Consider the following 285397-nt stretch of genomic DNA (forward strand, 5'->3'; position numbering starts at 1 on the left):
CAGGGACTGGGCAGAGAGGCCTCTGGGCTCCCTTGGAGTGGCACCATGGCAGCAGCTGTCGGGAAATGCTGAATGCTGTGCAGGCTCCAAGCTTCCCAGCAGCCAAACACAGCAACAGTGCAACACCCTCAGCTTTTTCAGGCCCAGGTGCCACCAGCTCCTTCTCACCCCCAGCATCAGCCCCACCAGCCCCGTGCTGTGCAAATGCTTCTGCACTCACAGGTAAAAATCCCTGCTGAAGGCTCATATTCCCAGTCATCCCCCTGCACAAAACTACCCCCACCTCCTCTGATATCTTGGAGTAGTAAACCATTTGTTTAATCTCTTTGCTTTTCCCTGACTTCCAGTAATGAAATGCTGCTCTTTCTGAAATAATTTCCTGACTATTTGCTGAGATTCATCTCCGACATTTCATTAAATATGATCATTTAACTGTACAAGTACAAATGTATTTTTAATTTAGCTTACTGCAGATATTATAGATGTGGGGAAATGAATTTGCATTGCTCTAGGACAAATATATCATTCACATATGAATGCCACAAAAGAACAAATTATTAAAAATTACTGAAACTTCCACAAAGATTTATACTTAACATTTCCATTTTCAATCTCGGTGCCAGGGAAACATATAGCTTGTCACTATATCACACATGATATTATGAAGAATGTTTTGAAGATTTCCCTGGGAATCTTTATCAACATTTCCATGTTGGATTTCATGTCAAGGAATAAAATCTGCTTTCAGAAAGAAAGGTGAATTCAGCTGAGGTTTGTTTGGGAAAACTTGGTTTATCAAATAGGCTTTCATTAAAGAATTCCATGACCACACATAAAAAGACATATCACTTTAATGAAGATAAACTCAAAAGAATAGAGACAGATTAAATATTGATTAATTTATCCAATGCATCTTCCATCCATAATGTTATGTCAACTATATGTTTGCAAACCAGCAGTCAAAGTTAGAAAAGAGAAAAAAAGATAAAAAATTAACAACAAATTGGTCACAAAGAGAGATTATTGGGACTCCAAGATGCGTTTCAGATATTTTTGAATTTCAAGAGAATCAGGAAGTGAACTGTTTTAGGTTAGATAGCTCAGAATTTTTTCACATTTCAGGACTAAACACTGTTGTTTAGGAAGAAGGCAAAAGAGTTACCATCAATATACAGTGTGTTTTAATACTAAAAGTTATCTGTATTAGAACTGTTATATTAGCAAAACTTCCAAACATCCAGTTTTGGAGAATGAGTGCTATATTGTGCTAATCTCTACATAAAGAGGAGAAAAAGAAGGCAAGCTCTGCTCCTATATATCACAGTTTGTCTTTTAGAAGATACATTACTTAGAAATAGGTTGATAAATAGCATCAGTTTACTCAACGCTTCAAAGTGGTGCAGTGAAATTTTAACAATCTATTTCAATCTGTCTTGGCCTTGATGACAGAATTTCAAACATATTTGAATCTTGGGTCATCATTTCTGTACAGTATGGGGAGCTCTGGATTATGAATCTTTTGTTTATATATGAGAGGAATAGTAACAGTAATGCAATAGAAGAATCACATGCTGAAATTTATATTTTATCATGTTCTGTTTCCATGAAATGTAACATTTTCTTAACTGTATTGCATTTTTTCTCTCTTTTTCCCCTGTACCTATTTTAGAAATGTATTAGCATTTTGAACATAATTTCTCTACTTTCACAAGAAACAACATTACAACACAAACACTTCTGATGTCTTTTCAAAGCTTGAAACATTGACTTTCAAAGTGGCCCCTCTGTGACTCAGAGCTTCCAGATCACCTCTTCACAACCTGAAGCCCATCACTTCATTGAAAAGCTGCTCTTGTTGGCTTACAACTGTGTCTGACAGGTGTCTCTGAAATTATTTCTAAAAAATTAGTTCAAGATGAGCCTCTCAAATTGCTATTTTAAGGAGACCAGAGCCATATGCCTTTTTTTTCCAGTTAATTTTATAGTCAGATCACAGTGAAGAGAGTTTAGGATGCTACACATAATGTCTATTTAATTTTGTTATATGTCTGTGATTAGACTGGAGGTGAAAGTTGGTCTGAATAATGCCAGTCTGGCTGTGCACATTTGAAATGGATGTACTCAGTTCTTCAAAATTTCCCAGTGGACACTTAGGTATGTCCCACAGAAGGGTGCTTTCTGACTTCTAGGTGGGAGAGGACAAAACTTTTATTGCTGAGCGATGACATTGTTCCAGTACTAAGGAAAAGTGTCTGAGCTGGGAAACAGACCTTCCCTCAGAATGCTCAGAGGCCACATGAGGAGACACAGGGGCCATGGGTTTTGTGAGCTAGAAATTGCAAAAGTTCCCACTGACTGGTTTTGTGTCTCTCAGGCTCCTCATGAAACCTTCATCTCCTTCTTTCTAGTCTATGTGCTGGGTGACGGGATGGGATGACAAGCTTGCTTGTGGATAGGGCCAGAGACCAGGAGTGCAATTCCTACTTCCACTCCTTACCTGCCAGATGAGCTGAGAAAATCCCTTCACCTAGTTTCAACTCTTGTCACATCACCTGAATTTTTCTAGAATACACCTTACAATTTCAAATGCAGCAAAATAGCCTCTTGAAGCAGTCTCCCCATCATCTGATAAAGAACACATTGCAACAAAAGTAAAAGAAAACTTTGCCAAGTGTCTCAGTTGCTCAGCTGTGGTCACATTGGAAACATATGCCTAAGAACAAAACTATCAGCATGCACAAAACAACAAAAAAGGCATTGCCCATAGCAGCACAATTGCTGAGTAATTTCAGAAACTTTTCTGTCAGTTTTTCTAGATTATTTATGCTCTATGCATCTGTAGTCTGACTTCTGTTTTGGTTGTTCAAAATACATTTAAAAGTCTGGCCTTGGATGTTTACAAAGAAAACTCCTATGGAGTTCAGTCCTAACTTAACTAGAAAAACACAGAAGAGAAACATGGTAGGCAACTTAGGATTCAGCTCAACTTCATTTTAATACATTTCTTCCCTGACAAACAATCAAACTTAAAACTGGTGTCCTTCTGGAGTGTCCTCCCAACCTTTACCTGACAAGGAAAATAGATGTCTTACCCAGCCTTACAGAGAGATGTTTAAAGGGTCCTATCATGGATGTCATTACCTGCACATGAAGACCCACATTAGCTGGAGAAGGAGCACAGCTGCACAACTGCTCCCGCTCCTCTTGTCTGAGAGGTCAAATACCAATAATATTGACATTATAGGAATTAGAGGTAATGGTTAATGAAGACAGGATCCTTGTTTTCACAAATATCAGGGGATATTTGTCAGGGTCACTAGTTCTGTCTGTAGCTGAAAGGATAAGCAATGTAGCCAAGTAGCAAATATGTGAGCCAACATGAGTAAATATTTGTATCACACCAATGGATGATTCTGGCCAGCAATAGAACCATGTTTTGCAGTTCAAAAAAATAACTGAATAAGGGGAAGCCAGAATAATCATGCTGTGATAAATTAGGTTTGTGATTAGAAAGACTGTAATTCCTGGGTAGTAGAAATAGCAGATGCTTGAGGAAATGCCAAGCTAAAGGAGTTAAGTACCAAATCTCATTGAATTCCAACTGCCATGTTAGTTATCTAATTGTACTGCAATAAGAAAGTTGCTTTAAAGGCCCTACAGCATTTTTTACACCAGTAACTTTTGACAAAGTTTACTGGGGATTTTTTTCCCCTTTTTATCCCCAAGGACCTTCTTTACTGAGCAGTGAAGGAGAAGCCCTCTGCCTCAGTTTTTCCATGGTCTCTGCAACTCACTAGTGTTACACTTTGTTTATTTTCCAGTTCCAGCTTATTTCCAACAACAACACAGATTCCTCAGTATTCAAATCTGTTCCAGGATATATAGAATAGAAGAATGCAGAGGCAGGTTTTTAAGTTTTGATTTTTTTTTTTTTACTAAGGATGGAGCTAGTGGAAGAATTGTCTTGATATTTGACCAAGCAAATTATGCCAGCTAGTAGGTGCTTTAATTTGTATGCCTGAGGCTTAAACAATGCCACATCCACTTAGGGACCTGAGCATTACTGCTCTGCTCCTGTTACAGTTTGTGATATCAGATCATGTTACCATGGATGTGTGTCTGTAAGTCCTACTGGCTACGTGTGTGCTTATGGGTGTATTTCTAGCACGAGAATGGGAGATGAAAAATAAATCTTAAGATTATGGAGAAGCAGTGATTTTTGTAATTTAAATGAAATGATCCATTGGTCCTGCTTTTGGACCAAATGAACAAAGATGTCACAAGTAATCAAAAGTTTATGGTCTGGAATTCCTACTAATCTGAAGTGATCTTGAATGCAGGATGTCAAAAGCTTTAAAATTGATAAGAGAACAGTCCTAGATCAGCATGACATAGCAAACAACCAGTTAAAGTGCTGAGCTAAATAAGCCACACTAACATGTTGGACACCTTATTTATTTATTTTAAAATAAGTTAATATCTATAGCTTTTCCTGTCAGGATATGTCCCTTAAAATGTTCTCTATAATTTGTTTTATGGATTTGCACCATGTGAACATATTGTAATGAGATACAGGTCCTCTAATTACATGTTTGTTTCAAGCACATTATGTGTATTCCAAATGTTCTGATTATCAACTGCAGCATCACAGGAGCACATAAGTTACTCCCAGTGCTCAGTCATCTTCTACAAAAAGTTATCATCACAAACTCTCTCACCTACTGAGAGTAACACTAACTGTATTTTCTCATCTGCAACTAATGCCCTGCCCCAGTGCTGTCACTGTTATTACTGTGTGACTATAGATTTGTAGAACTGGGAAAAAAGCACCAAATTCATCCAGGCCAAGTATTTTCATTCTCCTCTCCCCATGTAAACATGTTTCTTACCTACTTGATGACAAGTACTGAATGAAATCTGTTATGGAGCTATTGCCAACAAGAGCAGAAGTGGTATTCTATGTTATCAAAGCAGGACAAATGGTAAATATTTCCATAATGACGCCTCTACAGAAATTAGGAAACCTTTAGAGAGATAAAATACAGAACTGAATGCAGGAGATCTGAATTCTGTTAGTACCTCTGCTGCAGATATCTTCTGTCACCATATTTGAGTGAGTCACTGTTTGAATGCATATTTGTCCTGTAAAACAGGAATATTGCCATTTGCAGATGTAGGTATTTTTGGTCACATATTTTGGAGGAGCTCTCTGACTGGCATGCTATGAAACTTCATACACTGAGATATTTTAAGCCTCTAGGCATTTAAAAACATGCAGGTGAAGCTCCTATGGAAATTTGATTTAAATTTCTGTCAAGCAAAGTTTTTTAGATGCAGTGCCGATTTTCTACTCAGAGGTCATGGGTTTGTCTGTACTTCACACTGATCCTTAATAATGGTTGAAGTTAAAACAGTGACAACAGCATAATAACATCTTGGCAATAGAAGCTTACTCTGTACTGACAGGTAAAATACAGTCAAGTTCAGATAATTAGACTCCATAGCCTTTTTCCGTCACTGAATCAACCATCACACAGACAAGGCTTCCATAATTTAGTCATAAATGATCCATTAATCCATATAAGCATCATTTCAAAAGCAGAAGCCTAATGATGATGGTAAGAATGGTAACAGCAACAAGACAGGTAAAAGAAGATGGACTTGCTTGCCAGGAAGAAATATGAGTGAATTGCTCATAGGCAACACTATATGCCCAAAAAAAAGCCAGCATTTTAATTAACTGTGCCTTAAGTGGAAATGGAGAATTCTCTTTCCCCAGCCATCCAAACTGCCATGGAGTTAAAGCCAAAAATATCTATAACGACAGTGTACTGTCAAGTGGTTGGCACTGTTTTTGTCATCAAGGCCTTCATGTCCTGACTGAGAACTGCACACACAATAGACCACACCCAAGCTTTGGGAAACCCAGGCAAGGAGAGAGAGCAGACTCTATCAGAATTTGAACACACTGCCTTGCCACAAGCCTTTGTCCTCTGGATGGTAAACAGACTGTAGATGTACCTATAAGATCATAAAATAAGGGAGTTCTAACACTGGTAAAATTGTATCAGTAATTTCATGAAGAAACTGGTGAGAAGAAATAATGGATACTAAGCACAGCTCTAGGTTAAACATTAGCAAGGAATCTTCTACCTGTCACCTCAGGTGCAAAAATAAATATATTAAAGAGAACTCCATTTTGTCTAGAAAGATGGCTCTTACACTTTGCCACAGAACCAACTGAGCTGAAAAGCAAGTAATCACCAGCTAAAGTGAAAGTTTTAAAGCATCATCAAAGGTCTGAATCTTCAGTGGTTTTGCATGCCCCTCTTTATTTTAGTAGGCTCTGAAATAAAATCCTGAGGAAAACCACCTAATTTTTGTGAACAGCCTCTGGTAAAACAACAAAGAAGTTACTTGAAAACCTATTTAACATTGTATAGCAAGTGCCCTTCAGGTCCTGCACAACAAGTCAACAGGTAAATTGTAATGACAGAGTCATTTTTAAGGGGCAGGTTTTCGGTGTATTCACTTTGGTACAATTTTCTTCTTGTCATTTTTTTGAAAAGCTTATTATCCACTATTTTCAGTCTTTTATTTATTTTTAGCTTTCAGTCTTTTATCTATACAGTGATGCAAGCAAATACTTTCTGCATATATCTTGCTCTTGCATAAGACATAAGCAGTTCTTTTTGTTATGCCTTCCTTGAAATAAAGGAGCAAATTGTAAAATATTATTTTAAAAATCACCCAGTCACATCCACTGGTGCAGTAACTTTATTGTGTTCAACTAGCTCCATGTTTCCAATAGAAATCTTGTTAAAATGCAAGCTGGAATGATATATTAATTCCACTAATGGGTGACTGTGTTTAACTGAACAACAGCCTGACCTAAATTTGCTAAACTGATCAAGGAGTAGCAGATAAGTAAGCCATGGTAGCTGAGTCAGAAGAATGGGGCTCAGAAGGCGATTCCACCCCAGCATTTTTGCACCCTATCTTGGTGACTTCAGGCAAGCCACATAAGGCATTTTCCCTCTTTCTTACCATCTTCACACTATTAATTCAAATTGATGTTTAGCTTCATCACCAAGATGATGTTAAATGTATTAGAACCCATGAGCATTGCCTCTCAAGCGAGCCTTCCCATTGTAAAACAAAATTGTGACACGATGGGAAATCTGTCTATCTGCATCTTATGAATCCTAATTTTACTGTGAAATTACTCTATCATCAAACATATCAGTGTAAGTAGGATCTACCATACACTATCTGTGCTGTATCATATATTGATCTGCCTTCAAAAATATGGCATTTTGAATATCAGTCATCTAGTCTGAAATGTACACTCAGTGTAACAACAACTGGTTGAAGAGAGGAGCATAATCCATCCTATTTTTCTGTGAGGGGAAGAATTATAGACTACAAAATTTCTTGTAGCAAACACAAGTACTGGGTGTGAAACTCATATAGCAAGACTGGAAGCCCATGCCAAGTAAGAGGATGAGAGGAATATATCCTTGTAACAAGGAAAGACTTATAAAATCAGGCAGCAGCTAGTGCAGAGCAAGTTTACTTAGAACAGAGAGATTAAGACAAAGACTTAATGGTCCCAAAAATGCTGGGTTGAAAATAGAATTCAGGACTGCCCTGACTCAAAAAACCTTTTGGAATTAATGAAAAAATTAAGACATGAAATCTGTATAGAGTTTATTGCCATAGCCAGATTTGAATTTTTCATTTATATAGGGACAGAATAACTGGCTTTAAGATTTTGTGCAAACTGTCTCTGTGTGTCATGTCATTTCCTATTTCTTGTCTTTGAAGAGTTAAATTATAAATGCAGAGTGCCTGCTATGTATTCACTCCATGGAAGAGTGTAATTAAGCTATTGGGCAAATAACACCATCTGAAAGACCTGAAGCACCCAAAGCCAACATCTCAATTTTTTGGTAAGGAATAGCAGAACTACATGCCAGAAATACAACACGAATGAGAAGGAAATATTTAAAACATATAGCCCAGACTAAAACACAAAGCCTTAACCAACAATATTCACTTATCTAGCTACAACTTTGATGGGTTTTGTACATATAAGTACAAATAGTCAACTGAGAAAATTCAAAGAGAGAAGTTTCAAAGGAAGTAAATATGTGCTGTAAAAATCTTGAGTTACATATTGAAATCCACCTTGATCTAGTTCCTTGCTGCACTTGGTTATATTGTTATTTGGTTTTTTCCCTGTCTTGTTCTATCCAAAGCACTTTAAGTAAAGCAAAAAGGGAAAATCTACTCCATTCAACATAAAGAAAAATTATTTTAAGAGAAACCAGAATTATTTTCTTGGTATAAATACCATACCAAAACTTTATCAGTTTCCTAGTTTTATTTTAGGCTATTTGATACACACATGGGTTTAAAAGCTTAATTTAACAGCAAGGACAATAACAGGAGCAGACTTCACAGGTCTGGATCGGCTACAGCTACACTACCACAGGTGAACTGGGGGAGTAAGAGCCCAGCAGAGGCAAAGGAACTCACTTCCCACAACCATGGGAACAGACTATTCCTATGCAATTAATATTATATGTAGCTTAGATCAAGGTGAGAATTCATGAAGCTGATTTCTGGCCAAGGGGAAACATTTCCTTGCATTTATTTCCCATGCTAAATGGAAGGTTCTGCACTCCTCACATCCGACATTCTGCCCTCTGGAGCACAGAGTGCTGCAGGTCCCATCTAGATATGCACACATACATGACTGCCTTTCTGTTGAATTAGTCTGGCTACATTATACAGAGTTTATGCAAGCTTTATTTCTTGTGAATGTTGTATTAGGCTGAGGGAGATCAGCTGCTGGTTTAGAGCAAAAGTTTGAATGAAGCAGGCAGACAGTCTGTAATTTGGCAGAAACCCCAGCAGTATGAAATTAATACATCCAAATACTTTTACCTCATTTAAATTGCTGGAGTGAGATTATCCCAGCTCAGTGCTTTAAATCCTATAGCCAAAAAGTTTTTGATGTGGAATTAGTGCCCTATTGTTAGATTTACTGTGGCCACAAATTTATTCAGCTAATATCTTTTCTTCTCTGGGCTGCTGGCTCAATGTAGAGCTGGAGGGCAACCACCAACTCAGCACATCTACCTACATTGAAGTGTCTACTCTAAGGCAACCTGTGATTCTCATGGGTTTCTGTTTTTGTTTTTTGAAAGAAGGCTTTAATTTGTCTCAGCTTATCATAGGGTTTTGCTGAATCTCAGGTGTGACTAATTCAGGTAGGGCCCCTGATTAAGCTAACAGCTAACCCCTTAGAACATTTGAAACTAACCTCAGCAAGCCCTTGCACTTGTCTCTAGCACTAAGTTCCCCAAGGCTTTCCAAAAGCATAGTTAGAAAACAAAGTTTTCCACAAGGCTTGGCAAAAGTTCATCATGCGGCTGCTAGTGATCTGTTTTTGAAAATCTTTCTTCCAGATGGCTAAAGTATAGCCACTCTCCCAAGAGTGATTATACTGTAGATGAAACCTCTCTATTATTGATCATAAATTCATGTAAAGGAGATTTAGTGTTGTACAACGCCAGGTGTATTGTCTGTGATTAAATAGCAGGTGATAAGAAAAATAATGATTCAATGTCATGGAGAGAAGTCTGTTCCTACCAGAGAAAAGTCAGAAAAGTAGGGAAAAGAAAGCTGATAATATTTGGATTTGTTAAATCCACTCAGATTTACTGGATGCAAAAAGATGCAGCCTTGTACTCTACTCAGCTAGCAAGTCAGATCGAGACAGACTGCCAGATGCAATCAGCTGCAGGGGAATCAGACCCAACAACCTGACTTTTCTTTTTCTTTGCCTTGTCCGCAACATTAGCCTAACTTTTCAGAGACTCGAATATCTGCCATCTTCCCCAGCCCAATGTGGGCAAAGTTTAAATTAGTCATAGCTTTACTAACAATTAATTTAAGAGCAGAACTATATCATTAGTTAGGTGAAATAATAAACACGTAGCACTAGGAAAATTGTTTCATTTAAGAGGTATTACCCTTATTTCCTTAAGGAATTTCATTTGTAAAAGTCATCTTTTATTGAACTTGATAGCCATCTCACAGCAGGAGAACTGCTAGTGTGAGGTGCAAATCATGTAGAATACAGAATAGTTAAGGAAAATATTTGAACATGTGAGGGATTACTGTTTAGATACTAGTTTATATGGATAAGTGAAGCTTGTAGAATTCACAATTTTGAAAAATCTACCAAGATAATGGCATGGCTGTGCCATTCCATGGACAGTTAACCCTTTCACAGACTTCATCAGTCTCTACTGTTCCCCTGAGTTTCACAGTGTCTACACTATGAAGTCTTTCACCAACAAGAGAAGCATGTCCACCTCTACAGTTTCCAACCTGAGGGTAGTCAAACAGTATGAAACAGAATTTTCCTGATCTTAAGCCCCATTAAGGCTCTGATTCTGCATTAACCCACATGGAGAATCACTGAATCCAGTGTGCTCTCTATGGATATCAGCACATGCTCTGAAACTATTTTGAATGAGAGGAAAAGTTGCAGCAGAACTGGCAATGCTCCTATCACAACCTGTCAGCTACTTAGCAGAGAAAAAATTTGTTGTTTAAAACCTATTCGGCAGCAATGTAAGTAAACTCATTTCTTAGAGTGAAGAAAACATATTTTCAAGCCTTGGAAGATTTGAGTTACTTATTTTGCATACCACATTGGGCTCACAACCATGCGTTTCCTAGTAATAAATTATAAGAATATTTAAGTAAAAGTGTACAAGCATTCTCTTTCTCCCTGACTCAGGCTAAAGAAATGTCAAAAGAGTTGGTACAAATGGTCAACATGAGATGGAGTCAATGACAGAGATTTGCAGTGGTTCTGGTTTCACCCAGATTATTCAGCTTTATCTTCTAAGCTAAGTATGAAAGGACCCTACCTTATTTAACAGTAAATATGTGGATGTTACCAAACCAATCCAAAGCAGGATTACATCCCTCATTTTTAATTATAATGCACAGGTTAGTGTTAAAAGTCTGATTAAATAAAAATGTAATGCTTTACATCTACTGAATTGCTGTAAGATTTATAAAGCTTTGATATTGTGTCCTACATTGAAATAATAGACAGATTAGAGCTGAAGACAGGAATTTTCCAATTAAGATAAACGATTGGTAACCTTAAAGGAAAGGTAAAATGATTGATCCCCTGCATCACCTCCTTACTGACAATAAAGACGAGTGAACGAGGAAGAGACAATTACTCTTTTCTGATCTACCAGAGAAACAGACTGTGCATAGCAGCTGCACTGGATGGCTCTGGCAACCACCTTTACCAGTGAGAAAAAAAAATACCTTTTGGATTTTGGCAGGGTATACCAGCCTTGGGGTACATTGTAAAGGCTAATCAGCCAGTCTGACAGGAAGCTGAGATGTTAAATCAGCTAAGAAGGATACTTATTAAGTATAATCTTTGTAATACATTTTCTTACTTCGTCTATTTGTAATTTTATTCTATTATTTCTAATATGCATTATTTCCTAGCTAACTGTGGGGTTTTTATCCTTAAACCTTTTCAAAGGATTTAAGGATCTAACAAACTACAAAGCATGCCAGTTCTTTATCCCTGAAGTCAGACAGCTGAAATACTCTTTGTTGTGCCCCATATCTCAATACCTTTATCCATATTTTCCAAAGAGAATTCAGTGCTGAACCTCTAATTTTGCCTAACTGAGAAACAATAGTTTTAAGGGTGAGTGAAAGAAACCTCACCAGTGGCCTGTGTATGGTAAATGTTTCCTCATTCTCTCAAAGAATTTTGGAAACTGTCTAAACTTCAGGGTCCTTTTACCATCACAGATCACAGTACATGTTATAATTTCAGTAGTATGTAGCTACTTCCTGGAAAAACAATTACAAGGCATTTTGTGTTTAATAATCTATTGTTTACTGACCTTTGAACAGTTTTAAAAGTAATACTGAAATTGCTGTACTACTGTACTAATGACAAAATTTCTACTGGGATTTTTTGTGATCAGAGGGCCCTTTATTCCTCCATTATTGGCAACAGCTGCAAGTAGCAACACAAGTATTTTTCCTATTAATGATAATCATACATCAAACAATAGCATACATTTAACATCTTCCCCCTATTGAAATTTGAAGTCTTCTTCACACACACATCTTGTCACAAGCTCTTCCTTTCCTCACTAACCACAGTTAGGATCAGTGTAAGAGCCTCTGCTGACATGGCCTGCATGAAATTATGTTCTTTAGTCTCCCTTACACACCTGCATGCAGGACATTTGTATCAGTGTGCTGCAGAAAGGTGCTAGGTAGCTCTTCATCCATTCATCTGTCTGAAGCTGCATCAATGTGACATCTCAGCCTCCTGAAACATATGTCTCTATGCCTTTTGCTTCTTTCTTTGATAATGCTGACAAAGTATCTTTCTTGTATGTGCGGTGGAATAAAAAATGAAAAAGAGGAGAGAATGTGGCAGTTTGAAGGTGCAGCCCAGTTGGATACTTTTGTCCTTGTAGGGAAGGCAGAGAGCAGAGATGTGCTTGTCCTTGCTTTCCTGCAGATCTCAAGCAAAGCTTAAGATGAAAGCAAGAGTGAGAATGAGTAGCAGTGTAGAGGGGCCAGGACACTTCATTGACCAGGTTCAAGTGTTATGCTTCTTCAATATCCTAATTTCAGCCATAAAAAAAAAAAAATCACAGAACTTGTTTATATTAATTTGAGCAACACATTTTTTAATCTGTGTTTTTAAATCTTGTTAAGCACTTTCCTGCAAAATACACTTACTAGGTTGCATTTGCCATAGAAAATATTGTAAAGGAGATGCACAGAGGACTGGACTTACTGAGTTCTCTCTCCTCTCTTCCATCTAGCAGCTTCCTCTGGTTCATGCTAAACGAAAACCAGAGAAGGGGTGACTTTAAAAGCCACCTCTCAAGTGGCTTTTGCTACTTAACTCGTTGGCAGAAAGTCACAGTCGATATCAGCAGGAACACAGGCAGTAAGACAAAAGGGAAGAAAGCGTGCATCAGATGATTGGAGAGGCCCATCAAGGAGAGAAACGAAAGAGAAATAATTGCTAGGAAGTTTTCTTAGTGCATTTCCAACTTAGACACATGCATGGAGCTACTAAAGACAGAGATGACAACCAATAATAATGCTTTGCTAGAGAGGCAGGTCTAGGTCACGGCTGCATTCATGCTGGTCAGATCTGATTGACTGTGACAAACAGTGCTGAGTAATTGCTCTAATCACTCCAGGAGGCATTGTACCTTGGCCCAACAAAAGCATGATGCAACAGCGGCTTCAGAAGGCCGCTGGCCCTTCAACCTGACATCTCTGACAGCAGCGCATTTGTTTTAATGGGAGGGTTATTTGGAGTTGCTGCTGTTCAACAGGGGGAAAGCCCAATGAGTATTCCTAAGTTGGCCAGAGATAAGGGTCTCATTAAAGTGCTCAGGAGTACTTATTTGCAGGTTGACTTGCTGTGATGATCAGTTGGTGGAAAGCTATAACAACGAGAAGCGCAAAAACATGTCATAGAGCATTGTCTGCAGGTTTGTGTTTCTCAAGAGCAGCAATTAGGATGGTGTGTCATCAAAACTTTCATATCAACAAAGCAACACATTTGCTTTAAATAAGACAAAGTCAAATCTACTTAAAGGAAACCAGGACTGGAACATTCTTCTGTAGTGCAAGCCACTTTAGGATGCCAGACAATCTGAGAAGAGTATTGGGTGAAAGACCCCATGAAGACTCTCTAGTTCCTTCCTGTAACTCCTGCTTTTTTCTTTCTTCATGTTAAATAAGTCTCTGCTTATAGCAGCAAAGTTTTGTGATATCTCATCTCCCTTCTAAAGCAGACGAAGCAGCCTGAGATATCTTCATCTTCCTTGTTACAGGATGTCTTAAGAACGACTGCTGTGTAGAAAGAAGCAGTCTCTGTTTGCCTGATTATAAAGGAATGATACACTTCTTAAGCTCTTCTGCCACTCCACTCTCCTAATCATTTCCTGCCTCTGGAAGCCGAGTGTGTTCAGGGCTCTCCTTGTTCAGAGCAAGTCTGATGCACACACTGAGCACCCCAGATGAACTTGAGTACCTGGTTTGCTGTCTGCCACAAGAGCATCAGCCTCACAAACAGTATGCACTATGTGATTTTAATGCCCACTCTCTCAGTATCAAAAGCAAACACTGCTTGCTGGGATGCACTCCCAAGTATCTCATCTGTAAGTACTAAGTGAATTGTCATTGAAATATACAGCATAGCCTTCCATTATGAGACTAAAATGTTTAACACATGGGTGAGTCCCCTCTGGGGGACTAACACTTGGCAGAGCTGGCCTCCCTTAATAACATGTTGTTCTCCAATGGAATGACTACAATAGATAATACTAAGTGGATGTAAGTGAAAGGCATGCTGGTAAATAGTTTGTTTATTTTTACTTACTTCTGTGTGTATGTGCACACATGCAGCAGTGTGTGTCTGTAGGGAGTTCAGGCTGCTTGACCTTCAGAAAATAGGTGGAGCTGCAAATTCAGCAGCACAGTTGTTTGCACTGCCTTGAGCATTATTTCCTCTGTAACAGAGGAATTCCAGTGCTGACCCTTAGGGTAAGTTTATAGCTTATATCACCTGGCTGCTGCCAGGCAGTGGGAGCTGTGATTCAGCTTTATATTTAAAATGAATTTTTGTCTTAATTATTTGCTGTTAACTTAGGTTGTCAGCATTTTGCAGGAATATGTGGACGTGCACGTGATAGTGTGTATGAGAGAGAGAGAAAAAAGAGGAAGACTGGGAGTGTGGCTGAGCATCAGCCCATTTAACAAGGGCTGTGGCTTCCTCCTTGGTGACCACTGCACAAGAAAGGCACGGTGTTCTTGGGAAGGTAGCCACATTTGCCTTCTCTTAGAAGTGAAAGGTGAATTTGAACAGATTGGCCCACCCTGACTAGAGCTATAAATGATAAGTGGAAGTCTGGAGAATGACCTGCAGGACCATTTTAGTAATAGCACAGCAAAGGCAGCACTTGAGTGTCACACATATAAAGGGATGCAGTTTTAGCCCATGCTTTCTTCAAAGCTGACTTAAATATCTTCATTGAATTAATCTTAAATTAAATTAAAGATTGATCACCCAAAATATAGTCTATTGAGGTAGTGAACTCTTAAGATGGCTTGTCATTGGAGTTCTTGGGCCACTGAAGCCTGTCCTGAGCCAACTTTTGAAACATTACTATCCTTGTATCCAGCTCCACTTAATTTTATTCAAAGGTTGCATGAGAGAAGGTTTGGAATATTGGAAAATTACAAAAAACTATGCAGCTTCTGTCATTCATTGATGTAAAAGGTAATTTATTTTGACTTATTGGTCCTATATTTTTCCTCTTGTCATATCAGTATTAATAAGTGATTCTGTTTACTTCATTGAAGGAAGTCAGTTATCGCCACAATTGGTGCCTACAGATACAGCTCCAGTGCCTTTGATTTGCAAAGCTGTGGATTTGGCCCATGTTCTCAGTGGACCAATTCCAGATACACATGAAGGTTAGAATCTAACCCAACAGGTATCCAGAACGGTTACAGTTTTAATTGTGGGAATTACTTGTGTAGGGACATTACAGTGAAATTTGATTATAGCTGCTTTGACAAGTGTAACACTCTGTAGGAAAATCAATCCTGTTTCTGTAATGAAGAAAAACAAGTCATTTTCAAAAGGAAATATGATTATACATTCACAGCTTAGGTTGAAGAAACAGAAGGCAGCTTAATACAGTGCAGGCTTGCTCAGAGGGAATATCCACTCGCTGAGGCCAGCATAACAAGATTGGATTCCAGTTTAATGTGGTTGTGACTCAAATCCCTTTGGAGAGTTTGTTTGACAATCTGACAAAGTTATCTCAAGAAAAATAGGTTAAAAAACATAAACTTGACTTCAGTAACTGCATTTCCTATTCAGCATGTAGAGTATTTTGCCTGGAGGCCCCTGCAGCCCGAAGCCCCATAGGTAATACCACTTTGTGCCTTTACATAAACCAAAATGTTTTAGCAGGCATTTTGCTCCAAGAAAATGCTTGCCATGTGATCTTAATATGGGGAAATAAGGTCTTTCTGATCTCTCTATATGAAAAAGAGAGTATGAAGGAGATGAAGTGTAGCTGTTGTTACTGCAAGGACATGGGCTCATTTCCAGTAATTTCTAACTACTGTTTTAGTTATATTTGAGTAGATGCCTAGTTCCCTCATGATGCATTTCAGAAATCCCAGTTTAAAGTTGAATCCTCACACTTAGTGTCAAAGCAGAATGTGCTAAGTGAAAGTGAATGCACAGCACTGCTCTGCTTCCACAGATGGGAAATGGAGGCCCAGAGAAATGTGCCATGTTGCCTTTGGGGCTAATTGCTTAGTCACTGGCAGAGTCGAGTCACTCCCACACTCTGTCTTCAGGCACAGTCACAGAGTAGCAATGGCAGTAATTGGAGCCTTCAAGATATTACAACCTCTAACTATTCATTACTGTCCCCAGTTGTCATTTACCATCTTTCAGCGGGTGGTTACCAGCTCACAGTTGAGCCACCAGAACAGATTATGTAAATCCTAAAGATTCAAAGCCTAATCAGACAGGTCTTCTCAAGTCACCTTCATCTCCTATGAGGAAAAGCTGAGGGAGTTGAGTTTGATCTGCCAGGAGGAAAGAAGGTTCCAGGGAGACCTTATTCTGGACTTTCAGTACATAAAGGCAGCCTATGAGAAACATGGAGACAGACTTTTCAGTAGGGCCTGTTCCAACAGGACAAGGACTAATGGTTTTAAATTAAAAGAGCGTCCATTTAGATTAGATATAAGGAAGAACTCTTTTATGATGTGGTTGGTGAAGCCCTGGAACAGTTTGCCCAGGGAGGTGGTGGATACCCCATCTCTGGAAATATTGAAGGCCAAGATGGATAGGACTCTGAGCAACCTGATCTAGTTATTGGAGGGGGGTTGGGCTATATCACTTTTAATGGACCCTTTTAACCCAAACTAGTCTATAATTCTACTGTCTTATCTCTGGTTAACTTAAGCTAGATGAAATGAAGTAAGTGTGGCATGGGATATTTTTGGAAGCACAAAATAACATGACTATGACAGCAGACTGTCCTGTCTCCAGGGCATCAGCTGAGAAATACAGAAAACACAAGCTTCATGAGGTCTAAAACCAGCTGAAGATGACCCCAACACAATATTGCAGTGACCCAAGATGTTGATAAACAATCAGGACAGGTCACAGATCAGAGAGTGAGGATACATACTCAGTTGAAAAACTTTCATTCCGAATTCCTGCAGGGCTTGTTCAGACCATGAGCTGGGACCCTTCCAAAGAGCATTCTCAACTTCAGCATTGTCTTGCTGAAGTTGCAATCAATCTTGCCCAAATTGATTCAGATCCAAATGCTAAGAGCCAAGAGCTGCCACGTCTCAGAAACTTTAGGTCCCTTTCTCCCCAGTGTTCAGTAAATATCACTGGTTGGGTGGGCACCTTCCTGAGAAACGTCTAATAGGAGATGTTTGAGGACACTTCCTTTCAGAAACTCTCCTCATACTCTGGATCTCCCCAAATTTTAAGTGTAACCTTCTGTTGTGGTTATAGCTCTTCTCACAACCCAGATGTCTCAGGAAAGAGGAATCTCTCATTTCTTGGCCTTACTATGCTCCATTGAATCAGCAATGAGAAAAGGTTTGGCAAAACAATTAGATCTATCCTCTGTTCTCTGTTCATGCAGCCCAGTGTGAAACACCATACTCTGGGCATCACATCTGCACTCCTTCCACCACCAGCTTGTGGCAGGAAATGGGCACTTCCAGGGACAGAGCCAACAACACATCCATGTTGCCACCTACGGCAGCCTGGGACTGTGATGCCCTTACATGTTGTGACGTTACAGCAGTGCCTTGCTTGTGACATGGTCACTTTCTAGGGTTTTTCCTGTAGTAATAACAGCCTCATAAGCAGAAGCTAACTTTCCTACCTCAGTGCAACAGGCTATCATCCGAAACTACACTTGAGAGATGAGAACAAATGGCATATGGGATACTCTGTACTCTGGGCTATCCAGCTGACATAAGCACTACATGATGGACTGTGAATAATCAACAGGAGTGCATGCCTGCCTGCACCAAATTTGTATGGCCAGGTGATCCAGTAATGCATAAATCCAATCTTAGTGGTCATCTGACCACAGCCTAAATGTTCAATGCTTGTCTGTATCATTAATCTCATTGTGTGATTTTAGACAAGTCATTTTCCCTTTCCTGAAAATCATTTTCCCACAGCTGGAAAATGGGACATAAGAGGTTCCTGTAAACCCATATCTCTTGGGGGCTTACTGTCCCACTGCAGGATGTAAGTAAATTCTGCTTCGTTAGAATGAGTGTTTGCAAAGAAATAGTAATCATAAAATTAAAAAAAAAAAAAAAAAAGTGAGAGAAGTCAGAATGGAGAACAGTTGTGTTTTAAAATGTTGGTTGAAGGCTGTCTTCAAAAATAATGGGCATTATTTTTACCCAGAAAACAACTCTCAGAGAAATAAATTGTCTATCTGCCCACCCACTTGATGCAGTTAGTCCAAAAGAGCCCTTTACTGAGGGCTGTAATCTGGAGCACAGAAATCAGCCTCAGCATTGGCAAATTCTAATACTGAATTAGAATCTTTCTACTTCTGTAATTATTAGATTAAACTGAAATAATATTTGCAGTTTTATCCATCTGTTCCATTTTTAATTTTCAAACGGGTTCTTCTCTTTATTACCAGATTGAAATATTTCTGTGAAGGGTATTAGGTGATTTCATATAATGTTGACCTGTGAATCATTATAAAGTTAAAAAAGTAGATGTGTGGGAATAGTATGACGAAATTCACCTTTGTTCAGCCAAATTCTTTGTTTTAAATTTTTTTTAAACTGAGAGAAAATGACATAATATGCATCAGAAGTCATTCTAAACCATACTTACCAGCTTTTTCAAAATTGCATCTTTTACCCTTTCAAAATAAGTTATGCTAAAGTAGTGTGCAGTGTTGAAGAAAGTATTGCATTTACTCAGACTATTTTTCTCTCACTACCAATGTCTGCCACATGCTGCCACTGTTACTATTGCCCTTAGTGATTAATGGGTTTGCCCATGTTTTGGAAGAAAAGCAGTTTTAACATTATGGGCTAGATTCAGTCATGTACTATAACCCCTCAAATCTGTCTAAAGCCCGTTTTAAGCTCATATATACTTTTTGGCTTGTTCCTTTTTCCCCTTTTAAAAATGTATATCCCTGTTGCACACAATGGGACTGACTGTAAGTGAATTAGTCCCCATTTTAACAAAGCTGTTAAAGTTAAGACTGTTTAAGTATGTGAGTAATCAATAAGCTCAACTCCAGGGACATGAAATAAGTATGTGAATATAAAGCTCCCTGAATACATGCCTTAGCATGGCTGAGGAACGGGATGTCTTCTTCCTAAAGCTGATCCCAGAGCTGCTGAACAGTGGGGGACTGCAAATTAAAGCAGCCACTCGTGTCCTGAACAATCTTCTCTCTAACACAACCTCATGAGTTTAGTTGTCATGCTTTGCCCATCACCATAGTACCTGAGCACATTTGGAAAGTTAAGGCAGCCATTTTACACTAGATTCTAAGATTAAAAATATTTGCACTCCAGTTTTCAACCATGGAAATTTACTTACTTACTTTTTGGGCACAGAGGGAGAATGTATTGCCTTACACACCCACCCAAAAGTTGATGATTTCAAAAAACTGCAGGCCTAGAGAATATGAAGGAAATGTATTGTTTGAATCAAGGTTAAATTTATAATGCGCTTTGATCTTCTACTAAAAAGTAAAAAAATTAAGAACATTATCTTATGCCTACCACAGATTTAAAAATATTAAAAATTGAGAAACTCCTTTTACTCATAAGGATCTAACGTCTTTTACTATTGTGCAGGATTATTTCTTAATTAATATCACATTTACTAGCATTTTATCCAGCAAAGGTTTAAATGTCTCAAAGAAGATATTTTACAGTTTATATCATTCTTTCAGTGCTGAGATAATGGTGTTACTGGTGTTGCATAAAAATCAATAAATAAGTGTTAAAAGTAAGTGGAAATGTTTCTTGCCATTTCAAATGAGAAACACTCTGCCATGTGTTCATCCATGTGTCTGAATCTGAGCTGGTATTTCAGAATATGAATTTTAGTAAGTCCTTCAGGTAAAATGGAGGCTAAGTCTCTGTCAAAGTACCAAGTAAAAAAAAATTACTACCACCACACAAAACCTCCTCTTATTTCTGAATTATATTTAGGACAGATATTTTCAGGCAAAAAACCTGACCCAGTGGTCAATCAAAACCATTCTCTGAAAGCTGTATGTGCAAAAGATTTTATTATTATTATTATTTCTTTATTACAATTAAATGGTGAATATTTTTTATTCTGTTTATTTTTTCCCCTATACTTGTTTGCTTTTAAAATAATGGGTAAGATCCTGCACAGCTTAAGCTCCTGGGAGATTTGCCAAGATATCAGTCATCTAGTGCAGCTTTCACTCCATAATATAAGTATTGTGGGTGTTGAATTTTAAATAAAAACATCCTCTTTCCAAATGCTTTTTAGACACTAAAATTAAACAAAATGAAAAAATCATAACAGTCATTCCTAAAAACCCTTCTTCCTCTAAAGACTTGACATTTTTGCTCCTGACTCTTCCGATGTTATAATTTAAACACTTTTTTGCTTCTTACTGGCAGGCAGGCAAGGCAGGACCTCAACACTGAACATAAAATCCTTGCTTTCTTCTTTCCTCCTTTTGAAAAATGCCTATTAGACAGTCTTCATATGCATAAAAATACATTTTAAAAAGCAAACAAATCTATTCTTTTTACGGGTCACGATTAAGACTTCAATTAGTTGGCTTACTCAGTTAATACAACTTTTAGCTAACGTTTCATTTTTGAGCAAGAGATATTGACTCACTCACTGAAGTTCCTAACAAGCAGTTCTACTCTATTATTTGAAATAGAGGTTTTTCACTTTTCTTAAATCATATTTCTTTCTATTTTCAGGGGATTTTACTGTTTGCCTATGCATATAGATCATAGACACTGTTGATTTAGATGGCACCTACATGCAAGAACCAAATGATACTCCCTTTTCCATCAGCTGGAGAGGCATTTCAAGAGCATTGAGGCAAGGGAAATTTAAGTTGTGACATTGTAATAGGAATTCTTGTGAAGCACGAAATGCTCAATAAATGACAAAGGTATCTCTTGAGGAACAGCTGAAAGCCATCTATACTCAGGTATTTCTATAGCATAAGGAAAGCAGAATGAGAAAAATTTATTGTTGTTATTTTTATTGATGAAACTTTCTGTTAAATTTCAAGTAAGTGTATTCAATGGCAGTGTAGTCTCTGGAACCTACTGTCTAATCCAACTAATTTGAGGATAAACTCACAGTTATAGAGATGATGTGTATTCAGATGCTGTTAGCTGTGACACAGAGAGTGATACAGCATAAGAACATTTGGGGGGGGAAGGGTTCTTAATGTTGGAAAGAGGCCTGAAATTTTGCATGACAGACATGCAAAATACTCTTCTATTAAATAAAATTAGTAATATGTGAGAGCTAGTGAAGGAATCACTGACAAATGGGCAAACGGGTTATAAATCTTATTCCATCTGCTACATGCAAGGCTTTAAGAATATAGATTCATGTCAGAAGACAGATAGATATTGTATTATTATGTTTGTGTAGAAAAAGTCTTGCAGATGAAAGGAAGACTGCAAAACACAGCATTACCTACACAAAGGTATATGAGATGGATTTCAGAAAAGTTGATCACCTCTTTATTAGGAGACTTACCTAACTCTGACAACTTTTTTTTTTAAATCACATGAATATATGGTCATTTGCCCCTCACTAAGGCAATTTGTGTTTCTTTCCATGAATTAAGCTAGATCAGGCCCATGCCACAGCCTCGTATCCTCTAATAAAACACAACTATGGACTACCTAGGCCTGACTTTGTCGCTGCCATTAGAGCACAAAAGCCTCACTTACAGACAAATAGACCTGGGGCAATCTGATTCCACCTGACCTTTCCCTTGGAGCACATGAAGGATATCTTTTATTTTGCTCCAAAGAGAGAGGCTCCGGCCTTGGGGAGTAATTCTGATCACTCCCTGTGGGTTCTTGCTCCTTACTTTCACTAGTAGAGTTCAAAAGTGGCTTCTCTGCAAATACAGCTGTTTTTTTCCACTGTAAAATGTATGTGTTATTATCCCTATGTCACACTGCTTTACAATGTTCATCACAGACATGGAGTGTCATCTCATTTTTGTTGTCCTCTTATGAGTGACCCCAGGGGAAAGGCAGGCAACTCTCTTGTTGTAGTTTGGCCCTCACCTCTCAGTGATGGCAGCTCCGAGGACTGGTTCAAGCTCTGAGGAAGCAGAGTATGCTTCCTCTATCAGAAGCCAAATGTACACTTCTTCCAATACATCTGAAAAAGGTCATTTATAGGAACTGCTTCTAGAAAGGCTGTGTGATCTGTACAGGACTCTTCTGATGGATTTGTCCGTGGGTTGAGCTGTGAATTAAGCTTTTCTGACTATTCAGTAGTTTAGTCTTCATCTTCTAATATATCACTCTTTTCTCTCTGAACTCATGGGGAGGATGGAAAGCCTTTCTTTATAGGCCTGTGGGATTCCCGGTATGGAAAGAAAATACCTGCAGATCCAGTAGTGGGCTTTGTGGTTCATTTTAGCCTAGTGGGCTGTTGGCTTGCCAAGCCTGAAATTCAGACTCACAGGAGGCATTTTTTATATTTTCTCACATCTCCTTATTTCTTCTCTGCTCCACAGAACATTTCGTTCTTACTTTTGAGCATCAGTCTCTGGTATCTATATGCAATGCTTCCTGTACACTATTTCATTCATCAGACCATAAGTAATTTAAGTTAAGGATGTCCTTTGCAGACTTAGTCTAATGAGTAAAGGACCTGAATTTCATGCAGACCAGCTGTATGAAAAATAAAATGTTAATATTACCTACTATTTCAGCTGCCTAGTCCAAATTTATTGTGTTTAATTGAACAGTGATAAATTCAGCTACCCAGTATAGCAGATCCCCTTTTCCTTCCCAAGTATCCATCAGTCCTCCCTCAAACATTATATTTATGGAGATTTTAGGTATTCACCTACAGCCACCATAGAGCAAGATATAAATGGGGACAACTCCAAGAGGAAAGACAAACTGATAGATTGTTAGACAGACTGAATCCTTTTGCAGAGTTGACAATTATATTCATTAACTCAATCAGCCTTCTGTTAATAGTGTGGGTTTGATTGCCGTCTTGCCTACAGGTAATTCCCCATCAAAATTACAACCATCAGTTAGTCCCCATTTTTAGAAACTATATGTGCTGGGAGAAAAAAAAAAAAAAAAAAAAAAAGAAGAAAAAAAGAAAAATCTGTTGCCGCATCCTTTCTTCCGGCAGCAAAAATCTCCTCCAAAAGCAGCGGGAGGTGCGGAGCCACAGTGACCTCAGCCGGCGTTGCAGGGACCGTGCGGCACCGGCGGGACCGCATCCCCCGCTCTGCCGTGCCGCGCTTCCAGCGGGAGCGTGCCCCGCATTCTCCGCCCCCTGCTACTGCTCTTGCTCCTGATAAACATCCAGGTGCGGGATCTGAGATCTCGGACTGAGCTGAAATCTTCTCCAACTCCCCATCCTCAGAGCCTCTGAGAAACAGGGTTCAGGATGGCCACACCTCCAATGTCGCTGACTAAGGATGTGTAGCAGTAACTAAGCAGATGTTGGCTGGTACCTGTGAGAAAAGTTTATTATGGGCTAAAATTAATATTACTATTTTTTGCAGTCACTTGTAGCAACTTTTTGAAACTGTCCCCCAACATATAGTAATAAACAGCACATATGCTGATACTAGCCTCAAATTCAAGGGCTGTGGTGACATGAAAAAAATAATTCTCAGTAAAATTCTCTATCAAGTAAATAAATTTCATAAAAATTTCTACACTTTACAAAATTATTATATCGGATATTCATATATTGTGAATTCTCAAGTCATAGTCCATAATTATTCAGTACATCTTCATGAAAAAAACAATGCCGTTAAGAGCACTAACATACACATTCCAAGGTGAATAGTGATTATTTCTGTCCAAGCACTCATTTTCATATTTCTGCACACATTTTGTACTAACTTTTTAACTGAGATCATTATGTTTGCAAATAACAGAATCATCGTTTACACTTAAAAGCATGTTGTAGTTTCACTCGTGAAGTTTCCATAATTTAAAAATACATCATATAACTGAAGCCATAAAAATGTGAGTCAGTCTTAGTTTTGTGGATAATAGAAATATTTTTTTTACTGATAAAGAATAAAACCAAGATATTTTATTTCTCAACACAACAAATAAACTGTGGGTAGACCCAGAATGAACAGACTGTACACTCAGCTAAAGACAAATGCATCTTGTTCTATTTACATTCGTGAGCTATTGTAGATTCTACCAATCCAAGAATCAAGCTTCCTGTGTGTTCAGGGGCAATGTCTCTGTAGTCCACAATCCTCATAAAATCTAAGCCATCTTTTCCTGGCCCAGGTTCACATGCTGTTCAACAGAAAGCCTGTTGTTGGGAGCTGGAGTAGGTCAGAGCACCATGCTGTGCTATAAGAAAAGGTCACTCAGAGGGCTGAAAACTGAGGGCAGTTGAGGCTGAAAAGTGGGAAGAGCAATCTGGGAATGGGGCACAGCCAGTGTTCACAGTGAACTAGCAACTCTGTGACAAAGTTTCCAGGGAGCCACAGTTTCACCCTGAAGCTGTTTCTCATTGCAGAAAATTTTGAGAAGTGACTGTGTGTCCCTTATTCAGAGGAAATTCTCTAAGAACTTACACTGCTCTATATTGATATGGCTTTTTTTTTTTTTTTTTGTCTGATATAGTGTATCTGGGCCCTTTAGACCTCATCACTTGCGTCCAGAAGCTTTAAACCTGAACTGCGTTTATTTTGCACAATCACAAGCAAGTACTGCATGCTTCCTTTCCCCTTTTTGAATTTAGGAATGCATACATGCCCTCAGCTTGTTGTTTTGGTTTTTCTACTTGCATCATCAGGAGAACTGGAAATGATCCAGAGGTTGCTCATCTGTCAGAAAAATGTAATTTTTTGGCAAATTCCACCCTACTATCAGGAGAATAGACATTTCCTTTCTAGCTGCAGCCTAAGTCAATTTTCTTTTGTGTGCTCTAATGTGCTTCTGACCAACCAAAGGTTTTTTTGTTGTTTTTTTTGGCAGGGTGGATGTTGGCTTATTGGTTATGAGAGCCTGTACAATCACTGTGGTGGAAATAAAAAGCCCTGACACTAGAGCAGTAGAAATAACAATGTTGGTGTCTTCCCACTAAGTGGAAATAACATGTTTTGTTCCACCAATTTGAGGTACAGAATACCTGAAATGAGATGGTGTATAACATTTTGCAATTTTTCTGGGAAAATATCTCAGCCACACTGCACTGTGCCAAAGCAAAACTACACCAAAAATGGCCAGGTACAAGGTCAGTGATAACAGGACAGATTCTCAGGGCTGAGGTAAATTGGAAGCATGAAGTTTACAAGGACTTGTATAAATTCATAATGTGTCCCAAAACACTTATTTCACTGACAAGCTAATAGTCAGCTCTTGAGCATTGGGCCCTAATACCTCTGTGTGAAATCTTTTAAAAGACTGTCTCTAAACTCTAAAAAAAAAAAAAAAATCATGAGTGATAGACACTTTCAATAACTGATCACATATAACTGACAGGAAGAAATGGTGAGCCCAGTTGAATAAATCATGCAGCTTGCTGAACTCAATAGCATCATATATTTTTAAGGTAAGCCCTCGTGGATTTTGAATAAAACAGGAATCACTCAGAGAAAGACATGCTTTTGCCTGTTCCCTATCTCACTATAAAGGTAATAAAAAGCCAGTAAGTTGCCAGATTCACTTATTTCTTTCACTGTCTCCTTTGCAATTCTGCATGGTCACAGATAATAAGGAACAAAATCTTTCTACTACCCACTTGTAACATCATTTTTAGTATATACTCTCATAAAGGACTTAAAAATATCTGTAGTTAAAAATTATTCTAAAGTTTTAGAGGGACCCTAGATGTATTAGGATTAATGCAAACATGAGGAAACACAAATATCTACTTCAGTGGACAGTGAATCAGGACTGGCTTACTGCGGGAAAGGCTGAATAGGAAGAGAGTATTTTTAAAATACATAAATCAGCAGCATTTCCATGAGGAAATTTTAAAACATAATTCTGGAAAAGGAAACATAAATTCTTCTTTTTAAGGTTTTTCCATTCCTTTTTCTTCACAAATTTTTATATATTTTTATAGTCTAATTTAGGACAAATCCTACAAAACTGTTGTCCAAGACTTCTTGAACTTTCCTTCCTATTTGCTGGCAATTTAAACTGAAAGTGAGCATCACTTGGCATAACTGAATATCCACTGGGGTCAGCAGTACCTTCGTTCAGAACCTGAGACTTCATGCCTGCTTCGTGAGCACAGATGGAGCTGTACAATGCAGGGGTACCAGCCAGGTTACTTGTCTGCCTCTCTCTCCCCTGACATCCATGAGTGCAAGCTGGGCACTGGGAAGTGCTGGTAGAGCCAAGGGGAGTGCCTTTGAATCATCCCAGTCTTTGGGCTGCTCTCCTGTTAGCAGTGTGGCAACAGCAAATTTAAAATCAATTGCCTTTATATAACATTCTCCATTTGTCAGCTCATAAGACAGACATTTCCGCTTTTCTGTGTTGCTTAAGTTGGAGCATAAATAACTGACTTTCCAAAGATTATCAATAGCCTCTGTATTAATTAAACAACACATGGAGACCTCGGCAGGCAGAGGTGGTCTGGGGACCGTGGCATTGGCCCAGCATGAGAGACTCAAGCTCTTCTGATAGGTCTTCCTGGGTAGCCTTGAGCAAACCACTTACTTACCCTGTTGTGTCCTGTTTGGCCAAACTGGAAAACTAACCCTTCCTCATTCCATGAGAGGGTTTGGTATAAGAATAACTATATCAAAGGTAAGAGCACACAGTCTGTGTAATGGGGTGATGTACATGTCTTATAGTGCAATTACAGTTATGAGATTTTTTTTTTTTTGAACTTTGGTCTGGTCACCTTACATCTTCCCTTGAAATAAACTGGGTTTTTTGCCCCAGTGTAAGTCTATACGGTCTTCATAAAAATCTGATCAGAGTATTTGTTTGAAATTTTTCCCAGACTGGCCTCAAGTAAAAGAGAGAGATCTATGAGGGGAAGATGAAACTACAAATGGATGCTTTTCTGTTACAGCTCCTGGATCAGATTCTCAGCTGATAGAGCTACAGGGTAATTGGATTACGATTAATGTAAATCTCTTGATTGATACCACTTAAGAATCCAGTCCCATCTTCTAAAATCAGACTTTTTTTGCAGAGGACTGTGATTCCTGTAATGTTTTTTCTGTCTGTTTGTTAAAAGATGTAATGAGAAAATAGAACGAGCTTTAAAAGTGAACTTCTCGGCCTTTCTGAATTTCAGTTTACTCTTACTGTAATATCTTTTTTTATGTCATAACTAGACTGCAGATAGAAAGGCTGACTGTGTCGAGGGAATTTGGTGTTTTACATTTAGAGGGAACATTTAATGAATTATGCTGCCCCCAGATAACCCCTATTTCATTTGTATATAATGCTCAGGGCTAAGGATTGTCTTCCTGATCCTTCTCAGATGTTAGACAATACTATTCAAGAGTGGTCAAATTACTGCTCACATCCTTACTTCAATTCTGCAAGTGCTGAGTGCCTTAACTCCCACTGAGGACATAAAATGGCTTAAATACAATAATAATCTTAAATTTATCAAAGTTCAGAATGAAATCAAATATTTGACTTTTCTTCTTTGTGTGGTTAGAGTACAAAGCATACATAAACCTGACCTTTTAGTAGTGTACTATTTGGTTCATTTTATATTAGTGCCTAATTGTTAGGCTTTTTCTATATGAAAAGTACTCTAAAATATTAAATTGCTCATAAATATTCTGCCTCCTTAATCTCTGGAGGTGTTACTGACTCAGATCCCACTAACTGGACTTATCAGTTATCAATTCCACATCTTCAGGAGAGGAGGAACAGTATTTAAGTTGATGTTAGAAAAAAAACTAAGAGGAATACATCAAATGGTATATTGGTAAATGGAATAGTATTGGTCTTAGGAAAAAAACTATTTTATTCCTTACAGACTTTCAGTATAAAAACTGAAAAACTAACCAGACATCAGGCTTCAGGGTAGAAGTTTGTTGTCTGTCAGGGTCAGTGGAAATATTTCTCCCCCTTCCCCTCTGTCAAGACACTGGTATAATTGGCTCCATGCATTATGGAAAGCAGCAGGTCTCCCTGTGGCACAAGGCAATTGTCAGCAGCCTCTGGAAACTGGGCCTTACCCCCAACGTGCTTATGTGCTTCACATCCTATGTCTCCATTTCATGTTTGCTTCTATTGTACTTGTTTTTAAAATATTCTAATTATTTGCAGCCATAAGCACATAAGCGTATTTGTACCTATGTGAGAGATCAGGCCATGTGAAAAGTTTCTGCCTGTCCTCTGTGAGGTTAAGCAGGTGAGTGAAAGCCAGCATGACTCAGGTGTGGCTGCAAAGACCAAGCAGCTGCACTTGCAACCCCTCCAAGTGACTGGACCCTCACAACAACCATAAAATTTAACTACTACAAGCAGTGTCCAGCTGCAGTTACATGTCTGTAAAACTAGCCTGTGAGAAATGAACTAAAGTCAGTCTGAAAATAACTTACATTTTTTTAATACAAAATGTAACACTTCTGAAGTGTTGCCTGACAACTGCATTTGCCCTCTGATTTCTACCCCACTCAGGTATACAGAGAGAACAGCAGCCTACGGAACAATGATATGTTCAAACACTGTCAGCCCAAGCCTTGGACAGGAATAATTGGGGTAACTTCAGTGAATACAGCATACATCACTGGCTACAATGGAACTGGGCTAATTTAATTACCAGAGGATCTGCCCTGTGCTTCCTCAGAGCTCTAAGTACTTCTTCCTTTCTGCTTTAGGGTGGTTTTCCTATCATATGAATCAACAAAGGAAGTGTGGCTGTAGTGGCTGCAGAAGGCTTACCCCAATCACTCTCATTTGAACTGGTGGCAGAACTCCCCTTGTAAAGAGTGGAAGTCCATTTGGGCCTGGAATGGCATGTTTTCATTGGATTTTCCTCTCCTTAGGATTATGAATGAATCACTAAGGACTGAATAACTTTTCAGCTGATATGGTAGTTTCAAGAAGGAAACTCAAGTCCAAGTATTGGAATAGGACAGGAACATTTTTGAGTAGCACTGATAATTTCCTTCCACCTGTTTTCCACTTGCATTCCCACTTTGGTACAATCACAAAATAAGAGCTTTTTGACCAGCAGCACTTGTTGTTCCAGGGCAAAGAGCATAGGACAGAACCAACACATGCTCCCTGCTCATACAAAATCCAGATGATATAAAGTGCAGCAGAAGCAAGACAAGCTGTGAAATAGAAATAGACAAAACATTCTGCAAATCCAGGGACTCCTTCACATACTTGCTTCTCAAACAAAGAGCAACCTGATATATTGGAACTGAGCTTTTGACATCAGTATCAGAGAAGGATGAAAAGTAGCTCTGCTGAGCAGAGCTGGGTGCCTCCATTACAGCAAAGTAACTGTACATGACAAATAGCAAACACCTGCTCTTTGGTGGGGGCAATGGTGCATGGAAGAGCTGCAGACCTCCAAGATGCTCCTCCTTGTCATCCATATTGACCCAGCTGCCTTTCATGGTGTCCATAAAACCATTTGTACGAGGACATGGTATTTTTTTGTCATAAGGAAGTCCGTTGCTAAATATCTACCTGAAGTTCCTGAACTCCTCTCCCTTGACTAGACCCAGCCAAGTGCAGATGAAATTTTGTCAGGAAAGTTTCAGTGCTGGTGGGCCTGCTACAGCAGACTACCTTAGTATTTGTCGCATGGTATACTGTTAGATTGTACTTTGTGAATTGCTCCTGCTACTGGGTATGTTTATTTACACATAGTCAAAGACTGGATACAGAAGAGAAAGATATGTTACAGACAGTATACCACAGAATATTCTGAGCTGGAAAAAACACAGAAGAATCATCAAGTCCAGCTCTTAACTGATTGGGCTATACAAAGATAGAACCCACAACCTTGGCATTATCAGCACCATGTTCCAACCAACTGAGCTAAATCATGTGTCATATATACCAATCTTTTCAGTGTATAGCCAATTTATCCCAAAATTAGTAATTTTGCCAATGAGGAGAAGATAGATAAGCTCAGTTTGCAAGCATGAAGTGGTATTCACAATATTTTTAATGATCATTCATCTGTAGATATTTCTGATGGGTAGTAACAATTGGTCATTTCTAGCTCATAGGCTAAGATGCTAAGGCTGTGAGCCCAAACTGCAGTAGCTTGACACTTAACAGTGTCTGCTGCATACCTGAATTCCTTCAAAAATGCAAAGCAATAAAAGATATTCTGTTAGCTCTTTGCTGAGTGTTCAAGGAACTATTACACACTGACAACTGATCTCCAAGTTGCATAGACTCTCTCTAAGATTGCATCTCAGCCTCTTTGCTCTCATTACTTAAACACTGCATCTCTGTAGAAAGCTGATACAGCCCAGTCCCAAGGCCTAGGATATTAATTAAGAGTCATACAACACATCAAAATCTCAAGAAAAAATGATTTGCAGTGCATGCAGTAGACATATAAGGAAATGTTCAGCAGGATCTGAACAGGTTTTGTCATTCCAGTTAGGGATAATGATAGCTGCTGCATTGTAGCTGCACTTCCTTACTCAGGCAAAGTTCTGCTCTGTTTAATGTCATCCAGCACAGAAGGAATGACAAATTCTGGTGAAATAACAAATAATATGGTATTGCTCTGCCCCAAAACAAATAGGTTTACTGTGTCTTTGAATAACTGAAATTTGCAGAGTTATGTTTTGATATGCCCAAGAAGTTAGTGCAAGACCATAATCTGAAAACTTAAAAGCCACCAGCTATTCTGCCTTTTAATCATTAAATACATGATATCTACATTCACAAAGGGTGGCTCTTAAAACTTTTATGTTACTATGGCACATGCCCCATGCTTCTAAGAGCAGTTCTCTTCCGTTACCTGGGGCAGCAATCCCAATCATGGTTCAGTTCTTCAGGCTCCCTCAGCAGCAGCTCGGCTCACAAACACCAATCAGTCTCCATGGCTAATTTCAATGAACACAGCAGGCTTTGAAAGAGGACAGTGGAAGGGTGGCCATGAGCTTCTTTCCATCTCCACTGGAATAAGGGCCATAACCCCCAGCAAAAGGACAAAGCAGACACCCAGGGACAGTGACCCCTTAAACTACCTCAGCAAGCACTGGCAGGCGCCATCTGAGCACACCCTGAGGGCTCACCACTCTCCCTGTGAAGAATGAGTGCAGACAGCTTCTGTACCCTCAGTTTTCATCTTACCTTACCCCATGTTGTTTTCTCCACACAAACAGGCCTTTGGCTGCCCTTTAGAGTCTGCTTGCTCCACGGATATTTGTTAGTCAACTTTAAAACTGTGAGGAGTAAGAATTGGCATCAAAGATGCCCCTGTCATTTAAAGGCTGCTTCTGGACCCTGACCATATTACAAAGCTAAACAGAAAATCTTGCTGACATCTGGGAACCAAAATTTTTTGGGTCAAGCTGATTTGTGTTCACTGCAACCTACTTATGATATATTTAATTAGTCCACACTTCAGGGCTGCTGTCAATCAATCTCCTCTGTCAATTGGCCACAGATGGAGCTGTGTTGCTGGGGGAGGTAGTGGATATTCCTGACACTACTGAGGAAGATCAGCATGTCTTTTTCACACACTCACACCATTAAACCCATCACCAGATTCAACAGTAACAAGCTAATGGTTTGGTAACAACACATTTCAGGACAGAATTTTATTCAGGAAATTACCTGGGAATATTCTTCCTCCTCTGGAGATTAAGGCATGGTACATGGTCCCGTATCTTCCTGGGAAGACCTGGAAATGCCACCTAAGAAATTGCTACTTCACCCAAAATATTGGCAATGCCTTTTATTTCATCTCTTCCTTACTTGTAGCAACATTTTTTAGGTTTAGAATCATTATAACAATTGCAAGGTCTCTCACTCAGAGGTGTAAAAGAGTGTTTCATAAATTTGGGTTACTCTGTTTTAAAGGACTGTCTACAGATGTCAGACACTGATTTCATGATGCAGTAGGTCGTTTTATATTCCTCCTTTCCTAAATGAACCAGAGCTCAAAGACAAACCTGGGAGGCAGGTTTTCCAAAATCTTTTCCAAAATCTTTTTTCTTCATCTTTTCCAAAATAAAAGGAGCTTAATTTCTAGATTTAGAGTGAGTCAGGCAAACAATGCATCTAATTTTATTTCCCATGGCAAATGGACAGTAGATTATTTTATTCACCCAATCTTTTCCATGGAAAGATCTCAAAGAAGCAGACTGCATTATAAATGGTAGAGAAAAATGATAATCCCAACGCTGTCTCCTGCTCCTAAATGATGATGTGCAAGGCACATACATAACTTCTTGGCAAGAATCCATTTGTCAAAATAAGAGAAGCCAACTGCATAAGGGAAAGAGACGATAGATCTTGACGAACTTGTAGATGCTAGCAAAAATGGAAACAAGAAGTTGCTGTGACTGATGTATTAATGTAACACTGCCAGAATACTAGCTTCAAAAATTAACAGCTGTTGATGATTTTGTGTCTAGTCAAAAGAGCAAGTGTCATGATTTCTGCTATGTTTGACATTTTCTATGGTGTCTACTCAATTTTAATCTCTGTGTAATACTCAATGCTCAGCTTCCTACAAGAAAGACAGAATAAGTAAGATTCCCACAAATGGGATAATATGTTTGAAGACAGCTGACCTTAGAAAAGAGATAGCAGAGATGAAAATTTCTTGACATTTTTATGAACTCATCATTTTTGCCATTTAATATATAAAAAGAAAAACCTATTTCCACTGATTGATTACTTTAATGAATAAGTGTACTCAATGATTTGGTGGCTTGAGTGGATTAAATTTCCCTTGCTGGCAGGAACTGGCCTTGGATGAAAGTATTTTGAGGGTTTATTCCTTTTTGCCACACCAAAAAAAAACCCAAGAGAAGATAGAAAATCAGTCTGAATTTCAAACCATTTAATCTCTGTGTATATTTTGTAAGCCACTGTCTGAACCGCTGTGAGCTCCCAAAAAGTAAAATTACAGGCACCCAGGCACCCAGACTATAGGCTCAAATAATTCTAAACCAGTTATTTTAAAATGTCACTGATGTGTTGAACAAAACCCAGCAGCTTATAACCATAACCTGCTTTCTTTGCATTAAAGTTCTTTGCTGTAATCAGTTCAAATACTCATCATCACAAAATCCTTGCTCCTCACCTTCACAAAATGCTTTCCAAAACAGCAGTAAATAAACACTTGATTTAAAAGAATGTCTGTCTCACCATATATGGTTTTGACAAGTTTTGGATGGAGAGTAGAAACAAGACTGAAGATCACTGCAGGGAGGAACAGGGAAAAGGAGGGGAGATCAGTACAAAAATTGAAATTTAGAAAAGAAGACCAAACCAAAACCAAAACCACCCTAACACCTAGCAAAAGAAAGAATTGTGTGATTTTGCAGAGGCACTGAAAAACAAGATAATCTTCTATTTGTGACCCTGTTTTCTTCTGGTAGGCCCATTATCAAACTCATGGGTTATGGTCAACGTCACCTGAAATTCTTAAACTCATAAGGTTGGTGTGTAATTCCTTCCTGCAATCCTGGGTAAAGTGACATGAATCATAGTAGCAGAGCTTCATCTGACATCTCCATACCCATACAGATTTCCCTTTAGGAGATGTATGTGCTAATGTCAAACAAACTTGCTAAAAACTAAATGTAAATTTCCTCTCACAAAGGCAACCACCCACAGACAGAGCTGGTGCTGACCTGGGTCTCTAAATTATATTCCAAACTCATTTTACCTTTAAAAAGTCGTTTTCCTGGAAAAATAAGCATTAAAAAGTTATATAATGTACCGCCTAATTCAAATTCTATATTTTTAATTTGTTATTTTACTTTGTAGATCTGTGTCTCCAGCAATTAAAAGTTAAAAGAGACCAAGCAAAGAGAAGCAAAGAACAAATGCAGGAACCTTCATTTTTACTTTACATTTACTTTCACTAGCAATATCAGCTTCAGGGGGCTTTGCTGCAAATAAACCCTGTGACTGCATGTATATGAAAGAGATCTCAAACTATGGTCAGTCATCAGCTCTATATTTTCATTTGTCTGGTTGTGACCCAATGTTTTCTCCAGCTGTCTTTGTGCAACTTGTCTCAAACCACACTTGCAGGAGGAAGGGTTTCTTAGCTTTCCTTTGGGGCTGGCTGCTGATGAGGGAAGGAGCCTCTCAGTGTTCATGTCTGGTTAAACACACCTGCTTATTCACTCTGTCAAGCCTCTATTGCTCTTTTCAGTGAGATTTTCCCATTGCTACTCTCAAGACCCCCAACTATTTCACTACTCAGTGAAACTACTGAATTTTTCAGAATTCTCAACTGATAAGAGCCACAAGTAGCAGTAGTTTAGAGGAGTGTAGAAAAAAACCCATGTTTTGCACCATTTGTTATCCAGACATGTCCTGATTAGGTTTAGACGAACTGGCCATAAAAACTGCCTTGCTTCTATGGAAGTACTTGAGCCCTGAAACAGATACAAGAAACTACTTAAGATTCTCCGTAGAGACTTGTTTTATCTCTACCAATAACTATATTACCATTAGTCTGTCCATAGAGTAGCTGTGTCCTTAAAATCAGAAGAATACTTTATCATTAAAATCAGAAGAGGTGCACCAATTCAGAAATTCTCACACCAGAGCGGGAATCCTAAATGCATCTGACTGCAACTCAGCATGGAGGAAACTTTTTGTCTGGGACCGGAAAAGCAATTGATGGCCACTCATGGCTCTTCCGCAACTACCACTAATAAAAAAACACAAAACTACAGGAAAGACTATTTTAAAATGTGGTTCATTCTTAGAGCCCTGTGAGACTCACCTACGGCATTAGCATAATCTCATAGTGATGTGACATCTCCTTTCAAATCCACCCTTTCCTCAAGGACATCAGGAGAGGTGAAAGCTGACAGCTTTCTGATACAGTGACAGAGCTGTGGGTCAAGCGAGCACCACAAGTTTACATGAGGGCTGAATTTGACCTTGTGTCACGACAGCTCCCAAAGGATCCTCCAGTAAGCAATAATGTATTCAAGGCTGTACATACTGGCATTGCAATGAGATCACCACTTTAAGGGCAACGTTGAGGGCATCTTTCATCCTGGGGCATCACAGAGCATTGGAAAGATGTTCTGCTACAAAAAATTTGCGACAAGCTGCCATCGTCTCCTGCAGGGCAAATACAGGAGTCTACTGTTGAAGACAAACCATCAGAGCCTGCCTCAGGTGCTGACAGCACTTCTTTAACACATCCATTTCTCTAACACAAGCCTTATTCTCAACAACAGCTGTTACTGATCGAGCTGCTACTGATCGGGCATCTTCTCCTTGTCGGCTAAAAGGCAAAAGCAAATCTGTCAGAAACAACATGGCCTAGCGTCCTGTGGGCAGAGGGCTACATCAGCTTCTAGTCTGCTGACTGCATACTCATATCTAGTACAGCCAGCCAAACGTGCTTTGCAGAGGCCTGGGAAAGACCAAGTGATCTTTTGGAGGCAGGAGAGAGGCTGTGTGATGAATGGGCAAGGCTCGCTTCCAGCCCCCTGACCCGCCTGCCATCTAGTGTATATTCAGGACATATTTCCAGCTCAGCACAGCCATAGCTGGGAGAACAAAGAACAGAATTAGTCTGGACAAACGTGGCACGTCACTGATAGGGTACGCTGAAATAGCTTAACCTTTTCATCTCAGGACTCTGCATTATGTAATTAGGGCAAACCACCCTAAAAACAGCTTCTTCTTACAATGATCATGTTCTCAAAAACACAACAGACTAAACCCAGCACTTACTTACCTGTAAAAGAAGGTGCTGATTATATTTCATCAACCAAATGTACCACATTTAGAGATGATAAAACAGGTGTAGCTTTCTAGGTAAAGCACTTTTAAAATCTGTCATCTGCTTAATCTATTTAGCTGTCAGGGACAGAACAGCTTCTGCCAGATACACACAACTGCTGAAAGAAACAGTGGTCCCCTGATGAACCAAACCTTAGCACTCAGGTTGGAATGTCAGACACCAGTTTGTTCTCCTCTGTGCCATTTTTTGTAAGCCTGAAAAATACACCCAGAAATAATGGTTGCTTTTCTTTAATGATATCTTCAAATTTGGAAGGCAACTGAGAAATAAAGGATAGTAAATTTGACTTAAGAGGACAAAGCTGAGAGCAGAATATGTCTCTACAGAACTCTCAATTAGAAAAACCTCTCTGTGTAGGTCCATATTTCCCTGTCTCAGGGAAATGAACCTCATAACAATCAGTGCTTAAGAGTTGACTCCTTCCTTATTGAAGAACAAAGTTTCCTGGGCTTTTTGTCAAAAAATACTCAAAAGGAACATCAATGAGACAATTTTTATAGATGAATATATGTGTTTATGAATACATACACACTCTGTTGATTGGTCTCCAAATCCATGGAAAACAGTCAAAGTTATTTCGGAATTATCAAACCCAAACTGTCACCTATGTTCAACAGTTGTTTAATTTCAAAATTGAGTCACAAGGTGTATGAGACCCAAATGCAGATATGCCTATAAGAGACAAAGTTCAGGGATCTCTGAGCTACATACAAGTGAGTCAGGTTTGAGAACATTTTAGACATGGCAGTGTGGAGCTGATTCCCTCTTACCTGGGTTGATTAGCTTTAATGCAGCATGCAGTAATGCAGCTATCCTGCCTGTGGATCTGGCCCTGTCTTGCAGCTAAGATGATGATCTTAACTCACTGCAGTGCCTGGGAAGTACCATGACTTGCAATTGTCTTCCATGGAACAGAAGTGAAAAAGAAATCAGTCAATTTTATAATGGTCACTGACTAATCCTGCTGTTGTTCTGACTGAAATTAATATAAACATATTAATCTTGCTGAATTAGGTATACATGTGCATGAGGTCAATATTCTCAGAAGTATGACGAGTGTCCTTTTCCCTGCTTTTGGTGCACTACCACAGCAGTAATCACACAGCGATGTTCCCTTCCCTGCTTCCTTCAATATGCACTAAGGCTAAAATCAGCTGCTGGGACAGTAACCTCTCTGAGTGCCTGCCTGAAGAAAGGCTTCTAAGTAGCAGTCCTTTTGTCAGTGTAACCTAGTAGAAATGAGACAAAAAGAAAAAAATTATTGTGCCTCTTTGGTTTAAAATATTGCTTTGGAGTTGTTTTCTGCCTGACGCATACAAGAATGCCTAAATTTCCACACAGACCTAGGGCTCATGTTTCTCTTATAGAGCACAGGGTTGAGCAAAAAATAAGAGAAGCTGAAGCAGAGGAGAATTGACTGTTACAAGCACCATTCTTTTCATATGTTCAATTTTCCAAGAGCACTTGGGAAAAAAAAAGTCAACTTCATCTTTGCTTTATTCAGCCACTGCAGGAACTGAGAACAAGTCTGGATCTTTCAGTTTGTCTGCACAAGTTCCCCTCATTTCAATGAGCAGCATGGTCTCAGTCTCTTTTTTCTTTTTTTCTCTTAAGCTAAATGAATATCCTGATCACACAAGCAGTGTAAAGGGTATCTCCCACAAACATTTAGCCAGTTTGTTACCCACATTTAAAAATTAATGGTGAAACCTTGCTGCAGCATCCTGCTCAGGAAATTTTTATGAGGTTTGGATTAGGAAGGTCCTACTGGTCCTGTTAGTGGGAAATAACATGATATACTGACATTTTTATCTCAACAACTGTGTAAAAGTGTCCATTGGGCAAACCTGCCTCCTCCACTTCCCTGGGGGTACCTGTGAATAAACAAGGCTTAAGGTGAGCGTAGTTCATTGTGCAAAGCAAGGACACAAAACACAAAATGTGAAAAAGATCTTTTTGCTTCTGGTTTGGGGCAAGGGTAGGAGGCCATGCAAATGGGATCTCCACGCCCCAGGGAAGTGGCTGAGGAAGGAGTGGTACTCAATTATAACCTTGGTCTCCCTGTGGAAGAGGATGGCAGGGCTACAACTGCTGTTGCTGAAGTTAAGAAGATGGAAGGAAAACTGGATTCAAATTGTGGGTTCAAGGCACAGGGCAGAAAACATTCTCCATTTGTATAAAATATAGATTTGTATGTAAATATTCAACAATAGCTTCTGTAGTAATGAATAAGAAATAAATTGCTTATTTGATGTATGATAAAACCACTATTCTGCACAGATGATGCAGATGACACTTGATTTATATTGTCTTGCAAAAGCTTCAGACAATTAAGGAGAAAACTGTTCTGAGACTTATTCCATCGACAAAATTCTGGTACAGCTAACAGCAATATAATTCACACAAGGATCGTCTGGCATGTGAAGCTTGTTTTAACAGATACCAATGTGACATACATAAAGCTGTCAGGCTTTCTCCAAAGGACAGTCATCCACTTCATGTTTCAAGTGGCAAATTAATTATATTTGACATTTAATTTATAACCTAAGGTATTTTAGACTCAGAACTTGACTATGACAACAGCAGATTAGAGCAGGGCCCTGTTTGACAGAATCGATTTTTCAATTTATTTTCCTTGTATGTGAGGGTCTTGATTCAGATTTTTGTGTCTCGAGCTCGCGTACAGGACAACGATACCTCTAAGCAAAGAAGGCTTCGTTCACCTCCTCCCCCAGCCATTTCGTGGTGAATTATTTTGCACTCAGATGCAAGTTTCTTCTGCAGCCCTAATCACAAAGCTCCACCTAATGGAATGAAGGGAGAACTGTGCCCAGGAAAAGAGACACTTTGCTAAACGCTGCTATCAAGGGAAAACTACTACACAACTGTGAGCAGTTAATCTCCTCCATCTAATTTATAAAGTCTCCTTTTCCAAAGTCTTTACAACTTTGAGGTTTGAGGGTAGAAAGTCATAACAAAAAAACCAAAAAAAAACCCCAAAAAACAACAACAACAACAAAGCAAGCAACCGCACAACGACCCCCAGGTTTCATCTGACTGAAATTGTGACCTTTTTATTTTAAATGATAGATACTTCAACACATCAATACTAAATTTTACACTGGTGGATCACATCTTCTAGGTTCCAAAACATCTAAAAATTATAAATATAGAAAATAAACTGTAAGTGTAGGCATATATTTACTGATAGATGGTTCATTAATAAAAGTAAAATTGCTTAATAATGAAACTATCAACAAGCTTTCAAAAAGGTGGGAAAGCATTTCTTTCAATTTTTTCACTGAAAAGGAAGCCTTCTGTACAATTTTAGATCATTCATTGATATCACAGAGCTGGAACACTACTGGAACAATATAATTTCAAAATATTGCTTAAAGAAAGGAGCTGACTAATTTTAAAAAGCTCTGCAAAGAGCAAGGCCATTTTCAAGGTTTTTTTTTTTTTTTAATTAAGTGCTGTGCAGATGTTAATATAAAAGATCCTATAAAGCTTAAAAATCCACTCATAATTTCAGAATTGCTCCCCAGCAAGAGGAAGGCTCAGTGTCAACTTTCAGACTTTTTCTATAACAGAAGGTACAAATCTAAATGTCACCTTGTATCAAGACAAAGTGTTTCACTGGAGAAACAGGACATTTGTCAGGATCATCTTATCTGAGATGACTAACGCAGTGAGAGCCCTGAGTCTATTGTGAAAATGTCAGTAGCAGGACAAGACTAGCTCATTCTTTCTAGTAAAAAGAAAATGTTAATTTGGTGTTTAATAGTCTTCTATCAAGAATTGCGCTTTGATACTCTGCACAAATAAACCTGGAAGTCTAAAACTCTTTTAACTTGTAACATTTATGATCAGATGTAAAAGTATGACATCTGCAGCAGAGTATCTTGCATTGGAAAGGTGATTAAATCATGTCTTCATCAAATCTCAAATACACTAAAATGCAGTTAAATAAGGCCATTGCATGGCCAGCTGAGATTTTGTGAGGTTTATCTCTTAACTCCACTACTTCTATTAACAGTGGTGATTAGGATGATTTTCTTAACCCTATTTTTATCTCTCCTCCTTTGATACCCTTGGGTAGCACCTTGGTTCTGGCTGATCTTTTCACAAGTCCCCTATTGATGTAGCCATCCACCAAACTTCACTCCCCCAATAAATTTGGCCGCACTTGGACAATGACTCCAAGATTTGCCAAATGGAGGAAGGCAGGACAGGCGAACAGATGGATAGAAGCAGTGCCTGAGAATGGTTCTTGAGAAGCCGAGGAGAAGGGAGGGACGGTCTGTGTGGAGAACCGGAGGGCATCCCCAGGGACACATCAGGGCAGCCCCTTGTGTAGCACTGAGCCACACATGGAACCGAGCAGCGAGGGGCTGGCAGGCCGGGGGTGTGGGGACACGGGGACAGAGCTGGAACTGTCCAGAGAAGGGCAGCGAAGCTGGGGAAGGGTCTGGAGCACAAGACCTGTGAGGAGCGGCTGAGCGAGCTGGGTGTTTAGCCTAGACAAGAGGAGGCTCACTGATCACTCTCTACAGCTGCCTGCAAGGAGGCGGTAGCCGTACTCTTCTCCCAGGCACCAGCAATAGAGCAAGAGGAAATGGCCTAAAGCTGCACCAGGATCCCCTGTTCAGGCTGGACATCAGGAGGGATTTTTCCACAGAAAAGGCGGAATTTGGAATTCCATTGGCATTTGGCATTGGAATGGGCTGCCCGGGGGGGTGGTGGAGTCACCATCTCTGGAGGTGTTGAAGGACAGACTGGACGTGGCAGTCAGTGCCACGGTCCAACTGACACAGTGGTGCTGGGTCATAGATGAGACTCCGTGATCGCTGAGGTCTTTTCCGACCAAACCGGTCCAGCGAAACCCGAGGCTGGGACACCACGCGGAACACCTCCCGCACACCCCCGCCCCGCCTGGGCTGGGCAAAGAGGCGGCTCCACCCGCTCCGCCCCTCACGGCTGCCCCGCCCCCGCAAGGCCCCGCTTCGGGGGCGCGGCTTGGCGCGCGCGTGCCCGGCCCACAGTGCGGCCGGGGACGTGCAGGCGCGACTGCGCATGCGCCATTCGTGACCCTGCTGCTCCTCCCTCCCCCTCCGAAAGGCGAAACGCGAAGCCTCTCCTGGCTTCTCATTGGCTGGCCGGCCCTTTCGGGCCAATGGCAGCGGCGCTTCCTCCGGCGGCGCCGTGGCGCTCTCCGCCAATGGGACGACTGGTTGTTGCCGCCCTCCTTCCCAGTCCCGCGTGTCCCGCCGCGCAAGATGGCGGTAGCGGTGCGGGGCGCGGAGGAGCTGGAGCTGCTGGAGCGGCTGCTGGGGCTGCCGAGCGGGAACAAGTACGGCGTCCAGGGGGAGCGGAAGGTGAAGGGAGCGAGGAGGGGCCTGGAGTGGGTGGCGGTGGCGACGCGCGTGGGAGGGCGGGCGTTCTCTGGTCTCCTTTCCCCAGTGACTGCTTCGCTCCGAGCTTCCCTTCCCTCCCCCCTGGCAATTCCCCACAGACACCGATGTGAACGTGGCTGCGGCCCCCCAGGTACCAGTCCAGCCGACGTCTCCTTGAGCGGGGTCTCACCTGGGCTCCCTCCAGCCGGTCCCTCACCATATGTTGTGGATGCCGTAGGGCCTCGCTGCCTGCGAGCCTGTCGGTTCTGGAAACTCCTTCCGTCTGCTTGTGGGAAGGATCATCATGTGTCATGGAAGGGATTTCGGCTTGATTTATGCTTGTTCTTTCTGCACTTTCCTTTCTCTGTACCTGTGCTATCTTGATTGAATTATGTGGGAAGAAAAAGGAGGCATTTTAATAATAGGAAGATGTCTGTACTGGAGACGTGTTGCTCTTAAATATTTAATCTTTATAGTACTCCTGCCTGACACGAGGTTGTAGTGAGGTGGGAGTTGGTCTGTCTACTGTGCCTGCAGTGGGGGCCAGAGGAAATGGCCTAAACTGAGACAGGGGAGATTCAGATTAGATATTAGAAAATGTTTTTCCCTTTTGTGGTGATCAGGCATTGAAATGCGTTGCCAAGGGAGGTGGTGGAGTATCCATTTCTGGAGATGTTTAAGAGCTGTCTGGATGTGGCACTGAGTGGTGATTCAGTGATTTAGGGTTGCAGGGACTGTGCTGGGTGGATGCTTTTCTGTATGATCTTAAAGGTCCTTTCCAACTTTGATGATTCTATGGTTACAGATGTCTTGATGCTTCAAAGTTTGTATGGAAACATTAGGTTCCATTGTTTAAGAGGCATCTGAGGCATGAAAAATGCAATTTAGAGCTGGGAGTGTCACAAATTTATGAGCCCTTTGTTTGCTCCTCCCTCCTGGAGAAGGTTGGTTGAGAAATGAAACTCTGCAGTTGTCTTGTGTGTGGGGTTTTTTTAATTGACTGCTCATGGTTGGAGTCCTGACTATCTATGTGTGTTTTTCACTTGCAAAAACTGCCTTAATTATTTTCCAGCCCAGCTGGTATTTTAGTGCTGTTACCATAAAGCATAATGCTGAAAAATTCAAGTAACTAGGTCTGTGTGTAGTTTTTCTGGCTGGATGCTCAGTGGAAAAAAAAAAAACTTAATAGTAGTGGAAGACTCTTGATACAAATACAAAAATATTATTATGCTTTCAACTTTCAGCTTAGATTAAATAAACTTGGACATAAACAGACTCCTCTGTGTGGTCAAATACTTTAAAAGAAAGAGTGTTGCAGTTTAATCAGTTTCTTTCATTTTATGTCATAAATGCCTGAATGGGCTTCAGCCCATTGCAGTGAGTTCCAGTTCCCTCACCTCATTTCTCGAGGTGGCAGTCCAGTTTCCCTTCCCCTGCTTGAACACATGCTGCTGTCACTCACAAAGACATCATGGCTGGAGCTGGAGGTGTGCTGTGCTGTCCTGCTGGTACCAGTGAGCTCCTGGCTGCTCTTCAGGGCCTTTTGCAATGGTGCAGTGTGTAGGGATAAGCTTGTCAGGAGGTGTGGTTACTGCAGCCTGCCTGCTCAGAGACAAGTTGGATGCTACTGACTTCACAGTCTAAAGTCAGAGTCCTGAATTGGGAAGTGAGTTAGAAGTCAGTTCATGAGATTTCTGACAGTGTTAGAACACACAATGCTATTTTTGCCTAATGTTGGCACAATTGGCTTAATTGGAGCTAAGGGTGTCCTGGTTTGTTCATGTTCTTCTGTAAGAATTGAAAATAAAACACCCCAAGGAGCAAAAAGTGGACAGCACAGACTTGGTTTTGATGGCATTGCCTTTACCAGGAATGCTTTTAAGTTCTGAGGGAGCATAAAAAGAAAACCCAAACCAATAGCCATTCATATAGAGATTGCTTTCTTCAATTATTTGTTTAGCCCTCCACTTGTGTTTCCACTTCAGGTTCCTGTTCTGCAAAGCAACAATGGCCCCGGGCTGAGGGGGCTGATGACCATCGCTGCCCACCTGGTGCGGCAGGCCAGGAAGGAGCAGCTGCTGGGGAGCACTGCTGAGGAGAAGGCTGTGGTGCAGCAGTGGCTGGAGTACAGGGTGACCCGGGTCAATGGAGGCTCCAGCAAGGAGGAGACCAGAACAATTCTGAAGGTGAGGAGTTCTTCATTACCTTGCCACTGAATTTTGGAATGACTAGACCTTGAAGGAAATTACAGTGTTAATGTGTGTATGAGCATCTAATTAATAAAATTTAACAAATCCTAAGGCTTGACAGTATCACTAAGTACTGGCTTTTATTCCTCTTGCTGCTTTTCACTTTTATTGACAAAAATACCCCAGCAACCTGAAACAGGAAAACAGCAAAAACTATGACATAGATGAAGCAGAGCTCTTGCAGTGCTCAATGGCTGTAAATTGTGAAGGGTGTTCCACACAGTTTAGAGACTGTTCAGCTGCCTGTGTGAGGCACCAGTTTCTTACTATCTTCATAAACCCTTGGTTATACGTAAGTTGGTGTTGTATTCCAGGATAACACTTCTCTGTTTGCTTTAAGAGCTGTTCTTAATGATGTGGCAGTTATGGGATACAAGCCATACTTGATGCTGTGGTCATTGATATTGATGCTAAAAGGAAATACTGGACAAAATTGTGTGTGAAAACTGAAATCATAAAGGAACAACTACATAACTGTCCTTAACATTGAGTGACTTTGTGTGGAGTCCTTGGTCTGCTGTTATTAAACTTTTATTGTAGGCTGAAGCTTACTTCCTCTTAAACAGGTAGAAGCAGAAAAGAAAATCTTGTGAGTCCCCCTTGTTGTTAGAGCAGCCAGATGACAAGGAGCAGATAGCAAAACTTACTCTGTTTTCCTTACTCCTTGCAACTGGTAATAAGTATTTTTGCAATTTTGTGGGAACAACTTGAAGAGAAAATTTGCCTTACAGTGTTAAGCACTGTTTTCAAAGTATGTATAAAAGGGCAGTGATTTTTAAAGGGTTTTTTTTTCTAGTTTTAAAAGTATGTTTTAGATAGAGAGTTACATTGATCAGTGCTGCCAGTGAGTTCTGAGTTTAGAAGTTTGTGAGCTGCAAGGTTGACTCTACTTGAAGGTGTCAGAGTCCTAATAACTTCTGGCTCTGGCAAGGTGTGCAGAAACCAAAGATAAACTGAAGCAGTATTAACACTGTTACTTAAAATAAAGGAAAATGCAACTTAAAGTGATACAAAACAGCTCTTTGTTACTCTTCGAGCTGATAGCCCTCTTGATCTTGAGGCTGACGGTGCCTGCATACCTACCAACTTGGTGAAAACCACGATAAACCATTTCTCTCACTTGCATCCCATATAATCTGAGTTATCTTGGTTTCTTTGTATCTGGGGAATATCTTCCATTGATGAATCATGAGTTTGTTTACATTGCTTCTCTTTTTGTAACATATCTGCTCTTACTTTCTATGTGCAAATGTTATCAAAACCTTCACAGTCGTGGTTACTCTACAGATACAGCATGAAAACTGTCTACCCTTTAGGATTTTGAGAACTTCATTGAAGGAGGGGCACTGACTAATCAGGGTTTAACTTCAGATTTAGCTGTGGTATGACGAGGTGGCTTGTGGAGGTCCCTGTTGTCTAAACTTTTATGACAAGTGTCCCAGAGTTTCAGCCATTCTTTGAATAAACTTGAAACTTGTGATGCTTTCTGTTCTCCCAAAGTGTGAGAAAACCATATGAGAATAAATAACTAACTTTCATTTACCTCTCTTGCCTTTTATAAAAACCAAAAGCAAATTTTCTGTCTTGTTATAACAAAATTTATGTGCTCAGGATGGTTTTAGGGATGATATTTGCAGTGTCAGCACATGCAAGAGTATTTGCAGAACTGCACCGGAGCATTAAAGCCAGATGCAGTGATATGGCAGTTTCCTGCTGGAGCTGGGACCTCTTTCCATCTTTGGCCTTAGTGACACTGGTTGTGTAGAAAAGACAATATGCTGAATACAAATATGTAGATTTATCAAGTGTTTCCAAGCAAAGCAAAATTTCCTTACTGAGAAACAGTCAGTGTTACTTTAGAGAGAATCTCTGCCTTGAAGTGCATTTAAAAGTTTTGCTGTGGATTTTTTTTAAGCAAGCGTTGAATAACCAGAATTTATTTTAACACAAGGCTGCTGTGGAATTGTTTCAGCACTAATAATTTCATAGTATAGCAATTAAGAGCTTTTTTTTTTTGTAATTTGTTCTCTTGCCACCATGATTAATCAGAAAAGGGGCAGCCTACCATTAAAGTATACTGTGCCAAAAGGGAGTAAGGGTGGAAAAAAAAGAAGAACTAAAATAGGGAGGGAAGTCTGAGGCTGTAGTTTTACAACGTGTCTGGAATACACAATGGCAGCCTTGGGACGGTTGCAGCCTAGAGCCACAATTTATAATAAGCTGCACCAAAAACAGTTCAGTAACTTCTGCTATAAACTTTAGGCTGCCTCTATTTAACCCTTAACTGATGTGCTTCTACAAAATGTCAGTAAATAACTGGTTTCGTGTTTGTTAATTTGAACAGGAAGGATTTTCTGTTTGCTTTGCGAAAATAGGTTGTTAAATTGTTCTTACTGATGTGTTGCCTAAAGCTGTTAGTTGGCAGGAAAATTATGGTGAAACAGACCATCTCAACCAGGGTTTTTAAATTCATCCAGAGCAAATGCCACAATGTTCAGAATGCACCAATAAAGGGCTTGTTGAGTTTTGTCTAATTTTGATTTGTGCTTCTGTACTTGACAAAATAACTGGGAGCAGTACTTTTGCTCCAAATCTGTTCCTCAGCAGATCCATAGGAATGATGAATGTCAATAGCAGTGATAGCATAATACACAGTGCATTATATTAACTTCCTTTTCCACAGGGTGAAGGAGTATAATCTTTTTTTTCTTTGATATTTAGTTAGTGGTAAATTAAGTGGCATAAGGAAAAAAAAATCTGAAAATTTCTGAGTTGTCATGCAGGATAAGCAGTGTTTTTTCTGTTTCTTTGTGCCATCAAATGTCTACTTAGGTGTTAGTGAATTCTATTCAGGAGATTTTAATGTCTCTGCTTTATCAATTTTATGTATTTTATACCTGAGGATTCTTCCCCCCTCATACTCCATCTTCAGAAACCTCTGACAAATAACTGGTAGCTTGTTAAATTCATATAAAAGCATCCACATAAATGTAGAAACTTCTGTTCTGTGAAGGATAATAACTAAGGGTCTCTGTGTACTACTTCCAGTGTCTCATACAGAACAATATTCCATAATTTCAATTAGCTTTATCCCAGTCTCCTGTGTTGCCTGCTGTAATAATGAAATCCAAATCTAAATCTGAATAAGAGAGCTGTAATTTCTGTTTAATGTGCTTGCTTGAAAAATTACTGTTTCCACAGGTGCAAAAGCAGGTTAATCCATGCTCTGTTCATAGCATTAATCCACAGCTCTGTACACTGGGGTTTTTTTTGCACACTTACAGGTTTAAAGAATGAATTTTTATTATTGCAGCAACATTTGTTGATTATTTTTTTTCTTTTACAGGAAACTCAGTAATATAATATTCTTCCAGACCAGGTTTAGCTCGGTTTGCCAGTTAGAGAGAAGAGTCATGCATGAGAATTAAAAATATGTCTGTGTATCAAAAGTGTAGTTCTGCTTTTCTTGGATGTGGCTGCAGAAACCCTTTCTTGTGTTCTGCATTGTCAGGGGCTTTCCTGAAACATTTGGGAGTGCTCAGCTTTTTGTCTTTGCATGGTGTGAGAGACATAAAAGCATTTAGGGCATAAATGACCTCGGGAATCTTGCTGACTGAAAGGACAGGATGTCTGTGTGTACGGGGAGCACGTACACCAGCAGGGTGTTGTGGGCAGAATATCCAGAACAAAATCAGAGTGTGATTAGGTCCATTGGAAGCTCCTGAGTTGTCCTAAGAGGCCACTGTTCCTTATCTGAGCTGCTGTCACAACTGGCAGTGACTGGCAGGGATTCAGGGGCCTGAGCAGATTAAATGGATTAGGGGCCATTGGATTGCATATTTAACAGGCAGTAAGCAAGGCTGGGGGTGCTCAGGAGTGTGCTCTGGATGGGATGCGTTGAGCTGTTGCTAGATACAGGCTGTAAATTGGATTTTTTTTTCCCATAGAACAAGCAAATGGAAATACATCAGTTAGTCCATAAATAATGCAACAACTCTTTCTGCTGCTTTTCTCCTCCTCAAAATGGTGTTTGAATTGCTGCAGTTGTTCAGTGTATGTTAATGCATTGTAATGCAGCTGTGCCTTAAGTATGTCTGAAATTTGAGAGTTTCCTGAGGGAATGCAACAGTAAGTTTATATAGTTACAAGCAACTTCCAGGACTATCTCAGTCTTTTAATCCTGGGTTTGTATATATGGAATTCATTTAAGTAGTGGCGTTCGGTACATTAAAGACAAATTATTCAGATGACAGCCAGCAGACTTGAATTTTCTGCATGTGATAGAAGCTCTATAGAGTTTTGTGTTCATATTTTCATTAATCTCTCCAGGACTGGAACAATATTTCACTTAATTACAGTGGTCACTTGAGCAAACTTGACTTTCAGGAATTTTAGCACATTTGGCTATTAGCCAGTAATATAATCATCCATGGGAAGCACAACCCATGCAGCAAGATTAACTAGATGTGCTTAATGCACATGAAAAAAATATGGTGTTTCAGAAAAAAATATGGTGTTGCAGAATGAAATCAAAATATCTGTATGTATTTTAGGGGAGAGAAATACATGTTCAAAAACAGAATTGTAAACTAATGCTAATTTATACAAGACTAAACCATTTTTGTCAAATTTAATTTGCTCAGTTAACTGACTTCATAAAATTTGATGAACCAGAATAAATAATTGTTCACGCTATAATGGCTTACCTTGCCTTTAAAGTTTTAGGTTTTTTTTATTGATGACTGTTTTGAGTGTACATATGCAATATAAAACTCAGAATTAGCATGCTGTAATTTCTTTGATGCAGAAATCCAAAATTTTCAGCAGGTATATAACTATGGTGATGATACCTTCAAAGATAATGAGCTTTTTCCTTTAAAAAATCCTGATTCCATAGCCTAAGCTAAGAAGAAGAGAGAAGGAGGGGAGGAAATATAATTTCAGCTGTGTTAGTTTTCATTATAATGCATGTGGAATTTCTGGTTAATTGAAATGAAAAATGCTGGTCAGAGAATTCGTTTCAAAACAGACAAGTTTGTGGTTTTTGTTTTTTTTTTTCTAGTAAAGCAGATCTTTAGTTTTGGGGGTATTTTTCTCCCTGGAAGTTTTTTCTTCTTAAGATGGATTTTCCTTTGTGTTGCATTGTAGGAAATGCCACAGAACTGTAGTTACATGTTTGAGGTAATTTGAGCCCCCGCTAACATGCACAAAGCAGTAAACCAGTCTAAAGAAAAGAAGCTACATAGCCAGGGGCAGTTGACCTTACAGAATTTTAACTATGCAGGGGTTAATATGCTTTCCTGATTTGCTCTAATAAAAGAAATCAAAGCAGACATGGGGATGTTCAGATATTACAGAAGTACAGGAGTCCTGTCATGAAGAGGTTATCAAAGAATAGTAAGGTAGCTTAATGGAGTCAAACTTGTCAAAAGCAAATGCAAGGTTAGATGTCTTAAAGTCTCAGCATTCTAGTTTTGTGTTTTGATCTTGGTTTATTTTCTATATATGCATTATAGGAAATCCCTCTATCAGTAAAATTATGTAACCAAAAAAAGTGCAACATGCTGAAGGCCAAATAAAATTTTTTAATTGTTCACTAAGTATTAACCCCTTTCTCCTTGCCCAAGACTTGTTTTTTCAATAAAATGTCTGAAAATGCAATTTGCTGTAATTGAGACTGAAAAATTAACATTTTTGAAAATGTTAGTTATGTTTAAGCTGCTTACCTGTTTCTAGGGCAGGGGAAGGGAGTGGCTTAAGCACATGTTGTGTCCTTTTTTTTTCCCTCTGATGAGGGGAGTTTTCAAATCCAAGGGAAAGCTGGGAAACTGTTTCTGTAGATGTCTGAAAATAATATTGTAAAACCAAATCTACTTTAACCTGGCTTATGCAGGTTAAAGTAGATAATTTTATTGTTACAGTTCTTTAGAGAAAAGGGTGGGGGGGCAAAAGGTGTATGAATTGGATGACAATTAGGTAAGAATTGGAGAAGAGGAAGGACAGGTAAGAGAGGTAGAGCTGCTGTGTGGTGCCTGTGTCCTCAGAATGATAAACTTGAGCAACAGTGAGCCTGTCAGTCTCTTGGTTTTTGGTAGAGAATGGCTGCATACAAAAAGCCATGAAAATGAGTCTTTCTGTTAATAGACATTTGAAATAATTATTTACTGAACCTGAACAGAAACCACCTACTACCCACCCTGATGGCTTCTGATCTGGAACAGTTGAGAGATGGTCTTAAAATGCTGAAATTTTCTCTTCTGAGAGACTTGGACAACAGCTGAATTGACAATATCAGTCACAAAGAATTGTTAGCAGTAATTTCAACATTAATAAAAGCAGGTGTCAAGTGATAGCAGCTGATTGGTATCAAGTTACCAGCATCAAGCTTGAAACACCTTGTTTCCCACCCCACTGTTCCTGTGTGCTTCCCTGGTTCTTAGACGTTTGGTGCTCCAGAGCCTTGCTGACCAGCTGCATGGAATCCTGGAGGGCAGGCATTGCTGCTGCTGGGAGAGCAGTGTGCTGTCCTTTTGTCATAGGACTGCATTTTCTATTAATCAAATGTTAAACATTTGAATTTGCACTCATGATAAATACGCAGCTCTCCTAATTTTTGAATTGCAGTCATTTGAAGCCAAGAAAAGACAGACTTAAAAGAATTTCAGTGGAGTCAGCTTAAAATCAATTGCATTTACAAAAATTTCACTATGTATAAACTACTTTGTTTAGAGACCAGCATTTAAATTTTACCTAATTCTCACTGTCAAAGATTGATATTTTATTTTATTATCACTTACTTTCTAGATTTTTTTTCTTTTATTGTTTGTTTTATTTGCTGAGTAAGGATAACTTAAAACTGATGTTTATTTTATATGCATGGTCTCCAGAGGAAATTTCTATTAATTTTAACAGCTGCCTTCATATATCATTTCACAAAGTCAATACTACAGCAGTGTAATGACTTTTTCCTTTTTAGGATCTTAACATGCACCTTGAAGATAAAGTCTACCTTGCAGGAAACATTTTTACCTTAGCAGACATTTTGATGTACTATGGATTGCATCATATCATGGTAAGCATTATTTGCATCATTTTTATATGTGCGACTATCATAATTGTTATTTATCTGAAGGGCATTTTATTGTTGTAGAAGTTAACTAACAGAACAGAGGAAGATAAAACTTGTTCCTAGGTTTTTCATTTTATTCTTTAATATTTAGCTGTGTATCTGTCAAAAGACATGTAGTGTCAGAATGCTTTAGTTTCCTCTGCAAAATATAGCAAGGATGATACCTGTCCCTGTGTTTCTATGATTAAGGACTCTTGCCTTTTCAAGTTTGAAACATCACTGAACTGCAGTCACAGAAGTACATGGGCAAATAGATAAATGAAGCTGAAAGGATGTGCCAGAACGGAAAGTATTAACTTCATTAGTATTAGAGAAATACAAATGCATGTAAATTAAGCTCTTTAATGCATATAAAAAAGTTTGAGACATAACAAATGGTCATTTGTGTTTCCAGACTTAAGTGATAAGACTTGATAAGGTACATAATATGAAAATAACACAGGGAGGTGGTGCTTAAGAGGAAAATGAAAAAAAAAAAACCCATGCCAACAATAAATTTTTTCTAAGGGAAAGATGCTCAGATTATTTGTAATCCACTCAGGCTACTATGAAGTGCTTAAAAATTCATACACCTTCGGTTCTGAACCCCAAGTGCAAATTTAAAGCAGTAGAAGCTATTTGCATTTTGGTAGCTGGAATGTGTTTGTAAATGAGCCATTGTCATTCTCTGGAGTGGAAAGAAACCAAAGGACTCGCATAAAAAGGTCTTCTTAATTCTTGGGAAAAGATGAAATAAGTCAGTTTTACATTAGAAAATTGAGGGGGGGAGTGAGGATAATTAGAACAAGATGCCTCTGACAAATGCATGTATGTCTGAGAATTGAATTCAATCAACTGGGTGAATGGTTACTTTTATACAATTAATAGCAGAGCTCTGGGAGAAGTGTCGAAGAATACATTTCAAAATGGAAGCAGAGGGGAGGGGCAATCAAGTAGTGAAATTCTACCAGAAATGAAAGGAAACTTATGTATCTGTATCTTGACTGTCCAGGAGTAAAAGTTCAAATAAGTGTCAAGCAGAGGAGAGGAAAGCTTCATTTCAAAAGGTTTTTGAAAACCTGCTAGAATAAGTCGCATAGAATTAATTCTTTTAAATCATATTTACCTTGTAAAATATCTTAAGCAGTAGGATAGATGTGTTGATTACAGAGTCAGAATGGGTTACCTTTCACATATGATGTGCAGACATAAAAAAGACTATAAGTATTTTCTAAAAATATGATTGTATATTCTGTAAGAGAGTACAAGTTCAAATGAGTCTTTAAAAAAAAAAACTTGGCAAGGGAAAATCCAAGCGTATTTTAAATTTAGAGTTTGCTCTAGAGTAGACCACCTAATCAAGATGAAAAGATACAAGTTATTGCTTTGGGAAATAGAACAGATGGTAAAAACAAATGACTTGATGCTCCTGTGTGCCTGCAACCATCCAGACACTACTTGGGACAAGTTTATAGTACAGCATCTGTTTCTGAAATGTTTGATTTCATCGAAGGTAATTTTCTGAATCAGAAAGGTATAAAGGGCTAGTAACAGGGTGACTGTTCTAAATAAATATGCAAATCTAGAAGCCACTAACTAGGAATTACATGTAATTTGAAGGTTTCAGAATTGATAAACATATAGAGATAGAAGCAGAATCTTGAACTCTAGAGTCTTGTGTTGTTTTTTTTTATGTCTTTTAATTATTTTTATTTTTCTTGTAACCAGAAGAGAGTATGTCCAGAGCTGCTGCTCTGCCCTAAGCTTAATGGGAGAATCAGGGAAAGCTGCTGTATCTCCTCATTTGAAGTGGTTCAGAGAAGGAGGCTGTCATATCCCCCACTGCTTCAGCTAAGCCTTGTGCAAAATATCAATACGTGTTTCCTATGATGCTTTAAGAAAGGAGGTAGAAATGGGAGACATGGGGCATAGGGCAAACCCACAGATCTTGCTGTCCATCAAGTTACCTAGAAATTTGATCTAAAAACATCACTGGTAGTACCTTAGAGGTTAATCTCTGCTTTTGATAGGCTAAAAACTACATGCTAACACAGACATTAGTGATAGGATACTATCACTAATGGTAAATACTTCTGGCATACCATGGCCATCCTGAATAAGCCAAGTAGAAAAACTTTAAAACCCTTTTGATGCACATTTCGTTGGAAAAGTTTTTAAGACCAACCACTCCTGTAGCTCAGTTCTTCACCTGTGGTGTCTTGGTTTCTCTGAGTATGGATTATGCATTGTTCTATTCATTCCCCCCTCCCATCTTCATTTTGCCCTTCCCTTTATCCAGGAGGGGTTCTGGAGTCTGGTTCTTCACTGTCCAGGCTCATCCATTTGACCTGACAGTTTGTTTACTGAACAGCAGCAACCCTTAATTCTGCTGCTGTGTGCCTGCCTTTCATTCTCCCTGTCCCTTCTAGTTATCCTAATAAACATAGTAGTGCAATGTGTTTAAAAATCCATATTGTGGGGAAAAAATTATTTTTTCAATCAGTGAGAATCAGATTCACAGGCAGTGTTTCAGGGTTCTTGCACACAGAATCTGTTTGGGTCTTTTAATTAGAAGTACACACTCATAGTAATAAGGTAGGAACTAAATAGTACACGCTGTTGTGCATCATAATATAGGTCAAAACATGAAAAAAATATAATGCTTGATACTTCCTTTTCAATCAATGTGATCTGCATTGTCATATGTAATTGATGTCTCTGTGTATGTAGCATTAATATTGTTGTCTTATGGACACTTCAATTCCAGAAATACATATGTGGATAAATGTGGACAATAAAATTCTACTAGGTTAAAGCATAGATTGCAGCAAAAACTTGAATTTAGAAGCATTGCTTGAGGTTAGCTTAGGCAATCAGTTAGCATTAAATTTCTCCTGTGGTAATGAACTTGTTTACTAATCTGGCAGATTTTTAAAATTATTTCTTTGAAAGTTTCCAGATGTCTTCATTCTTAAATGTTTTTGACCAGCACAAGTCCAGTTTATTTAAAGAAAAATAGTCAATATGATGATTGAACTGCTTTTATACTTCAAAAATTTTGTCAGAACCAAGGAAATGCTCTCAAATCTATATGTCTGACTTGAAATTTTTTTAAAAAGGTCTGGAAAATTACTTATGGGTGAAGTTTATATCTGCAAATGGAAGATGCCTCAGTCAAAATTTTGGTGTCAAACCAAATATGATCAAGCACAGAACAAACTAAGCAGTTGTCCTTGAGTCAGAACCACTAATATTGAACTGTAATGAGACTGAGGGAGAAGAATTTCAAGGAGTTATAAATAACTATAAGAAACTACAATAGTAGTTTATTTTGGAGCTATTTTTCCCATAAGGAACATTTCCTGTAATAAACAGACTGCCATGACTTTTTGTTGAGATTCACTGATATGCTGCTTATTATAGTACTGAGGTAACAGGCTTTTCTTCTAAGCAATGATGCTAAAAATGGTTCTTCAACTGAATTGCAAAAGAAGCAGTTTTAACTTAAAAAAAATATGTGATTTTGAGCTTATTCCTTTAACAGCAGAAAATTAGGCCGAACTATGAGAAAGTACATGTATGTCATGAAATATACCATCCAGATGTTGGATTATTTTGTCTTTCTCCCCTGTCTAAAGGTTAAATTTAAAAAGTCAGATAGTATCTATCCTTGTCTTGGTGCTGAAGAGGTTCACATGTAGGGAGGTATTTTTAAATTTTCCATGACCTGCAGGTTGTGGAATGGTGCTTTATGCCTGCATCCCCAATGCTATAGAAAGAAAATATAATTAAAGCTTGTGTATTTTTAGCTCTTTCAGAAACTCTTAAAGTTGCATTGTATGATAACCACCTTGGTGCCCCTCAGTGAGCTTTGTGGTGGAAGAAAAAGACTTTTTTTTTTCATCACATGAAAGAAAAAAAAGTCTGTCAAATTAAGTGTCTGCTTCTTTGCTATTAAAATAATTGCTTTAATAGCAAATAATTATTTTAACAGCAGAACAGCAGCCTTTCTTAACTTGGGGGAATTATCTAATTTAATGAGGAAGAACAGAAAATACCCATCTAACAAAATGTTGTAAAAAATGCCATGGAAGTGATCTCTAAACAATTAACCTAAGAGTTATGTTCAGAGTAAAAAGTAGAGCATGCCACAAAGTGCTTTTTAATATATTTCACTGATAAGAGTACATTATGTAAATAAGTAAAAATATCTCGCTTGTTGTGCCTAGAGTACAAAAAGGGGTCTTACTATTAGCATAGCTGTTTTGCCCTTCAGATGTTTTTTCACTATGCTAACAGAACGGAAGAGGACTAGTTTTCCAGACTTATATTTTTGATTTACATTGGAGAAATGTGAAGATCGAGAATTACCAATGAAAGATGATGGGAAGGAAATACTATATCTGCTGCAAAATATAAAATTTAGCTCAGCCTTTCCATAACCAGGTGCTCATCCAGTAAAGGCTTCAAAAAAGGTTACTGTAAACTCAGGGAATTTAAAGTTTCAGTATTTTAGTATTTGCTCATTATTAAATACCTTTCGTCACTACCAGTAGTTTTAGGTTGCCTTAAAGCACACACATTGTTCTTTTCACGCACTATGTTACTTTGTAAATGGTCCCCCAGCTTCATATCAAGCATCAGCATCCAGCTACCATTAATTATAATGCACTGCAGGTGATCAAAAGCATCTTTCCCTAAATGGTACTGCTTCTTTTTTGTCCTGAATATACTGCACTTGGAGAAACTCAGGCAGTTTGTGAAAGTATTATATTACCATAGCTTCCAATTGTAATTTGTAATGTCTTTAAAAATTCTAGACTTTTTCTCCCCTTTGTTAGGGCTGTTCTGGTTAGTGCTATTTACTTGGTTAATTACCAATAACTCTCTTATATTTCTAGATCTGCAAAAATATGTGGCTGATTTTTATGGTTTTTCTGAGCATTTCTATCAGACTATACAACTGTAGGAACAATGTTTGCATTTCCATGCCAGCAGCAAGAAGAGCAGATTTTCTCATACGCCTGAACTGAGGTTCATAACAGTACAAAATTGCAGAACGAAATACATCTGTAGTGCTGTGCTTGTATTCTGGCAGGTACGTTCCTTAGGAAGAGCAGCTACTTGGGTTTAGGGGCAGCTGCAAGATCCCTGCCTTTTGGTTACTGCCACAGTTACTATGCTCCTAACTCCCCATTGAGCTTTAATGCTGTGTTCCATTGGTTTAGAATTCCCTTCTGCAACTCCTTGAAATTCTTCTCCCTCAGTATTTTTCCACTGGTTCTAGTATATATCCTTACAGTCTTTTTGCTGATACATGTTCAAAGCTTCCCAGTTCTAAGCCAAGTGCTGGGCTGTGTGAGAGAACAGCAAGGAGAAGCAGCAAATCTGATAGGAAACTCCTGAAATCAAAAGTGCAGTATGTCACAAGGTGAAATACAAGACGAGGGTTTAAAGAGCAGCTTTTTACTCATACACCTCAATATCTGTAAATGAGCATGTTTAGCTCTTTCTGTGATCCAAAGTTCATTGAAACAGATTTGTTTCCAACTGTCTTGTGCCCAAAACCAAATTTTCAGTGAACCTGCAGCATCCATAAAATCTAGTGTTTGTAGAGCAAAGCGTAAGGAATACACCATCTGTTTAGCTTTTGAGGAAGATTAACCTTGATTAGCTTTAGAAATCTAAACATGAAAAATATTAGGCATGTCTAGATCATTATTGTTCAACATTTTTATTGACGATATGGATGAGGGCTTAGAGTCTTTTATTAGTAAATTCGCTGATGACACTAAATTGGGAAAGAGTGTAGATCTGTTAGAGGGGTGTAGGGCTCTCCAGAGAGATTTGGAAAGGTTAGATGCATGGGCAGAATCAAACGGGATGAAGTTCAATAAGTCCAAGTGCCAAGTACTGCACTTCGGCCACAATAACCCCCTGCACCGATATAAGCTGGGGACAGAATGGCTGGATAGTGCCCAGGTGGAAAGGGACCTGGGGGTGCTGGTTGACAGTCGATTAAATATGAGCCAGCAATGTGCCCAGGTAGCCAAGAGGGCCAATGCCATCCTGGCCAGTATCAGAAATGGAGTGGCCAGCAGGAGCAGAGAGGTCATTCTTCCCCTGTACTCAGCACTGGTGAGGCCTCACCTGGAGTATTGTATCCAGTTCTGGGCCCCTCACTTTAGGAGGGACATCGAGTTACTTGAGCGTGTCCAGAGGAGGGCAACGAGACTAATAAGGGGCTTGGAACACAAGCCATATGAAGAGCGACTGAGGGAGCTGGGGTTGTTCAGCCTGGAGAAAAGGAGACTAAGGGGCGACCTCATCACTCTCTACAACTTCCTGAAGGGTGGCTGTGGTGAGCTGGGGGTCAGCCTCTTTCTCCAGGCGATAACAGATAGAACAAGAGGACACAGTCTCAAGTTGCGTCAAGCGAGATGTAAGTTAGAATTAAGAAGGAAATATTTCACAGAAAGAGTGGTCAGATACTGGAATCATTTACCCAGTGAGGTGGTGGAGTCATCATCCCTTGAAGAATTCAAAAAAAGACTGGATGTGGCACTTGCTGCCATGATCTAGTTGAACAGTTAGAACATCGACTGGACTTGATGATCTTATAGGTCTCTTCCAGTCTTGAACTTCTGTGATTCTGTGATTTTTCTGGTAAAACTGTCTTGTGCAGATGTGCCCTTTTTTGTTGACTGCCGGCATTGTCAAGATTTAAATTAAGCTTGATGGTTAATTGGCTAGCTGAAAATGAAGTGAGGTGAATCCTGCACTGATTGGTTTCAGTTTTGGTGAGATGGGATAGGGGAGCTGATGTGAGCATCACATTTTGTTCCTGAGGCAGGTTTTATAGTCTGTTTTGAGGACTGCCCCATTTGTAATTCAGTTGTAGTATGTTAATGTGAGAAAAGAGATTATGGTCTAAACTGATAAGCCACCTTGATGACAGAGAAATGAGAAGACATAAAATTGCTAATCAAGAATAGTAATGCAGGTGATACAGGGTGGGAATAGTTTTACAGCTGGCTTGAAAGACTCTGAAGTAATAACAGACTTTGTAGTAAAGCTTTGAGGGTGCTGCTGACCTAAATTTGAAAGACTTTTAAAGGTAGAATTTGGATCTGAAACTGTAGATAACTTTACCTAAGCCAGTCTTCTGATTAAGGATAGGCTTGAAGCTCTGCATTAATCTTAACCACATGTCCTGTGTCAAGGAGCTGTTGCAATAGTGTGATAGAGACTTCTCCCTGATTGATCTTGAAGCTGTTCTGTGTGATAGTACTTTAAATATTTTTATGAAGTATGGGCAGGTTTCCAGTTTGTTTTACTGTTGTTATTTGAATAATGCCATTGCTATCTTAATAATGAAAGCTAGCAGATCTGAGCAGTTAAATTATGCTGATTCTTAGTAACTATTCTATTTTGAGCAGTAGTCATACAAAACAACTTCCAGCTATCCTATCCAGTCTGAAATTGCCTGGAAAAAGCTTACTCCTGTACTTAAAATACACTTTGAAACATGAAGTAGTCACTTTGCCTGTGAGACAAGACTGTCTGCTAAATTAACATGAAAGGGTTGTGCATGTTGTGGAACTCTTCCCTGCACTGTCCTGTACTGTATCCTGACTCCATGAATAGAGAGATGCTTTAAATTCATGCAAGCTTTCCCCCCCCCTCTGTAATGCAACTGTATTCCACTTCCAGGTCTGTTTCTTCGAGTAGATTAAATTTCCATACATATTATGGGTTTGAGTTTTACTGTGTGAAATTAGGATACAACACTGCTGGAGTGTAACAAGTTACTTGAGTTTAAATCGTTTGTAAAATGATCCACTTTTATTCTGCCTTACCACATGTTATGACTCTAATGATGCAGTGCCTGGTGTTACTGGTGCCTTGTATTTATTCCCCATGCAGGTGGATCTCACAGTGCAAGAAAAGGAGAAATACCTTAACGTGTCCCGTTGGTTCAACCACATCCAGCATTACCCAGGTGTCCGACAGCATCTGTCCGACGTTGTCTTTATCAAGAACAGATTATACACTAATGCTCATTAAGGCAAATCTTAATGTTGTGTTGGAATGAGGTGAGGGAGTTCAGAAGTTGTGCTGTCCAAAGCCACTAACCTGCAAATACTGTTTTGTAACCTTCTGTATGTGAACCGAAACTGTCAATGCCTCAAGTCATGCAACCGCATTGAATTGCTGTTGTTCATTCAAGAATTTGAACTAAAGAATTGTTATTGTGTATCTGATTAAATGCAAAAATGGTAAAAAGGTGGGGAAATGGAGTTTTAATTCACTATTTTTAAAAAAAATTAAGGTTCTTTTAATTAAACATTCAAGTGAAATTACATGATCTTTACCATCAATTATTCACTCCTTTTGCTATTTATTGAATGTTTATGTATGTCAACCAGCTTTCCTTTCATTTTCCATGGATGTTTACACTAGTTTTGTACAAGAGCTATATTGTGTGCCAAGGATGTGAAAAAGGGAACATGCAAATGTTACAAAGTATTTATGTGACCGAATAAATTATTTTAAAACTGTAGTCTGAATTTGGCTGTGGAACTTTTTAGTTTTTCTTCAGTGAAGAAGATTTCAAAAGGTTAGTTCACTTCCTGCTTCATTTTGTGGTGTACTGTTTTGACTGTGGAAGCATTTCCTTTCAAACTGGGTAGCAAAGTTAAGTGTCCTTAAAGATTTTGCATGTGCCTCATTTCATTTTTTACGCGAGTACAGATGCACTTTTCCTACCCTGAAACAAAAACAACCAAAACCCTCAAGATAATTTGCTGCTCTATCAAGTTCATTACCAATGTTTAAAATGGGCTTTAAAACCAACTGCACTGTTGTTGAGTCACACATTTGGGTAGGTCATTTTACTGTAAAATGTGGTCCTCTGATTTTTATTTGTAAAAAGTATAAAAGTGCTAACTTAAATTGGTTAATTACCTTCTGCACAATTCAGATAACATTTTTTTTAAGACACAAAAGAAATACAAAAATACTTTGATATTTTAATTGACAAATGAACTTCTGCATTGGTTTCTTCAGCAGTGCTTAGCAGACATCTTCATTTGTACATTCTTTTGTTTTATGTGCTCATTAGAAGCCTCTCACCCAGTAAATATAAAAAAAGCTATCTTGGATAGATGTTTGAGCATTTTAAATGTTAAAAGGCCTTAGAAAAATATAATGAGATGAGGTAATTAAAATATATCCTGACACATAAATGGACAGAAGAAACTTGGAAGGATAAGCATAGTATGGAAAATTCCATGCTCTAATATATGTTTTCTGTAGATATACATAATTTTATTCTTAATTCTTTTACTGAAGGTTTACAGGCACACCAAATTACTTAAAGGGCAAAACTTTCAACAATTTCTCACCATTTCTGGGGGACTTGATTCTCCACTTCTAGTTAACTCTTGTTCCTTGCTATTTAGAAGCTCACCTGATGTCCTTACAAAAATCTCTCTGAAATCTTCTCATCTGTTCAAGAGTTGTGGAGTGGGCTTTAGTACAAATATATGTGAGAAACTTCTTTCTCAAAGCTTTTCATTTTCAACTGCCTGAGCTCTTCAGGTGTTTACTGTTATTACTTGTACCTTTAATATCCAATTTATTCAAAAATTTGTTACCTAGTAGCATTTATTCAAGTGAGTTTGCTTTTTCTGTCGTGTATGGCAGCAAGTGATGGTAATACTTATAAAAATACCTGCATTTCTACTAAATTCTGCTGTAGTGAACCATTTTCTTTTTTAGAGTGGGTGCATAGGTGTGAATCATCAGTGCATTTAGTTAGGAAAGTTTCACGTTCATCTTACAGATTTATTGTTTTTATCAATGCTTTTGCAAGTGAGAATGATTTAAGTTCTTTAAAGTGAATATGCAAACCTTCAACCATGAAAATAGCTTACATTACAGCTGAGAATGCTGAAATTGAGCCAGAGCTAAATGTTGCTGGGAACAATACTGTCATCTTTTCAGTTAGGTTGTTGTAGAGATGATGCTACAAAATGTCATATTTTTTTAAATCCCAAACAGCTGCTGTTTGCAAGTATTGGGATTTCTCAGGCTGGATACATGCTACTGCTGCAGTATCCCCTAGCCTCTTGTGCCAGTTTTATTTTCTCTGGTGTAGAACAAAAGTGTTACTTGCTGCTGAAATGTTAAAAAAAAGTTCACCTAGTAGAAAGATCAAATGTTTAGAAGCGGATTAGTAGTATTTAACTCCCTACTATCTAAAAGGCATTTGTTAATTATCATATAGTAACTTGAGCACAATTCAATTTTCTTTCCCCTGCTTAGAGGAACTTTAGGGGATAGAGGGTTAAAAGCAAAGAAGGATGAGTTGAGACTTTGCCTTTAGAGAGATGACTGGGAAAACCAGATGGTATTGATTTTTGTCGCCTCTCCCCCTTTCTATCTAATGCCTTTTGATCAAGGACAAATAAATCTGTAAGAAAACTTCTGAAAAATCACACAATTCTATTTGAGTTGGTCTGAGACTGTATGAGCTATATATATTACAACTAGGCTTCATAATTTTAAAAGAGATGTGTAGTGGGAGCTCTGAAATTAACATTGATGGTCTGTGTAAAGGGTTTGCATGGGTAAATGTTCAGCTGCTTTTAAAGCTACTTCCTCTTTCTGTAATATTTTATTATACTTTCACTGAACATTAGTAAAAGAGACTTTGCTCCCTTGCAACCCCTTTCTCCGTTCTTGTAACTCCAGTTGCTGAAGGGCACTGTGATGTTTTACTTTTGTTGCTTTGCATTTTGATGATGATGATGACCACAGTGATGTGTGGAATTTATTTTCACAGCATTTCATGAACAGCACCACTTTCGTTTGTTAATGTATCTCATCATTGCAGTATTATTATTTTGCATAATTGTTCTAATTTATTCAAGGGGCCTGACATCTTATGGTCTTATAAGTATGTGCCCCTGGGACTTGAGTGTGTTGCCATATGGTGAGATAGTGCTGCATGACAACCTTTCAGCAACAGAAGAATTCAACATTGAAATAAATATGATAATTGTAAGTGTTCAGAGAAATCCTGCACTTAGCCCTTTGTCATTTTCCCTTGATGCCAAGATGACTGCTTGTAGACCAACCAGGTTGAAACAGGTGTTCGAGTATAGCATGAGATATGTTAGAAATGTTCTGATAATTTTTAGTTGTCTTTGTGTTTGTAACTTCACTTTTAAGTTAGGGTTCAGTTTGACTTCTGAAGTCTCTAGGGGTGTTTCTTGCTCTAAGACTTGTAACTGGGCAAGAGTAATTTATAGAAAAATCCAGGTTTAATACAGGATTAGGAAAGACTGAGCAGGAATGAGAATTTTGGGAAGATTACACTGAACAAACAAAAAATAGTTCCAGTTTAGACCTGGGGACTAAGAAGATCTGACCATTCAAATTGAACCAAAGTGAAGGCTTTTGAGCAACAAAACTAAAGAAATTATTTATGATAGCTTAAATGTGTAACATGCTTTCTGTCCTGTTCCCGGTCATGAGTGCTTTACTTTCCAGGCTGGTATCCCGGTGTTTCACACAGAAAATTAGTTAGAAGATATAACTTCTGGTTCACACTTGAAAGAGTCCAATCCAGCCACTTTTGTTACCTTTCCCCCCACTCACAGTAAGTACTTGCTGTGAATAGGTTTGCACCTATTGAATTTCCCAAGATTCTTTGTGTAGAAAGTGTAACTTACCAATCTCCTAGCAAACACCTTTGCCTGCAAGAGGTGATATTTTCACATATTTTTAATCTTTTCCATCTTGTATTCCTTCTCTATGGTCTATCCAGCCCTCTTCAAAACATTTGTAAACTAAAGTAGACCTTCTCTCAGGAATTTCATGCTACTGGCTGAATCTTTGGAAGCACATAGGCCTTGAAACGGGGAACTGATTTTTAAGGGGAGGTGCACCTTAGACCTCCCAATAGGTGTTACAGATTTGGAATATCTGGATAAAATAATTCTATAACTTCACTTTGTTTCACTCTCACATGCATACACACACATTAATTTCAATTATAGCTGATGGAAGATTAATATGGACCCTTCAGTGTCAGTGTGGATTCTGGGTTACTTGCAGGGAGCTGAGACACTTTAAGTAAGGTTTAATGTAGATGTACTTTGCAATTCAAATAAGACATTAATTTATATTCATTATTTTAAATGAAAATGTGTCTTAGAAGTGGTTTGGTCTGTGAAATACACCCAAATAACATTACAGATGAAAGAGTAGTAGAACTTAGCTGTCTTTTATTTTCTGCTTGGTTAAAAAAACAATAGATGATCAAAAGACAGATGTTGATTTGGAAGAGGACAAAGTACTTAGAAAGCGATTAGCTGAGAGAGATGAAAATAAAAGAATAGATAGAACTATAAAATCATTATTAAGAAATCCAGTGTAAGCTCTTCTATTCAGAAGTCTGTGTTCATAATCTTTCTGATCTGCTAGCATCTTGTTTGCATCTCTGTAGGTGATTTATGGTCTGTCTGCTACATGAATGTTGAAGTCGGGAATAGATTTTTTAAGTAGATTTGCTTGGTATGGCCACAAATTGATTTTACAATTGTATGTATATACAGAACCTAGTATGTAATTTTTTTCTATCTTTTTTGTTTGTTTTTTTGGGTTTTTTTGGGGTTTTTTGGGTTTTTTTGGTTTTTTTTGCTAGAAAGAGGGATCAGTAGGCCTATTTGATTTTTTTCCCCTTTTGGTTTTTAATCTTATCACCTCTTTTAATCTTTGGTGCGTTTCACAGTCTTTAACTTCAAAGTGCAATTGCAGTGATGCAGCTGCTTAATGGATTGCTACATTTAATATTTTCCCCCTAAGAGCAGTATTTCTTCTTTGCATCTATAATTGGCTCATGCTACTGCTGTCCCTGATGGAGATGCCAGGTTTCATATTCACCATACACCTGAGCACATGCTTACTCAGTTGGTAATCTTAATATTTTTTTTTCTATTTATCAAAATTGACTTTGATTGCACACATTTTCTTTGTGCTGGAATTATATTGCAAAGGAAATTAAGGGGAAATGCCACCGTGCACCTCTTGCTTTGCAGAGTTTTCAGATTCAGACTGGGCCTTTGTATCCCACCGCTTCATGTCTTGAATGTGAGATGTACGGTACCTCAGAGCCCAGCTCCAGGGCAACATAAACATATCACAGATTTGGAAAGGGGGATCGATTTTGTAGCAAGCATTACTTGTTGCTGCTCTGTGCACGTTCCTGCAGGCGTGGCCTTTATTTTCCATGCTGGTAGTGACTACAGCCAGCGTGGCTGCCACAGAACACCACGCATCCCATCTCTCACTCTGCAGGCAGGCAGGAGGTGATTAATTTTTCATTGTTGCTGCATCTGAAGGATTCCCCTTTCCCCTCCCACACTACCTTGGCCCCTTTAGGAAGATTTTAATTCATTAAACTTTCCCTTCTCTGTTGGAAGAACTAAATCTCTTTCAGCATTTTCAGGCTGGTGATCTAATTTGACAGCTCGTAGGTGATGTCTATTCCTCTTCAAAGAGGCAGGTAGCCCCGGGCTAGCCAGCTGCATTGTGGATTCTGCAGATTTGGCTTGCTGTTCCTGCTGGGTGTCATCTGTCCTCTCAGTCTTGCGCTGGATAATTTTTGTCCTCCCCAGCATCATCTGCCTGAGCAGTTTCTGCCTGGCAGGCCTGTCTGTCCAGGTTGAGCATCAAACGCAGCGGCCGCCCGGCTAATGTGACAAGGCACTGCTCCAAAGAGCGCAGCCCGGGGCCTGCTTTGGCCAGCATTGGCATCGCAGCCCGCAAACTTCCAGCCATCACCATCGTGGTCTTGCTCTCCCATCACGGGTGCAGCCCATGGACTTATTCTGCTGGCACAAAGTATGTCCCCCGCCTCGCCCTCTTAAGGGCCGTCGCTCCGATTCCTCCCATCTGGGCAGATGTCTGCCTCAACAGGTTTGGGTTTTCCTGCCTGTTGCCGGCATTTGACTCGGACACCGCCACTTGGATGAAATAATCCTTTCGTGGATTATCATCGCCAGACAGCCTGTGGGGGAAATGACAGGACTCGGCACGTTCAGCTGAAGATTCTGCAATTCAGAGTGCTGCTAATGCTAATGGGAAGTGGCAGGGTGATCCCTAAAAGAGAAAGCGGGTTCCATTGCACGGCAAAAATGACAGAGGTTGTTTAGCCTATCTTCCAAAAAAATACATGATGAATACATATGTTGATTTTCATGCTGCAAGCCATAGCTATTTCCATATTTTTGTGACTTGATGACTACTTTCTACAAACTGACAGGTTAGGGGCTCCACAAGTATTGTCTTTTTATAGCCATCACCTCTTTAAGTCCTCCTTAATTTCTTTAAAATATGTTTTGAAAATAAGCTTGACTGGGCAATGAGAGTAAGCAGGGGAACAAAAAACAAAACCAGGCATAAATACAACAAATAGCATATTCTTAAAAAAAAATAAAAAAATAAAAAAGCAAAACCCAACATTATTCAAACAAAAGAGGAATGGTTTCAGAACAGTAGTCCTAGAAACCAATGGAACAATGGAACTATCTGTCACATGATTTGCCCTTGTTGCAGTCCCATAATTCTGAACCTGACATTAGTCATGATGTAAAAACTCTTTCCTAGAAATGCAGCAGTTACAAAGCTGCTTATGTACAGGATTTCCTTTTTGACAAATAAAAAGCATAGGGCCTAGAGGAGCAAATAACTTGTGAAAGGCTATGAAAGGAAAGCTGGAAAGAGTAAAATTAAGATTTGAACAGTTCTAGCCCAAATTAGTAGTGATGACTAAGCCAGCTGGAATATCCTGTAGATATTATTAATATATGAGCATGACTGTAATTTACTGGTGATTATCAAATACTTCCATGTTTGGGATTCAAATGGAAAAACATAAATACTAATTTACAGGTTGCAATAGCTCGTCACTTTCAGGAAATGGATAATGCAGAAGGGAACTATTTTTAAAGTAATTATTATATCTACTAATTGCCTAATTAATGTAATACTTACAGACTATGTAACAGTGAAGGAGTGAAAAACTATTTTACATTATATAAGTATGCTGAATTTAATAATAATGTTAGTTGAAGTATTGAACACTTCCCAACATAAGAACCAATTAACTCATTTTTAAGCCTGAGTTTAGAAGATTATAGACATTGTCAAAAAAACCTCCATATAGTAATTTCCATGAGCAGTTTCCAAGCTTTTATTATGTGGCACAGGATTTAATAATAGAATCATTTTTTGTGTCAGTTCAAATAGCTTTTAAAAAGTCCCCCTTTTCCTGAGCCACACAATTGCTCCCATTTATAAAAGCTATGCAGAGTAGAACATGTGCAGAACTAATTTCTAACAAAGAATACATACTAGTCCTGTTTTCTGCTAATAAACTAGTAATTGTTCCAGCTAAAGTGGCACCTTTCTGGTATTCCAGGTAGGAAGGAAGCCTTCAGGACACTGAAGGCTGCAGTAGCTGTAGCAGAATTTGTGGCCCAATTTATTCTTTATTGACTATACAATGACACTGAGAAGTGTGGTATGTCTTGCAGATTTAAAAAAAAAAATGTGTAAAACAAGAAACAAACTTAGATGCAATGGTCTAAACAGAATCGGCCTGTTCTAGAAATTATTGAGTTTATTGAGTAGCAGGAAGAAAAAAGTCACAAACAGAAGTTAATATACTGTAATGTATAAGCAGCCAAGAGGGAGGAGAAGTGTATTGAGAATATCCTAATGCTCTCACAGAATCACAGGATGGGTCAGGTTGGAAGGGACCATGGTGGATCATCTGGTCCAACCTCCCTGCCCAAGCAGGCACATCCTAGAGCACTTGGTACAGGATTGCATCCAGAAGGTACTTAAGTATCTCCAGGGAGGGAGACTCCACAACCTCTCTGCACAATCTGTTCTAGTGCTCAGTCACCTGCACAGTAAAAAAACTTCCTCATATTCAGGTGAAATTTCCTGTGCATCAGTTTCTGCCCATTGCATCTTGTCCTATTGCTTGGCAATAGGCACCAAGAAGAGCTTGGCTCCATCCTCTTGTTACCCTCCTTTCAGATGCTGATAGACATCGATAAGGTTCCCTCTCTGATGTTTCTTCTCAGGGCTGAACAAGCCCAGTTTCCTCAGCCTTTCATTGTAAAAAATGCTCCAGTCCCCTAATCAGATTTGCAGCTCTCCACTGAACCTCCTCCAGGAGCTCCATACCTTTCTCATACTGAGAGCCTCTCTCGTACTCTGAAATGGTTTTAAAAGAAATGTACAGGGATTTTACATCACTTTTTGCTTTTTTAAATAGCTGTAAATAGAGTCTGCTGCTCTTTTTTTATTTCTTTGTTTGGTTTTTTGTTTATTTGTAGCCCGTGTGTCCAGCAGTTGTTATTCATGTTTACTGCACCTAAAAGCAAAGTGGGTTAATGTATGTCTCTTACTATAATTACTGAATCAGAGAATCAATTAGATTGCAAAAACCCTCTGAGATAATCAAATCCTACCTATGACTAAACACCACCATGCCAACTAGACCAAGCGCCACGTCCAATCTTTCCTTAAACACCTCCAGGAATGGCGACTCCACCACCTCCCGGGGCAGCCCATTGCAGTGTCTAATCACCGTTTCTGTGGGGAAATTCCTCCTGATGTCCAACCTGAACATCCCCAGACACACGTTGAGGCCATGTCCTCCTGTCCTGTCACTGATTACCCGGGAGAAGCGACCGACCCACCTGGCTACTCCCTCCTTTCTGGCGTTTGTGGAGAGCAGTAAGGTCTCTCCTGAGCCTCCTCTGCCTCACGCTAACACCCGCACTCCCTCAAACCCTCCTCAGGCCATGCCCTCCAGCCCCTCTCCGGACCCGTGCGCGTCTCTCCCTCCCCACAGGAGCCGCCCCAGGCCCGCCGGTTCGGGAGCGCTCGGGGCTCCTTGGGGGCGGTTCCGCCTCCGCGGCCGGCGCGCCGCGATGAGCTCACGGCGCGGCAGCGGGCCCGGCGGAAGCGCTGCGGGAAGGGACGGAGGCCGGGCCAGGGCCGGGGCAGCCCGGGCTGCGCTGCACGGGGGCCGCCGAGCGCCATGAGCGGGGCCGGCCCCGCGTCCCCCGGCCGCGGCAGCGCGGCGGCCCCGCCGCCGGCCGACAGGAGACGGGACTCCCCGGCCGCCGGCTCCCCGATCCAGCCCATCATCAAGGGTAAGGAGGGAGCGGTGCGGGCCCGCGGAGGCGCCGAGCCCGCCGTGTAACCCCGCGGCAGCGGCGGAGAGACGGCCCGGGGGCCTGGGAGCGGCCGCAGTGTGCCGGCACCCCCAGGACCGTCCAGCTCTCTCCGGGATTCCAGCGGCCTCCCGCCCTCCGAGGTGCGGGGCGTGTGCTGGGGTTTAACGCTGGACACCCGGCAGACCTTGCTGGCTCTCGTCTCTCCGAACTGGGAACCTGGGTGTCTCTGTGGCTTTTTTTCGGGGAGCCGAGTCGGCCACCGCGACCCTTGCCACAGGCATGGAGTTTCCTGGGAAGTTCTTACTTTTTGGTTCACCCAGGTTTTGTCGTGGTCAGTCCGCGCTCTGAACCGTTCGTACTCAGCCCATGCATTATTTACTGCAGTCATGATTTTCCCGAGTCTCTAAATAATCGTTCTGCACTGTTTTGAATGTGCTGGGATTCAGGGTGTTGAACAAACCCAGGTGGATACAGTAGAGCCACAGGACAGGTCCATCAGCTGGGGCAGGAGAACGCATCCTTGGGATGGCGGTGCCACCTTAAAGTCTTTTTTTGGGACTACATTGTATATGTCTTGAAACAGTACTTGCTGTGTTCTCAGAGTGCTTTTCAATTTAGCAGGCTTTTTCTTTGCGACAGGCAAGCCTGTTTCTCCCCATATATTTAAATAGTAAATACTCTTTTTCAAGACTCAATTTCAAGTCTGGCCCTAGAAAACAAGAAACTATTGACAGTTTTTCTCTGTAGTGAGGATTCCTCCTGTCTCTTGCTGCAGAAGACTCCCACACTTACTCTGTGGATCTCTGTTAGGGTGCTGTGTTTAGCTCTGGTCTTTTACCAGCATTAAAAATCAGATATGGAAGCTGTACTAAGGAGAAAGAGGATTGAAACAAAGGGTGCTGAGCTGCAGAGGAGAGTGTTCACCTTTCAGAAAGGTGTCTTTGGCATCTGGAATAGTGAAAGGTGTCTTTGGAATCTGGTTTGTTGTGTTTTATCTAAGCTGGCAGTTTGCTGGATACATAGGTTACTCTGAAAATTCTGTTCTGATGCTCCTTTGGTTTTGTATGTTCTTGGTGAGCAATAGTCTTTCCTCACACTGAGGTACAGTGTGCTGTGTGTGTTGTGTTGCCTGGTGTGAGAGTGAGAGAAGAACTAAAATTCTGTCTGTCAATCTTCTAGATGTTGGGGAAGTCTATTCAAGACTGCTGGATCACCGACCAGTAATTCAGGGAGAAATACGTTACTTTGTTAAAGAATTTGAAGTAAGTATTTGTAAGTAAGAAGTAAGTATGAAGTAAGAATTTGAAGTATTCGAGGCTGGCAGTGTCTGAAACTTTGAACAGCTTTAGCATCATTTTAGATATCATAGCAGGTACATAACTTTCTTCAAAAGGGTTTGACGTGGATTTTTTTTTCCAAAAATAACACACCTGTAGTATATGTCTGCATCTTCAGCAAACAAGGCAGTAATTTAGGTCTTTTTCTTCTAAAACTTTTGAAAAGAAGATGTGGTTTTTTGGTTTATTTCTTTTCCTGCACAAGACTGGCAAGAATATTGATGTTGGAGAATAATGTAGTCCTAACATCTTGGAGAAATCCAGTTGGTTCAAGGAAAGTATTGTTGGCTAGCGTGGGTTTACATCTCTTTGAAAAGCTACTTTATGCCTCAGCTGGATTCAGCTAGCACAGTTTTTTGTTTGTTTGTTTTTATTTTCATTACACAGGAGAAACTTATACTACTGGAAGGGAAGAGGAGCACTTTTTGCAAAGTAATAAAATAGTTAAAAATTGAATAACTGTTATTTCATTGGCTGCAATTAAGGCTAAAGTACTGAATGTGTAGAAGTATTTATGTACACCTTTGCCTGGAAAGTGTAATTTGGTTTCCACAAGATGGCAGCAAAAGTTTAGAAAATTTGAATCCTCACCAGCAAAGGATACCAGTTTCTGTATAGATTTTCTTTCTTACAGAATGTGGAATTTAAAAATGTAGCTGAAAATGCAGCTACACCTCAAAATTCTAGTATGCAGACCTGATTTGAATGACATTAAACTCTTTCTCCCTCAGCCCCCTACAACCTAGATTGTAGCTTATATTTCAAGCAGGTCTATTTTGTCTCTGCTGGTTTAGCAAAATGTGGATATGAAATAAACTCTCATCAGATCTGTATCATATGGGCTTGAGAGTCAGAAGTTATTTCTTTTCTCTGCTTTCCCTAACTAAGCTGTAGGATACAGTAAGTAGTTTTAAATGTCATTCCATAGGAAGGAAAATGTTGAACTCATGGACAAAATTAGAACTTGTATCTTTAGGCTGATAATTCATGTATTTGTCTCGTTTCACCTGAAGTCGTGTTCTGTTTCTTAGACAAATTAGATCTTTTTTTGAAATTTAGTTACTGGTTTATACTTTTATGGGGGGAAAATAGCAAAGTAGAGGATTATTTAAATTTTTGCAATTCAGAATTTCTTTAAAGTGGGGTTAGGACCACCAGCACTCAAAAATTCCATTTGTTTCTAACTTTGAGATACATGCTAATTTTTTCAATGATTAGCACCTAGTGTGCAAGGAATGGAGATTTGCATTCAGGAAATCTGGAACCTGTTTAATTAAGGAGTTTTGCTTGCCTGTGCTCTGTTTCTGAAGTTGTAAAACGGGTGTGGTGATCCCTGTCCCACTTCATGTAAAAGAGTATTTTTTGTTTATGTCGAGTTTTTATCTAAAGTAAAATGCTGATGAAATTCAGAGTGGGAATAGTGCTGTGGCTTCAGAAAAATAGATTATTTCATAAATTTAGACAATAAAACAAGATCTTGCTGTACTTATAATTAGTCATGGTGAGTAGTGATCTAGAAGACTTGTGTTATATTGTTGTGTAGTCAATTTCATTGCTTTACTTCAGTTAAAACAATTTTACTTGTGTTGGTTTCACCTCCTGCCATACTAAATATGGAAGGTCAGACATCAAGCAAGCAGAATCACTACTGTGTTATTTCCCAGTAACCAACTGAGTTATAAAAATGAAATGCTTTTAAGCTCTGTTGCTCTTTGTTGTTTTAGAGATGCTGTAAATTATCTATACACAACAGGACATTTTTCCCCACAGTGTGTAAATAGTTGATACTGTCTTTTCTCACAAGGGCCAGAGGAGTCATTCAGAGGATTTTTTGTATTTTAATGTGATGAATGGAACATTGCTGTCTATTTTTGGCAATTTTATCTTTGTTGTTAAATAAGTAGAGTGACACTTCCATAGACAATGGTCTAGTCTTTGAGATAAAGCTATTAGTTTATCAGCTGGGAAACCATCTCTAATTTGTGAAGTGGAATTCCTTGTTAGCCACTCACTTTCTTTCATTTTTGTGGCAGGAAAAACGTGGCCTCCGAGAGCTGCGAGTACTTGAAAATCTCAAAAATACAATCTTTGATGCAAATGAACGTGTTCTTCCAAAGTGTGAGCAGGCAATGCAGGACAATCTGAGTGAAACCTTCAAGAGATGTAAGCAGGTTGCTTCTTATTGCTCTTGATCATTTTGAGGAGTAATTTAAGTAGTTTGGATTCAAAGTATAATCTGTTAAAAAATTGCCACTCTTGTGTAATTTTCTATTCTTTATGTGCTTTGTTCTCACTTCTGTGCAACTTTGAAAAGGAAACAACAGGGAAGTTTTGTGATACTTGGTAGTCCAGCCAATCAGCTCTTGTTAAGATTACATTAGAGTTTTTTGTTCGTTTAAGTAGAAGCTATTTTAGCTCATTCTTTTCCTATTCACTTAGAAACAGTGTTCTACATTGACTAAAGCCATGGACAAAAGTTTCGGTTTCCTGGTTTGTTGCAACCATGCTGTGATGTTAACTTCAAGTTTCTTAATTTTCCCACAGGAGTGCATAATACTGTCTCCCTTAAATCCTTTAAAATAAAACTTACTGTTGTATAGCTATGAAATTTATTATTATTATCATCATTATTCAGTAACAGATTGGGAAGTAATAGTAATTGCATGTTAATTTTAGTTTCATCCTTATTAATATATTTCTTTACTGCTCAGATTTTAGAAGAATGTTTGAAATTTGCACTAGTTTTTAAATGTGCTTTTTTTCCCTTACTACATTTAGCAGGATGGCTTCTTCAAAAGAGATTCTAAGAGAGTGTGGGTACACAGCTTTAGCTGCTGAATTTATGCAGCTGAAACATGCCACTGTGGATTTTGTTACAATTTGTGTGGCATGTTGTATAAGCATTTAATTTCCTATAACTTATTTATATGACATCTGGCATATGCAGAGTAGCAAATGGTAGATGGTACTTTCCACACCAAAAGGATTGCAGGAAAACATTGAAACTTACAATTTAGTAATGCAAACAAGGCATCCTAATACCTAACTGGGGTGAACCTTCGATGCTCCTCCCTGATTTTCTCATGGCCAGCTGTGCAGTGCATCTTCAGTAATGGAATCTCAGAATAGCTGAAGTGGGAAGGGACCTCTGGAGCAGCAGCAGCATGAGCCAGTTGTCCAGGACTGCATCCAGTTGCTGCTTGGGAAATTAGTGTATTTAATTCTGTGTTGGGGGGGAAAAGTGCATAGGAATGCAGTTCCTATTTCCACTGACAAGTTTTCCCAGGCTTAGTCTTAGGGAGAAAAGAGATGGACTCATAAAGATGTTAAAGAGCATAAAGATGTACATGTGGAGTCTATACACAGCTGATGGGGGAAAAAAATTTTTAAAAAAAACCCTCAACTAACTCAAGAGTTAGTTTGATCACCTGTTTCTACTTGCTAAGTAGAGAGTGGTTTTTGATGTCTTCTGAGGTGCTCAGTAGTGCACTCCAGCTCACCAGCAACATTAAAAGTGTGGGCACAAGAGGACCTCACTGCCTTCCTGCTTTTGGCTTCTAGAACACACAAAGGTTGAACTCTGCAATAAGCCTGCTTACTTTTATAAGTGTTAAAGTTGTAAGTGTGAAGCATTTTCTGCAAGTAGAGGTGATTCTTGGCAGAGTTAAGTGACACAGTGGAATATAATCTTCACATTGCAACAGCCTTGCATCTTCTAAATCCCTTTCAGGCAAGTTTCTTTGATTTCCAACAGCAGACTGATCTACTGCATTTTCTTGTTTCAGTGCAAGCTGCCAATGCTATGATCCATAGACTCCAAGAGAGGGAGTGTGAAGCAAGAAAGGTAAAGGATAGATGGATGGATTTTTATTTTGTGATCTAAGAGTTTTGTGCTTCACAGCAAGTTTGTCTGCCTTCAGTATAAACTTAAAAACATATTTTTCTGTACCTTATATACTGGCAGTAAAACTTCTCTTGGGGTGATTTCTGCACTTATAAAATGCTCACTGCAAAGTTAATGATCTAGCTAACTCTTTCTACAATCTCCTGATATATGGAAACTATTTTTTATTTCCTTTGCTTTATTTTTCCTCCTAGCTCAGACTATAACATTTGTCACATACAGGGAAAGCTTAAATATAAAAAAGCTTGTTTTCTGTGGAACAAAAAACATCTACTAACCTACCAGAATGGAAATGTAAATCTTTCCTAGTTAGCTGAGAACATTGACCATATTATATATATTGCTTGTTGAAAAGGAAGTGTTTTTTTCACTTGTGGATGGGTTATTTAATGAAGAGGTATATTATAGGAACATGCGAATCATTGGAACCTTTTCAGTTGGCTACACACTTTGCTTATTTGAAATACATGTGCTCTAAATCTAAAACCTGGAAAATTATACATTAAATTAGTTTCATGTATTCCCAATCCTACTTCTTTATTGTATTCCTGTGTTATCTCTTTACTTGCAAAATGCTGTTGATTATAATTTAGTTCAGGAAAAACCAAAGACATTTCCATGACTATCAAGCAAAACAGGCTGTGCATTCATGGATGTAAGCTGATAGTCATGTTTTCATGTTTTTCTTTCCTTTTTTGCAACTGATGAAGATGGGCAGTCCAGTTGCAATTGAGCACTGGTACTGGGCAAATAGCACATGTCTGAGCACTGACAGAGTTTGCTTGTGTCTGACACTAGAGTAGATACTCATAGAGAGGTAGGAAATTCTTACAGTTCTGCTACTGTTTGTTTGAGGTAAAACTTTAATAAGAAATTTATAACTTAGAAAATGAACAGTCACTTAGTAAGAATGGTGACTGTTCTTTTTTAAAAATATTAGCTGGATGTTTCCACTCTTTTTTTTTTCTTTTAATGTGTAGTGGAAGAGTAGTTATAGGTATCCAGGATTCATAGCATTTCTTAAAGTTTGCATAGTACAACTTTCTAGCTTAAAACTTTCCAACTGAGAGTAGTAACATGTAGGTAGCTTGTTAAAAAATATAGGTAAAAGTTGTCATTGTAGTGCAGCCACTTAAGGAGAAATACCTTTTTCTTACTTTTCTGAAATTATGTGTTCTGAAAAAATAATGAGATTTTGGCAGAAAGCATTGTTAGTTTTGGGTAGGTGATGTGTAATTGTGTCAAAAAGTTTCAAATGTTTCAAAAGTTCCATGTTTCAAAACCTGTTGAATACAAAGTAGTGTACCTGTCAAACTGTTAGTGTACACTTGTGTATCTTGTCGGGAGATGTTACTGTACTGGGTGCAAACAAAATGGATCTTGACACAATGTTGTTAAAGTGTATCAAAAGCTGCACTGAAAAAAGTCGTTTATTTAGCCCCTGCTGTGTGATCTTGAAGAACAGCAGAAATATAAAAAGACATAAATGGGTTTAAGAATACATAAATGGGTTCCCAGTGCCTTTAGTTGACAAAAATGCCACACATCAGAAACAGTTATTGCTGATACACTGAAAAGGAGAGAGAAAAAGAAGGATTAATCCTCTTTTTTGCTGGGACATGGAGCAAATAGAAGAACAACTGCCTAGGTTTATTTTGGCTTCTGCACTTGTAATATAAGGGGGCCAGACTGTCAATACAGCTCCCAAGCAATCCACAGTTACATTGTGTTTTGTCATGTGCATTTGATGTGTCTGGGATCTCTTTTTCTAGATATCTAGACTTTTTTTTGTTTTCAAGATAAGATAGTGAATGGAATTAAACTTAGCAAAGCCAAGCAGTAGGAAAATATGAGGGGAAAAATAACTTATTTATAAAGGAAGACATTAATCACAGTGAGAGCTAGCTGGCTAAAGCAGAAACACTAGCTGCCAGTTTCAAAACATTTAATATCTCTGTTATAATATTTTATAGAAATAGCATCATTGCTAATACAATCACATTAATAGTATTGCAGACATTTTGCCACTTGTTTTGGATTGGCTGTACAAAAATAAATGTTTTCTCTTTAGTTTCTCCTTTCCATATGTCTTCGTGCTAGTTTCCAGATAGTTCAACATTGTGTTGCTCTCATTAACCCCCCTGTTTTACTATGGAAATGATGGTTAAAAGCTTCCTGTTTTCCTCCTGTCAGCTTCAGGCAGACAAGATGATGGCTCGTGAGGAGAAGTGCATTGCTCACTGGGAGGAGTTCATGAGAGAACAGCAGAACAAACGCGCGGAGGTGGACGAAGAGCACAGAAAGGCGATGGAGCGCCTCAAAGAGCAATATGCAGAGATGGAGAAGGAACTGGCCAAATATACTTCTTTTTAACACCTTTTTCAATAATGCTGGATTTGTGCCATGCTCAGTTGGTTCTGACTTAAATTAAGGTTCTTTTGGAAAGCTGAAGCTGATAGAAAAAAGGAGTATTTCCTCTACAGTCTTGGTACGGGAAGAAATGTTTTGCATACTTTCAACTTAAGTGCCTATCTATGCTTTTTTGGTTCAGGGCAGGTGGAATGCCAGTATTTCTTTGTTTGTTGGAAGCTGGAGCTGAAAATTGTGTGACTACATCAAGCTCAGGGAGTTGCAAACTGGAGTTCTCTCCCATCAGCAGAGTATCATATCATTTGGGAAAACAGAGACTAATGTAATATCAGCCATCCTGGTGTGCAGCCACAGCCCTTTCCCAAAAAGTAGGTTAATAGATTCCAGCCATAGTTAGCTGAGAAGTCACTGGGAAAACTCTATATTCTGCTTGTAGATTTCAAGAAAATAAACTTGTCTCATGGAATGTTTTACTTTGAAGATTAACCAGTGAAAGATCTCAACAGAGTTTTAAATCCAATTGTAATTTAAACTTTTGGGTTGAATGTTCAGTATTATGAAGGAGAGTTGCAATTTGAATAGTTTTTGTTAACAAAAAATGTGTAAGGTAAGCTTGGTCAACAATTCCTTCTTTTTTTCTCCCTGTAAATGTCTCAGGCATCTCTTTTACTGTTCTAAGCAAAGCCAAAACAAGCTAAAAAAGTGATCATGAGAAGCATATCAGTCTTTGTGTTAGCTTTATAGCTAGTACAGTTTTACCTTAAATATTTGGCATGCTGTTGGTTTACTTAGGATAAGCTTGTCAGAACTTTTATGAAGAAATGAGGGAAGATTTTTGTTTCTTTATCAGCATAACTAATGAGCAGATTAGTGGTTAAATGCCTGTAGTACTGATCTTCTTTCTTACCAACTTGTACAGCATATGTGAAATACTCTCCTGCGCTGCTTTCCTTTATCCCAAACTTGCAGTTACCAGCAGTGCAACTGAAGAAGTTAACTCAATCAGTTCATTAACCGAGGAAAATGAGACGTAGTACCTTAATGAAATTTGCTGCAAGCTAACCGTTAGTGCAGGAAATATCTTTCCATAATTTAGCTGGTGTCTAATGGAGAATGGAAACAGGTAAAAATAAACAGAATTTACACTTTACCTGTATTGCAGCAGTAATACACCAACAAGTGTTGCTTGTCTAAGTTTATGGCTTGGTTTCAAGGCTCCATTCCTGGCAGCATGTTGATAGTGTGATTAAAGTGAGTAGAGGAGATGGAATAAGTATTTGAGATTTCTTTCAATAACACTGAATTCCTGCCAAGCTGTTCTGCCTGCTACCGTGGTCCCAACAGCTTCATCAATCATCATTGTGTATCTGGACTGAAAGAGGATTTGCCAACACTGGGGCACACTGGAATGTTGTTAATTCTCTGTTCTGAATGGAAAAAACATAGATGTCTCCAAAGGATCCCACATATGAAAAATAGGAAAGCCTCTTTTTTGAACAACTCCTATCTGAATAGAGGGTGACTTCTGTAATATTTCTCAGCTTGTGTACCCATGATGAATGTTGTAACTAAGCTCAGACTTTTCATTTAAAAAGAAGAAATTAGTTCTTGCCTGTCTTTAGAACTGGGTGTGGAATAGTTTTGTTTGGAGCACAGACTGGAAGTGGCTTCTCTTACCAGATAATTTGATGTATACGTGCTCAAAGCCCAAATATCTTTATAACAAAATGCATTTAACTGCATACTGAATTAATTTTTATTTTTGCACTGATATTTTTTATTAAGATTTAGATATCTAATTAACTGTGCACTGGAGCTTTTAGTATTTCATCAATTTGATGGTTGATAAACAATGATGCAAGTGTTACATTTGGATATTCACTGGAAAATAAAATGGCATTTCCAAAACCTGGGATGTGTGCTCCTGATTTTTTTGAAAGCTTAATAAGTACTAGCACTGAAAATGTGTTGCTCTTTCAGGATGTTTTATGCTAAAGAATCCTTTATGCTGGAGATCATTTGAAAACACACTTCTTGAAAATCTGTCTACCTCTTTGTCAATGTTATTCATGGTGCGGACTAAATGAAAAATATCTGTTCCTGAAATAATTTCATTTAGTAACTTTCACCTTTTTTTGCATGATATGCTGTAGGTGCTTGGAAAAGCTTAATCATCTTTGAAGCAGCTTGTCAACATTTATAGGAAAACCTTTTTTTCTGTCCAAATGCTTAAAAAAAATCTCAACCAATACCTATGTGTCCAATACTATCTCAGTATGTCTGACTGATAAAGATTTCTGTTTTCAGAATTTTTTTATCAAAGTGGGACTGTGGTCTGTCTGAACACAATAGTTCTCCACAGTGCAACTTTCTTTTCAAAATTCCAGACTTTGTTATTCACAGTCTCGGCTATTTGGGAGATAGAAAAATCAATGCTTTAGTAGTTGGTTTTATGCCATTGGTGCATGAAGGAAGTGTTTCACCTTATACTTGCAATTTTACATCACTGAATTCCATAGCTTTAAAAATCTTGAGGATTTATTTAGCCCCTCTTAAACCTGATAGAAGTTTGCACTGGATTCCAACAAAGGAGTTGAAAAAGGTCCTCAATATTAACTTCCAGTATTAAAGGTGAGTTTTGCAATCCTTTTCGTACCAGACTATGTGTATAACTTTTTGTTTAACTATTAGTGCTGCTTATTTTGTTGAAAAGTTCTTTGGAACTGAAAGTGGGGTTGGATGTCACGTTACCACTGGAATATTCTCTGAGTTTTTCTGTTCTAACAAACACATAGCAAGAAGGTGGTGTCTTCCTTGGAACTGCTGTATGAAATCTGCCCCTGCTTAGGAGCAATAACAAATTGAGGAAATGAAGAGGTATGTAAGGGTTTGGGTTTTTTTTTTAACTGCCTTATGTTAACAACGAAGCTAAGTACTGCTCTTGGAGTGTTTTATGTCTAAGGCCTACCCATTGTTTTATTCCTAGCAATGAGGGAGGGGGCTGATTTGTGTGTTCTTCCTCTGCTTCTTTCCATGGTGACACTAGATAATGCATTTTAAAGAAAAGGAAGATCGTTACAACTGGAACATCACATCTTCTCTGATAATTTATGGCTTGTTAGATCTTTCCTCAAAAATTGTGGGGGTTTTTTTTCACAAGCCAAACTATACAGCAGATACATGGCATAATCAGGCAGAAAATTGAATCAGTTCATTGCCGAGTTGAAAATTGCTGATGATAGACTCAAGGATGTGGATTCTGAGGCTGACAGAAGTTCCCCAGCAGGTGTCAGTGTAGTCTGGAGAAGGAGCACGACGAGGAAGCCTGGTTTATACGAGGTGTGAAACATAAATGCTTTACAATGTTCAGTTGTAACACAGTAACTTACACAGTGTTCTGTGTAAGTAAAAGACATTTGGTGGATGAAGCCACATACTTTAGAGTGACACTACTTACCAGTGGCATTTGCCCCATTAGAACAGGACACTTAAAGTTATTTATGTAATATTTGCTGCTAATATGAACAATGGTGTCTGCAGTTCTTTTGCCTTCTAATTAAAATGTATTATAATCGCAGACTCAAATGCTGGAAATTAGAACTTTGAAGAGCTGCATTCCAACACTACTGTTGGTTTTAATGGATCAGGTTTTCTGAAGATTTGATGCAAAAATTTATTGAAGGGGGTTGTGCCATGAAAAGGAAATGGGATCTTCTACAAATAAAATTTTTGAACCAAATTACTGTTCTGCACATTTTTAAAACAGATTAGTTATTTTAATTGCTTATAATGAAATGGACTTCTCAAAGTATTAAAGATGCAGTATGCCCAGTTCTCTCAGGCAAGCTCTGGTCTGTGTGTCAAGGTGCAGCAGAATTTGCAGGAAGATGGAATTGCAGCAGCTGTAGTAGGATATTAATGATTACCACAACTTTCATAAATAGCTTAATAGTCAAAGATTGTTCAAAATATCCAGATAATGTAGACACTTAGAAGAGAAGGCGGAAGTCAAAAGCATCAGAGTCTATTTTGAAGCAATTAACAAAGGGAGTTTTCTAGGGGTAAAAAGAAATCCTGTAAAAGTACATCACTCCATATCCATGTTGCTTCCAGTTCTGCAGTGTACAATTTTGCATGCAGTATCTTGGTGCTTTCATATGTAAGCAATGAGCAAAGTAGGAACACATTTACTCAAGATAATTGTGAGCATTAGAAAGAAGAAAACCTTGCAGAAGTCCTGCTAGGGTGTCAAGCTGTAGCTTTGAAAATCTCGTCTCAAGCTTATACTTCCTAACTAGAAGTCATGTAGAACTATCCAGCTAAATTTCAGTCTGGCACCTTCTACGCGTAGTCTGGGCCAAATCAGAACATAGATGTTCAGATTTTTATTTAACATCATTTCTTATATGGTGAAGAAAAAGACAACCCTTTCAAGATGAGCTTTTGAGACAACTGTACTGTATCTTAAAACTCTAATTTAAACTAAAACCTTGCATTTCCTCAGTCTTCCCCACTAATGAGTCACTGGGTAGATACAAGGAGACCTGCAATTGAGTATATATATATTTTTTATTATTATTATTACTTTTGTTTTTTATCAGACATTGCATTAAATGTGATGTAATGGAATTTAGTGGGAACCAAAGCACTATTAACTTTTGCTTGGAACTCATTACTAACATTTTGAGATGGACATACTCTACAAATTCATCCAGCATTTCATGACACATGGTCCCAATATTCTTTAATCTGGGAAAAAAAAACCCAAACCTTTGTTCTTGCTGCAGGAAATGTTGCAGGAACCTGGATAAGCATTTTTACTTGTCTTTAAATTAATTGTGAAATAAATTTGCCAACTTGATTCAGAAAGCTTGTGGGATGGTCCCTATTCAGTGCTTTCCCAAATCAGGATATGCAAAAATGCCTCTTGCTACGATGTGTTCTAGAATACGCACAGCACTTTTCAGTAGCTTGAGCCCTGGGAAATTTAGTTCAGGATTGCTTGAGGTCATAGGAAGTCCTTTATGAGTGGACACAAGTTTGTCCTTTCCAGATGTTTTTAGCCCTCATTAAATAAATTCTGGTTCCTGAAAATCCCCTCTCCAGATGGCTCTAAATATGTTCCAATACTTACTAAGTCAACTAGAAACCTTCTAAGCTGAATTACATAAATGGGAAATACTGTGCATCCTTCCAATGCACTGATTTGAAAGAAAATTGAGCATCATTTATTTACTAAACAATGAATGTTCAACATTGTAAAGTAGAATTACAGCAGTAGGCCTAGGTAGCAGCTTAGGTTCAAACAACAAATTAACTTTTGGAATCCTAAGGAGGAGTTAACTATCAAGCTCTCAAAGTCCTAAAGATTCAATTTTTGTTTTAGAATAAGCAGCCTGCAATACATTGCCAGAGTGGAAAATTTTCTGGAATCACAAAGTACTTGAAGCTAACAGGATTTTGATATTTGTGTCTTGAACAAGTTTAGAGAGGCTCATTTTATCAGCCAATGTGATGAATTTGCTGTCTGAGGCACCTTATACAGAATACAAATACTGCACAGATATCTAGTGTAGGACAGCACCTTTCTCTCATTTTGTTAAAAAATTGTTGTGTACCCATGTATCCAGGACAAGTAGCCTAATCACTGGCTACCATCACTGGTTGTAAAAAGACACAAAAAACAAAACCACCAAATCTCAAAATATATACACCTGTACTAAACAATAATAAATTCGGGATGACCAGGATCCATTGTGTTTTGAAACTTTCTTGCAGCTGTGACTTGCAGATGATATAGCAAATACAATTTCCTTTAAAACATCCACAAACAGATAGAATATTATGTAATAAAACTGTCTAATTATTGACTTTTGTTTCTTAGACAGATGTTGAGGATAGGGAGGAAATGCAGCCCCCTTCATCAGGTTGTTGTAAAGTTTGCATTTACCGCTGAGGTGGTCACCATCAGCACACAGTTACTAAATGCAAAAATCTACCTCCAGTTTGTTTTTAGAAGACATAAGTCCTTGAGAAATGTGTGGTGGTCAACCTGGAGTATGGAAAGCCATAGCAGAGTTCCTGCATGCTGTCCCTTAGTCCTTAAACTCCTCTCCCTTAGAAGAAATAGTACACCCTTTCTAGGCCAAATTTTACTTCAATTAAAAATGAAATTGAATTGAAAAATGGTGAAAATTTAACTGTGTTACCTTTTCTTTTTTTCTTTTGAAGTTTAACTGTGTTAAATTTTCACTATTATCTTTAGTCAATATAAAGAAAGAGGCTCAAACTGAGCCCTTGTTCTTACAAGTTTCAGTCCTTGTTATATTTTCTCTGCTGACACGTAACTGGACTAAGACCACATACCTCTGTGAGAAGGTTATCCAGTAGCCATTGTATCAGTGCTACTGTAGGTCATTGCCTCAGTGTGCTCCCTTTGAAAAGGCTGCCAGAAAGAGAAACCTTAGCTGAAAACTATTTCCAAATAATTTTCACACGGTAAGGAATTATTCTTCATATATGATGTGATTTCCACGTGCACCTTCCTTCTGCTTTCAAGTTCCCAGGCTGGTTTGTCCCACAGAATCCAATAAAGAAAGTGTAATTTCTCCCTAGGGTCTTTTCTGGTCATGCTTGATATCACTTAACATAATGAGCTTTTTACTCTCACATCATAAAAGGTTTTGTTTGAAATTTCTCCTTTTTTTTGTACTTCAACAAAAAGTGTTGCTTACATCCCTTCTAAAGAATGCTCTGAGTTATGTGAAATGTGGACATGCTGTCTGGGCCAACCCCTTATCTCTGCCAGATTTAAAAAGTCTGGTTCAGTACAGTGGCTTAGACTGCAAGTTTTTATTGTGTTTTGTTTCTTTTAAAAATATGTATGTGTGTGTCTTGTTAAAAAACATTGCTGCTCCTGTCTAGGAACAATGCAACACTCACATCATTTCCTGAAAGAATAGAGTTGGAAGGCAATTATCTACTCACCAAACAGGCTAAAACAACAGTTCCTGATATTCTTCTCAAATATTTCAACTTCCCAGGAATCCGGAAAAAATAATTCCATGAGACGGTGTTGTGAATGAAGGTATGACATTTCAGTTCCCTTCGCTTGGAATCAGACATCCAGAGGTAATAAATTACCATGGGCTTGGCACTGCTGGGAGGGGGTCTGGCTGTGGCAAATTGTTTTCCTTCAGAGCAGGAACAATGAAGTGCTTTTACATCCTCCTTTGTCCAGTGACAAGCAAAGGCTTCTTTCTTAATGGGCTTTCATTAGCAATCACATTAATTACACACAGAAGGAACAGGAACCTGATGGCCAAGTACCTTTATCAAATCAAATTTATTTAGAGATAGGAAAGTACAATAAAGATATCATTTTTCCCATTTTATCTCTGTGAAGTAAAACCAGTGACATGGTCTCAGAAATGTGCTCTTCCAGGAAAACATATGGGAAAAAATGAGTGGTGACAAAGCATTTTTACCTCTTTCAACTCAGCGTCATTTTTACCAGCATTATCTTGGTCCAGTTTCTGTCACTCAGAAAACACTGTTTCTGCTTTCTGTGTTCATTTTATGCCACTTCTTTTTGTTTTGTTTTATTAATGATCTTAATAATAATAATTGCTTTTGCAGGTTAATCTTCAGTTTACTCATTAATTTGTGCTTGAGTAGGTCTTAGAGAGGATTGCAATTTGGACTGTATGATAGAAATTATATTGGCATATAAAAAAATGAAACACTGCTCCTGAGAAAAGAGTTGATGCCCTTGATCTTTGAAGAGCTCCTTTTACATGCTTAATAATCAAGGAAATGGAAAATACTTCTCAAAAGTGTATATTTGGATCCAAAATGAAGAATCTCAGCAAGGCGGCAGCACAGGTAGCCTTGCAGTATTAAATTTGTGAAGTGATAACAAGGAAACTGCAAGTCAATGCACATCAAAAATCAAGTAGTATTAAACCAGAAGCCCTTAATTGAATTTACTCTCATTCTTGCCTCTGGATGAAGCATGAAGAAAATATTCTTAAAAGGTGAAGGTATCAATTCCATTTACTTAAGAAGGGAGGTATTTCTAATTTAATGAAGATGTATAATATCATATAACCTTCCTTAGAGTTGTTTTTATTTTCTTATTTCTTTGAGAGGACTTGACAGAGTTCTACCAGCTCCAGGGCTGTGTGAGATCACTTGTAGCACGGCAGCAGGGGCTGCAGAGTCTGTCTAGACTCAGCATCTGGAAGCACATTGAGCATTTACAAGGGATCACTTGGCCAGAAGGACCTGGACTCAGCAGAGGGCTTTGCATGTCTCCACATTGTGTTGTGTTTGTGCCAGGGAAAACAGGACAAACTCCTGCTGAAATCTTTAGCAAAATTCACATGAATGTCACTGCAGCTAGAATTTATCTGGAAGTTTTGTAGTCAGGCATGATTTCTTGAGGACAGAAGCAAGTAGTCCCTTTTTCAAATAATGGCCTGAACTCTGGTGAGGAAATCTGATTAATCACTATTCTCATGCCACTGAACTTTCATGCCTGTGCTATTTAGATCTTTGTCAGATTGAATCTATTGTTGGAGGTTTTCAACTTATCTATTTATTTCTGTTTTATGAAATAGTGAAGATGTGATCTCGTTTGCTGTATCAAGATTTAATTAGTTCATCAGAACTCAAAACTACATTTTCCAAGCATTTAAAACTGAAGGCATCTCATGAGCAATGAGGTCAAAACACTTCAGCATGTTTCATGGCTCATGCCATGTTTTATGAATAGTTGTGAAGGGTGGGTAATAAGAGTACTTTGTCTTTCACCCAAAATGTCACAGTGGCTTTTACATGAACCAAAAAAATAGAGTTTAAATTTAATTTATTGTTAAGTAGATCTTTCCTACCCGATAGCTCTGGATAGCATATATGAAGGTGAGCTTCCATTTTGCCTTCTCTACTCTTGCTCATAGTAAAGAGGTGATAAGCTGATGTTTCCACAATTGTTTTGGTAGAACCCTACAGGCTTCACCTCCCGTCCTTTTTCACTTGGCCTTGTAGCTGTGACTGCCACCTGATGCTCTGCTTTCCACCAGTGCTGACCCTTTGGCTTCACTTCAGCTCACTGCTGAGTTGGCAGTGTAACACAAAAGGAGCAAAAGGCAGTAAATTATTTCTGCTCCTGGAACACCATTAGTGGCCATTAAGCCAGTAGCAGATGTTTAAATGAAAGGTCAGATAATTTACAATGTGAAACATTATTTTGGTTGCCACCTTTCACAATTAGAAGTATGTAGTTTACCTACCCAATACTCAAAGTGTTTGTGGCCCTGTGCAATTAGCTAAAACCTAGGCTGAGAATCAGACCCTCACTCCATTATGGGATCATAAGAAAGAAAAGGAAGGGAGAAAAAACAGTCCCAGAGAGCTAAGTTAAGAAAGCGATGAGTCATTATATCTTGGGATTTTATAATATCTATTCTGATATTTTGCTAAGCCCTTTGATCAGAAGAAATTGACCTGAACAATGAACAGCTAAAGATTAGATAAGACTCAAGACTCAAGTGTCAGCTTGCTTGGAAATAAAGTATATTTTAGAATATGTTTTCTAGAAACCTTAGGCAATCTATTATATACTTTTTTAAAAAAACATGGAATTTATTAGAGAGGAGTGGAATTTATTATCATTATTTTAATGTATGTAGAAAACAGGATTGTCACCTTTTCTTAGTGTGCACGTAATTGAGTCATGAAGGTTCCAAATTTATTTTCTATGAAATTGAAAGAGAAACAAAAGGTCTCAAATTGTGTTTCTTTCTAACAGGTAACTTTACTGTGCATCCAAGTGTAGTAGCAGGGAGAATTGTAGGCCTTTTTTGGGTTATTTTTTTGTGGGGGGTTCTTCCTGAATATGCTGGTGGAATAGCTGTGTTTTGTGCTAAGTATATTATCTTGCTCCTGGGATCTGTGTAACTTCTGTTCAACTAAGGAAAAGGAGAAAACCCAGACTGTAGAGACGGAAGCACTACATAGATAAGGCATTGGAAGTTATGTTATTTTTATATATTTCTTACTATTAAATGCTACAAACAGAGAAGAGATGAAAGCTAATGCATATTCAGAACAAAACCCATTGATTTTGCATATTAAATGGATATTCATTTAATTTTTAGATTGGCGGTTGAGCCAGCGTTTCAGATAATTATTAAAAAATGAAAATGGACTTTCTGGGGGCTGCTGTGTTGCCAGCCCGTGGCCGGATGCCCGGGCAGACTTTCCCCAATTAGTAGGTTGCGTGCCCATTCTGCTTGGCCAGCTCCACAGTTTATGCATCCTACACGTTACCGCAGTCGAGACTCAAAACAGTAAACACCTCGAAACACCAAAAGTGCCAAATGCCACCTTATTTCTGTTGTTATTTTCTGTAATTATACCTGGGAGGACTGGAGAGTTTTAGCACATTTCTTCCCTCCCTTTTTTTTCCCCTTTTTTTATGACTTGGTTTTTGCATTCCATAAACCCTTGGCAATGGGTACAACAGCTGCCTTTGGACTTGCAGGAGATGAGGTCCTTGGGGACGTGCATGTTTCAGCAATGACCAGTCCCTTCTTTGACCATGCCAGGTGTTGTTGGTCTGACCAAGAGAGTGGCCATCCTTTGTACGGCCTCCTTGAGTGGTGTGGGACTCGCCGTCAAGGCTCCCAAAGGCTCACTCCTGTGATTTCTCTTCTCTCCTTTCTATTTTGTGCTTGGCTTCCTAGGGAGCAATGATGCCCTCTGAGCTCTAACTTCTATATTTTACCCATTTTTGTCCTCAACAAGCCTATATCAGGGATTGCACAGTTTTGGGGGTTTTTTTCCTATTTTTTTTTCTCTTTCTTTAACATGAAGAGGTCAGTTTTGTTTACTTTATGGTAGAAAGTATGAGGCTCTACAGCAGAAAAGGTGGATGCAAGTTGTTTTCATAGAGTTTAATTAAGGTTAAGTGGAGTTCCCCCAAAGTTTGTGCTGGTGCTCTCTAATGTTTGATTTGGAGGAAGGCGCAAGCAGTGGGATCGTAAAATCAACACGTGCCCCAAAGAAATTACTCAGTCACATGTAGAAAGGAGGAGAAGGAAATGTGGAAGGACCTAACAAAGATCAGGCAATCTGACATGATGATGGAGCTGCTATTGCAGTGTAATGTGATTTAGAGAACAATGTTGACTATTTGTAGATACTGGATTTTAATTCATTGAAACCAGCTGGGAAAAGGACACAGATGTGTCTGTGAAGAATTGAGATAAAGGATCTTTCCATCATGCCACATTGGCTGAAAAGCAAAGAGATATATGGGAAATGAGGTGGTATTGAGAGAAGAATAAAGAACAGTACTAAAAATAAAACAACATTAAACCTTGATATAGAGGATGTACTTGGACTACTAAATACAGTCTGCTCCACCTCAGAAGGAATATGACTGAAAAGGGAAAAGGACAACAAAAATCTAATGAAGTTTTGAGAGGTGTGTATGTAGGGAGAAGGTTTTAGAGGCGTGGTGTGGAGTCTGAAGTTTTTAATACAGTAAACAGCACAAAGTAAATCATAGATCTATTCAAATTCCTTTATTATCCAAGAGCAGAGAGAAAATGGATTAAATCTATTTGACTGTTACAACTGATTAGAGAAACTGAGTTTTTTATATAACACGATTGATTTTATATAACAGCAATTGATTTGTTGTCCACACTATAGGTTGTCATTGGCCAACTGCTTTGTTGGTGAACTTTCTGGGAAAATTGTCCGCACTTCATTGAAGGACTCTGCTTAGGAAACTTTCCATTGGCTTTCTTGGCCGAATTTCAGTGTGACCTTTCCTAGCTCTTGAACACTATCCTTTGCACTTTTAGCACAGATGAGGGCATCTCATCAGACACCTGTCATAAGGTATGTGTTTTCTATGTATTTTAGTTCTTCAAACAATTTATTTCACAATGTATATTGTGTAACAGTTGCTATCTAACTCTTAGGGAACTCTAGGGATGAATTAACAAAAAGTGTCACATTTTACTGGAAGTATGATGTACCCTTTTTCCTTTAAGATTCCCACATCCTATTGCACCTCGCTGTTTTCCTGGGTAGATAAACATTCATATGCATTTCACAAAATTCTTGAAGAGGAGAATGTACATATCTGGTCATGTCTGGTTTATTTTCAGTGTTAAACTTGTCAGTGAATTTTGGGCAGGAAGAATGAGCAGTGCAGTTGGTTGGGAATACCTTGTTGGAGCTGGGGTGACATTGGATTCTGCATGGCTTTGATAGGTCCCCTGGGGGAAATTAAATGGCACATTGACTGGGGGAGAGAGAGGACTTCCTTCTGCTAGGAAAATATAAAGAATCTCATTTATTTTTTTCCCTATAAAGCAAATACATACACGTCATTAGAATTACTTTCCTGGGCTTTCAAATAAATTTAACCATGCAAAGGCAAACAGAAAGTCTGTGCTAAACTTTATACTTTGTTGTAATACTTTGTGGCTCTTGCCTATTAAGAGTTTGCTGTAAATAAGGTTTCTATCTGTATGTCCCTATTTGCTTTATGTGGAATTAATAGTCCAGCAGCAGGTTTGCCTACAGCTCCTTTTGCTTCCAGCTTTTCTGAAGTGTAACAAACCTATCTTCCTCTGTTTTAATACCACTGGAATAGTTGTGCATTTCAGTGGGGGCTGACTCCAGTGTCTGCTGGAGAGCAAGACTGGCTTCTGAAGGTGAGAGAAGGGCATCTTGCAGATGAGGAAACTGTGAGGTTTTCCCAGTGCTGGCACAAGGAAAGTAGGGTTGCTGTCTTTAAGGGTGGCATAAGGAGCATCAAGAAAGCTGAGCCAGGTTTTCCTTTTACACTGAAATGATGCTGCTGGACAAAAACTGAGGCCCCATCCAAATGAAATTTTTCCTGGTCAACAGTGGGCTACGGACAAGGAGAAAATCCAAATATCCTCTCCTTGGAAAAAAATAAACTAACACGAAGTATACCCCATCAACCCCATCCACCAAAAAGCTGCAATCCCCCATCCTCCAAGTCCCATATTCCTGAATCTGATCTCATGCTTCTGCTTCAGGAAAGAAGAGAATTCCATGAGAACTCAATACTTTGGTTCTGAGCTTCCCACAGAGCAGGTGGCTTAGGTTCCTTCACAGAGATAGGGTAAGCAGTAGGTGATAGAAGGTTTTCCAGTTAGCACTGGCATATTCCACAAAGCAGGGAAGGTATAGAAACAGATATAAATTAATAATTAAAAATGCTTTCACCAATAACAACAAAGAAAATACTTTCCATGCTATGTAAGTAATACATCCACATTTAAGCTGATTAAAATTTGATAAACTACTAACTTCCCCATTTTCTGATAGGAAGGCTGGGGCCCAAGATAAAGCAGTGTCATGCTGGGGAGGACAAATACCTTAGCATCCAAACTTTCAAAGCATTTATTTTGTTAAGACTGATCCCTGCTTCCTTTGTAACTCTTTGTTTATTAATGAGTTGACTCATCCAAAGTCCAGCAGCTTGTTTCCACACCAGAGAGATGGATTTGCACCTCTGCCAAGTGGAGTCAGAGGCAGAGATAACAGCCAGCAACAACAAAAGTCTTCCCTGCTCCCTTTGCCAAGAACAATTGGCAGAAAGGACTCGAGGAGTAACTTATCACCAGCACAGGGAGAGGCTGAAGCTCTGGAAGCAGAGGGGCTGCTGCTTGCCTGCCTGCCACAGATAAACAGCAGGCTGCAGCCCAAAGCCAACACGTGTTGCAGGCTTTACCTGGAGGAGGAGGAGGAGGAGGAGGCAGAGGCAGAGGAGGCACCCAGCAGTTGCTGGAACACTCTGGGAGAGCCAGCCAGTTAGTTTAAGTGGCCTACTGTTAGTACCAGCCTAATGCAGCAGGCTTTTCCTCCTTCAGGTGCCAAAGCCACGCTAACAAAACCCTGAGGATAATTAGGTCCTGAGGAAAGTGTTGTCCACAAATGCACACACATCCTTGAGATGGTTGAGGTCTTCTCAGGTGAAGTGCTGAGTTTTTCACGTGTGAGCAGCAGTCAGGTCCTGTAGTAAGGGTGATGTGAAACGAGCTCACAGCAGTTCACATTTGACATTTCAACCTGTTTCTTTCCAGTGTTATTCTACAAAATAGAGATCACCTGTTCATATCAATGCTTCTGTGTTTGATCTGGATGATTCTTTTGCTCAAGGGTAAAATTATAGCAACACCTAAGGCAAATTCTCGTACAAAAATTATATCAGAATTTGAGCTCGTGACTGCATTACAGCTCTCTCTGATGGGAGATCCATCTGCTAGCTAATCAGAGAAGCTCAGGCTTCAGCAAAATGAAACTCTAAGTTACTGCTTTGCAGCTGATATTTATGTGGCTTTTTGGACAAAAGACTCATCTTACCAAACAGCACGTTGAATGTAACTGGAACACTGATGGAGATAAAAGTTCTGTTACACAAATCTCATCATGATTAATGAAATACGACTCAATATGTTTAATTTAACAAAAGAATATAGAAAATCTAGGAGTTTAGAGTGGGCAGAAGTGAGAAATGTTGTGGAATATCCACTACAGCTGGCCTTCATACTGCTAAACCCATTTCAGATTAAGGAGAAACTGGAGCATGCAATTTTTTCTGCATCTCTTATATGCCTTAAATCAAATTTGCTTCTTGATATGACTCAATGTCAGAAACCGTCTTTCCAATCTGGCTTGGTAGGGATTATTTTTTGTTATTTTCTCCCCTTCCCTGTCAATACAGCTAGATTGTATTAAGATCCTTCCACTTTTTTTTTCTGAGAAGCGGTTTTTCCACAACTTCATCCAGCTTTCTCATTTGAGCTGTTATTGTACCATGTGTTACTCTTCAGCTTGCAAAATGCTCTTTGCAAGGGTCACAGAGACATGTTTCCCCCCCAAAACAAGTATTCAATTCAATTCAACACTTATATTTGTTTGATCATGCTACTTCTCACTTCAGATCTCAGATTTGGCTTCCATGAAGCATCATATCTAATTTAGGACTCTAGTTCCTTCAACACAGGACAGAAAAATTGCTATCAATTTTTAAACTCTAAATTTCCTGGTATTTTGAATTCTAAAGTCAGGCTTTAGTGAACAATTTACATTATTTTTGTTTCACAGCAGAAACAACAGAGGTAAAAAAACAGCATGAAGATGGTTTGCAATGAAATTTTTCATAACTACTAGACCAAGAGATGAGAAAATTACTGATTTCTGAGGTATGAGTTCAGGATGGCAAAATAATGATTTCCTGTGAATCAACAATATTATTATAAAACTGAGCATCCAAAATGTACTTAGGCTGTAATCTTTGTTCATGAGCCCATCTCAACCTCCACCCTTCTCACTCCCACTTTACCCCATAAAGTCAAATTTTTAGCACCAGAGACCACGCCTTTCCCATATCTATTTTTTTAAGAGTTTATCCCATTTTTGCTTGCTCTATAAATAACTAATAGCTAGTGTGGTGCCAAGGAAGGAAAGAAAAAAAATAGGTACATTAGATCACAAGGCAAAATGAGAAATTGACAAACATAAATATTTTCCTTTCAAAATGCAACTGCTCTTGGGAGAAATCAACACAGCCAGTGTTATGAATGAAATTCACCTCTTCATTGTAGCGCCCCTGTTCCGGACTAAAGACAATGCCATGCCATGTGAGGACATTTGGGACACCAAAATGACCAGGCAGACCAGCACTGTGGGCTGGTCACTGAGAGCCCCCTTGCAAGCCACTGTCAGGCAGTGGCTGCAGAGCCAAAGCCAGAGATGCTCCATGAGCTGCCAGAACCCCTGAGGGGCTCAGCAGGGCTCCCCACCCTGTGGCTGTGCTGCCCTTCCCTTGTGCCAGGTGCTCGGAGGGGGATTGGTGCCCCGATGGGCTCGGTCAGGTGAAGGTGTGCACAGCTGTGCCAGCACAACAGGGAGGGGATGAGCAGGGAGAAGGAGAGGAGGGGCCAGGTGCTGCTGATGCCATCGTGACTTTCTACTTGCATCAGCCAGGTGAGTGGGGGATGAGTGGGTCTTTGTTCCCAGCGTTACCCCAGAGCCAACAGGTCAACCCTGGCATTAAAAACCCTTTGATATTCATTCCCCTGAAGGTATTGGGGTGTTCACCCCGTTACCCTATCTCATGTGTTTCTAAGCAGTCAGCCATACAAGCATTAGTAATGCTGCAATCTGTTTGTTATTTGATGTCCTTTTCTTTGACCTACATTTTTTAATGATATTTTATTGATTCCATTTGCCTGTTGTGTTTTCACTGTTCCCCTTTCCTTCCTGTCTAATATCTCCTTAAGTTTCCTTTTTGTGGCATCATCCTTCAACACAGGACAGAAAAATTGCCAAATATTAACTTTTAACTTAACTTTGCCGAAGATTCAGTTCTGCTTTTCATTTGACTTCTAAGGCTTTTCACAAGAATTTGAGGAAGCTGGAACACAGTTCTCCATCTTGAATGGATGTTATGTAATTCTATAAAGTGTTGTAGATTTCTTGTCTTATCAGTAGCTTGAGGAGCATGAACTACACTTGACTCTCAAGAGAATGTAGGAGGAGAGGAAGCTGAACACCTTCTCATGAATTAGAAGGGAGCGCTGTGTTGGGACCCTCAGCTTTTTCTTTTAGAGTTTCTTACTCACACACAGCAGTAACATTGGCTCAGAGGATTTAAGCAGGCATCTTGTCCCTCTTCAAACCCTTTCTTAATACAAATGTTAACAAACTTAAAGACAACACCCAAAATGTGTAGCTGGTAGCTGCACCAGGTAGCAGCCTTCTATTTGTGGACAGAGCAAAGGACTCTGGAAGCTGGGTAACACCTACAGCTGCCAGCTCACATTCTACATGGGCAGACACAGCTGTTTGTGGTTTTCCCCCTCCCTGGAGTGTTATTTTGTTAGCACCTGGCAAATGCACCTGGTGGGGGTTTCTGGGACTGAGGAACAAACAGCACCAAACATGCTCACTGTGCTGGCTGAGAAGGAGCACATCATGTTGCTCCAAAATAGCATTTGAAAGTGGCAAAGGCAAAATAACCCTTCCTGCAGCTACAGGTCTAGGTGAGAACTATTCTAATTTAATCCAGATCTATAGGTTTTGCAGAATCTGTCCCCCAAAAGGATCCAAACAGATCAGAAACCTAGAGATCTAAAAGATTCCTTAACTTTTCAACAGATACTTCTGAGCTGGAAAATTCCTTCTTACTAATAATTAAATACACTCATGGAAAAGCAATATTCTTGCTTCATTAAGAGGACACCAAGGGCTACCCCAGAGTTTGAGACAGGGTGCATGCACAGCACTGGGACAGCCCCCACCAAAAGAAAGGCATGTGTGGGGTGACAGCTTGGTTTGGAGGTTTCAGTTCAGAAGGTGGTATATGGAAGCTGCTGTCTAAGCCTTTTTCAGACTTTTAGTATATTTTATGAACTGATTCCTTTCCCATTTCCCTCTCTATTTCTTTGTCAAAGTTAGAAAATGCAACGTCTTAAGGTACCAGTCATGTCAGAGAGGTGCCTTGTTAGAATGGTTATAAACATGCAATGTTGCACAATATTGCCATGTGAAATTAATAGTTTACACACTAAAATGAGGTCTATTTGTTTCAGCAGGACTTCAAGCATGTCTGTATGAGAAATGTGGCATGTAAACCCCCACATCCTTCTCCACAGTTTCTCATCTTCTACAATTGATGAAGATTTAAGCAGCTGGAGGCAGTGAGGAGCCACTGAAGATGGAGGTGAGGCAAGGCCCTGGGTGTCAATGTGCCCTCCAACCTTGTGAGAGCTTGGGTATGTATCTCAAATTTATGACTGGGATTCCAACAAGCTGTAATTGTTGTAACTGTAGTCCAAGAGCAGTAGTTGCCGTGCTAAGGTACCTGAAATGGTGAAGTGCCCTTTCACTGGCAGGTGCTGAGCACACAGAGGCTTGGAGGGGTGACTCACTGCAATAAAGCTGGTGACTTACGGGGCTCTGTCAAGGAACTGCACTTCCTTCTTCTGCTGCCTGAACTTTATCTGCAAACAGAGGCCCCAAGCCAGGTGTCTCTGTGGCAAGAGATGTTAAGAGTGACAGCAGATATTACAAAGCTTATTTCTTAGCATGATTTCTCATAATCACATTGAAAAATCCATGTTTTCATGTTTTACTACACAGTAGGAATGTCCAAGTGGAGTTGGTTAAGAGGTGTAACCTCACCCTAATTTCAGTGACTATAAAGAACAGGAAACAACAAACTTAAAGGAAGAATGAAGCAAAAGTTAACCATATGCTAGAAGTTGTTCCTGCATTTACTAGCTGGAGTGCTCAATAAAACTTATTTGCTATTTATATCTTTTTTCCAAAGTAATTTGCAAGTATTTATAAATCAGTCCTTACAACATTCTTGTGGATTGAGTTTAAATTTCTTTTCAACCAAGCAAAAGTAAGACTTGTCACTATACAGTGGCTCATTAGGAAGATGTTGAGCTTATTGTGCCACTCCAGACCTGGTAGCTCAGGAGTTTTGGTTTGGATCCTTTGGCTGGTGGCCACTGAGGTGGCTTTGCACAGACAGTGCCTCTGCCAGGAGTGCTGGAAGCTGCCTGTCAGTCATACACTGCCAATAAAAGATCAACTTTAAAAGCAGGATCTGCCATTAAAAAATAACATCCATGTCCAAACAAGCCTTATGTACGCAGCCTTATCTAGAGAACCCTAGATTGCCTCCACTCTGAGATAACAGAGAAAGAAACCTTAGCCAGGACCACATCTCAGTGGATGAAATGAGCGCCTGTGTTATGGTGCTGCCTGCTCAAGGAGGATCTGCTCTTTATCAAACAGGATCCAGAGCCTGTAAACCCCTGGATAGCTCCTGCATGCCTTGAGGCACAGCCAAAATGTCTTTCTCTTCTCATGCTATGGTCAAAATGTTTTTTCCAGGCAGCACTCATGCAGATCCATCTCATTTACACATGGAAGAAAAAGGTGGTTTCATGAATTTTTTTATGCTCTGTCATTTTAAGGTAGTTAATTCAAAGTCTGAAATTCCTTTTTTTGATCAAAGTTTTGTCAGGTCCTAGTACCAGGTAGATATTTCCAATCAAAGGAAGTCCATCACATGAATCTCTAAGTAGAAACATTCCTTGGCACATAACCCTTGATGGTGAATGTTAAAAATTTCTTCATGGTTGTTTTCACTGCAATACCTTGCAGCAGGGGTACTTTGTAGGCAGGACACACAGCCCTGTTCTTTGCTTGAGTAATTTCAGATTTACAATAGAATTAATTTAAACTTATGTAGAATGCATTCATTACATCTGAATGAAGAGTCTGTCAAGTGGACAAGTATTTTATGTTAACCCTGGGTTTCCTCTCTCTCCTGGCCCTATCATCCAAAACATGCTTAGCCCTTGCCTAGGTTATTGTCCTAATGTTTGTGGAGTACAGTGCAAAACTGAAATAGTGATTCAAAGTTGAGTCAATATTCCTGAAGAATCTAATATTCATTCAACTTAACTTAGTAATTTGAATAAAAAATTTATCTACTGTGTAGGGTGTCTTTCTGATGTGAGAGTAAAGGTGCTTTCCTTTCTTTCCAGTGTGAAAAGGGCACTTGGTTTGTTGTTGTCCCGTGCCAGCAGGAATGGCTGTTAAATGTCTACATTTTGTTGTTGACTTAGTGATATGATCTGTTTGCCATCAGGGACTCCACGTAGTGCTTGGTACACATGAAAAGCAAGCAGTTATGCCTTCTTTTTTTTTCTGCTGTTTGAAGAGGTTGAGAGTCCTTTAGTGTGACAGAAAATCAGACCCTGAGGCAATTTCTGGTTTTGAGTACATGAAATAATTGATCAGCAGATAGAATACAAGTTCAGTAAGTGATATGTGAGGATACATTAATTTTTAATGTTTTAAAAACAGAGCGAGATCCACCCCTCCCCCCTTTTTAAACAGAAAGTTGAGTAGCAGAATAGATGGGGTAAAAGGCACTTTATTTACCTGGAAGGTTTGTAGACAATGAAACTTTAGAGAGGCTTTTGCTGGTGACCTACTGTTTTGAGAGGAGTATTATGACCTGCAACAGAGCATGAGCAACTGGCATTATTCCTTGGTGAAGGGTTTTCAGTTATGGTGGCTTCACAGAAACAGGAATTTTGGTGGGTTTATGCCACTGGTTGAATGTACCCAGACTACTCTTGGTACCCCCTTGTTTCTGATCAAATGGAATGCTGTTCTGCTTGAGATGGAGGAAAAAAAAAAGATTAAATTTTTCAAATGTTGGTGGTAGGATGCTCTAAGTCATCAGTAACTTCTGTTGCTCCAGCCTCTTTGCAAGCTACTGCTGTTTTCCCGTGGGATACCACATTGGAGTCCATGTGCCTCAGTGATGAATTCAGCATTATGTGTGAATAACTGATTGTCTCTCCTTCATTTTCAGAATCTAAGTGGGAAGAGAAAGAATAGTTAACTGTGCAATTTCAGAGTAGCTGCCCCTGTGTTGTTGGTTGCATAAGAGTTTCTATAAAATCTAAGTTGTTCAAAATGAATAGAGCTGAAACTGTGTAATTATAAAACTTGTATCTGTGTAACTATAATATTTTAATTTTTCTACATGCAGAGCTTTAACTGTGTTCGAGCTTGCACCAAGGGAAAATATTTAATGTTTTCTAGCAGTAGGCACACATACAGTATATGTGTGTTGGCAAGATAGCTGTCAAGGAAGGATTTGCTTTTTATCACATAGACGGAACCCTCACAAAAATGCAGCATGTTTAGTTTTGTTAAACTGCTTGAGGTACCTCAGATTTTCATTGAGAACATCAGCTTAGAAAATTAATTTCTCCCCAGCTGAGAGCCTAAAGCTACAGTCACTGATTTAGTAGTATTTACCCAAGGATTAGGTCAGAAATACAGACACCTAATACTTTTCTAGCAAACCAAATGTACTAGAAATATGGTCCCATTTCATGAAATGAGATAAGACTAAATTCTGTCTACAAAAAGTGCAATTTTTTCATTAAGAATAATGATTCCAAATTCTCTGATAGCTAAAGCAGTTTAGAGCAAGCTGAACTGGCAGGGACACAGCCAATGTTCTTAAACCAGAAATCTCTGTTTAGGAACAATTTGGACACACAGAAGAATGACAGAAAAGCTGATGAAACTGCACTGGTCACCAGGCATCTGAAAAAACTTCCTAAGATCCTACCACAGCCCCTCTTCCCCATCTTGTAAAGGAGTAGAAGTAAAAAATCTGTTTAAGATAGTGCTTAACCTGCATCATGTTTTGATATTTTTCTCACCAAGGAGTTGAACAGATCCCTCAGGGTGAGCTAAAGACCTAATTTGGCTAAATCATTGTCTAGCCAAATGATTTCTATCTAATCACTGTTATCTGCCAACATCTTGTGTTTTCTCTGTCTTCAGAAATACAGTTATACTCATTTCCAAAGAGTTTGTGGATATCTCTCTGTGTTCAGGGCAATGATGGCAGGTTTTTCTGCTATATTTGGTCTGCTGGATGACTTCATTTTGTCTGAAGTTTTGTTTTTTCTTGAGTTTTGTGACATTATTATTTCCCATTTCAGCTCTGTTTTCCTGTCTTCTTTTTCCATAAGTGCTCTCCCTTCCCTTCCTTGGTTTCTAGGGAAAAGTCCCACCATGTTCTGTCTTTAGCCATCTCACTGTGTAGCCAAACACTTCTCAAGTGCCTTGTGAAGCTCTTGCCTCCTGAGCACCATCCTTTACTCCCTAAATTAGGGCATGATCCCTTGTTTCAAAGCACAAGACTGTCAGGACCCAGGACATCCCTCTGTCTGCCCTGAGCAGCCAAGATCCCTTCCAGGGGTCTTAGAGACCCTGGCACAAGCCCAAAATGCCTGTGGTTTTGATTATGACCTGTGGAGCAAGTTGGCAACCTTAGATGAAGATCTGCAAGCCATGACAAATTAAGTAGAATGATAGTGAATTTACCACAAGGTGAAAAAGTTGATTTTTTTAGAAAAAGTTGGGTTTTTAGAATGGAGGTTCAGGGGGCAAGATAGAGGGATCTGGGCGTGTCCAGCCTTTCTCCTTCTTCTTCTTGGCCTCCATCTTCCGCTGTGATGTTGGCACTTTTAGATTGGTTTAGAGCAGAAGCTCACTGTCTAACATAGGTGATAGGTATTGGAAAGCAATTGTAAATAATGTACACGTAATTTTTAGTATAAAGACATAACACCACCCAGGGGCAGGCAGAATGCCTCTGTCTGTCCTGCTGGACAGACCTCAGCAGGGCCGGAGAAAGAATTTTATAGATAAGATACAATAAACAACCTTGAGACCGAGAAATGAAGAGCCCTGACTCCTTCAAGTGCCAGGCTGGGAAAAGAGATTTTCTAACATTTCTCGGGGTCACTCTGACCAGCTAGAGACCCTGACACAAGACTTTTTATTTGGCTTTGCTAAGGTGTCCAGCTTACCAAGACATTAGCATCCTCTATAATATTTGCCCTTTTGATGAGCTTTGCCTTACCTGCCATGAGTAAACCTATCAGTGAAAAGGTGTTAAATATTGACAGCCCTTTCTGAGATCTCCCTCCCCCGCAGCCTGATTTCTCCCTGATGGGTAACATTTTGCAGTGCTGAGTGTGGTGTGTGCTCTGTGGTCCCTGATTCACTCCCCAGACTCAGGTGGGATGTGCCAGCCAGAGCAGGTTACAGCTGCTCTCATGCTCTTAAGAACAGCCGGCTTTGAAGCGAGTGAAGTGCATGTATTGAAGGCATTTGTGTTTACATCCAAATCAGCTAGCTCCCATTTAAAAGGTTGGCTGTTTGTTTTATTTTTCTAATGTCTGTACATCCCTCTTTGTTTCTCTGAAGCTGTGAGGACTGGATTTGACATCAGAGATTGCAGGGAAAAGAAGTTCATTAGTGCTCCAAAACTTCCAAATTAGATTATGTGACATACTGCAAGTATAAAACAAACATTAAGTAATGGCAGCCCTGTCAGTTAGAATTACAGTCCTTCCCAGTCCAGTCCTTACAGTTTTAGGACTTCTTTACTAAAGAGAGGTGGTGTCAATGTTCAAATGAGAAAAACAAAGGGGAAAAAGTTGCTCTTATTGGTCCCCTTAATTGCAGCTGGCTTTCAAGGGGTAACATCAGAGTCCAAATTTTCTTTGGGTGGATATTGGAGTATGCTGGTTATGACCCACCAGAAGAGTGCAGGGCAGATCAGGGAGAAACTGCTGATTAAAAAATAATTAAAACCAGTTTTCTTGCTTTACAGCATGTGGAGCTGGCCAAAAACTATGAGTAAGTCTTGTCTACAGATGTGCTTTTTGGTTTTTTTTCCCCCCCCCTAATCTTCACTCACCTTCTCAATATGTCAGAGCATTTTAAAATTCTTCTCATGCCTGCAGCCACCACTTCTTGAGCTTCAGACTGGTTTTATTTAGGGTATGTGGAGAAATCACAGGGGCTCTGTAATGTGTCAAATATCACAATGGATCAGCATTTGTACTGGCAGATAAAAGCAGCTGCAGGTTACTTAAGAGGGTGTGTGCAGTGTAATGGAAGAGAATTCAACCATGGAAAAAAAATAGCCTCCAGTATTCCGTCATTAAGAGGAATACATTAAAGCATCTGCAGAATTAATAGCAGGAAATTCCTTCTTTATGATCCATGAAATTTTCAATCTGCATTATCCTATTCTTCCTAACAACTTCTAATTGCAAACGTGAATTTCTCCCTTTATTAATTTTGCCACATACTGACTTACAATTGAGACTAAATTGCCTGAAAACAAAATTCAGTTTCATTTGACTGAACCATAAAAATCAGAGGACCATGGAGTGAGTAGCATTCCCAGCAATTATATATTATTTTCCTGCAGACAATGAAGAGAGCAACCATTGAATCTGGGGTTTGTGGCCGCGGTGGTCAGAGTCCCACAGAGACAGTGGCTGGCCAGCACAATGAGAATATGTTTCCTCCAGAGAGAAGAGCTCTCACTTGCCATGAGACTGCTCTTTCCTTGCTGCTGTGCCATTTGCTAGGCTGACAAACTCGTAACATTTTGTGGGTGGCAAAGTGATGTCATTTTACTCAACAGCTTGTAGTAATTTCCACTCCTAACCCTTCATGAGAGGTACAAATTACCAAAGAAAAAGGTCTATAAGCTTACAGATGGCAGTATCACTTTTCTTTTCCATTGAGATCACAACATCCTTCTTTCTAGCTGAATGACAATTGGGCTGTCACTAAAATTACATAATGCTGTGTCCCCTGAGGGGCTATAGTTTGGGATTCAAAGGACAGCTGTCAAAATACAAGTTGCTCTGTTTTAAGCTTTAAAAGTCTCTTAGCGGGCTGCATATAAGAGTTTATCTTTTTGTGTGTGTGTGTGTGTGTGAGTTAGAGACAGAGTTAAAAATGGAACATTAATGAAAAAACTACACTTATATGGTAAGTTAAATGATACACACAAGATAAAAATGACACATTAAAATAACTAGTGTTTGCTGTAAATCATTGGCTTATGCAAATGGCAGCACTATAACCATCCAGTGGCTTTTCCTTTTGCTTTGTATTCTGTCACATCATACAATATGTAGTAAAATCTGCTCTGATTTTCCAGGTTTTGTCCGGTGTTTTGAAGTCAGCTATGCTCTAATAGCATTTACTGCTGTACACTGAATATTTGCAAATTACTGTGAACAAGCATTAAATTGAAGTTTCTCAGTACAGCCTTTGACTGTGACTGGAAGGTACAGCTTGGGTAGTTTTAGAAAGCTTCTCCAAAATTTCCCCAAACAAGAAGGGGAGGAAAAAAAAAAGGAAAATATTGGAAAAAATATCTTGGTTTGGCTTTTGGGCTTTTGTAGATACTTTTGAAAAAAGTATCTACAGAAAGTAGTTTGGTAAATGTTCTGGTGTAGCTCCAGTGGGGAACTGCCCCTAAACAGCTTCATGGCCACTCCCTGTGAGCGGGATGGGAGAGAAAATCAGAAGGCTCAAGGTGTGAAAACTCATGGATTGAGATAAAGGCAGTTTAGTATGTGAAGCAAAAGATGTGTTCACAAGCAATGCAAAATATGGGATTCATTCACACTTTTCATTCACACATTTCCTGCAATTGGCAGGAAAATATTCAACTCTCTCTAAAAGCATTGGGCTCCATCTTCCATAACAGTGACTTGGGAAGAAAAATTACATAATTCTGAACTTCTCTCTTTCTCCTTCTTTCTCCCAGCTTTTATTGATGAGCACAACATCCTGTGATGGGTCGTGTCCCTCTGGTCATCTGGACTCAGCTGATTGAACCTGGCCTCCTACAGTGGGCAGTTCTACATTCCCCCAGTCCCCACCTTTGCCTTCTGCTGCTCAGACAGTGTCACGGGACCCCTTGCAGGTGAGGAACAAGGCAAAAATGTCTTCTCCCTCAGCCTTCTCCGTCTTTCTGGTAACCAGGTCTCTTGTTTCCTTCTGAAGAAATCACACATTTTCCCTATTCTTCCTTTTATCACCTACATACCTATAGAAGCTTTTTTTCTTTTTGTTGTCCCCTGATGTCCCTGGACATGTTTAATTCTCTCAGAACTTTAGTTTTTCTAACCTGGTCCCTGCTTGCTTGGAGAACTTCTCTGTACTTCTCCCAGACTACCTGTTCCTGTTTCCACTCTCTGTAGGCTTTGTGTTTGTGTTTTAGTTGGTCCAGGAACTCCTTGTTCATTATGCAGTCCTCCTGGAATTTTTGCCCAACTTCCTCTTTGTTGTGATGCATCATCCCTGAACTTGGAGGAAGGGATCCTTGAATGTTAACCAACTTTCTTGGGCTCCTTGCAGGGTTTGATCTCATGATATACTACCAAGCAGATCCCTGAAGAGGCCAAAGTCTGCTCTGCTGAAGTCCAGAGTAGTGAGCTTGCTCTATGCCCTCCTCGGTGCTCTAAGGAACCCTGCTATGTCATGGTCATTGCAGCCCAGGCAGAGGGGTGTGTGTGTGTGTCAGAGTGCCTATTTCTGGGCTCTATCGAGCAGGGCAGTCTTTTGCTGTATATTGCTTTAGCTGGCAGCAAGAAAATGGCATTTAAAAAACCCCGAAACAAACTGAATGCATACATAATATCATCTTTTCAGGTCTGAGTCACCAAGAGGAAGTAGTTGTCTGTGACATGAATGGAAAGGGAAACATCTGCAAAATAGTCAGACTCTCAGATTCGATGTTAGTCCCATTTCTGAAATGCATTTAACACTGGGCCTAAGATGACTGAGATGTGCAAGTGTTAGAACACACATTTGCTGCTCAGCTGTGTGGGAATGAATGAGAGGATGAATGATTGTTTTCATTTGCCAGTCTGATTTGTGCAGGAGATTTGTGGGATGGTACTCAGGCATGAATGGAAGGGGAACCGTTGGCTTGTTTAGTAAGAGCAGAACAAAAGAGAGAAAGGTCATTGCTACCTCTAAATACTGTCAGAGGGGAAAAGAGTATTTCATTGAAAAGACAATGCTGGCAGAGAAATGCCCTGGTATGAATGAGCTATAAGTAAATATAGGCTGACTTTGAAAAAGTTCATAATCCTAGGTAAGGAGCTAACTTTTAGAGAGTGGTAGGCAAAAAAAACCTCTGAGTTTTTGCTTGTTTTAAAGAAGAGCTGGGGTAGTTTACAAATAGGATTGTATGATACTATTTATATGGCAGAATGAAGACTAAAATTCATCCACTCTGAGGTCTTTTTCAGTCCTAGGTTCCTTGGTTCTACAAAGCATTTACATCAGACCTATGCATTGCACAGCCTCCCTGAGCACATACTACCCAGCAAGGGCTTTCTTTGGCCAAGCACATGTGGATAAATAGTTTGTTTTTCCTGTTTGACCTCTGCAGGTCAAAGCTTCCACCAGGAATAAGGTGGTGCCTCTTAGCCAAAAGGAGCTGGCTGCATGGGGAGCTAAGAGGCACTGGGCCAGGCTTGAGGTATCAGAATTATTTCTCTGCAAAGATTTTGAGATTGTGCATCCAGAACTGAGATCAAGAGAATGCTGGGAGGACGTTGGGAGATGGCATATGTGCACAGGGGCTGTAGGATTCACTGGGAGTCAGAATCAGCAATGACTGTGACATCCCAGGACGAGCCCTCATGTTTATAAACGTTGTGGGCTAATTGCTGTGTATGGCAATTTCCTCTCCATTAGGAGTTAGTTTGGATCAGTCTTTGCAACCATCAGCTACCATCTGTAGCTTTGTCTTTCCTAATGTTTTTTACCTCCTGATGCATGTTCTCACCCAAAATGGGCTGCTGTGAGCTGCTCACCAGTGAGAAGCAATTGGAACAGGCATAAGTGGTTGATGTTGGTGGCTCTTCATCCTTGGGGTATTTGCCCTAGGTCTTGCCTTCTCAGCTGTTCCATAACATTTACTCTGGGACAGGCACAGGGTGCAGGGAGCTGGAGTGAGGTGTTGGACAAAGTAATTGAGTTTTAATCAAAATGCAAATCAGCAAGCAGGAAACACTAACTTATATAAGCAATATTAAACTTACAAGCATTTTATGGAGAGGAAAGAGCTATTCTCAGAGAAAGAATTATTCTTACTGGCAGTTCTAACCTAGCAGTAGTTCTGGCTAATTCACAAGAGCTTAACTATAATCTGTACCTGTTCCTCTAGGGAATATTATATATTACACATTTCTGTTGAAAGTGTTGATGCATTGCTGTCCTTTTCTCTGTGGTATGCACCATAGATAGAAGACTTAATTCCACATGTTCATTAAAAAAATATTCTAAAACAGCTTTTAATTAGTCCATTTTTAATTAAGGTAAGAAGATCTGTAATTTAAATGTCTATTTTTAAATATGGTAAATGTACAGAGAAAAAGCAGAACAAAAATACACTCTTGGGGAAAAGAAACAGCTCTCTTAACAACAGGAGGTACTTTCTGTGGTTAGAAAACTCACCTGGTTGTATCAGCACTTGTAGTCCAAAAGGTCTGAGAATTAGTCATTCTCACCCTGTCTGATACTGCCTTTTCCTTTAGGGGATTTGTTGACTTTTTTCATAAGCTGAAGAGGGAAGTAACCTGCACTTGTTTTTTTTTTTTTTTTTTTCTTTTTTTATGCATAATTAGTCACTTAATTTGAACACCACAGAAAGAAACTTTGTTTAAAAAAGGGCTACTGCCTTGTATTTGATCTTAGTGATTTGAAATTAAATTTTGATTCTGGTGATTAGCTACTTTTCTGGAGACTTCAGGTTTGCCTTTTCTTCTAGCTTGGTGATAAGTGTAGTTTGATCCTTTTGTAGTTGATCATTTTGAGGCAGATTATAGCTTTAGAAAGCAATTAAAAATTTTCAAAGAAAAGATATCTCTTATTTTAATTTTTTTTTTGGAGGGGGTGGGGAGGGGTTGAGAAGTGATTCTTGTTGGTTCTAAGGATGGTCTTTGTAGCATAAAAGTGAGCTGTGCAATCAGTCAGCACAGGCTCTAAGCAAAAACCAGCCCAGGAAATGAGAAGGATGTTACACAAGTACATGGCCAGCAGAGCCAGCTCCTTCCTTGTGTTAGTCCTGTGGAAGAGGTGATGTTAGAATGAAGCATTCAGTGATGGGATGGTGTGGGGGAGAAGGAGTCTGGAGACAAAATTTGAAGCGAGCTCTGCCTGTCGGGGCACTTGACTGCAAGCAGCAGCTTGTCAGCGAGCAGAGCAGTGCCAGGAGGAGCCTGTCTTGCTGGTTTTGAGTCCTGACATTGCACCAGCACAGACCACTGCAGGTACAAGGGTCAGATATGTGTCTGCATGCACATGTGCATGATGAATTATTTAGTTTTTCATAAAAATGGACAAGGGGAGTCCCTGATTATTACCCACTTCACTATCGCAAGCTCAAGGATTTGAAGTTCAAATCTAAACTAAAAATAATTAAAATTGAAGAGCATAGAGAAATGCTCTGGGACCTCCAACACAAGAAAGTTATGGACCTCTTGGAACAAGCCCACAGCAGGGCCACAAAGGTGCTGAGAGTGCTGGAGCACCTGTTCTATGAAGGCAGGCTGAGAGAGTTGAGGCTGTTCATCCTGGAGAAGAGAAGGCTCTGGAGACACTTTGGAACAGCATTCCAGTGCCCAAAGGGGGCCTGCAAGAAAACATGGAGAGGGACTTGTTACAGGGGCATGGAATGATAAGACAAGGGTAACGGCTTTGAGGTGAAGGAGGGTAGGTTTAGATTAGATAAGATATTGGGAAGAAATTCTTTACTGTGAGAGTGGGGTGGCCTTGGAGCAGGTTGCCCAGAGAAACTGTGGATGCTCCATCCCTGGAAGTGTTCAAGGCCAGGTTGGATAAGGCTTTTCTATTGGGAGGTGTCCCTGACCGTGGCAGGGCGGTTGGAACTAGATGATCTTTAAAGCCCCTTCGACTCCAAACCATTCTGTGATTCCATGAAATACAACCTCCCTCTCCCATGTTACATCAGTTTGCAGCTACCTCATACTGATCTCCTTGTTGTATTATTTGCTGCTACTATTACTACTGTTTACTGATTATCATTACTCTCTTGCAGCTCAAAAACCCTCAGGTAGTGTGGGTACCCATTTATTCCCTTCCCTCAGAAGTAAGGGAACCAAGCCAAGGGAATGGAGACCTCTTTCCAGCTGGGCAGGGAGCTGGGATTAAGAGCCTCAGGGGCCAGGCTTTCTCCCAGAGGCACAGCACCATTACTGACCTGGCTGGTACCACCACACCTGCTTTCTCAGCACTCATTTATTGCACAAAAATCTTCATTGCAGTATGTCTGTGTGTGTAAATATATAAACCCCAAAACTATTAATTGAAATTTTAATATAAATAAATATTATCATAATTAATATAATTAATATAATTACCAATATACATACTATAATAATTAATAATTAATATAAATACTATATATAGTTGTATAATATAATATAATATAATATAATATAATATAATATAATATAATATAATATAATATAATATAATTAATATGTACCATAAAAAGATATTATGTGTTATAGAAATATTATAATATTATATATATAAAATAAAGATATTGATATGATACTATATGACATTATGATTAGAATATAATTACAATATAATTACAATATTATATATTATAATAATATAAAACATACATTTATAAATAATATATTAAAATTGCTATTGTTTTAAATTCTAATGTAGATTTATGAATCAATATGATCAAAATATAATACAAAAATAGATATTATATGGTATTTAAATAATTTCATAAAATTAAGGATTTCCAGAAATGAGCATGTTTCAGTACTAAAAAATATAAAATCTGCAATTATTTTAGACTTTAATATGGATGCATAGAGCAATTTAATTAATGAGTAGCATAAGAAATAGGTGTCGGGCGCTGCACAGGCAGCACTTTTGCAGAGTGCTGTATTTCCCGGCCGGAGGGTCCGGCGGTGCGTGCGGGGGTGCCGGGAGGCGGGCGGGGGCGGGGGCCGCGGTCGGGGCGGGGCGGAGGCGGCAGCGGCCGCCGGGGCTCGTCCCGCTCTCTCCGCCGCTGCCATGGCTCCGTTCCGCTCCGGCCCGGCGTGGTGGCGCCTCCTGTCCCTGGCCGTGCTCGGCCCCGCGCTCTGCGGCCGCCCGGCGCGGGCCGAGCCGGAGCCGGGGCCGGGCCCGGCGGCGGGGGGGGACCCGCACGGGCGGCACCTCTACAGCGCGGAGATGCTGCGGCACGGCGCCGCCGCCGCCCCCCACTTCGTCATGTTCTTCGCGCCGTGGTGGGTACCGAGCGCGGCGCGGCCCGCGCCCTCCGCTCGCCTCCTCCCCGTTGACGTGGCGGGGGAGGCGGCGGGCAGGGCCGGGCCGGGCCGGGCTGGGGCGGCGGGGAGGCCGCGGGGTCGCGCTGCCCCGGGACTGGGGGGGGGGACTGGCGGGGAGGGGCTGGGACGGGGAGCGGGACCCCCGGTGTGCTGGCCCCGGCCGCGGCGGCCGCCCCCGTCACGGAGCCACGGGCTCGGCTGGGTTGGAAAAGACCTCTGAGATCATCAGGTCCAACCCATCGGCGCCCGAAGCCGCCCCCGGCCGGGGTGCGGGGGAGCCGCTCCGGCGCGCCTCAAAGGGACCGAGAGCAGTCGCAGCTTGGCCACCGTCACTTACTCACCCTGGGCCCCCCAGCCCAGCTCGCAGATGCTTTCGTTGCAGAATCCATGTTCTCTTTGCACGTACAAAATTTAAGGGTAAATTTGCTGTGTTAACCATCGTGCTGTGTCCCCGAGGCCACAGGTACCCGTAGGAGAGCTGGAGAGTTATTGGGTTTGTGAGAGACCCACTGGGCTTTTGTCCTGGACTGGTACTTTTGGCTCAAAAATGGTTGAGATTAACGAGGGAGCAGTGCTTTACTCGATATTCCTAGTCAACAGCACAGTACTTCTCATGCCTGAATCTTTCTCATGGCTGTTCATATTCTTCTCTTTTCTTTGCCTCTTCCCCTACCCTTTTTTATCTTACTGATATCCAGTAGATGTTATTGGGAGTTCTATTGTTAGGGTTGTTAGGTTTCTTTTTTACTTTTTTATTTTTCCTCCCAAATTTTCTTTAATCTAGATTAGGGAACAATGTGCAAAAGTTGTGTTTTGATCCAAAGTTATCCATTGCTATGCGGTGCCATTTAGGCATATGAGAGTCTTTGAAATCCATAGCAGGAAAGCATTTCCTTTGAAAACGTTTTTTTGTTATTAACATTGACTTATTTATGCCATGTGAAAATTTTAAGTGAAAGCTTGAAAGAGCAGATGCCTTTGTTCTCTGAAGATCACAACAGTGGATGACACCTGACTTGCTGGTGAAGGACTTTTGCCTGAGAGTGCAGTAAGACCTGAGAAATGCCCATGCAGAGCAGGAATGATATCTGTGTCTATGATATCTATGTCTATCCACACCTTGAGTGACTCTTTCACAGGCATCCCTGAAAGCAGATGAGCTTTCTCTTATCCCAAGACACTTTTTGTAGGAGGCCCTCTGCCAAAAGGGCTGTTGCAGAATCCAGTGTATGCTGCATATCCTCAGCACAGATCAAAGGGAGCACTGGCCTTGCCCACTTGGATCACGCTGTGCCCTTGGGAGGGCTGAGGATCTCTGCTCAACTTAAGTGTGAGGGAACAGTGTTGTTTACCAGATTTGTTGCAGCTTCTCTGGATTTTCTCTGCATCCTTAGCAAATCTCCTCCAGATCTCTGGTCCTGGCCTCAGGGCCCTTGGTCTGGATGTCTGGCTCCTGACAGGCAGCAGTAGGGCTGGGTTTCAGGTCCAAGGGAAGAGCAGAGCAAAGGGAACATCCAAGTACCTGGGAGAGTTGCTTATACCACTACACCAGTAGTTTAATTGTCAGTGGGATCAGGGTGGGCAGCCTGACAGTCCTGGACTCTGTGTTAGAGCCTCTTGCCCTGTTCTGAGGTGATGTGCTAATCTCCCAATGCTTCCCACAGGCTGTTGTCTGTAGTTCCTAGGCAAACAGCCCAACATCCAGCTGGGATTGTCTTTCAGATCTATGTAGGCGCTGCTAATGTTGCATCCTCAATGCTACCAGTAAGAGCTGGGTTAGAGCCAGCACCATCTCTTCCAGGTTCTTGAAACAAATGTAGCAGAGGGCCTCACTCAGAAACAGTAGTGGCACTGGTGGGGTTCTACATCATTCCAAGCCCCTTGCCATCAGATGTCATTAGATTTTTGTTCAGAAGGCTGTCCCGCTTGGTAGGTACACCTGGAGACAAAACAGGTTACTTTCTTGGTGGCACAAAGTATTCTTAAGTTGTTTGCCATACCAGTTCCATTTCTACAGAGGAGGGAGGTTCCCCTGGTTCCTTAGCAGGAAATCATCTCAACTGAGTAGCCTTACGTCATTATTTTGACTCTTACAGGTCTTTTCAACATATATTCTTACTTGGTAAATCTGGCAAGCACACTGAGCTGCAGCAGAATTGATCACCAGAGTTTGTTGTTGTCGAATAGAGCTGTTGGCTGGATTTCACTTCAGTTGGATTATTCTGTGCAGAGCAAGAATGGTTCTGGGCTGCTTAAACCATGTCTGTGTTTTTAACTGGATAAGGATTTGAGCTGTACCTTACTGTGGAGTTGCCCTTGATGGCTGCAGAGCTCAAGTTCTACTAGTGACCCCCATAAATGTCTGTGTTTGTCTCTTTTGGATCTTCATTTGTGCTTGCCAGTGGAGGTTGTGGATGCTTACAACTTTCTAGATCATCTAGGGATAAAAGAGCAGAACTCATCATTGACACCCAGGTCTCCACTGTCCCCAGCAGCTCCTCCAGCCCCACTTATGTGTTGTAGAGTAGCAGCAGTGAAGGACTCTGTAGGTGCATGGGGTTGAGGCAAGCCTGTGATATTGCATGGTCTTGTTCTTTGATTTTGCCCTCCTTGGTTTTATATATATTTCCTTGGAAACATCAGAAAAAGTGTTTTCAGGACCATCATGTATTTCCTTCTATATAATACTGTTTTGGTTTTTTTTTTTTTTTTCAAACTGGGAATGACTAACTAGTCGATTACTGATTCAGATAGGAACATTTTTCCTGCTTTATTCTCATTTTTAGCTTCCATAATCCAAAGAAGGAAGGAAAGGGGTGTGTATAGCAGAGATCACAGTGTTAAGTAGGGACAAGGCAGCTCTGTCGTGCTTAAAAAACAGGAGGTTAATTACTTGGGATTGCCTTACCTAGTTTTCCATGCTCTGTTCTCTAACACCAGCTAGTATTCATTTGGTGTTTTGAATCACTGCATCTGCTAGGGGAAGGGATCAGAGTATCCAAAATCCTCCTCTTAATTCAAGCTCTGTGAAGGAGTTGACTATGGAGGGACTTCAGTCAGAAGTTAAATATTTAAGGAATATTTGATTTTAATAACAACACATTGTATCCCTTCACCAGGACAATTCAGTATAAGATCACATAGGAGATTGTATTCAGCCACATCACAGGAGCATATGTGAACCACAGTACCTGGCTGTTACAGGACCTTATTAAGATCAGGAAAAATTCTTTATCTTAAAGAAAGGGGGTTTTTGGTTGGTTGGTTGGTTGGTTGGTTTTATCTCAAGGGTTTTTTTTTTTTTTTTTTTTTTGTTTTTTTTTTTTGTTTTTTTTTGTTTTTTTTTTTTTTTTTTGGTTGGTTGGTTTTATCTCTCAGTGATCTCAGGATAGAAAGGTGTGAATCCATACAACTTTCCTACAAGTGTACTCAAAATCGTTTGTATGAGTGAAATTATTTTAAGTCCAAGCAAAGTTCTCCAAAGTCCTGCTGGTGTTTTAATTGTTACTTACAAAGTAGATGTTCTAGGTCATGCCAAGCAATAACTGCTTTCATGCTGTCAGTCTGAGAATGCTTTCTGTTACTCCAGCTTTGTATTTCTTAGATGTCTTGGAGGGTTGGCAAAAGCAGACATTAAAGAGAAATGAACATCCATTCCTTAAAACTTTCCACCATACTTTGAGGAATACAGTATTGCTATAATGATTTGAAAGACTGGGAAAACAGTGAGAAGAATAATAGCTATTTTTTGCTTTTGGGCGGTGCTGTTGCAGGAACTGTATGAGGCCAGTTTTCTGTGTGTCTGCAGATATAAAGAGTTGATGGTGTCCTGCTGGGGCAGAAATGGGAGGATAGAATGGGAGGATTTTCACAGAATATTCTGAGTTGGAAGTGACCCACAAAAGTCGTCAAAATTTTGGGAAACTGTATCACAAAATTGGATATGATGTTTCTTGACTTGTGTGTTACAATTCCTCTGAAGCATGGAAGTGCAAGTGGCATTACAAAGAGGCTAGAAACTATTATTTTCTTATCTACTGCTAAAAAGGGGGAATTTTGAAATATTAGAATGTAAAGAAAGCGGGGCAACCTTGCAGGATTTTTCTAGAATGCTGGAAGACTGACAGGGCTTTGATTAATAACCTTACTAAGTTTGGGGGGTATTCATAGGATTTGTACTGTAAAAGGAGAATAGCAAGAGGTTTACATGAGATGTGTTTGCAGCATGCTGCAGTTCTTAATAGCATTTGCTGTTGCTTAGTGTAACAGTGCTTGAGTATGGAAGATTTCTGATGTAACTCATTTTACTTTTGATTTAAAGATTTGTTTAAATTTATCGAAACCACCGTTCTGCATATGACTTTTCCATGGGCTCATTTCCCTCTAAGTGGGAGCAGATATTAAACAGTATCTTGTCCCTTCTGTCACAGGTGTGGACATTGTCAGCGCCTCCAGCCAACTTGGAATGACTTGGGAGATAAATACAACAACATGGAAAACCCACAGGTCTATGTTGTTAAAGTGGATTGTACTGTAGATCTTCCTCTGTGCTCTGAATTTGGCGTGCGAGGATACCCTACGTAAGTATAGAAAGAAGTCTGCTCCTATTTTTCTTTTTTTAGTTTTCCATGATCCTCTGCCAATTTCTTGAAGCTGACTTCTAAGCTGTATTTTTGCTGGGTTTCTTTGTAGCCCTTTGGACCTGCTATATTCATTTGAAGCCTTTTTGCAATGTTGCCAAGTATCATGTGATACATAGTACTCTTAGGCTTTTTCTTTCTTTCTTTCTTTTTTTTTTTTTCTTTCTAGAAGCTGTTTTATGTCTTGGAAGGTGGCTGTGTTTAACTGAAGTCCAGAATTTTCCTGTTCTTTTGTGTGGGAGTACCTCTTTCTGAAGCAACAGTACACTGTGCAGCTGTGATATGCATGACAGAGCTGGTTTCTACCAACAGTACTTTTGAAAGTAACTTGCCACAAGTTTTTCTGCCACAAGGTTTTTAGTTCACTAAAAATCTAAGAGACCACCTATAATGCAATTACAAATGCACCCTTTGTAATTGCTTTATAGGTGGTCTCTTAGATTTTTAGTGAACTAAGTGCTCACAAAGCAATAAATTAATAGTATCACTTAGCATAGCAGTGGTGATACTGTGTGGATTTTTTTCTAGCTAAATTTGCTTATATTTGGTCTAGCATTTTAAGGTTGCTGTGTTTATGCTGTTATCAAGGATGTATGTCACTAGCTCAGCTTTGGTGTGCAGAGCATGGTCTAGAGTATCTATGAGAGGTCAGTGCCTTTGGGTTAGATGTGTGTTCCCTTTTAAACTGACAGAAAAGGAGCAAAAGGATTTATTTTTCACTTGTGCCTTTTTAAGCTTCTTGCAAATATGGATGGGATCCTTTCTACTGCTTTATTAATTATTCATCTTAGTGGGGATAAGTGGAGATTGTATCCATGATTATCTGTAGCCCTTCCACAGCCTTTATTTTTCAGTTTCCTTCCCTTTGCTCACTTTGTCTGGTGTTTTTGCCAACCCCAGCAACAGCCTGAACTTTTCATTTGCTCCTGGCTGCACCCACTTGGACGCAGATGAGTGTGACTGAGTAGAAGTTGAGTTATAAATAGCACAGTCCTTGTTGAGATAGGAATTGTCCTTAAGGGCAGTGTGTGTCTTGCTTCCACTACAAATACCAAGAAAGAATGAATGTTACAGTTCTGTTTTCATATCTGCAGAAGTGAGCATTGCTTGTCATTGCCTGTTTGCATAGATTATATTATCGTGCTGTTCCTCTTGAAACAGAATGGCAAAGATTTTTGAATAGGAAAAAATCAATGGATGTGTAATTGCTGGAGGGCTTTTTCCCCTCCCTCCTCTTTAAGGTCATTGAATACATAGCAATAGTTAGTGCTTGCTCTTATCTATTTGAAAAGTTAAAAATAATAAGGCAATCATCTGCTAGATATAGAAATATAGCAATGAAGGGGAATTCATGGTAACAGTTCTCTTTCTATTTGAGTCTGGTTTGAACTACCTTGTTTCTAAAAACCTCCAGCATGGGAAGTTTCACAGTTTCCTCAGGCAGAGGTATTGCTGCAAGTTCAGGTCATGCTGATCCCTACACTGCTTTCCTAAACACCTGTCAAAGGAAAGGCTGCATCCCCTTTCCATCCCCACAGAGAAAAAGTGTCTGAGCTGGTCCCTGCACTTTCTATCACAGTTGTCTCAGGACTACTTGGTGGTGCAAAATAAATATTCTTTCAACTGAACTAGAGAAATTGTACCCTTGTTTGCAGAAAACATCTTTTTTTAAGATGTTACCTGAATTTGTTTTGTTACTTTTCAAAAAATATTGCCAGGATGTGTGTGTTTTAGATATTTTTCTTTTTAATTTTTTTCCTTCCTTGTTATTCTGATTTTCTGTCATCACAAGGAACATTCAAGAATATCTTGAGAAGAAAATAACAGTGGGAGCTCCTATCTATTTTGAATGTATTTGCATTATGTGGTTTTTAAACACTTTTCATATGTTCACTTCTTCCAACTGTGGAACAAGAGAGAGAAAAACATTCCAAGAAATTAAAGAAGCAGTACAAAATGACAGCTTGTCAAGGGGAAGTGAGGGCTAGGTGACAGTAGTAATTGAAAGTCTGATTTGCTTTAAAAAATAAGACTAGGTCAGAATGCAGTATCACACCTTTATTAAACAGACTTCCAATTTCAACTTAAAATTTGCAGTAGAAGCTTTACGTAGTCTAGGAAAATGTTTTGATGGCTATTAATGAATGTTGCAATCATGAAGTCTGGATGCCTGCAAGAAGTCACTTATCCTCTTGTCCTATTGACTTGTCTCAGTGTGTTTTTAATCAGTTTAATACCACATGACAAGCCCTACACTGCAACAACAGTCAGGGAACAAAAGGTGAGAAAGAAATTCCTGGGAAAATAAGTGCTAGATATTTTTCCTTTGGTGATGGAGAGAGGTGGACAAAACAAAATTGATGCTCTTTGATAAACTGAAATAGGATTAATAGAACTGAATGCTGCAATTTTAAAATAGTTTTTTCTTATTGATCAAAGTAATATTACACTATGCTGATTTTTAACTAAGTATGCCTTATTTTCTCTTTTTAAAATTTCCTTAAAGCTTACATGGGAAAGAAAAGGGGTCCTAAGTTCTAGCCATGACACTTTAATCTGAAAAGGGTGCCTGATGTTAATAGTCAAGAGATCTGGTACTGCAGCCTGAGATGCATTGCCATGGATTAGCAAAGCACATTATCTTTCTGAGCATGTTTCCGGTGTGAAAATTGTTGCCTCACTCTTCTCTACATTTTGACCCTTTAGGCTAAAGTTACTTAAACCGGGACAAGAACCTCTGAAATACCAAGGCCCTAGGGACTTCCAGGCACTGGAAAACTGGATGTTGGAGAAACTAAATGAGGAACCATCTGTAAGTGAAAAGGAAATAATCTTTTCTGCAGGCTTACTTATCTATCATTTCTCTAAGTTAGGTTTCAATTTCCAGGAGGAAATCTGCTCCTGAGAATAAAAGTCAGGTTGCTGTATCAATCTGAAACAGCTTACATGTAAGTCAGAGTATTAATTAAAACGGTCATCCTGTGACCTGCTCTCTGTTTCCTGCTTTTAAAATTACAGTACATAATGCAGTTTTAATGCCTATACATTTGACATTTTAAGATACAGTTCTCGCTGTCAATTCATTTGACACCTGTATGCCATAATGTTTCTAGAGTGAGAAAAGCAATTTAGCTCTAATACATTATAAATTGCATTTTTATGCAATTTATAATGTATTAGAGTGTTGGGCTTAATTACCTCTTAAAACATGGATGCCATCTTTAGCTGAGTTACCTTCTGATAATATTGTGCCTAAGAAAAGGTTTAAAATGATCAGTTAAGTAAGATAGGCTCATACCATCACTAGGAAAATCCTTAAGTTTAGGTGTATCATTCACATAGAGGAGCCAAGCCTTGCCTAAAATTAAATTTTTGATTGCTGTTTCTCATCAAGAGAAAGCTTTAGTAATTGCTGAACCACAGTTAGTGTGATTACATTTAAACAAATATGGTATTTTTAGTAATTGAACTTTAAATGCCAAATTATTTTAAGAAATACACGTTGAGGCTCCTAAAAAATTCTTTTCAGCTCTAGGGTTATAGTCTAGAAAGTATGCACTTGCATTCACTGAAATGCTCATGAATTTCTTGCAAGTTAAATGTATTAAGTGTTTGCTCCATTTCCACTGTTTCTGTTTTCATGGAGCCATTAGGTAGACAGCATTCCTTCTGGTACTAGGGGAGCAGAAAATAGCATTTGCACTATTTTTAAATAGCCCAGAGACCACTGAAATGGGTGTGATGGCAGTTGTGGCTGATGTGTGATGCTCTGGAGGCACTGTTATATAATTTAAGTGTGTTAATATATGGTGATGCAATGAATGCTACAGCAATCACTGTGCCCTGTGACTGTACTAGAGCACAGTGAAAGACTGGTATTCCACAGACTCTGGTATCTCTCTTTTATGTGGCAGTCCTTTTCACCTTTTGCTTTCATGTAGTTGTTTTTAGGAAACATTAGGTACCTAAATCAAGCTAAATAAGGACATTGCTTTAGGAATTTAAAATTTCAGAGTCTATGGCACTATCACACAGTGGTGTGATACAAGAAAAAGAATTTAGGAATTTAAAATTTCAGAGTCTATGGCACTATCACACAGTGGTGTGATACAAGAAAAAGATATTGTGTATTTATTGTAGAAGAGAAATAAAAGTTAATTTTTCTTGTGAATAGGACCCTGAATCTGATGTGGAACCACCAAAAGCCCCTGAACCTAAGCAAGGAATGTATGAACTCTCAGCAGACAATTTCAAGATGCACATAGCAGAAGGTAACTAATTTTTCCAAACAAGAGAAATTTGGTTACAGAGACATTAGTAGTGGGAAGTCTACACCAGAAATGTTCATTTTGAGGACACCTCCTTCTCTCTTTTATTTTCCAGTAATACCTAGTGAAAGAGGTAACTACATAGCAAACTATGTTAAAATGCACTGGTTAAATTACATGTTGCAGACTAAAAGAAAGTTGAAGTAGAGCACTCAGAAGGCAGTAAAATTATGGTTACTAATGCCAAAGAAGAAGCTAGTGGGGCTTGCTCAACTAAACTGTTTCTTTTCCTGAGCTCCTTGCTCAGTCACAGCCTTGTCACTTTGTGTTTTTGCAAGTCCCATTTCCTCCTTCCCTAGGTGCTGGTTTGTTCTTCCTCCCAGGTTGTTATTCTGGATAAGTGTAATCCACCCGCTTCCTCCTTCCAGCCCCCATCCCACTCCAGTCTGGCCCTTTATTTGATATTGTTTCATTTCCTTCCTCCAGAATTAATGTGGGCAAAACACTTTGTCTGTTTGGCTATTTTAAAAATATATTGTCTGGAAGCTTTAAAATTAATGCCAGGAGGGATACCTAATAAGGGAAATTTCACCACTCACATGATGTTTTTTTAGACAATGAGCAAAATCTTAGAATACAAACGTTGGGCTGGCATGACAACAGAGGATCCTACTTTCTCCATCTGTTATCTGAAAAAGAAAGGCTGGATAAAATTAAATGTTTGCCCATTTTAAATCTCTAGGGAGGTCAAACTAGAACTTCTTAAAGTAACCATTCACTCATTAGAAATATTTTCATGTGTAAAACAGCATTTTGTGCAGCTAACTTAAAATTTCCCAGCATGTCTGGCTTAATGTGGAATTCAATCAAAATTCTCAATTAATTTTCCTCCAAGCCATCAGGGATATGCTAAGCATTTGTCATCTTAACTACCTTCTCAGACTGTAAAGTTCAGTGCATTGTAAATGTTTTAAGTGGTTTTATTATGTATCCATTGGCCTTCATAGAGGAGACATTCTCATGGTCATATCTGATGGTTAAACAGGTTTACAATCATCTGTAAATGTGTTGTCCTCTCTTGACTTCAGTTACGAGAAATTCGGTGCTTGAATTTAATGTGACCCTTAGCAGTTACACCAGAAAAGTTGACCTCTGTTCTTACATAGCCTCCTTTCACCTTTTTGCTGCTCTGGGACAAAAATAAATTATATTGTTGTCTATTGAGGAGAGTATATCAGAGTACATGGTAAAGAATAGCTGATTTTGACTAGTGTTCTTATTAATTCATGTGAAATTCTATTTTGCAGTTTACTTAACCCATACAGAGTATGTCAATCAGTTTGAAAGTCTTCCACATGCAGACCAGTCAAGTTAGAGTACACTCTTACTGCAGTTTGTTTCCTGGTTATTTTGTATTGCCTTTCCTCTGACCTTTGTGGACAAGCCTTCAAACTAGAAATTATTTCAAGTAATACCAGCCCCAAAGCAGTCTTCAAAGGATTATGAACAATTCTGTTAAAAAGAGCTTTTCTCCAGTTGCTGGTGTTTCCTGCAAATTAATTTTTTCCCCCTTATTTTAATTAAGTTCATTTTTATTTCATTTAACAGAGCCTTGCCTTGATGTATGCAAAAATGTGCAGCAATTTGAATTAATTAATCTGAATTGAAAGAAATTGCATATTTTGGTACTCTTCAAACAATAATATATACTTTTAAACTAAACCTTAGTAGGAGATAGCACAGGGATTCTCCTCTGCGTAAAATGCCATGAACGTCTTCTAAAGGCAGAAATTTCTGTGTAGTTGACATGAAAATTCAAAGAGCAGGGCAGAAAAAGAAAAATGGAAAACTGAACAACATTTTTCAGGTAATTAATGGACTTAATTTCTTAGGAAACATCATTGCATGAAGTTGAAATTTAATACTTCAATTTATGCTGTTATCAACATATATTCCTTGGTTGTTCTCTCTACTCTGTAAGAGAGCAACTGGTAGAATTAAACACTAAGGTAAATGGTTAGATTAAAAGTATCAGTTTTACTACCTCACTTGTTGGCTTGAGATTGTGAAGCTGTTTGAATTTTCAGGAAATTTGGCAACGCTGTGGGACTGCATACAGTATTGAGAACCTAATTGCTGAAGTATTTTGTCCTGGCCTTTGATTCACAGCATTTCCTATCTTTAACTCAGGAAATACCATGATAAATTTGCAGCCTGAGATTAGTACCTCGACTTTAATTGCAGCCAAGTTCATTCCAAATTAGCTATTTTTTTTTCTTTTTTTTTTTTATATTAAAAGGTAATCACTTCATCAAGTTCTTTGCCCCTTGGTGTGGTCACTGCAAGGCTTTGGCCCCAACCTGGGAGCAGCTGGCTCAAGTCTTTGAGCATTCGGAAACTGTCAAAATTGGTAAGGTAGGTGAAACTCTCTTAGTTTGAAAATATGGTTTGTGTCAACATATGTTTCAGTCAATAATCATGCCTTTTGTGCTATGATTTGCAAATCACAATTGTCTTGTTTGTCACCTCTTAAATCCTTTAATAGTCACAGTTTGTATTTTTGTTTTGAGATGGTCATGTTTTTTTTCTCACACATCCACAGTTAACAGGACCTTGCCCATTTTAAGCAAAGCCTTGTTGCAAACAGAGCTGCCTCTCTGCATTTCAGAGCTGGGAATAAGTCTGATACATCAGATGCAGGGAATAATATTTTGAGATTTGCTTTTTATTATTCATTTGCTTTGCAGAATTTGATAGACTTCAGTATTTAATTTGAGTGGGAAAGTGACTTCTAATTTGCACTTTGCAGCATTGGATTCCTTAACAAGCTTTAGCCCTACTGGGTATTTATGATGAATTATTTCTTTGTTGGTTTTGGTTTTTTTTCCCTTTTTCCCCATAAAACTTTTGAAAGGTTTCAGGGGAGTCTTGCACCTTAAAAATTGATATTTTGTCCTGCTTTACTATTTCCCTTAGGGTTGATAACCAGGTTCTGTGGTGTATTTACCATGGGAGCTTGTTACTTGTACGTGGACTGACTACTGTGCAGAGGTATGGAGGTGGTCTGGCAATTGCAGTTAATGGCTTTATTTGCTGACCCATACCTAAGTCCAGGTGGCTCATGATGGGAATCCCTCTGTATCTGCCAACCATGGAAACTGGACTGGGCTCAACTTCCACACCCCTAAACTTTCACAGTGGCCTGAAACACTGCATGGCAGCAGTGTTGTCAGTGCTGCAGAGGGACTCTCCCTCTGCAGTAGGAGGGATGAGCTTGACTGGTTTTTTTAATGCTTTTGAAAATCTCTTAATTCAGGTATGCTGTACATGTACAGCACAGGCCAGCAGAGTTGAACTTTAGAGGAGACATACATATAGATATATATATATATATAAGCAAGTTGAACTTCCGAGAAGACACACAAATATATATATGTTCAGACCTGGTGGTTATAAAGTTAGATTCCCTCTGAGAATGAAATATCAGAAGCTTTTTCTCCTTTGAATCTTTCTGCACTTTTTGATACCTTTGTTTGCTGTCTGATGAAATAGTTGCTTAAGTATCTTTATGAAGTTACCATTTTCTGGTACCCAGAGAAAAACAAACAATAAATTTCAGTTTTAATCAGTTGTCTGTGGTGTTTGCAGTTTGTATTACTGAGAGTTGCTGTTTAATACTTCCACTAAGATTCATCTGGATGCCTAGACAATTTTATGTAACTATATAGCTTGTGAAATATATCTTGAAGCATGTCTTGGCTAAGATTTTAAGTCTGTAAGTAAACAGGAAGCACAACTGTTTCTAAGAAGGTTGAACCATGACCTTCATCTAATCTGGGGGAATAGTGTCTTAACACTGTTTAATCTTTAGAATTGATCTTCAGTGAAAAGTTTATAAACAAGTAACTTTACAGACTATATTAGAATTGAATGTTGCTATGCACTTGGAGCTTCCCTTGAAATACAGCTCACTTGCTAACTGTTGACATGCCTTCTGAAGTCTTTAAAGAGTAGTTTTTTAAAAAATGGGTGAGCCAGTGTGTCTTCACTTTAAAGCTCTCTCACATTAGTGTTTTGTGTCTCATTGTCCATGTACTGATTTTATTAGCTGAGAATACCAAGTACTTTTTAATTGAAATATTTATTATGTCTTCATTGTTCTTTGTAACTGCTACTACTTCCTTCTAGCCATTCCTCCCTCCCCAATCCCTCCTTAAAAAAAAAAAAAATAAATCCAATACACACAGACCCTCCCAATTATACAACCAAACCACTGTTTGGAAGGCAGACATAATCATTCTCAAGACAGTACTTGGTACTGAGTTTTGCCAAGCCTTGTATTGCTTGTTCCTGTATTTTTCTGAGCTTTTAAACAAGGGAGGCTATAATGCTTGTTGTATGTTTATTTTAGGCACTGAATAGTTTTGGATTTTATTCCCAAAATGTAGGTCGACTGTACCCAACATTACGAAGTCTGCTCTGAAGCCCAAGTTCGTGGTTATCCCACACTCCTCTGGTTTAGGAATGGTGAAAAGGTGAGTCTGCAAGTTCAGCAAAAAATCATACCATTTTTTCTCTGAATAATATTTGGACTATGCTTACATTCTGGAAAAAAAATCTGCTTGTGAGAGAAAGGATGTTGGATGTTAATTTGGGTGCTAGAAGAGGTAGAGTTTGTCCACAGATAAAGATTTTTATTCTCTGTTTCGCAAACAACTGATACAGTGTTCATAAATCTGTAAGCAGGATCTCCAGTTATGCTACTGTGTGAGAGAATTCTGGGTTTACTTTATCATGGTATTTTACTTCATATGGAACACAAAAATATACCTGTGAATAGAAATAATAAAAAGTATGTAACTTTCACAAAGTGTATCAGAAGAGTCTCATCTCTAAGTGATGGCCATCTGCTGAGTGGTGTCTAGAGATGCAAATTTTCTTTTTTATATAAACCCAAACATTTCACATGACATTGTGAATGAGAATCTTGTGGGTCCAGTTAACATTATTCCTTGCAGCAATTCAGAGAACTAAAATATTCTGAAATTATGGGGAGATAAAATATTTACCACATACCTGAACAGCAGTAAATAAACATATTATAAATTGCAGCGTTATTTATACTATATTTCACAATTTCAAGATTAGTTAAATATATTCAATGGATATTCAAAACAGGCCTGCAAGAGAGCCCAGGACTGCACTTGTAGCTCTTACCTGCTAAGTTCTTGGCAGGGGGAAGGATGAGGGGGTTTTCTCCCATTCAACCTGTGTCCTTTTTGAACATTTACAGTATCAGCAACATTAAGTTTTGTTACTTGAAACGGTTTAGTGGCCACTGCTTGTGGCAATTTTCTGGCACTCTGAAGAGAAACTGGCTGCAAGCACATACCCTATGAGCTTTGGTATAAGCACCCCTATAAGATCAGACACTAGCAAATTTAAATGAAGCAGCCCCTGTGTTTTTGAATCCAAACCAGATTCACATTCAAGCAGCACTGCTGGAAGCTGATGGAGTGCTCAAATCAAGCATGGTGGCATGTCCAAGGCTAGAGGTTTTTTAGTTAATTAAGCTGTAGTTTAAACATTGTAATAATTGGAGTTCCTTGGAGTTATTTCAATCAAGAGTGCAGCAAAAGAAAAAAAAAAAATACTACTGTTGTATTTGGTAGAGCTGAACCTCAGCCATTAATCTGAAAAATGCATTTCAGTTGACATCAAACTGTCTTTCCCCACTGGCAGTGTGGCATTCCTTGGTGGAATACAGCCACCAAAATCACATATTCCTCCGTGGGCTGATACAACATATTTGAAAAAACACAGAACAATAATCTGGCCCAGAAATTCCTGAAACTGTCTCTGGCAGCCATGATACTGGTTAGTAATGGGGAAGGAGGAGAACTGATTCAGTCATCCAGCCTTGTCTGTAATACCTTCATCCCCTTTGCCATAACTGAAGTCTGGCATCACACCACTGCTGTTGGTACAAACAAACAGGTAGAGGCTTCTTGCCAGGAAAGGGGCAGTAGTTAGAGGAAACATTATCAATTACAAAAGAAGGAAAATGTGTAGAAGGAGTCCCAATGATAAAGGAAAGCTGAAGAGATGCCTGTTCTTCCTTCTAATGTATGGAAGATTGGATGTTGTTCCTTAAAGAGTCTTCCTCATCTACAAGAGGAAATATATCTTGCAGCCCACACCACATAGGACCACATCTCAAGAATTCTATCCAGAATGGGTATGTAATGCCTCAAAGATATGATCTCTCTTCTGAACAGGAAAATTAGTACTAATTTTCACAGACAACCCTGAGGGCAATCATGCAAGGGCCAAATTGGAGAGGGCCGACAGTGGGTTTGAGACTACGAGCTGCTCACAAGTGCTCTGATTTCTTGTTCTGACAATCTCCTGATTGTCTTGTTCTCTGGATTTGGAAAGTACCTGAAATATGGGGAAACATCCAAGGTAAACTGTGGCCTCTCAAAGATCTGGCTGGCTGACTGCTTCATGTGCAGGTTTAAAAACAGGATTAGACTTTTGGGAGAGTGGTGCAATTGGAAATGTCTGCCCTGCAGCAGGCTGCTGTTGTCTCTTGCACCCAGGTGCAACTAAGGTGCCCAGAGTGCAATGCCTTACTATTTTGGTTTTCCAAGGACTTGTGGCAAGTGTGTAGGCCAGAGGAATGACTGTGTAGTCCAGAGACAGGCAAGTTAAATTTTTCAGCCCTGTCAAAGCACTGTGTAGAGCTCACAGGGTAACAGAGACATCACCCAAACCACAGTGGGTACTTTATTGTTCCTTGTAGTAGAGTTAGATGCAAGAAAATAACTCTTAAAAAGCTGACTAAGGTGAGACCAGAAGGTCAAAGTGGAAATGTTTCCAAAATTTGCTTCTATGTTTCGAAAACACCTTTCATTTCAAGGGAATGTTAGATTGTTCCCTTTGGATACTGAAGAATCTGTGGCAAAAGCTGAAGACATGGAGTGAATGGAATGTCATAGAGAAGTTTTAGAACTAGATATTTATTGTTTATTTGCTCACACTTGGCAATCTTATGTCTTACTAGTAATTATTTATTTGCTTTGTCAACTGCATGTAGAAGGTTGCACAAACTATTTGCTAATTGTAGGGTGACCAATACAAAGGGAAGAGGGACTTTGATTCCTTGAAAGAATATGTGGATTCCCAACTGCAGAGCTCTGGGAAGGAGCCACCAGCAGATAAACCTGTTGAAGCCCCCCCACAGCCACCTGCAGAGCCCACCCCTGTTGAGGTAAGTGCTCCAATGTAAGGTGTTGAGACTGTTTTAGCTGCCTGTCTGAGCCCTCCATGTGTTTCTCTCTCTCTGATAGCTTGACAGTTTCTGGAGGTAAACTGTACCAAATAATTCCCTGGTTATTTTTTTTTGAGTAACTAATGATGGAATCAGATCATAAATCCTAGAGATACTTTTACTACCCTGATGAATTGGAGAAGGAAAAAAAAAATTGATTTCTATTTTATGGTTGCAGTAAGTTACTTAGATACAGGCATGAATGTGGTCTCTTTGGCCTATGGAACTGCTGGCACCTGGGTCTTTATGACAGCATAGCTCACTACCATAGAGATGAACATTCCTTGCAACATTACCACTTGAATCCAGGGGCATGGGGCACACTTCTAAGCCCCTAAAATAAGCCAGGGTTCTGTACTTAGAAATCTATCTGCAGAAGCAATGAACAAAGATTAGGAAGACCAGTACCAATATGGTAAGGTAACGTGCCCTGTGACAGGAAAACTCCTTGGCGTTTGGAGACTTATTTTTATCTTGGTTGTTGGAACTACAGAAATTGTTGTTGTTCAGAAATTGGCAGAAATAACGTTTGTACAATTGTAGTTCATGTCATATAATTTTCTGTCTTTTCTAATCCTGTTGGTATTTCATCTGCCATTTTTCTTGGAGATGAATGAAAAATTGGTGAGGCTGAGAAATTAGGGATGGACTTCAAACATAATTTTTCATGAAATGTGCAGAACATACTTTCTGCCTATAAAATAAGGGACAGGGATTTACATTCCCTTGTGCTATAGAATGAACTTAAATAATTAGGCAAAAATATGATTAATATAAATACAGTTTCTATGCAGCTTCTTACAGGAAAATATTACCTTTCCCAGCTGACTTTTCCAGCAGCATTACCCATCTTGCATAAAGTGGCTTACCAAACATTACAGACCACATAGATTTGCAATTGTCACGCTCTTCAATTTTTATTTTCTTAATTGACCTCATATTTGGAAGATCCCAATGAGCTGGTGTTAGTACAATGCCGAAAGTAATTAGTTGTCTTTCTATTTTTATAGAAATAACATAAACCACATGTGACACAAATTCCCACTTCTGCCTTGCATTCACCAGCACACACACAAGGAAGAAAGGATTGTTGAGGGATTTTTTTTGCCAAATAATAGCAGACATAGTGCTGGACTCAGCTTGTCCTTACAACTTTTATCTTCAGATCCCCGACTCTTTGTTTTCATGAATTTTGAAACAAGGGGCCAGCCCCTGTAGCCAGCAAACACTGACTGCATTTGCCATCAGTTGACCACAGGCAGCAAAGGCAATAAGTTCCCACTCCAAATTTGTGTCCCAGTGTTGAGCCCCTACTTGGATTCCCCCATGTCTTATATAGCCCAAGTACTTGCCAGCTGTGCTTTTACATCCATGAGACTTCTCTACTGCCAGACATGGCTAAAATCGTACAAAACATGATCCTGGTGGATTAAGGCAGTGTGACCAGCAGATGCTCAGATTATGTGATTGCATTAGATGTCTTTTTTTTGAGATGCAAAGCTAAAATTGAGATATCGGATGTTAAATTATTTTTGTGGTTATATAGTTCACATTGCTATTCTGATAGTAATCTACAGAGCTTTAAAATTCGTTTTGCTATGCAAATCATGGGGAAGTTGTTACTAATCAGGCTTTCAAATTTTGTATTTTAGATTGTATATTATGTTAGGAACATCAGTTTTAGATAGCCATTTAGGAAAATCAGAGTACAAGCACAGTGCTTACTTTTTGCTTCATTTAATTATTTCTGATTATTTAATAATTAGAAAGTATAAAAGTATAATTTCTAATTTCTTAGCAGTTATTTAGAGGTAATAACACTTCAGCACAGTGAAATAATTCCATGAACTAACAGTTATTTACAAAAATGTTTAAAGGTACTGGATAATTGGGATTTTCAAATTTAATTTTGGCTTCACAAAACTTACTGGGGTTAAAATAGAATTGATAATACTGTGAGCTGTGATCTTGTTTTTCTCTTGCTTTCATTTGATTTTGAAGCTTTTATAGGCATGAGGTACATTTATCTGTTTTTAATCCCTCCCACCCTTAAAGGTCTCACACAAAAAATGAAGTTTCAGCTCCATGCTCTCATGTGAGAATGTAAGCAATGTGCTTTCCTCCCATCATTCCCTTGCTCCTGATATTATCAGGAGTAGAAACATTTCCTGGCACCCATGCAAGTGTGGTGTTGTGATGTCCTCTTGACAGGCAAATCTGTGTTTCTGGTAACAGATTTTTCTGTGAATGCAATGCAGGGGAAGAAAGAACAGAGAGAGCAGCTCTTGAGACATCACTTGTGTGCCTTGAATACCTCATTAAACCTCAGACGTCCATTACTTGCTTGAAGCCAACTCCTCTAAGGGCTGTTCCTTGAAACATAGTGTATTAAAATTAAGGTGATTTTTTAGAATTATTAAAAATTACAGAATTCATTAAATTACAGAAAATTTGGATACAGGCAAATCCTTTGAAAATAGGGAAGCTTTGTTTCTCCAGTTATGGATGAGATTCAGTGTAAAACACTCTTTTCTCTACATCTCTCTAGGGAAGGAAAGTTGCTGAGAAGTAAAAGGCAGGTCTGCTGCTGCTACTCTTGTTTATATTACCAACAATATTATCTTTTCCAATTCCAGTTTCCCTTTTAGGAATGTAAAAGCTCAGTAGACTGATGTTGTATATACAAAATGTTTTGACATATTTTTCTCTTTTTTTCAGGGGCAGGCTTCAGTGCTCGCTCTCTCTGAAAAAGACTTTGATGCAACCATTGCTAGGGGGATCACCTTTATTAAATTCTATGCTCCATGGTAAGCAGTTTGCAGCTGTTGCTGTTCAGGATTATTGCTGGCTAAGATGTGAGTGCAATAGTTGCTGTAGTACTGGATTTGTTGTCTTGATCTAAACTGTAAATTAGCTGAAGAATGTGTGCGTTGGCAAGAGTCAAAGCAAAAAAAAAGCTCAGTCTTGTTTAGCTCCCTTGAGCTGCCTCTCTGTGGAAAGGCTGACACAGAAGCTTTACCGTGTCAGCCTCCAGGTCCTGCTGGGGTAACAGGGAGAGTGAAGCTTTCTTTGTAGGTGCAGCATGTTCCCATCCCTGGGTTAGGGTTAGATGAGGGGAGTATATCACCATATCTCAGTGCTGAGAAAGGAGAGGATGCTGGCCTTAGGGCACTCTCCAGACACATTGGGAGCCTCATTGGAGCACCTGAGTTTTGATACAGATTGTTGAGCTATGGATAATTAACTGCCTGTTACTCTTCAAATAACTGTTCAAAAACTAACTTGCAGAAGTGAAAATTTTAAGATGTTCTTAAGAGTGTATGTTCATGCAGTGTGTTCTTAGAGGGACCCAGGGCAGATGGTGTAGGTGGAGATACCCAATGGAATGCCTTGAAGAGGGAAATTAAAGTCACGTCTGGCATCTGCCATTCCTGCTATATCCAGCAGAGCCTGGCACTCCAGATGGGTTAAGACCTCAGTATTACAAACTTGTAGAAGTATTTCCCCCTTTTTCTTACTATTCCCTTTCTGAAACAAAAAGAAAGTTTCACATTTCTCTTTCTGGTTTATAGAATTCATCTTATTTGCACCTCTACAGAATTTAATGGAACTTGCATACCATCTTGCTCATCCATTGCTGGTCTTTTAGCCAACAGAAGGAAGCCTAGTGTAGTGGGAGAGATTAAAATTTAGCTATATTTCACTGTGTGAAAGATAACACATCTCTGATTTAATCACTAGCATTCCATTAACACAGTGTAGAAAGTATAAAAAATGTTTTGTTTATGTTACAAAAGGCCCCATTACAAAGCAATGCAAGCAAATACCACCCATATTTAGATGTGCTCAGGCATCTCAAAATATTGCCGTTTAACTTCAACAGTAGGCATGAATATGTTTCTTAATGTAGGCAAGAATTACCTGGGAGCATTTAATTTCACTTAAGCTCATTGCTGCAGGCTTTTACAGTGTTGTCACCCTTTGCTGCTTGAGAACCACTGCTATGCTCTCTTCCACCTGTAAGATCTGCTTTTGGATATGAGCAAATATCTGCCACCACTGGGTTAAGAAATGTCCTGCCCATAGCATGCACACCCCTCATCTTTGACTGCTCTTTCCTCACTGCCTTTGTCCCTTCTGTACTCTGGGAGGGATTTAGATTTGTGCCCGTGCTGCTTCTGCCCCACCTGCAGAACTGGCTGGGAAATTCACTTCACACCTGTGCTCAAGAGCAGCTTCCAGTCTGAGTTCTGAACCCAGGGCTTGCTGGCACATCTACTAGTTCATTACCTGGAGCAACCTTTTCTGGGAGAGTTTGAGATCAAGAAATTCCCCCCTTTTGATTATCTCTTATTGACAATACCATGTCCTCAACTCACGAGATATCATGGGATGCTTCTGGATCTGACAGATAAGATCAGTGCTGGATGGCAGGGTGAGAAACAGTGGTTTCAGGATGTAGAGTCACCAGTGTGTGCTGCCTGGCTGCAATGCTCAGAAAGCCACCATTTAGGAAAATGCTTCCTATATTTATGTAACTCATATCCTAGTTTTGGCTCTGAAAGTCAGGCTTGTGACTGCCTGTAGTGCTCTGCATATAAATGACCATATTCTCTTCCAAGTGGATTAACTTATGTAGGGCTCAGCAAACACTATTATGTTGCTTTCTAGTTCTGCCCTTCAGTTAGTTTTGGATAAATATTAATGTTAATTTGCATTGTAAGCACAAAATCATTCTGTTCTAGTAGTTTTTGTGCGTGGTCAGAAATGCTTTTATACTGTCACTGTGCATTAACAAGGTAGTTTAAATATACACTGGCTTGCTTTAAGAAAACTTCTGCTGAGACATCTTTCATTATTTTTGTAAATGCCCTGATCTAGCCTCGAGGCAATTATGGGTCTGTTTTAATAACCCAATTAAGGTGCAGCTGGGTTAGAATAGTATGAGCAATGCAGATTTAAAGGCTAAAGTGCTTTGGGAATTCTTCTTAAAGGCAGTAAGAAGTTCACATTAAGAACTTGACTAAGCCAAGTTCAAAATATAAACAAAATGAATGCTAATGGTTGAGGAGGCCACTAGGAACTGGAAGAAATTTAATAGGGAAATTAAAATCTCATTTAATTAATTAAAAATCGGGCTATGTAGCTTTAGTATGACTGGCATATGCTACCTGGAAAATTAATTCTACAGACATTCTGTGTCTTCCTAAAAGCATTTTTGTTTCCAAGAGATCTTTTTTTTCCATTTAAACATTCTCTGTGCTTGTCTTTATTTGGCTTCATATTCCTCTGTAGGGTAAAATGTTAATGTACCGAGATTTAGAATACCATTCTAGGCAAGACTAACAAAGGCCAGAAAGTACTTCAGTGCTTAACTTAAATAAAATAACTTCTTTTCTTAGCTCATTTACTGACATAATAGTGCAAGGGAGTTGGAGGGCGAAATCATATGGGGATAGGAAAGGCTGCTAGTTAAACTTAGAGCAATTGCAGCAAGACAGTAAAGTAGAAAGTGTATCTGTTAAACAAATCTCCCTCCTTTGTTTCTAGGTGTGGTCACTGTAAGAACTTGGCTCCAATCTGGGAGAACCTTGCCAAAGAGCAATTTCCAGGTTTGACTGATGTCAAAATAGCAGAAGTGGACTGTACTGTGGAACGTAACATCTGCAACAGATTTTCTGTAAGTGTGAAAGTTCTGAAATGAAGGGGACAGTATTGTGTACCAGATGTTGGAGGCTCCAGTGTGCAGCCCAGTTGGCTGCTGCACTCCAGGTGCCTGGTGACAGTACAGCTGTGGTCTCTGTTAGTCAATAAGAGGCACCTGGTGACATCATTTTGTTACTGAACTGTTTGTTCAGGCTTGGTCATTTCCATTATTGGACAAAGCTGGAGAAGTTCCTACTTGAGGAAACCTCTCTGAAAACACTAAAGCTGTCTTGTGGTATCCAATGCTGAATTCTGTTCCTAGAAAAAAAATAGTCTTTCAGAGCTGTTAGGCAGACAGTTGAAGATAGAAGGCTGTCATTCCAAGAGCCTAGAGGAACATTCCCCATTCTCTTAAAAATGTTCAGAAATTGCAGGTTGGCATTGAAAGTTCTGCTGCGGGTTTGTTTTTTTAAATTAAAATGGCTTACTGTTTTGAGGGGTTTGATGGCTTTTCAGAATCAGGTAAATATGAGTGATGGATACAAGTTTGAACATTAATAGCAATTTTTTTTTCATGTGTGTCTTTTGAAGGTCAATGGTTATCCTACACTTCTGCTTTTCCGAGGTGGAAAGAAAATCGGTGAACACAACGGAACGAGAGACCTCAAATCACTGCATAACTTTGTCCTGCGTCAGGCAAGGGATGAACTGTAATAAAAGTCTGGATGCTCTGTACCCTGGCTGTCTCTGTACAGTAGCTGAGGGATTTCTATCTTTGCTGATTTTTAAATAGTGTATTTGGGGAGGGTGGGGCTTTTTTTGTTTCTTTGTTTCTAGGAAATTGAATGTACTAAACTTTGGTATCTTCCCCTTGTGTGTGTGTTAGAGACGTGTGTGTGAAGGAAAGCTAACAAGTAGTTACTGTGCAAATCAAGAGTATTTTCAGCATTGGTAGTTGCACTGCATTTCTGCATTCCTGCAATGAAGTGTAAATGGTTTCCTTTGAGACCAAAATACGTTAAGAAAACCAGCTGAAGGGAAGCAGTAGAATATTTTTGTCTTCAGGTTAGATCTGGTTAAAAAGTGATCCTTACAAACTGCTTACTATTACTAGAAAGGCAAAAGCTACAGCTGTGTTTAGTCACTTTTGCCTCTAAAATTGTATACTTAATCCTTATTTGTCTTAATAGAGCTGCTGAAAGGTTGAAAACACACACACCTTTGGAAGATACCAGGCCACCATGAGCTGGTTGTTTCCTGTTAATCCTCTCAGCATGGGAGGTCTAGCCATAATGAAAGTGATGGTACTGTAACATGTGCCTGAACGTTACTGATGCCATAGTGTACGTGTGTCAGGTGCATTTCCATAGGCTGCTGCCATCCAGCTCCAGAGGCACAACTATGCTCTACTTCTCTAGAGCCAGAGTGAAAAATAGGTGCTGTTATAACTGCCCCGTTAATGGGAAATGATCAGTCAGACTCCAGAGCTAAGGATGTTTTTCCTACCCCTGCCTAAATCCAGACATTGTGCTGACCTGCTCCTTAGTCAGAGTACCTAGAGAAAAACAAGTAATACAATGTTTGTTTTTTTCCATTCAGCTCTTCTGCAGTAGTTTAAAATAGTTCCCCCCTCTTCTTGAGCCTTAAAGTTTTTCCAAGCTGTAAGCATTGATAAGTTTGAGTGCTAGGACCACACACTTTGTGGTGTCTTGGATTATAATATGAATCGATTCTTTGGTGCATAAGATGTTCCATGTTAGACTTAACCAAAAGCCAAAGAATTTACATAGCAGAGACTGTCAGGATACAAAGGCAACAGCAAACCAAGGACTGAATTCTGCTGTCTCATGTGCACAGAAACTCATGAGGAATGAGGATTGCTACAGGCTAATTTAACTAATCTGTCAAGATGCTGGGTTTTGTCCATCATATGGAGTAAGTTGGGTTGCTTTTCTTTTTTATTAAAAAAAAAGGCAAAACATCAATGAACTTTTAAACCAGTGAATTTCTCCTGGTTCTTCACTTCACTGTCTGTCCAGAACTTTTGATTCTGTTCAGTCTGAAAATGTGTGAAGGTGAAAAAGCCACAGTGAAAGCTAAGTGTTGTACTGGCAGATGTATTGGATCAACGTGTGTACTTCTGCCTTTCAGGAAGCCTTTATTATGTTTTTAACAACTTTCTAGTGAAGCACAATCTCATGAGTTTCTTGTATAAAATCAAAGTGGTACAATTGTTTACACTGAGATTTTTCTAAATAAAAACTTTTTAAAAAAGCAGTCTTTCTATAAATGATACAGCACAATGAATATACAGTGTCAAGTGCAATAAATTATAGCTTGTATTTACAAGAAGCCTTTTAAATGCAAGTAGAGGTAAGTGCATTTAATACAAGTTTAATATTGATCAAAACAATTTGCTATTAGCTTCTGCTAGACGAACCATGGCTCTACGCTGCATTTCCTTTATACCAGTTTGTTAGTTGCATGAGTTGAAAGGGAAAGATTGCAAATTTTGTTGACATTCTGTCTTCCTGTAAACAAACTGTCCAGCTAGAGGATGAATGGCCCCTAAGCTTTTACGTCTGAATTACAGCTGAAGAAGTGTCCTGACTTCCTTCCTGGGCAAGTGGTGGTAGATGAGGCAGCTCCACGTGGGGAGTGGAAGGAAGCTGCATAAGAGCAAGTGTATAAATTTGTATTGCTCAGTCAGATGGTGAACTGGGAAGACCAGCCAGGGTCTGAGTTCATGGTAGTGTTTCTAACACAGGGTGCAGCCGTGCCATCTTACACTTGCAAGATCAGAGTTAAACGGTGCTGGGAGCATAAGAGAACTGAAACATCTGCTTTGGCACAATTTTAGATGCTTACTGTCACGACAGATGTCAGGAGAAGACTAACAGTCTAGGTGCAGTAACTGGTCCTTCTGGCCAAAAGGATCTTGCATGAGATGTACACTCTACGTCTGAAGTACTGACACCACTTTCTTTAGCTTCTCTGCCTCTCGCCCTCATCATCCCTCCCTGCCCCCAAAGAAAGACCTCACTTGTTTTTGGTGTTGAGTGCTCATCTGGTAAAACTGCAGCATATATCCAAGCACCTGCTACAGGTCAAGCTTCTCTGTGAGATTAAGACCATCCCATCACAGCCAAATAAAGTGTGTGGGCATTTTGCTGCTGCTGCTGAGCTGGTCAGCCACTGTGGTGTAGGGTCAGTCTGTAAGAAGTCCAGCAGTTTACTCCCACCCTGGGGGTCGTCCCCACACCCCTTCCTCCCACAAGGCACATACATGGTGTTCTGAAGGATGGTTCATCACGTGGGTTTTTTTCCCCCAAGGTAATGAAAACAGGGAGAGGTGTATCCAAGTTCATGGCAGCATCACAGAGTCCGTGTGAAGACTTTGTCAGTGACATCCACAAGCTCTTACTACCATATTCCTGTATTTCTTCAAGATGACATTAGAATTATCATCGAAGTAAAGAACAGATATGGCATTTAGTTTGGTAGGTGCACAGCATGGTTTGGGAACGTAATCAGGATTCATTAGATGAACCTGTTGCCAAGAAAGAAAACAGGTATATTGCTTACAAATATATTGGTATATTGCTTACAAATTCACGTGGTGCTTTGGCACTGAGCTGCCTGGAGACTTACCAGAGTTTGTACAATGGCATGATTGGTTGCGTTCATATGGGCGTTGAGTGGGAACGAGCACTCCCCATCACAGTAGTTGGCTGCGTAGCCTTTTGGAGCGATTATCCAGTCCTTTTTAGGGAAACAAACACAACGTGGTTCAACAGACAACTGCACACAATTAAGAGCAGCTGAAAAATTTCCACTAACTTCTTCCTTGAGGGTGAAAATGTGTTTTCACTGAAACTGCTTGGGTTTTAGTTGGGTTTTATTTCTTTTTGTGCACCACTTTTTGTGTGTCACTTTTCCATGGACACACTCATTTTAATGTCCAAAGAATGATGCACATCTATGTACAGTTCAACTACCATTAACTAAGAGGGCTTTACCCCTAAAACTCTCGTTGGGTTGCATTGTGAGGATTGTGGTTTGGAAGCCTTTATTTCTAACATTTCCTGCAGGCCCTCTGGCTGAAATACCTTCCCTAGGTGAGTCACAGGCACAGCTGGTGTCCCTCAGAATGAGCCTAGCTTATACACTCTTACAGAGGGATACTACTCTGCTAAAGATACTGTGGGAAATCTTGGCTGCCTAACAGCTTCTCCACATCTGCCAGACTCCTAAAGGAGGGGCAGGACAGCCAGCCTGAGCTGAGGTGGCCCCAGTGGCAATCTGAGTGCCATGCTAGGCAAAAAGGGGACTCTTCACCAAAGGAAGCTTGTCTGCTGCTGACACAAAAGACCCAAAGGGAAATTAAAAGCAGCACCACGGAACAGGAGACACTTGGCCTCCCTTGGTGTTGGGCTCTGCAGGTCACCCTGCAGAAGGACGTGTGAGCATGTTTCATGTGCATGTATCTCTTAGGCAGCTTCCACTCTACCTGAGAACCCCCTGAGTTTGCCTGAATTTTGCTTCAGCAGGGCTGAGCAGCCACATATTGTTGCTGTAGCTTTGCAAACCAAGTTTGTTCTGAAGGAAATAGCAGTGCCCAACTGCAGGGGGCTCTACCTTGCCTTGATCATTTTCCTACAAAAAGTAGGACCTGGATTCCAGCTCTTAGAATGAGCCCTGCTGGTCTGTGGCCTTCCTTTGGCAGCATCTTACCTTTCTGCAACCAGAATGGTGAAGGTAGTACCTTCAAGATCATGAACTTCCCAAATGGAATCCACTTCCTGCCCAAAAGCAGGGCAAGTAAGATTAAGGAAGAGGTGGAATGTCTCTGCTAAGTGAAAAATCACCCATAAGTAATGGGGAATGGAGTCAGCCTACAACCACAGTTGCAACTACTGGGCTGGAGTTGACACATGAGCTACAAAAAGTGCTGCTATCCCATTAGCTGAGAGAGGACTTGCATGTGTTGAGTATTACAGAAGCAGCAGGGACAGCCCTGGCATCCTGAATTATAACCTGGTAAAAACATTACCTGATAGAAATGGGGCCTCCCTCACAAGTGCTGAATGAAGGAATTTAAAATAAATAAAATAAAAAGAGAAGGTGAGGACATTCTTTGAAATATGATGTTTGTTTGCACTATAGCCTGATTCTAAATAACTTACTTTATAATGACTTTCTGGCCTCATGGTGTTGCAACTAAACTCAGTCTTCAGTCTACCTACCGCAGGCAGTGCTAATTGTGGGGCAGGGATTGTGGAGGATTTCAAACAATGGCCAAGGTTAAAATCTGGGTGATCACTAGAAAAAAAAGTGAGTTAAAATCATTGCTTAACATCAGATTGTTTTCCTTATCATTAGAGGTACACAGATATAAGCCCTTGCCCGTACCGTGACTCCCATGAGTGAGAGAGAATGACTGTATACTTGAATCCCATAAAGTATCAAGCTTTCTCTGGGTCTTATCAAATGTCACAACTATCAATATTTATTTGCCCTTCTCTGTGACTGGTTTTAGTGAGGAGGCACAAGGGACATTTTAAAGCATAATGGCAGACTCGAGTGGAATTACCATGACACTGTTTAGATAACATTTCATAACAAAATGTCTGGTTTACCCAGAGAGAAACATCACACACCTGCCATCCCAAGTCTTGGAAGCTAACGTAAAGCTCATGCTTTCTGCACGCTGTTTTCAAGTCACTGCTGTTGTAATCTGTTAAAAGAAAAAGAGCAAAACAAGAATTTAGAAAGTAAAACAGGCCGAGCATTGCTGGAGGGCACATCTGGCCAGATGTGTGCATGCTGCGGGCTCAGCAGTGAGAAGTGATGAGCTCCCTCAGCAGCTAAAAGGATAAGGGTGTTGAGGGACATCCAAAGCAGGGCTGAAGCTTTTAAGATGCCTGTGGAAATGGAGGAACCCAAGTAACAGTGACTCAGTTATAGTAACTCAGCTGTCTTTAAAGTGCTTGGAAAACACCTCCAGTAAAATGACTTCTTAAAAATAAATCTACTTCACTACTACCCTGCATAGGCTGCATCTCCACCGAGTGCTCACACTCACCCCACTTCCTCAGCTCCCATTTCTGGCACGTGCTGCCCCAGGTGGAGAGCTCAAGCTGCACACACTCACTGAGAGAGAGAACTACAGCCCCAGGAAGGTTAATCATCACCTTGTGCCCCTGAACCAGTCTGCAGAAATCCTCAAACAGCTAAGGTGTCCCATAGGCAGGGAAGCCATGCCCTTGTTCCTCTCTGTACCTTATCCCAGTTTGCCCCACACTCTCATGTGACCCATGGCACCACCTCTGCCCTTGGACCTTTACAAACCATGCTCTGAAAAACACATTTCTCCTTTCTATAAACTGCTTATTTGCAGATGACACAGCACTTGACACGATCTCACCATTCACTTGCTCCTTATTGTCAATAAAGTGAGGACACAGGCTGCAAAGCCCTGACCAAGACCTTCTCCCTTGCCATGGCACAATGTATGGGGATGTTTCACCCATGCAGGAGCTGCTCCTGATGATCCCACAAAGTACAGCTATTGACAGCAAGTGGAATTTCCCATTTATATTTGGAAAGAGAGGCAGCTTGGCATGTGAACACCTGAAACCACAGTGAGCAGAGGAGCTGAGCTGTGACAGAGGGGCCTTTCACCTCCAGGTGGCTGCACACATCCACCCTGATGGGTGGTTGCTGATTTTGTCACACCTCAGGTGGCTGCTGGACCTCAGCAGAGCAGCCACAGAAACCGCCCTTGCAGCGAGGTGACTTGGCCACCAGCTACAGCTGCTGATCCTGTGCTTTGCACCCGATGGTAGGCACAAGAGAAAGAGATGGCAACAAATTCAGCCAAGCAGCTTGGGAGACAAAGTCACCATCTGTGTTTTCCTCCCATGCCTTTCCACAGGGGCCTTCTCCTCCCTCACAGCTCCCATTTGCAAGTACAGGCACTCCTGTCAGCAGGCAGATGCCACAGGCTGATGCCCCTGCCCCCTGCTGCCCTGGATCTTTCAGCTTACCAGCCCCTGGTGCCCCTAACATGGCTTGAAAGGGCACCCTCCCAGTGCAGCTTTCCCCAGATGCGGCAGCTGGGATAGAAAAATATTTTTAGTGATTTGTTCCTTGGCTCTGAATAAGCCTTTCTTTTTCTTCCCTCCAGCACCATTCCCCCCGCCCCCCCCCCCAGAAGTTTGGGAACTACAAATGCAAATATTTATTCAGAAGAAAAACTATAATACTAAAAGCACATCCAACTGACATTAAGGGCAGCACAGCAGTACAGCTGGGTACAGTTAACACTGAGGGCTGAAAAAACCCTACACCTCAAACCCAGCTTCCCAACCACCAAAGATTAGAGAGTTGTTTTTAGAAGCAGTTGGGTTTGAAACTCTGAGGATTGCATTTCAGCCTTTGAATAGCTTCACTTCAATCACGGATTTAATCAGGTGAGCAGAGCTGGTTAACAGCCTGCTGCAGCATAAACATTGGCTCTTCCAGCAGCATGTGGCAGCGAGAACGGAGGCGAGCCTCTCTATTCAAGCTTTCCTTTTTCAAACTAGACATACCCAGTAGAAACCAGGGTGTGGTGGTTTATTTCGGATGAAGCTTCCCAGTCCCTGGCTCAGCCCAGGAGCAAATTTCTAGCATGAGATGTTTTGAAATGATTTGGTTCATAATGAGGGAAAAAAAAAATGAGAAGATGCTTTTAGTGATCAATGGCCTTCATTAAAACACCGGAGAACACAACTTCATTGCTCTTCAATGGGATATATAGATTGTTTAGAGGAAAACCATCTGTATTTGACAGTGGAGTTGATCTATTCACAATTGAGTGGGTAAAATTGTGCTATGTTCCAAATCCAGCTACAATTTACTCAGATCTGCTACAGGAAAGGGGAGAAGGCAAGGGAGGCAGAGAAAACAGGAGTGGGAAGGAAGGCTGCAAGCAATCACAAGTTTAAGAAAACACAGGGGTGGAAAAAAAGAGCTGCTTAACAAGGTACACCAAGCAGAACATGTTACGAACGTGTCCTCTCTCACACTATCCCCAAAACCTCGCCTCAGCTCACTGGTCAGTCACCTGATTCACATTCTGCATGGAGCCCTGGCTGCTCTCCATCCAGGGCAGATGCAGACAGCTCTACCCCCTCACTTGCCCAGCCTCAGCCTTTGCTTTTCTAAATGTCAACACGTTAAACATCACCTCTCCCTCACTTTACATTCTTCTCTGTTTAACCCTCACCCCAAGATCTCCTGCCCTCTTTTCTTGTTATGTGTTTGCCTACTTTGCTTGCTTTATGGAAGCTATTTTAGCCCAGCTTTAGGTAAGTCACAAACCTTTAAGCAACCCTTAGCAGTGGCTTTCTGAATTGGGAAAAAGATGCAGCAGTACAGATGCACATAATCAGAGCATTCCCTACAGTTAGGGGCCCGGCATATGCCCTACACAGGGCCCACATCCTGAAATCCCATCAGTTATGGGCCTGAAAAGAAGAGGAATACACAGAGTCACAGGGTTTTGGCAGTGAGCTAAAGCTCACTGAGCTACTGAAGTTGGCTTCCACAACACATTTTCTGCAAAGCCTGGAAAGCAGCATCAGCCACCCCCAGGCCAGCGTGCTCAGCTGTTTTAGCCCAAATTGCCACTCGGGGTGGTTTGCAGTGCAAGATCCAACTGCCAAGAGGTGACAGGGATTGTGTCCCTTCCTGTCAGCCTTGCAGCAGGGAGCCAGGAGGGCCAAAGGCAGGCAGCCTGCAGAGGGGAGGTGCTGCAAAGAGCTGCCACAGGGCTGGCCTGCACTGCCATGGCACAATTGGCAAGAATTGCTTGTCAGAGGCCTTCAGCATCTCTGAGAGCTTAGGGAGCTGCTCTGGGAGCTCCTGTAGGCTCATTGTGGGTTTAGTAAAATTGTCTCTATTTTTTGCCCTGAACATACCAATTCAGAAATGCTAACTTGGCACTTACAAGGCACTGCATTTAATCATGCTGCAAACAATTTTGCCTAAAACAGAGATTCAAAAAAAGCTCAAACCCCTAGTTCTGCACTTAAAAATAACTCCCGGAGCAGCACAGTTAAAACAGCACAGCTAAGACGGCTTGTCTCTGTGGTGTGTTTGCACTGAATGTTGTCTGCCTTCACCAGGACCCAGGTCTGACTTTCTGCAAGCACAGATGTTTCTCTTAAGGCTGGACACTGGCATGTGTGTTGCTGAAAAGGGTGAGAGAACAGCCTGACCCTAATGGTCTTCCTCCTACAGACACTTATGCATCCACCTTAGATTTCCTATAGCCTCTCCCACGTTAAGTGCTGGCAAAGAACATATAAATATTTACTGGGTCGATCCATCTGAGAACACCCTTGCTGCTCCCAAGGTGCCAGTTTACCAAATTCCACACAGTAATTAATTGCTTCTGTGATTCAAAATAGCTTTGACAGAGGTCTCCAAGGCCAGCTCCTTCTTCTTGGTGTTTGACTTTGGTGATTTGTCCGGATAAAGCTGGTGTAAACTGATCACACAGTTAATAACAGCCCACTTCAGATGAAAGTGATCTGCCTGGGTGGGAAGAAGGGGAGATGTCGGGCTGACATGAACATGCATGTGAAGGCACACACAGAAATGCTGGCCACGCTGCTCCAGTCTGCATCCAAACCCTGCACTGAAGGGAAAACTATACTGAAGGGAAGATTGGCTGCCAGATAACAAAGTTTATTAACAAGGCCCTTGCCATCACAAAAGCATTTGGCCTTATTTGCCTTCAGTGTTTGTGCATGCTGCCCTTTGCAATATCTGGTTCCTGTACACTTGGGGAAATCTGTCTGGTGCAGGGTACATCTGCTGGAAGGAAAGGCCACTTGAAGGGCCTCTCCATTTTTCACAGAGCTCCCCACACCAGTCTCTTCTTTAAAGAGAGGACCTGAAAAGGGACTTGGCTTGAGTTCCATTCAGAGCAGCAAGTGCAGCCCAAAGTTGGAATTTAAATTCTCCCCACGAGGAGGGGCTGACAGGAAGGGATGTGCCTGGAGGCTGACTTGCAGAAGAGAAGGATTATCGCCACTGGAGAAAGAGATAGCCCTGTGCAAAACCCATAAATCGTGGAGGTGGCTGAAGGGCAGAGGTTCACTGCCTGTCATGCTGGACAGTCCCCTCTCTTTGTTCAGCTGGAGGGTCAGCACGAGTCTGAGAGCACGAGTTCAAGCCACTGCCAGATTCAGCTAAGCCAGGGCCTCCGGGCCCCGCAGACAACAGCAGAGAAACACCTGCGGGTTCCTCACAGCCACCCTGTCCCTCCATGGCCGGGGCCAGACCTGGCATGTGACTTCCTGCCTCAGCAGATGAAAATACTCCCTCTTCTTCCTGCTCATTATCCTTCTGCAGAAGAATTGAGGCTCCAGGAATGCACTGATGCAGGAGTCTCTGTCAAAGCAGTTTGTAACCACGGGGGTTGCTTAGCTCTGCTTTATATGAGCCAGAGATAATTACGTGTTTATAATACATGGAAATAAGCACTCTTGGCGAAAAAATACAGACCATTGAGAACCTTGTGCCACAGCCAGCCTTAGCATCTGAGCTCTTGGTACTGACTGCAGGACAACTGTAATTGGGGCTTTTTAAAACATACTGCCCCAAAACAACTCTCAGCATCTTTTGGGAAAGGGGTTCCTTTCTGGACTGAAAAAAGAAAACCCCATGTATTGATTAACACAGAGGAAGGAAGTTGCAGTCTACACAAAAAAAAAAAAAAATCCATCAAAACTAAAAAGTGCCTTACTCTGCAGAAGAGAAACTGCTCTCAAGCCCTGGTAGGGAGCAGCAATCCTCTTCCTTGGGGAAGAGCACGGACCAAAAATCTGACAAGATGTGAGATACAATAAGAGAAGAAGATGCACGGGCGAGGAGAGGCACAGAAGGGAACTGCAACATCCCAGTTCTGCACCTACTTTGGGTCCACATGCATCAGGGCACCCTAAGAAGAGCTAGGCAGCCTTTAGGATAATCCCTGGGCTTGCCTTCTGCTTCATCCTGGGGCAAATGCTTCCTCAGCCCCACCATCCATCAGGATTTTTTTATCCTCCCAGGTTAAAAAAAAAAAGAAAAAAGCCCTGTGATCTCTAACACTAAAAACACTTCTTGGTCATTGGTGCCTCTTGGGCTGTTAAATCAACCACTTCTTAAAGAGAACAGAGAGTGTCACACTTAGAAAGGAAAACAAGATGATGTAGTCTCTCTTTTCTAAACACAGAAACCAACCAAACATACAACTTAACTTTAAATTCCCCTCCTTTCCCCTGCCTTAAATCTACAGTCTCAACTATACCTTGTTGACCACTGTGCTGCCAAATTCCAGGTTTTAAATTAAAGCTGGCCCAAAAAAAGCCCTCGAGACCACAGAATGCCAGCTATTTTCCCTTTTTGTCATTTTAGAATTTTATGACCTGATGTGTGGTGTAGTCAAGAAAGCAGCAAACTACAAATAGCCCTTTTTGCCCAACATATCTGCTCCCTCTGGGGCTTTGAGTCACATCACCTGATTTAATAGTGTGAAAATTTTGTTTCAGCACTGTGAAGTTTGCAGAGCTGGGGAAAGAAAGCTGGAGCTTATCCTGACTCCAAGTGCCACTAGCACCACAAAACAGCAGTGCAGCACGTAACTTTCCCAAAGCACCGTGAATGCATTAAAAAATTGGCTCTTGTGAAGGGAGCACAGAAGCTGAGCCTACCTAAGTGGGAGAACTGCCTGCATAACAGCTGGGCTTACAACACCCAGCTGAATAAACCACTTGTGCCCTTGGCAAGCTCATCATGCGGGAAAAAAACTCAGCAAGCAGCTACGATGCCCAGCTGTAAAACTGCAGCGCGGAAACCTGAAGGAGGACCAAAGCAGGTCTCAGCAACTCGGATCCACAGAAGGTGTTCCAGTGGCAGATTAGATGATAACTCCTCCAGAAATGCCACGCTGGCACTGGCCAGCCTCCCCCAGGGAGGTTGGGCTACAGAACCAAGTTGTTCCTCCTGCCCTTAAAATCCACAGAGGACATCTCACACCCAGCCGAGCCTGGCACTTGCATGGCATGGCATGGCATGGGAACCCGCAGCCACGCTGCAGTGTGCACCACAAGGACATGCAAAGGCCACCAGTGGCCAACTGCTGCTGGCACACTCTGGCCCAGAGGGCAAGGCCATCACCACAGTGGGCTGGAGCAATTGAGCTGAGTCAACACACGGCCATGCACAAACCCTGGCTGCCAGCCCTGGAAGGGTTCCCAGCCTGGCTCTGCTCCCCGCAGCATGGAGCCACCTTGGGATCAAGCACGGCTCACCCACAATCCAAGCATGGAACAGCCTACATATTCTCACCAGCTAAGCATCAGCAATGCTGGTTGTTCTCGCTCTGCTGTGTTCGGACATAGAATAAAAAATACAACTGCCTCTCTTCCTTGGGACATAGTCATTTCTAAGCATGAGAAAAGCAGGGATACTACAGGAAACAAAGGGGGCAGCATAAGCAAATTAATCAAGCAATTTGGAATAGGCTGAAATGTTTGAGAGGAAAGAAGATACTCAGCAAATGATGGGCTTGTGGTAATGGAAAACAGACAAGACTTAGAAGACAGAAAACTCACAATTTTTGCCAAAATGTCCTTGTTACTCTATTGCCCCACCAGCCCACAACAGCACTCACAAGGCTTCTGTACAAAACCTGTAACATGCAACCTCTCCACAGCAAAACTTCTTTGCCTGCCTGGAAAGGTACTCCACCATGTGTACACTGATAAAGCATCTCATGCTGTTCTTCCATGTTTTTTCCAAAGAAAACTGAAAGAGGACTCTGCTGGGAATGCATACATGCAACCCCATAAATCTCAGTGCATACAGAGATAGCGTCTTTGGAATACTGCATATCACAGGGCATAATTCTAGACAAATACTGTATAGCAAGCAACCTACAAGCACAAGAGTTGTGGTTAAAATACCTCACCACCTTGAATTCAATGGATGCAAGTTCACATGGGGGTCTGGGCTCCATGCTGGGTTCAAGAGGACTCCTGTAAGTTTCATTACATGAGACCTCCTGTCCTACAACCTTGCAGATGTAACCTATTACCCCAAGGAGGAGCATCCCACCTCACAACCCCCTTCTTGCTTCTGCTCCCCAAAGCATCCAACACCATTGCAAGACATCATCCCAGCTTGTGCTGCATGATTGATTACCCCTGTTCCACGGTTACCTGTGACACTGGACACCCTGGAAACGTCCTGAGTCTGGGTGGAGCGGTTGCGGCTCTGCTGCCTGCGCCGGCTGGTGGCTGACCTCGTGGTGCGCAGGTGAACCTCGCTCACTTTGAAGAAGGCCACCATGAAAGGCTGCTTGTCGTAAGGGCCGTCTCGCCCTACCAGCCCTGCTTCCCTAGGGCTTACACTGAAACCTTCAAGCCAAACAGAAAAGGGAGAAAAGTTAGAGAAATGGTGCAGTTGCATTGCTCCTTTCAGCAACTAGTCTCCCCTCTCTTCTTGCTCATTCTCTTCTTTAAATGCCAAACATTCCTGCCACCACAACCTATGAACATTTTTATGACAGCTCTCCACCCATGCTGGACAAGCCTTCACTGCAGCATCTGGTTCCTTGGTTCCCCTTTGGCACCTCCAGTCCCATTTTGGCAGTGAAGCTATATAGATAGATATGTAAAACATTGGACTTGATGTGTCATGACATTAGTCCTGCTGCCTGTGAAACACAAGCAGCAGACATGAGATTAGGAGATGTCTAGGGACAGAGAGGGCAAAGAGATGGTGTGCTTCGGCCAGGAGCACAGTGATGGGCTCTCAGCCCAGCTGGGAAGGTAGAGTTTGGCACTAACACTTCCTCAGGGAGAAGTAGACAGCCCCTCTAGTCTTACTTGACATCACAGGTGTACTAAACTGCAGAATGAAGCAATAGAAAAAAACAAGGTTGGAGATTGGTTCCTATAGAAGACAGATGTCAGTCACCTTCTGCTCATCTAGATCCTCTCCATTGCTTATCTTCCAATTTCATGCACTTTTGCGGTCTCTTACTTTCTTTTCTTTTCCACCTTTCAAAGTTTCTGTAGGCTGTGAAAAGCTGCTATTACAGCTGCCCCACACAACAACCACATAGTTTCTCCAGCAGTGCTCCCACATCAGCTTTGATGAGATCAACAGCAGCCACAGCAGCCAGGACAGCTGGCATAAACCCACATGGGGAGGTACATACCACTGCCTTTTCTCTTCTTCTCATCCGCAAACCTCACCCCACATGGCATCCCAGTTCCATGCCCCCTTCCACCTGAGGCCCTATCCAAAGCCATCTCCACCAGCTGGCTTGGTACTGCCTAGGGACAGCTGACCTCATTTATAGGGAAAGACATGTCCATCACGGGACAGCCAGGAACCAATAGCCCACCACCTGTGCCCTCAGACATCTCGCTCCTGGTGTTGGCTGCAGCTGCCTTAGGAATGCAGAGTGCCCACCCCGCCTCATCCCAGTAGAGTTCTGCTAGCACCACTCCCAGACAGCATCCAAGAGACTGAGGGAGACTCATGCTACCTGGCCCATGACCTACCATCGCGGGTCACCACGCTCAGCTGCAGCCCCATGTTGTGCTGGGGGTTCATCACCCACATGTTGCTGGTGGCAGTGACGTCAAACTCCAGCCAGCCCTCCTCCGATGCCCACACGGCCCGTGTGTCCAGCAGAAACAGGTCAGAGGCCCTGCAGAGAAGGGGAATGACAAGACTGTGAGGTTGGGGATTCTCTCTCCTGGCTTTTGCTGTTACAGAAACAAAATCTTCATAGTTCTAAGTTATGTTAATATCTAAAACAAAACAATGTCTCAAATCTGCCTGTTTGTATCCAGAGTTTTGCCATGAGATGCACATACTTCAACATGTGAAATTCAGGATTATAAAGGTTTTCACCATTTTCTAACATGGAGGAAAGCAACCCTGCCCCTCAAGGCTGTCCATTTCTCCACCAGCAAGGGATGAGTAAGGCACTCTTCTTCCTGAAGAATGTACTGCTGCCCTGACATTACTTCATTCATACATTTACTGCATTAATAGCCAGTGGAACCACCAGCATGACCAGGCATTCTATGGCTTTTGCCATAGGGGTGTCATGGTTTAAGCTCCCCACACATAAACACAGGCTTACCTCAACTGACCAAAATAAAGCACCAAAACCAACTGGCCAAGCATCAAACAGTGAAGGAAAATGGACCTCTAAAGGCCTCTAAAGACATTTTTCTGAGGCTTATCAACAACAATTGGACGCCTTGCTTCAAGGCTGCTGGCCTTGTACCACCTTCATGGGCTTCAGCTTCAAATGCTTTTAAGCCAATAACTTTTTTGCAGCACCAAGTACTCACCCAAACTCTATTCAATGAAATCAGCTGCAGAAGCACACAGAGAAATCCCATGTATATTTTCTTACTGTATTAGAGACGTAACTTTCCTGTGCAAGAAAGCTACAATTCCTATCCTTTACCTGTGGTCATCACCACAAATGGTGATGTCCAGGTGTCAATCCCATCTTCCTATCTTTTCGCCCCTGGATATTTTTTCCCTAACATTTATAAATGAGGAAGCAGGGTACCTGTCTCTCCTATCTACCCAAGGCTAAGTTCAGAAAAAAAAATATTAAGTTACATTTTATTTTTGGCCAACTGCTATGTCATACTGCCCAGCAGCTTGGTTTGCATGAGATCACACATGGAAGAAAAAGCACTTAAGTGTACTAGAGCTCCTATTTTTACAGCATGGAGGCTTTCCTCCACCTCACTGGTAGCTGCATGCTGTGGTTGACTCAGCAGCCTTTCCCACAGGAGCCTTTGCCACCGTTCCTCCAGTGGTAAGAGGGCTCAGGATCAACTCTGACCTTCATCTCCAACAGCAGCAAGCAGCTACGGCCGGTCAGCTGCTCCATGCTTTGGAAACCCTAAGGCTGAGAGATTTGGGCTTTCCCAGGCAAGGTATTTAAACAGAAACATTGCTTAGAGGCAACTGCAAACAGCAGCTGCAGCTGTGACCACTCTTTCCCTCTCCAGTTTTAAGAGAGGAATGAACTTCTACATCATTACCACCTTTGCATATGACTTCAACATTGGGCCTCTCCAATGCCTGAAGTCAACTCTATCTGAAAAGGGATTTTCCTAGCACCTGTTCTGACCTTCTTCCTCACACCAGTTGCTTCCTGAACTCTGTAACTCCTCTATACAAGGAACTCTCTAAGAGCAAACCTGAACATTAAAACACACACAGGAGTACATAGGAGTAGCCAAGTCTAAAAAAAAAACATGAAGAAAAGTTTACATTCCCACTGCCTTGACCTTTGGGAAGGTACCTGGACATCAGAGCTGTAAAGCCAAAATGGTCCACATGGCATCATGTAGGCCACTCCCCTGAACTCCAGGCAGGATCACCTACTACCCATGTTGTTCCTGAGAGATGTTTGCCTGAGCTGATTTCATATATCTCCAGCTTCAGGAACTCTCTCATCTTTCCTGGAAATTGAATGGGCTTCATGTGACCTTTCTCCCCCTTTTTTTATCTAACATAAATGTAACAATGTCCCCTTCTTATTACAACAATATCTTCAGTCTCTCCTTAACAAGCCCTGGTCTGTAGACTTTGAATTCTCTCATTGCTTTTTATTGACCCAGCTCAGATCAAGACCTCACTGATGCTGAGTACAGTGGAAGGATAATCTTCATACATCTCACAGACTGCGCCTCTACTCACACACCTCAGAATATGATTTTGGCTTCTTCACAAAACTCACACTGTTAACCCATGTTCACCTTGTGATCTACTATAATCCTTGGATTCATGCTGCTGACACAATAATTCCCTAGTCATTCAAATTTCAATGATTTTTCATGTCCAAATGCAACTTTCCTTTCCACCAAATCAAATTTCGCCCCCCCATCCACCTCAGACTGAACCTCCACAATTATCAGATTACTTAAAATACAGACTTGCCTTCCAATGGGTATCCCCCATTTTAGTATCCTTCACAAATATAGTAAGAAAACTGTCTGATCAAAGAACAATTCTACCAAACAAGAACGAGCCACTTTATCCCAGTCTGTCACTCTCCCTTTGGAAAGATTTTGATTCCTCTGTAAATGAAGAAAAATGGGTCATCAGGCTTTCCAGTCCAGTTAAGTCTCTCCAAAAAGTCCCATACAGGACTGGTTTTTCAATCAGCTCTGCTACTCAGATGACTTTTGCATTGTTCAACTGGATGAAGGTTCACCCCATGAGTATTTTAGGGCATAGTGGATGTGTAGGCAACACATCTGAATACCTTTTCTTTAAGCCTCTTTTCAATCAACATTTGTTGCCCAAGCCTCAGCAGGCTCCGCAGAACTGTGTATCATTACTAGTTTCCATTTCGGCATGAAGGTTTAAAAAAAAATATTCAGTCACCTATTTCCAAAGACAAAATTAAGGAGGAAGAAGGGGAAAAAAATTTACTCACATATAAAAACCTCCCAACAATTTAACTGTGTCTTTTTAACCACTCCTTTATATTTTTCAGAACAGAAATCTTGCATGTCCCCACTGCCCCTTAACAAAATCACCTCAAATTTGGCCAAGCAGTAAGTACTTGAAAATTGCTCAACAGAGATTCAGCTCTTAGCAACAAAATTCTCTGGACTTCTTTTTGCATGCAGGAAACATACTTTCCCCTCCTTCCCCCCCAAAAGCAGATACCATGAATCACCTGAGGAGAATCTGCCCTTTCTAGAGCTGCATGGCTAAGAGATACCCTTCCTACTCCTGCAAAAAAAAAAGGCATATGATGTCTGATCTTGAAGTGGACACTGGGAAATCTCCCAGACTAGCCTCTGGCCAAAGAGAAATAGGAAGGAAGGTTCAAAGGAAAGAAAATGTCATCTCAGCCCCTGGTCAAAAAGAAAGAATATCTCACTAGACAGGGAAAGGTGGAGGAGCTTTTGCAGTCGCGAGGGACACAGAGACGTGCAAGGACTAAATGGAGAGACCTTGGATAAAAAGTCTGCAGAGAAAAAGGAATTACAAAGATTTTCATCTGCATAACAAGAATGAGGCCTTATAGCTATGTCCAAAAGATAAATAGTCTAGGAAGCAGTCAAACACCATGCTGAAGAGCACTACACATAAGTAGCTGCAAGCCCACAGTCAAAGCAAAATTTAAGAGTGAACAAGAAAGTGAGAAATATACTGAACAAGTCACACAAAATAAATTATTGAATTTCTAGTCATTAAGTGACAACATTGATCGTGTGCAGTGAGGCAGGCAGTGGCCTGCCAAGAGGAAGCAGCAAATGTGTATGTGGTCACATTCATGGAAGGGTGTCTGAAAGCTTCAGCTTTTGAGAACAACAGAGGCAAGATGGAACCTGAGGGAAACAGAAAGAGAGTGTGAAGAACAAGAAAATCTAGAAAAATAAAGGCTGGAAGAAATGTTTGAGCCAGCATCACTGAAGAGAGAGGAAGAAGTATCTGCTCTTAACATAGACTGAAGAAAGCAGAGTCAGTCCAAAGGTTTAATGCCCAAGCAACCCCAGATGTCAAGGACATCAAAGGACCTCCGGCACCTCCTTTAAAATTCAGCATACAGAAGATAAATTTCATCACCAAAACAGGCAGCTTCTTCATGCTCTCTGTCTAAACCTGCCTCTGGGTTTTTACACAGCTACTGCCACCTCATTGTCACTAAAGAGCCCAACAGTCTCATCTGGATGAGTCCAGTTACTGATTTCTACAGGAAGGTTTGCTGCAGGCATATTATTTATTAACCTTTTGTTATTAAAGGGAACCAAGTAAATGGAAGAAAGGTGAGGAGCTGAAACAACTTTCCTGATACAAGAGAGGATATTAAACAGGAAAATGCAAATTAGAGACTCCCAGCTCAAAACAGGAGGTCTTTGTTCTGCATCAAGGCCCTGAAATACGGCTCAAGTCTCAAGAAATAGATGGGAGTGTTTCCACGGCCTTCAGAAGACTTTGGAGAAGGACAGAGAAGCAAAGGTCAACAGAGCAATCACAAGTGGCTGCAATAAACAGAATGGAGTACACAGTTTACTGGAGGAAATATGGCCTGTGTAATTCAGAAGGTAGGATTTAGCTCCAGTGTCCTCAGAGAGCAGATTTGTCAGATATAAATATCAAATATAGCTACTATTCTTAATGCCAGCATCCCAACCATGTGGTCAGGGCATTTATAGGAGAAACAGCTTGTATTTAGCTTCAGTGCTTTCCCCCTCTAAGAATAATATTTTGTTAACTGAAACCTCTGTGTAAACCTTTCAACAGAATGTCTCTAGGTGTTAATTCTTTTTAATTGAACACTAATTAAATTAGAATTCAGTCAAATTAGTAACCAGGTCAAGTGGTTTCTCTTAGTTACTATACTTAGTGAAATGTTCACATTAAAATAATTTCTCCATTCTGGATACACATTACAACATGGAACTTTGCTACAGGAAAAACACCAACGCTATAAAAAGCTAAATTTAAAGAAGCATCTGTTGAACTATTTTTTTTACTTTCCCACCCTCCCTGGCCTTCTTTCCCTGAGCAGACAGAAGTTTTACCAGGGAGACAGTGAGAACAAACAGAAATCTCACCTTCAAAATGACCAAGTTAAAGGTCTCGTATTTTAATTACATGTCTTGGAACATTTTTGGCCCAACTTCAAAGCTTGCAATTACCCAGGTGTTTAAAGGATTGTTACGCATCAACAGCCATTTACCAAAACATTAATTACTATAAGTCTCTAAAACTTTCCTCAGCTCAACCTTTTTGTTTACTTTTCTTCAAAGACAAGTTGACATAATAGTCTAGACTGCCTAGCAGCAGTTTCTCAAAAGGGAATTTTGCACAGAAGTGTGTGGAATCTACATTTTAATTAATACACTTTCCAATACTCTTCTGCATACCTCAGGATCAGTGTCTTCAGTTTGTGGTGACATCAACTTTCTGTAAAAATTGCATTATGTTCTGTATATAGCAAACTAGCAAAATTATTTGCTCTTATCTACTTTCAATGGGCAAATCACTCTTACCCACAATTGACTTGGTCTTGCAGAGTTGGATGGACCTCCACACAGATAAAACTTTGAAACTGCAGCCTCTTCAGACCTGTAGATCCCCCATCTTGCAGTAGATGTAAGCATTGCTTCAAATTTAAAAGTGTTTATTACTTATAGAATGGACTTTATGTGGAGCTCCCATGGCACAAGGTACTGCCAAGAGATGCAATACAAAACCTTAACAACTTAGCGTGTCCAAATGACCAGCACTCCAAAGACTTAACAGCAGCACAGGAAATTTAATCTCTCAGTGTTCCCCTGTACAGAGAGCCTCCAGCACCTGGAGTGAGCTGCCATAGAAAGAAAAGGTAGTCTCTACTGTTTCATGAGAAGTCAGGCTCAGTTTAGCTGTCCTGAAGAAGCAAAGCCACCTGTGGGCCAGAAGGCCAGGAGAGAGGTACACAGCCTGTAAGAGTTTCTTAGAAACAAGGAAGGAAATATGAAGAAATGCCAACCTACAAATGAAGTTGGTTCCATGGTGGAAGAGAAGACCAGCAGCTGGGCACTGATTTGCAAGGACTGAGAGCCAGCAAAGGAAAAAAAGCACAGAATGGAGATGTTGGGATATTGTGGAGGAGGTCTGCAATTCAGCATAAGGAGGGGAAAGTCATCCTGGATGCATCCAGATATGGAAAAGCACAAGAAGGAATGGATAAGCTCAGCCTCGCACCTCCACTGCTCTGTTTAAAGAGTAACCCAGTGCTGAAAAGGCTGTTCTGTAACACTGCGTCTATTGCCTCTAGCAGCAAAGTCTCCTGGGGCAGAGGGTTAAGTCCTCCAAACTCACCAAAGTGAAACCCAAGTTTCAGAGCTGCTTCTGGCAAAGGAAAATCAGAGCCTAGAACTAGAAGACACTGAGACTATGGGAGGTTCAACCTACAGGTCCATGATAATGCCCAGTAAACTCAACACAAATGTCTGGGTGCAAAGGTGTGCCAACCCATTCAGCTTAAATTCTTGAGCTTTAGGGATATGAGGAATTAATATTTTATCAACTGGAACAGTTAAAGCGAAGAAAAAAAATCATCCCAAGTCATAGGAATAAGAATTATTTTTTTTTTTTACTTTTTACTACAATTCTATAAGGAAAAGGGGCATTTCAGCTGTAGTGACAGCTATAGTACTACACTTCAGAGTTTAAATGCAGCTTGAGGCACAAAGATGGGGGAGAGGACAAAGGGGTAGTATTTATCTTTCTCCATTAAGTAAAGAAATAAGGCACTGATATGGCATTCTTTAGTTTAGATAGAAAATGCCAGCTGGTTATGGAACCAGTATGGTTCACCCAGAATAACTCTGACTTTTAAACTGCTCTAAACCAACCAGCCTAAAACACAACAAATCACATACCCACAGTGGGAGCTGAACTGAGATGCGGACAGATGCCTCTCTATAGCATCATGGAAACAGCTCCATCATATACAAATATATGCACACTATATACAAATCTGACCCCAACTTGAAACAGATTGATGCTAGCTTTGTCATTTGTATTACACAACCCATTCCAAAACCCAGTCGAGGAGGGTTATTTATTTTCTAAGCTATAAACACTGCAGTTGAATCAATTTGCCCTTTAGATTAGAAGCTCGGATCACATTTGTATAAATATCCTGTTGCAAAGAGGAAGACTTTATTACCACTATAACTGGCAGCTAAAACCAACAAGCGCCTTAACCCTTAAGGAATTGTGTTCCGTAGAACAGGAACATGGTCCCCAGGCAGTTGCTCTGCAGGGCACATTTATGTCCACACGTGTCTTTTCATGTAGGAGGAATCTGCCTGACCATCATGTTCCCATATTTCATTCTGGGTGCAAACGAAACTGTTTAATAAACTGACCATTAACGTACCGTATCTTCCTTTGATCACTAACACAGGCCACTGTGTTTTTCATAGATCAGTTGTTTGGACAGTGTGGGAGTGTTTTGAGGTCTGCATTAGCAGGATATTTACACTTGAAAACATACTGATGATCCAAACCAAGGACTAACATCTTTGATCAACCATAAACTGCCTTCCCTAGTCCTGACCTGACACGTCTCTGGGTGAGGGCATGGAAGTTTTGAGAAAGAAACTGTTTAAATAATGATCGGTTTTCAGGGACAAACTCATTTCTTCCCTTCCTTTGTAAAGGTCTTGTTTACATGGCATTCCACTCCCAAGAGGTACCAGAAATCACAGAGGGCTTTTTCTTCCACAAAATCAGTCCTGCACTTTAGACTCAAGTCCAGGTGCCAGGTTTAGCTGTGTGTTAGTACCACACAAGGGAGGAGAGTTGAGGCTGTGTAGCTCCTGCCTGCTGAAATTAAACAGTTTGCCAGATACAGCCAAGGTGGGACAAGCACCTGGAAGCTGACAAAGCTGACACCACTTACCTTCCTAAACTAATGTTTTGGCAAAGGTCCCTGTTTCCTGCATGTTCCAAAAGAGGGGAAAAAAAAAAAAGAAGAAAAAGATCCCACCCTAGTGTTCAAACAGCCCAGTCTCTTAAAACTCTGGGGGGCCAGAAGCTGAAGGGCAGCAACATCCGCCAGATGTGTCACCCATTCCCTCTCCCAGCATCAGCCCCTACAGCCCACAGCCTGTTCCAAAACCCAGCCATCCCCCTTCAAAGCGAACCAGATGTCACCTCAGCCCTGCCTGGTGAAGCCTCTTCTCCACACAATCCAAAAGGCATACCACTGATGGCTGGCCACAAGCTTGACCCATCCATCCCAGGATTTCATTAATCACCTCGCAGCATCCCACTGACAGCTCCAGCAGTTTGTGTTATGACAAAATGTGGCCATTAACCATGGTTTGGTTAAAAAACAAAAGCTTCATTTCTAGGCACTATTTTTCTTACCTTATGAAAGGGTGGAAGGAATGGGGAGATGAAAATATTACTGACACAAGTGGGTCAGTATTAAAAATGTTTTCTTTTTTGAGAGAGAATGTACATAGACCACACGGTCCTCAATGTGAGTTTCACTGCCTCTAGCCCCCACAAGTATATTTTTCATATTTCTGATGGGACAAAGTCACATCTCTGCCCAGAGGTTTTATGCTATTTCAATCAGCATTGATCTCTGATCATTCATGCTCTCTTTCCACACATGTCTGCCTAGAAGACAGCCTCAAAAGGGCCCATGTAGTCCCTGATATTAGCCTTGTCTACAGTGGCAAAAATCAGTTTGGTAATTCAGTAACTGGCAGAAGTTTTAGCCTCAGGCTTGGTTCCATTTTTAGCCATCAGGGAGCAGCCAGCAATGCCTCACGAATCCATGCAGCAGCGCACATCTGGGCTGGAGTCACACGCTCTCGCTGTTACTGTCCAGATGAGCTTTTTTTTCCCTTTGCTCAAGTAATACTGAATTAAGCCACTTCATTACACTTAATTGGAGCCAAGGGATATTTCCAGGCTCTGAGCTTTGGTGAAGATTTGTATTTACTGAACATTTGTCTTATCTCCTGCCCTGCCAAACTTGTTTCTCTGATAGAAGCAAGCAGGATCCTTTTTCTTTATATTCCTCCCCCAGAGGTGCATGCTGCCTTTCCCTTGTAGACTCCTGGTTTAAATCCATACATGCCAGCTACCCTCTTAAGAATCATTTGTGCCCAAAAGTATTTTAGGAGCTACCAAAAATTGCCCCAGACAACTGTTAACCTCATAAACACCACGATTAACATCGTGTCTTTGTCTTTGAACTTTCTCTGCAGAATGGAAATCTTAACTGAGCAGGCACCTTCTGCAGCCCTTAGAGATTAATTGTCCTGACCAGAAGGAATATATGTCAGCACAAAAAGATGAAAAAAGATGTGACATCGACTCCTCTCTCTCACCTAGCTAGACTTCAAGATCTTTACAGATCCTCCTCATGCAATAAAATGTCATAAAATGTCAGGAAATATCAGGCTGTCATTCAAAACCATTAATCTAAAGGAAGTGTGACCCAACTTTTTTTAATAGTTTTTGTTTTTTTAAGTCAAAGGCAGCTGTTATTTTCTGGCTCATAAGATGTTTTCTAAAATTCAATAGAAGCCTTACAAATATTTAGCAAGTTCCTTTAAAACCAAGTGCTTTCTTTTTCTTATAATTTAACCTGCCAGTGTTCTGATCTGGAAAAGAGAACACGGTATTCCAAATTAATCCACTGAAACAAGAGGGGAGAAAAAAACATTTTGGACTTTTTCCCCCCAGTAAAAGCAAGTAAGTGAATGGATGACCAAAACCTATAATCCCTCAAATAATATAGTTTCTTCAAGCATACCAGAATAATCTGAGGCATTTTCCCTCTCCATACAGAGATATTAGCAAGCAGCTAAATACAATTTTTTAGTTTTGTTTTCAAGAATATTTAGAGGCCAAAGTTCACCCAGGTCACCAGTGAGGGTGAATGTTTGTAACCAATGTAGTCAGACCGCCACTGAATGTAACACTGAATATGCAATATGCAGTTTCTATGATCTTAACTCTTTTAGCATCTGCATATTTTTAATATAAAGAGGACAATTAATAAATATATATGCACTTTTTCTTACAGATAATATATATAAAATAGAAAGTCTACAGCCTAAAACAGAAAGCTGTACAGAAAATAGAAGTCTATCCATGTATTAATAAAGAAGCACACATTTTCAAATATGATTTTATATTTTACACATACAGAGTCCTTTAAGCTGAAAGAAAAAAAGAATGGAAAAGGGCATGTCCTTTCTACAGCTGCAGGAATCTGTGAGCCACATCTTGTCCACCTCGGTGAGGATGATGTGACAAGTCCCACAGACTCATCTGAAGTACAAAATGCTTCAGCCAAACGTCTCCCTCCTTCCCACCAGTAAAAGTAAATAAATAAAGCAGGAAAAGAAACAAAAAGGGAGCCTTGAGGGACCGGATGAGTCAGGGGTTAGTAATGAACTACAGACACTCATCCCTGGGTCAGCGGTTCACGCCCAGCCCCTGTCAGGAGGGACAGGGAATTGCTGGCAGCAGCCCGGGCCTGGAGGAAGCCTCGTTAGGATTCCCAGTCCCAGCGGCGGGATCCCCTCCGCATGGCCGCCAGCAACGGCAGAAGGGAATGGAAAGACCCAAAATACTTGGCAGCTCTTTGGCAGAAACCACCCTGGGGATCCCCACCAGGTGCTCCTGCCTCTGCTCTGTGTGTAGGGAGACCTCTAGCACCCAGGGATGCCCAGGACACACAGATGCCAAAGGACATGTCCCAGCTTCGCAGTGCAATCCTATTTTGGCATGCTTCTGGTATGGTGTGTGAAACAGAGATGCAAGGTCCCAGCATCATTGCTGCACACAGCCACTTTCAGAACAGAAAATTTCTAAATTTGTTAGGAGCAGGGTATACTAGGGGCCATATTCTGTACTTTATCCAATTCTTTATTCTCTTTCCCACATTGCTTGCTTGCTCAGTTTACTCTGAAAAAATGTTTTATCCACATAAAAGTTGACAGTTCTCCTACTCTGTGCCCTGCTTCAGTGACTGTCACAGAGCAGCATATCAATTTCTTACACAGCTGCTTGGCAGAGGTTTCCTTCCTGCTCCAGAGGTGGGATCTCTACTTCTGCAATCTGAAGCAGACCAACACTCGCCATTTTTTCTGCAGTGTGTCTCCAAATGAACAATATATCTAACATCTATGAAATCTGCAGGACTGTCTGGACTTTGATCAGTTCTTCAACTGGGCACTGATGTAACTAACATCCTAACCAGCATGCACAACACCCCAGGAGGCACTCCAGTAATCTCCAAGTTGAAGCACAAAGGGAACACTGATCTCCCAAAACCCACAATTTCTTCCCCATCACCTAAGCACCCAAGTATTTCTCTCTTTTCCCCAGAAGCCACACTCCCCACAGAACAACCACGAGCTATTTGATGTTGCCCTAAGAACTGCCAATCACCAAAGGCTGATCCCTCCAAATGGTACCAGTGGAAAGGCTGGAGAAAGAAGGAGCAGAAAGGAAAATGCCCATGAAGCCTTCAAAGAGAAAACAAATTGAACTATTTTCAAACACTGCTGGTTTTGATATTTTTTTTTTAATGCCTACAGCAGAGGAACAGTTACAGTCCTGACAAGTTTCGGTAGAAGTAATGAAACACTTTTGTACCACAGCATTACTCTGACATTTAATTGACCATGTATTTCCATCTTTTAGCCTTACATGATTCCTCCATCTGAAACATTACTCTTTTAAAATTAATCACTCCATTTACACTTGTTTGGATTTTTGTGTCACAGTTTCTACCCTGCCTCTCTCACTTTTCCTCTTCTCATTGCCACTGAAAGACCAGAAATTATTTTGTATCTGTGGTCAGCATGTTGAATTTTCTTCTGTTTTATTTACTTTAATATAAGTCCAGCTGAGAGCAAATCAAGTCTGAGCTAATTACCAGTATTTTTCAAACAGGCTGCTAGTATTAAGTTGAAAGGGGATATGTGAGTCTCAGTACACAACAGCAATGCCAGCAGCGCTTTAAAAATCTACTGCTTCTCAGCAGATTCTTTCTTTATTTAAAGACAAAGCTTGCAGCTAAGTCACACCCTCATTCACACCCTGCCATGCCCATTTCCCATAAGGAAAGGACCATGCAATAACATAACCCTGTTAACATGAACAAACCTATATTTATTTTCAGCCTTATCAATACTATTGCACAACCTCAGCCTTCTCCAGGACAGCAGCATGTGGCACAGAGCAAGCCCCCTCCTGCATACCTGTTCTGATGTTCCTGCAGCACCTGGTAGATGCTGATAAGGAAGGTTTGGTTTTTAAAGCTTCCCAAAACGCAGTCCTTGTAGATCCGAAACTCAGCAGCTGTGACGGCCTCGCCCTCAGGAATCTGAGACAAATTAAATTTGAATTCCTTGTGGTGCCGCTGGTGAGGCGTGAACTCCTTGTCATACTCAACTGCAGATGGGAAAAGGAAAGAGAAGCAAAAAAAAGGAACCATGACTAAAATTTAACAACAAAAGATTTCTACATGCTGCCACCTGTTCCTTCAAAAAACCCAAGAATCTTGTTTTTTTTCTCCAAAGATAGCCCTGGTGAGTGTCAGGAAAACTTATGCAATTAAAGCTTTTCAAATACAGTACTAAGTGAAGATGAATGTTCCTGCTCTCTAGCCAATTCCTTTGGGATTTCCTACTTTTTAAAGAAAAGCCAACTTTGATAGTGAAATATGACCATGCATTTTGCTCCTGTGCAAAACTCTGAACCTTGTGATCACTCCTGGCATTTTCCACCTGTGGCTCTCCAAGTTCTTTACAGCATTTCCCTAAGTCTCATAGCTCTCTTCCAAGCAGGGAGACATGTAGCTCCATTTTGCTTTAGCACACACAGGCACAGGCAGAACAAAGTGACAGCACCAGGTCAACCAATTCCCTAAGTGCCCTAACACATTCTGTTCTTCTGGTCTGTACACTAGCCATTGGACCATCTTTTGAGTGAATACAATTAACATGACATTTATTTTGAGGGTTAGAGCCAACCAGAGCCCCCTCTCCTTTGCAGAAACTTATTTAAGAAGGCAAGAGCTGAAGAGTGATCACTTTTAGTTTCTGGTCTTAGACCTCCTTGGGTATACCCTCAGGCACAGGATTTAAGACAGACACAAAGCAGAATTCCTCCTTCTTTAGGTCTCAGGATTTGCATTTTCTCTGTTTGAGGCTCCCTTTGCAAACTCTGCTTCCAGTCCCACTCTTGTATTACTTGATTAGATCTCAGTTTAGTCTGACTTTGATTAATTGTTTGTTATTTTTTCTAATTTTCTACTAGAAAGTGCTTAAAACATTAACATATTATACAAACATACAAAATTACATCTTCACAAGCCTGAGGGGACAAAAAGTAAAAACAAAAAGCCATTCCCACCAGTGGAACTGAAGGAGTGGATGTCACCATTACATTATCATTAGGGACATGATTACGTGCACAGGCAGCAAAGGAAGAACAGATCCCTTTGAATATTTGTCTTTGTGGCCACTTTGTGTTGCTCCCCCCTGCCCCCATTGAATACATCAGACTGCAAAGGCGTCCACAAGCCTACTCTCACAACATCCCCATGAGGTAAGCAGCAATGCCTGTTCTCCAGCTGGGATACTGAGTCACCGGGAGAGCGACTTGTCCAAGGACAGGCGGCGGAGGCTTGCGGCAGAGCCAGGAATGACAGCCAGCGTGCCTGAGGTTCGGCACTTTACCCACAGGTTACCTCCCTGAAGAACAGACATCTCCCAGCTGCTGGAAACAGCGCATGGAGACTTTCCCCTCCACCTTGCCCAATTGCCTGCTCCCCCTCATTCTCCAGTCACAGTTTTGTCCGTCCTCTCCCTTTCCTTTGGCAGCTCTTCCATGTGAGCTGCCTCATCTGGCTGGGTCCATGTCCTGGCTCCTCGTGAGACAGTTAGTCACATCCTTCTCTTTGAAGCTCACCTGGAAATCTTTTCTCCTCTGCATAACTGCTGCCAAGTGTTCTGTGGGACACCACACTGGGAAATGCCATGTTAAGGGCTGCCACAAGGCAAACAGGCAAATTCTCAAACTGCTGTCAGAGTCAGACACTGCCACCAATTTTGTTAGTCCTGCACTGCATCTGTCTGAGCAACTCATATGTCAAACAACAGACAAATGAGGGTGATTGGGATCTATGGCTTCCAGAAATGAGGTTGTGACACCCAGCACCTCCATCAGAGACTGCATCAAGGCCAATGAAGGTAACACACTCCATTCCAGTGCCACCAGGAATTACCTCTCTGGCTGTTGGTTATGGGTGATCTGGGCTTCCCTTTGGAGCACCTGCCCCCCCTGTATTTAATGGAGATTGATTCCAGTAATACTGGACTGGTTGGTGTCACTTGGATGTACGTCCTCTGAGAGAGGACCTGAGCTGCCCAATCCCTCCCCATCCTGAGGAGAGTCCCACAGGATGCACTTCCCAAAGGAGAGGAATCATGTACTTTGAGAAACTTGTAAGCAGCCAACCAATGAGAAACAGCGTTGGGCTGCTTGCAGCAGGACATGCCCCGCTTGGCCCATTTACTCACTGCTAAAAGACGAGAGGATGTAATGAATGGTGAGGGAATGTCTAAATCCAGGGGTTTGGAGAGGCACACGTATGAAGCAAGAGCTCTCGATTTAGAACTCGCTACATCCTTGCTCATGGGTGCAGTGAGCAGCTGAAGCCCACACCCCCTTCCGTGCTGTCACAGGGATGAGCTGACCTACGGGCGAGGTGCAGTGAGGCGGCTTCTCCCCAGGCTCGTGGCTGAGTGTGATAAAGAAGAAGCAGGAAGAGCAAGGGGAAGGACACAACCAGGATAAGCAACAGAACTCCATCAGAGTGCCAGAAAGCTAAAATTACACCAGAGACAGCAAAGGAGTCATTGATGCTTCCTGCCAGCTCTTGTCCTACATCCACATGTGATATGGTCTCTCCTTGCACACAAGAGAGCCTGGAGCTGTCCCACACAGCACAGAGCTCAAAATGAGCCCAAATATCACTCTTTGTTGTTCTTTTCTGACTTCAAGCTGGCTACAGTGGCCTGACCTCCACTCATCACCACAAAATGTGCAGTTTAAAAGGGATATAACCAAACTCTAGTCCTTTAAATCAGTATTTTCCCACAGTCCTCTCCTAAAACGTCAAATACAAGTCACAAGGGGAAGAAAAGCCTACCAAAACAACTACCACAGAGCATGACAAGTAGAAGCAGGTATGATGTTTGACTCCAATTACCCTTTCTCAGTTTATAACTTGCCTGATATATTCACAATAGTATTTTCCTGTTTTTTTCAAACTTTCTTCCTTTATCCCTGTTCTTACCCAAATACACCACACAATCATAGAAGCTGACTCAACTGATTACAGGGGAAACATTCAGACTGATTTCGTTATCAGGCTTGGCAGAATAAACAACCTGAAACACACAAACAAGGAAATCTTTTTTTAATCCTTCAGATTAAGCAATTCAGCTCATTCTGTTAAAAGAAAGGCAGATTTCTGTTATAAGAAAGAAATACTGCTAAGATGATGGTGTCCTCCTCCACTGGGATCAGTTCAGAAGCAGCCCAACAACATCACAGGATGGAAAAAAGCCTACATTAAGCTTGTATGAAGCAAGTATAAAAGTTTAATGACTTGGAAAGTTTTTCTGGCTATGTATCTTCCCATGATACAATGGAGGGTGGATTTTTTTTCTTTGTGGGAGTGGTGAGATATTTAAGTTCTATATACTCATTGTCACCCCATCAAGCTAATAATCAACTGTTTTCATTCAGCAAGACAGCTTAAAAATATAAAATGCCAACAGTCTTTCTCTGGGGGCTTTTTGGCCCCCTGGAAACACTTCATTTTTAACAAAGAAGTCAAGTTTTAGAACAGTAAAATTTGGAAAGACAAGATTCAAGCTGTTGGTTCCCAGGATTACCCAGTCAGGATTGCTATTGCATTACAATGCATCGGATGAGCTTGTATTCAAAGTACAGACAGCACACACCAAAATGCAAGGCAACAGCAAAAAGCAGAAATAATTTCTCAAGCTGCTTTCCCGTTATTATTTTTTCCACATGAATACATTCGGGTCAGTCTGACCGGAGATGTGAAATCCAAAGCTAATTTCCGTCTGACGATGGACATAAGAATGTCCCAACTGTGCAAAGCTCTTGCAGGGAAAATCAGGCAGCTCACAGCTGGGGCAGGTTGGAAGGTAGAAGCCCTGAGTGGTGTTGGGCCGCCGTTACCTTTTCCCAGAGTGCTGGCTGGAACGTTAGGACCAAGCCAGGCAGAACCAGTCTTTGTGAGGTCATGGCATGAACTACAGCCTATAAAACTCATCTTCATGGTCAGACTGTATTATCCCAAACATTACTATTCTTTTACTGGAGTAAGTCCTTGGAGGTTACAAATCCAGGCCTGCACATACCAGGGCAAGTTGGAAAAGGAGATGGCAAACAGACTTTAGCCCATCACGAGCCAGAGGGACTGCCCATTCCACCATGGGGGTCTGCCCCCATCCAGGCTGGTGGCTGCTCCTTTCCTTGCAATGCAAAGGAAGGTGTGAGCACTGGACATGGGACTCATCCCCGAGTTTTCACTAGAGCCCATTTCGGAACAGACTGCCAAAGCGTGCAGAAAGAGTTAACAGAGCAGCCTGCCAGTAGCTCTTTACATTCCCCTTAACAAATATTTTTAAATACTATACAAACACAGCACTATTGTTGAGCAGTTAAAAAGGCAAGAATGACAAAATTAGGGTTACTGTGCTTTTTAATTTTGTGTATTCTAATTCTAACCCAGTCTTACAATAGCCAATTTCAGCACAAAATGTCCCTGGTTTAAAAATAGCGTGCTGCTTACAATACTTGTTACTTTAAAAACACTGCACAGAAAAAAAAATTAATTGAGAAATTAACACATCTATTTTGGCAACTATACCATCCACTTCCATTTGACTATGTAGGGTGCACCTTGGACCAAAGGAAGCATAAGTCTAATGACAGCCATGGAAATAAGTTCTCCTTCTGCATTGGAATTTTAAGCATTTCTTTTTGGATCTAAATCAAACCAGTATGCAGAAATAACAGGTCAAGAGCCTTTCCTGAGGAAACACAATTTTCACTTAGAACAGCAGCACCAAGTATCATATCTGGTGATTTTCTCCAGTTCTCAGCTGCTGAGAAAAGTGTTAGGTCAAGTGTTCAGGTGAGAATTAAAATACTGGCTTAAGAAAGTTTCCAGTTCCAACTCTAATAAAACAAAGGCAAAAATACTAACCTAGAGCTCTAAAAGTAATTTTTTAAAAATAAATTTCCTATATAAATAATTATTATTTCCATGACAATGTGCCTCGGAGGGCACAGGGAAGGAGTGGGGTTGCAAATTAATAAGATAGGACTATTTAGGACCTTCTGCATCTGTCCTGACCCCAGCAAAGCTGAAACTGCAGAAAAATCTTTTGCACATCAAGATCTTTAATGGTGACTTGGTTTGCAGGGCCACAAGCTCCAGGAAAAGTAGCCAGGATTCACAGTCTACTTATGCAAAGTGAGTTTTGCATAAGTGTTCCTGAATTCAGGATTCAAATGAAAGTAGTTCCCTTTTATTTCTTATCAGCCTGTACACATGACTCATTCCCAAATAAAATGAGAAAACATCTGAAAACTGCAATTGCTAACATGAGATTCACTACCACATCTACATAATCAGCACAAAGGCAATTCCTCTGTATTACATCACCAATTTCTGCTCTAAGTCAACAGCATTTATCATATCTGGAGCAATGAAGTAGTGTACTATGCTTCAAATGCTTTAAGCATTACTAAAGCTCCAAAAGTCCCCTATAATAAATGGACCATGTACATATGTGACTGATCTACTGCTGTGAACCTACACTGGCATCACCAGAATTTCTTTAATATTGGCAGACAATAGCTTGCACAGAACAAAATTCATGTAAGCTTAATTTCCCCCTCCTTGATCTTGGTCCACAGTTGCAAGTTGCTTCTTTGGAAGAAAAAGAGAGTAAGAATGGAGGTTTGTACATCCAATCTGAGGGATGTCCAACTTTAGAGCAAGACTCAGTCTTCATTTGGGTCTTATAATTTGCCTTCTGTTTCACAGTGGATCTACATGGATGGGGTCTGCAGCGCATTCCTTCTACTCTGAAGAGATGCCCACAATGTGCCTGAAGGCTTGTTTGCGTTTTCCAAATCCATCAGGTCAATCTAAAAAAAGATACCAAGTCTCCCAAACAGTCCCACATCTCTGACAGATGATCACAACTGCAGAAGCATTGTTACTGTTAAAGATTAAAGCTGACATTTCTTCTTAAAATAAGCAGCATTTCCTAAACACTGTTCTAAAAACTGCAGAGTACAACCCAACGAGCACAATGTACCAGTTTAATATCTTCAGATAGGAAGGAGAGAAGACTAAAAGGCTTTACAGGTACTTTCTGCAGTTTAACAAGGAAACAGAAGTTACATTGCTCTAGGTGGACCTGCAGGTTCAAGAGCAGGTCAGCAGCAAAAGCAGATGTCTCCAGAAAGTAGTGAGGATGCCTCAGAAAAGGATCACTGCTGCCTGTTTTTCACACTTCCATGTATACAATGTGTGCCACTGTCACTTGGGCACCAAGATAAAGAGATAAATGGTCCATCCCACTGCAGTGACATCCTAAATCCACTATGGCTTATGGACAGGACTGATCACTTTCTCTCTACTGTAAAGACCCAAAAGAAAGCAAAACCTTCCCCTTTTCAAAACTATGATTTATTAACAAGCCATTTCACAGGTGGTGAGTAGGACAATTCTTTAAAAGTGAAGAAACTCAGATGAGACATTAAAATACAAGGTCTGAAAGCAAACCCTTCCTGCCCAACATGCACAAGAGGTAGGGAGATAATTTCTTCCCACCTTGGTCTCAGCCCAGCAACTTCAACTACCTTCTGCAAACACAGGAACTCTACACAGCCTCCTAGAATCTCCTAAAAAAAGACTGTTTCTTTCGTTTATCCCAGTCATGATGAGGGATTCATCACCTACACCAAGTCTGGTGCCCATTGCTCCTGCTGCTGCTCTTGTACATGACAGATCTTCCTAAATTCCCTCCTCCCCCTTCATCCATTTCTGAAAAGCAGAATGAGCAAAAATAACTAACTCCAAAAAGAAGCAGTCCCTCTTCTTCTCAGACATCTCCCCTGGATTTTCAGCACAGTATTCCAAACAAACTGACCAAGGTTTGCTCTCATGAATAAGAGCATGTAAAAGTTAGCTGCAACTCCCTGATGAACTTGTCCCACCATCCACAGGGGTAAAAGGCAGTTTTTAAACATAAAACAAGGTCAAGATTCCTACGGTTCAGTCTGGCATTGCACCATTTGCTGATCCCTCTGGGTCCAGCTGAGGTGGGTTGGACACAACAACCAGCTGTGCAACCATAAATTTAATGCAATTTTAACTCAATGCCCAGACACCTTTACAATAACATGAAGATTCAAGGCCAACAAACTCCAAAAGGATGCCTTCTTCAAAACAGCTCTAATATCACATCTGGGCTGACACAATATAAAGTGGAATTATTCCACTGGCTTTTGTGGAGTGATGCCAGTTTACAGCCAGTGAAGACCTGGCTTTATGCTCAATAGCTGTGTGTGCCAGAAAATAATGACTCAGAAAATAACCCATCATTAATCCAATCCCAATGTAATTATGGAGATTAAATTTAAACAATAGCAAATCTTTCTCTAAACATAACACTCTACAGAAGAGCTTCAAAGGAGGAGGGGTTTTTACTTTTGGATGAAAAATGCAACTGAGCTCTTCTTTGTTTCTTTGTGCTGGGAATCAAGCTGGAATCGGCTTGTAAAATCAGATTAAAATAGTTGCACAACAGTTTCCTTTCAGGATTCTTGAACCAAAGGCAGTCTAAAAATCAAAATAATGCCCTAATCAAATACATAATACCCATGGGACACCAGAAAGTACTAGAAAGGCATTTTCACATAGACGCCTTCTGCAATGGGAAGAGGCAGCAGTGGGGACCAGCCTTGCTCTAGCACATGATGGGAACAGCTAAAGCAAAACTGAGGTGAAGGAGAGCTCTTGGCAAAGTGCTCGGGGGACAGCTAAGCCAAGAGGCTGACTGCAGGCCACCAGCACCTCTGCCACCAGCACTCACTTTGGGGCTTCCTGGGCTGTCCCCTTTGAAATAACAGAGATTGCTTTGCAACTGCTTCCACAGCCGCCTCCTTCGTTCCTTCCCCGCAGCTTCCCAACACAAATGTTAACAAAGCTGGTGTTTTCTTTCCATATGCTGGCACATATGGCAGGTCCCTGCACTGCAAACAGTGTTGTATCTTAGGAAAACAAAACATCTTTTTGCTTAAGAGATGCCAAACTGCTTTATCAAAGGCACTACTGTTTGCATTTTTGTGGCAATATTAATGCAGTTCCCACTGAGAAGCTGATAAAGACTCTGACTGCAAAAACACCCCTCTGGAAGAAGTGATCTGAAGCTATTTCTGTATTTCGTTTCCAAATAATTTGTGATTAAAATAATATTATGCTTTTCAAAAAGCATTTCTATTTCACAGCCAGGCTTCATGCATGCACAGCCAGCTTGCAGGAGGGGAGAAGCCGATGCTGCCAGCCCATCAGCACAGAGACACGCTCAGAAATGCTCTGCAGCTGTGCACATGGTGGGAAGGGAATTCTCCTACTGCTCCTGCCTGCTTCCTTGGCTTAGCACTGGCTCCTGTATCCATACCCACACAGCAACTGCGTGGGACACTCAGAGCTGCCCACAGAAATCTCGCAGCATTTCCCACCCTCCAGGTTTGCCACAGGTCACGCTGCATTTCCTGCTGGCACGGCCACTGGCACGCAGCTCCCTGGAAGCACAGCTGCCCTGGATGCACCGACTGGGCCTGGAAATATTTTCAGAATGTTTTAAATGGCACAGTCATCTCGCACCATCTCTCAAAATTATTTGTCCTTCTGCAGGATTTAAGGCAGGACAGACCAATTGACTCACAAGTTTGAGTTAAATTTCAAAATACAGGTTGTGCAAAGTGGGGAAGTTTTTTTAATTTATGGGCATTACCCTCTCTGCTTTTCTTGCAGGTGAAGTTTTATGTTTGTTGGTATGACTGTGAATCAACCAGCAGCAAGTAGGAAAGCAGGCAACAGATGAATGTTTGCAATTTCAGATGCAAGTTTTCATTTTGTTGAGCACTCATCTCTTGGCATCACAGGCAGGTTTCAGCTTTTCATTTAATAGCCCAGCTGAGAAAGATATCTCCAGAGCACAATGCAATCACTCCCCATAAAAATATTGTCCAGAGCATTTATAAATTTTTGGAAAAGATTAATCCAGCACTCAAGACTCAGCTACACAGAATTCAGCCCTGCTCCAGAGGTTGTCAGGCTGTCCTGGAGACTACACCACCACTGTAAGGGCATGGCCATTGCTGACATGACTTGTGACTCCAGCTGATACCATGAAATGCTGTCACCTCACTTATTGTTCAGTATTTAGTATTTTACACGGGGCTCCAATTTCAAATGACTGAATTAAGCAGCATCCAGCCAGAGACCACCAAAGAGCATGGGCTTTGGGGAACAGGCAGGGCACTCTGTGAGACAGCATGAGGGACACCAGACTTGGCATGAGCCAGAGAACAGAAGATACAAGGAAGGAGGAAGCACTGCCCCTAAGAAGGACAGAAAGTGGTCACAGGGATAAAAAGAGTAAAATCATGGTCTGGAGACCCCAGAAATTCCCTACCTTTAACATGACTACAAAGCAAACACTCTTTGTGACAGTCAAGGCAAGAAGATGCTACAGCTCTGAAGACTGAGGAGAGCAAATGCATGAAGTGCCTGAAGAAACAATCTAGTTTTTTAAAGACTGTTACTCCTGGCCTTGTATATTTGTCCAAGGAACAGCATGGTTTGTAAGTGAACCTCCCTTCAATGCATCCATTCACTATGTGCTGGCTTAGGACACTGATCCAGAGAAAGGGGTTCCAACATGCCACTGGGATGGGAGATTCTCAACCACCACTGGCATTGAACACCACCACAACTTTAGGACAACTCCCTGTGCCAAGTGAAAGAAACAGTGCCTTGGATGACATTGATCTACACAGAGTACTTTTGCTAAACCCACTATTTCTCTTGCCACCCTTCTTATTTATCACGACTTCCTCCCTGTCCTTCTGTCCTGGTCATCCTGACAGGTTCCCTGAAGGTTCAGGCAAGACTCTCTCAGGCCCAGGAAGCTGGCAAAGAGAGAGGATGGGCAAAGAAGGATGGAGGAAGGCACAGGAAAGTCTCACCACTTCCACAGCCTTCTCCAGCAAAGGCAGGAGGGCCGTGAAGCTGCTCTGCTCACTGTGCAACCCTAACACATCTGGGAAGTGCTCAAGAGCAGCAACCATGAAAACTGAAAAAAAACCCCAGAAATCCTAGAATATTTTACAGCAATGTGAAATAAGTGTTCCTCTTTCTGAGGCAATAACATCTTGCAAAGCACTCTTCCCACACTACCCCTGTGTCATGATTTGCCCCCACCATGCACGCAGCCAGAGAGAACCGGAGGGAGCTCTTGGCATGCCTTGCTCATAAAAACCGAGATCTCCTGCCCTACCATGCCACTGAACTCCCTTTTTTAAATCTGTCTACTGGCCATGCCAGCAGGGTGCAATTTGGGAAGTGACTTTTTTACCTCTGAAACCTCATCTGCTGTCAACCAACATAATGATATTGTGGAGAGCCAAGCAGCCGTCAGACGTTTAAAAATTTGCAGCTGCAGTGGGCGGTTGGAGCAGAGGTCAAAAAATGGTCATTAATAGTTTTACCTAACCTGCAGCTTTCAGCTGCTCAAAACACAGCCTTAAAAAGAAAAGAAAATGACATCACACAGCTTTAACAATCTGCTTAGGAGTAAAGAATTTCATTCCTTAAGAACAGAAATTAAGAAAAAAAAAAAAGCCTTGACAAAAATGCCTGGTTTGACTAACAGCTTTGGTCTAAGCCTTCCTTTTTCATTATATTTTTATATTCCCATATCCCACAGTGACCAGAAGCATACTTGGAATGTCTCTGTCCATCTGATAAAGCCATCAGTGGCAGCAGCCCTGCGCCGGGCCTGCGGGGGACACGGCTCCTATTCCCAGCTGCAGAGCACAGTACCCAGCCGGGGGAAAGGCCAGGGAGATGCAGTGCTTTGGGAGTGATGGGAGACTCCCAGGCAGGGCAGGGAATCCTAGGAAAAAAGTAAGACTTGAGGAAAAGCACCATTAAAAGAACTATTAAAAGGGGATTTGTGGAATAATCCTTAGTTCCACATAGTTGGCCTGACTTACATACAGTAGCATAGCTGGGTAGTTCACCTGAAAAACATCCAGCAGGAAAAGGGACAGACTTTGCCAAGTAATACTTTTTTTTTTTTCCTCCCCTTTCTCCCCACCCCCTTCACTTTCACCAAATACCCAAAGCAATCCTTGGGGCTCTAGGCATTTAAAAATCAAAACTTGTCTATAAATGTTCTTAAAGTAATAGCTCATAAATTGACTCTGAAAGGTCTCAAGTTAACGAATACGAAATTAATAAACTTCACTGGTTTAAAAAAACAACCTGGTATGTTGGCATTTCTGGCTTTCAGTTTATCTTGCCTTTTTTTCTGTAAGTTATCAGGTTCCTGGAGACAGAATTTAAAATGAAATAAAAGAGAATGTGTTAAAATTTTCAGCAGAGCTGCTTGCCCACAAATTAATTTTTAGACATTTGGCTTCTATATCTTCACTCCTTGCAATCATGTCCTGGCTGTTTGGCTATCCCAGCATTTCTCTGCCCCACCCAATCCAGCCTTGTCATCACTGATTTTATTTTTCCGCTCTTCTCTCTTAGTAATGCCCTCCTCTCTTGCCTTGACTGGTCGCATGCCAACCTTGAAGAAAAACATCAAAACTATTTCAAATTTGAGTATACATAAATATATAGAGAGAAATCAATTTAAATAAATGCTTACAACAAATTTCTTCTTAAAATACATCTTTTATCTTTTGTTGTGCCTGAAGTGTTTTTAATGTTGTCAACAACTAAATTACCCAGACACAGATTCTAGTTTATGACTCAGTTTATGATTTAGTTTGTGACTATTTATTTTGGTTTATGACTTTAGGCACATTGGTTAAAAAAATTACTTTTTTTTTCCTTAAGTCCTTTAAAGAATTTTTTAAGTTACAGCAGGAAGGTAATGCTATGTATCTGACAGTATTAACAAGACTCCATGGAGACAGCTGCCATACTTACTCAGTTTTTATTTGTGTTTTAATAAGAAAACCACCTGCCATAAGAAAGTTTGGATCAGGTTAGCACATTAAAGCACACTTTTTACGAACATATAGACAGTGGGGGGAGTTGAAAAGCACCAGACTTTTAAAATGCAAATTTTTCTCTCCTGCACACCAAGCCACCCTAACAAGTGAGGCTGTGGCTTCAGCAAGTGAATCTTTTTTTTAGGCTATTCTCTCACAGACACAGCAAGACTAAAGCTTTTATAATGTTTGCATGCAGAGAAAAAGGCAATTAATTATATGGCATGTCCTAGTGAAGAACTTCCTCCAGTCAAAATAGGAGAACAGGAACCTCAGTGTTATATAATTGATGTTATTAGCTGCAGCTGCTATCATACTTGGAGAAATCTCCAACTCAGAAACAGCAGTGATGAAGTGCTCCAAGATGAGTAATCATCTGCTTGATATTAAGGGGGGGGATAAAAAGGATTCTAAAAAATGTGCTCTCTGGTACAGTAACAGTCTCAGATAATTGCCAGGCAGAAAACACTGTGAGATACCAACAGAAAAACACACCACATTTAAAGTGTTGTCTCCATGAAACTGAAACTGGGGAGGGGAGAAGTGGGTAGAGAGGAAACCCCTTATATTTGCCTAACCTATATGAATGCAAATGCTCACACGTGTGTTGTAACAAGATTGGGGACTTTGAAAGCTCCAATCAGTAGGTGCATGAGCAAATATTTATTCTGATCATTCCAACTCTCTGTGGTTTGTAAATCCCTGAGAAAAAAAAACTGCAGAACAAAGCAGTCTAGACCACAGAATCTGGCTATTGTATGCTAGTTGGAAAATTACAGGAAATAGACCAAGTCAAGAAGGGATTATTTGGTGGATTTTTTGTTTGTTTTCTGAAGACCTGTGACTACCTGATATATGTGCACTTGTTCGAGTAGCTGATGAGAATTCTTTTCAGCATTATTTCAAACATAATAACTACAATATTGAATTCCACATGCTTGATATCTTGGTGAGGTGTTGATGTATATAACCTTCCAGATTCTTTCTGACCCACACTTTTCATCTGAAGACATTATAAAAAAACCAACCCTAACCTGAACAATGTCGCCTTTGTATTTCAAGATCCTGAAGAGCTTGTAGCAACATTATTTTTCTCCCTGATACTCAAATGCATGGCAAGAATCACTCGATATCTTTCCATCAGAGGAAAATCTGAGATGGAAAATATTTTAGATAGGTTTATCTTACTGGGGATAGCATCCATTCAAAGTATTAGAAAGTCTTTCCAACCAGTATTAGAAAACTTTTTCTATGGGATGAAAAGAAAAGTTTCTGCCTTTACCATGTGGAAAATATCAATATCTTGAGCAACTCTGCTTTATGCTGAGCCAGAAAGAGTGTGGGTTAAACAGAGCTCCCAGCTTCTACTGTAGGCACTGAGATAAGGCTGGGAACCTAAAAACACCCTGGCAAAGACAAAATATTTTCTAATAAGTATTTCCATAAGAAATGCTTTTCTCATAATTATGCTTTTAATATTTTGGAATCTGAAATATATTTTTTTTTCCTACTAGGGAAAACCAAAGCAAAAATCACAGTAAGCTTTTTCAGTGGGAAGAAATGTTTTTTAAAGCTAAGATTTTATTCTCTCTACAAAAAAGCCTTGATACTCAACAACAGCAAAAATGATACAAACCTTTTTGAGTAACTATTTTAGCCTCATACATCTAGCTCAATTTTATGAAAAGTTTCTTTCCTCTGCCACTGCCTTTCTGCTCTTTCTTCAGCAGAGCAGCAGCAGCTGGGATGGCAGCCCTGCATCCAATGCATTGTTTGTCACAGGACCAGCCCAAGCTGCATCTCACCCAAAGCAGCTCAGAGCATGGGCAGTGACCTGATAACTAACCTTGAGATAAGGTTATTACCCCCTGTGATTTGCTACACTCAAATGTTTGGTTTGGCTCATTGTGTCACAGACCAGTCCTGTTTGGGTACTGTGGGATTACAAACCACAAACATCAAGGTCTTCAGTCAAGTATCTGAACAGTAAGACTATGTAATATTTCATAAAGGAGTCAACTCTACTCTGCACACAGAAGAAAGAGTGATTGAAAGGCTTTGAAGAGACAGTCAAATGTGAATTCTGCTTTCAGAATGGATCAAAGGGAGAAATATTATCTAGTCTATCCATAAATTAATGCAAGCTTAGCTGGATTTGCTAAGGTTTTTAGTTTTGGTTACATTGCTAACAGAAAAATGTGCCCCGATAAACTTCCCCAACTAGTGCATATATAAGTGTGGAATCAAGTACATGCCAATTCCCTTTGAATAAAAAAAAAATTTTGCTATTTTAAAATAAAGAGAACCATGAATGCAATAGTTCAATGCCTTAACACTTACAACCTGCTGTTAGATACAAATAGCCAATGCTCAAATTAACATTCTCTGCTCCATATTCATGATGTCCTGCATGCAGAACAGCAGTAGAGGCTAAAGCTGCACTTCTGTACAGCTCAGGTAAAGCTGTGGGACGTATTTTCACTATATTCTTCTTAAAAAACTTGCATTTTTTCTATATGCAGTTTTAATCTTTTCTTTACTGACATGGAATAGTTTTCTTCTTAAAACTAGAAGTTTCTGAAAGGCTGCATACTCTTACAAAACCAGCACAGGCTGAATCAAAAGTCTTTCGGACTGATATGTCATATTCATGAATATGACATATATCAGTCCAAAATACAACAAATATTCCTTCTATCCCTACCTTTCACACCTTGTCCAAGGAGATACAGCTTACAAGTTCAAATATTACAAGTTCATGCATTAAGCAACAGCAAGAAACTCCCCCTCAGAACCCCTTTCAAATGCAGCCATATTTGCAAGGAAAGTTATGGTCTTGCTTGAATTCCACATAACTGGAAAGCAGAGCTTCAACAGGGAATGATACTGAATGAGGAGCAAATATTTCTTATTTATATTCCAATTTGAAATACTTTACAAACTTTATGGCTACCATCACAGCTCAGATGCCTTGCAGGGAAGCATTAAATGATGAACGTCAAGGAACACACCCAGGGGTCTTGGGATCCTGAAGTTGTCATAGGGCGAGAAATGGAGCTTCCATTTCCAAAACCTCAATGCTTCCAAATGGATGCTCTTTAATGTCAGACTGGAACCAAAACATCCTAAAGTGAACATACACCACTGAAATCATATTTCACTGAAGCAAAAGGTTTCATGCTAACAGTACATAAAAACTTGTAAGAAAACACAGATTGCTAGATGGAAATAGACAAATGGCCTAATTTCACCTCAATAGAGGGCAGAGCAAGCTAAGAGAAAGAGATCAAAGAAACCTGAGCCAGTTTCATAGAAGTTGCTGCTTTATGAGGTAGAATCCAAAAGTACACTTAAGCCATTCCTGGTAATTCACAAAGAACTCAGCTGAGCTGAAACAATTATCAGAAACACAGCCTTGGCCCTTCTGGTTTGAGCAAGAAGGCTCAACCAAAACCATGCCTGACACTCCTGAGTTATGTGAAGAACTGCAATCAAAGCAGTGCCCCAATTAAATGCTCTTTAGGACAAGTGCTGGAATAGCCACACCTTTCACAAAACTGCAAGGGGTAGGTAAAGAACTATGAAAACCCTTTTCCATTCTTAAACCGTTGTTAAGAGACTTGTGAAAACCCCTTCCCACAAAAAAAAACTTCTCTTCAAGTTATTTTACCGACTGCATTTTGCTTTTTTTTTTGCTTTTTTTCCCCCAATATAGACCTTGGAAAGACCTGGAGAACCAGAATGTAAACTATTTTGCAGCTTCCCTTACAATGCCCTTCTTTCTACAAGATGAAATATTTTGCTGGCATCCATAGCAAATCTATATTTTAATACCAGTAGCATGATGGAGAAGCAAGGCAATTTAATGGTGGAAAATATTCTACTTGATTTTCCTCATTTCCCAGTAAAATTGGCTGAACTTTATTTGGCTGTTCACCCCCACCAACTCAAGACTAACATCTGCTTTTTGGTCTATGTAGGTAATAGAAAGTTTCCATATATTTGGAGTTCATTTCGCATTCCTATAGATAGCAGAAAACTGTAAAAAAGTTTGCATTTGCAGAAAATAGCATCCACATCACAAGGTACAGGAGCAGACATTCAGAAAGACTAGAAAATGCAGTATCAAATACTGCATAATCCACCTTGCTCAATAGCTATTTTAAGTCCTAAAAATCTACTCTCCACTGCTTGTTTAGTATACATGCAGGCACTTGGTAAACTTTTATCAGGTTGCAAATGTTACAGTGTAAAAAATGTGGTTTTAGGCCATTTCTTAATTTTTCCTGTAGATGTAACTGTGTTTTATAGCTGGGAAAGGGCTCTGGGGCAGATAGCATGGCCAAGCACCAGTGTAGGTGCATTAATAAAGGAATGAAACTCTCCTTCTGATTTGATCAACATATGTAATAGGATAATAATGGATAAACTGCAGTTCTTATGCTTCTTTCTCCTGCCCACTGGCTGCACCTTTGCCATGACTCACAAAACATTGTTGGCATGTGGGTTTTCCACCCTCCAACCGAGTTGCTTCCTTCCAAGTGTGCGACCCCTTGCTCTCTCACTAACACTCACTAAACCAGCAGTAGTGGGATGGGGTATAAATGCTTGCCTTCATTTGGGTGATAAGAGACTGGCAGTAGATAGGTCTACACAGATGTTCAAATTCACTATTTTCTTGTCTGTTGAGTTTGCACCCACATCATGAAGGCCTCAGGTCCTCCATTCCACCAGTTATCACCTAGGGAGGGCCATGGCTTTGTATCCACCCAAAGTGCTACATTAGCTCCAGCAAGAGACATTGCCCACATCAGGAAGGGAGAAGGACCTCTGTGGCACATGCACCCCATCCACTTCTCGTGCCTCTCAAATAAGAGGTCAAGACAATTGTTATAAAACTAAATTCACATCATGTTAAGACCTTCCTTTGTTCTAGCTACAGGGACGAGGATGTTTGCATACTGCATTGTCAGAGTCCACTGGTGAGACACTGGGAGGAGAGGATGTATGTGTGCTACTCTCTCGAGAACCTGAAAAGTCAGAGAGGGAAACAAGTTACTGGTTCCCCAGTCACCCCCAGCACACTGACCAGGAGAGCAGTGGCAAGAACTTAGCTTTTTCTTACCCAGAACAGAGGTTCATCAAGGGAGTAAGAATTTTGGAAACATGAACTTTTTCTGCATGTTAGATTTAGCTTTGATTAATTGGACAAGGGGGAAAAGGCTTTTATGATATATACAAACCCAGTTGGAAAGCACATAAAATAGAATTTATAAAGCTGACAAAAGCCTCTGAGTGTGAAAATGTGAATTTTAGCCTCTTTTACATGCAATCAAGGCTAATGAGAGGATTGATGCAAGAGGCTCTTTCCAGAAGTTTGACTGGCCACAGAAATGTTCATGCAAGCTCAGGTGCCAGTGCTCTGCCAACTCAGTGCAAGCCCCTGGCACACTGGAGTGCCAGGACATGGGCTGGAAGCACCAGCCCAGATCCCAGGAGGATACAGCTTAACTTCTAACTGCAAGTTTTAAATGAGTTAGAAACATATGATGTGTTGGAGTTGAATGGGGTTAAGCCACTTGTCTAGACTTAGCCAACCACACTTTGAAATAAAGCCTTTTAAGACTGAGATTATTCAGTGCAGTATTTTGAAAGCTTTATGCTACTGTACTCAAAATGCTGGGGATGGAGTGAAAACAGAGAAGACAAATCCCCTTCCACAGGGCAGCTGAATCTGAGGTTTGATCTACAAATAGTTTAAATCCCCAGGAAGAACCTGCAAATGCCCAGAATAAACTCCCTATTCTTTGTCTATGGAACCTTTCCCACTTCATCCCAGCCCAGATACAGCCTCAAGTTCAGATATAAACCCAATTCACCAGCTGCAAAAGCTTAGAAGAGATACTCACAATAAACTGCCCTTCACTTAAAAAAAAAAAAAAAAGAAGAAGAAGAAACACTAAACAAGTCTCTTGCTACTGGCTTGCTTGTGGACTCTGAAAATCCCTAATGGGTGGTGAGTGGGATGTGGTCAGTGGTCAGCAATGTCTCCTGCACACACACACTTTCTCTGCAGTCCTCAATGGAGAACAGAGGTTGTCTGTGTTTGATTTCTGAACCACATTTTCATCCTTTTCTGCCTGCACCCAACCACAAAGAAAAAACAGCATCCGCACAGTGCATTCTTTTCCCAGCTTGAGCTGCTCCTCCACTTTTCCTTGGGACAGCTCATTTGCTAAAAAGTGCTTCATCTCACAGCAAGGTAAGCTGGGATGCAAAAACCAGGACCACAAGTTTATTTTTTGGGGACTACCAGCCAAATTAGCTCTTATAGGGATGTAGATCTATTTCTGTCTGCAAAGGATTATACACTGAAACCACTTCTGACAGTCCAAGTTAAACTGCAAAGAGGAGGAGGGTGGGGATGGGGTAGGGGGTGAGGCCCTTCCCAATGTATGGATCAAAGACAAGAGTGTATATCCTGTCATTGCTTGAAAGCACTGGAATTTTTGCCAGATTATATGTGGTTTTCAAATTAAAAAAGAAGAAGATGACTCTCTGCTTTCCTTACAGTCTCAAGATTTCAGAAGTTTAAGGAAGCATCAGAAATAATGAGAAGCGGGTGATGCTGGTTATTACTGTGGTTCAGCCAATTGTCCAATTTCCCCTGCCTCTCAAAGTAAATAAAAATAGACAACTCCAGTGTTGGCAGGGAGGGGGAAATATCAACATCTTCGTAAGCCTTTCTGTTTCCTAAGAACAAATGTTCAAATAAAAAAAAAATAAATTCAAAACCAGGATCTCAACTGAGCTATTTGTTCCACTGAGTCCAGAGTAACAGATTGTGACACATCAGCTTAATGTTCAAGACTGTGAAAAAGGCTCCTAAAGAAAGATTTACAAGATTCACTGTTTTCCTGTTTTAGAAACATCCCTCCATCAGGCCTTGCTGATCAGAATATTTCCTTTGACATTCCAACAACAGAAGCTGTGAGATGACCTTGAGAGATTATACACCTAGAAGAAAATTGACCTTAAATTTTGAAACATTTAATTGATTGTGATTCCTTGTACTAAATCATACTAAAAATAAGCCACAAAGCAATATACACTAATTTAACTCATCTTCCCACTGTTTTATACAGCCACAAAATCAACACTGACATAATCCATGCCTTTCTGAAATAAATGTGCCAGCAGTCTAGGTTAAAGGAAAGGTCTGAATGAAGAATGTTACCACCAGAGAAATGTGTTCCTCGTAAGATTTTATACTGTAGAGACTATTGCATTCCTTTAAAGTTATGACTAAGGCAAATTGTCCACATGCCACTCCAAAAAAGGCAGTATATTAAGCAGTTTCTTAGCCAGTCTTTCCTGAATTATTTAGACTTAACAAGGAATGATAAACCATCACCAAAAGTGATATTCCTGACAAGGTAGAAGAAGACATCAGTTTCTTTTAGCTACTTGTGTTAGACATCTACATTTATCTACCACAGTAACAATGCCAGAAGTCACCAGAGATACTGTGTGGTATTTTGGAAAAGTTCACGGAAGGTTTTTAAAATGTGGGCATTAGGAGGGCACTCCATCATCACCTAATTTTTTGCCACTAAGATGGCAATAGAAACTGCAACCTTCACCCTTCTGGGTAAGGGCTTTTGGGGGCTTTGGTTTTGTTTGTTTGGGGAGGTTGTTGGGTTTTTTTCTGTTTTTGTTTTTTGGAGTTTTTTGTTTGTTTTGTCTGGTTTGATTTTGGTTTTGCTCAATTGGGTTTTTTTTCAGTTTTTTTTTCAGTTTCAGTATATGACAGAAGGAATGTAGAAGGCAAAGTCAGAAATGGCAAACTCCCAGTTGAGAAGTAACAACACTTTCTGGCTTGACTTAGGTTGGACACTTACTCTCCTCTCATAGTCCAAGACTGACATGTTTGTGTAATGTAATTCATCCTGGCAACCTTTGAGGATGCAAGAGAACAGAGACTGCCAGGACTACTCTGTGAAGAACAATAGGGTTTGAAAAAAATATGTTCTTCTGGCTTTGTTTCAGCCCTCCACTGCCAGCAGTAATAGCACACTATATTCCTTGAAACAGTTGAATACCAAGAAGTCCCAATCACAGACATCCACAGGGTTAATTCTGTATTCTCAAGAACTTCAGTTTAAAATGCATTAAACATTAATAGTTTGAAATGTTATGAGCCATAGCGTTGACCTGACCCATTAAAACAGAGCAATCCCTAGGGGTGAAAAGCGTGTAGTCTTTTTAACCTGACACTTCACACTTCAGCAGTAATGAGACTAAAACCCAAATGAAGTCATGTGTCGCTTTGACTGGAGATAAACAGAGCTAGCTCTGCTTTATTTGATGACCTCCCATAGTGTGGGAAGGCTCAGCCTGAAATTTTTCACATACATATCTAAGGCATTGAAGCTCTTGTGACATTTTTCATTGTACAGTATTTTATGCTCTCATTTGAACCCTTTGATACTTCTCTCTGGGATTCTATTTTGCCTTAAATGGTTCTGCAAGTTCCTTTTTGAAACAAAGGCTGCTAAACTCACTGTTGATGCCATGTTTGTTTTCTTTCGTCATAATGAAGTCCTAAGTAATTGATTCATAGTCCTTCTCTTTACATGAAAACTTCAGCATGACCCTCACTGGGAAAGAGCTGGCTTCATTCCAAGTATCTGATCCATCTGTATAATTAAAATGCCATCTATTTTGAACTATTTAAAACAGAGATAAGCTGTGAGAAGAAAAGCAACATGGCTAATGCAAAAAAAAACAAAAAAAACCCCCAACATCAGCATCTTAATGTCTGAACTCTGTAAAGTTATCATAGGAAAACATTTAAGTCGAGTCTCCTATTCAAGCTAATCACTGTCTAGATAACAATCTCACCTGTACTGAATGGATCCAAAGCCTTTCTCATACCTGTATATCAGTATATGATTTCAAAATTCAAAAAGCATGAGGCATGAACTACACATTGTTAGACATTTACAATGAGCCCATGTGCGGCAGTCCAACTCACCGAGTGAGTCAACATCTGGCAAAAGCCAGTTTGTTGTATAGGAAAATATACATCTCTGCCTGCCTCTTGCAAAGCAGGAAAACAATAGGGCACTAAATATCACAGGTGGTTTAAGAAACATCAAGTTTTTATAATCATCACAGAAAGAAAAAGAATAAAGGAAAGCCCTCAGTAACAGTTTCCACCAACACAACCACCAAAGCACCCTTCGTAGAAATGATGAAGGAGCAAAGCACAGTTGAAGTGATGCTGGTTACTGTATTTCTTATCAATTAATGGGAAATAACAAAGGTTTTTAAATAAAACAATGCTTTTGAATGGTACAAATATGTGCATGCAGCATAGTACAGACTGTGTGCAAAAAGTATTTTTGTTTCTTTCAAACAAAGCGAGCGAGGCAGCTCCTCTGCTCTTCTCCTGATATAGAGAGGAGTTTCAGGATGCTCAGTGAGTGATAAGAGGCTCCCCTGCCCAAAACATCACATGTCTCCAGGATTCAGGAAAACCATATCAACCCTCCCTCCATTACTCCAAAATGTTCTGTTCCTCATGTGACATTAGCTAGGCAGGTTTTCAACTGTCATTCAGACTTTGGACCAGCAAGGCAGGCCAAAAAAATGAGGAAGGCAAAAACTTTGTTGCAACAGAAACCAGTTTCTAGACTAATGAATGACTTTTCTCTCAGTGCTCTGCAAGGAGAAGACAGAGCAGTCAGTTCCCCAACCTGAGAGCAAACAAGAATGGCTTCCAGGAGCTGAACAGGAAAGCCAGAAAAGGGATGAGCCAAGAATCACAGGTTCAAAGGGCAAGGTCCCTTATGTTTCTTAGGGGAAATTACATGATTTACACAAGGTCAGGAGGGAGCCAAGGTCTGAGCCATGATCCAAATTCAGATGTTTTTGGAAGCTTCATTTTTGACACAGTTTAGAGTGTTTCATCTTATCAGAACAGAGTCTGTGAGTCTGCCTTGAAGTTCCCAAATTATTAAGTGCTCAACTAACCACATGTCCTGCAATTCCTCTTTTCTTTCTCCCTTCAGGACAAGGACTTTCAGGGACAAGTATTTCCCAGGACCCTCAATCCAACTGGCAGTAAACAAAGCAGGAGCGGTACCAATCTCCTGCACGCCGGGAAAACACAGAGTGACCAGCTGTTGGGGGCAGTCTGCAGCCCACATCATGGCCCTCAGCTTCCCCCAGCACCAGCCAAGCATCAGCACACCCTGGCTCTGCCACAAACCTCCCAGAGCAGCTCTCCATGCCAAGAGAGGAAGGTTGCAACAACAGACACCCACAGCTGCAGCAGCACGGGCGACACCTCAGCATCCTCTGCATCAGCACTGAAAACAGTGCGGAGGAAGTTCTCCCGCCCTTCTGAAATGCAATCTCAGCATGTCCAAGCAAAGACTATGTGCTGTGGCTCTGCAGAGCAATGAGGATCCAGTCCTGGGGAGCAGAGAAGTCACCCATGCTCTCAGGGCTTGTTGCCTTTTTACAGCCCTGATGTATTGAACACTGGAAAGATTTCTTTTTTTTCCTTGGGACTTTTTTTTTTGTGTGGGAGGAGGAAAGAGTGCTTGTTCTTAGGAAAAAATCTGTAACAGATTTTTGATGTAAAAGACTCTCAAGCATTTAATAAAGTGGAAAGTTAGTCTTTTTTTGGGGAAAAAAACTCACAACATTTATAGCCTTCACACATCTATGCCAAAGTTAAATCTCTTCAGAAATAAACTTGGTGTTCATCAGGCAAGGATTAGGAGATCACAGAGAAGAGTGGGGCAAAGATTCTTCATTACATCTCTTGATTACTATGCAGCTAGGGCAGTTCAGTGTTTAGTAACAGTATTTTTACAGGTCATGCCTGAGCACAGCAGAAGACACAAGTGTCATTCCCCAGCATGGGACCAGGACACAGGAGAGGAGTGATCACAATTTCTTGTGACATTCTCTCCTTCTCAGCCTACAGAATATAGTCTGCAAATGGAGATAACTTTACCCCTGTTCAGTCTGCATTCTGCCCCACAGTGTCAGTGGAAAAGCTCCCTGGGAGGTGCTCCTAACCATCACGAGGCAGGGGAAGGTACAGCTGATGCCTGAGAGCACCACATGGGGTATGAGGACATACCATGCCAGAAACCCAGAGACAAGACCCAAAATTCTTGTCTCAAAATGCTCCACATGACACATAAACAGACTAAAAGCTACTTCAGCTCCCAGCTAGATCAAAAGCAAGAAAAACTTTTTGGCACAATAAAAGAGAAAGCAAGCAAGGCTTTATCATATGATTCCAATCACAGACAAGAGGCCTTTCAGCCCTCCAGAGATTAGCTTGAATGAGCAGCGTAGGTTTGGGGCAGAATAACTCTCCATTTCTTAGGAAGTTAATCTGTCTAATTTTGGAGGGGGCTGGTGAGGGGGTTCTCCTCCTCAGGAGATAAGCTGCTTTTATAGACTTGGCAATTCTTGCAGCTGCCAGGGGCATTAGCAAGGCTCATACACACAGCGTGATCCCCTCTGCTTTCAGTAAGAGCAAAGCTAGAGCTGCTGGCAGTCCATTTTACAGCCATCGGGTCACACCACTGACAAACAGGTTCCCAAGCATTACCAGATTGTTTGCATTAGTTTACAGGGGACTTTCATTTGTGGTTTTGTTGTTTTGTTTTGGGTTTTTTTTTAAATAGGAGGCAAGGAAAGTATCAGCATTTCCCTCAAGCATAACTACATTTCTGACATGTTAATTGCTGCTCAGAAAGGCTGCAATTAGCCAAGCCTAACTTCATTGCTCCCCATGTCTATCATCGAAATCATAATTTCAGACCAATTAAAGGAGCCCCTCACCCACCTGATGAATCGGGTCAGGCTCCTTTGACACAAAATCCCTTTTGTGGTGGATACAATTACTTGAGGGATGATGCTGGCCCTGTCACCAGCTGGAACAAGGCTCTTTCTTCAATAAAATTTTACTGACAGAGAAGGTCTGCTTCCTGCCCTGACAGAAAGAATACAAAACTACTTTGAGAGCATCTTTGAATGCCATCCATCCCACCTGCTGACTGGCTATGCTTTATGAGCAAAACCCCCCAGTTCATACTAGCTAATGCAAAAGGCTACTCGCATTCAAACCTCTCCAGATCATTTGTGTCTTGCCATGCTCCTCATAATCATCTTTTAGGTACTAGTGACCTAATATTTTGGCCACGTCCTCAGGATAGGATCTCTGAACTGTGGAGGTTAGAGAAAGCAGCAACAGAGAAGTCTCTGAACAGATCCCACTACCTTCCCATGCCTACTCTGAACAAGAACACCACATAACATAACATAACAGCACAGCATGCCCAGGTGCTGCTTCCCTGTTGTTTGTCACAGATTTATTTCCCCACATGCACGGCAGAGTGCTGCCAGGATGGTCATAGACAGAGGAGAGACCCTGTTAGCAATATCCATTCTAATCAAAGGATTAAATACACAGTCCAATCACAGCATCTACCCTTACTCGTTTTGGATACTCACTGTAATTAGGATATCAGCAAAATTTCTCCATGATGGCTCTTTAGCTAAACACCTAAATACATTTGCCTCCTACAAACTCTCTGTATCTCTTGATCCAGATTAAGATAATCCTCAAACTAGGTAGGGGGTTTCAGAAGCTGCTGTCAAAATACAAGGGATTCTTTTCAGCAACATATCATTTCATAAACGTGGTTGCTGTATCTGCCATAGAGAAAATAAGTTTCCTGAACAATGCACCCCCCCATGAATTCTGCTTGCAAATTAGAAACCACTCCAGGGAGGTGACTATCTGTGTGTTTTTACTTCATTACTGCAGTCAATATACAGAGCAACTGAGGAAGGGTAGTGAGGTACAAAGTTCTACTACTTATTTTGTCTCTTTCAAAATTCATATAGTGTTTTACTGTGAATTGCCTGAACAACAGTAATAAAACAATAAACTTACATTCTGGACCTTTTCAGCCATTTCTTAAAACTATTAATGAGTATATTAGGAAAATTAAATATGCATGCAACATATGACTGGGAAAAATCCATTTGAACCTTGTCTCCTAGTAGATCAGAGCATCAAAGCCTAAATTCTGTCCCCTTCTGCCATGGGAGTAATTGTAACAGGTATAGCTGAAGGTGAAATTTACTCCTAAAACATGGTAAAGAGGAAACCATTTTCCCTTCTTCTGGATTTGCTTCTCTTTAAGAAGCACTCACACCCAACCAGGCAAAAAATAGCTTCACAGTGTAAATTCTCACAGGTTTCTCTCTAACATGTTTCAGCAGCTCAAAAGACAATGACAGCTCATCTTCGGTCTAGCCAATAGCTGATTGATAACAACCAAAATCATAATCTAGTTGATACATAACAATCAAAAATGAAACTTTTAAATAAAACAGAAACAAAGCCTTCCACAGCAACTGCAGCCTAAGTTTGTAAAGCACGAGTATGTGGCCATTTTGATATAGGGAAAAGTAAGAAGTATGCCAAGGTTGCAGCCTTAATCAAGGTACACACCTTCCCTCTGGAAGAGGGGGCAGTCTGTCATGTGAGAAAAACTGCTGCTGCTAAAACAAGGGCCTGCTATGGTTAAGGCAAAGTAAAAATGACCCCCAGTAACTACAGCATCACTCTGGAAATCCACGTTTGGCTGCTGGCCCACCAGTAGAGTCAGGAACAAGCATAGCATGGCAAGCACAGATACAGCAGAGCAACAGGAGGAGAAGACCTTCCCACCTGCTCTGGGTGGTACCAACAGCAGCAACCAAAACTTCTCCTCTCTCTTCACACCACCTTCCTCAGACAAGGGTGCTCAGATTCCCAGCCACCATGGGGGTGGTAAAACTCAGCAGGAAAAAACCAACAATTTCAAGAAGAAAGACAGAGAAATCCTTTAGCTAAGAAAGGACAAAAGAATTATAACATAACTATATTTACTGTGAATTCAAGAACTCTTTTTTTCTTCCTCCTCCTCCAAAGGCTTACAGGCTGAAATGATAAAACTTCCCATGGGCCAGTTAAAGGCAGCATGGTTCTGTACAAAATGCAGGTGTTAGCCTGGGGGTATTCCTGTCCCTGAGCCTCACAGCTGAACCACAGGGGATGCTGTGCTGAGGATGACTCCTCCAGTTCACCGGAGAAGCCTAAGCAGAAAATACCACTGTTCAATCATGCCCTTTCCTACATATGACACACCTGCTTCCTCCTGTGACGAATCCCCTTTTCTGTTGTGGAAACATCTGGTTATGAAGACAGCGTGGGCACGGAGAGGCGGCTAACAGCCTACGGCACTTGCTGACAGTCCATAAACATGGGTAATGGGAAGACTGTGAAGAACAAATAGGTTGCCCTGCAGTGACAGCAGGATTAAGTACAGCCTGCCAAACACAGGGTCTAACCCAAAGGCCGGCAAAATGAACAGGAGCTTTTCTGTACAAAGATGCCAAAGGCATCTGGGGCAGCAGTGCCACTTGCAAGTCCCACTGCCACCGAGGATGGCCACAAGAACCCAGCAACTCCTTAAGTCAAGCCATGTGGGCTCAGATTCTGGTGCACTTAAATCTCACTCTACAGAGTTTCATTTGAAGTCTGGGCAAGTGAAGCAAATCAGAGGAGCAACCATCTGCCTGCAAGCTGCTGCTGTCACAGAGAGCCTGGACTGAAACAGCTTCGTGACAAATCACACCACTTCCTAGATTTCTGTGACAGAGGGAAGAGGTATTTTGGAGGATGTTTTATGGGTGGGATTTTAAGAACACCTGAAGCCTTTTCAAAGAGTTCTCTACAATCCCAGTTGACAGAGGTATTCATTAATTCTCATCCGAGCATGTTCCACATCAAAAATCTTAATTCAAATCCTACCTTTGTTGGGACCCAAGATACTGTCCTCATTGTTCATGAAAGCACATGTGAACATTTAACACACAATGCAACACAAAGACAGAGTAAAAAACGTTATACTCCAACTTGGTCTGCCTAATGAATAAAATGTTCTCTGACCAGACAGTCAGGATGATAACAAAAGCTCACTTAATATGCTAACAAAAAACACCATGAATTTTGCCTTTGGTTTCTTTTACTATTGTTAGAACGTGCTTAGGCCAGTCTTCAAATACTTTTTCTGATCTCTATTTACTGCCTGAAGGCATCTCTCCAATGAGAGTTCTTTCCTCCCCATCTCCAGTAATCGTCCATATTAAAAATACTGGGGGTTTAACTATAAAAACTGAATATAAGATTAAGTTTGTACATCCAGAGTTACAAGAAACTTCTTACTTTTCTTAGTGACAGTCGGCTTGTTATGATGCGGGTGTTTCCACAAAGATATCTCCTTACTGGCCCTGCTGTGCTGAAGCGTGCCCTGAACAAATAAACTTTTGATTAAACGTTTGCAACCTTTCTAGAGGGGGACAGGGATGGGAAGGGCAGTGATTTCTCCCAGTTGAGGTTCTAGAAGAAATGTCAACTGGAAGCCATCTCAGGAGTCCTCCTTGCCAATCCCTGTGGAAAGGCTTCTTAATAGACAAGAGGGATGCAGCCACCATGTCCCCAGGTGGAGGAGAGAGGACACCAGTGGAACAGCACAGCAGAGTGTGTATTGCTGCTGCTCCTTCCAAACCTCTCTGCAGGACTCCTAAGGAGGACCAGGTAGTGCTTTAACCCTCCTGGTTTTGCAGTGCAACACCTACATTTTTCCAGCAGGGCTCACTCCTGCCAGCAACATGGGTTGCACCTTGCTTGTAATCAGAGGCAGGGAGAGAACTAGGAGCAACCTGGAATCATGAACAGGTCAAGGCATGTACTAAATGTCTGGTCAAGGATGCCCAGTGGCAGTGTAATAATGCAGAGACCTCTATTCATTTTCTGCCTGTGTTTCTTTGCAGACTGAGCTGCTGGCAGTTGAGGCTGCAGCACTTAGGTCCAAGACTCCAGCAGATGTGCCCCCATGAGTTTTGCACTTGTCCAGGCTCCCACCAGGAGATCTTTCTACCACTGCAACCTTCAAACCTTCATCTGAACACAGCTGTAGAAATCCAACTGTGAAAAAATGCAAAGTATACCAGGAAAACAATGAGTTTCATAACTTAAAATACTGCTTTCACAATTTCCTATGAATTTGGGGGCTTTTAAACGTGACTCCAGACACAACAAAACCACCATGCTTTACCATTTCCCTCTCCCCATTCCCTTTTGAATTTTTGGCAAAGCTACTCACTGAATCTAGTTTTAATTAGACTGTGAACTGTCCTAGACAAGGATTGATCCTTATGTACAGTGCCTCGCACAACAGGAGAACGCCAGTTCAGATCAAGGCTTCCAGATGTCAGCATAAACCAAACAAAACAGAATGTTCATAAATTTCAATGCTTGGAGTAGCTCTTAAGGCATAAAAGGCCAGTCATGCATGCACTTATTTCACCAGGAAAACTGCCTTTCCAGTTTTAAGCCTCACAAAAGCAAAGGTAGTCCCTGAGAATTGCTTGAAGACTAAGGAATGGCAAAGATACATATTCATAATTTTACAGCCACCAATTGACATTTTCTTAGCTAATTAATATGCCTGCTACCAGCATAAGTGAAAGATACTAGAGCATACATCAAACTGTAATAAGCTTTTACAATCAAACTGTTTGGATATGTAGCTCCCAAGTTCATATTTAATACGCTATAATGTTTCCAAGAGGGAACAATATTTTCTACTCTAATTCTATTATCTAAAAATATGTTTTCCCTGCCAGTGAAGCATATGGGACAGTTTTTCTGTTGTTAATAAATGAAGTCATGCAGTACAGATTTTCACATTTAGTATTCTGAAACTAAACCCTTTTTGGTAAAAAAACTTGGCCAAAAATAATCCTAAACAGAAGTGAAATTAAGTGCTTTCCCATAATCTTTTCTAAAGGGTGAACTTCTACACAGTGTTTTTAAATAGTCATTGAAATGCAACAATCATGGGTGACAAAGCTTCTCAGTGTGGATCTTTCAGTGAAGCCAGTTGGTAACCACTCTGTAACAGGAGGGGGTTGCAGAAAGAAGCTCTCAGGAAGATGCGTGGTTATGCTTCTCAAGCTACACAGAAAAAAGCAGTGCTCTCATTCACTTGGACCCAAATGCTTCATCAGCCCTCCTAAATGGTATTCACATGCACAGCTTTTCAAGTTGTCTGCATTCCACCCAAATTTTAATGAGTCTTTTCTGAGTACACAGGTTTAAGTATCAGCTTAAGCTTCTGCAGTGTTCAAACCTAGATCAGAAGCAAGTAAATTTCAAAGGGGAGCTCTCTATTTAAGCTATCATATGGGCAGAACTGGTAAACCTCCATTAACTGAAAAAAGAAATCAGACCTCTTTTTTTATTAGGAATAAATGTGCCTCACTTCAGGATATAAAAAAAATCTCAACTCTTACTGTTTTATTAACCTTAAAAAGTGGTTTTGCCCTAAAGAACACTTTCAAAAATATGAAAGTCAAATACACCTTTCTAGCCTTATAATATTTTTCATAGCACATCTCCTAATACTGCAAATGCCATAATAATGATAAAATCATAGGAAAAACTTGCTGCATAACTCTTTTGTGATACCAAACTCCATCTCACCAGTAAACTCTCTGAAGAGTTTACTTCAGCAGCAGATAAGCTCTGAAACAAATCAACTGTTACAACAGAAAGAGAAAAGAGCTTAAATCTGCCAAATACCCAAAGTATGGAAAAGAGCTAACTAGCAAATGCCATCCCTGTTCTTGGCCCTCCTGACTCAGCAGGCAAAGAAATGGCATTTAATTTTGCATGACACCACACAAGTCTGGCACGTTCAGCTTTAACCCAGTTAATCTGGCATGGGAGATGCAGGTCAGTGACAGTGATGTAGAAAGGGCAGTACTGAATGGAGTGACACAACTCAAATGCCAACGAAAAGCTACTTTCTCTTTCAAAAGCTAAGCTGGAAGGTGTTTCAAATGAGAAATCACCTCCAACCACTTGCAGAAGAGTAGTCTGCTCAGGTGAAAGAGAGGGAAGGGTCCATCTCTGATCCAGCTGTGGGAGGAAACAACTGGGCAGCAGGCATGAAGGACAGACATGGCAATGTCTCCATCATGATTAGTTGCACGTCATTCTCTTTCATGGGCACTCTGACTCCAGCCCAGAGGGTGAGTGCCACCAGATTCCTGCCTCAACCCTCTTCTCAGGTATCCTTGCAACCTTCTGGCTTTCCTGATGCATAAGCACATATTGAGTAGGAGCCCAGCCCAATTCACCCAACCTCACGCATTTCATCACTGTCCCTGAACAGGAAGGACCCCAACCCTCTGACCCTGCTGCTCCTCTGCCACAGGCAACCTCCACTTCACCCTCTGCTGAGGATCCCCAGAAATCAGCTCAAGCAGACAACTATCCTTCAGGCCCTGCCATTCCTCTCCAGGACACAAAGCTCCCTGCCAGCCTGCATAAAAATCTACTCTATTCAGATTTGATTTCTCAGCGCTTCTCCCTTCCATGCCTCCCTGTGCTCTGCAAGAAGCCAGAGCACGATGGCCATTTATTAAAAGAGAATGGCAGTGTCTTGTACTTCCTTTTGCAAGACCACACAGCCAATCTAACTCGTCATTAGGGGTGGCCAGCTGAGCTCTTTTACAAAAGAATCGCAAAATGCAAAATCATTTTACCACTTGTCTCTTTATCCAGCAAACTCTTTGGTTTGACATCCAACCTTCCAGCTGCTGCTCTGAGAGTCTGAACTGAAAAAAAAAAAATCAACCTTATTTCTCAGAGTTGTGAAGATGTCACAAGTAATTATCTGCCCAGTCCAGACTTGACAAAACAAGGACAAAAGAGCTGACAGGCCTTTGAGTTAACAAAGCTGCACCGGACCCTCAACCAACCAATTCCATCAGCATCCTCCAGAGACATGTGAAATCTGCTGTTATAAAACTTGAAACCTTGTTGGGAAAAAGCAGCCCCAGATTTATTGGCCCACACAACAGAAGCAAACATGGCAGTAACAACCCTGGAGCCTTCCAACAACATTCACTTTTCCTGCACTCCAATGAAGAAAGGAACCACAAAAAAAAAATTAAAAGAAAAAGCAGCAGATGAAATATATCCGTGATTTTGCAAACAAGTTAAGAAACAAACATCTTTGTTTGAAGGCAAGTGCAGAAAGGATTCATCTTTGGACTTCTTCCCCCAAAATGATCCACAGAAATCTGCCTGCTGAAAGGGAATACGAATGGGAAAAATCCGTCTCATGAGCCAAGGACTGGTTGTGAACGCCTGGGGATTTTTGTCAGCTGGCCAAATTGGGCCCTCTGGCTTGTTTTCATTCTTCCTTCTGCCCACTACCTGCAATCAAAACCTTTTGCTTCAGTAGAGGACAAATCTCTGCTGAAGGCACATGAGGGAACACTGTGGGTGGATGACAGCAGCAGGTGAGCAAGCGTGCACTCCTCTCCAGGATGACAGACAGGTACGTGCCTTGATGTTTTAAGCCAGGGAGCTCATTTAAGGACCTGCAGTTGGACAAAAGCTATTCAGATGTCACTCCCTCAAGGCAGAGGACAGCTCCAGCCACCATAGGGGTGCCCTGGCATGACCGACCCTTGTCTCAAGTGCTTTTCCATCTTTTCCCCAGACCATTTCTTTTAGGAGAAGCTGCAGGTACATTAGCCTGTCTGCCCACAGCTGAGCCTGCAGAGCCCCATCCCTGGGCTCACTGCAACCTGCTGAAGTGACCCCCCAGCAGTAGCAGGTGCTGCTGGGGGTCTGCCCCTGGGCTCTGTGCTACAGCTCTTATGGAGGGACCCCTGCCAGGGCTGTGAGCAGTTGGCTTTCCTCAGGGAGTTGATAAATAAAGGAAAAACAGACGAAAGAAGGAAAAAGCAGCTGCTCGGAAACGAACTGTAAAAACATATGTAGTGCACCACCAACTGCTTCTGGCTGTGGCCACAGAGCACTTTAAAGGGCCATGAAGTTCCTTCCAGCAGAGAACTGGAAGCTGAGCACCCTGAGTAGAAGGACACCAGGACCAAATGGCACCCCCAAACAAATAAAAACAGAGCAAAACAACGAACCCACTGCTTTTGGGGCCAGGCAAAAGAAGGAAAGAGTAGTTAAAATTATGAACAAGAAAAAGTCCTTAATAACACTGTAGTTCACCTCCCACAGCCCCTTACAGGTGCCGATCTTTATGGAGAGTGGCAGCAAGGGGAGATTTAAAAAGGGCTTTGTGACGTTTTAGTTTATTGCTGGAAGGCTGGCGGCGGCAGCACTGGAAGTGGTTAGTTCACACACAGATGAACTCCATCGCTGCCTGCACTTCACTAGCTGACAACATACCAAAGAAACATTAAAATCAATCTATATGGCTTTGGTGCATATCATTCCAGCACAATTTTATGCATTTGCTTCAGACCTAGCAGGAGGGGGAGAAAAAAAATAAGAAGGTTCAAGGGTCTAAGTAGCTCAATTTATTTTTCAGTAACTAAGTTACCAGAAACTTGTAGGGCGATTGTATTTACTTTCTAAAGGAGGCTCCAAGTTGGCAGAGAGGTCTTTGGAAGTACATATTTCTTCACGTTCTCTTGATCTCAGTGTGTGGAGATTCACTTAACAGCTGTTTCATGTGCAAATATTTTTTCAGGCATGTCCTCCCCAACCATAAACAGATTTTTAAAGGAAACCCTCTTAAAAAACGTTAAGAGAAAACAAATCTCTGAGCCTGTTCTCACTCAGACCTGGAGAAGAGATTTGAGCAAAGCCCAGAGGGTCTTCACACCACAGAATGTCAAGGGGATATGGAGGGGGGTTGAGCTTTTGTTTGGGATTTATTTTTTTCTTTTTTCTCCTTTGTTTTTAATGTATCAATACTGACAGAGAAAAAAACCAAGGTTCTGCCTTCTGCCCAGCTACACTTCATTCCTTTTTCTACATATACATGCATTTACATGGATTGATACATGCAATATCTATATTAGGTCTACCTATATTTAACCTTAAAATTACAAAATTAACAAGGTTTTCTGGCAATGCAGAAGCAAGAGACAGTCACCTTTTAAGAGCCACAATGAAATCATGTAAACATTTAGCTGCCACACAAGCTAGGCACATCAGTATATCTGTACATATGTGTGCCTACAAGCAGGAATGAAAAATTCTGGAAAGACCAAGGCCAACCCACCCTACCATTATGTTCTGGAGCACAGATTTAATAGAGAATATTTGGGGTAACTGTTTATGAACACAATCTAAGAGCCTACAATAAACACTTGAAGGTTCTTACCTCATACTACAAAATCATTTATATTAACTTCTTCAGGTTCATTAGAACAAAAAGGGATCTGTAGATGGGGCTTCTAAACAAATATATAATTTGTGATTCTAAGGATAAACTATCAAGAATTCCAGCAGGGAAAAAAATATGCAAAACTGGTTTTAAGCACCAGAAAAGGAAAAAAAAAAAAAAAAAAAAAAAAAAAGGGAAAAAAAAAAAAAAAAACCAAAAAGCAAACAAAAATTCCAAAACGAACAGAAGAAGAGGAAACACAAAATGTGTTTTGAAAGGAATAACATTCAGCACAAAAGAAGCATCTCTGAAGCCAGCTGGAAAGGTAGATTCTAACTCCAAGAGGGGAGTCCCACAACCTACGTCCCTTGGTGGCAGAGACAGTTTAGGGGTTTCTCTCTGCCTTTCTACTTCCAGGATGCCATTCTAGACATCACATCCTCAATGGCTCTTGTTGGCCCCTTGTTGCACGGAGTGAAGTGTGTGTAAATCCAATCTCCAGGTCAGATCTGCAAAACAATCTAGCTAAACAAAGCAGAAGGAAATGGGATGAAAACCAGTATTGATGCTGTGGTTTACTGCTCTGGTGAATCCAGTTTTAAAACTCCTACTACTGAATTTTTTAAAAAGTGATAAAAAACCAAGACACAGGAAAACTTTCTTCTGGTGGCTGAAGCCTGCTCCACTCCTTGCTACCTATTTGAATTTGTATTGGCAGGCTCCTGGCCAAGTCATCTGTCAGTCTGTGCCTCCCACAGGCAACATAAGGCCAACATAAAAGCACCGAGGCAGCATTATATCCCACGTCATCTGTTCACAGCTGATCCAGATCACATCCATACTGCAGAGTGATCCAGTCTGAGACAGGGACCTGGGGCCAGACCACAGATCCACAGTGGAGTCATTGCCTCACATCAATGAGTAGGCAGGGCAGTTGACAAAGCCCTGATGAAATCTCCTTCCTGCATTTAGCAGCGCCATTACCTCTTCTCTCCCAAGCTGTCAGCCAGTAATTAGGATCTTGCAGGTTGTTTCCATTAGGAGATGAAATTGGAGCCAGGTATGGAGCTGGCAGAAAAACTGCATTTCCAGTTGTCAGGAAATTTTCATTTCTTTTGAATATGGTTTTGGGCTAAATTTGATGTATTTCTTCTGCAGCCGGGGATCATGGTTGAGAGTCTCCTGTAATACTTGTGCTGGAATTGGGGACCCCAACACTCCCAGCACCTCCTGCCACAGGGGGAGGCTGCCACATGCAACACATTTCTCCTGGACTCTAGATTCAGCAGCAGCTCAGCAGCCCAAGGTATTTCAAGCGAAACAATGTAGGGTCAGCTACTGATATGTCCTCCTTAATCCTTGCAAGTATTTCCTCAAGGTAATACACCTGATCCACAGAGAAGTTATCCCTGTGCAAAGCCCTGCTGTCCTGAGTAGACCAGAGGGCTCTGCTGAGTTCTCTAAAGTGCCTTTCACATCCCCCAAACTGCAATCCAAACTTGTATCATCTATATTCTGAACTCACAGAAGTAATGGACAGTCAAAACAAAAACTCAGCGTCTGAGATAAAATGTCAGAAACATCTCAGAGAAGTGGGTATGGAAGAAGTAAATGCTCCATCTTGGAAACCCATCAGCCCAGTGAGTAAAGAGGAATGATACATTTCAGATGGCTCACAGGTGAACCAGGGAATCACAGAATATGCTGAATTGGATGGGACTCACCAGGATCATTGAGTCCTACACCTGGCTCTGCACAGCATCATCTGCAAGAACCACACCATGTGCCCAAAAGAACTGCCCAAATGCTTCTTGAACTCTGTCAGGCTTGGTGCCGTGACCACTTCCTTGGGGAGCCGTTCCAGTGCCCAGTCACCCTCTGGGTGAAAATATCCAACTTAAATCTCTCCTGACACAGCTTCAGGCCATTCCCTTGGGTCCTGTCACTGGTCACCACAGGAAAGAGCATCTTCCCCTCTTCTTCTCCTCACAAGGAAGCCATAGACCATAATGAGATCTCCCCTCAGCCTCCTCTTCTCCAGGCTGAACAGACCAAGTGACCTCCGTCACACCTCATAAGGCTTTCCTTACAGACCCTTCACCATCCTTGTGTCCCTCCTTTGGATGGTCTCTAACAGGTTTATATCCTTCTTATATCATGGCAACCAGAAGTGCCCCCAGCACTGGAGGTGAGGCTGCCCCAGCTCAGAGCAGGGAAGGACAATCCCCTTCCTTGCCTGCCTGGCCATGCTGTGCCTGATGCCCCACAGGACAGGGCTGGCCCTCCTGGCTGCCAGGGCACTGCTGGCTCATGTTCAGCTTGCCACTGACCAGGAGCCCCAGGTCCCTTTCCATGGGGCCGCTTTCCAGCCTCTCATTCCCTTGTCTGTCTGTACATCCAGGGCTGTTCCATCCAAGGTGCAGAATCTGTCACCTTCCCTTGCTGAATTTCATACAGTTGGGGATTGCCCGTCTCTAACTGGTCTCTTGGCAGACCCTCTCTGACTTTGAGGGAGTCAACAACTCCTCTTAGTTTTGTATTGTCTGTGAATTTGCTCAGCATCCCAGTCCTGCATCCAAGTAATTTATGGAGATTTTGAAGAGTGCAGGGCTGAGGATGGGGCCCTGTGGAACCCCACTAGTGACAGGTCACCAGTCTGATGTCACCCCATTCACTGTAACCATTTGTGCCTGACCTGTGAGCCATTTGTTCGCCCATCACATGATGTGTTGCTTATCCACCTGTGGGCTGGACATTTTATCCAGGAGGATTCTGAAAGACACTATCAAAATCTTTACTGAAATCCAGAGGGGTTACATCAGCTGGCTCCCCTTGATCAGCAGGGTGGGTTACCTTGTCATACAAGGAAATCAGGTTTGAGGAGCAGGACTCTCCTCTCATGTAGCCGTGCCGGCTGTGACTGATTGACTGCATTGTCTTTCAGGTGTTTTTCCATACCTCCCAGAATAATCTTCTCCATAACTTTACCAGGCACTGAAGTGAGACTGACAGACTTGTAATTTCCAGCACCCTCTTTCTTGCCCTTTAAAATCAGGACATGACCTCTCAAAATCATCAAGAGACATTTTGAGATTAACAGCAGCCAGCTCTTTGAGGATTCTCAAGGGGATGAAGGCAATTCATATCACACTCACTTTTCCTGACAGTTGCTGTGAAAGGTATCTTTCCAAATTTCAACTTATGAAAGGGAAAAAAGCAACAAAGACTCTTGAACTAGTTTCTTTATTTATTTGAAGCAGTCATCCCACCCATCAAGCACTACTGTTCTCAAGGTTAAGAATCCTTCAAGGATTTAACCAGCCAAAAGATCTTATTCTATTTTCCAATTGTCAATGAGTAGCTTGTGAACAACCCAGATCTGTTAGTCAGAATAATTCATTCCACTCTTTTTTACAACTAATTTCCAAGGCCTGTCAGCTGCAAACAGGCCATTCACTGCTATTCCATTGACTTGTTCCATGAACACTAAATCTGCAGCTCCTTTTCATTCACATATAGAACCCTACTAAAATCTTATGCCAGCAACAGATTTCTAATTTGTCCACTCACTTGACTGCAAAAAAAGCCTCAAAACAACAAAATTCTTGCAGGATCCAGAAAGCACACAGAAACACAGCATTGTCTCCCAGAACATAATGCACAGCACATAGACCAGGATCAGTGAAAGCAGCCCCACTGCAGGACTGCTACTTGGCAGAGGATCAGCTTCCCTGTCCATTCTGAATCTGTAGGTCAGTGATATCACTACAATTTATGCTGGTGCTCACTTTTTGGGTCATTTCAGGGCTTTCTAAGTCAGTCACAAGATCTCCCACCTGCTTTGAACCAGAACTTGGCCTAAAAGAACCCTGAGCTAGGACTGGATACTTTAATTCAAAACAAAACAAAACCTTGAAACATCTGTTTGCACATTTTTGTTTTTCTAATTGTAGGTATGTCCAAAGCAAACAATCTTGCCTCAAAAGCCCTGTTTGTGCTGTCATAACTCGAAGTTCATATTGATAACAGGTTTACTTTTTTCCTAGGTCTGTAGTTCACCCCTTGGGGGTGGACCCCTAGTGAACAGGTCTAGGACTGAAATAGCTGTTACTGGCACCTAGTTTTTCTCATCAGTGTAACACAGCTTGCCTGGTGCACAATCTGTCCAACAGGAAGGGGTTTCCTGCAGCCACAGTACAGCTGATGCCCTTGTACCATCAATATTGCACTTCTTCCCATTCCCATATTGAAAAATTTTATCATAAGTCTTATATTATACACCTTTATTTGATGTTATATATTCAAAACCCTTGAGTCAGCCACTAAACTAATCACAACTCCTTCTGGTCTTAAATGACACATATCAAGGTATCTTTCCAGACTTCTACAGGAGAATTCAGAACTAAAGACTGAAAAACAAAGAACAAAAGATATTAACCAGCTTCCTCCTTTCAGTCGAGACAACAACATGAAGAGCTTGATCTTAGTTGCTCATTTCTGCTCTAGACATACACAAAAAAGAAAGGCTGGAAATCCACTCCCTACGGTTTTCATGTGGGAAAAGACTGATGGGGGCAAAAATCACAGAAGTGGTTGTGGGTCCCTGGTGGACTGCTCACAAGCTTGTGCCCTGGAGGCAGGTGCTGCAAGGCAATAGGTGAGCAAAGTTTCTCAGAAAAGAAAACCAGCAACACACAAGTAAAAGAGAAAATTTCCAATAAAGTCTCTTGATACCGCCTCATGACAAGTTCAAAAACCAAAGGACCTTCCTACTTTCAACTTGCTCAACCAAACTAACAACAAAGGCTGATGGAGGAGTGAGGCTGATCCTTCTGTCTGTGATGTGGCACTCAGCAAGTCACACTTATTTATTTACAGCCCTAACCAGACAGAGTCAGATTGATGAGATCACAGAAAGAGCTGTAATAGACCAGACCAGGAACTCAGGCAGCCCAGAGCCTTGTTTCCAAAGGTGGCCAGTAAGAAATGCTCAGGGACACAGGCAAGACAACACAGGAGGATCAGCACCCCATCACACTCTTCCAGCCATCAGAAAGCTTAGCACTACAAAGGGAGTCTTGGAGGGGAAAGGGGGTGAGGAGGGGAAGGAGAAGAAATCACGCTCATAGGACAAACTGAACTGGAACTGATCATAAGACACACACAGATAGACTATCAGCCAACGAAAAATTGGTAAAACAATGAAGGTATAAGAATGAAATTAATGACAAAAACAAATGTTCTGAGATAAAATCAGAGAAAAACAGTAAAGGAATTTTTGAAGAGCTGTGCAAGAGAAAGTAATGAAAAGGCAAGGTCAACCCTAAAATACTTATGTGTGACTGTATGAAAATAACTGATTTTTCAATTATTTCAAAAGGGAAGCAAAAAATTTGCTCCAAAGTGCTGCAATCTGGTCTTTTTATTTGCACTCTACAAGCTAACCTTCAGAAGATGATACTTTTCACCCCTGGTGTTTTTCACAATGCATGAGATGCATGTTTTCTGCATAATTCATCTGGACTAACACTTTAATATATGTTCACTCTCTATCTTTTGGCTGATTCTTTCATTCTAATCCTACTCTGGCCAAAAAAGAAGAGGAAAACTGTTATGCAGAGATCCACTGATGAAAACAGATTTCAAGAGACCAACTAGGTAGCTCCATTTGGTAAACTGAGCTCACAGCAAGAAAAACCCTCCAAAATAAAGTAAATGAAAAATCAAGTTAATGAAAAATGATGTTTTCCATATTTAAAACATATTTTAAATATTTTCTTTTCCTTCAAGAAAAAAGGCTGGGGGCTCTTAAAAAATATGAAAGAAACTTTTGCAAATAAGCATCATATATGCCAGTAAAAGGACAGAAAAAAGAATCTTAATGGAAAAGACACTTTTTTTTCCTTCCCATTTTCATTTCTATTTCAGTAGAAAGAAGAATAATGTCCTTAAAAACTCCAAACCATAACACTTTAGCTCTTTTGTTAAAAAAGCTAAAATGTTAATTTTTTAAAAAAGACTGACCAACAATAATGCTGAAACCCAGCAATGCAACTCATGACAAGTCGTACTTACATAATACCAAAATTGTTATTTACTAGAACTAATCAAAAATACAGGAGAAGAGTTACTTTCAAGCCAAATTGCATCTGCTCACTGTTGGCACCTGTGAGCTAACTCAGACTCCAAAGTCACTGCAAGCTGGTGGCCTCCAGCACTTCCAGAAGAAGAGGCACGGAATGGTAATGCCCAGCCCTCCCCCTCAATCACATATGCTGCAACAAAGTCTGGAATAATTTTATATCTGTGGCAGGGATGCTCAGGCTGGTCCCAGGAAGTGGAGGGGATCATGCTGGCACCCAGTTCATCCCCAAGGAGGACTGGCCACAGACAGGACAAAAGACAGCTTGGAGTAGGAACTCTGGCACTCAGTGCTTGCAAACCTGGCTGAGATTAGCTTAGAACACCACTGAAAGTCAACAGTAGAAAACTTCCACTGTTACTCCAACTTCCTTTGCAAACTTGTCCACTCCCTCAAAATATCACTTGTAGGGTAATTCAGCATCTCAAACTCTTAAGAACACTCTTTCAATTTGTTAAATGCTGTTTTCACAAACAGCATTGCATTTCTGCAGCACTGTGCCAGCTACAACCAGAAGCTCAGCAGCAGCCTTACATCCCAACTTGCTCACATAGTGCATCAGTAATCCACCTCACTCACTCCTCCACCCAGGAATCAGTGCAGAAACATTCCTGCCTGACTCATCTATTTCACCAGTCCCACATTTCCCTCTCCTCCAACACCGACCAATGCAGAGTCCTGGCCCCAGCCTCTGGCCACTTTTTCCACTTCAGCCTGACTTAGTACTCATCTGTTCTCACCACCACGAACACGATTTACCATCTGAATTCTTCACTGCCACATATTTCAGAGGAGTCCACAAGGGTCCAAACTCACTCTGGCACCAGCCACCTCTCACCCATGAGGGCTTGCAGATCATCAGTGCAAACCACAGCATCTACGAAGCCAACCCAAAAGTCACATTGTGAACATTGGCTGGACTGTGGTGGAGATTGCTGCTTTCTTCAAAGCTAAGAACAGAAAGATCCAGAAATTAATCCCTAAGACTGAGACCTCAGCATGTGTGTAATCAGTGAAAAGGAGGCTTAAATGGTAAAACCCAAGACAGCGAGGGTGCAACGTGGCAAACAGCTTCCCACATTCATCCACAAAAATGCAAGCACCTCAGAATTACTTGATCAAATTATGAGCCCTTGCATAGCTGAACAGATAATGTTCTTCCACTGAGGCATGGGCTGTCTTCAAGTGCTGCAGAAAGCCCACAGCAAACAAACTCAGAGCTGAGACCAATATCCACATTACTGTAAGAAATGGGAATGCATTTGCATTTCCAGACTTCTCAGGCAAATTTTGTCCATGTTCAACCCACTTGGTCCCTGTGATTTCACAGTACAGACATCAAAATCACCAGAAAGCCCATTTAGCAGACACAGGAAAATGTTCTCCTCTCACCTCCAGGGAGTCCACAAGCTCCCCTGTAGAATATACCATGAAATGCAAAGCCGTGCCTCCCAGCCTCTGAAAGCCACAGCAAACAATGTGGGCAGTAAATGACAGGTTACCTTTACCTCAGTGACTGCTTTGTGTCACAAACCCTATACAAACTCTTGCTATCCTCCAAAAAAATATCTTTAAGGGGAAAGATTCCTTTCTGTCCATCTTTGGGCTTGGCACTGAAATAGAAATTTGCTTGGTTTCCTCCTGTTCAGTTAACTGACTCAATCCCCTACATGCTGTTCTCCAAAAGTGGTTCTGAATATTCTGCTGAGACCAACCATCAATAGAGGTCCATCACTCAACATATGAAATGATCCCTCTGCTCTCCACCAAGTAGAGAGTTCAAAACATCCATTTATAAGCAGATATCCAAGTTAAAAACCCAGGCACCACCGATGTCTCATTTTCCATTTCAGCTGCACCAGCCTAAAAATGATTTCCATGTATACATGCCTCCCAGGGACATGGAAGCAAGATTAGGTACAGAAGACTACTCTGCCTGTACAGAAATAAACTTTGTACAATCCTTAGTTTTCCTTAAAGATTAAAAAACCACGTAAATCTCTAAATGCGATATGAAATACTGTAAAATGCATATTCCTGCATATTGATACATAGCACACTGTATTTCAATTAATTTATTTAATGTGGGTAAGCACATACTTTTCCATTCATCTCTGAGCATTTTGCTACTCTGTCCTCCACCCCTTTTGTTATTCCTGTCATCCCGTCATGTCCTCTTAGCAGTGAAGGGCAGAGTTGCCTTCTCTGTTATGTATTGGTACAACGCCCAGCACAGACTTCTCATTACGAACTCCAAGCCCTGCTGTAAAAGAAATAGCAATTAAACCCATGAATAAATAGATAAATTTCTGAAGAGAATGAACAACTTACATAATGACACAAATTCACAAAAATGCTGGTTTCGTGTCAGTCAGTGCTGCAGATGCCAACTCCCTCGAGAACCTCCATATTTTATAGGGCTTTTTATGGCACACTAGGACAGAAGTGAGAAGACGACAGCCCAAAGCCAGCTCTTTATCAAGTGCAGATTTACCTATGCAGCACAGACCGATTATTAGCAAGTTGCATTAGGAAACAGCTGGGGAACCAGAATGACTCTTGGTGGTCATGAAACCTCAGGTCACCTGAATTTAAAATAAAACTCTTCAAGAAAAGACTCTTCAGTTAGCCATCATTTTTTATTACCGGTATGTGGGACACTCCCTGCTAAAAATTTCTGCTTCTCTGGGTGGAGACTGATCACTTCTGAGCCATTTCTTCACTGAGTCTGAACCACCCACATCTACCAGGAACATTTATTGTGATGAATAGACCTATTAATACCAGCTTCACCCCACCCTATACTGCTTCAGAATATGGAAACTCAATGGATGTATCTGGTTTTGGTTAATATGCCATGACTCTCAAGTTTTACAATGGGAAGAAGCAGAGGAAATACATTATGTATTTTATTGTAGAATTCTGGCACATTCTCCATCAAATGGAAAATTCAGCCTATCAGGGATGCAATTTTCAGTCTTTGTTTACCAAATCTTACATCCTTCTTCACCCTTTTCCACAAAAAATATTTTCTCCTTTGTTCTTTGCCTCTTTACCAGGAAGAGCCAAGAGCAAGCTTTAGGTCCTCCCGAGCTCAAGCTGAAGCCACATCCAAAAGGACAAGAAAGGGACCGCTACATGTGAGGCGTAGTGTGGGAAAATCTTTCAGGAGCAGTTTTGAATGAGGCATGGACTTGCTTCCACCTCACTTTTTAAATCCTTCCCACATCTAACATCCCTAGATATCAGAAATTAAATGCTGATGTAAAAATCAAGGGTACTGCAACCTGATGAAAACTCTATGCAAGTTTTTGCACTCAGAAGAACCAAACACAAAAAGGCAACAGCTTGGATTGCTGTGAGCTACCCCACAATTACAGATCACAAATTTGGAGCAAAGAATATAATAATAAGTGAGACAGGGCAACCATCATAACAACAGAGTCAACTCAAAAGGACAGCAGAAGAGAGGAAGACACTGAACTGCTTTAGTTATGAGCTAGAGGGCAGGCATACCAAGCCTAAGATGAGGGAAAGAAAATGCAACAGGCTTTCAAACCATACACACTTTAAACATAAAGTCTGACTCCTCAGGAAAACCAAAGGGAGAATTTCCTCATTCATAGGACAGCTGGGGCTGCTACAAGGCAGGAATCCAACACCACTTCCAGCACTTCACCAAAATGGCTTCTGGAGAGGGATGCCTCAGGTTCAGGACCTGAGGTGAGCTCTGCATGAAAATCAAAGTCACTTGTCTGCTTCCAAGGTACTAGAATAAAACTCTTCCTTTTCTGTGTTTCCTGGCACTGCAGGAGATGCTTGAAGGGCACCTCCTTGGGGAACAAGGACTCCTTGACAACCTCTTCCAGAACAACTTCATTTTCACAATTACTAGTGTGACCAGCTCACACCTGTCCCTCCCAGCAAGGCAACTTCTTAACTACTTTGGCAACTCTTGCTCCTCCAGGTGGGAAGCTCCAAACACGCAATGCAGGGAAGGGCAGGAGGAGCCGCCAGTGCTTCATCTGCATTTCAGAGCCAACCAGGACCCTGGGTCAGGGCAGGAGCAGCATTGCAATGACTCCTCTTTCCAGCACATCTGATAGTGCCATTAGCACAACTGGCTCCCAGCCACCTGAGTGAGAAAAAAGAACAACTGGATGCTTGTGAGGAATGATCAAATAAAAATTTAACGTCTGAATAAACAGAACAGAACACCTGGCGGAACGACTGAGGTCCAGCCACAAGTACTGGCGGATCCAGCAAGAGCTCCGGTGATGCTCAGCACTGCTGTGGTGGGGAGAAGCCCTGAGCTTGTTCCACTGGAGACCCTGTAAACAGTTTTGGGCCACTTCTTGGCAGAGCTCTTCAATTTATTTTAGATTTCCATCACTTGCCAGAGGGAACTATTGGGAGGCCCATAAAAATTGAGTTTCCTCTCACAGTGTCAACTGATGAAGTAGTCTTTGCTTCCTGGCCGCAGTCATTGTAGAGCGCTACCGCCTGCTGTTACAGAAAGCTGCTGTGTGACAGCAAGCAAGCTGACACCTAATTGTTACATTTGACCAAGTGTTTTAATTAAGAGCAGAGTGTCTTTAAAATAAACTCTTAGGAGGCTTTGGCCCCCATTCAGGAAAGCACTTAAGTATAAGCCTTAGACTGTCTCTATTCAGGAAAGCATGTGCTTAAGTGCTTTCCTGAATGCAGATATATTCCTGCCCTGGGGCCTTAAAAGTGCACTAAATAATAACATTTATTGCAATTTGACTTCACTGTTTTCTTGAAATATTTATTTAGCTGTTTCTTTATTAAGAGTAGAGTCACTTGAATTTTGTATCTATTTAACAATCCTTACTGCTTGCTGATTGCATTCCAAGACACAATCTGTAAATGCTGTTCAGTTAAACTCTAGGGCTTTTTCCCCCCACTAGCATGAAGCTGTGTCATTTTCTTGATACACCAGTTACTCTCACACAGGGTACCTACTGGCCACATACCACTCAAAAAAATGTTGCATAGAGTTGGAGATCTTTGATGCTGTTCTCCACCAAATACCCAAGAAAGATATAAAGTCAAGCTTTAGCTAAACCAACACTCATGCCTGGAGCATTCACTGAACACTGTTATATACTATTGCTCCTACAAATAGTAATGCCTGTATTGTTTCACCAATATAGATGTCACAAGCCAGAACAAAAAGCCAAATTCCAACTAGCAGATCCTTCCCCCCACAGACAATACACAGTACCTTTGTTTCAAATCTCACAAGCCACATCCAACACCTTTGCACTGCAAACTTTAGATTTTCTTTTAGATAGAAAGCTGAGAGGAGGGGAAGAGCATGTGAGCACAGCATGCACACATCCACAAGAAAAACTGGGAGAAGAGACGGGCTGTGCTTTGTCCTATTTAAGCACTGATCCTGCAGCTTCTGAAACGGGAACTTGAAACTTGGGAAATGAGGACAGAGGTGTCAAATTTGTAAGTACTGCTAGAGCCCAATGAAGTGGGAGGAGATCATTCTTTTCCCTGTGCTCATCTGGCCCATAGGTACACTGTATCAGTCCCACATTTCCTGACTTACATCAACAATCTGAGCCTTTTCCTGTGGTCCCGTGAAGAAGTATCAGGTATTGATTGACCCAAGCTAAAGAGCCCCAGTGTCTCTACTTTGGGTCAATCAATACCTGATGCTTCTTCACAGGACCACAGGAAAAGGGCCAAGAGCCTGCTCAGACCCCACTACTGACTTATTGACAATCTCTCACATGCTCAGGCTAGCACCAGTGATGAAATTATACTCAAATCAAAGCAGCATGAGGAGTTTGCATGTTAGGTATTTTCCCTCTGTAACACTGAGAACATTCACATTCACCTGGGAACACCACCTAACAGCTGCTGCACTGCTGTGAGGAGACCCAGGACATCAGTGACGCTGCTGATCTCTCCTGCTCCCAGCACATCTTCCCCAGCAGCTTACAGCTGCAGGTGCTGCTTTTCACTTTTTCACTCCTACTTTTTTTTTCCAGGGCAGCTGGCAGGAGTTCTGTGACCTCCAAGACATGGAGGAAAACTGGAATGGATTTCTGTGGAGCTTGCTGGACAGAATGCCTATAACATCTTTGTTTTAAATAGCTCTGAGGGTCCTTGCTAGTCCTAACATGAATTTACCATTCTAGTTAAGACTTGGGCTTTGTGTGTACACCACCACTGCTAATGAAAGTACCAACTGATGTACTCTAACTTACTACCTCTGCACTCCAAGCACATAAAGAAATGCCAGAGTGATGGAAAAACAGGACATTGAATGATTTAACATAATTAGCACAATACACAAAAAAAGTTTTCAAAGGCTGGGAAAAAAAACCTACAGCATTAATTGTCCTCTGGCTACACAAAGAAGCAGATGCAAATATAGGTGTCCCAACTGTGACCAGCGGGTACTTAATTAAGGGAACACCACATGAAGACACGTGCTTAATTTATTCAGGTGGCAAGGTTAACAAAATAAGCTCAGAGAATGAATGCAACACAAGTAGAATGACTTAAAAACTAAGAAAAAGCCAGTCAAGATGAACCACACATCTCAGTCAAATAAAGGAACAGTCTACTTGCTTTAAACTCCATCATAATTGGTTTCCCCTCACCTTCCAAAAACATATTTAAAAAGGAAAATAGTATTTACAGCTCAAGTTAAACCACTACCACTTTAATCATCTGTTGTTTCAATTTTTCCTTAAGGCTTGTGTTTAAAGGCAACCCAAAGCATCTCAGCAGCCTTTTCGCACAACACTGCATTTAACGAGAATGAACAAAACTCATCACGATGAAGTTTTGTAGGAGAGGACATTGCAGGAAAAGAAAGCAGCATAATTTTCCTCAGACTTCTCTTCTGGGCATTACCAAAGAGAAATATCTGAGCCCTCACTCCAGCAGCTGCTTGAGGATGCACAGGGGATCTCTTGGACAAAAAGGCACTCAGGACAGATCTCCTGCCCCATGAGCCTTGTCTGTGTCACACAGCACTGCTCTCACCACAATGAGGCACCATTACTACTGTTTACATAAGTCTGAATCAGGCAAACTAGGAAAGACAGAATAAGAGGTAAAATAATCAAAAGCTGCATCAGCAAGAGCTGTGGTTTCAGTCAGTGGAAAGCCTTATTTTTAGAAAACCAGAATCTCTTAGTCACCATCCTTCAAATTCACTTGCCTGCACAGGCAAGAGCCATGACCCTCTCTCTGGTCCAGTTCATTCCTCCTTCTCCAGAGTTTCTCCTCTCCTTCATGCCCATGAAATCAGGCATGCATGGCCAGCCCACATGATCTGCTGGATATAACCCACCTATATCCATCTGCTGCACTTACTACAGCTCTGGTGGAGTCTCCCATATTTTATCCAACATCCCAAGGGCTGGATTTTTTCAGGGGTCTTCCCCAGTTGTGCTTCACATCAGCCTCAGATAACCCAAGCAGCTTTCACAGCTCAGCTGCCCCAGAAAACACTCCAACATTTTTTTTCTCCTCGAGTACAGCTGGGGTTTATTCATCAAGAAAGGGCATAAGTAGCAATGTGTGCCCTTCATGCCACACACAGTGGCAGGCAAATACCCTGCAACACAGCCAGAAATTATCTGAATTGCTGGATAATTGACTTAAAAGCTTGAATTGAAATCTAGGATGGCAGATGATACGCAATTCCGCTGAGGATTCCCCTCTTATTCTCTCTTGCTTCTTTGCATCCCAGTTAGCCTGAACACATCCACTCAGGGAATTCCTGCTGCAGCAGAGGACAAGGAAAAACCAGTGGAGACCTCTGCTACAGCAGCTCTGACATGGAGCTTGTGGCAGGGAGCAGTAAGACAGCAACAAGTGCCAGGACACTGTGGCAGAGCACCAGCCATGTATTCTCAGCACCAAGCCCTTGTCTGCATGACTTCCTGGTGTGATTTTCTCACCTTATCTTTGGGATCCAGAACTGATCTTAAGTAGCTTCCCACAGGCATGAGGGCAGTGAGGCAAGGAAATCCGTGACATGGAGACAAACCATGAAACCCCCAAAGGACAGCAAGCATCTCCTTCCAGGCCATTGTGACCTAGGCTTACTACACAATCCCTAACCTCAGCTGAGGTTTTGTCTGTACGTGCTGAGGGCAACTTTTGCTGTCCTTACTCCTCAAATAGGAGCAGTGAAATATCTTCTCTGGGTAACTGCTGCCTCTGACTCTGGCAAAAGGCTGCACTTCCAGCAGGAGAAACACATTAGAAAACCACTGTCTGATATTAAAGCCTCCACAGTCTCTTAATAGTCCTTCATATTTTTTGTAGCTTCATACAATTTTAGAAATTTTAATTTTAAAATAATGAGTTTATTTAACAATGATATTTCTCTCTTCTTGATTGCTGAGAGGATCCGTAGTACAAATCCAGATTTTCTTCCATCTCAAATTGGTACAGAGCAAAGCCAAGAATACATATGTTGCTAGCTGGAAAATAAAGTGCCCTTGATTCCTAACTTTATTTTGGACAGTTCACTCCAAGTTATTAAAAGCCAAATTCAGTAGTGAGAAAATATATATAGCTTCAACTGTTTTGTGTGGGTTTAAAGTACTATTTGCTTTATGAGTAAGAGATTCAATAATGCATATATTTACATAAAAATAGTTTTGACATTTAAGTTTACTTCTTGCCAAGCTGGTGCAAAAATGGAAATGTAGAAAGCATAAGCACAGAAATAAGCCCCTATGCTGTAAGTCTGCTATTTACAGGTAATTTTTTTCCTTGGCAATAATACCTGAATGGTATGTTTTATAGCACTAGACCTAGCCACTCTGAGTCAATTTAGTGTTTATGGAATGTGCCAGACTGACAGTTTGAGATTTAAATGCTCCATGCCAACCTGCAGTTGAGCTGGAGTAGGGGCTAGGAGAGTTTCCAGAACCCAGGCCACTGATGGACCCCAGTGGTGTTCTGCAGACATGACAAAATCCACGATGGCACAAGTCCAGCACACAACAACGCGAACACCCAATTATTCCTCAGCCCCAGGAGGCTTCTGAAGAGGGTGGCACCAACCTGTGCTGTGCAGGAGCATGGAATGACACACCAACCACAAGTCAAAGCCCCAAAATGGCCATAAAATGCCCAAAACTTTAAAACTGCTGTTCAAAACTGCCCTACTCTGCTAGCTCTGGGGATGACCACGCAGCAGTCCCTAGATAATGGATTTGATGGACAGAAGAGGTTGGAAACTTCTCTACTACAGTAACCAAGAGTCTTTTTTTTCCCCCAGAGCAATTAGTCAGCTCAGGGATGTCAAAACATATAACTGGGCCATGAGACAAATTACAGTGTAAGTGCCGCTACTTTGCCAATGACCTGGCAGGCTTGACCCTGAGATTTCTAATGTTTGAAGTCTCACGTTCCTTGTTCAGTATTGCAGTACTTCTAAAGACATTTTAATTAAGATGAAGTGACAGGCAAAGCTACCTGCATGGATCCTTCACATATATAAACAAATAACAACAAAGCCCAGATGACCAAAAGGGGGATATATTTATATAAAAGAGAGAAATATAAAATAAATACATACAAATTCATCAAGCCTCTGGTGGCCAATTCACTCTTTTGCAAAAGTTCGTGACAACTGGCTTATCAATACTTAATACTCTGCAGCAGCTGAATGGTCTGACAATCAACAGTAATCTTTACATTCTAAGCATCATAAACAGATGAACAGAAACAATTATTCAGAGCTGAGGATAGTCTTGATCCTTACTACAGCCTCATGTGTTACATATTTTTTTCTGCTGTGATCTCACTAGCAATGCATCACTGTTTTTAACCACTGAGCACTGATTCTACGTTCAGCAGCTGTGTTTGTTTACAGGGCTAGAAATTAGCACAGGACAAATGGACTTCATCCAACTGAAATTTTATTTTGGCATTTTCCACTACACTTCACAATATATTGGTCCTCATAGACCAATTATGTATTTGCCACTGACGCTGGCCAAGGAGAGTGCATAAGCAAAGATGGTGCTCACTAATACTACACATGGATGCTTTTATTGCTCCAAATGTGGGCTCCCTAATTATTAAGCACAGCCCAGTCACTTGTAGCCAGGAAAGTCCACTACTGTATTGTCCATACTTTTTTTTCCACTAGGAACATAAAGAATTTCATCATAATCCATCCTGCACTTTACTAGCTCAGAGCAATGAAATGCAAAAATATTTTATATTTAAAGGGACCTGCCTGTGCCATTCACACTTATAATCGAGCTCCCAAAGCCAACTCCAAAAGACTGTAAACCAGATTCAGATAAGTCAGCCCTAACATCATTTTCCATTTGAACATTCATGTGCTTTTTCATGAACATGTATTTCAAACCGAACAAAAGAGCAGCCCTTTGCCCCTATGCCCTTTTCATCTCCTTGACCATTACCTTAGCACAGAGTTGGGGGGTACTTCAGTTTTCCCCATCCTGCTCTAGAATAAACTGTTCAAGAGGAGCTACTGAAATCACTGAACATTGTGGCAAACACACCTGCCAAGTTCTCACAGACTTGAAGTGTAATTTTAAATGTTCACCCTAGTTATTCAGAATACGTTTGGAAGCAATTCCTATTTATGTTAGAACTCACAGAAGAGACAAACATAAAGTGCTGATAAAAATACTCTGGATCTATGTTTAAAAAATGTATTTTAAAGAAACTACCAAACAGTCCCGCAGGCACCAAATAATTTCTTCAGGCAAATATCCACAGCTAATCTTTCAATTAAATCAATAAGTCCTGATCAAGCATCTCTCTGGAGAGAATAAAGTTAAAAGTACTATGCAAGCTCTTGAAATATGTTTTTTTGAGGACTGAAAATGCCAGGAATATTTGCATGGCATTTTATTTCTGAGGAGCTGCCTCTCACTATTTTTAACTTTGTTTCACGCAACAAACTCTGATAATTTAAAATAATAGCAATGATGATGTTCTGACATCACAAGATGCGTGAAGAACCCTGTCAAAGTAACATATTGCAGTCTGCCGTGTAATTATGTTATGTTGGAGCAGAGTGTTGGAAAACTTAGTATAATCATTAGCTGAGTGCTGAATGTTTTGATTGTCAGACAGGTTGTATATGATGCAAATATATGACTCAGAAATGATTTCACATAAACATTTTGGTAACAGTATTCTGACTCATAACCTCCAACATAGAAAATAACAAGCTGCACAAAACATCTGTGCGCTCTGAGCAACCCCGGCTTGCAGCAACCTTCACGAGTCTCCCGGCACAGAGACACCAGAGGTCCCATCCCTGAGGACCTGGAGCTGAGAGATGGTGACACCTACCTTCCCAAAAAGAGCCAAACAAGGAGTGAGAAGTGCTGCCATTCCCACTGGGGATCCCTGGCAGAGAGCTATGATAGTTTATGCCATCTGAGAGCCTGCCCAGTGGGCATTGCTTGGCTTCAGTGCACAATTAACCGAGCTGAGATGGGAGGAAAGGTTTGTTGTTATTCCACCCTGGAGCTTCCCCATGTCAAGTACAACACAATGCACAGTTCTTCTTCTATTTATTTTTTCATTCATTAAGAGATGGACAGCTTCTTTCACAGCCCCCTTCTGAAGACAAATGTGCAGTCTTGAGTGACAAGAAGGATTTACCGTCTGTTATTTCAGAGGAGGTTTGCTATGTTTATTCTGGAAAGTGCCATGAATTAATGAACTATCTCTTCAAGCCTCAGTGCATTGGAGCTGCCAGCTCTCCGGCTGCCAGAAGCAACAGACTGTTTTGGGATCCCATAAAACTGCTTTTACTGAGGGTAGAGATAGCAACAGTATCAGGCAGACCCAATCCCAATGCCTTCTGAAGTATAAAGGAGTCATTATACCAACTTCAGCTGCTACTCTGCATTTTTATGGGGAGTTTCTCAACAAAACTGACAGTTAACTCGGAAGAACATCTACTATTAGCTTCCCTGCAGCATGGGCTTTATCAAAAGTCAACCAAACCTTCATTAGGCTCCCCAATAGTTTCAAATGAAACGTGCTGGCCTGTGACCTCTTTCATCTCTCCTATGTTCAGCTGTTGGCAAGCATGTCCGAAGAGCCATGTCCCTAATGGAGCATGGCTGCAGATGGAACAGAGCACTAATAAGCAAGGTTCAAAGCAGGAAGAACTAAAGCCTAAGCCAAGTGAGAATCTGTAGGCTCCAGCTGATTCATGTTGCCACCTGAGAAAAGCCAGGTTTCACCAGATAAGACCCTCTTGTTTCACTGGCTCCACAAGACACTGGAGGACTGGCCAGGTCAATAAAACAGGTGAGATTGCAGGACCAGAAGCAAGAATTTCAGGGATCTCATCACAGCCCTGGTCCAATCATAACCCCTGAGCCTCAGCTTAGTTATCTGGAAAATCAGTATAAGAGTGATTTACATTTGTCAGAGCACATGGAGAGAGTTAAATGCTTATGAAGTGTTTTGAGGTTCTGAATAAGAGACAGAGTAGTATCTTGATGTTGTCTAGCAAGTAATGAGCATTACATATCCTGCAGAATGGAACATTTTTGGACAAGACAGCTGCTACAATCATTAAAGTGTAAAAACTATCACATGCAAGAGACAAGACACAGACATCTCAAAGAGAAAATCTACTGTAGTACGTTAAACAAATGTATTTTCTCTCCAGCTATCTTCCATAGCATAATAAGTTGGAACTTCCTTAAATATGAGAACTCTCTTTTTTTTTTTAAAGTCTCCCTTCATTTCTCTTCATTCCATTCCCCCTCTGCCTTTTTTCTTTGTGGGTTTAAAAAAAAAATTTAAAAAATAAAAAAAAATTGAAAGAGCAAGCCAAGAGATTCACAATCACCAAAGCCTGCAGAACATACAGTGAATTTTGGCAGGACATGCATGTTTATCCTTTTCATATGTTGTTTAAATTATTTTTATAAACAAGTCATTATCTTGCACAGCCACTGCTTGGTCCCTTTCATGTCAAAGATGTTTGATGTTACAATAATTAAGCAAAAAGGTCTGCATGCTTGAAATGCTGTCTCAGGATGATGGTTTGTGGGCAAGAGAGGCTGCTGCTTTTCTAAAATGAAGGGTTTCTTTGCCAACCTTCATCATTTAAGTTGAGCACCTGGATTCTGTACTTGTGAATCAAATCTTTGTGTAGATATTAAAACATGAATTTCAAACCAGGCTTAAATTTTAGAACTATCCTCCTACTTTTTTGCATCAAAATTGTGCACACATGTCAAGGCCTGCAGAGAAGCCTCTCCCTGTTTGCACACAAAAGTTTTGAAGAACCAAACCTGGCATCATTATGAAGACTCAGGTACATTAAAAGTGTGTCAGGCCTCTTCCTGCAGCACACCACCAATGTGGCCAAAAGTAGTGAAGAAACATGAATGGGAAGCCCATGGTAAGTGACATAGGAAATGCTTCCTCCTGTTTTCCTGCAGAGCATCTGGCAATTAAAGACTGCTGCCTCTACCTCTACTCATCTGAATTTGGACTGAAAGAGGGAGCTTGCGCCTCTGTGCCATGAGGAATTAAAGCTGTGACCACTTCTTTAATCCCTGATACAGAATACTTTTATCCAGAGATTTTAAAGCAGTTTGAAAAATATGGAAGTTAGGCTGCAGCAAGTGTTCATGTTCAAACAGCTTTGTATTATTACAGAGTTTACAAAGACAGAGGCAGACAAGTCTTCTGCATGTTGTACGCATTAGTTACAGTTAAACCTCATTTTCCAACTTATTTGGATAATTTTATTCCCCATAAAAAGACTGGAATTGACTGCTAAGAGCTTTACTCTTCTGGTTTTCTCTCTCAAGTGGTCTGGAAAGCCCAGGAGAGACAAGGATGCAAGGAGGCACATCTGTTTCACACCATAGCTGTTGACCCTTTCCTCCCTCCAACACCTCTTGGCTTGTGTGTGCAACTATCAGACCCTGCTCATGAGCTCTAATCTGTTCTCATTTTTTAAGTGCTCTTTGTTGCCTGGTGTGGAACCTAACACTTGTGCTTCAATAGACATTATGTCACCCTTCAGCCCTTGTACAAACAGAGTGTCTAATACCTTGACCATACACGCCACGCGATGAGGTGAGCAACAAGATAAGAGAGCTGCAGCAGTACACTTCAACGTAAACATCCCTGTGCATACTTTAAACATGGCACATTTTACAGCCTGCACTTGATAAAAGAAACTGCAGATCTCCATTGGACAAGATTTTGGGTTGAACAAATATAAATTCGTTAGAAGAGTGTTTCAAATAGCCAATTCATACATTTCTCACACTGCAAACAACCATTAACATACATGGAATAGCACATCTTTGGAATACTGTTTGAAAACACTCCCTCATTTACTATCAGGAAATTTGACTCTTCAGAACAAGTGTTAACACTGTCTTGTTTAATTTGTAAAGCTATTCAAGCCATGAAGTACATCTGCACATTCAGTATATTTCCAATACTGTGCTTCTGTTTTCATTTTCAAAATGTTTTTATTTATACACTAATATTTGACCTAAGAACGTTCCAAGTTTATATGGAGCCAGCTGTTCTAAATTCTGGTTATACTGAGCATTAGTGCAAAACATCAGGTGATATCATTGGATATTTTTAAGGGGAAAGTTCACAGGAAAGCAGTTATGTATTCTTGTGATTAACACCACATTGGATCAAAACAGTCATGTCTAGCTCTCTGAAAAATACAGCTACTGTTTTAGTTAGCAGAACACTTCGGCTCTGTCTACATTATCCTTTTTTGCCAAAAGTTCCCACTGTTGCTACCACTGATTCAATTCTGTCATTGTGCTATGATGAACACTGCTACGTAAAATAAAAAGAGCTGAAAGCAGTGCTGTCAAAATCTTTGTGCCCTTAACAACAAAATAAAAAAAAATAATCTCATTACATCATCAAAAAAACCCAACCAACCCAAAACGCAAACAAACAAAAAAATCCATTCCAAAACTCTACCCAACACTACAAGACTGTTTCTTAAGTAACTGAGAGTTCAGGAAATGCCAGCCCCAATCCACAGCAGTTTTTAGGAATCAAAGTTCATTACGAGGTATTAAACACCCCTGCAATCCCACAGGGACTCAGTTTCTTTAATTAAGCTTTTTTCTCCTGCAGCAGCCCTGCAGCAGCTGCAGCCACACGCCCTTCCCAGAGCCCCTGTGTGGGAGCCTGCTCTGGGTTCAAAGCACCAGGCCCTTTAGTGCGCTGCTGCCAGCCACCCCTGCTGCAAGGGCTGCAGAAGGCACTGCTCCTCATCCCCTGCCAGCCACGACTGAAGAAAAGGTGGAAAGAAACAACTCACTGAATGTTCTCAGGCATGCCTCCTCACCCTCAGCATACCATAGCTACAGAATCCCAGTCACAAACGCCTTCCCAATTCCCACTTAGAATTCCAGGCAATTTGGGCTAGAATGGATCTTCAGAAGTTATCCAGATCAACCCCTGCCATGGGCAGGAACATTGTTCAGTCAAACAGATTGCTCAAAGCCCCATCCAACCTGACTTTGAACAGCTCCATGGATGGGACATCTACAGCTCTTCTGAGGAACCCGTTTCAGTGTCTCACTACTGCTGTTGGAAAAACTTCTGCCTTCTGTCCAATCCTAACCCACCCTCTTTGAGTTTAAAACTGCTGCTCCATCAAACAGGTAATATAGGTGTGAACCAAAACTAGGCTCCAAGAATCAGGTGGGCAACAGACAGTTTCCCCGTCCTTAACCTCCATCTCCCAGGCTCTGAGGTCTGATACTTGCTGTAACAAATGGGAATCTCTCACCCATGAGCCCTTTTTCCATTTGGGCAGTAGTGCTTGCTCTTTGCTTCACACTGCTATATAAATGGTCAAGTGGAAATGTTAAATGATTAGAAGGTGGGCTGTACCTTACAGCATAGCTGTGCATCTGCTGGGATACAGCAGAAACACACAATGGGACTGTTTATGTCCCAAGTAAATCATACCTTCCTCTAACCCCCTACAAGTTAGCAATGAGGCAAGATGACCGAAAAAGAATCGTGACTCCATGGCATGGAAAGTCTAAACACCACCTTCCTTCCTCCTAAATCACAAACACTGCTTAGAAGTTTATATTTAAAACTACAAGAGAGAGTGCAACCACTGCAATGCACCGGGCTAGACCAGCAAGGATCCACAGCTCCTTGGCAGAGGTACAAGCCTGCAGCAAGCAGTCCCAGCAGGAGCTCAGCACAAGACATCCATGACAGCTGCCCAAGTGATTTTCTGCTAAAGCCATGTTGAGCTGGAAAAAAATTGCCAAGAGAAAACCTTTTTATAAAAAGTGGTTTAGCTTCAATTTTTTTCTGAGGGAAAGAACTAGGAAGTTCTGCTTTTATTTAAAAAAAAAAAATTAAAAATAACCACAAAAAAAACCTCACCAGCCCCACACCTGGGTTTCTAATTGAAAATGCAACTTTTCATTTATTTACAGATAAAAAATTTGCCTTGAAGTAATCAAGACTGGTTTGGCAATACTAGCTTTTTAAATTACAATAAATTGCTGTTGTTATTGTTGTTGCTGGAAGAAAAATTTGTGCGAAATGTTGAAGTCTAAGACTGTAAATTTTGAAGCTCTGAAAAGCTTTCACAAGACAGAGAATGAGCCTACTAATGTCACACTGTCTGCTCCCAGTAGTTTAGTCCAGATGACAATCAGACTTGGATAAATTGCTTACATGAACATGACTCTCCACTCATTTCAACAGTACAGGTTTTGAAGAGCATTTCCAGGAGCCACACATCTTCCAGGGCTCTTGCCTAAGGCAGAAGGATGACTACAGTCCCTCAAATTCCAAGTCCAGAGGAGCTGAGGACTTCTAAAACACCATTTTCCCTTTCTTTAACTGTACTGTCAGGCAGCTCCACACTAGCAGGCAGCTTGCAAGCAGCAGCTACTCCAAGGAGATTACATAAATGAGGATCTTGTGCCACATCAGTTGAATAGCAAATATAAGGCTGTTCTTCAGCATTTGGGAATCTGTCTTGGCATCAAAGCCCACTATACAAGGCTTGGCAGAAGTCAGTAAACTCAGTCCCATCATCAGTTTCATGATTTCTAGTATTGGCCTGCTCTGGACACACGTGGAGGACACTGTTCACATGCCGAGCAAGCAAGGCTGTACACAGCCAGCTGGCAGCACAGCCAGATCTGCAGCATCACACACTCCAGTTATTCCCTCTGAGTTGATGTCTTGACCTTTACAACACGTGGCCAAGAGTACAAACAGATGGGATGACAGTATGAATGGTACGGTCCCATCAATTCAATCACGCAACATCCCTGAGACATCTTGGTTGCCTAATTTTGTATCTCCCAACAGCAAGCACGGTGCTGGGAAAAAGGCAGGTGGGCTGATCAAATCCTTCAGATGAAAAAACTCACCTGCTTTAGAAACACATGAAGGATGTTGGAGCACTGCTTCCCTCCTGTGAAAAGCTGTGCAGAACAAAGGCATATTGCTTGCACCTAAGGTGCTATGGATTTGGGCGAGATCATTCCTAGAAGGAAATCTGGTAGGTAACCACTGCCAAAAAGATGAAAAGCCTGTTTGTAAGACATCACATCCATAAGATGCTGCTTTATAGGAAAGGAGAAAGAGAGTGTATTTGTACAACAAGTCTTATAGCTACCTCCAAGCAACTTCCTTGCACTGAAAGGGAGCACCCTTGCCCCAGCTGACACTTGAAGTCTTGCAGGGAAGATGGGGACTGCCTGGAGTTTAGGGATTCAAAAATAGAAGAAGAGTCTTTCCACCCCAACCCCAATTCAAATAATGTTGAAGCTTCAGGGCTGACTGCAGGACTGGCTGGCAAAAGGTGAGCTTCCCCTCAACCTTTTGCATGAAGCCCTCCCAAGGGATCTGTGGGTCTCATGATAAAAGGGAAAACCCTCTCTCCAAAAGTGGATGTACAGTGAATCAGTGCTGCTAGTCTGCTACAAAAAGCCACAATGCTGAATAACCAGGTACCACACCCCAAAGCACACTTTTTATGATCCTTATCTCTGGCAGGTTTGATGGGTTCAGACTTTTCCTGCACGTCTACCAACAGCCCCAGATTTGGGTCATGGCAGAAACTCAGACTGCCACTAAATTCCTTGGGTTTGATTGTAGGAAGTGCATGGCTTTTTTCCTCTCAGTGTGGATGCCAGGATAGGAAGACATGGGTGAAGACCATGCTCTGACACAGGATTGCTTCACAGCACCCTTCATGATACACAAATAATTCTGGATGCCATTAAAGTAGCAAAGTCTTTGAGGGCCTTGTTTTCTGCTGCTTCACACAGCATGCACTACTCTGAAGACACCAGCTGGTGAAACAGAGGATGCAGTGCAGATCTCCTTCACATCAGTACTGATGAGCCTGAGAACACTGGGATCAAGCTGTCAATCCAGCATCACTGCCTCAAGAAGTATCTCCATACCAACCCCAGGCTGTTCTGCCAAGAGGAGATAACCTTATCTTGTCCCATGAGGCAGGTACATATACAGATAGGAAACATTAATAGATGTTATTCTCCCAACACTACTGTGTCAAGACATGCCACATATTTATATCGAGGCTGTTCCTACAAGAAGAGCTGAACAGTTTCACAAAGGCAACTGCTGGCCCACAATGCATTCCCCACCCCAGCCCCACAACCCTGTTGTACAGCCATTTCCACAGCACAGGAGTTTGGAACCCTGCTTCCTCAGTGAATCCATGCAGATATTTCCATCTGTGCTGGCTATCCAGGCTTCCTATGTGTGAAATGAAAAGAAACAGGCACTTGTCGGACGCTTCATCCTAATGAAAACACCCAAAACAGACACTTCTAGGATCATCCTCCCAAAAAAGGGACTAGATTTACCAAGGTCAGGTTATGTTTTCTGTCAAATTATGTTTTGGTATTTAACCTGATAGATTAAATTTATTATCTAAATTATCTGAACTGGTTTATATTTCATGTGATATTGCTTACAATGGGAACAAAAAAATATTTCTCCTCCCTGATACTGCTGTCCAGGTGCAGTTTTTTTCATAAAACTAAGTGCTAAGCATCTCCTGGAAACCCTGGACACACTAAGCTCCCCTATGATCAGTCCCTCTGGGAATCATTGCCCACACCACAATACAGACACCACCAGGTAAGCCAGATAAATCCCAGATTCCCCATTTCAAAGACTGCTATTTCTTGTCCTCCCTGTAAGACAGCAACTCCCAGTGTGTGAAGAACCTCCACACTTCTGTGACCTTCCTGTTTCACTTAAAAAAAAAAAAAAAAAACCAAAACAAAATAGAAACTATCTCCTAGAACACTATCACCTTTGAGGCTGGACAAGCCTGCACTGCCTGAATAATCCAAAACTTCACCAAAGTCCCTCAGCTTTGCAAGACCTTTGCAAAGAGGACTCATACCCCGAGCACATATGGAAACATAGCCTTCCTCAGAGAGAAAACACATCTGCTGTGTCCCCAGGCTGAAGGATGTAGGTTGGTCAGGAAGGGCTGGAGCCCTGCATGTTTAAAATCAGCAGTGACTACAAGCTAGTGACTCTTTTCGGGCTACAGGGCTGGAAAAATTAAATGCACTTTTATAAGAACATCAACACTTGCAAACTTTCATGACAAAGTAGGACTCCTCTGCACAGCTGCCCTAGATGATGCCTTTCCAGCACAACAAGATGCATCAAACTTTTGTCTGGCTCTGAGCTGCAGCAGAAGCAGCATCAGCACCTGCAGGCAGGTCACCCACACAGCCACATTCACCTGCATATCCGGGTGATACCATACACTCCTGACCCTGAGAGAACAGCAAGGGCCCCTCCTCACATCTCTTTGGTAGCTGCCTCTTCAATAATGGAATGGGAAGTCTTTAAGGTTGAACACAATATTCTTCAGAAATCAGTTTTAACTGAACAGAAGTAACTGAATATATGGCCACATGAAGAAAACCCCAACTAAAATAATTCTGGCAGTGTCCACTTATAAGCAGACTCCAGCTGTGAGTTTTCAGGGTTGTTTGACATGTACTTCATTGGATTAGTCAGTGTGCTTGAAATCAAGAATTCTTCCCTTTCTGCTGTGCACCCACCATCTCTTGCTGCATTTAATGCTTCATCTAATAAGCTGCTTTGACAGATTACAAGCTGGCTTTCTCCCATCAAACCTTTGGTTTCTATATTGGAATATAACCTTAGGCTTCCTCTAGTTTTGCAAACTGAATTACCGTTAAATGGAAAAGAAAATGTCAATACACAGGTGAAAGACCCAAAAAACTCCCTGGTATGTCAGAGAAGCCACAGAAAACAGCCAAACAGCTGTTCAGTCCCAGCCCATCGATTTGTCAACACTCTGGTAACAAACAATCACGTTAAATGACATTATGGTTTATGACTTGGGATTTGGAAGTTGATGAGAAATTTCTACAGTTGATTCATGCTTCCTGAGACACATAACTAGCATTTCAATTGCACTATTTTCCTACATTACATGAATAATTTTCCTTGTTGTTACAGAAGGGTCTAGACCCAAATTCTCAGAACTGATTTGAATCATGAGTGGAAGGGGTTGTTTTCAAAAGAAACACATACTTTCAGATTATACCATCTAATAATACTCTCCTGGTGCTTTACAAACAGCTAATTACCTTCTTAAACACCACATGCTCACACTTATCCCTGAAATCAGCTCTTTAGGGAACTGCCTAGCCCCTCGCAGGCACCTTGTTTCACATCCCTCAAGTGCAATGTGACATGGGGGTTGCTTATAGACAACTACAGTCAGCACCACACTTCTCAAACTCACAGCTCTAAGTATAGGTCCTCAAAGTCCCCAGGGCAAAGAACAGGGACAGCAGCTCTGCGTATTCAAAGGACAGAGAGGTTTGGGGAGGCTGGGAGGGAAGAAAAACAGGTGCCCTTTGGATTTCAAACCTGTATAGTATTTCCCAAATGTCAGCTTCTGATCTGAGACCACAGACCATGCCAGTTTCATCCATAACAATTTCAGGATGTCTCAAACACATCTGAGCTCTGAGATGGCAACACCACCTAAACATCCCCGAGCTGACTTAAAACAAGGCAGATGAGACCCTGACAGCTACATACCTGCAGTACAAGGAGACACCAGGGCTCCAGATTCCTGGAAGGTCTGAGCACCTAAGGCAGCTCAGCTGTACCCTTACGAGTTGTGGCTGCCTCTGTTTCAATGCAGACAAATCCCTCACCAACTATTTGCAACTCTTCTGACCTACCACGTGATTTCCATCAGGTACAAAGATTAATCAGCTCTTGTTCTAGATGCACAGAGCATGGCACACACCTGTACCAGCACTGAGAGCTCCGAGAAATTTCCTGCTGCAGTGACATAGCCCTGCTCCAAATGAGTAAACACACAACAAATTCGGTTTGGTTTGTTTTTGTTGGTTTTTTTTTTAAAACAAGACAAGCTGTTGTAGTTCTGGCACACAGCTCTGGCAGCACAAGTAAAAAGGCAAAGTCTTCAGCTGATCGGCTAAGACACTTGAGCTTCACAGGAATTCCCTAAAAAAAGGAACTGTTATTTGCCAACTGAAATATTTTCATTCTCCACATTAGGCTGAATCTAATTACACTGCTTCCTTACAATTGCATAGTACTAAGAGCTCCTCTAAGTAAAAACCTTAATGATTTTCCCACTGCAATGCCTGCCTTAGAGCCCTTCACATTGCTGACAGGATGATTTGTTTGAAGAGCAGGTTGACATCTAACAAAACTTAATTTAAGATTTCCACATGACACAGACTTTTCTCGCGTTCCCGTGCTCAATCACCAGAATAACCTACACAGAGTAGTGCACATATTCACCACCACGCTAACTCTGACCCCGTAAAATAAAAACAAACAAAAAATATTTAAAAGTGAGAAGACGAGGACAGTGTGAAGTAGTGCAGCTACACTTTGTTCAAGCCCAGAGTCTTGAGTCTGGTATCTCTGGGCTGCTGGACCTCGCATAGAGTGAGCACAACCTGTACTCCGGCATGACCCCAGCTCTTCAAGAAGCAGCCGAAGGTGTGCTTAATTCTGAACTACTACAGGCTCTGACCGCTACCATCAGAACAAGGACAACTAAAAAAAAATATTTTTTTTTCTTCCTTCCTCTCACTCCCTCCCCCCAAGGTTTTGCATGCTGGGGTACATTTTTTTTTGACTGTTTGCGCGAAGGTTTTGCCCTTCCCCGATGTGAGCTGCCCTCCTGGCCGAAACCCGCGCAGTCCAAGGTGGGTCCCAGCCAGCAAAGCCCCGAACCCGTCGCGCCCCACCGAGCAGCGACCGCCCGTCCCCGCTGCCCGGGCCAGGGGTGTCCGCGGCACGGACGGACGGGCGAGCGGCTGGGTGGGCTCCGCGCATCCCAGGACTCCCTCCCTCTCTCCTTCCCTCACTCACCCAGGTTGACGAAGCTCATGACCATGTCGGCGTCGTTGAGGAAGGCGCTGTCCTGCGGGCTGGGCAGCGGCGGGGCAGGGGTCGGCGGGCGGCCCCCGCTCTCCGCGCCCGCGCTTCCCTCCGCGCCCTCGGCCAGGGAGTGGTAGAGGTCCAGCATGAAGCGCGGTGCCGCTCTCAGCCGTCCCGGCGGCGGGGCCGGCGGCTCCCGCGGCAGCGGCCGGGGCCGGTGGGGCAGCCCCAGCACCGAGAGGATCTCCCGCTGCATCTCCCGCTTCTCGTGCGACTTCAGCCGCCGGTAGAGGAAGCCCGAGCCGGCGGGCGGCTCCCCGCCCTCGGCGGGCAGCGCGGGCTCGGCGGGGCGGCAGGCGCCGCTCAGCAGCGCCCAGCAGCAGCACAGCCAGGCCAGCCGGCGCGGCATGGCGCTCGGCCGGGCGCAGGCGGGCGACGTCCCCGCTCCGCGCTGTCCCCGCGGGCCGCCCGCCGCCCTCCAGCCCTGCCCCCCCGCGGCGGGATCGGCCCGGGCCGGCGGGGGGCGGCCAGGCCGGGGGGGCTCAGCGCTCGCCGCTGCCGTGCATGGCCGCCCGCGGGGCAGCGCGCTGCGGAGCCCCCCGCGCCCCCCAACGCCGCTCAGGTGCGGCGGGGCCGCCCCCGGCCCTCCGCGGCCGCTCAGCGCGCCATGCCCCTGCCCGGGGGATCCGCGCCGGGCCGCGGGGGCTGCGGACGGCGGGAGAAGGAGCAGGGTGAAGAGCGGCAAACTTTTCTCGCTGCCAGGGAGCGAGGGAGGCAGAGAGCGAGCGAGCGGCTCGTGCGGCTGCAGCCCCGGTCCCCGCGGGCTGGCCGGAGCGCGGCTGCCGGCAGCGAAGGCAAATCAGCAGCGCGCCCGCCTCTCGGTGGGGTGGGCGGCCGCTCCTCCGGGGCGGGGAGCCGGCGCAGGTAGCGCGGCCCCGCGGGGGCGGACGGGCGGAGCCGGAGCAGGAGCAGGAGCAGGTTGAGAAGTGCCGGCCCCGTCGGGTGTCGCGGGCTCGCTGCGCTGGAGCGGCGCTCCGCCGAACTGCGGCTCCTGCCGCCTCTGCCGGCTTGTTTCTTGTTAAAGGAAGGGTTTCGGCCACCCTTCCTGCCCCCAGCGGGTGTTGGCTATTTGTCCTGAAAATAGGTGGAGTTTTCTAAATGTGAATAAGCATTGAGGTTTATTTTAGCAGGTTACGACATACTACGCAGCTTTTTTTTTTGCTTTTTTTTTTTTTTTTTTTTTCTGGATTATCTTGGAGAACTGAACATGAAACTGTGGTACATGGCTGAGACTACCCAGGTACCCCACGCCAGCCCTGATTGATGGAGTATCAGTCTGCATCCTGTGGAGCACGCTATGCTGCCAGAAATGAAGATACTCCCTCCTACAGTAGTGCTGCAGCTCTAATTTCATCACTTTCATCAAAGAGTGAAAAAAAAAAAAAAAAACAAATATCAAAACCCAAACACCATCCAACACTCCAATAACAGCAATAACAGCAATTTGGCTGAGCGAGAGGCAGCTCTTCCCTACCCTGATTTCTGACTTCATGGATCTTCCTCAGACTGGATGAGTAAAGCCAGTCTAGTCTCACTGAAATCAGTGCAATTGCTCTAGGTTTGAACTGGGATAATTTCATAGGAGTTGGCCCGAGAATAATATCTGGACCATTTGAAGTCACTGGCAAAATTTCCATTAACTTTATTAGAATCAGAATCTGGCAATAAGCTCATATTCAGCTTCCCAGAGACACAGCTGAGAATATTCAGGGCAGAATGCAGTATTTTCAGAAGTGGAGGTTACACTGAGCCTTCACGTCTCTGAAAGCAAGGTTACAGATGTGTGCTTTAACTGCACCAGTCAAGGAACACTGTAATGCTGGATATTTAAAAACTTGTTTTGATAGGAAAAAGGGCATTAATTAGGAGATTTGAGCATACAGTCGTGGGGGTGAGAGGGAGGGTACAAGTTGCTTTTGCAATTGTCTTTTTTTTTTTTTTTTTCCCAGATTGTGAAGGCACTCAAAATTTGAAAATGGGGTTGCATGGGACAGCACAGACCCAACATGTTCCATTTGGTGTAGTGGACCCTATTACCTTCATGAAAGAGGTCTGTGTTTCTCAGGAAGGACTCAAGAAGGCAATGTCCAGGGAAAATGTTGTGCTACTGGTTCATTTATTCACTTTTCTCAACATAGAGCAGTGGAGCTGCTTTTATTAGATGAGACTAGGGCTCACTCCCAGAGAGGTGGTGAGCAACACACCTTTCCTTCTGTACGGCAGTGTGGGATCCTGCTGGGAAAACCCAGGTTCCCAGGAGCAGAGCTTGGTGCAAAAGCTGTCTCCTTCTTGAGCTGAGAGGGATGCAGGACATTTTGCAACTCCTTAGGAAGGGCGTCTGGAGGTTGGGAGGAAGTGCAGGGGCCCTTAGGTGAGTGAGGGACGTCTCCTAGGCAGGTACTTTTCCCGCAGGTGGTGAGGGAGGAGAACAGCCACTCCCCACAGACATTCACTTCCCGGTCCCCGAGCTCGTTTGGGTGTAGCTCCTGCCGCTGTGTCCAGAAGAGCTTTGTAGCCTCGGCTTCCTGTTTTAACAATGAGAGAGGGAAATGTCCCATTACACGGTTATTGCTGAAGAATGAGCCTTTCCATCCAAAGTGTCCCCTGCTTCTCTCCAAGATAGGAAGAGATTTAGCAACAGACAGTGCCAAACTCTGGAGCAGCTCTTGGGTGTTTCTGCTCCTCTGATTCTCGCATGTATCAAACCTTTGTGGTTTTAATCTGAAATAGTGGTTACTGCAATAAACAGCAGCTGTTATAACAGTTGGAAGCATTTGGGCACCTGAGTTTAAAGAAGTCTGAGGACAGGGACACACAGCAAACCTTCCAGTAGTTCCCTCTTAAGTTACTTTATTCTGGAGGTACATTCCCTCGAGTAGGTGGGAAGCTAATGCCCTCCTTAAGAAGTCATTGCACCTTATTAAGTTTAAGTGTTCCAACTTTTTTTCCAGAAGTGCTCTCCAGAGTTGCACACTGCTTATGCCTGGAAATGGCTCTGCTTGTGGATGTGAACGCTTTACTGAGGGATTCAGTTAATGCTATCAGACCTACGAAAGCTACAGCGTCACTCAGCAACTCGATGGGGCTGAAAAGGACTAGGTCTCCTTCCCGAGGTCACATGTAGTGTGTCTCTCAGATATTCCTGCCATCTGAAAGGGCAAGTTTCCTAAAAGGATTTTAGGACTTTGGATGAGAGCTGCATACCTAATTCTCTGGAGGAGCGCACAGGCTCTGTATTCTACAACTATTGCAGACTTAGACACACACGTTTTAAGAGTTAAACATAGATTTTAGAGCTACCGGCAGGACTTTGGATTTTTCGCAGCCAAAAAGCCCTTGCAGCATACCTGCCGTCCAAAATTCTAGGGTAACAGGTAATTTCATTCGAGTTTTCGCTGTCAGATCTTCAAAAATGCTGCGAGACCAGGTTTTTGGGTATCGTGCAAGTCACCAGCTTTCCCTGCTCGTGACGGACATCTGGCGGCAAAGTGGAGAAACTCGGGTCTGTTCCTCGAAGTTTCCCTCGTTGGCAAGTCAGCAATAAAACATTTCTTTGTCTCTCAAACAAACGAACAAACAATCAAAATCAAACCAAAATAAAAGAAACTAACAAAACAAACCAACTACCCCCAACCAAAACATGCAACACCCCCTCTCTATAATACAAAACTGTCTCCTCCATCCCCCAGACCAATCTTTATGTAATTTTCTGTCCTTAAGCCAAACTTTAGTCTGTATTCAATCCCACACGTGCTCAGTGCTTCATGAAGAAAGTCGTTTATACATGACCATGAACAGAGCCTGTACCCCACAGAATACCCATCCCAAGGAGTGGCGTGGGGCCAGCAAGGATTAGCTACAGCTGTCCGTTTCTTCTGATAGTGACAGTGTTCAGATTATATGCAATTAAAAGCTGGGCTACCTGTTTCTAGTCAGAGAGGATTTACTGGATTTTCAGTTGTCTACTTTTATCAAATAATTTCTTCCTCTTCTTTAAGAAAATTAAGTTTCCTCGTTGTTTTATGCAAAAGTTGTGAGGAGCAGTTCAAGGCACATGAAACACTGAAGGAGTAAAGAGGTAGTTCACTTTAGTTGGAAGCCTACAGAATAAAAAGAACTAAACAACAAAACAAACAAACAAGAAAGCCTATAACAAACAAACAAAAAAATAGAGTTTTCATCACAATGCCTTAAAATACACTACCTCATCTGTACTCATGAGGAGAACCATGCAAAATCTTCATCAATTGTCTCAGGTACTGGGATTACCCAACTCTAGCAGAATGATACACATTAAATTAATTTTTTCAGGATTAATAAAATACTGTTGAATAGAGTGGAGAACTAACTATTCTAGTGATCCCTTCTCCATCTTGTGAGCATAGAAAAGACACAACTTTGCATTCACACCTTCCCCCCAGATGAACCACTGGCTACCAAAGCGCCTGTGACAAACACAGGCCCCTATGCTCATGGGGTCAGCAAGGACACTGCAGTAAGGGCAGCTTTGGTCCCCACACTCATTTTGCCAAACAAAGTGGGTATTTTTTTAAAGCTATGTGGAAGAGATGTAAGCAATGACATTTGCTTTCTAAAAAAAAACCCCAAACTCTATGTTGTACATAATGACATGGCTGGAATGAACTATTTGCAGCACTGCACTCGGAGAGGTTGAAAATGCAAACATGCCTCCTAATTTTAGTGTATCGGTTTCCAAAGTCTGCTTGTGCAATGAGAAAGAGTGGTTGAGTATAATCTTAGTTCAAAGATTGGAGCAGGCTAAAAACAGCATTTGCTATGAAAGCTCAATTTTTTTTTTTTTTGCTTGCTGAACAAACTTTCTCCACTGCAAGTAGAGGCAGTTGAAAAATAGTAACATCATCTTATTTGCACATAGCAAACCACTACTCTCTTTACTCAGAAATCTGATCTAAAAATATGCAATGGTAATTTCCCAGATCAGAACGCTTTAAAAAATGGTTATTAATATCAATTCAATAACACAACTGGACTGCTATCCCTGCAAAAGCAAACAGTTAAGAGTGAAATAAGTCCAGTGTGGGGTTCACAAACAATGTTCTGTTCCAATACTGGCTCCATCTTCACCCTACCAAGGATGTATGAACAATTGTACCTTAAATTTTATTTGAAGTTAACAGTATCAAGGGAATCTGACCTGAAATTGCAGCAATTCAGTAGATATGAATATATTGCATCACTGATATAATTTTTCTGGGTATTTTCATGGTATTTTCTTTTACTTTCATTTTTTTTAGTGGTATCTCAGAGAAAGAACTGAATTTCTTCTGAACAATGAAAACTAGAGAGGTACCTCGCTGCAAGAACCTCAATGCTGCAAAAAGAGGTGACAAGAGGAGGAGAGGCCCTCACTCCATCCTCTGCTGGTGTTAGCTGGTGAGCCATCAGCCAGTGTCCCTCCATGAGCGTTGTCTGGCATACTGAATAGAATAAATGGACACCAGTGGTGGTAGCTCATAATGTGACAATGAGCTGTAAGACTCTGGTTTTAGCAAGTGGCACTTTGCAGCACTCTGCATTAGCCAGTTCCTAGAATCAGTGCATAATCTCTACCTCAAGGTGGAAAGGAAAGGATCCAACTGTATTTCCCACACTGTGGTGCTTGGGTACTCACTGTTCATCCCTCTGACTATCCAGCTCCCTGCCAACAGAAGAGGAGGATTGGGCAGTGTACTTTGCTCGAACAATTCTCTTCCACTTCTGCCTCGTCCTGCTGCCAGCTTTGAGCACACACATCCCTCTGTGGCTGGTGTGCTGCAGACAGGCCCCTACAATTGCTTCCCAGGGCTGAACACCTGAGCTCTCTCACCTGCACAGGTGCACGTTTCTGTACAGACAACAGAAAAAAGTATTGGAGATGTAAGGGCCTGGCTATCACCTTCTGCCTTGGGTCAAAAAAGAAAAAAAAAACCAAAAAACCAAGACCACTGACAATGGTTAAGGAAAGAACAGCTGTTAAAATTGCTCATAAACACTGCAGAATGGGGCTGGAAAATATCTGGGAGATAAAAAAAAAGAAAGGTTCTGAAATCTTATTTAAAGTAACTCCAGTGAGGTCTGCTCTTACCAGTGTTCAAAATATGTCTTTTCAACAACACTTTTCAATAAAATTGGGATAGACTCAAGTAGCATGAGGCCACAGTGGGGACTGCCAGATTATTAAAGTTTGAAAACACAAATGCCATTCCCAGCAGTATCCTATTGTAAAGGCCACTGTACTCAGACTGCCTCTCCCTTATCTATTTGCACACAGGGGCAAGTTTTCAAAGACAAAGAGTCCTAAACATCCTCCAATAATAAATGTAGAGACCGTTCCCAACTGCTTTGGGCTCAGTTGCTGTTTTGTACCAGAAAGCCGAGTGGCCTCACACCCATCCCACCCTGGACACCTCCTTCCTGCGTGGGGCAGCTGCAGGAAGCCTGACAGGCATCTTGGTGCCTTTTCCCATCCTCAGCCATCTCCAAGGCTTCCCCACTGCCACCATTACCCCTTCTTGCAACTGAGCTGCCACTAAGGGCTTTTCTGCCTTGTGGTCTCCTCAAGCTCTGGGGAATAAAACACATTTCCTACAGTTCTTTGCCACTTACTAACATTCAGTAGACACCAACAGCTTTCATTCAGTTTTGCTTTAAAAGGCATCTCATACAGTGCCAAATCAAACATGGTATTTTAGGAAAAAGCAGGGTCCCAGAAGACACTGCACAGGGCAGCAAGTCTACAAAGGCATTTTTAGGCATCAAGAACTGTAGCAGCTTAAAAAAACTTTTAAACCCCTGTTGTCTTATAGCTGAGCCTTTTCTTTCATACATTTTTCTTTCTAGAACTCCCTCATCCCCCAAAGAGATTATTTTTCATTATCTGTACTTACTGTGACAGCTAATAGCCTTACAGATTAGTTCCTTAAGGGAACTGACTCAGCTAAGAAGAAAGAGGGCATGAATTCTTCCCAAACACAATTTAACATTTAAATTTAAGAGGTGCACATTGCAATTGTCATTTTGTTAACAAATCAAGAGAAGAGCTGAGGTAAGCGGCAGCCATATAGCAATTTTAGCTTAAAAGATGCAGCTGCCATTGAGCACTAAACAAGCTTCCATGCCAGCTCAAGATGAGGTAACTCAGAAAAAAGAATCATCTTTTTTCTTTTTGCAGGAAATGTTTAGAGGCTGATAAAAGAGATTTTATACATGTGCCTTCTGGAGGTAGGCAGAAACCACAGAGAAAGAGATGTGGTTTCTTTAGACACTATTCGAAGGAAGCCTTGTAAAAGAAAAAACCCCAATTTTTCTGTGTCCTTAGTGTTCTCTAAATTAATAAATTTCCTCCTTGGTGAGGCAGAAGTGATAAGCAGCTAGTAATTGCATTGCTTTTGAGAGGCTTCAAGTTTCCAGAACAACAGCATGCCTGTAATGCAGGGCTTGTCTTTGTTGCACTGTTGGCCCAAAGAAGAGCTCAAATTTTCTGTCTCAGCCAGCTTGCACACAAGCTCTGAAGTCTCTATCCCTCCTGCAGGATGTCAGCAGCCCAGATCTTGCTGGGCCCCCAGGGGATGCAGGCTGAGAAGCCATGGTTGCTTCTCAGGGTAGGAAAAACCAGCTGGGACATGGCCACCCAGTGTCATTGGGCAGCATGGATGCTGCCTGGAGCCAGCACATCCACATAGGGCACAGGCTCACTGGCACTGAAAAGCAGGCAAAACCTTCCCTTGCCAGCCCCTGCAAGCCATTCAGAAGGGAACTTGGGTAGCTGATCTGCTCCAGGTCCACACAGGTCTTTGTTCCTATGTAAAAGGATGACTCACACGGGGTGGAAAGAGTAGCCCCTAATGTATTGTTGCTGTTTTCATATTTGACAAGTACAGTGCTATAATAAATAATGTAAAACAATGAATAAATAATGCCAACGAGAAGATATGATTAGCTTAAAACTCAGTAACTCCAGTGTGCAGGATGCCAGGGGTCAGACACCAGAAGCTGCAGAGTTGTGTTGATGTGGTGCCCTCCTGCTCTGCTCAGACTTTCTAGATGGATGGAGCACTGTGACCAGCCTCTATCTCAATGAGCAGGGGTGGTGGGACAGCCTCTGAAGGCACACCAATGCCTGCAGGACTCTCACTCTGTTCTGAAATTAAATGTTGTTGGGACTGCTCTCTGAGAATGCCCTCCCAAAGACAGGGGAGGCTCATCACCATGGCACTCCTCCCTTACTCCCCAGAACTGCCTCTGGTCAGTCCCAGCACCCACCCACCTCTGGAGCCACTTGAGATGGCACTGCCTGGCCCAAGGTGAAGAAACACCCAAGAACACTGCGCTCAACCACAAGGACAACCCTGTCCCAGGACACAGCAACATAAGCAGTCTCTGCTTAATGTATGGGAACAGATGTAGTGTGGCTTGCATGGAATGCAGGCTGGATGCTTCCTGAGCATCCTTCACGGCAGCATCAGGAAGGATGCTGCTCTTGGCCCTGGGCAAGCAGCAACATTTTGTGCTGATGTGAATTAAAAACGCTATTCATTTTGAAATATATTGATTTCAAAATGCTATCTGAGGTTTGGGGCAGTTATTTGCAAACTGCTGAGCAGAGCTCCCAGTAGAAATACAGCATTTGGCTTGGGAAGGAAACATTTCTAAGCTAACTTCTGGCTTAGAGTAATTCTATTCTCTTACGACGTCTTTATTTCACTCGGCTTTGAAGAGATAGAGGAGTCAGATAATTAATTATAAAAGACAGTTAAAAAAAAAAATAACCAGTCATTCCAGCGTCTTGAAGCCCGAAGACAAAACTGATACACCAGTGACAGCATATGGGCCCTTGTTAGTGTGGAACCAAATGCCTGCATCTGATCTCCATTAGAGAAGCCTCTGTTCACTTCCCTCACCCAAAACGATAGGGAAACCCATTTAATCTTCTTCAAACCATACAACAACACTTGGTGAGTTTTGTTTCCTCCCATGTAAAATAAAATAAAGCAGTAAAATATGATAGCAGTCCATCAAGTGATGTTCCAGTTTTACTTATGTGATGTTCAGAACAGTTTGTGGCAATAAAAAGAATGGGTACTCGAATGAGGTATTATGGTCAGCAGCCTGTGGGAAGATAGATTTAGTTTGAATACTAATAATAGCCTAATAGCATCAAAGCAAGATAATGGAATGTGACAGATGTTGGATGTTCTCTCTTTGCAGTGTGCCAGATGTATATTTTAAATTACTGTTTGCATGACAAAAGGGCCAAGAGGCCTCACTTTTGGATTCAGGGCGCTCTGAGGCTGGGCTCTGCAGAAAAGAATGCAATCCCATTCTCGCAGTTTAACCCCAGCCAGAAACCCAGCCCCACACAGCCACTCACTCACTCTGCCCTGGTAGGATGGGGAAGAGAATCAGGAGGGTAAAAGTGAGGAAACTTGTGGGTTGAGATGAACACAATTTAACAAGCAAAGAAAAACAAGGAATTATCAGCTACTTCTTATTTTCAGGCAGGTGTTTGGTCATCTCCAAAAAAGCATGGCTTCATCATGGGTAACAGTTACTTGGGAAGACAACTCCAAATATCCCCCCTTCCTCCTCCTTCCCTGGGCTTTTATATGCTGAGCACAATGCCATGTGGTCCAGGAGATCCCTTTGGTCAGATAGGGTCAGTGGTCCCAGCTCTCTTACTCCACAACTTCTTGTGCACCCCCAGCCTACTTCTTGACAGGGTGGGGTTGAGAAGCAGAAGAAGTCTTGTCTCTGTACAAGCACAGCTCAGCAATAATGAGAAACATCTCTGTATTACTGACACTGTTTCCTGCACATACTCAAAGCACAGCTCCATGCTAATTACTGTGAAAAAAACTTTATCGCACACAAAACCAGCACACTCTCCCTAAAAATAGAAATGGCAAGTTATTTTTATCATGTATATCAATGTTTTTGCATAGCCTAGAGCATCCTTAAAGGTGGCATTGTCAAAATGTTCACATGAAACCCATTTATTTCCCTGTGCAGGTCATCCAGCAGTGAGCCTGGCTGTGTGGAGCAGTGTTTGGCAAGGTGCTGACTCCAGGCTGGCTGCCTGGACTGAGATTCAAAGCTCCTGGGGAATCACTTCATTTGGGCAGTCAGACAGTGCCCCCAGCAATTGGAGGAACCCTTTCCAAGAACAAATGCATACATGTACTACAGACATTTTCTTGGAATTACGTTACTGTCAGAAATGCTCTGCGCAATTGAGCACTATCATTAGGAAGCTTTTTTAGTATTTGCCCTTCAGTTTTACATTTGAAGAGGCAAAAAGTTATGTATAATGTCAATTGCAGGTTCATGTTATAGAAATAACTCTGAAAAGGAGCATTGACCTCTGTGTTTTACTCCCACCAGTGATATCTGATATTCATTTCCATGTAATTTGTCTGTCGTATGAACTAAGACTGGATTTCTAAACTCAGACAAAGCCCTTCACAGACCTTCACAAGCATTTATCATTGATCCATATTATGCCCTGCAATATATTTTTGTAGACTTGATGCCATCAACAAAATTTTACAGAAGCTGTAAATTAGTAAAATATGGAATTAGTGCTATAGGCTGGGAGTTTCCAGCTCACATCCTCTTCAAATTGTTGGCTCTGTGAAACTGTGAGAAGGAAAATACAGAGATCTGCTGTAAGTCTCTGTAATCCATGAAGTAAGACTTGCCTTTCCACAAAAAAAACTCTCTAGGCTGGAGCTGTATGAGAATTAGATGAGATGATGTTGTTGGGAATTACTCCAAAGGGCCAACATGATCTTCCATACAGCTACTCTGATTTGCTAAATGACTGTGATCTTTGCTCTGACATCAAAGTTCCCAGGACCTGCCAACAGTATGCACACAGCTACACCTCTGTCCGGCATAATATCATTTGGGGCTGAATCCCTCTCACACAAGAGGACAATTCCTTTAGGCCTTCAACTGCACCCATCTGAACTCCAACCATTGTCAGAGCACTCAGGTGTTCCAGCACTTAATGAAGTTGTTCTTACAGGTCTCTGCAGGAAAAAAAAATCTATTTTCACCCAGAGAACTAAGGAACAGGAGAATAAAATGTCTATTCCATGGTTAGATAGGAAAATGAGAGCTGAATCCTGGTTTTCTGGTTCCCAAACATTTCCCTAAACATTAGCCTCTTTTTCCTTCAATAACAGATTCAAGATGTTGCAGGATTCTGACATATGGATTTCCTCCTGCTGCCAAAGATTTTTGAGCATTTGGGGTTTGATCAGCCACTGTCACCACCATGTTTCTTCAAAGAGATGTCCTGAAGTGTTCTGATGAGCAGCTGCAAACCAAAACAAGGAGAAAGAGAAATGGCTCACAGATCCTCAGAGCTACTACGCAGATATGTGGTTGGGATCAAAGGGGACTACAGATGACAACAGCAGTGCTTAAAAGTGATCTTGAGAGTTGCGTTTTCTTGCACAAAGTTTTATATAACCACACCACTTTGTTCTCAAATATTTGAGCAGGTTAGTGACAATGAATAAACTGTAATCATTATAACATGACAACATTGAAGCCAGTGTGGTGAAAGTGCTTTGTATTCCCAGGCATCCTACAGTCATCATCATCTCCAATGTCTGACCATAACTCAGATCCAAGAGAGTATTAGAATGAACTAGACTGCTAACAATTGATTAATTAAATACCTCCTTGATCAACTACTTCCTTTACACAGAGGCCTGTGTGGTTGTTATATTACACTGTCATCATTAAAATCTTTGGCTGTGTAAGGCAGAGTGTACAGCCCTCTGTTCCATGAAGTACAGTTAGAGCAATCCACCACCAGAAAATGTGGATGTTTTTGTTCAAATAATATGTGAATTTAAGAAAATTCAGCTAAGATATACTAAGCAAACAATAATAACAACTAAGATAAACTTCCCCAGCCACCAAAGAACTCCCCAAATGTCAAGTGAGCAATTTCCATAAGAGATAGACTACAGGTCTCCCCTTCTTGCTCTCAGGCAATTTTTTTTTTTTTTTTTTTTTGCTTTCTTAAGGCATCTCAGCATGGTATAGACTCTGAAGTTTCCTGGTAAATGATCATTGAGGTACAAATAAATACAGGTTTGATGAGAAGCTCTGAACTCCTCTGGCCATTAGTAGGTAATGCTGTCCATTTGCTGGTGAACATGGTTCCATGGGAGAAAATGTGAGCTCCAGACATGTGACCCAGTGGGAAACTCAAGGATATACAATAAGCCATGAAAATGCCACCCTCCAAAGAAGAGAGACAGGAAATTAAAAGACAGAGATTCATCAATTCCCAGATCCCATATAATTTCCAGCCGTTGTTGTACAGCTAATTATTTCTCATCCCAAATTCCTTCCAAAAATGACATGGGCTTTACTGCTCAAAATAACAGAACTGAGTATTGCAGCAAGACTGAGACTTTCTGCCCCCTCCTTGAGCCCTGCCTCTTCCCAGCACCCTGTTCCTTAAACTTGCCTTTGCTTCTGCTATTCCTGCCTGAGATTCCATAATCTCAAAATTCCAAGCCTTCCATATCAAATTTCCCACAAAGACAATGAAAGAAAATACATCAATAATATGTTTTCATACATTCTGCTTCCACAGGATTTCCCACATATCTCTGTCCTTCAAGGATGTGGTAAGGAAAACACTGGGACTAGGGGTTTGCTTTGCTGGATTATCAAAATGGCAAATGACCTTTAATTTCTCTTGTGAATAAGCTATCATAATCCTTTGTGCCTTACCTTTCATCAGACACATATAACAATTTTTATTTCTATTTTCATTGTCTCTGCCCAACTGAAAAAAAATAACTTGACAGAGTTTCAGTTCCAGGACATTTGTTAGTTGTGGCAGCAATTGCTAGGCTTGCCTTTAAAGGAATTTGAATTAACAGTTGATCAATTTAAATTAACATAACTGCACCAATGAAACATCCCAAGCCTTGGTAACACTGTAGTAAACTATTTACTTTTGATTTTTTTCCAGGGCAGAGAAAATGGGAAGAATTGCAGAAGAATAATGAGACATAAGGAGTGCAAGACCTGGAGGGACTGGATCAGGAGGGAAAATTGAGTGTGGGTATCACCAGAGATGTGCTGCAGTTCAACAACAACAACAAAAACCCAAACAAACAAAAAACCCCCAAGCAAACAAACAAATAAACAAGCAAACAAACAAACCCAACCAAAAAAACCCCAACCAAAACAAAACAACAAAAAAACCCCAGAGTTCAGGAAAGTGAGCTACTGAAATCACTTCTTGTCTCAAAATTGAGATGTTCAAACTACAAGCTTAAAGATACTTTCAGCATTATATTCAAAGTAATTGAATTTAACTCACTTAATAACCAATTTTCATTTGTGTCACTTTTAGTGTATTTGTCTTTTTCAGCAGCATCTTGGTCACTGCAGAGTGGACCTAATGGTAGACCTTTCTCACATCCCTTCCCAAACTCAGCATAACAGCACTTGAAAAATACTTCTTTCTTTCCCTATTGATGGGTCTGATCATCTGATCCTACTGATTAGAAATCATTTTGGATTACTATATGTTAACAAAATCCCTTGCTAACATTACCAGCACATGCTCAAGGTCCACTCAAATTCAGCCTCTTTGCACTTTTCACTCTACTAACAGAAGTGATTGCAAGGTTTCTTAATTTTCAAGCTTACCTTAAGAAAATGACAATTTTAAAAGCTGACAAAAAAAAAAAATAATAAAAGGAATAAGGGTGGAAAATCATGAGGGCTTAGGACTTATTCTCCAATGGGTTTGTAATCTTAAATTTTACAAACCTAGATTACATCCAAATAATGTAATTATTGACACTGATAAGTTTAAGAATAGGATTTACAGCAAGATAGAGGTTTTACCAATGTAAAATCTGTGTATGTGCATTTGTACATAGAAGTGGCTGTGAGCCTAAGAGCATTTTCAGATACTTAGCATGTGCCTTTTCTAGAGAAACTTTCTCAAAAGTGCACTGAGATGACACAGAGCACTCCAAAGGGTTCTTTTCTCCAAAACATATCAGTTAAGAAGAAAACATACTTTCAGTCCACCAGCACTGCACACTTGCCTCTTTCAACAGCCCCATGCTTAGGAAACTTTTCATGAGGAAGAATCCCATTGAAATGTTCTAAACCCCCATACATATATATACATTTAGATACTATTTTGGTATAGTACACAAGAAGTATCTAATTTTACAGAAACACAATTCAGTGGATAAATAAAATGAAATGGAGGATGCAAAGATTTCATCTGAGACCTCAGACCTGTGCCTGACCTGAAGTATTTGCAGCAAACTTGACCTTTGCAGCAATCTTGTTTGCAATTAATCTGCATGCTGATTCTGGGTTTTGTTTGACCAGTTTCCATTTTTATCAGTAGAGTTTGATTAGCTTATTGGAGACTGCTGCACTGTGACCCATCTCAAACAACTACCAATGCACTAAAACTCAGCAGTCCCATTTAAGCAGACCTGTATGGGAGAAAAAGTAACTCAATGGGAAAATAGGGACCGTTACTGCTTGTCATATAGTAAGCAGGGAGAACCCTCTTTAACTGTTCACAGCCCAGTTTAAGGTATAATGGACTAGCAGTTTAGAAAAAAAAAAAGTTTTGCTTGCAAACTGAGAAAGAAAGTGAAGATTTTCTTACTGCCTTTTCTATTGATTCACTCTTCAGAACCAAACTGAGCTTTGAATTAATGCACAAATCTGACAAAGGACAAAACAACATTTAAATTACCATTGATAAATTCCCAGCCAAAAGTAATTACTTATTCTACTGTGGCTCAATAAGAAACTGTTCCATTAAAGAAGAGTTAAATAATGAAGGAGATGAGAGATTTAAGGTTAGGGGAGCTACCGCGTAAATGCAAAAATGCTTGTAAAATGCTCAGATTGCACTTTTAAAAGGCATGATTTTTCACTCTGTTTCCAACCCACCTTAGTACTCCCTAATATCTCCTCACTGATGAAATGAATCTTGCCTTTTTTGCCTGTCTGCAGCTGGAAGGAATCAGGCAGGCTACAAGGGGTTGCAGGGGGATGGTAAAGGGAGAGGGAGAAATGGAGTTCAGAGGACAAGCTGAGCACCACCATGGCTAGTCCAGCTGAGCTCAGAGAGCAAGAATATGCGGAGACAATGGACTTGAGCAGAGAGTGTTAGAGGGGGGTGGATCTTGAGCTGCAGAAGGACCTCAGTGCCATTATATAAAGTAGGAAGGCTAGAATAGGGTGCTGCTGGGTGGCACAGACTGTATTCACATAATTAGGCATTATTCTGCATTATGGTTTTGGCTGAGTACCCCAGCCCATAATCCTGTTGCTACCATAATGAAAGACAAAAATAACTGATAGAAATCTCAACATCTCAACATCTTAGCTTGATTTCTCCTGTTATGCTCCAATTTCACATTGCAATATCTCTGCAATAATTAGACATAAGTGGACAGTGTTGAGCACCAAGAATCACTGATCATTTAATAGAGAAATAACCCATACGATTGCATCCCATGGCCAGCCCACTGAGTTTTACACTTCTCCCATCCTCAATTGTAACAGTCTGTTCATTAATACATCTAAATGCTTGAAAAATTAATAATTATATTTTTAAGAGGGAAGAAACAGAAGTGTGACACTGCAATGATCCATGCACACCTTCAAACAGCCCAGGTACTTTGCTTGGTGGAAGTATGTTGAGGCTAGAACTCTTAGGATAACATGAATAAAGCATCTGGAAAACTAACTTTGAAGCAGCAAACCCTCTGTATTAGTTACATAGCTTTGTCTGTCAAAAACCAAGAGTGATCTCCAAATGAGAGGAGCTGCTACAAATTTCAGATGATACAACTGCCCTGTTTCCATTTCAACTGGAAAAGCCTACTGACCTGGCTGGCTCTAACATTACCTGAGGTGAGACCAGAAGAGATACAGTGTTGGGTCAATAGATACTGATACCTGTGCATCCAATACTGATACCTGTGTATCTAATTCAAGAGTTTGCTTTCTGAAACTGTATCCACCTGCATTGCTTTTTATTAACAGCCCAATATGAATGTGCCTCTGGCAAATTCGCAGCTGATGAAAATGTAGGCATGTCCCTTGATACTGTCCAAAATTATTTATAAAAATGTATAATGGGACATACACCAGTGAAGAGGTCAGAAGCAGTATAAAAATCACTTGCCCAACATTCCCTGCCAGTAGCAGGCTGGTTTGTCCCAAATTTCTTTGGTAAAACAGGAATGATTCCGATGCCAGCTCTGAAAGCACAGGCCACTGTTTTTAGGAGCATTTGACTCTTCAATCAATCTTTATTCCTCTGTGAGGTGGCATGGACATCTCTCCTGACATCTTTGCAGGAGCCACAGTGGAAGGTGCTCCACCCATAAGAGCAGAAGAGTGAATTATGTCTTTTCACACACCAGACAAACTCTGCACCCTTGCTTGCCACCAACATTGCAAAAACCCCAAAAATGTCATCTGAAGAATTGGTTCAGGAGCTATTGCTGCATACTTTGTCTTCCTTGTCCTTGCTAAGATCAATGTCAAGCATTTTTCTGGTCTTCAGTCTAACTCTCAGTCCCAGGAAGACAGGACATACACATCCTTAAAATCTTTAGGTGACACTGCACATGGACAGTGGTAATTACTTCACATTTGCAGTGGAAAAGTTCATCTAAGTGGGAAGTTTTGTGCTGAGGAAGCCTTCTTAGAGCTAAGACACAGACTACGCAAATCTTGTAAAGCTTCTAGAAAAACTAGAATGAAACTGGGGAGGGGAGGGTAGACAGAGACATGATACAAGAGATGACACAGATGGCATGACACAGATTGGGAACAAAACTACAGATTAGGAACAAAACTTTTTTGTCTACAAGGCAATAGTCATGACGTTCCTACTTTATAAGCATCGTATTTGGACAACCCAGAGCTACTAAGCTGGGGATTTTGTCTAAGTTTCCTCAGAGAATTTGCAAGAAGACATAAGACAGCAGAAAGTAAAGTCCAAGGATGTAATCAAAAAGAGCAAAAATGTAACTGAATGCCCTGTGGTGAAATTAAATTTGATAAACTCTCAGCTTAAAAGGTAGAAGGACACCCAGTCAGAAGCATGTCTTTCTGCTGACATACAGAAACACAATTTTATGAGAGAGAAAAAACCCAAGTATTTCAGAAGGCAATTTATTTATGGCTTAACAACAATTAAACCAACTATTATTAAGTTAGCTGAAATGAAAAAGAAATCACTGGCAAATTGGAAAAGAACAACCCTTAGGTCAATATGACAAATTTCTTATCCTGTGTGTGGGAAAACATCCCTTACAAAATTTGAACTTCACAGCTGGATGAGAACACATAAGCAAATTTAATGCAGAGCATGAACAGTTGGTTGTCACCATCCACAACAATGTACAATCAGGGCACCCTACACAAATGAGAGACAATCAACCCCTCTCCATTTAAAGCTGCATAGAAAACTGGATTTACCAGCAGAACTAGGATGGCTCCTTGTAATGCCAGGCCAAAGCTTTCCTGAAGATCGACTCAAAGCCACTGAATATTTGAAAAGGGTTAAATAGCAAATCTGAGAATCCCCTCGATCTCTCCATAGCCTCTGCCTAGCAGCATTGCATTTCCATTTGAACTACAAATGACCCTGTACACACAATCATGTAATTCATATTTATATAAACAGAGGGTACAGTATGTATAATTTGAAAGATTTCTGGGAGGGGATGCATCATAACTAAACTCCTACTTTTCCCTTGAGGAAACAATCCCATTTGGTTTTAGTTAACTTCAAAGGACAAAAGTATTTTTCCTTCTGTGTCAATAATTTAACAGAAATTTGTCATTTCTGTCCACAAATCCAGCTTTCAGAGTTGCCCTATCTCAGTGACACACACACCCACAAGCAAGCCCGCAACGTCCCCCACACCCCCACACAAACACACAGAGAACAGCAACTGCAGCACAATGAAATGCTCCTGCAGCAATTTCTAGCCATGGAAATTGAGTTTAGTTTCACTGACTTGCCAGAAAGCTCTCTGCACTGGGGAGTTGTATTTCCAAGCACATACCATGGGACCAGGACCTTTGGTGACATGTTGTTCCAATTTGATTGAGGTTGGGTTGCAGGCCAGGCCTTTCAAATCATAACCAGCACAGAAATTACCTCCTACAAACCACTGCAGAAAAGTGAGACTGCAGCAGCAAATCTGGGAAAGCTTCATTTTAGAGTCAATGCAGCTTTAAGCATTGATAACACTTTTTTCCCCTCAGAGTTTGTCCAAGAACTGTTTTGGAGGAGGCTGAAAGGACACTGTTCGCTTTCATTTGGAAATTTATGTGCCCTGATTGCCTAATTCAGAATTTGGGGAGGAAAAAATTAAGTATGAACATTTAAAGGAACAGATTTGGATTAGAAAACATCGCATATAAATCTTGGACAATCATCACTTTTTTCCAACCCATTCACTGTCTTCAGCACAGAGCTAGAAAGGCGTTCTTTTCAAAACAAATTAATAAAAAAGTGCAATGATGTCTATTGTCTATAATAAAGCTACAGTTTAATTCATAGCAAGTCAAATTGTCCCAGTCTTAAACATCTGCGAATACATTAACCAGAGATGCAGCTGCGCCTCAATAGGACCAGCCTTAGCTCTGGGCCATGCCAGGTTGATACTCCCATGGTTTCAGATCCAGGGCAGTCAAAGCCTCAGCATGGTCACTGTCCATCTTCCCCAGCTGAGCTCTGCTCAGGCTCCAGGGCTAACTCTCCAAGTGTTTGCTTCTCTGCAGAAGCAGCTTCCTCACTTTGAAACTGATTTTAGGTCAGACTACAGCATTTCATGATGAATTATAGTGTTTGATAGAGCTGTTAAAACATAGTCAGAAATGTTAACAGCTAGAAACATGTTCTTAAGTGTATCCTAATCATGTATCTTGCTTTCAATTGTTTTAGTTTAATTTAGAAATTAATTGAATTATAAAATTCCAGAGGGCTTTGGGCTGTATGAATAAGTCATATTTAGACATATAGAGCCACTAGATTGGAGTAGTTTCTTTGACATATCATTGAGATTACACTCATTCAAACTCTCTGGAAATCTGACTCATAAAGTAGAGGTATTAAATGGGAAGTAACACTTTTAATATGGCTCATTCTGTCAGCTGTATGCAGTGTAAGCGGGAGAAGGAAAAGTACTCCATTCTTACTTACACCAAGAAGTATTTACACCACCATGGAAACACAAAGGTCCTTATAAAGGTATGTTGTATCTAAAGACTGAAGGGAAAAGTCATAGAATATTTTGAGCAGCTTGCTACATTACTCCATTTCTCACTAACAGCACGGCATGCTCGATAACATCCATTTCCTCAAGACTGTAATGTATTAAATATTTGTGTAAGGAGTTTTTTTACATCTATTAAATAGCTAGTTGGAAAACTAGTAAGAGGTAATGAAGCAAGCTCTAAGCACTAATGAATATACAAGAGGGCAGAGGAAAAAGCTGCACAGGCAGCCTTAATTCCTCATTCTCATAGCCCAAGAGTTCCTCTTTCCAGTCTTTATTTCAGTGCTCTCTAACCCAAGGCAGCAATGAGGGGGACAAGCCTTTTCCTTATTGTGGGTTTGCCAGATGTTCTCCAGCACCTGAGGGGCTTTTTGGTTGGACAAGCATATGTCTCAGCATTTGTTACAGGAGTCATGAATCACCACTCCTAAACTTTTAAATTAACGGCGCTGCCTTCACCCCAAGCCAGCAGCTCTGTGCATGGAGCTAACTCCAGTGCTTGTACAAGGCTCTACCCTGGCAGCAGCCAGAACATCCCCTCCACAGGGATAGGACAAGGCAGACCAAGACAAAATCTGACCCATTGCTTTGCAAGCAGACAAGTCAGAATCCATGATCACAGCAACACAGGATGAATGGAAAAAAACACATCTGTCCAGGGTAATGTAAACCCATCCAAACTTCATTCACAGATAAATGTTCTTCCTCTTTGCTGGGATCCCTATTGCTTGGCTACTTCTCCTATGGGATAAAAGTGAGAGATGAGAGTGAGTACTTCATCTTCCCCCAGGGAAGAAAAAACCCTTTCCAGATATGGATGCATAAAGGAAAGATGAAAGAAAGAAACCCACATGGGCTTCTATCTTATAGGCCATCTAAAGCCAGGTTACAAACATAGATAGAAATAACTGATTCAGTCTTTTAAAATACTTTTTTTACACTGTGTACATTGAGCTGAAGCTTTATCATTCTAAGTATAACACCAAGAAAAGAAAATGAAAGAGATTTTGCTTCCCTGCACCGTGACCAATGCAAAGCCATGTTGCTCCTTAATGAACAGTGAGGGATGTTCTGCTCCAGGACAGGAATTCTTTTGGAAATATAGTTTGTGGATTGTCGGTGAACAGGTCTTCCTGCCAAAAGGTTAAGAATAAATTCACACCTTTGGGCTCTCTTGTGAACTATTCCTGGGCATGTTGGGAAAGATGATGATATATTCCTCTGAGCCCTCATATTAAAATAAGGCCCTTATAGAGGAAAAGGCACTTATATTGAAAGTGGGAAACCACATATAAACATGTTGTGCTGATTCTTTATCCTTGAGATGATCAGAACAGAGTTGAAAAACATCCTCAAGAGAAGAGAAAAATATCTCCGCACACAAGTTCATTTCAGTGCTGTGTCAGATCAATAAATACATATGCAAATCTCTCATGGCACTTTGGAAGACATTAAAAGGGAGCACTTCATTAACAGGATGCTGAGAGTCAGCAACAGCTGTATAAACCTAAACATCTACTTGCATTCCAAATTCAGAACAGATTTAAAGATAACCAAGTTTTTTTTTCCACCCGTGAATGTCAAAGAGATGCTGATATAAAATTAAGTTTTTATTCACATTTACAGCAGGAATGAGGTAAAGGACATAAGGGATGTAGAAAACTAAAAAAGGAAGGAAATGGGGGAAGAAAAAGGGCATATTCTGACTGAGCCCCCAAGAATTACTGTTCAAGAGTATCAAATCTGTTACTGTGAAAATGCCACAACAGTGTTCAAATAAAAACCTGGATAAGCAGGTTTTTAAAATTACTGTGTCTGAAGGAGGCTCTTGGGTTATAAAACCACTCACTGTGGACCAGATCTAGTAATGTTCAAATGTGTGTCCTAGACAGGGCCTTTAAATGTAGAAGATTCCTAGGGACATACAGGATCAGGCAAAAACCACACAGTTTTAGATACACACACATATGCATATATTCTATCCATGTAACAAAATGCAGTGCATGGTAACACGCAGGAAGGGAATGATTCACTTTCCAGTACTGTGTCCAATGAACCATGGAATATAACATTTTTTATTTCTTGGTGGTAGCTGTCAAAATGCATTTACTTTGGGGAGATGAAGAGGGAATGCACAAAGAAGTGTAGAATAATTATGTGTTGAAAATTAAACCCAGTTGTCTGAACTGGGAAGAACAATATAATGTACCAAAGGAGGTCTAAAGTGTTTTGGCCAACAAACTTAGAGGTCATCCAAGACAACATACTTTGTAAATGAAAGGCAAAGCCAGTTTTCTGTAGTGTTCTCTTTACCTCTGTTTTTAAGAGTTTAGATCTACATTTAACATGAAAAAATTCATAGTTTAGTTTATTCATATTATAGGGCTGTTTCTCTTATAACTACCCAAAAACTGTGGGTTATGTCTAAGGACACGGAGTCAGGCCCACATTCTTTGTTCATGGATGTTTGTATGTGCAGAACTCCAGAAAGAACAAATTCCCATTCAAGAGTGGCATGAAAAAAGGCACTTTCTCTCTGCTTCAGAACAACAGCAGTAAGAGGGTTTGAAGAGTTATGAAACTCTAACTTTCCAGGATGTCTGTGGAACCAGAGATATACGGGCCAAACTTTTAACTCCCAGTTTGTGTCCTGGATAAACCCACAGGGCAGGCTCTCTAAGGGCTCTGTGTCAATCATATGGAACACCTGAATTACAGTCTGCTCTGCCAGAAATTCCTGCTAAGGAAGCGGTGGGAAGACATGATTGTCACTGAGGAACATCCATACAAAAATCCCTGAAAGGTCCAGAAGTGCCAAAAGTCTCAGTGCTTCAGTGACCAGTGCTGTGACAAGACTAGAGGGGTATAGCGTGCGCTCACAGTGATTAAGACATTGCTTCCCAAAAAGCAAATACAGCAATTAAATAAGTTGCTTGCTGTGCTGATGGGGGAGATTCTTGCCTATCAGCAAGTTATCAGCATTGCAGTGATTTTTCTGTTAATCTGTCCCATGTTCTTTCCTTGCACCCTGACTGATTATGCCCTGAAGAGATACTGCATTCCACAAAGATGTTGAAAAGAGAACTAGCACGGAGCCAAAGCAAGCCTTGCAATGACTCGTGCCAAGATGAAGGGGCACCCAAAGGGAGGTGAAGCAAATGGTGTAATCTGAGCATTCTGGACCACAAGGGAGGATGGTATGTGTTCCTCAAGGCTGTCCATATACCACAAAATATAAAGAGAGACTGCAGGCAGGGAACAGCCATGTTCCCTGCATTTTAAAGATGGATACACAGAATGAAAACTGAATAAATTTCCAGAGTCTTTGCACAGGGTAAACCAGAATTATACCCTCTCCTAATCTGCAGCCATATTTCCTCTTTACTGAGGATATATATTCTCTGTCTATGCAACCAGGCCAGACAGAAGACTAAATTCATCTTTGAGTGACTAAGGTATCGTTATTTTTAGGTTCTGCAAGAATACTCAGCTGCTGATTAAACCACAGTGATGCAAATCAAAACACACAATATACTTTGGTACCAAATTGTATGACATCACAAATTCTCCAGAACATACGTGGAAAGCAGGAATTTACTTGCACAGTGTAACAGACAGAATCATTGTAAAGGTCTGCAAAATTCAATGTTATAATGTTCTCATTTTAGATAATTTCTGTGCTATATATAATTCATACATATGCCCCAAGAAAACAAGCTGCAAATCACACACAAGTTCCTTTTTTTCACACCTTTTTTAAAAGTTTTTTACACTAAATTACATTGATTTTAGGACTTGCCATACCAGTATTTTCCAATTCCTTTCTTTTATCTTTTTTTCCTTCTGGATAAAAAGTGGCATGGTTTTGAATAGGCACATTAGTATTGTGATCGTGTCACAAGTATTATAAGGTAGAATAAGCAACAGCCTGGAAAATGAGGAAAAAAATGAATAGTTTAGCTCAGGAGGAAATTCTCAAAAACTATGTGACATTCCCAGTATTTTTGTTTCAGAATGCTCAAGTTGAGGTGTTCTAGAAAGGTTTTTGGTTTTGAGGTGTATTAGAAAGGTTTTCAGTTTTTTCTAGTTAGGTGGTCAATACTCCTTTGCATTATATGTGTATCTGCAAGGTATCTCAGGCCACACTCATCCAGACACTGCAAAGAGTTAAAGGCTTCCCCTACCTCACTCCAAGGATGACAGCAACTGCACTCAGGAGCTCTGCCTGAGCCAAAAGGTCACGATCACAGACTAGCCCAAAGCAGAAGCAGAGCAATTTTGCTTTTGTTGACATTAGACCATTTTAGGATGCCATCAGCATCCAAAACCTAAGAAAAAATTTCCCACAAAACAAAATCTTGTAACTTACCTCTTTAAGATGGCAACATCAGGAATACATCTATTTTTGCAATTAATATGATGTCATTCTAAATTACAAGAATATCTGTGTTTTTCAAGGTTTTGGGGTTAGCTAGCTTTTCAGGAAACAAAAAATAAAGACATTGTGAATGTCACTACAGGAACAATGAGACATGAGGGAAGAGGACAACAGCTAAATTCACAGTGTCTTACTCTATGGAGGGAAATGAAGATACTGTCTACAGATATTTGGCCCATCATAATTTTCTTGAAGTAAGGGGAGATATAAGTGGAGCTGTTCTTCCTGAAGCTCCACACTGTCTCCTCTGACACTCATGTGATGACAAACACAAAGGCTGGCACACTTACATTTTTGTGTGTCTTTGAGAAGAAGGGTAACATTGTGAATGACCCACCTGGCCAATATGGGAAAGCCAGCTGCTGTAATCTTTTTGGACTTCAGCAAAGCTTTTGACACTGTCTTCCACAGGATCCTTCTGGACAAAATATTCAGCCCACAGGTGGATAAACAACACATCATGTGATGGATGAGCAAACAGCTCACAGGTCAGGTACAAAGGGTTACACTGAAGGGGGTGACATCAGACAGGTGACTGTCACTAGTGGAGTTCCACAGGGCCCCATCCTTAGCCCTGTGCTCTTGAAAATCTCCATAAATGACTTGGATGCAGGACTGGAAGGGACACTGAGCAAATTCACAGATGATACAAAACTGAGAGGAGTTGCTGATGCCTTCAAAAGTAGAGAGGCCCTGCAGAGAGACTGTGAAAAATCAGAGACATGGGCAATCCCCAACTGCATGAAATTCAACAAGGGGAGGTGACAGATTCCACACCTGGGATGGGACAGCCCTGGTTATATATAAAGATTGGGGAATGAGATGCTGGAAAGAGGTGCTGCTGAAAGGGACCTGGGGCTCCTGGTCAGTGGCAAGCTGAACATGAGCCAGCAGTGCCCTGGCAGCCAGGAGGGCCAGCCCTGTCCTGGGGGGCATCAGGCACAGCATGGCCAGGCAGGCAAGGGAGGGGATTGTCCTGCTCTGCTCTGAGCTGGGGCAGCCTCACCTCCAGTGCTGGGGGCAGTTCTGGGCACCACAGTATAAAAAAGACATGAGCTATTAGAGAGCATCCAAAGGAGGAGAGGAAGGACCTTGAAGGGAAGCTGTATGAGGTTTGTTCAGCCTGGAGAAGAGGAGGCCGAGGGGAGCCCTTGTAGCAGTCTACAACTTCTTCCCAAGGGGAAGAGGAGGGGCGGATACCAATCTCTTAACTCTTATGACCAGTGACAAGATTCCAGAAAACAGCATGAAGCTGAGTCAGAGTAGATATAGGTTGGTTATCAGGGAATGGTTCTTCACCCAGAGGGTGGTTGGGCACTAGAACAGGCTCCCCAGGTGAGTAATCACAGCACCAGGCCTGACAGAGTTCAAGAAGTGTTTGGACAATGCTCTCAGGTACATGGTGTGCCCCTTGATGTGTCCTGTGCAGAGCCAGGAGTTGGACTCAATGATCCTGATGGGTACCTTCCCACTAAATATATTCTATTATTCAATGATTCAATGACTTACATCACAAATGTGTCCCTTGTTAATTGCTATACTGCCACATATATGACTTCAATTCAAATAAAAATCCTAGAAAAGCTAAGATCCCAGCAGACTGAAACCAGCAGGGTATATCAATCTGCAGTTACCACATAATAAGCTATTATACAGTTGGCTACGTTACTTTTCAGTATAAACCAAAGTAAAGACAGATTCAAGTTTTCATTTGCTTTTTCATTTGATTCACTAAATTTTGCAAAATTAACTTCACTGGAGAGTACTGGTTTGCAAAAACCTGGCCATCTCCAGACTTAGAACTGTAATGCTAGGTTGGGTGTTTGATCTGCTACTTTCCTGAAGCAGATCTGTTTTCTTTCAAAACTGACATGAAGATTGGATTTAGACATTTATTGTTCAGAAACACTGAGTTCTACTCATTCAATTTGTATATTTACAGTCTGTTAAAAATTTACCATATAAAAATGAATTAATCCATTTTTCTTTATGATATTTCAAAGGCTAATAATCACTGTTTAATACTCTAAACTGCAGATCTTATGACTATATAGTTATCCATTCCTTTCATAGTATTTGAAATTACAAAAATTAAATTCAAACTCTAACTTAGTTAATTTTGGGGCACAGTATGCCTTCAATTTACTCTCTGTGCATTTACAGCAGCGATATAATCAGCTCTGAGGCTACTTTCTAAGGTAAACCAGAGGACAAGAGCATACATGTAAAAAAAAAAAAGAAGAAGTTAATATAATAATAAGGACAATTTGTTGTAAGTGCTGGTCCATGCAAGGTGTCATTACTAAGATTGTAACCTGCAAATGTAAATAATTACCTTTGAACTAACACTGCAGGGACTTTGGTAAGCATTCTTAATACTTTAATGATGAACAATAGATAGAAATATCTCCTACCTAAACAACATCTGGGCACTTAGTTCTAATTAGCAATTAATAATATCCCTCCCTGATTTGCTGTCTTTGCTTGACAAAACACAAAAACTCTTTGATATATTCTCTGAAATGGGGAGCAAGGCTGCAGTTTACAGACCTAGGGTTTATGTATCCCCTGTCCATTATTCCCCTCCTAGATTTTTGAGATAACGAATATATTATGAAAAAGAGGTAGACATTAAATAACATGCTCACTCTTCCAGTATTTTGGCTTTTGTATTACATGAGCCCCAGGTCATGGCTGCACTAACAATTGGAGCAGTCCAAAATTGTTGGGGCTGAGCACAAGATGTCTGTGCTAAGCACCTTTCAAGACTAGTTACTTGCCTTTAGTTCTCATGTGCTCCCATGGATGGAGCACTGGTTAGCAGGTGCAGCACAGCCACTGGAGAGCATCTTCCAGTTCTGTGTGGTGTGGAAGCAACCTTGTAAGTTGTAGACATGAAAGTAAACCCAGTGAGAGAGGACATTCAGGAACTGGGCTTCAGAAACATGCCCCTGCTGCAAAAGTAATTTGCTATTTGAGGTGCAACCTGTGTTTCATGCTCATAAATGTGAGCAAAGTGTGAAAAAGAAGTCATCACCAGAGTTTTCTGCCATGTCACATGAGGTATGCCTCCATGCAAGGACAAAGAACACTCTCAGAAGTCAAACAGTTCCCCAGTCACTGTAAATAAAAGAATTTCCGGATTAGACTCCTTGTGGGAGACAATGCAGGAAGCCACACTGTTTTACAATGGATGAGGCTCAGATACTGAATTTTCTGATTAGCGTGCTACTCTACGTGTTTAAAGAGAACAAAAATAAGACTTGCTAGTTCAAAAGAAATAAAAGGTGCATTTTGCTGCAAACATCAAAGAAAACCAATATGGCATTTAAAAGTGTTTCACACAACCTCAACTTCAACATGTAATTTTCAATATTTAAGTGGACTTCTAAAAAAAAGTTAAGTATTTCACAACCTAAGATTTTCACATGACCGTTTTTATCCAATTGTTGAAAACATACAGGATTGAGAGGTTTTTTTGCCTTAAGTAGATTAAAACTACATTTGATTATTCATTTATGCAGTCACATTTTAGGAAGGGCAAGGAGACCAAACAAGCGTAAGAAAACCTCTCATTTGGGTACTTTTGTTTCCTAGTGCACAACCATTTTAGCATCTTCAGTGATGAGGAGATCAGAGGGTTGCTTTGTTGTTTTGGTTTTTAGTACTGGAAAATCCAAATTTCAATTTCCTTAGGAAAAAAAAGAAACAAACAAAAAAAAAAAAAAGGAAAAATTTGTCTCACATTGTTTCTTTAATTTTTTGGGGTTTTTTGGTGTTTTTTTTTTTGTTCCTGGAGAAATACTATTCACTGTGTGTTAAAGCCTCTCCTTGACAGCTAACAGTGTTAAAGTAAACCCAAACTATTGCTGGCAATTACCAGATGAATGGCTCTGCCAAGGTGGAAGGCAAGGATTCAGCACTGTTAGAACCCAACTCTCTCCCAGCTATCCCTAAGGAAGAATTGGTTCAGTAAAAACTCCACAAAAGAAAATAAGAAATAGAAGTGGCATTCACAAATAAACACCTTAAAGTGCAGATGCAACCTAAGGATAAAAACTGGACTGGGACTGGACAGAAATCAACACTCTGGAGATGCAGGAACAAGAACAGCCCGGCATATTTTCCTCAGTGATGATTTTCCTCATAGTGATGAAAGCCTTCAGAAGCTTTAGGAGTTGTAAGGTGAAGGCTGCAAGACTACATTCTCCTGCAACTCACTCTAACTCTTTTACATGGCTTATGAGAAAAGCCTGTGGTTTTTAGCAAGTTCTTTTGCAAAGGATTGCACTTTCTGCTTTAACTGTGATTTGTTCTTGACCAGTAGGATGATAAATTAGAGTGCTCAAGTAATTGGAATTTTGGAAAAAGCTAAGCACCAGCTGGGAATGAACTAGGAGAAAATTAGTGTCTGCTTCAAGGCCTCAGACACACAAAGTGGGAGGACCCCCATTGCTGCATTGACAGCCAGGCACAGTCCCTGCAGCTGGAGACTATGCACTGGGGCAACAGAGAAGTTGGAACTGGTTTTTAGCTGGACCTACCTGGCTAGGAAGCACACAGGGCTCTAATGAGCTCTCCATTGTAATTATCTGTTGATCATTCATTGTCAGAGTTGACAGTCCTAAGAAACTTCACATTTTCAGGAAACACACGTAGAGCAATCCACTTCAAAGTTTTGAACATGAGTAAAAAACAAAGGATTAGTCTCCTGAGTTCTGGCACCATTAAAAGTCTTCTGGACTGCTGACTCAATAGTCATAATGCTCAGTGCTTTTCTGTGCTGACATTTCTCTTCCCATGTAAAGTCATAAAACATCAGCCAGAAAAAAAATGCATTTAGGCTCATGAAGAAGTGTACCTGGAATGCTTATGTTGTCTCATTACATTTACCACAACACTTCAAAATAAACACCAGAGGTCAACCTGGGATATTACTTCTTTACCCTCCACAAAAGCCACGAATGTGATCCACCACAAAATATGATTTCAATTTTTCCACTATTGTGTTTCAATGAATTTTGCTCAGTTTGTATTTAAAAATCACCAAATTAGAACATAGGCTATTTCCTGGGGATTAATAAGAAGGGCCAGCTGTGAAGAATGGATGGTCTCAGGCGCAGCTGGGGACCACTAATCTCCCTGCACAAAATGAAAAATACTAAACTTTTCCTTAATGCCTTAGAGAGATCTAGTGGGGTCTGTAGGCATGCACCATCTGCAGAGACTTAGTTCAAAACTCTGCATGCTTCACATTGCTTGAAAACTCTCTTGGTAGTCCCCCTTCAAAAAACATTAACTTCTAATTAGGCAATAACTGGGATTAAATGAGAACAGAGAAAAATTAAGTTTTCTTGATATTCAAGAACTCAAATGTACCAAGAAATGAAATCCAGGAATTAAATTCTATTCTCAGTAAAGAGCCAGCCTGAAAACCTTCTGGGGAGGGATTGTCCTGTAATACATATTTGAGCAGCATCTAGCAAACACAGTTCAGATTTCTAGGCACTATTGTAACACAAAACAATAAAAATAGCTGCAGGAATTTACACAGAACTACTCCAAACAACTCAAGCATAATGGTGAGTACCAAAGATGAAGGTACATTCCTTGTAAATGTTTTCATCGTGTACAATCAAAACTAAAATATTTTGACTTTATATAGAACCACAGAGGGAAATGATGGTTGAAATTCAGAAGAAACAATATGGCTGATTTGCATTCTGTTTTGTCCTAGTTTCCTCAACACAGTCAGTTGGATTGACCCTAATTAACGTTCTGTTCTTATTGCTCATTTCTGGTGGACTCCTGGACAGACTCATCTCTTTTTCTGCCTTGCTAGAAATGGTAGAAATGTTAATGCCAAAATTCTTCCACTAGAGAAAGGGAAGGAGCCCAAATGGCAGGACAGTGAAGAGGTCTGTCAATCCTGCCCAGCTGTCTATTTGAACACTTGGGGATAGAAAGGATAATCATTGTGGGAACAGGGTATTTTGTCATATATTATTATTTTGGATGGAGAGTGAGGAAAAACTGCTGGCTCTCCTTGTAAAGTTATTGTATTTTCAATTGCTCACAAGGTCTCCCAGAGCTCAGAGAGGTATTCTGTTAAACTCTGAAATAAATAAAAACTGCTGTTTGATTGGCCAGACATGAATAATTTCTACTACCCCCAGATGTATCCATCTAGGATGTGCTTATTTGCATGATATGTGAACTAATTGTTTAACACTAGCCCAGAACATAGCATTGTTCACTCAGAGAAAACTACACAATAGAAATTTATTGACTCATCACACTACTATTTTTTAGCCAATTATGTGCCAGGATTTTTCCTTCAGATACATAACAATAGCAGAAAGACGCTTCATTTCCTTGGGACTATTACTCTCCTGGGTGGCAAAATTAAAGTCAGCCTCTGTAAAGCACACTTGTGACAGCCTACAGCAACCCCAAACGGCACAGAGGGTGTATTTTATGCCTATACACTGTAGGCAGCGATCTGGAAAACTTCAGGGGGAGTAGAGGGAGTGCCGTACAAAACCCAGAGAGGTGCGGACCTGCACAAAACCTTTGCGCCGCCTCTACCCCACCAAACGCTTCCACGCGGGACAGCAGCCATCACAAAAAACGGGGGTCCGGAGAGCATGGGATGACGACAGTCGCCTTAATTACTTACTAATCAGATGCTTGGTAGAAAATTCCTTTAAAAAAATTAGAACGGACGTATTCGTTTTCGTTCTTTGGAGACAGCTGCCAGGTGGGAGGCACTGTAGAGCTTTTCCCTGCGGGAGGATGGGGGCGGCGGTGAACACCCCGCACCAGGTCCCAGTGCGCTCTTGCCCACCCGCCCAGCCCTGGGCGAAGCGGGAGGAATTCTCACTACCGCTGTACCCCGTCAAACAGAGCAAAACCCCAGCAGCCTAGCAGGAAAAAGCTGTGTAAAGCGTGTGCGAACCCACATACGAGTGTGGAGCAGGTGCCGGCCGCCGCCGCATCAGCGGCATCAGCGCTCTCTGCCGGGCGCCCGGAGCCGCCGACTGGGGCTGAATTATCCATTTGGATAACCTGGAGGCTGAGCTGTCTGCACAGGATCCTGCTGCTCAGGGTTTAGTGCTTTTATGGCCCTGCCTTACAGACTAGGCAGATTACCTACGACTCAGCCAGCCCAGCAGGAGTGTTTCCACAGCTGCAGACATCACATAATAGCATGTCTCAGCAAGGGGAACTTTTATGCCTTCTACAGATATTCCTAGCTTGATTTTTCCAAATTCCTCTCCTTCCTAAGAGAGACCCTGTTGAAAGTCCTTTTCACTCCAAAAACATCCTCTTTACTTTTGGATGCTGCTAGTTTCAGTTTATATGAGCAAAGCCAACTGTTGCAGAAGTTTTCAAAGTTAGTGTTTTGAGCATTTTCCTTTATGAAATCTCAAGCTTTTGCTGGTTGATGGTCTTCTTCTGGTCATTTGGGAGTATTCCTGTTTGCTTTTTCTCCATAGCTTCTTACTAGATAAAAGAAACACTTCCAGAATAAAATAAACATTGTAGGTCAAAACACACATATCTGAACACCATTACAAAGTGGCTCCCCAGGTCTTGTAACCCAGCTCTGGTTTGAGACATGAGCTCTTTACTCCAGTTTAGGGTAGAGCAGTGCTTTAGAGTCTGACACAGGCCTGCTGGGACTCAGAATCAGCTATAGCACTGCCTCCTAGTAACACACACTCCTCGCTTCGCATCATGCATGTGAAAATTTCCATATGCTCAGTTATCATTTTCAAAATGTGGTTTCCTGTTTGCTTTTTCAGAGATTGTTCTTCCTTATAAAGTCTGCAATCCATAAGCACTCTTCAGAAAGCCTGGACTTAATTTGAAACACTCCTTTCAGGTACCATCCTTATATCTGCTGTAAAACACGTGCTTTTCTTATTTTTAACACAAATATATTTTTAGTTCTTAACGCAGCAAATACTTTCGCAATCAGTCTGTGCCTTTCTACTCTATCAACATATGAGGAATGTTTTAGAGAGAAATCCTCTAGAACTCACTGTATCCAATTTGTTAGATTTACTTTCACCTCCTGAAGTTTTATTGAATTATTCTTGAACTTCTACTGATTCTACCTTCTCCTATAAACAAAACAAGAGGATGAAAGAAGGAAAGATAGTCTTTATTTCATGAACCAGAATTTCATCCAGAGTGCTAAGCTTCAGAATGGCTGAATAGTTGGTGCCATTTCCATATATACCTCTCCCTTTAGCTTTTTGGCAGAATTTATAGTCTTCTAGAAAGGCAGTCAATAAAAAGACTGTTCTTCACACAGCTATCAGTCTGGATACATCATTTGGCAAATTGCAATGCCTTTAAAATTATTTTCTGTAAGGAAACGTTGTGCTCTCTCCAGAAAGAATATTTGGCCAGTCACACATGTCTCCAGGTTTCCAGTAAATTAGCTGATGAGTAACAGAGGTGGTTACAGTAGCCTCTCTTTACTGCCTGTAGAAAACCTCCAACAATTTATTTGCAAGAGGCTTGGCCATGACCCAGAGCAGAGCCCTGAAAGCAAGGAGGCAGCTGCATACCTAACTTGGGCTAATACCTGGACTTTGTGGAAGTGGTTTAAGATGTGTACAGTCCTGTGGTATTTTAAAAGACTGTGAGCAATTTCTGAAATAGTAAATCTGAAAACAACTTTTTCTAAAAAAAATTAGGGAGACAGAAGCTCAGACTTTTGTTAAGGATTAATAATGCTGCTGTTTTTCAATGACAGTCCAATGTATGGTGTATACTGCAGAGTGTTGTGTGATTGCCCCTTGTTCTGTGGTATCATGACAGAAAAATCCATTAGTTAAGGCTCCCCACGGCAAGGCTGTGACTGGCTAATGTGGCTACAGAGGGAACCTGAAGCAGGTATGTTTTCCTTATTCCTCCTTGCTATGGCTAGAAGAAATAGGAGCCTCAGCATGGAGGAAATTGGAGTCTGCTCCTCAGGTACCTTCTCTTTGGGAATAGGTGAGTTGGGAAAAGGTGTGAGTTTTCCTAGAGGTCTCTCTCCCACTCAGTGGATGCAGAGCAGGCAGACAGAGCCTGGGGTAATTTACATCTCCTGGCAAGTCACTCCATTATGACACAGCCCACCAAGGGATTGCCTCCCCCTTGAAGCAACCTGTCCTCACACCACACCATGGCTAAGGAGAAGTTTTGCCAGCTCCAGTAGAGGCTGTGTACATCTCTCAACAGACAGAAGGCACAAACATGCTACAGCTGTAGCAAAGAAAGGAGCAATTACTGGGCCTAATTTGAGTTTTTAATATCAGCTTGATCTAAGACTTCTCTTCCTCTCCCAGACTAAAAGTATGAACCATGCAGAAACCTAAAGATGCAATAATTTTACAATTTTTCAGTGCAGCAGTTTCCTTCTCTTATTTGTCAGTGAGGGTATGCTGGCAGTAAAGAGCAGGGTCCAGACTGCAGAGGCAATGGCAGATACCTAAACAGAAGTTATTTGGCAACAAGAGATTAAACTCTTATGTCGCCCCTAATCACCCCTCTAGTCCTCCCTCTGCTGAGACTGACAATTAATGCAACAATTAACAGCTAATTAACAATTAACAGTCTGCAATAGCTCAGCATAAGATTTTGTACTGACTACTTTTTTTCCTTTGTCAAATACACTAATATAACAAACTCTATCAGTTCATTAATAGATCACCTATAAGCAGAAGAATCTATATGGGCAAAACACCATTTCCTTTGTCATCTTGAAGATCAGAGCAGCAGAAAAGAGTTGTTTGCTTGAGTACTTTACCTCAGAAGAGTTTGTTTTACAAACTTAAAGGCTAAGTACAAACAATGACAAACTTCAAGGCCTATTAGACTGCTGGCCATGTACCTTGTTGCCTTTCTCCCTTGTCTCTCCAGGATCCCATTAGAAGAGAAAATCATTAGAAAATAATATTTGAAACTACTCTCAATGTCCTTAATGTGATGCATTCTATTTTTCTCCTCACCATATTTCAACCACATGTCTCAAGTTTCTGTTTCCTAAACGACTCTGTCAAGCTCCCCCAACCATGTTTATAGGCCATGTTTTAAAAAGAAACACATTTGAAATTATGGGTCGTATGACTAGAACTTGAGGAAGCATCTGCAGTTTGCTTTTGCAAATGTTCTGTGGTGAAGTAAAGATTTTTTTCAAGGTTTACAGAAAAAACTTCTCTTCTTGAAAATGTTTTCTGGGAAGAGTTTCTTTCATTTGATAATGCTTTTGATTAGAGAATGAATATCCAAAATATTTGTGTGGGAGAGGCAGGAAAACATCAATTTTTTAGCATAATTTTATGCATCAGTAGAATTAGGAAAAACATAGCCATTCTCCCTAGCTTTATGGCTCCTTATCACTCACATATTCCTCATTTCAGGGGACATAATTTGGTTTCCTATCAAGATATCTATCAAAACTAAGAAATTGATGTTCCCTCCTAATGTTTCAGATGTAACAAATTTAAACTCTAAAGACTGGGAAAGTGTAATCTTGAATTAAATTAACAGACTTATTTCCATGGGTCTTTGAGATTCCTGTCTGGATGATTCTTTGTGGGTTCTTTTCCTTTCTTTTTGGATTTTTATCATATGTTATATCATTTATTTGGATCTTAGAAGATTAAGAAGTATGTCTAGGCCCTCAACACCCAGTGCCTGAGTGTCTCCTAAATTATTAAAAACAGATATAGCAACAACATGAACATCTATTTTTATGTATAGTGCAATCATTACTACTCTGACCCCAATTCAGAAAAATATGTATAGTCTGAAAAAAAATCCAAACAACATATGTCTAACTAATATTTCTGTTAAGTACATCAAAGTGGCAAGTTTCAGAGCACAACTGGAGCTAAAGAAGGTGTTCCTGTGAACCATATATTTAGTCATATATTCAGCCACAAGTGCCACATGAAAATAGCACTGCAGAAAAACACTCTTAGTATTGAATGAAATATAATTCAGGACCAGTTTTAAGACAGTTATACTTTGCCTTTAAATTATACATTGATATAAATTTTCTGCTTACTTTACTTCTTGCGGAGGTTTCATCTTTCTTCAGTGTCACTCATTCTGATAGATGTGTGTAAGTGGAACTAAGAATAAATGATCCACTTATCCCAGCCACAGGAGCAAATTTGAGGTTTAAATTAGTGGCAAGTGAATTATAATTTCTGAGGATGGCTTCTGGTCTTCTGAAACTGTTAAAGATGAAATCATGCATTGATTTATATTGGGTTACAACGCCTTTGTCAGTTGCAGAAAAGGATCAGTAATCAATGACATTATTTCTGCAAGGAACTAATACCAAACTGAGAACTCCAAACATACAGTAATAGAGCTACTGAGACACCATATAGAATTCAGTTGCTCTTGGGAACCAGTTAATTCAGTTTGAAGTTGTTGCACATAGCTATGAAGCTTTTGGCTTTGCAGCAGCAAAATCTGGTTGAAAAAAAGATTAGTTTCCTTTCCGCAGTTTTCTAGTTACAAAGCCATGCACTCCATCCAAACAAAACTGCCACTGGTTTGCTAAAAGTCTGTTCCATCCAGTCTGAGTCAGTTTTGCCCCTATGTTTCTAAGGAAATAATGTGCACCAGTGATTTTCACTCTGTCTTTGGAGACCCTTATAGGTCTGCAGTCATATTTTAAGGTATTTAAGAACAGTAATTCAGAAAAGCATTTCTATGACTAATCACCTTAATTTGGGGATTTAGGGATCGTGGTCTCCCTGGAAAAAAAGATGGTGGCCTGCCAACAGTAAAATAAACCTCATTTTTTTTCCATGTGCCTTTTATTTACATATATACATCCATTTTCCCATCCAGGTGCAGCAGTGAGAGTCACATCCCCATTCCTTGGACATCTGCACAGGTTTCCCTGTCACAACCTCTAGGTGAGCCAGGTTGCAGCATTTGCACTTCTCATTGAGGCTGCAAATAGCTACCAAGGTTCCACCACTCACCATTCTGATTTTGAAGCCAGCATTGGTCTGATCCCAAATTTCAGGGAGATGAACTTCACTTTCTGACATACATAAAAAAAAAAAAAAAAAAAAAAAAAAAAAAAAAAAAAAAAACCAAAAAAACTCCGAACCAACAAATAAAACCCCTCATATGGAGCCACTAGATGGCACTTTCAAAACATAATTTTGCACTTTCTGTCCAGCTAGTTATTCTTCTGAGTCTGAATCCCAAGGTGAACTGTAACCCTTCAAATCTTTTTGCTAAACAATAAATGCTGCCCTCTGAAACTTACAGTGATTGTCCTTAGCAACAGACATATTCAAAAGATAGAAAAAACAAACCTACGTTTTCACAAAGTGTGGAGTTTCTCCTCCTTTTCCCCATGCCATCATCCTCTCTGGAGTGCAAGGCCATCAGCATATAACTGTGGGCATACTTATTATGACAGCCCTTATAACATCTGTAGGGGTAGAAACAACACAACTTCACAACAGATGAGATACATAGTATAGTGGGAGCAGCAGTCTCCTTCCTTGTTTAGAACCCATACAAGAGCCCAGATTTTCCAGCCATGAGACCAGAAAACCCATTGTATTTTGAGTATATTTTGTATGGCTCTTTCCTCTTTTATCCCTTCTCAGGCATCCATTCCAGAGGAAGCATTGATGAAGTAACACAGTTTTAAAAAACAGAAAATGAAAAAACCTGTTTCAGGCAATAAGCTCTTCATGGCAGGGCCTCTTTATGTTTCTCTAGCTCTCAGCACCATGATAGTGCACATTCAGTGAGGTCTCAAAACCTTCCTTTGGATGATTTTATAAAAAATAATTCCATCATAGAGCTTCACAAGATGTTGCTAATTACTATTGGAAGTTTATTGAGTAATTCTTTTACTCCAGGGTAGAAAAGATGGAAATGCTATGATTACAACTGAGGGTCACCACCTGTTTAGCCTCTTTATAAGAGGATAAGATAACCTATGATAACCTTGCAATACTAGACAAAAAGAAATTGTTAGGTTGTGCACTGCTATTCAGAATTCAATTCCATGGACTGAAATTTTCTAGTTTTATTTTTACTCATTGCCTACTCCTGTCTACAAACAATGTGTCAGCAGACACTTTCAGTCCTTGAATCTTGTTAATTTTTAGAACTCTGGACACAAAATACATGGAATTGACTGGGGCTTAATGGTTCTGGGTGGTTTTGTTTTCATGTCACTAGAAAGATTGCTGTTATAAAAGCTGTGTTACCTCAACTCTTGAAGCATTTTCTGCAGATGGAGTAAAATGGATCATCCAGGGCACTATCTGTAGTACAGTATGTATTTGGTTGTTTGAGATACTGGAAACATAAAACTTGGAGGCAAAAGTTCCCATAGTTCAGACTTGATGGCAGAGAAAAGGGAAAGAGGACAGCTGTGTTTGTGAACCAGGCAAAGCTTTGTTCCACTGAGCTAGCTTTTTGGATGGCATACAGAAATCTTGTTAACCATGCCAGTCTGCTCAATCTGTAAGGACTGGAAATTTTTCTTAGCAAGGAAGCATTTTAAGTGTCTTCCAGAGTATTTGCATTGTGGAAACATGTGGAAAGACAGGTTTTATGGAAATATATATGTCACACACACAAACAAAAAAAAATTACTAAAAGAACCTCTTCAAGTGCAAAGTTGAACAAGTCAGCATCAAGAAATACCAGAATTAAGGCTACTTATGGACCATTAATTTAGTTCCTTTGAGTCTACAAATTTTGGTAGTCTTTAATTTCATTATAATAGGCTGGTGGCGTTTCTTTCCATGACAACACTGTTTTATTGAGAATATACAGAATATTATGTTATCTTGTCTTCAATAGATATTTTGCCTCCTGTCATATGCTGTTATGGTCCTTACTTGTTGCACATTATTTTAATCCTTCCAAGAGTTGACTCACCAACCTTTTTGAAGTATTTGTGTTTTAAATAGCTAGGGGTTTCATAAATCATTTCTTTTCATAAGATCTGTTGAAATAAATGGTTAGTAAGAAAAGAGATCTTACAGATTGGTTGTGAAGCAGAGGTTAGAAACATTCCATTAGGCTGCTTAGCCAAAATTCCAACTACATGATTTTTGCATATTTACCATTATAGGTCAGTTTTCATGGTCGGGCAGAACTCTCCTGGTATTCATGTAGTAAATGAAATACAACCCCTTTTTTTTTACATGGCTTCTGAGTGACTCATTAGCATCAAGGCTAGAAGAAGCAAACAATTTCAATGGAGAATTATACACATAATAATTGAATATCTTGTCTCTTTTTCCAACCCTTTGCCTGATTTCCTAATGTGCATATGTGTGACAAAAGAGAGAAATGCTGACATAAAATCACATCTTCATTACACAGCCTTAACAGTAACATTGTCACAGGAAGGCTGGTATTTTCTTTGTGAATCAGCCCTAAAGGGAACTGCAGCATGATACTTTGTCTGTAAAACAGCAATCCTCTGAAGGGACCTTTGGGTTAAGATACAGACTCCTTTACCTATTCAAAAAGAATCAATTTTGTTCACCAGTCTGTATTACACTCTTGTCCTTATTTATCTTTGCCTTATTTTCTGTAGTTCTAGATTCCTCAGCTACTAAGACTTCTTTTGAGTTTTTATATTGGATCCTTGTTTCTTTGGCCCAGGTTTCTTTGCCTGAACGTTGCCTGATTTTCCTGTTCCCACTAACTTCTCCATTTAATCTCCCTCCTACAATCCTACAAATGACTCCTCTAATCTGAGTCTCCAACACCAGGCTTCTTCAATCTCAATGACTCTGGCTTTACATTTATTTGTATCCTTCCCTGGATTTCTCAGGGTAAATACTCCTCTAATTTATGCATAAAAGAGAACCATTGTTTCAGGATTTTCCAGGTATGTCCTGCACCTTGAGACAGTTGGTCTCCTGTGGTTTCTAAAGTCTTAATTTTTAGTAAAACTATGTTCTGCATGTGCAGAATTAGGACTCTAATTCAGTGTTCTGTACTTACTTCAAATTCACATTTGTCATTAATCTGTATCAACTGTCCTGACTGTCCCTATGTGTAAAGGAAAGCTGAGGAGAGGAATCTTTTAACACAGAATGAGCTGGTGCCCTTGAGTCATCTCACCACTTCACATTGTTCACAACCTTAAGCCTTGACTCTTTTACACCTTGAATAGGACATGATACCAATCAAACCACACTGCCTAACTGTGAAGAGAAAGTACAAAGAGTTTGAGACGTCATTAATACAGAGAGGAGAGGAATCTCTGTCGATGACTATTTTATATCTGCAGCCTTTGCATGCAGAGTTACTGATAATATTGTATATCTTTTCTATTTTGGAATTTTCTCAGTGGAAGTCATCAGACTCAGAGCAATGTCTTAAAATTACACCATCTACTCATATCCTCTATTATTATCTTCTCACCATTGTTTTTGCTGTCAAGACAGTTATTGTGCAATTTGATAATTGAATAAGACCTATGATAATTAACAAGAATAGGAGATGACACAGGATAATGCAGGAAAGACAAAAGTCTAAGGAGCAAGGAGTCATTCTATATAAGGCACATATTGCAATATGCAATATAATTTTTCTTTCTCCTCTCATATAATTCCTATAGGTAGAATTAAAAGATCAAATAAAATGACACATAGAATCAAGTTTTAGGGGTCTTTTCCTCTGGAAGAGTAAAAATAGTTTGTTTGCTTGTAGTTTTTAGTTTGGGGTTTTTGTAAAAAGAAATAACTCACATGTCAGTTAGACATGTATAAGGGATCAAGTTAAAAAATGCTTTCCAGACTGAATGGCTGGAAATGACTGAATTGCTCTGAAATTGTTCTCTCCAAATCAGAACCCTAGGTACTGAAATGTTCTGGTTATTCAAGCACAGAGTTTGAACAAACTACTATTAAGAAATAACACTACATAAAGGGTATGACTAGCATGTCTCACAGAAAATGCTTTGGTGAGCAAAATTGCTTAATGGTAGATGAAAGATTATTATCTTAGCATGAAGAGCTGTGACTCGCAGTCTGACTAAGCAGAGTCTGAGTGAGAAACAAAAAGCAACTTCAGGCAAGCTAGGTTTTATCTGCTAAGGAACCAGCTATTTTGGTTCAAGTTTTGTTTATATCATCAGGTTATTAGAGGACACAAAGCTCTAAAGATGTGGTTTGCATGTTCCAGCATATCTCCTGTTCCTTCTCTTTATTCATTTCACACGCTACAAAAGGAATTGCCACATCCACTCCAAGAGACAAATTGTCCAGTAAACAACACAGAAGCAAGGGCAAGGACTCCTCACAGCAGCCCTGGCATGTGCAACACGTCAGACTGCTATCAGCCATGGGCACACCAGCGTCACATCCAATGGAGGAAGGATTGCAGGAGTCGCGGGTACTTCGCACCCTTCGGGGGATCGCAGCTCCTCGGCCCGCTCCCGCGATCAGCACCTGGGACAGCGACAGCGCCCCGCTGGGAACCGAGAACTTTTTGTTTCTCTACATTATGTATGGGCATATATACACATATATTAGCAAAACGTGTCAGAAAAGCAAACAAAATATTTTATAATTGAAATAAGGCTGTATTAAAAGCATTCTCGGAATCTTAAAAGTCCATTGTCATTTCAGCTATTCAGTGGGATCCAGGCAATGTTCTTCTGATAGAGGTTTTTCCTCTTACAAGAAGCAGTAATGAAAAAACACAGAAATCCTGTATACCAGTTAGATCACAGACCATGCTGAGGTGAAGTATGGCTGAAGGGGCAAGGTCTGAGCAGAGAAGCTAAGATGATCAGGTATATTTGCATTTTGGAAGCATGTATCTCTCACCATTTTGAGTCTTGCCATAGGCTTATCTGGAGCACAAAGATCAACACACAACAGTTGCCAAAACTCCCGTGAAAAACCATTATACTAGAGAAAGGACAACCAAAGAAAACAGAAAATATACACAGAAGTGAAGCTATGAATGGCAAATGTTAAAAGAAAAATCATCACCATGTGTGGAATTACTGAAGCATATCTGACCAGTCCCTTTAGGGTTCAGTAACTGTGATATTACCTATGACTTGAGTACAAAGGAATAATAAAACTTCTGTTTACCCTTTTTAATATAATTTACTAATTGCAAGCCTGTTTATATCTCCATTCTGAATGTTATCCACAAAATTCTATATAGAAGACAACATGGCTTTTATATAATTTATCCCAGTGACAGAATTTTACAAAAAAGACCTCCTGAAGTGTATTTAGGCTTTATAATTTTTGACTGATCTTTCATACTTATGGGCATCTATTTCCATGTCATATGGCAAGCTAGTCATATTCATTTATTAAGCTAATGTTTATAGTGTGGCAGTAAATTAGACACCTTATGTGACTGAACAGAAGTATCACATATTTTGCATGTGAAGAGATGGGCAAATGTGTTTATTCTTCTAACTTCCAGCTAGAAGAAGAAAACTAGAGGACCAAAAAGGTATGCAAATGACTCATCCTGCTGTTCTGTAATCACCTCTCATTAAGGGTGGACCTGGCTGCACAGTCACCTGTGTGGGACAGACTCTTGTCCACCCCCTGCAGTGGAAGCTGGATACAGTGATAACTTGATTATTATTTATTACTAGTCACTGGTAAGGGTATGACGACATACAGAATAACTGATGAACTGTCAGCATGTAAGCAGACTTGCTGAGATTTCAGCCTGGGAATATTCAGATCAGTTTTGATCAATCCAGTAGAAGTTGGTGGGACTATTCAAGAACTGCTTTCACTTGGAACCATGGTCAGGGACTGCAAATGATTCATGAAACAAAACTGCTGCAAAAAGCCTTGTCTACTCTAAGAAATTATTTGTACTTCTACCTCAGCATTGATTTTCTGTTTAACTCTCCACTCTCTAGGCAAGTAATAAATAAGCTAGAATTTAATTCACACACTTTCCACTAGAGCCCCTGTACTGGACTCCCTTCTGCTCAACTGAGATTGGTTCCTTCAGCTTTCATTTCAGCAGTTCCCACACTAATGCAAAGTGCTGAGTTATACAGCCTGATTTAAATAGCCTTCGACCAAACACCCTATTTAAAATTAATGGAAATGAAATGGAAATATTTTCATGTCCCAAGGGAGAGTACCCAGACAGATTGATAATCTGCAAGGCAAATCTGTACCTTGAAAATTATTACTGTGACACACACACCTGAGACGTAGCACAGATTACTATGCACTGCTAACTTTGGTGGCCTACTTGGGTAAGAGTATGTTCCTCATGTATTACAAAAGCACATACATATAAAAACACACACATATATATACACACATGTACATACAGAAAATGTAGATATACATGTATGTATCTCTTGTTAGGACATATATGGCAAAAGAAAAAAAAAATATCTCAAGGAGAGATTGTACAAATCAAGTATCTGCTCCAGACAGCTGTAAACTGTTGACTTTTTGTACCTCTAGCCTAAAAGTGTAACCTGTTACCAAATAGTTACAGGGTCAAAAATGTTACCAGCCTGGAACAAAGACTAGGAGACAGAAAGTCACAGCTTAAAGTTGTAACGAACCCTTTGTCTTTCTGACATATGAAGGTAATGGGGAAGTTGATTAGGTTGCTACCATTTCAGAATTTTAAGCAACTGTGCCTGAAATAATTTGTTAAAGTCAGTTTTGTTCCATTTATAGAGAAAATTATTTCAGAGAACCACTGTATCATTAAAGTTGCCTGTTTTCATCGCTGTTTTGATCTGTGTTCATTCATGCCCAAAGGCAGCAAAGCACTCAAACATGTACATAATTTAAAACATGTCTCCAAGATCCCTAGTACCTTAATTCAAAATTAAAACTGGAAGTGGTTCAATGAATCAGTGCTTCCAACAAGAGACAACTCCTTTCTTCCTCCCAACCTTTTAAGAAGAAAACAAGGCCATCCCTCTCACACTTCAGAAGGACATTAAAATGACAATCAAATAAGAGGCAAAAAAGAGCTTCAGTTAAGAAACCTGCCAAGCAAAGAGAAAGTCACTTGCAACTTAATGAAACAGCAGAAAAGAATCACAAAGTCCATAAAGGAAGACTGATTTTGCAGAAAACAGGGATCATAAGTGATGAGGCAAATTGTCCATGACACAAGATTATTTAGAGCAATAAGAATTAGAGATTTTTTTTGAAATTTCGGGGATTATTTTAAGAGATCAGGAAACACCAGATCTGCTATAAATCAGTGTTGCCAAAATGTGAGATAAGGCATATCTAGAGAAATAACATGCAGGAATTACTGGGTTCCTATAGCCATCTAGAAGAAGAGCTAGTCATTCACTTAAGTCCAGTTTCGACTGTAATTGGAATTATTAAAATTTCTTTTAAAAATGTATTATCAAATATTTTCACATTTTATCTCATAAGTCATTGAAAGTTACCATGTCTAGCACCTGCAGCGTCCAGTCCTGTGCTCCTCAAACCTAGTGAGATGTTGACGTACTTGAGAGAGTTCCATAAAAAGCCAAGACGATGGAGGGTGTGGAGCACCTCACAGATGAGGAGACAATGGGAGATTTGGGACCACTCAAACAGGAGTGGAGAACACTCAAGGTAGGGTCTCACTGATGTATTTAGATACCTGAAGGGAGGGTGGAAAGGAGAGCCAGGCCCTTTCCAGTGGTACCCAATGACAGAAGCAGGGCCAATGGGCACAAAGTGAAACTTGGCAGGTTCCCTCTGAACAGCAGGAAACAGTTCTCACTGTGAGGGTAACCAGGCCCTGTCACAGGTTTCCCAGAGAGGTTGTGGAGCCTCCACCCTTGGAGATACTCAAAAACCTAATCATGGTCCCAGGCAGGTTCCTGTAGACTAACCTGACAGATCTGGGGAGTTGGACCAGATGATGTCCAGAGATCCCTTCCAATCTCAATTATTCTGTTATTTATATCATTAAATGAATAGTAGTGATTGAGTTTAACCTGAACTTGTTTGTATATACTGTAACCAAAAGATCTTCTTTGAGACTTCTGGATGCATTTGCCAAATGACAAACCACTAGAAAGAAAAAGCAGGCACTGAAAATTACGAAGTCACAGACCAAGAATCCTGAAATCACATTTTGCCTGAAACCATTTTCTATTATGTTTTGCATCATCTAGATGTTGACATTTTGTCAAACTCAACCTTCATCTCTATCTCTGTATATAGGTTAAAAACACTGTTCAGTAAAGGTATTGGATCAAAAGCAAAACTAAGATTTTGAATTTTCCTGTTGCTTTTCACAAACTCAAAGAAAGAAATCATGTATCTCAGCACCTTTCAAAATCAGACACTCTTCCTCTGTGTTCATAAAAGGTTTTGTGTAACTTTCTCCTGTGGACAGGAATGTCTAGTCTTGCTGCCAGCTGAACTTGGTTACTCATATTCCTGGCCAGATTTATAGTTCCTAAACACTGGGGAAAATTGCAACTCAATTCTTACTTTCAACTTACAATTTAAGGAGTGTCTTCAACAATGTTATTTTTAGTAAATGATCAAAAATAAGATAGGCAAGCACAAAAATAATTCATTAAATAAATGACACTAATGTTTTTACATAAAATATGTTTTACATATTTTCAAGCTTAGCTTATTAAATTTAAAAAAAGAAAACAAAACAAAACAAAACCCCCAAATCGTTATTATTAGGCACATTGTTAAAACAATAAAGGAATGTATGAGGGGTAATATTTTTTCCTAAGCTTATTCAGTTACAGAAACCATTTGGTTTCTGAGAGTACTTTTTAAAATTATTTTTAATCTCACAGTGCTTTACTGAACTATTACACTTTTTGTAAACAAGCTTCAGGTCTCACCACCGATTTTAAAAATAATTGTCATTCAGGTAAATGCCTAAGCCTGGTACTTCCCATTGGCATGCACCAAAGCCCTGCTTGTTCCAGATATTGAAACAGAGATGGCAGAAAGATTTCCCTCTCTGGGGGGACAAGCAACACAGCCATCCCAGGTGGGCAGTGGCAGCACTGGGGACAGTGGCACACGCCCCATGCCATTCCTGGTGGTTACAGCTTTCCAGGAGCTGTTCCCTGCCTCTGTAGGGAGCAGGTGTGGCCAAGGCCCAGACCTCAGCATGTTTTGTCCCAAACAAAACTCCCATGCTGAGTATTGCTACAGGAAACGTGTGATCAGAGGAGAGGGGGCCCTCAGAGGTGGGGCAGCACTCCTCTGAGCCAAATTGTTGCTCTGCCTTGAAGCTCATGCTCACTCCACCCCCCAACGCATCTCCTGGAGGAGGGCTGTGCGAAAAAATCATGTAAAAATCCTTGTTTCCATTAGAGGTGGGCACCAAGTATAAAAGGGAGAGGATTGAACCCCCTTGCTCTCCTTGCTTTCTTATTGTCTAGCGGCCCCAGCTCCTGATCATCCACGTGACAAGACCAGCCACTGGGACCTAAGGACTGGTGATATTTGTTTTCTTCCCTTGCTTTGCCCAGGCAAAGCACAGCTATCATATTCTACTCTGTGACCAGAGAATATTGGTGTGTTGTGGTGGCAGTGACAGACTCTCTTGTCATCCAATCCCTCTAGGACCCCTGAGGTTTCCTTCTGATCCTCTTAACACCATGGAACTCTGCTTGGAAACACTTCCAAATTCATCATGGTGAAGAAAGGTGACAATACAGCAACAGCAGACACCTCATTGAATGCCTGGAGACCCATGGGAATGCTGGAGGTGGGGCCATCCTTTCTGAGCCCTATCTTCATTGCGTGGTGGGGGGACTTTTTCCAGGTGGGGACAAATGCAGCTTCTCCTAGGAGAATCCTCAGTGAGGGGGTCAGTTTCTCAAATAAACCTGGTGCAAACACGTGCTGAAGGGAAAGTCATCCCACAGGCGGTGGGACAGGCCTAGCAGGACAGTCTGCTCAGGATGCTGCACATCTGAAGGACACCATTGGTTTGAGGCCAATTGTTCTGACTTTATGAAATCACAGCTACCCTCCTGGTTCTGGGCACCAGCAGCACAATGTTCGCAGGATGAATCCTTGTTTTCGCTGAACCTTTCGACTCCTCAGGATGCAGCTCATCTGAACTGCCAGGCCAGAGACAGAGGGATCACTGTCTGTCTGCAGGGGCTGAAGGGCTGGGACCAAAAGGAACAGAACCAAGATGAGCTCCTGTGTTTGCAGAGATCCCCAGACATCCCCTCCCACCCACGCTCCCCACTCACCACTGCAGATCTCATCCAGCTTCTCCATGCTTCGGAGGTGCCATGCAGCCAGCCCTAGGCACAAAGATTCATCAGCTCCTGCTCCCTAGCATGCTTCCAGTAGCCTGGCCCCTGGCCCTGCCTTCTCCCTGAACAGGGATGGCCCCAGGAACTACCAGCAGTCCAGGGGAGTGCAACTGAGCCAAGTGGCCACCAAGCCCAGCTACAGTGGTGGCACAAGGAGGGCTGAGACCCTGCACACAGGAGGGACAGGGCAGTGCAGCAGCAGGAACAGGGGCCAGGCTGCCCAAAGGGGGTCTCCAGGAGCTGGGGCTCACCAGTGAACCTGACAGCCACCTCTCGCACAGTGGCCTGAGGGTCCTTGAGGTACAGCAGGCTCTGATGCAGGTACTCCTCAGCCCTGCTCTTGTCCCTTGCCAGCTGGAGAGAGGACAAGGGGATGGGCATGTCACGCAGCCCCCCAGCTGGCTGGGACAGTCCCTCCTGCCAGCACTCATCATTACTGAGAGCCCTCCCTCTCAATGGGTGCAGGGAAGGGAAAGACCCCTTGGGGCTCTGTTCTTGGAGACAGGAACAAGGATGCAGCTCCAGGCTGTGGGCTTGGGGCTGCAGCAGGGCTGGGGGGGGCTTTGGGTGCAGGGCAACTCTCACCCAGCCCGCACCCTGGGGCTTGTCCTTACCAAGCACTTGCTAATCCTACGTGTCTGCTGGGTCTCCAGCAGGTGCTTGAGCTCCTTCCACTTGAGGAGCTTGGCAGCAGCAAGGAGGGCTTCCCCAGAGGCCTGCACAACAGCAGAAGCTGTGAGATAGCACCATGACTGGCAAAGGAGACCTCTTGGCTTTGTTCCTGAGGTGAACCTTCCTTTAGGAAGCTGGGATATGCCCTCACCAAAGCATCTAGGGGTCCCTTGAGGACAGCCCTGAGGTACAGGGATGGAGTCTCAAAGCCCTGGCCTCCAACACATGCCAGGGACAGCAAAGAAACGTGTGGGGACACAACTATTCCAACTTTGGTGGCCGTGGGTTGCTGCCAAGCCCTGCTGGAGCAGGTAGGGCAGGTTCTGGAAATGGCCATGCCAGCTTCTCCACCCCTGCTCACACTGGTTCTGCAGGGACCTTTCTCACAGGCTGTGCTGGGGGAGCTCTGCTCACTGCCAGCAGCCCACCCCTGTCTGTGCCACAGCTCAGCTTTGAAACCTGTACCTTGGCCACACCGGGGCTCTGGTCACTCATGTGAAAGAAGAGTGGGATCAGTACGCTCCTTATGTAGCTGTTGCTCCTCTTGCTGCTCCCCACCACAGCCTCCAGCTGGTCTCTGAAGATGCAGATGGAGAGCTCTCGCAGCTGGCTGCACTCCTGGTAGGAAGGAAGAAAGATAAGCTTTGGAAACAGCAGCTCCCTGCCCACTCTGATCGTGGCTGAGGTGAGGGGATATGATCTAGGGTCCGATTCCACAGTGGGGAGAAGAAGTGCTGGGCTGCAAGGCCCAGAAGCCACAAGAGCCCAGAGGAAAAGAAGCTGCCCCGAGTACTGGGGGGCAGGGCAGCTGCACTGCAGGGCAGCTGTCACTGCCCAGAGCCAGGCTCAGGGCCCCACATCAACCTTACCGAGTCAAAGAGAAGCGGGAGGTTTTCCATCAGCTTCCCAGTGATGGGGCTGCCCACAGCCTCCTCTAGATTTTGAAACATGGTGGGTTTGCCCATCACATTTTTAAAGAACATCAGGCTCTTTATCTTGAGGTCTGCGCTGCCAACCTGCAGGACCCCCATCATATCTGGCAGGAGGACTTGCATTTTTCTTGCCTGTATGAAAGTTTATTTTTTGTGAGAAGATTCCCACCTGGAAAACTCCTCAGGCAGCCACTAAGCCCTACCATGGCAGGGAGGGTGTTTGGAGGAGCCATCTCCCTGCCTGACACCTAGGCCAGGCCAGGCCAGGCCAGGCCAAGCCAAGCCAAGCCAAGCCAAGCCAAGCCAAGCCAGTCCAAGCCATCACATTACCCACAGCCCCAAAGCCCAGCTGCCAACATGATTGTCCCCAACACCACCCTGCTCACCATGTCACGCGTTTCTGATAGCATGTGGAGGACTCCGACCAGCAGGGAGGCTGTCACCATTCTAGGAAGCCTCTGATTGCTCTCAGTGTCAGGCTTGTCACCCAAATCCTTGGATGGAAGCTGTCTGGAGGATGGCTGCAGAAGTAACCACAGGAGTGAGATACACTGGCAGAGCCTGCATGCTCGTGGCAGGGGATCAAGGCCTTTTCTGGTAACTCACAGCCATGTCAGGCATGCAGGTGCCCTCTGCAGTAGAGCTGGGAATGTTGGTCATGAAGAGGAGATGAAGCAAGCTAACGAATACCATTAATATCTTCTCTCGAATCTGGGGCTTGTGGAAGATCTGACCCCACAGTTGCAGGGCAGTGCTGCAAGGCAGAGCACTCTGTCAGCAGGGCTGCCTTGGCCTCAGCATGGCCTGGGCCAGCCCCATGGGGCTTGGCAGGCCTGGGAGCCCTGCCAGGCAGGCAGGAGGGCATTGAGGTGGTGCTCCCCAGGAGCAGCATGGTGGCTCTGGACTGGCTCAGCCAGCTTTGGCTGCTGCAAGCCCTGACAACTTATCAGGGCTGGAAGACTTGGTGGGATGGAGAACCCCGCTCCCTGCAGCATTCCTTCGGTCTGGAAGTCAGAGAGTCTCAAGGTCTCTTTCCCCACAGCAAACAAGCCCTCGGGATTGTCAGGGCCAGTACCTGTCTCCTTGTGGAGCGATGCTCAGCAGGGTTGTGACTACCGCCTCAGGGTTCTTGTCAGCCATCTTCATAAGCAGGGAGTTGAAGCAGAGCCGAATTGATAGTTTCTGGATGTCCTTCAGGCTGTCATGGATGCAGCTCACAATCTTTTGCACCTGGAGGGAACACAGGTGAAATTGGTGCTGCCACTAAAGTGCAGCTACATCCTCAGCTTCCTTTTCCATCCCTCTCTGCTGCCTCAAGGCAGCTTCAGGTGCCTGAGACACCTGGGATGAGAGGGAGGGATGGAGAGAGGAACAAGGCCTGACAGGGCTGAAGGGCAGGGCAATCCAGCCACAGGCCACTTACATCCGTCAGCCAGAAGTCTGGGTCTCCCATGGCTACTTTCAGAATGTGTTTTGCCGCCGTCTTATCAAAGACTGAGGTTTCTGTCATTACCTCCATGGCTGCAAGGATGATGTGTGTCCTCTCACAAGGTGTGAGATACCTTTCAAAGGGCTATGCCAGGAAGGAAGGGAGCAGAGACATGTCACACCAAGCACCCTGATGGTACTGCTTAGCTGGGTAGAGTGAGCTGTCACATGGTGCTGTCCCTACAGAGAACCAGGGCTCACTGGTGGACAGGAGGGCTGGAGCTGCTGCTGGCACACCAGAGTGCCACCCTCAGATAGTCCCTGCTTGGGGGGACAGCAGGAGCTTTCTCATCAGTGAGGCCACATCAGCACCTGTGATTCTGGGTCCCTTTGCTCTCACAAGTGCCCTGCCCATGGCACAGACAAGAGTGCCAGCAAAGGAGGTGCTCATTACCTTGATGTTGCGCAGGTTGACGTAACGCAGCAAGGAGGTGGTGTCACCTTCTCCATGGAGCTGTGTGTTATCCTTGAGCCTGGACGTGCCTAAACAGCGGGACGGAAACAGAAGTCAGTAAGACAGAGCAGCTTTGCCAGCATTCTGGAGGGTGTCATGCTGGAGTTCACAGGTCAGCAGGGTTGAAGATGGTGAAAGGAGGGAGGAAGGAGGGCAGCAGAGGAAAGATCTTGGATGTGAGGAGAGCACTTGGTTTCAGTAGCAAATGACTGCTGAATGATACAGGAAGCATCCAGAGGAGGAAAGATGGTCAAACAGAGAGGTAGAGCTTAGAGGAGATGTCTGTGTGAAGGGGAATGAAGACCATCACAATGTCCCTTATCGTTTTGCTCACAGATGAATTCACTGAGGTAATGAAGAGCGCTCAAAGCCGTTTCCTTTTCTCTGGATGAAGTTTGTAAAAGGAGAAGACGTCCCAGCAGCTGTCCAAGGATTGAGATCTGGATGTCTTCATAGCAGACAGTGCAGTCCTTTTTAATAAAGAGGTCCCAGTCCTGTGTGAGGGAGGCAGAAGAGCAGCAGGGCTGACAGCAGGCAGCTGGTGCTGAGGCCCCGCACCCAAGAGTGTTTCCAGGGCTGGATCCCTGATGAGTGCAGGATTTACAGAGCTATTGTCCCAGAGGAGTAAGCTGGGCAGCAGCCCTGGCAAGAGGATGCCATGGCCTTACCTTCTGTGTGGAATAGTGGTACAGGAAATGACTCAGCATTTCAATCCTCCCCAAGGCTCTTGACCACACTTCTTGTATCTCAGAACTGGTGAAATCCAGCAGCACCTGGGCAGAGAGAAGCCGCCAGTAAGCCCCGGAGCAAACACCTGCTTCAGCAGCAGCAGGGCAGCTCCAGCCCTGCACAGGACTTGCACAATCCCTCAAGGCTTCCTCTGACCTCGAGCAAAGCCTAGAGCAAGGCTCCTGCCCGGGGCTCCCATGCAGGTCTGGGAAAAAGGCCCTGGGCCAACCATGTGGCCATGCAGGAAGACACCTTCTGTACTCCTGAAGGAGCCTGGTGACAGCCTGGGGACAGCCCAGGAGATGGGCACTGTCCTGCAAGGCACTGATCTGGAGGAGCACTCACTCATGAGTGGGCAACACCTCCCTCTCAGGGTGAGGAGCAGCTCTGGGGCCCCCACCTTTTGCTCAGGCCATACCTGCAAGATGTTCTGCAGCTCCTCGCTGATTTTGGAGGGAGAAGAGCTGAGCACTATTGCCCTCAGCATGGAGTCCATGCTTCTCAGGGTCTGCAAGGAGGTCAGAGAGTGGTGGCAGGGATTATTGACCTGATTTGAGACTGATCTTAGTTGCCAATGTCAGGGGAGGATGCCCATGCTGCCCAGGAGAGACTTAGGAGCTGGCAGTCTGCTGCGGACAGAGCAGCCTGCAGCATTGGACATGGCTGGGCCCTGAGAAGGGGATGGAAGGACTAGGGCAGGAAAGCAAAGCTAAGACGCTACCCTGCCTTGAATCTCTGGTCATGGGGCAACACAGGGTGGCCAAGAAGCAGCCCAGAGGGACTGGGAGCTTCCACAGCTCACCCAGAACTTACATTCTTTAAGAGGCGTTTTTGATGTCTGTTTAAATGAGCACGTGGAGGAAGCCAGAAGACAGTTCTGAAGCATGTCTCTAGGAGGCTTCTCTTTTTGTCTTCCAGCACCACTTCCACTGTCTTGCTGAAAGAAAAAGCCTATCTAGAAACAGGGAGCAGTGCCTTGAGGCCTTGTGCAGAGGGACACTGTCCTTTGGGGAAAGGTCCTTGGGAGGGATGGGCAGGTACCTCAACATTTCAATGGTGAGCATGGCCACCTGCCGCAACTCTGTGCTTAGCTGGTACCAGGGCTCATCTTCCAGCAGCACCTGCAGAGCACAACAGAGCTGCTACCCAGTGCCACCAGACCCTAGCTCTGCCCAAGTGCTGCTCTCACAGGGTGCCAGTGCTGGGGCCCTTTTCCTCTTCCCCTGAGCACTGTGTGTCCCCTCACCTGGATCCTCTCTACCAGGTTGTATCTGCGGCAGAAGTCAATCAGGCGCCGTGACGAGCCGAAGAAGGCAGTGTTCATGCATAGATCCATGATTTTGTAAAGAAAGTTGATCTTGCTTCTCACATCCTGGCAGCCAGGTTTGTTTGATAGACAAAGAGAGAGTATGAGAAGGGGGGATGCATGGCCAGCAGGACTGGAGTTCTGAGGGGCAGCACCATGTGGAAGCAGCAGCCCTGTCCAGCCAGGACACCTCCAGCAGCCCAGCCTCCACCAGAAGATGCTGGAACAGTCACTGTCCAGCTGGCCAGTTACCTGACCAAGGTCACTGGCAAGGATCTGGATGGAGTCCAGAACTTCCTCTTCCTCTCTGGACATATGTAGCCAGCTGGCATCTAAAAGAGGGGTAGAGCAGGGAGGGCTACTGAAGAGAGCAGAGGAAGATCTGCTCTCTGCCCAGCCCCCCACGAGCTCCCCTGGCATGGCCTTCCCATGTAACCCCCAGCTGAAGTGTCCCCAGCAGAGGAGCTGCCATGCTGGAGTGCAGCAAAGTGCCAGTGCCCCAGGCTGTGGAATGTGCTGGCAGAGAGATAGGAAAAGTTCAATGCTCTACAGCATTGCTGCCTCCCACCAGCCAGCTGCCCTTCACTGCCCATACCATGGAGCAGGAGCTGGGTCCCCTCCTTGGGAGAAGCTGTGCTGGGACAGCCCTGAGCAGCCCCAGCGTTCAGGCATCACATCCACCCTCCAGGACCCTCACTGTCAGCATGCCAGGGAAACATGACCCTGGCATTGTGCAGGATGTGCTGGCAGCCCCAGCCCTGCCCAGTCCAACAGGGCTCACTCACTCACTCACTCACTCACTCACTCACTCACTCACTCACTCACTCACCTGTCTGCAGCGGATCCACCACAATCATCTGGCAGGGCTCTGCTGGAGAGCTGTTTTTCTGGGGAGCACCATCCTCCACCCAGGCCATCCTGAGCAGGGTAGGACGTGCCTCCTCCATTCTGCAGGAGAAAAAATGAAACGTGGGAAAGGGACAAGTGAAAAGCTTTGGGGAAAGACCTCAGCATGACAGGGACTGCTGAGACAGCAGGGAAAGTTGGGCTATGCTTGCAAGCTCCTCACCTTGAGCTCTGGGATCTCATCCTATCCCATCATCCTGCTAGACATGGCAGCTGTACTGACCAGATGTGCTCTGGTGGGGTGTCACAAAGGGCCCCTCTGTGACCTACACCTTCCCCTAGCACTGTTGCAGTGTTTGCAGACATGGAACCAGCCCCTAGCTGTGGGTGCTGGCAATGAAGAAAATCATGCTATGTGTTTTGACATCGTATATTTTCCAGTTCATCTTATTTTGAAAAAACATAAAACAAACAAAAAACCCCACCAAACATAAACCCACAAAACTTTATTATTATATAGTTTAAAAAATAAAAGACTGTATAGGGGTAACATTGGGAGTTTCCTCCTAAGTTTATTCAGCCAAAAATCCTTGTGTCTCTGAGATTTGCTTTTTCAAAACTCACAGTAGTTTGCTGAACTGTTATTCTTCTTGTAAACAATACTGAGGCCTTACTATTAATTTTAAAAATAATTGCAATTTAAGTAAATGCCTAAGCCTAGTACTTCCCATTGGCATGGACTCAAGCTTTGCATATTCCAGATATTACAACTAAGATGATAAAAAGTTTTCCTTCTCTGAGATGAACATATTCTTATACTGTAGGTGATCATTTTAAGCTCCTCCTGAGGGCTGCAACTCCTGGTACTAGAGGCATTTTTGTAAAAGAGCAAAATAATTCCTTCTTAGGGAAAAAAAGCTTTCTGCAAAAGCTGTGCAATGCAGCATTTTATTACCTCTGTATACCAAAAATGCTGCAGTGTCTTACCTACCAAAAAATGACAGACAATATGCATTAATGAAGGTGCTAAGTCTCCCTGAAGGGTAACTGCTCTTCTCTGCAAATTATTATGTTGCCTTGGCTTAATGCATCATCACAGGACCATTGGATAGTTCTGGTCGGAGAGGTCATCTAGTCCAACTCACTCATCAAACGCAAGGCAACAGTGTGAGCTCAGAACTCTAGAAATCCTGAAGAGTTCACAAAGACATTGTACATCTGCCATGAGCTGAAAGGGTTTATCTTTCTGTGATTACACGGGTCCTGATGGTCTTTGGCTGTCCCTGTGACATGGAAAGCAGTGGGGGCCTGGACTCCAGTTTGACTTGCTGTGAAGCCATTCCACAGCAAAGGAGAAGAGCTGTCTGGACACAGTTCGGTTACATGATATTAAAGCAATTAACTTAGTTTGACAAAAGGCAAAAGCAACTAGAGAGTACATCTATTTTTACTTTTTCCAGTTAGTTTATTGATATTTTCAGTAGATTTCACAGATCTAAAATATTGTATAAGAATTACTTTATTTTACTTGTTTTCCTCTATATTTCTCCTTCCTTAAAAGTGTTACAGTATATTTAAAGCCTTTTTTGGTACATTTACTGCCCTTCCACTGACAGGCATAATTCCCTGCTATCATTAATGGGAAAAAAATAATCTCAAGAGGACTTCATAATGTTGCAGTGATAACAAAGAAATGCTTTTAAAATTGTCCTGTAGTTTGTTTCTAAACTTGTTCTTCCTGAGGAATACTCCATTGTCTTTGCCTTTCAGAAGGAAAGGGAGCCCTTCTAAGATTATGTGGGAGATAAAGGACAGAGATGGGGCTGACCAGTTCAAGATACTTCTTCATGGGGAGAGCGAGGCAATTAGTATCTACAATACAGCTGAATAAGGGTCTGGCAGAGAGAGATCCATCTTTGAGAACATGGGAAAGGTTTTGGATGGAGCCTGGCACAAACTTTCAAGGGAAAGCCTGCTCACTGTGTGTGTGTAGCCCCTGTCAGTCCCTACAGAGCAAGCAGGGCAGATGGAGATGGTGCCCTGGCAAGGTAAGCCCAGGACATTGCTGCTCCCTGGGAGATCATGGGGATCTTATTGTGCATGGAGATCACCACTGGATCTCAGCTGCCAAGAGTTAGCCCATGCATGGCTTTGGTTATGTGCTGCAGTAGCAGGAATTTATCACTTCACCACCCTTTTTATTACTATGATTATTACTATGATAGAAACAGAGCTGTAGCTAGTGGTCTGAGAACAGTGTTTGTTTTACTTCAGGTGCAAAGGATGCGTTCGCTGTAACTAGAAGTGACTGGCTCAAAAGTCTTTTAAGCTTTCATTTATCAAAAGAGACTGATGAATGTGTACTGCCTTTTGCTTTGGTTCCTCCAAAATACAGAACAAGTCTCTGTTCCATAGTCAAAATAACTCTGGAGACTGAAACTAAAGTCATAGCATTTAACTGTGTGGCCCTGACTTACTACAAAAAGTCACCACTGAAACAATACAGGGCTATCCAACCTGTGAAAAGCAACATATATTTCATACACAAAAAAATTCTAGAAACTCACTTCCTGCTGAGATTACTTTGGATCATACCACACTCCAAACTAAATGCACAAGATATTTCCTTGATGTTTAATTTTTCCACAATTAGTTCTTACAATGAAAGCACCACCACACCAGAAATCCTCTCTATCCCATGCAGACAAATTCACAAAACTACCAAAGTCCTTCTCCCACAAATTGAGAATTAGTTTTGCCCTATATTTGGGAAATGCTCGCTATGCTAGTAAAGGTGCCTATGTGCACAGGCAGTCAGACTGGAGAAGGTGTGTGTATGGGTAAGGAGACAGACTGGACCTAGACTGTAGCTGTTCAGAAAGTTTAACACATATCTTCCAGTTCATTTACCCTGTAGATTCATGTGCCACTGCCTGAGCTTCTTGTAGATCATAACATAGCAGCAGAGGAAACCTGCTGTGAAGTTCCTGGAGTGGCAAGCTGACTGACAGCAAATAAAACATCTTTGTGGCTTCTTTCCCTGGGGTTTTAAACAAATTAATTTGCCTAGTTTTCACTGTTGCTTTTTCCTTCATGCCTTCTTTACAGGAAGATAAGCAGGCAACTTTCTTACTTTATCAATTTGTAAATAAGGAAATTAGATATACATATATTTTTTACAACTTGGTACACACAAGGGAAGAGTATATCAAGCAATGCTTAAATGAACCAAGTTTAGCCTATCTGTTCTTTAGTTGTTTGCTTTCCTTGTTGCATTTTTCCTCCCTTTACCACCAGAAAAGAATGGGAGAGAGTGCTTGTTTGGGATATATGGAAACTCCCTGAAGATTGGAGCAGTGCTTTTCAGAGGGCCAGGTGACTCCGTTTCCCTGGTAAGAAGGGCATAATTTATATTATAAAGCAGAACAAGCATCTAAGAATACATGAAACATTAGGGGGTTGCAAGATGGTATTACTCATTTGCTTAAAAAATTGAGTTTTTTGAAAATATTAAAGGGCTAAGGTGGAAAACTGGTCCCACTGGAATCGGTCTGTTCCCTGCTCTTTTTGTAGAGCCAGAACTTCATCCTAGATCTTCAGGAGGCAAAGCCTCTCTCTTTATAGCTGCAAATCAAAGTCCTTTTCATTCCTCTTAATTTACCTAAGATTACAAAGAGGTGTGATTACCCTAATTGGGATCTGTATTTGAATCCAAGTAAAAATTTCAGTTCTAGAGCCACTACAAATTTAAATTTTCAGAAGATAGGCTTTTCCTACTCTCTGAATATTTTTCATAACTCTTCATGGGCATATTAGTTTTTACCAAGAGTGAACCAAGTGGTTCCAGCTTTTTCCTTGGAACCTGCCTTAGCCCAAGGCTGTATTTACTGCCTAGGGTTAGGATTACAGCTAGGGTTAGGGTTTTGAAACCACAAAGCCCAGAGCTCCAGGCACAGTGCAGCTGCAAAAAGCATCCCAAGGGCAACCCAAAACTGCCACAATGTGGCTTCCACCACAGCTTTTTCCTTGGAACCTGCCTGAGCCTAAATTGCCGGTTGGTGCTGAAATTCCACATTGTGCAGGATGCCTCCCAGACCCAAGCTGGCACCAGTGCCAACAGGGGCTGGTTTGACAGTGCCAAGTGGCTCCTACAATCTGCCACCAGGAGCCTGGTATGGTGAGTTTTGTTTGCCAGGGAAAAGGGTTCTTCTCCTACTGGGTTGGGAGAAGAATTCATAAATATCAAAGACAGCAAAATGTCCATATTTTATTTATTATTTTGCAATTCTACAATGTCAAGAAGACAACCATGTAGTCACACCAAGGAATAGCAAATAATACTTATCTGTCAGATGCTTATAAATGAAATAATTTTTTAATGCTCTAAATTTATTCCAGATATAAAAGACGGTATCTTGAATTTGAACTGCATCTAACTGAAAGTGATATGGCCCATTAATGTTTCTTAGCCTCTCTCTGAAACATTAGAAGGTTATTATGGTTTATATATAAAAGTACTTTCTTTTTCTATATATTTCCTTCCCCATCAACCTGCTTTTAGGCCAGCCTAGTACTTGCAATACATAAAATCATAAGGCATGTAGGAGTTATTGCAAAGTGTACTACCACTGGGCAACCACTGCTGTAGAACTGCCTTTCATAGAAGCCCTTCTTATCTTTTTTTCCATCTTTCAGGTACCAGAATATAGTAGGAGTCCTAGTAAAACATATGTATTGTGTAAGTGGCCTTGCCCCAGTCCTAGTTGTTCTAAATGGGCTGCAGCTGTGATGTCCTTAATTGGGTGGCAGCTGTGGCCAATGAAGATAACTGGGATAAAAGGGGGGTGGGCTAGGTGGTCAGGGAGAGTCTTGCAGGAGCCCTGATGAAGAAGCAGGAACAACAGTGCTGTGAAGAGCTGCTTGTGAGAAAACCACCCAGAAGGTATGGGACTCTAGAAATATGATAACAACAATATGAATACAACACCAGAATATCAGCTTGAAGCTTATTTCATCTCATCAGGGATGTCCCTGCTCCAGAGTTACCAATCAGTACTCACTTTATAGTTCACAAGTCGTCTCAGACCCAGCAGACTCTGAAAGATCCTCTGGCTACTCAGATGTGTGGCAAATAATCAGAATCCTTGAATAACACACAGAATTACACAGCATATAGCAGTTGCCATGTTATTTTGTCCCCTTCATTAAATATTATCCTTTTTCTTTATCAGATATCAGTTACCAGGGATTAGGCAGACCAATTAGTTGGTCTTCAACAGCTTTGGGTTTGTGTGGTTCCAAAAGAGAAAGAGAGACTTTTTAGCACAGGTTTGAAAGTTCTTACTTGTATTAAAAAGTCCACATAAATAACTGTCTACATGAAGAAAAAGGTAAAGTTTGTCCTCAAGGTGGAAAAGGTGGAACATTTTGCATTGCCTCATATCTCAAATTTAATACTAAATATCAGTTATTTTATTAGTGCATAACCATCTCACCCTCGTTTAAATGTCTTGTTCACTTGCAAATGAGTATCCTCAATAGTAACATTTCAATACAAGTAGACAATTATTTTACCTTTTGAAAATGTTATTTTTAGGATAAATTTCAGTCCAAACACCACCTCTATGCAACTGACAATCTCTTTTACCACCTTCCACTAATTTAATGCATTGAGACACATCACTGCTCATTAAGTATCTGTACCAGACACTGGGACAGGAGGCTGGTGTGGCTTACAGCCAGCAGCGGCCAGTCCTAAATCCACACCATTCCTGAGCAGATACGCCTTTTCTATACCTCTTTTTTTGTGTGTTTTTGTTGCAGTTGTTGCTGTTGGTTTGGGTTGCTTTTGGGGTTTTTTTGGGTGGGGGGGAAGTTGTTAAAGCATTGGTTTCCAGCTGCATCTCGTCTCTGTTCAGGCTGTATAAGAAAAGTCAGCAAAAGTGGGATTAATGCAGGATTCATCCCAGTGCTGGTGCTCTCAAGAGATGCCAACAGGCTCAACACCTTCTAGACCCCACCACTGTAACAAAAATACCTTTAAAAATTCCTATGCCTGCCCACTCATGGAAACACCTTTCCCAAAAATGAGTCTTCCTGGTTCCAGCAGGACTGAGCATTCAAGTACTGAGAAGACTGCAAAATCCAGGCTTAGGGAATATTCAGTGATTTTCAGCAGGCTTACTTGAATGACTAGGACTACTAAAAACTGCCTACTCCTAAGGCTGCTGTTTCTGCACAGATAACTTAGGAAGGACACAGAGCACTTGGGCAATCTCACTGTATCAGCCAAAGGACAGGATTCAAACATACAGCCACATGACAGCCAGAAACACTGCAGCCTTGAGATTATTTTACTCATTACTCTAAAAATTAAGGGAATTATTATTACTATACAGGGTGATTAGCTGTGGTTGTGGTCTTTGCAAAGCGTTTTATAATGTTTGTTATTCAGAGGATCACAATCTTTCTGATGTGATATACTCTGTACCACATGCAGTTCCAGGCAACTTATTTACAGCACCAATCCTTTAGTCAAGATTATATAGGAGGTATGGGAGAGACTGAGAAGATGAGCATATGATACTAAATAATGTCATTTTGAGTTTGGGCCTACATCACTGATATCAATGGTGCCAGAAATTTCTGTGAAGCAAACATAATTTTTTTTTAAGTGATTTTTAGGGATCCACAATGAAATCATTTTTACCCTATTTTTTCCCTTTTTGGAAATAGCCAACATCCTTGCTGTGAAACAGCACCTTATTCTTACTCCTGGAACTGCAATACTTGGACTCCACTGCATGATGACATGCAGAATATGCCTTTCCCTAAAAGGCTGTCAGGATCTTTTCTTGGGTGACCATGAACTGGAGAAGCAAAAAACTGGTTGATACATTGTTCAGGTGGCCTGTAATCAAAGTTATACTCTTGTTCCTGAAGATGTCTAACTAAAAGCATACAAGTGGAACACTATGGGCAAACCTCCAGCTTTGAAGCAGTTCCTGATTTGTGTTGGAAATAACTATTAAGTGGTATGAATCAAGATGATTGGATTGTTAAATTCACTTTTATATACAAACAATAGCAAAATGATCCTCTGAAAAAACAAGAAATACTGAGCAAATGAGGAACTTTATTTGGAGTACTTTGTCATTTTCACAGTAATGAAGGGAATGTGGGATCTCAGGAGTGGATGGCAGTTCAGGGAGGTGAGTTAAGGTTTGCTTCAAAATTCTAAATAAACCAGTTTTCAAGCAAAAAGGCTTATCCTGGCAAAGATTTCATTGTTTGCTCAGGGTCCCCCAGGGACTAGGAGGTAAGAAAGGATTTCTGGGTCCCAAGGACAATAGAGTGTGGCTGGCGCGCCAAATCAGTTTCAGTACTCTAAATAACTGGGATGAAGAACAAATAGAAGTAAAATGATAGCAGAAAGTAACATCTTCCAGAACTTTATTTTCCAATACTATGCAACTGACTTTACTGCAAAAGGCCTTGCCAAAAATCTGATAGTGGCTAAAGAACTCCAGATGATTTCACAGCCTACTTTTTTTACTATGATTACACCAAGAGGCTTGCCATGCAATCCAGTAATATCCTTGGCTACTGCTTTCTAAGCTTCTCCCTTCCTGCTAGTCAGGGTTGCTGTAAAAATGAACTGGAAATAGAATTTTTATTATTCCTCCAGAACTAAAAAATAAATAGGAGTTTCATAATTCGTTATAACAGTGGCTTAAAAACTCTCCAAAGATTCATCTTAACTGCATAGTGAGCTTGTATCAAAGTCTGTTGCCATTAACTGCCCTTTTCTGGAAGTGAATGATCCCAGATGTTTTCAACTGCCTTGGCAGAGGTAAGAGTGAGCAGGGCCAAGGAGGCTCCCCAAGAAGACTGGGCTTTATTGTAATACACAGCACAAGCAGCCTTCATCTTCAGTAGCAGAACTTGGGTACCAGATTTAGGTCCCAGTGTGTTACCAATACACGTGACAGTGCACCTGTCATGTGCCAACATAGCAAGAAGCAGCACTTAATTTATTTTTTTTACTTCTTCAAATACTATCTCCAGTTTGCTGCAAAGCCCAGCAGGACATTCATGTCTGGAGCAAAGCTGGCAGGCAGATACCCTGGTGCTAAGGCCTAATAGCAGCTCCTGAGGGAAACACATAACTACAGTCTTCCTGTGAATTAGTGGATATCTGGGATGTGGCTGGGACAAAGGGAAGCACCATGTCCCTGCTACAAGCAGAGTCCTACTTACCCCTAGAGCAGATGCACATGGCACTGTGCAACACTCAGAGCTCAACAAGGTCTGATGAGAATTGCTAACAGAAGGTGCTTCCAAAGTTTCCAGCAAAAGGGGAAAGCCTTGTTTTCAGGAGCCACTTTTGTTTCCAGACACAGAGTGGAGGAAAGAAAGATCTTCATATATATTTCTGGAGACCAGAAATATAAAGCTAAAACTCACCAAAACATTGAGAGAGCTCAAGATCCAAGTCTGAGTTTGACTTTAAGATAAAAATATTTCAAATGCTAAAATTGAAGGACAGTAAAGGAGGCAGATGTCAGAAAATCTGTTCCAAAAATGAGCTTTAGAAGAAGAATAAGCCAAGGGTGTCATGCAGGGGGGGAATAGGGGGTAGGGGTGGAAAGCAATCTTACAAACCTCTCACTAAGTATATATAAAAATAGCTAAAGAAAATTTACTGTCAATGTCAAGCAAATATATAACTGAACTTTTATGCAGCCTCTGTGCACATTAGTGCAGTGCTCGAGACACTGACTGCTATTTTATATCCTCTGGAACAGGTCTAATTTTTATATTGTCTGGAACAGGTAAACAGAGAACTGAAAATAGTTCTTGCTTAACTTGTGAATATAAATAAAATGCCCACAGATGTAAATAGAACCTAATTCAAACAACAACAGCAAACCCTTGCTTGCTGGGAACTTGAGAGTACTAATTAAGCCAGTAGTCTGTAATTGCTCTCATAGCACTTCCCACATGTACCTATAAGAAATCAAATGAGTTTTATATTACTGGCTTTTGTGACCTCCTGAACTTGTTCCTCAGGTGTAGAATTCTCAGCCATTCATCACTGCATCAACAAAGGGTGATGGTTTACTCTCACATCTAACAGTTACGTCCACCAGACAGCCTGATCGGCCTTGGCAGGTTATGTTTATATAATTAATTTTTATGGTCTTTTAAAAGTGACTCCTGAAATATTAGCCTTTCCTTAGCTTCCTCTGCCAATGGTTCTCATAACTGGTTGTGCCTCTTCACCCTTCCATCATGAACTGAAGGGCAATACCCACTAATACACAATCAAGTCTCACCCTCCGCTCAAGAACACCAACAGTTCTTGATTGTCCTCCCTACCCTTTGTCAGAAATGTGGCACAGCTTAATTACAACACAGAGATGAGCTTTCTGAGACAAGTGCCCCAATGATGCTCAATCCAGTTTCACTAATTTTATCCTTTCCAAAGCTCTCAATCACACATCCCCACATGTATACAATACAAGCAACTTGGTCCCATTCAAAAATTCCTACATTTTCTAGTCTTAAAGCCTAGGAAAAATGAGCTTTGGCAAGAATATTTCCCATCTCCCAAGACTAGTTCCTTGCCACCCACAAAGTCTGAGATCACTGTGAACGATCTGGGGTCCAGAATGCAAGGAACTTTCTCTTAATCACCACCTGCCACAGGTCATAGCTGTTCAAACTCTTTACCTATACCTGCCAGATGACCAATCCTGTGATGTCATCTGACAACTGGGCAATTTGGTGCAGACTCTGGACCTGAACACTAGGAACCGCTCCAGAAGGTGTGTCAGTACCCAGACATCCATCCCAAGTGCTGGACTACAGGATGGCATCACAGGTAGATAAGGGTAACAAACCCCAGATCCCTCGAATTGCCAAAACAAAGACTTGTAGGTACCTGGCTTTCCCATTAACTTGGCCTGCTGAGTACATCAGTCATGGGATAGTACATGCCTTCAAGATGCTTGTTGTGTCAAATGGCTTCAATAGAGCCTGCTTACTCTGCTTTTACAACCTGCTCAGTTTCCCACTAGAGGCAGCTTAGATGTTCCAGCCCATGGGTCCATATATAGGCATACCAAGGTATTTTTCTGGAATGATCTGGATCAATCATATTGAAGGATGTGCCATTTATTGCCCACACTAGATAGCCACTGTTCACATAAGGGTCCTTTGCAGGCTGGATGTAAAGCTGGGGCGCTTCTCCTGTGTTTTGAGGTATCAAATCATAAGGGACCTATAAAATTTCTGGAAAAAAAAATTTGCATTCCATCCCAAGATTCTCTTAATAGAAAGTCATCTGCAAAGGCCAGTTTTGTCAATGTGTCTAACAATGCTGGGACTCATCCCCTTCCTCCTCCAACTTGCACAGCAGAGGGTCCACAGACAAGAATACATTGGGCAACATTAGATTATAATCTCTAATAGGAACCTGAAAGAAATGGAGGCTTTAAAGTTTCCGGGCTATAGATAACTGCATTCCTCCTACTCTCCTCCATACACACCCCTCTAATAATTTTCCAGAAAAACTGACAATGCTAGATCAATTATAGCTATTTTGAAACATGTACTAAAAGCTGTGAACAGATATACAGATGAAAAAAGAGAGGTTTAAAGATTTTCCTGCTATTTTCTAAATGTAAATATTTATAGCAGCATTTTAAAATTGGATTGACTTTAATAATAAAGTTCTAAAAATAAAACAATATGAAAAAGAAACGTTGGATTATGTTTTTAAACTCTTTAGCTCAGCCAAGAAACCAAGCACTATCCCAGTTCTACCCTTGGCTGCTTGTAAAATACTTTCCAGTACTTTGCTTTCATAGGAGAAAAAAAGGACAACCTCTTTACTCTTGGCCTAATTAAAAAATAAATAAATAAAAATCTGCAACATTTTGAAAAAGAGAAATCTAATCTGCCTGGGTTTAATGGCAAGCCTGGCCCCAGAGGACCTAAGGGATTTTTTTGAGTGAAAGAAACAGCTAGGAATGCAGGTAGGAAACCAAAAGCCCCTAGGGCTGGTTCATAAAGAAGAGTAGTGGCCAGATGTGCTTCTCTTGTTTTGTGCCCTGCAAGATACAAAGGCTGTAAGAGAGCAGTTTGAGTAGAGGTTTCTCTGGCTTAGACAGATGTCATGGTCTTGGAGGTAATGTTCACACTGAATGAGAGCCACCTCTTATGGAATACTTTCATCCTCTATTTACCATCAATTCAACCATTAAATGACATGTTTTAGGAGTGGACAGCTTTGTATACAGTATGGGGCTTATTTGTAATCAAATAACAATTCTCAGCAGCAGCAGAAGCTTCCATGTATTTACTGTTGTAGCTGTGCTGCAATGCCAGTGCTCATTTAACCTCTGTAAGAAACTGAGTTTGTCCCATAGCTCCCACCAAGCAGGCAGGTAATGGGATGTGACCCTAGACATTTCCTTTGGCAAGGGAAATGGCACAAGCATGCCTGTTGAAGGAAAGGGAGGGAAAGATGTTTTGTGTCCCAGCAGCCTTTTCAGGGCCAGGGAACCCTGCCACTCCCCCTTAAGCATCTGTCCTGTGGTGATTAAGTGATAATGACCCCAAAGCCCTAAATGGGGCACTTAGAGACACGGTTTGGTGGTGGATTTGACAGTGTTAGGTTAACAGTCAAAGATCTTAAAGGTCTTTACTGTCCTCAGAGATTCTATGACTTGCATGAGGAGGGTGCTGCACATACTGGAGAATTTAAGAGAAGGCATGCCCTTACCCAGTGCTTTGCTACTCAGTTTCCACTGACCTCTTAATGCTCACTGGTATTTCTCATGTGCATATGCTAGACTTGGGTCCTCCTCAAGTTTTACACTAGTACAGTTTCATCCTGTCTCACTGAGTCACTTTTGCACAAAGCAGCAGGAATTAGTCTTATATTTTTGGCCATGTAAAAAAAGTATTTTTGAGTGCAGCATTATTCTGAGAGCATTACACAGCATATAAATTCTGCTCATCTCAGAACAGCTGAGGATCATGGAAACATCAGCAAAGTAAACTACTCTTCCAGATTTATATTATAAAAATGTATAAAAATTGCAACAAAATCAATCCAAAAACTGAGCAAAACCCACCTTCTGCCTAAACAAATTTGCTAGTAATTTAAACATGGTTATACCGAGTCATATTGCAGCTATTCTGTAAATCTCCCGACCTCCCTTCCATATTGATAGGGCTGGACTCTTAATTAACCACGGCAGTGCACATCTCCAAATAGCCTAAGACAAACAAAACTATGTCTTGAGCGCTGCTGTGCTGGGCAAACCTCATGGCGCATTACACACTTGGGCCCTAACCAGCAGTCATTTCCCAGCTTAAAAATGAGGACAGCAGATTCACAACATCAAGGCCATTAAATCAGTCAGTAAAACCCTCATGAATGAATTGCTATCCTGTTCAGAGCCAAGACCAATTCTCTAAAGAGTTGAGCCTGCTAATGAGAGCCCTCCCCAGCCAGTCAGCACACTGGGCACACATTTGCCATTGAACAGGGTGAGAATCACCTACCCCGAGGCACAAGGAGGAAGCAAGAGGCAGCAAATTCAGAGCAGTGGCTGGAAAGTATGAGGCTGCCAATGAGTACAGCCAGCTCAGCACTCCTGAACAGGGAAATGCTTACAGCTACAGGCTGAACCAACAGGTACACTCAGGCTTTCCAACAACAGGGAATTACTGTCTCAGCAGCAGAGATCATCCAAAGTGGCCAGTCTTTCTTTTTAAAATGCATGAATGCAGATCATTCCACCTTTGGTGCGAAAGAGCTACAAGTGTTATGAACATTCTGCCCCAAACGCACAGCAGCAGCCCCCAACTCATGCCCGTGCTCCTGCTACACTCCACCACAGCAAACCACAGCCTTTCTACTCTTCAAGCCCCAGGCAAGGCTCTCCTAGCCCAGAAATGCTGAGCACTGCTGCAAAACACAGTCTTCACACTGCCCTGCTGGGTGTGCTCACTTGTCATGCCTCTCTCTGCCAGCTGACCTCCCCATAGGGCTGCAAATGGAAAAAAGAGATTCTTCCAAACTTCCTTCCTCAGCACCTTTTGATGGTGGAGGAAAACTCTCCACTTATCTCTTTAGCATCCCACATTAGCAGTGCCCTGTCCCACCTGCTGCCTGCTCTGGCTCAGCTGTTACTCAGACCCTGAGTACCTGGGTCCCACACAGCTCTGGCACATAAGGCCACCACTAATACCACACTGGCAGCTGCTGCTGGAATGTGTGCAAGGAGAAAGCACTGTCACCATAATTTCTGTGATAGCATCTCCTATTTTGGTCACTGTGAGAGGACAAAACGTTGACTGAGCAGTATGAAATGTAGAATGCAAAGATTGGGCTTTAAACAATGTAACAGAGATGCCAGGAATGCATTGAATAAAACACCTGAGCCCAGTCTGCTGTAGAGTGTGTAGGATTTCTCAGCCCATGCAAACTGGTGTGTGCATCCAAGACTGAACATTCCTTTAATAATGACCAGCTTTACTCTTATTGTAGACCCTAGGAACCCCATAGTCATTAAAAGCTGCAGAATCAGTCTGGGATTCTATTAAGCAGTGATTGTTTTGGGGGTTTTTTTACAGAGTTGTTTCTCCCTAGCAGTCAGAAAGCCTTTCAGACACTGACTCCTCCTCTGTGGCACAGCAAATAAACTCAGCTGTAGAGAGAAATCTCCAAAGCTCTGAGGATTCCCTAGATGAGAGGATGCACTTTCTCACCTACTTTCTCTGGAGGTCTCCCACACTGACCTGTAAGAATCCCAATAATTTCTTAGTCCAGTAACTGAAGAGAGTTTATATATGGCAGAGATTTTATACACAGCCATCATCATCAGGAAACACTGGAAATGTTTCCCAGACTAGAAGGTAAACTTCATTCAGAGACAGCAGGATCAGAGCATGTGCTAGTCCTTACTGCACAAAAGAAACATTCTACAAAAAAATTAGGCAGCATAATTAACAGTGACTAACATTTATGCCCATCATCTTCTTTCTAGCTATAGGAACAAACATTCATAGAGCAGCAGGGTTCCTACATGGTTCATGGCTAAAAGTAAGTATGGGCTTTGAACAATTTAAGGGAAGAAATTATTTCAGCTACTGGCAAATTATACTAACAGTTTTGTCACTAAAGCACTGTATAAAAGCATAGTATGTCACAGAAGCAGTTGTATAAAACCGTACTAAGTTCATGTAACTGATCAATCATTGTGCCTACCCAGAGGTATCTGCACTGTGTGTCACAGGGGAGAGGACAGGACAGCTCCCATGTATACAAGCCTTTTTCTGCACTGGTTGAAGTGGCTTCAAATCACTCCTGTGTCCTCTAATACTGTGGTCATTTAGCTCTGCTCTGGTTCCTCAGCTCAGATAAAAGGAGTCAGCAGGATGCCAGCTATTACCGCGACCTGTGTGGGTCGCAGTTGGTGAGAGAGAGGCGGTGAATCTTGTATCTTGATCAGAAGGCTGAATTTATTAATATATGATATAATACATTATAATTATACTAAAAAGAATATAGAGAGAGGTTTGCAGAGCAGCTAGCTAAGCTGAGAAGAGATAGAAAAGAACCCACAACAAAGTTGTGGCCAAGGACTCAGTCCCCTGGCTTGAACTGGTGATTGGCTCTTAATTATAAACATAGAAAATGAGCCAATCAAGGTGAATCCTATTGCATTCCACAGCAGCTGATAATAATTGTTTACCTTCTCTTCGGGGGCCTCTGGCTCCCGAAGACACAGAAATATGAAAGGAAGGATTTCTGTGGAGAAATGTCTGCGACAGCCAGCAGCCTACATAAAACTGATGACAGCAAGGTATCATGCAAGCACTGCTACACTACCGCGGTTCTCTCAAGCTAGGCTTTCAGGAGCCAACAGAAGAGGCAAAAGGATATCACAAGAGGCAATTGTTCAGGTTTTGAAAGATGTTCGTGTGTCACAGTTGGCCAGCTAAGCCAACCAGTTTTTTGTTCTGCTCACTGTCCAAACTTGCATGGATGTGTAAGGGAGAATCTGACTCAGTCCCTTGTAGCTGCAGAGACAATGAGCTGGATTACAAGCAGAAAAAAATATGCTTCCTATTATCACCATCAACTCTATAAACAAGTGTACAAACAGGCATTC

At 41.3% G+C, this 285397-nt stretch overlaps 4 protein-coding genes across 5 annotated transcripts; 3 read left to right on the top strand and 1 right to left on the bottom strand.

The window, feature by feature from the left end:
- The first annotated feature begins 41596 nt into the window (after window positions 1-41596).
- Window positions 41597-59653, top strand: EEF1E1 (eukaryotic translation elongation factor 1 epsilon 1). The gene is made up of 4 exons (XM_058813994.1): window positions 41597-41715; window positions 43719-43919; window positions 50959-51054; window positions 59017-59653. Exons 1-4 carry the CDS (start codon window positions 41617-41619, stop codon window positions 59155-59157), a joined length of 537 nt encoding a protein of 178 aa, XP_058669977.1. The 5' UTR covers window positions 41597-41616; the 3' UTR covers window positions 59158-59653.
- An 8491-nt stretch (window positions 59654-68144) lies between these two features.
- On the top strand, window positions 68145-77884 carry BLOC1S5 (biogenesis of lysosomal organelles complex 1 subunit 5). The gene is made up of 5 exons (XM_058804167.1): window positions 68145-68336; window positions 69540-69622; window positions 71731-71860; window positions 73483-73541; window positions 75795-77884. Exons 1-5 carry the CDS (start codon window positions 68222-68224, stop codon window positions 75972-75974), a joined length of 567 nt encoding a protein of 188 aa, XP_058660150.1. The 5' UTR covers window positions 68145-68221; the 3' UTR covers window positions 75975-77884.
- A 15879-nt stretch (window positions 77885-93763) lies between these two features.
- On the top strand, window positions 93764-130965 carry TXNDC5 (thioredoxin domain containing 5). 2 transcript variants are annotated; one of them, XM_058800455.1, is made up of 11 exons: window positions 93764-93805; window positions 101233-101391; window positions 111232-111381; window positions 114148-114253; window positions 115616-115712; window positions 118009-118124; window positions 120158-120244; window positions 122839-122982; window positions 125761-125849; window positions 128593-128722; window positions 129280-130965. In XM_058800455.1, the coding sequence occupies exons 2-11, from the start codon at window positions 101261-101263 to the stop codon at window positions 129400-129402; spliced, it is 1173 nt and encodes a 390-aa protein (XP_058656438.1). In that variant the 5' UTR covers window positions 93764-93805; window positions 101233-101260; the 3' UTR covers window positions 129403-130965. The 2 variants fall into 2 exon arrangements, with proteins under 2 accessions (XP_058656438.1, XP_058656430.1); XM_058800447.1 differs by lacking the exons at window positions 93764-93805; window positions 101233-101391 and adding an exon at window positions 106545-106759.
- BMP6 (bone morphogenetic protein 6) lies at window positions 129846-218035 on the bottom strand. The gene is made up of 7 exons (XM_058800439.1): window positions 217618-218035; window positions 155532-155724; window positions 143301-143449; window positions 141948-142145; window positions 134349-134425; window positions 132340-132450; window positions 129846-132238 (listed from the first exon to the last, which is right to left on the bottom strand). Exons 1-7 carry the CDS (start codon window positions 218033-218035, stop codon window positions 132089-132091), a joined length of 1296 nt encoding a protein of 431 aa, XP_058656422.1. The 3' UTR covers window positions 129846-132088.
- Window positions 218036-285397: the final 67362 nt, after the last annotated feature.

Source organism: Ammospiza caudacuta, chromosome 1 (assembly GCF_027887145.1).
Source record: "Ammospiza caudacuta isolate bAmmCau1 chromosome 1, bAmmCau1.pri, whole genome shotgun sequence".
NCBI classification, from domain to species: domain Eukaryota; kingdom Metazoa; phylum Chordata; class Aves; order Passeriformes; family Passerellidae; genus Ammospiza; species Ammospiza caudacuta.

What these genes read in the sequence shown, in the direction of transcription:
- EEF1E1 (XM_058813994.1), top strand. Translation starts at nt 41,617, where the DNA reads ATGGCGGTAGCGGTGCGGGGCGCGGAGGAGCTGGAGCTGCTGGAGCGG. An exon ending in GCGTCCAGGGGGAGCGGAAG is followed by an intron (nt 41,716 to 43,718) that starts GTGAAGGGAGCG and finishes TTTCCACTTCAG; the next exon opens with GTTCCTGTTCTGCAAAGCAA. An exon ending in ATGGATTGCATCATATCATG is followed by an intron (nt 51,055 to 59,016) that starts GTAAGCATTATT and finishes TTCCCCATGCAG; the next exon opens with GTGGATCTCACAGTGCAAGA.
- BLOC1S5 (XM_058804167.1), top strand. Translation starts at nt 68,222, where the DNA reads ATGAGCGGGGCCGGCCCCGCGTCCCCCGGCCGCGGCAGCGCGGCGGCC. An exon ending in GATCCAGCCCATCATCAAGG is followed by an intron (nt 68,337 to 69,539) that starts GTAAGGAGGGAG and finishes TCAATCTTCTAG; the next exon opens with ATGTTGGGGAAGTCTATTCA. An exon ending in GAGTGAAACCTTCAAGAGAT is followed by an intron (nt 71,861 to 73,482) that starts GTAAGCAGGTTG and finishes TTCTTGTTTCAG; the next exon opens with TGCAAGCTGCCAATGCTATG.
- TXNDC5 (XM_058800447.1), top strand. Translation starts at nt 106,545, where the DNA reads ATGGCTCCGTTCCGCTCCGGCCCGGCGTGGTGGCGCCTCCTGTCCCTG. An exon ending in GTCATGTTCTTCGCGCCGTG is followed by an intron (nt 106,760 to 111,231) that starts GTGGGTACCGAG and finishes CTTCTGTCACAG; the next exon opens with GTGTGGACATTGTCAGCGCC. An exon ending in CAGAGCCCACCCCTGTTGAG is followed by an intron (nt 122,983 to 125,760) that starts GTAAGTGCTCCA and finishes TCTTTTTTTCAG; the next exon opens with GGGCAGGCTTCAGTGCTCGC.
- BMP6 (XM_058800439.1), bottom strand. Translation starts at nt 218,035, where the DNA reads ATGCCGCGCCGGCTGGCCTGGCTGTGCTGCTGCTGGGCGCTGCTGAGC. An exon ending in CATGAGCTTCGTCAACCTGG is followed by an intron (nt 155,725 to 217,617) that starts GTGAGTGAGGGA and finishes TCCCATCTGCAG; the next exon opens with TTGAGTATGACAAGGAGTTC. An exon ending in GAGCGTGGTGACCCGCGATG is followed by an intron (nt 142,146 to 143,300) that starts GTAGGTCATGGG and finishes TTTGGCTTGAAG; the next exon opens with GTTTCAGTGTAAGCCCTAGG.